Below are 271,997 nucleotides of genomic sequence, written 5' to 3'. Positions count from 1 at the left end.
TGTTCCCCTGCACCCCTGGGCCCCTGGTTCCTGAAGTGGGCGATCCCAACCTTTGGTGGGTCCCAAGAAGATTTTAGATGAACCTTTTCAGATTTCCAGTGATCTACTTATTTTAATGGATTTCCTTCCATTTATATTAAGAATTTAAAAGTCCCTTTTAAGATAAATGCATTTAGGTAACAGCATGAAAGGAGAATGCCACCTGGACACTGCGGTAGGTGCCACAGGTGATCCAAGTTAGGGCGGCGAGTGGTCGGCGGGGTGTCAGGGCCCAGGGCTGGTGGGCTGCCCCACCCCCATGAGTAAAGCCAGAAGTCCGTGGCCTGGAGCCCGCTCACCTCGGACGATCACCTTGATGGCCACTCGGACCTTGTCCTTCCAGAGCCCTTCGAAGACCTCCCCAAAGTAGCCGGAAGCCCAGCTTCCTGCAGAGCGTGAACTCTTCCCGCGGCCTCTCCCAGTTGTCACAGTGGGGCAGGGGCTCCGGCTTATGCTGCAGGGACACAGGGCGGGGGCACCCGTCCTCCGGAAGTCAGCCCCTGGTCTATCCTCAAATGTAGGGCCATGTCCTGCTTGGGAGGGTCCCAGTGTCCGGCACGTGGTCAGGCTCTCCCAGGGGCTGCCCCAAGCCTGGCTGACCCCTGCTGTGTCCTGCAAACAAACGCCACCACCCCCCCCTCCCCCGCACCTGCTCTGGGCCAGTGACACTGGCCTGAGTGCCACTCAGACAAAACTCCTGTCTGGCTGCTCGCCGGGGCACATGGCCCAAGCTCCCACCAGCCCAGAGAGACTCAGGACGTAGCAGGAGCACAGCTGACCTCTAGCTGGCCCAAGGGTGAGAGTGACTGGGCAAAGGAGGGCACGTCCCCTGCCCACCGTCCCCCCGCGCCCGGCTCTGTACAACCACGGTTCCCACGTAGCCAGAGTCCCTGGGCTGAGTGTCCCCAGGGGTCCCCCAGCCAGTCAGGGGGTCAGGACCCACACCCACCTCCACCCGAGGGTTTGCGTCCCTGTAGGGGGCAGGGGGCCTACCTTTCGGCGGGGCGAGGTCAGCCACAGGCCGTGGGACAGGCTCTGGGCCTTGTGGTGGTCCACAAGCTCGGGCAGGCTGGGGAAGGACACAGCCTCGTTGAGGTGCAACTGGCCGTCCTGCCACCAGATCTTGTAGTGGCGAACGGTCTGCTGGTCCCGCACTGGATGGAGGGGACGCTTGTGAACAGGCGCTGAGAGGGGCCCACTGGCAGGGGTGCCCCCGATGCGGAGAGGAGAGAACCGGCCAGACCCCGGGGAAGGCGCCCCGGCCGCGGGGCCTGCACCCACTGACGGTCAGAGCTCCCAGAGCAGGGCCTGGACGTCACAGCGCAGCGGAGGGGACAGGCCGGGGCCGGGCTCTGCATGCACGAAGGGTTTAGCGACCAGGAGCCCAAAGTCAGGCCCAGGTGGGGCTGCGGAGCAGGCAGGGGCGGGAAGCGGGTACCCGAGAGGACGCAGTTGGCGCCCGGCTTCTCGCTGACCGGGATCAGGAAGGCCCCCAGCTCGTTGCCCGCGGCCTGCAGTCGGTGCAGGGCTTCCGAGTGAGAGATCCGGCCAAAGAACCACCTGCGGGGCGGGGGGACCCTGAGCGGCACGGACCCCCGCCTGTGCCCCCCACTGAGTCCCAGCCCACACCTGATACTCTGCCTCCTCGTGCCCCCAACCCCGGCCCACAGCTGCCCGCCGACACTCACTGACCCAAAGGCCCCTTCTTTGCCCATCACCGACCCCTAATGTCCCAAGTGGCCAGTTCTGGACCCCAGGAAAGACCCTGGTGACCCAGAAGTGGAGAAGGCCCCTCCCACTACCCTTCCTGGACTGTCCCCCGACTGTGGGGATAGAGCCCCCCCATCCTGTGGGTACAGCAACCCTCCCCAACCTCGGATGTGGCTCTGTGGCCATGCTCTTGGACCACATCGTTCTGTGACTCTGTGGCCACCTTCTGCACCCGGGCCACAGGCACGCCATGCTCTAGCACCGTGGGACCTGGGGACGCACATGCACCCACACACGTCCACAGGCATTCTCACACCCCAGCTCCCAGCGCCAGGGCAGGGCTGGGCCTGCGGAGTTTCCCAGGGGACCTCTGCTGCCAGCCGCCCCGCCCTTTGCACCCTCGGCTCCCTCAGGCCCCGTTGGAACGTGGGTCCCTGCACAGAAGACCACTGCCCAGCACTGAGCCCCGTGGGGTCCGCGGGCCACCCCCACCAACCCAGCACCTCTGGAATCTCTCCCATTTGCTCCACCCCCCGCCAACCACCCCATCTCCTTCCACTTCTCGAATGTGCTGGGTTCCCAGGGCCCGGGGCCTTTGCACTGGCAGTGCCGGCCCCTGCCTTATCACTGTCGGGGGCCCTGCCTGAGATGGTCCTGTCTGCGCCGTGCTGACGTGTCTCCCCCCAGGAGGGGGCACCCTGCCCGTGTCGGCTCCGGCACACAGCAGGTGCTCCATCAGTGGGGTGCACAGGCACACGGGGGGGCCATGGGCCCTCCGCCAGACCCTCCCGTCCAGAGCTCAGGGAACCACCTGGGGTCGCGTGGACACACGCACGCCGGGCTGTGCCTGTGGCCCAAGCTTGCTGGGCAGCCCTCAGGCCCACAGTTGTCTCTGGGAACCACCTTGCCAGCGACGGGCAGCCGTGCTGGTACGGGCAGCAGGTCCGTGGCCCACACGCGGGCGGGCCTGTCGCAGTGGCCGTCCCGCTCCCTCTGACTACGCCAGCAGGCTGGCTTCGGGTGTTTGGAAGGTGAGCAAAGCTTCACTCCCCGAAAGGCCCAGGCTCTGCCTCGGACTCACTGTCAGCTGGCTGCCCTTCCCTGGGTCCCGGCACGGAGGAGGGGCCGGAGCCCCTGCACCCCCATCCCCAGATGTCACACAGCAGAAGCCCGGCCAGGGATCCCAAGGCCAGGACAGTAGGCCCAGCCCCACTGGGGGGGGCAGGGAGACAGAGCCACAGGCCACCCCTCCTTGGCAGCCCAGGGTCCCTGCCCGCACCCGGAGCCCAGCCACAGCAGCGCAGAGCTCTGTCCCGATAGACGCCCTGCAGGGCCCAGGGACGGGCAACTTGGAGTGACCCACGAGGGCCGCGGGGACACTCACGGCTCCAACCCCACCGTCTCCTTCTCGGCCAGGGCCCTGCCCACCCCATCCAGCAGCACGGTCCGCCACCACTCCTCCTCCTTTCTGGCCACGTGGAAGAGGTCCCCTGCCCGGAAGCTCAGCTCCTCGGCTGTGCGGGCCTCGAAGTCCCAGAGGCCCACATACTTGGGGTCCAGGGGAGCCTGGCCCGGGGACCCCATGGCCAGGGCAGTGGCAGAACTGGGCCACCTGGCCTCACCGCCTCTCTGGTCCAGCTGGGAGCAGCAGGTGGGCAGGGCTGACCCTGACAGGCCGTCCTCGCCCCACTGAGCCGCCGCTCAGTTCCCTGTGACAAGGCAGCCGGGCCAGCCACACCTGTGCCACCAGAGATGCCCCTCCCAGGCCTCCCCAAGCACCCTAGGCTCTACACCAAGGGCGACCTATCTTCCAACCCCCTGGGCCAGGTCAGTCTGGGCGCTGCTGTTACCCACCCGCTGGGGGAAACCTGCCCAAGCGGCCACTCAGGTGCCCCTGCCCACATGGTCAGACCTAAGTGCCAGGAGGGTGGGGTCACCAATCAGACGGGGGCACTCAGCCAGGGGGCGTGGGACTCAGAGCTGGAGGGTGAAGGGCAAGGCACATCTTCCCCAACCTCCCAGGGCTGCCGGGACTGAGCCGGGACTCAGGGACGGCCGGGGGGGCTGCCTCTCTGCCCACCCCCAAAGGTGCTCCCCCAAGGCCCAGGCGCCTCCTCCCCAGCGGAAAGCTGGGGTGCCAGGGACTCTGCCCCCCCGACAGAAGGGCTGAGAGGAGGATGACCAGGTTAGCGCTTTCCCTTTTATTGAGAAGAGACTACGGCACCACCCGCCTCACTTTGAGATCAGCAACAGGTATTTAACAAGTTCGTGAGCATACGGGCAACCCGCTGACCAAGGAGGGGCAGGGCCCAGAGGGGAGGGGCGGAGCTGGGCGGCGAGGGGCTCGGCATCCGTCAGGCTCCCTCACCCCCACACGCCCACCCCTCACCGCCGGCCAGAGCGGTCAGAACGCTCCAGCCCCCTCGGGCCTTGGGCCCCACCCGTGAGCCGTGAGCCGTGTCCGGGGGGCCTCGGCGAGACGTGCCAGGTCCTGCCTGAACCACACGGGGAAGCGGGAGGGATCCGAGGCTGGTCCCTCCCAGGGCACCAGCACCAAACCTGTTCAGCTTGTGCTGATGACACGCCCCAGGGGTGTGCCAGTGACCCCCACGCACACCTGGCTCTCCTGTCACCCCGCCCAGCACGTTCCTCCCCTCGCAGGATGCCTGCCAGCTCTGCTCCCCACGCACCCCAGTCCCCGGGAAACAGAGTGAGCCCTTCAATGTGTTCGGAGCCCCGAGCCACACCCTGCTGCTTGGTCTGGGAACCGCCCAGCACCGGGGGAGCCCAGCTCCAGCCCTCACCCTCGGGCCCCTCAGCTCTCCCAAGACAGGATAGAGGGGGGTCAGGGGCTGTAGCCCAAGTCAGAGCTGAGGCCTGGCTGCCCGGAGTCCCAAAAGGCTCAGGCCAAACCCTCCTGCCCCCTCCCCCCATCTGCCTGGGTCAGGGGGACGGTGTCCAAGGCTCTGACCTACAACCAGGGTGATTGGGGGCCTTCCTGAAGTGGCCTGTCCTCACCTCCTCCCTCTGGGCTGCCTCTGCCCGAGGTGTCACCGCCCCCCCTCCGCCGCCAATTTCTCCAACCCTACACAGATTCTGTTCTCTGAGCATCTGAGCAGCCCCGGTGGGGGGGTCACTTATCTGCACCTGAGGGTCCCAGCTTCCCCGCCCGGTGCCAGCCCCCGGGTGGGACCTGTGGTCATGGTGAGGACTAACTGGCCGCTGCGGGGCAGAGCTGACCCTCCAGGGACTGAGGAGCTGGGCGGCCATGCACAGGCCTCTGGGGCACAGCTGCCAGCCTGGGGCTCCCAGGAGGGGGGTAGGGAACCCTGAAGGCAGACCCCACCTGCCCAGTCCCCGCCCTCCACGGTCCATCTCGTGGGACCGGAGCCGGCAGGGGGCAGTGGAGCCAAGAGTGCACGTCCCGCCAGCTCCATATCTGGTGACGCCGTGACGTGGCTTGAAATCAGCCCCATGGGAGCAGTCACACCCCAGAAACTGGCTGCTTCCTTTCCCAGGAGAGCCGGTTGTCGCCCGGGTGCCCGCACGCCACGGCACCCACGCCCACCCCCGTGCCGACCCTGCACAGCCAGGCCAGCACCCGGGACCCCACATCTGAGGCACTCTGCCCCCCTGACCTTTGTCCACCTGCAGAGAACCGCCCTGGGCCCTGGAGTGTTACCCAGCCACCAGTCTGACCTTCCTGTGGCCTGACCCTGCTCACTCCCACCCCACCGCTCCAGCCCCAGGGGGATGGGAAAGGCTGTTGACGTGGCTTCTGCAGCCTCCGCTGCTTCCTGCCAATAGCCCAGGGGTCGTGTTCCTCTGGGTCCCCAGATCTGGGTGCCAAGATGCCCTGGGGTGGGGGCCTGGGCCAAATGGGGGCCAGCTCTTCCTCGGCCATGATCCACCAGCTGGTGGGCCGAACTGTCAACTCCAGCTCCTGTTCTGGTTCGGGGGCTGAGGCCCATGGGAGGTAGCGTCCGTGCCCAGCCTGTGCCGCATGGGGCTGGTGCCCCGGGCCTGCCTGAGCCCCAGCACCGGCCGCTTCAACAAGGCCACAGCGGGACTTCAGAGAAAACTGGGGCTCAGGGCGGCAGGCACGGGCAGAAGGCCTCTCCGTCCAGCGTCTCCCCGAGGCCAGAGCAAACTCGGGCTCCACCTGGACTTCTCTGCTGAGATCCTCCCTCACCAGGGACATCCAGGCAGAAGATGCCAGCCCCTCGCCTGAGCAGGAGTCTGCGTGTGTTTGCCTCGTGCACACAAGCTGTGCGTGTCAGCATGTGTCAGGGCGTGAGGCCCATGGCCAGAGGCACCGCGGGCTGGCATCAGTTCTGGGCATCAGGCATCCCAGGGCGTGTCGACGGCAAACACTGTCCCACGAGGGGGGCGCCTGGGCAGGGGGGACGTGAGGGCGGGGTCACGTGAGGGCGGGGCGCCCAGCTTACCCCACAGCGTGGCGAAGTCCGGCCGCTCGTCGGGGCGGCCCCTCCAGCACCCCACCATGAGCGCGTAGACCTTGGCCGGGCAGGCGGCCGGGCGCGGCAGCCAGTACCCTCTCGAGATCTGCTGCAGGGTCTCGTGGTTGCTCATTCCTGGGGAGGAGCGAGGAGAAGGGCTGGGCAGGGGCTGCCTCTCTCTGCCTGGGGGTCACCCTGGAGCCCTCCAGGGTGACCCTGCCAAGCACTCAGCCTCCAGGCCCGGTGCCCCTTCCAGGCTCAGCGACCCCCGGGGCAGGGGCTGCTTCCTCCTTCGGGCTCCCACAGGTCCTCCCTTGGACTATGCCTTGCCTCCGACCCCGTGCTGCCTCTAGGCCCACCTTGGTAGGGACGCCGGCCGTAGGTGAAGACCTCGTAGAGCAGGACCCCAAAGGACCAGACGTGTGAGTACACGCAGTAGTTGGCTGCCTCGGGCGCCATCCATTTGACGGGGCTCTTCGAGCTGCTGCGTGGGGAGTAAACGTCGTCCTGGGCGAGGGGAGACAGAGGCACGGTGGGCAGAGGGGTGCCATCCCCCCAAGCCCCTTGGCCACCCAGCGGCCTGTGGCCAGAGCCCACACTGACCTTGAGCAGCCGGGCCAGGCCAAAGTCAGCCACCTTGCAGGCCAGGTCGTCACCCACGAGCAGGTGCTTGGCGGCCAGACCCCGGTGCACGATGCGCCGCTCCTCCAGGTAGCTCCGGCCCTCGGCCACCTGGCAGGCAAAGGTCAGCAGGAGGGGCGGGCTCAGGGCCTGGCCTTTGGGGCCTGCAGCTGGGGCTGACAGTCAGGGGGCAGGCATCTGCCCCAGTCTCTGCCCTCCACACCCCAGTGTCCTCAGCTCTAAGATGGGCAAGGATGGCACCGTTCACCAGGGCTGCAGTGGGCACTGTGCTGCCCCCCCGCCCCATGCAGGCTGCTTCATGGCAGCCGGGCCGGGTCTCCAACCAGGGACAGAAATGGGCCAAGGTCGAGAGAGGGTGCCCAGAGCCGGGCTGGGTCCACGATGACCTAGTACAGGGCTGGTGATCCACAGGCTTCAGCGCCTGAACCCGGCCTGACCTCACTTGTGGCCAGAGCCCACCACAGCCGTCTCGGCCTCGGAGGATCGGGGTTCAGTAAAAAGGCCTGGAGCACCGTCCAAGGCCCGCATGAGAAGGGGCAGTGTCCCCGTCCCCACCGGCCAGGAGGTGTGGCCACCGCGACACTGCCCAGGAAGGCCTGCAGGCTGCCCTTGCGCATGAGCTCGGTGACGACGTACACCGGCTCGCCCGCGGAGCACACCGCGTGCAGCCGGATGAGGCACTCGTGCCCCAGGCTCATGAGCGTCTGGATCTCCTGGGCCAGGTCGGCAACCTTCACGTCAGCTGTGGGACAGGGCAGCGCTCTGGAACCCGCCCCTCCACCTGCTGCCCACCGCCACTGCCCCAGGCTCCAGGGGGCCCCACCCACCTGGTCTGATGACCTTGACGGCCAGGAGCATGGAGTCCAGCCACAGGCCTTCCCGCACCTCCCCGAAGTAGCCTTCGCCCAGCTTCCTCCGCTGGTGAGCTCAGAGGGGGTCGCTCCCTCCCACCCTGCTCAGAGGGCTTCTGCGGGCGTGGGGGGCGCTCAGGGCCTTGCCTGTGGCTCCCTAGGCAGAGCGGGCAGCTGCTCCTGGGGCCCCAGGCTTCTGGCTCCCTGCGCCTGCGCCCCAGCACACGCTCAGCTCTGGCCCCGGCCGGGGCAGGGGGCCAGGTGCTGACCTCCGGAGGCCTGGCCCTCATTGCTTCCAGACCTAATGGCACCTTTGCTGGCGGCAGGCATCCATCCACAAACACTGTTACTATCCCCGTCCGGACTGTCACCAAGAGACCAGAGGAACCAGATGGCTGCCCGGCCCCCCGGCAGGACTGCTCACCTGGGACAGGCGCAGGCACCACGGCTCCAGCGCAGGTGTGGCGCCATCCCCACCGGCATCTCCTCCCACAGCCTCCGCACTGGCCTGGGGCTGCCGTGGGCGCCTTCCCCAGATGCCTTTCCCAACCTGCCCTCCCCTCCTGGCTGCTCTACAGGGCTGGGCAGGGTGGGAGGGCATCCTACAGGCCTCATCTTCCCCCCACCCCAGAGAATCCCATAGAAATATAACACCTGGACTTCCCTGGCAGCACAGTGGTTAAGAATCCACCTGCCAATGCAGGGGACACGGGTTCAAGCCCTGGTCTGGGAAGATCCCACGTGCCGCGAAGCAACTAAGCCCGCGAGCCACAACTACTGAGCCTGTGCGCCACAACTACTGAAGCCCGCGCACCTAGAGCCCATGCTCCGCAGCAAGAGAAGCCACCGCAATGAGAAGCCCACGCACTGCAACGAAGAGTAGCCTCCGCTCGCCACAACTAGAGAAAGCCTGCGCACAGCAATGAAGACCCAACGCAGCCAAAAATTAATTAATTAATTAATTTTAAAAAAGAAATATAACCCACAGGGATCTACCAGAGCGTGGAGGAGTCACTGGGGCACCTGGTGCTCCCAGGCTTCATCAGGCCCCCCCCCTGGCAGCACCCAGGGTCGGAGCAGGCCAGCTGGACGCATGCTGGACTGTCTCTCAGGAGGGGCAACCTGGCAGGTAGGGGGGTGGGCATGGGCCCACCTGGGGCACACAGGGCTGTAGCCGTGGGTTCTGGATCAGCTTCCAGTGGGCCTTGTAATAGGCCAGCAGCTCCTCCAGGCTGGGGACGAGCTGGTCCTTCTGCAGGTAGAGGCTGCCGTTGGCTGCTTTGGAGATGCGGTAGTGGTGGACTTTGGTCCGGGCCCAGACTGGGAGGGCACAGAGACGGAGGCCACATCTTGGCTGCAGCCTGCCCTGACCCTCCCGCCACCCCAACCAGGTGATGCATACTGTCAGGCCCGAGGTGGGTTGGGGGCTGGCACTGACTGGGAAGCAACCACCCCAAGGTCAAGGGCACCCGGTACCTGACAGTGAGTAGTCCCCGTGGCTGCTCTCGCTGGGCCGGACGGGGAAGGCCCCCAGCACGTTGGGTGGGGGACAGGAGCAGCTGCTGGGCCTCGGTTCGGCTGATGCCACTGAAGTACCAGCTGCAAAGGGCAGGCACAGCGGTCCCCACACCGGCCCAGCCCCGAGCGAGCCCTGCCCACCATGGGTCAGGCCCCAGAGGCCCACTCCGTGCAGGTGACAGGGAGAAGGAACACCTGGCTCCCGGTACTGGGGACCCAGTCCGGGATCGACACCTGCCCCAGCCCCCAGGGCCCAGCCTCTGGAGTCATCGGGGACTGGACACAAGGTGGGGGCACCCCCCAAAGAGGGGACCAGGTAGGCAAAGCTAGCGGGCGGGTACTGCTGCAGCCTGGGGCGAGGGTGGGGCCTGGCACATCAGGGGCAGAGACAGGCCTGCCCTGGCACAGAGGCCTGTGCCCACCCTGGGGGGCTACGGGGAAGGGGCCAGAGTCAGTTGGGGGGCTGGATTGAGGCTGGAGGCAGGAAGGGGTGGGGTGATGGGGGGCAGAGCGGCACAGGCCTGGGGTATGTTAGGGGGGGAAATCAGCAGACACGTGGGGAAGTGTCAAGGACCTGTGGACGTGGGTCCCCAAGACGAGCCCTGGCTGGATGGCAGGCTGGGAACACACTGATTTGGGGGCAGGAGGCACAGCCCCGTGCGGCTGCCGGGCTCCTCCTGCAGCCAGGCCTGCTGTCTGGGACCCTCTAGCCAGGAGAGCCTCTCCCATGGGAAGGGGCTACAGGGGACCTTCCCAGGACAGCAGTGCTTCCCACCCCACCCCTCCCCTGGACCCACTTCAGGGCCTGGGGGGCAGGGCCCAGCCCCCGCGCACACCTCGCCTTCCGCGACATTCTTGCAGCCTGTCCCCGGGGTGTGCAGCAGTGGGCGACAAGACCAGGGGCCCTGCAGCTGGAGAGCAGTGAGCCTCTCTGTGGGGGTTGAGGGGTCTCCCCGGCCCGCCGGCCTGTGGACAGGAGCCAGGTATCTGGGGCTGAGGACACCACGAGTGTGGCAGCCCTCGCATCTCAGCCCAGACACACTGTCATTAGCTCTTCCTCCCAGCAGCCCCTCCCCTCCCCCAGGACCCTGCCAGCCGCCTCCAGGAGCTGCTCTCGGGGTCCGTCCTCCACCTGGAGGGACTGTAGGCCCCTACCCATCAGAAGGGCTGGGTGTGGGGTGGTGGCCTGGAGTCCTCTCAGAAGGCACGTTCCTGTGAATCAAGCTTTTCCCCCAGATGCAAATCCCCCAGGAGACTGTGGGAACGCTGAGGGGCCCCCAAGATGCTGGAGGTGGCCTGAATGAAGCTGAGACCTGCTGCTGGTCGGCAGAGACCGAGCTTGGTGCAAGACCAGGGGCCCACGTCAGGGCGAGGTCTGGGCAGCTGAGCCTAGCTTTGCTAGCCCTGTTCACCAACCAGCTTCTGGCCTGTTCTCAGCCAGCATATCACCTCTTGGTGCTGGGGCTGGGAAGAGGCGTCTCTGCCCCGAGGGTTCCCCAGCTGGCGCCCCCTCCATCTAGAAGTCAGGGATGGGATTTCCCTGGTGGCGCAGTGGTTAAGAATCTGCCTGCCAGCAAAGGAAACCATAAACAAGACCAAAAGACAACCCTCAGAATGGGAGAAAATATTTGCAAATGAAGCAACTGACAAAGGATTAATCTCCAAGATTTACAAGCAGCTCATGCAGCTCAATAACAAAAAAACAAACAACCCAATCCAAAAATGGGCAGAAGACCTAAACAGACATTTCTCCAAAGAAGATATACCGATTGCCAACAGACACATGAAAGAATGCTCAACATCATTAATCATTAGAGAAATGCAAATCAAAACTACAATGAGATATCATCTCACACCGGTCAGAATGGCCATCATCAAAAAATCTAGAAACAATAAATGCTGGAGAGGGTGTGGAGAAAAGGGAACCCTCTTGCACTGTTGGTGGGAATGTAAATTGATACAGTCACTATGGAGAATGGTATGGAGGTTCCTTAAAAAACTAAAAATAGAGCTACCATATGACCTAGCAATCCCACTACTGGGCATATACCCTGAGAAAACCACAATTCAGAAAGAGTCATGTACCAAAATGTTCATTGCAGCTCTATTTACAATAGCCAGGACATGGAAGCAACCTAAGTGTCCATCATCGGATGAATGGATAAAGAAGATGTGGCACATATATACAATGGAATATTACTCAGCCATAAAAAGAAACGAAATGGAGGTATTTGTAGTGAGGTGGATGGAGTTAGAGTCTGTCATACAGAGTGAAGTAACTCAGAAAGAGAAAAGCAAATACAGTATGCTAACACATATATATGGAATCTAAGGAGAAAAAAAAAAAAAAGGTCATGAAGAACCTAGTGGCAAGACGGGAATAAAGACACAGACCTACTAGAGAATGGATCTGAGGATATGGGGAGGGGGAGGGGTAAGATGTGACAGGGTGAGAGAGTGGCATGGACATATATACACTACCAAATGTAAAATAGATAGCTAGTGGGAAGCAGCCACATAGCACAGGGAGATCAGCTTGGTGCTTTGTGACCACCTAGAGGGGTGGGATAGGGAGGGTGGGAGGGAGGGAGACGCAAGAGGGAAGAGATGTGGGAACATATGTATATGTATAACTGATTCACTTTGTTATAAAGCAGAAACTAACACACCACTGTAAAGCAATTATACTCCAATAAAGATGTTAAAAAAAAAAAAAAAAGAATCCGCCTGCCAATGTGGCGGACACGGGTTCGAGCCCTGGTCTGGGAAGATCCCACATGCCGCGGAGCAGCTAAGCCCGTGCGCCACAACTACTGAGCCTGTGCTCTAGAGCCCACGAGCCACAACTACTGAGCCCATGAGCCACAACTACTGAAGCCCGCACGCCTAGAGCCCGTGCTCCGCAACGAGAAGGCACCACAATGAGAAGCCCGTGCACCGCAACGAAGAGTAGCCCCTGCTCGCTGCAACTAGAGAAAGCCCGCATGCAGCAACAAAGACCCAGCACAGCCAAAAATAAATAAATAAAATAAATAAATAGAAGCCAGGGATTACAGTGGCCAAGACATTCAGGAGAAAGACAGGTAAGGACCACGCCCAGGGTGTGGATCAAACGTTTGAGGCCCATGTACTGTGTCCACAGCCACATGGCAGGGCCCTGCTCAGCGCGGGCACACAGCTGTGCCGGGAGGCTACCCTGTCCTGCGGACCCTGAGCCTGCGCCAAGAGGTCACCTCCTCTGGAAGAGTGCCCAGCCTCTGCTTCCCCCCATGATCACAGACTGGCATGCAAATAGACAAGTGCCTGTGCCAGCCTCTCCCCACCTGTAGACTGCCCTGGCCCTAGGGGCCGAGGGCACTCAGGGGAATGGGTGGGCTCCCCCACCTGTATCCACCCCCCAAACGAGCCTCTTTGGGAGCAATCCCAAAGGCCAGGGCCATGTCTGCCCCATACCTGGCCCAGAGCAGGAGGGAGGGGGCCAGGTGAGTGTGGACAGGTGAGAAGGGTGGGCGAAGACATCTCTCTGACCCGGCTTATCACCCCTTCCACCCCCGGGTCACCCCCTCACCCCCTCACTGCGTGAGGATGGCCTCTCTGTGCACTCATGTCCTCACCGGCTCACTCAGAACTGCATCCCAGCCCCCAGTCCCCTGCCCTCCAAGGAATGACCCGTCAGCAAAGATTGCTGGATGCCAGGGCTGAATCCCTGGGTGCGAGCAGGAGGGCCTGGCGAGTGCGGCACGCACACACACCATCCAGCCAGCTCGCGGCTCGGCTTAACCACTCCTGCCAGAGTCACTGCCGCTTTCCCTCCTAGCGGAATCAGGTGCCCAGGCACACCATCCCTGCACCACACCTCTCTGCTTGCTCACCACTGTGAGGCGGGGCCTGGAGGAGTGATGCTGGACGTGCAGTCCCCAGACTCTATCCTGGCTTACTCCTGTCTCCGCAGAGGGGGTGGTACTCACTGTTGGTTCCAGAGCGTCTCAGGGGCGGCCTCGGCCACGTAGGTGATGGGCACCAGCCCCGTGCTGGGCCAGCCCGCGAGCCTGCGGGCGAGGATGTAGCCGCCCTCCTCCCTGAGGGCGTGCAGCCTCTCCCCGCGGCTGACACTCAGCTCCTCCGCGCTCCGCGCCGTGAAGTCAGCGCCCTGAAGAGCTGCGCGGGGGCCGGGGGGTTGCAGGGCTCCGCGGTGGGGGGCTCCGCTGCCGCGGGTTCCGGCTCCACGTCGGCGTCGGAGTCCGGGTCCGGCAACCGCGGCGCGCCCGCCGGCCAGATCTTGTCCCAGAAGAAGGCCAGGAAGGTCAGCTGCTTCCTGAGGAAGGACTCCATGCCCGCCGGCGCGCCAGGCCCTGCAGGGGACGGAGAGGGTGCAGCAGCGGGGCTCGGGGACCCCGACGGGGAGAAACTGGAGGGGCGGCGCGACGGTGAGCGCTGGAGCCTGGCTGCGCGGCGCCCCTGCTGGCGCAGGGTGGGCGGGTGAGAGTCGCTCCAGAGGCCCCCCGCCCGCTCCCTGCGGTGCTCACACCAGCGCAGGGTGGCCCTCCAGCCCCGGCCACACGACGGCCGCTGCTCTCCTCGACCTCTAGCGTGTCTCGCGGGCAGGACTGGTCCCCAACCGCTCCGAGCCGCGTGCGTCTGGGGCAGGATCTGTCCCAGGACGGCGTCGGGGCGGGGCCTGGAAGAGGGTTCCCCGAAACCGGCGTCGGGGCGGGGCTATGGGGCGGGGTCTCGGTGGGTGGGGCCGTGGTGGGTGGAGTCTCGTGGGCTGTAGAAGGCGACGCGGGGAGATCCCTGTGGGGAAGGAGACGTCTGCGACTTGACTGTCAAGGTCACTCTCGTGGTGTGATCTTGTAGGACAGCTCCGCTAGGTGTTCCCCTTGGGGGAAATGGGCAAAGGGTGCTTGGGATCTCTGTGTTATTTCTTACAACTGCAGGTGAATCCACAATTATCTCAAAACTGAAAGTTTCATTTTAAAAATTTAGCTGAGGAACAAGAAATAGAAAAAAAAAAAAAAAAAAAAGATGGGGCCAGAGATGGCAGAGGTCCAGGACATGCCTGACCCAGAGCAGGAGGGGAGACTGCTCTGCCGCCCACCCCCTCTCTGTGGGTGGGCCGCAGGGCTGCAGGCGGCTTCCTCTCACCACTTTCCAGGTGCCAGCCTCCCCTTCAACCTTCAGATAGTACCCCCTTTCCAAATAATCCAACTCTTGCGTTTCAGACCCCTAAATAACGACATAACAACAGCTACAACTTACAGAGTTAGCGCCCAGGGCACCCACGCACTCCCTCCCAGGCCTGGACCCAGAGGACAGGCTGTTGGGCGCTTAGCCCGGCAAAGCCTCCTCCCAAGAGTGAGGTTACCGGGAGTGGTAACCTGGCCTGCCCCTGACTCAGGGGCAGGCCCTGCCACGGAATAAAATGGGAGGGGAGCTCAGGGACAGACACCCTAGCCTGGAAGGGTCCCCACCACTGACCTGCAAGGGGGTGGAGGCAAGTGGCGTCCCTTGGCTTGAGGAGGCATCCCGGCCGGGGCTCGGGCCGTGACACCCCAGGTTCCCAGGGAAGGGAGCGAAGCCTCTGGACGGTCTGCCTGAGCTGAAACCTGGGGGCGGGCCCGGGGCTGAGACTCGGTTCCTTCAGTCGGGTCCTGGGGCGGGGGAGCGAGCCCCGCGCGATCTGCCCGCAGCCCCTCAGGTCGAGGGCGCCCACCCCGCCCCCCACCCCCCACCCCCCACCCCCGGGGGGCGGGACGTCACAAAGGCCCGCGGTCCCCATGGCAACCCGCGGAACGCCGCGGCGCAAGGCTGGGCACCCCCGCCCTGCGCACAGTCGGCAGCACTGCTCTGCCCGCTCCAGGACGAAGGGCAAGTGGGCGCGGGGAGGCGGGCTGGGGGGACGGAGGACTAGGGTAGTGTGGCGGAGGTGGGCAGGCGGGCGCGGGTGGGGGTCGGTTGGGGGCAAGTGGGCCTGGGGCCGGGGGAGTGTAGGGGGTCTCGGAGGCGAGGAGGGTGTAGGTCTGGGTAGGAGGGCCAGGACAGGAGGCTTCTTTGGAGGAGTTCACCAGCAGCCCCTCTGCCTTTTCCACCTGAGAGATGGTGGGCATCTGGAAACACCTCTGACCCGTAGCCAGGTCTGGAGCTAGAGTTCCCTCCAGAGGCAGCTTGAATCTGCCCCAGGCTCCGGCCACCACAGGACTTAGGGCAGGAGTCCTGGGTCCTGGTCTCTGTTGCACCTCAGCCCAGATACCCTGTCTGTAGTGTCCAGGACCAGGGTGTGCCGCCTCTGCCCAGGAAGGTCAAGGCCTGGCATTTGGGGAGGGAGACCAACTTGGGTCCCAACCTCACTCTGCCCCTTAGCAGAGCAGCCTTGGGCGAGTCACTCAGCCTCTCAGCTCCCGTTTGGAATTCACCCAACCCCTGAAGCCACTGAGTCTGCCTCACTGCCCTTGGGGGTGGCTGGTCCCTTCTCCAAGGAGGCCCAGCCTTGTGGTCAGGGCCTGCCAGCCTGGGAGCACAGCTATGCCCAGCTGTGGGGTGCACTGGCCCCTCCCACAGACACTCAGAGCTGGGAACCCAGGTTGGGGAGGGGTGCAGAAGGACACTCAGGCTCTGGGGTCTACGGCTGGGCTGGAAGCCGGATTGAGAGCAAGCTACGAACTGTTCTAGCTTCAGGCACCCCATCTGTGAGGCAGGGTAACCATTCAGAGGCTTTTCTCATGGACTCAGTGAGCTCATGGAGGTCCTGAGGCCCCAGGACACAGCAGGGCTCGGTAACCAGGAACTGGCATGCTTACTTCTCAGAGCTGAGGCCGGCAGCCACCCTGCCTCCTGGGCTTGGCCCCGGTCGTCTGCTCTGCGCCTGTAGTGGGGCGTGGAAGGTGTGCAGGACAGGGGTGTCCCCAGCTGGGGTCTGGTGCTGCTCAGACAGGATCACACTGAATCCTGTCAACAGCTCCAGGGAGCGGCGTGACCCCATTTCAGACACGGCTGCACAGCTCGGCAGTGGCTGGGCTTCCCGCACGGGCCATCCTGGCCCAGAGCCCCCGTCCCAGCCCTGCCCTGTGTCATCACAAACGACCATCAGTAGAGTGTCGTGTCGGCCCCGCGGTGTCCGCTTTTTTCTAGATCTGCAGCCTGCTCACCCGGCCCTCCAAGCAGCCGCTTTCCAGAGAGACGAGCCCTCCCCACAAAGTCCTCCCCGCTCCCCCCCCAGCAGGCTAGAGGGCCCAGCATGGGGGCCAGTGGGCCTGAAGTCACCCCCACACAAACACTGCCCCGAGTGAGCCCCTGGGTGGGTGGCAGAGGCCAGTCTGACCATCCCGCTCATACCCTGCCCTCCACCCGCTGCTCCCAGACCATGAACTTGCAGGTGACAGGCCTGGACCCGGACGGAATGAAGCTGGACGGCCCTCAGTGCTTCCTGGACCAGGAGGAGGCGGAGGAGGCGGAGGAGGCGGAGGAGGCCGAGGGTCGGCAGCTGCTGGAGCCCGAGACGTGGCGGGCCTACGCGGAGCGCCGCAACGCTCTGCGCAAGTTCCTGACCTCGGCCCTGAGCCCCCAGCTGCTCAAGCGCCACCACGCCCGCGTGGAGCTCCTCAAGAAGTGCTCCTACCACCTCGAGCTCCTCCCCAAGCACCTGGCCCTGGGCGACCAGAACCCGCGGGTGCTGCCCACCACGTTCCAGTTCATCGACCCGCAGAAGTTCCAGCGCATGAAGAAGGTGGGCGTGGCCCAGACCAAGATCCAGCTGCAGCTGCTTGGGGAGCTGCTGGGGCAGCTAGACCACGGCCGCGCTGAGCTGGACGCCCTGCTCGAGTCACCGGACCCTCAGCCCTTCCTGGCGGGCTGGCGGCTCGTGCAGCAGCGGCTGGCAGACCTGGCGGCCGTCACGGACAGCTTCCTGGCCACGATGGTGCCAGGGCGCCTGCACACCAAACACCGCCTGGTGTCTGACGTCGGCGCCACCAAGATCCCCCACATCCAGCTCATGCTGAGCACCAAGATGCCCGTCACGTTCGACCGCAAGGAGTCGGTGGCCCACCAGGACTGGGTCAGCCTGCGCTGGTTTGTCACCCTCCAGCCGGCCGTGCCAGAGCAGTTTGAGCTGTGCTACGAGCTGCTGGACCCACAGACACAGCAGGAGTGCCTGCAGTGTGGCATCATCCCCGTGGCCGCCTGCACCTTTGACGTCCGAAACCTGCTGCCCAACCGCTCCTACAAGTTCACTATCAAGAGGGTGGAGGGCTACACGCTGGTGTACGAGCCCTGGCTGGACAGCCTCACCCTGCAGACCAGGCCTAGGCCCCCTGAAGGGCCCGCCCCCCCGTAGGCTGGGCAAGCTAGGCCCGGCCCTGACCACACCTTCCTAGAAATGATTTTCTAGTACTTCTCCACTAATAAAGAGGAGTATAAACACACATAGACAATTGAAGAAACAAACCTACTTACTTTTTAAGGGAGGCGGCAGCCACATGAGTGTTTTTCCTGACTCAGCCCAGCCCACCCACAAGTCCCTGGCCCCCCCAGCTCCTGCTTCCTTTTCTAGGGGGAGCCCCAGGCTGGCCTTTCCAGGACACTGACCCCTGGAGCAAGAAGCCTCAGCCCTGGCATGTAGCTGCCACTACCAATGAGGAGAGCTGCTCCAAGGCCTGCCAGGTGGCAGCCCCAGCCCCTCCCACGTCCATCTCCCCCATCCCCATCACAATAACCAGCTGTGACACCTGGGCACAGGTGGCCATCTCTGGCCATCTTTCCTGACTCTTATGCTGGGATTCCTCAAGGGAGGGCAGTACCCCCAAGTCCTGCCCAGACCCCGCTGGGGGCAGTCACGGATAGGCCCTAGTACTATCAGCCCCAGCTTCATCGAGGCCAGGGGGCCCAAGGCCAAGAGGACATTTTATTATTATTTTTTTAATGAAAACAAAAGTACTATCTTCTCCCCAAAAGAAGCTGAAGCACCCCCATTGTGAGGTGGGTGAGGGTCCTAGCAAGGGAGCCTGGTAGGGTAACCCCCCCCCAGATCCACACAAATGCATACCTTCTGTTTGGGGGGGCCTCCCTACAGCCCATCGCCCCTCCCCACCAGCTCCTGGTGTCCAGCCCCAGACGGGCGACCTAGAGAGTCTGTCCTTGCCCACCAGTGTGGTCACGTGCCCCGCAGCTCGGCCAGCAGCTCGCTCACTTCCTGAAGGTGATGCAGTCATCGGCGTCTACCTGCTCCAGCAGCTTGGCCCTTCAGGTCCAGGAGGGACAGCACCGTGTACCCTGGCTACGGCCGAGGAGGACTGTCCACGGGAAAAGGCCCAGAGCCACCCTCAGTACACTGCTAACCAGCTTTCCGTCCACCACCACGCACACCGTGATGGTCACTAGGACAGCAGGCCCCTGAGAAGATAAGGTGTAGCCAGGGCAAGGGGTCAGGAACAGGGCCCCTTCCCCACTGAGAAGCGGTTTGGTGAGGGGGGGACCTTAACTGGGTCAGAAAGGCCCAGCACCACCCACCCCAGCTATGGCCAGTGTCCTCTGCAGGGCTGGTACGGTCTCAGCCTGTGGCTCCCCTCCCAGGCCTCTCCAGCCGCCTATGTGCTGCTGTATGCCACCCAGAGGGTCCAGCCGCACTGTCATGCTATCTGTGGCATCGCGTGGCTGAGGGGCTTCCTCCTGGATGTCCTGCAGGTGGAGTTGTCCCAAGGCTCCCAGGGGTCCAGGGCAGAGTCATCGTGCTTGCTCCACGGAAATGTCCGGAGCAGCAGAGGGTGGGGCATGGCAGACAGAAGTCTGGGGAGGGGAGAAGGGCAGGAGCTGGCCAGGGGACCAGAGATGTGGGTTTGTGCGGGGTCACACTGGTCCAGAGACCCGCACGCTGGGGTGAGGGCTCGCCAAGGGAGCTGCCCGTGCGTCCCGGGGCCTGGCACACCGTCCGGGGGACTTCGGGGTCAGCGCTTCCCTGCCCTGGCCCTGCCTGGCGCCCTCACCGGGTAAGGCGGTGCCACCGCAGGTACCCGGCTGTGGGAGGCTCCGAAGCGCCCTCCCGGTGTGGCCATGGAGGCCGGGGCACAGGTCCGCGTCCGCCCCGCCCCATCGTGCCCGCGCCTTTGTGCCTCGCGGGCCTCTCTCTCAGCTGGACGCGTTCGCTGCCTGGTACACACGGCCGCAGGCTTCAAATCGCGCCCGAGACTTAAAAGCTTGGCCCTCACTGCGACGAGGCCCCGCCCTCCGCCCGCGGCCCCACCTCACAGCTGTCTGACCGCGGTCCAGCCCCGCTTCCTGCGCCGCGCCCTCAGGGCTTCAACGCCTCTTCCTCCCGGAAGCCCTCCCTGACTCCAGGTTGATGAGGGACTGGCTCCCTGCCTCGGGGCATCTGCTCCTCCTCTGTTCTAGCGCTTTTTCGAGAGACACTAGAATTCCCCATGCCTCTGTGGCTGCCCTAGAAGAGAAGTGCCCTTTGGAGCAGGGCTCACCGGGCTGTCGCCACTGCACAGAGGCCATGGGGAAGTTGAATTGCACTGAGAGCGGTTTCCAAGGTCCGAGCTGCCTCGGGAAGGGCTGGGGTCGGGGGCAGAGGTTTCCACAGAAGGCAGGACAAAAATGCACCCTGAGGAGCAGGTGAAGTTCCTCAGTCCTGCAAAGAAATGCACACCCGGGCAGGTTGTCCCAAAGGCCCTGACCTGGGAGCAGGCCTGAGGGTGTGAGGGGGCTGCAGAAATCTGGGTGGAGCACATGACAGCCGCCTGGGGCACCTCCATCACAGCCCTGCACCCCCGCAGGGGTCTTGTCATCTGGATCCCCTCCCAGGGCGCCAGCCCCTGAAGGACACAGGGCTGGGGGTCTGAGTTAGGCAGGGCAGTGGTGGCAGAGAAAAGGCCGCCTTTTCCAGGGAGGCCTCCTTGAGTGTGGGCTGAGGACCCTGTTCCAGTAAAAGACACTGGCTTTTGGTGTATTTTTTTAAAAAAGGGGCTTCCCTGGTGGCGCAGTGGTTAAGAATCCACCTGCCAATGCAGGCGACACGGGTTCGAGCTCTGGTCCAGGAAGATCCCACATGCCGCGGAGCAACTAAGCCCGTGTGCCACAGCTACTGAGCCTGCACTCTAGAGCCCGTGAGCCACAGCTACTGAGCCTGCATGTCACAACTACTGAAGCCCACGTGCCTAGAGCCCATGCTCCGCAACAAGAGAAGCCACCACAATGAGAAGCCCGCGCACCGCAATGAAGACCCAACACAGTCAAAAATAAACAAATAAATAAATTTTTTTAAAAAAATGAAGTGAGCCCCACAGACGGCACCCAGTGTGGTCAGGGATGGCCAAAGACCGAGGAGCAGCCCTAACAGGACTCCCTTCCTGACCCCAAACCTTCCCAGGGACACCAGGTCTCATGCCGGTCCTGGACCCCCCGGGCCGGCATGCTCATGACGGTGCTGAGCATGCGAGCGTCCGTGAAGAACTCCAGGGCAGGTGCCCCCGGGTTCAGCAGGCTCCGGTGGGTGTGTACCATGGTCAGCACCACCACTCACAAGGGTGGGTGCCCTGGGAGGGGGATGGTCACATGGTCAGGCTGGGCTGGGAGGGGGAGGAGGAGGGGGCCCACTTCCCCAGCACCAAGCACCCACCTGGCAGGATCTCCAAGCTGCACACAGAGACCTGGCCCAGGTCCCTCTTCCTCAGCTCCTGCCTCAGCATGCTCACCTGGGGACACACGGCCAGGTCAGGAGGCCCGGGTGAGCTCTCAGTGTGCAGTGAGGGGCCCCAAAAGGACAGCAGCCCCGACAAAAACGGGACCCTGGCCCCCATGCCCTGGGAGGTGAATACCTCAGCCCCTTATACAGAAGGGGAAACTGAGACCGAGGAGGCCCAGCCTGGGGGCACACAGGTCCACCAGGCCATGGGGCGGGGAGGCGGTACCCTGTCCTCCGCCAAGCTTCCCCGCTGGGAGTGGGGCAGGGAGGCTCTCCCGGGCAGCGGGGGCCACCTGGGCACTGCCTACCTGAGCACCGTGGGACACCGCGCAGATGGCCCTCTGCTCCTGGGGGCCCCAGCAGTGGAGCCAGGTGTCATAGACCTCCTGTACCTTCTCAACGACCTGAACGACCTCGGCCGTGTCCAGCCAAGTTGTCGTAGACATGTCGTGCTCCGGACTGCCCGCCACGTGGCAGAAAGTGAGAGGTTAGCGCTGGGGGTGGTGCAGGATCTTGCCACTGGCGTGGATGGGGCTGCCCCCGGCCACGTAGAAGTGGCGGGAGACAAAGCTGACGATGGCCTCGGTGCAGCGGTGGTTCCCGGGCACAGTGACGTGGCTCCTCTCGGCAGCCGTGTGCGTCCCCTCCTGGTAGTGCTGGACCAGGCGGTGCAACAGCGTGGGTCCTGCCGCGGGGCCCCCGTGGCGCGGGAGAGCCTGGGCGCAACCTGCATGCGGTCCCCCGCCAGGACCAGGCAGATGCCGGGCGTGGTGCAGCGTAGCGGGGTGAGCGTCTCTCACTCCAGCGTCTGGGTGGCCTCGTCGATGAGGATGTGGGAGAAGAAGCTGGCGGGCACCCTGAGCTTGCGGGCCTGGGACGCGGTGGCGACCACGATGCAGTGTCGCTCCAGCTCGGCCCACATCGGCACGCGGAAGGCCCGGCAGTCCTTGGTCAGGCAACAGTAGCGCAGCGTGGCCGCGTCTGTCTGGCTCAGTGGGCAGCCCGTGTCCATTACCCAGAGTGGAGTGGCCTTGGGGTGACCGCTGCTGGCGTGGCTGTGGAAATGCTAGGCGATATAGATGTCTGCTGCCCTGTGGGGGGCAGGGAGAAGGAAGGGCATGAGGGACTCAGCAGCTGTCTGCTAAAGCACCTACTGTGCGTCCAGCCCTGAATTCGAACGGACACCAGAATTCAAGCGAGGCTGTCAGACCCCTCCCTGCACTGGCCCCCACGGGGCTCAAATGTCAGCAGAGGGGACAGACCCAGAGAAACAGGAAGGTCGGAGCCTGAGGAGAAGTGGGCAATAGCAGGGCATCTGGGTGGTGGGGGAGGAGGTGAGGGAGGAAGAGAAGGGCACAGTGGGGGCCAGGCAGCTGGGGTGGCTGGAGACTGGGGATGACCCTGAGCCGTGGGGGCGCAGCAGGATCTGGCGCTGCCCCTCAGGGGTAGGGGGCTCAGCAGGAGCACATCCAGGGCCTCGCCCCCCAGCCCCTCAGACGCCCGGAACCCGCGCACCTGGAGGCCACGCCGGAGCCCTGCCTCGCTTGGGCCCCTGGGCCCCCAGGCCTGCTGGGACTCAGCCCCGGGCAGAGATGGGGAGACCCTGAGCCTGAGCAGCTGCCGGTGTTGGAGAACTGAGACGGTTTTGGCCAAATGGAACTTCACAGTAGAGTGAAGAATCTGTTTCTTCAAAAAACACCCAAGTCTCGCCCCAGGAAATGATGGGCGGGCCAAGCCACACCCCTGCCCACCATCCTGCCTGGCCCAGGGCCTCTATGGAGGCACCCACAGCCCAAGTGGAGACCGGGCAATGGGGCTGAAGCACAGGTGTCCCCTGTCCTCAGCCCAGCACTGACGACTGTCGGGGGGAGTCCCGAGGATGAGTGACTGGGACTGGCCCCAGGGGCTGTGCTGCCCGCCCGGCCCAGCCCCCATCCGCTGATGCGCTGGAACTCGCCGCCCACGCCTCCAGTGACCCCAGGAACAAGCCAGAGCCCCGGACCCCAGGTGCCCCTCTTGTCTTGGGGTGAGGCCATCACAGCCGCGTGTGCCCAGCCCGGTGAGCAGGTGGTGGGCATGCCTGAGTGGCTCTGGCTCACCTGTCGGTGTGCGTACAGATGAGCACCTTGGTGTGGGGCTGGCGGGCGACCTCCAGGGAGGCCATGGCCAGTGCATAGGTCTTGCCCGTGCCAAAGGGGCCGCAAATCGGCAGCGGGGCGATGGGCTGCGTGCCCCCTGGGCTGGTCCCCATGGTGACCGCCACTGGCAGCTTCTGCCTGCTGTTGCCTGGCAGGGCGGGTAGAACGGGCGGAGGGCAGGGCACAGGCCAGCGGGTTGGGCAGCACCAGCTGCTCCTCGGGCAGTGCGTCCATGGCCTGGTGCCAGTGGAGGAAGGCCAGCGGGTCCATCTGGAACTGGACTTCTAAGATCCGCCTGGTCTCGGGCTGCAGCCCCAGGGATGCGCAGTAGTGGGTGGGCGGCAGCAGCCACGGCGCCTGCTCCGAGCTGGCCCGGTTCTCCACGGGGGCCTCAAGCACCCTGAGGTCAGGCGCAGGCACAGGGGCCACGAGGGCTGTGCTGACCGCTCAGCCCAGCAGAAAGCCCTTGTCCGTGTCTGGCACCAGGGAGGGGATGGGCACCTGCGCGTACAGCGCTCCTGGTGGCGGGAAGAGGATGCCCAGGGCTGGCGTCTCCAGCGCCGTCTTCAGGGATACCGGCCCGAAGGTTCAGCCTGGTGGGGAGGTCACGGGTCAGCTGACCAGAGCCGTGGCCTGGCTGGCCCTCCACGGCCCCGGCCCGCTCGCCGGCCCCACCCACTCGGCCACCAGTTGCTGCAGAGCCGCCTCCTCCTCGTGGAGACGCTGGTGCAGCCTCTGCCGGTAGCTGGCGGCGGAGATGGGCCCGGGTCGGGGCCGCCGGGACAGAGCTCCAGGCCCAGAGCAGGCACCTTGTACTTGGCCGTCCTCTCCACGCCAGGCCCCACGTGGCAGTTGCCAGCATGCCAGGCTCCAGCTCCTCCGGAAGCCCAGGCACTGGCGTCCCCCAGAGCCCCCAGGAGTGCGCCTGGCCCAGCTGCAGCTCCAGCTTCCTCAGCAGCACTGGCCAGGGGCAGAAGTGGAAGACCACCCATTGCTGGATGGTGCCGAAGCAAGAGCTCTGCACACGCACCCCAACCCGGAACTGGGCTGGGGAGCCAGACGTGCAGAAGCGCTTCCCCAGCATGAAGACCCGGCCCGGAGAGAGGCTGGGGGCCGCCAGTGAGAAGTCTGCTCCCGGCGCCTGCTTGAGCAGGGCCACGTGTAGCAGGGGTGCCTGGGGGAGAAGACGATGGTGAGGTGACCCCTGGACCCTGTCCCAGCCATCAGGGTCCAGGCTGGTGCACAGACCACTCCCTCCCCTCCTGCTTCCGGGCTGTGACACCAGCAGGGTCCTTGGCCTCTTTGAACCTCTGAACCTCGGGGCTCCCTCTGCAAAACGGGGTCACTGAGCCCCTGTGGACGCTGAGCGAGGTGGTGGTGCTGCGTGGGGCCCTCAGGGTGACCAGCCTGGCCCCTCCTTCTCTGCACCAGACACCCCCCAGAATCACCCCGCGGGGCAGCCTAATCACAGCCTCAGGAGAGGCTACTGCAGAGCCCAGACCCCAGCTGACCCACCCCCGGCTGTGCTGACCCCTCACCTCGGAGTGGACAGTGAAGGTCCAGGCGTGCTGAGTTTGCTTCTCCTGGACCTGATGCGCCAGGGGCTGGCTGAAGTGCATAGATACGCCTTCAGCGGCCTCAGCCAGCCACACAGGGAAGGCTGGCCCCAGCCCTGCCCCCACGCACTCTCTTGGCCTCCACTTACCAGCAGGACCTCACTGCGGCTCTGCTGGTATTCGGCCAGCGGCCGGGCCTGGTAAGGCAGCAGCCCCTCCCGCCAGGCTGTGTGCTCCCTCAGCGCCACGGTCCCGGCGCGCTGGGTCCACTCTTGCAGCTCCTGCTCTGAATGCACCTTGGTGCACATGTCCCCGAACTCACAGAGGTTGGGCCTGGGGGGCGGGGGAGGGGGGCAAGAATAAATTCCGCAAGACGGCGCTTGGCACAAGCGGCTTCCCTAGACCTCCCTTCCCCACCCCTCAGAGGCTGGGGAGGTGCTGGCCACACAGAGGGGACAGGGGGAACCCTGGTTCAAGCTGAAGGTGGCGCATCCCGCCGCCCCATCCTCACCTCGGGCAGAGCTCCAGCATGGAAAGCCCGGCAGGCAGGCTGCGGTGCTTCCAGGGCACAGCCATGTCTAAGGCCAGCATCTGTGTATGCTCCAGGGGGGAACAGTGGTTCTTGAAGGCCTTCCGGGAGCCGCAGGTGGCCTGGCAGGCGGGGCAGTACAGCTGGACGCCGGGGGGCTGGCCGTGGGGGTGTGTGTGCCCATCCCCAGTGAGGGCGCGGCGTGAGCATCTCCCTGTGATGGAGACTCAGCTCCTCAGCCTCCCACACGGCCACCTCCATGGCGCTGTGGTCGCCCTGCCCGCACAGCCACCCGCGCCCCACCAACTTGCAGAAGGCCAGCGGCTGGTCGTGCGGGAGACGTGGCCACACCTCCACACCGTGCGGCTTCCGGCGGCCCTGGTGCTCACGTGGGAAAGGAGAGAGGGGCAGGCTCCGTGCCTGGGGCAGCAGCCCCGGGAGCCCAGGGGGCTGAGGCGTGGCGGGCAGCGCTGGAAGCAGAGAGAGCAAAGCTGCAGGAAGCGGCCCCCCACTCGGCGCGGATGGCCTCGGCCAGGTGCGCAGCTCACCCCGGGCCCCGCTGCCCCGCACCCGGGTCTTCAGCCCCAGACGGCTGCCGCAGTGCTCACGCTCAAAGGTCCAGACCAGCGCCCCCTCGGGGCTCCTGGCAAAGGGGCGCTGGTTGGGGTGGCGCCGGCAGCCGAGCCCCGGCTGTAGGAGCGGCAGACCTGGCCGCGTGAGCCGCGGGATCGTGGGCGGGCGGTCTGCCTCACACCGCACCCTGCTCCTGGCGGCTGGCTTCAGGCGGGCCAGCGGGATCTCTTGGGGCAGCTGTGCTCCACCCTGCTCAGGAGGTAGGTCTTTTCCATCAAGCCGCTGGGTGCAGCGGAAGCAGCCGGGACACAGGTCCACCTGGGCGCACAGGCCGGCCAGAGGTAGCTCCTCGGTGGTTTTGCGACCCTGGCAGTGCCGTCTCTGATGCTGGCCTGGCTCTGTGGGGTGGAATCTGAGGCCCAGCTGGTCCTCTGGGCTGTTCACCTGCGATGAGAAATCTGGGACAAGAGGACTGAAGAGCCAGGTCAGCGGGACCATGCACACCGGGCCGGGGCTCGGGCGCACTCCGCCCCTCCCCCGGGCAAGGGAACTGACGGCGACACAAAGATGACGTTGTAAAAGGAAATGGGGGGCTTCCCTGGTGGCGCAGTGGTTGAGAATCTGCCTGCCAATGCAGGGGACACGGGTTCGAGCCCTGGTCTGGGAGGATCCCACATGCCGCGGAGCAACTGAGCCCGTGCGCCACAACTACTGAGCCTGCGCGTCTGGAGCCTGTGCTCCGCAACAGGAGAGGCCACGATGGTGGGAGGCCCGCGCACCGCGATGAAGAGTGGCCCCCGCTTGCCGCAGCTAGAGGAAGCCCTCGCAAGGAAGCGAAGACCCAAACACAGCCAAATAAATAAATAAATAATAATCAAAGGTGCTAATAATTTAAAAAAAAAAAAAAAAAAGGAAATGGGGCGTCAGCCCTGAGTCCGAGAACCCGCCGCTCCAAAGCGAAAACTTGAGTCCACCTCCAGGAGAGGCCAGCGGTGCGACCCCAGCCCGGGTTGATGTCCATAAACGGGGGCGGCGGGAGCCAGGTCAGGACCAGAGTCCGGAGGTCGCTGACTCTCCCCTGAGCGATTGTGCCCCTGGGTGACTCAAACCTCTGAGTGTGGAAATTACCTCATGCCCCCCACTCCACCGCCCCCTCCCCTGGTCCCAGGGCCGCCCCCAGACCACAGTGGTCTCTCTGCCCCTGGGGTTGCCCCGCGATCCCTCCGCTGGTCCACGGTGGGAGAGCCCCTGGGTCTCAGCAGAATTCCAGTCAGGCCCCGCCGGGGTCCCCGGAGGGCAGGGAGAGTGTGACCCTGGGCAGTTTGCTAAAAGGGCTGCAGGTTTGCGGGGAGAGAAACCCAGAAAAACAGAGCATGTGGAAAGGTGCTCCCAGCAGAGCTGGTGGGCGGCCCCCGCCCAGGAAGGGGCCCTTTCCTCAATGGCACCAGCCAGCCTGGGTGGGAGGGGACCTGCCCTCTAACCCGGGGAGACTCTGAGATTATATCTACCCCCCTAAAATGCACCAAAGATGTCTGGCCTGTGCCAGACATCACCCACCATTACTTGCCGTGACCTCATCCAGCCTCACCTCCTAGATTGTAGAGCTGCCTGGACAAGGGGAGGGCCGGCCGTGTAACCAGCAGATACGGGGACGTGTCAGGGACCCCGTGCTCCTCCTGGCTCTCCTGGGAGACACCGGAGTCAGACGCATCTCCCAGCTCCACCAGAGACCCCCAGACTGTGCCGCCAGTTAACCACTCCCACCGTGCGGTAATAGGCAGTGAGACGAAGTGGTTATGACTGTTTTAAGCCACCATCTTTCGGGGTGATGTCTTGCACAGCAACAGATGACTGACATACCAACACCCGCCCTCCCACAGAAAGCCCATCCACGTCCACCCATGTGGGCGTCCTGTTGGGAGGGGCAGCAATGGAAGATTTCCATTAAGTCAGGAAGTTGGCTGAGTGCCATGAATTGTCACGTCAGGAGCCTCAACGTATACAAACATCCAGCTAGAGGAAAACGTTCCAAAAATAACAGCAGAAACAGAAGACCTGAGGATGAGCCTAACAATAAATATGCAAGAGAACCAAAAAGTTCCCGAGAGCCACAGTAGAACACCTCTGACAGTGGGATGGATAAAGAGATGTAACATGACTGCTGATGTCCATCCTTCCTAAATGGATCTAAGAGTTTAATGCAATTCCAATAAAAATGCTGAGACGAATTAGAGGGCAGATAAGCTAATTTTATTTTTTTATTTTTATTTTTTTAGTATTTATTTATTTATTTATTCTGGCTGCTCTGGGTCTTAGTTGTGGCATGCATGCGGGATCCAGTTCCCTGACCAGGGATCAAACCCGGGCCCCCTGCATTGGGAGCTCAGAGTCTTACCCACAGGACCACCAGGGAAGTCCCTGATAAGCTGATTTTAAAGTTCATTTGGAAAAGCACAACATAAACACGCAAGAATAGGCAGGAAAACTATTACAAAGACGAGAACTAGGAAATTGAAGGAGAGAGAACACTCCCAAATTCAGCATTATCCTGATACCAAAGCCAGATAAGGACACCACAGGAAAAGAAAATTACAGACCAGTAATACCCCTGATGAATATAGATGCAAGAATTCTCAACAAGATATTAGCAAACTGAATTCAACAGCACATTTAAAATGCTGGGCTTATAGAAGGGCTGTACCGCAGCATAACAAAGGCCGTATGTGACAAACCCACACTTAACTCGATGGTGAAAAGTGAAAAGTCTTTCCTTTTAAGATCAGGAACAAGAGAGGGATGCCCACACTCGCCGTTTCTTTTATTTATTTATTTATTTATTTATTTATTTATTTATTTATTTATTTATTTTTGGCTGTGTCGGGTCTTCGTTGCTGCGCGCAGCTTTCTCTAGTTGTGGCGAGCGGGGGCTACTCCTCGTTGCGGTGCGCGGGCTTCTCATTGCAGTGGCTTCTCTTGTTGCAGAGCACGGGCTCTAGGCACGTGGGCTTCGGTAGTTGTGGCTTGTGGGCTCTACAGCACAGGCTCAGTAGTTGTGGCACACGGACTTAGTTGCTCCGCGGCATGTAGGATCTTCCCGGACCAGGGCTCGAACCCGTGTCCCCTGCGTTGGCAGGCGGATTCTTAATCACTGCACCATCAGGAAAGCCCACACTCGCTGTTTCTATTCAACAGAGTACTGGGGGGCTAAGTCCTTGGCCTCTTCAGCCCCTTCCCCTCCTCATCAAGCAGGCATCACACACGGTATCCTGGACCCCTCCTCTCTCCCTACACCCATCAGCAAATTGATCCAGAACCAGATGCCGCGTCCAAGTCTAGAATCCTAAGCAGCCTCCCAGCTGGGTCCCTTCATCCACATCCCTCTCTGCTAGGAACACAGCCGTCCTTTCAAAACTCTGCTCAGGAATAAATGCAGAGGTCTAGGAAAGGACAGTGTATGCAGCCATCATAGTGGTAAGTGAAGCAGGACGTCCGTGTGGTCTCAAATTATCTCCCCAAGCTACCTACTAATTACAAAGGGAAAGCCATCAGAGGTACAGAAGCCATCAGTGTCCCCAGAGACAGGACCCCAGAGACAGGACAGCCTGACTTCATGAGCCCCAGGCATGACGCACCGCGGGGGACACAGCCTCAAAAATGCAGCCCTCAACCAATCACGAGGAAGCATCACACAGACGCTGCAAACGCCTCTCAGGATGTCCAGGTCGTGAATGACAAAGACTGAGGCCCAGAGTGGAGAGATGGGGAGGTACAGACCTGACTGTACCTCGGGCTCCAGAGGGGATGTCGGTCAGGAAGACCTGTGTACCCATCTGTGAAATTATTAGACAGTTACCATCTGAGTGTGGGCTGGGCAAAGGTATAATCACTGCAACAATGCTGAACTCCCTGGTTTAATAATGAAGTGTGTGGGGTCAAGGGCATGGCATCTGCAACTTACTCTCAAACGGTTCAGAAATAAAAGTTTATGCATGTGACAAACCACATGGGACAAAATGGAAGCAACTGGTGAATCTAGATAGAGCATATAGTTCTTTGCACAGTTTTTGCAACTTCTGTGTACATTTGAAATTACGTTAAATTAAAAAGTAAACAAAGCATCTGCTAACACTCCGGTAAAGCCGGACTTCCTCACCCAGCCTATTTCCAAGTGGGTAAAGCTCTTCCTCGCCATAGCCTGAAACCCCTGGAAAAGCCCCCGATAGCCTCCCCAGTATCACCGTGGGTGGGGAGGCCCAGCCTGGAGCCCAGGCCTTTTTACCTGTGACAGGGGGGTCTGGTCCTCAGCTGGTGGTCCCAGCAGCCTCTGGTTACACCCACCCCAGCAGAGCTTTTAAGGGCCATCAAGGACCCTTCCAAGGTCACACCCAGGGACCCTCCCAGCTGGTGGGAAGGTCACACCTGGCCCTGGGCAAGCAGGTTGTTGTGTCTGTGGGTGGGAGGGTCCCAGATCTCCTCAGCATCCCAGGAGGGTCCCAGCTTAGCCTGTGGGGAGGGGCGCAGCCGTGAGGACCTCTTAGAATCGTCCTTCCCTGTGGGGTCACGGGGAGAGGGCCCCATCCCACTGCAGATGGGGATGGGGTGGGGGATCCGACCACGAGGTCTCACCCCAGGAAGGGTCGGCACCGCGGCTCACCCCAGCCACGTGCTCTCTGTCCTGACTCCACGACGCCTCTTCGCGGCGGGTTCTCACCTCCACCCTGAACCTTGCCTGGAGCCCCAGACCAGCCCCCGGGCAGAGGGTGACCCTGGGGAAGATGCTCTCCCCGGGGGAGGAGCCGTGGGGGGCCCCCCACGCTGCCGCTGCCCAGATCAGACCCCTCCCTCACCTGAGGCCTGACCGCTCCTCTGAGGCAGCACCTTGTGGGCTGGTCAGCTCCTCGCCTGTCCCTTGGTGGCCCACTCCCCCACTCTTGCGGATGACCCGAGGGAGGGGCCTCATCAGGACTGAGGAAGGTGGGGTGGGCGGGGCGCTTCCCAAGCCCGGAGGACAGTCTGCACGGGCAGCAAAGCGGGGGCTCTCCTGTCCGGGGTCAGCTGATCTGGAGGGGCTGCAGCCCCGGCTGACCTGGCCCTCCCCCGCCCCGTCCCCAACCACGGGGACTCAAGACCAAGGCCAGCACGCACCGTCCACCGAGATCGGGCTTCCAGTCAGGGCCTCGAGGCCAGAGCCCACGTCCTCTCTGGAAACACAGGCTCCTGAGGCCAGAGGTTAGCGTCCACACTCCTGACCTCTGGGTCTCGAACCTCAGCGTGCAGCCCGCCTGCCACCGCCCAGGGGAGGTCCACTCCTGGCTGCGCGGCCCATCTGGTGCCTCCAGGACCTGCAGCTGTAGGAGGGGATTGGTCTTCGTGGCAGATGCTGGGTTGCTGGGATCCAGAACATGTGGAGCGCCAGACAGAGCCACTGCCGGTGTCAGGAGAGCATTGGACGGAGGGACGGGAGGGTCTGGGATGACCCACCCCTGTACCTGCGGTCAACTGGTCTTAAAAAGGGCACCAAACCAGGGAAAGGGCAGCCTTCCCAACTGATGGTGCTCAAACAAATGGATAAACGGAGGGAAAAATGTAGGGAAAATGAGCCTCTGGCCCAGTCTCACCCTGCACAAAAATTAACTCAAAAGGGATCATCTGAATGTCAAAGCTAAACCACAAAGGTTTTAGAAGAAAACAGAAGAAATCTTCACAGCCTTGGGGTAGGCAAATATTTCTTTAAAATATATGAAAAGCACAAAAAAGTTGATAAACTGGATTTCATAAATATCAAAAATTTCTTCTCTTCAAAAGATGCCAGTGAGAAAAAAGAAAAGGCAAGCCATTGACTGAAAGAAAATATTCAAAATACACATATCTGATGACGAACTGTATTCTTTTAATCTTAAAACTCAGTAATTTTGGGACTTCCCTGGTGGTCCAGTGGTTAAGACTCCACGCTTCCACTGCAGGGGGCGCAGGTTCAATCCCTGGTCGGGGAACAAAGATCCCACATGCCGCGTGGTGTGGCCCCCCCCCCCACCAAAAAAAGCCCAGTTTTCTTAAAATGAACAAAATATTTGGACAGACACTTCACATAGAAAAATATACAAATGACCAAAAAGCACATTAGAAAGGTGCTCAAGTCACTGGTCACCAGGGAAATGAACATGAAAACCCAACGAGATACCACTTAGAACCCTTAGAAAGATTGGCAATACCTTCTGAAAGTACTGCTTTTACAACACGTGATGCACTCTGAACTTTCTATTCTATTCTGTTCTACTATGTTCCATTCTGTTCTACTGTAGTCTGTCTATCGTATTCATGTTTAAGAAAACACGATCTTCTAAAGTGATTTCACAAACACTAAACGTGTTACCACCTGTTAGAAAAACAATAACCAAGAAGCTATATCAACTATTAACCTAGTAACCTAACCTTAAAGTATATAAAGGACCCAATTTGATTTATAGGTTTAGTGGAATCCCAATCAAAATCCCAGCAAGCCATTTTGTGGATGTCAACAAACCGAATATAAGGTTTATGTGGAGAAAACTCAAAAGGCCCAGAACAGCCAACAAAACATTGAAGGAGAAGAACAAAGTTGTAGCACTGACTACCCGACTTCAAGACTCACTGTAAAGCTACAGGAATCAAGACAGTGGGTACCGGTGAAAGAACAGACAAACAGATCAACGGAACAGAGCAGAGAGGCCAGAAGTAGATCTCCATAAATATAGTCAAGCGATCTTTGTCAAAGGGAGCAAATGCAATACAATGGAGAAGAGACAGTCTCTTCAACAAATAGTGTTGGAACAACTGGACATCCATCCACAAGCAAAAGATGAATCAAAAGAACTCTTAAAGCTCAACAATGAGAAAAGGAAAATCATGGTTTAAAAAATGGGCAAAAGACCTTAACAGACGTCCTCGCCAAAGAAGATATACAGATGGCAAATAAGCACACGAAAAGATGTCCCCATCACATGTCATCAGGGAAATGCAAATTTAAGCAATGAGATACCATGACACACCTATTAGAATGGCCAAAATCCAGAGCACTGACAACACCAGACGCTGGTGAGGATGTGGAGCAACAGGAACTCTCATTCGTTGCTGGTGGAAACGCAAAACGTTGCAGTCACTTAGGTGGTTTCTTAGTGGTTTCTCACAAAACTAAATATACTCTTATCATAGGATTTAGCAATCATGCTCCATGTTACTTACCCAAAGAAGTTGAAAACTCACGTCCACACAAAAACCTGCACACAGATGTTTATAGCAGCTGTATTCATAGTTGCCCAAACTCAGAAACAACCAGGATGCCCTTCAGCAGGTGACGGATAAATAAACTGTGGTCCATTCAGACAGTGGAATATTATTCAGCACTAATTGAAATGAGGTATCAAGCTGTGAAAAGATGTGGAGGAACCTTAAATGCATTTTACTAAGTGAAAGAAACCAATCTGAAAAGGCTACAGACTGCATGATTCCAACTCTATGACATTCTAGAAAAGACAAAACTATGGAGACAGTAGAAAGATCAGGGGTTGCCAGGGGTTGGGGGGAGGGGTTGGGGGCAGAGCAGGATGTTTAGGGCAGTGAAACTACTCTGTATGATACTGTAAAGGTGGATACACGTCATCATACATTTGTCCAAACCCGTAGAACGTACACCACCAAGAGTGGGCCCTGATGTAATTTCGGACTCTGGGTGATGATGACGTATCCACGTAGGCTCATTGGCTTTAACAAATATCCCACTGTTGTGGGTTGTTGAGGACGCTGCGCCAGCTGGAGGGGGATGGGGGATGGGGGATGGGGGATGGGAAATCTCTGTATTTTCCACCCAACTTTGCTGGGAACCTAAAATAGATAAATAAATAAATAAAAATAATAAATACATAATAAATTTTTTTTAATTAATTTATTTATTTTTTAATTTTTGGCTGTGTTGGGTCTTCGTTTCTGTGCAAGGGCTTTCTCTAGTTGCGGCAAGCGGGGGCCACTCTTCATCACGGTGCGCGGGCCTCTGACTATCGCGGCCTCTCTTGTTGCAGAGCACAGGCTCCAGACGCGCAGGCTCAGTAGTTGTGGCTCACGGGCTTAGTTGCTCCGCGGCATGTGGGATCTTCCCAGACCAGGGCTCGAACCCATGTCCCCTGCATTGGCAGGCAGATTCTCAACCACTGCACCACCAGGGAAGCCCCATAATAAATTTTAAAGTATTTTATTTAAGGGATGTCAAACCAACGCACCAACCAAGAGGGAGATTGTAAGTCATCTCGCTCAGAAACCGATGGATCAAGCTGAACAAAAAACAAACACAAATAATGAAATGCCAAACAGCACAGTTAAGAACTTGATCCAATAGATGCGAAACTCACCCAGCCAAGAGAAAATACACATTTTGTTTTCAAGCACACGTGGCCATTTACAAGAATCGATGTTGTATGGGCACCCGCTGGCGGATACATGTCATCACGTATGGGTGCTGGTGCCCCCGAGACGGAGGACCTCAGGCTGGGCTGTGTGGGGGCTGGAGGGACACTGGGAGATGGAGACCACGTGGGAGAGGGCGGGGTCCCTCTTGAGGACATCTGGCATCTGGCCCCACCCCCCGGGCCTGTCTGGTGAGCCCTGCTGCGAACAGATGGCCCCTGCCCCCTTGGGTTCCTGTGCCACTCTGCCCACAAGGAGTGCTCAGCCACACTGGGCAGGAATTCGCTTGACGTGGACAGTGCCCTCGTGCCCCAGCCCCTGGGAGGGGACGGGTCCTTCTGTCCGCCTCCGGCTGTGCTAAGAGGCTACACCTGCACCCATGACTCTCTTCAGTATGCTTTCAATGATCAAAGAACCGGTTTTTGAGGGTGTTATGCAAATCGCTGGAGGAGAAAAGACCCGAGGTGCCCCCACCAGGAGGCTGCCCTGCCTTCAAGCCCCCCACCCTTTCTGGACCCTGCTCTCCACCGGCACTGCTCTCCCCGCCGGGGTACCATCCAGCCCAAGGCTGCAGGAACCAGCGCACACAGGCCGAGGATGAGTGAGACGCCAGGTCCACTATCAGTTTGGAACTTAGAGAAGGAAGCAGCAGGTGCCGTGAGTCAGGGTCCTCACTCCCCGGGTCCGGGCGCTGGGTGCAACGGTCCCTGCTGGAAATCCACCCTTCTGAGTTTTGGGGTGCTTCCGTGTACGCCCTCTCTTGCAAGAACCAGGCGTTAACAAGCTCTCAGCTGCATCCCCGCCCCGCCCCCGCCCATGCAGGCTCACCGGGGCCCACCGTCCCTGGGGCATCTGTGGGCACCCCAGATCTGATGGCCCAGGACATAGTTCTGGGGGCACCGCCATCCACCCAGCTGCTCAGGCCAGCCTCCTGAGACCTCACCTCCAAGACACAGCCCCTCCATCACTGAGCCACGGTGACTGCTCCGCTCCGGCCTTGGGCCTGCTCCCTCCCTCCCACTGCCCACTCTCCACATGTGGTCTCTCCTGCCTGCCTAGGCGCAGGCGCTGACACTGCCCAGGGCCCCTCAGTGCGCTCTGCCCCTGGAGTGGCCATGCCCTGTTCAGGCCCTGGACACCTTCCACTCCCGACATGCCCCCTTGGGTGGTTCTCAGGCCACAGGAGCCAGGCTCAGAGGAGTCAGTGGGGTCCTGGGCAGGTCCCACAGCTGAGGACACGGGAGCAGCCAGTGGAAGTGGGCGGAGGTGGGCAGCCACCCACCTGGGCTGCAGAGCCTCCCCAAACGCCTCGGCCACGGCCACGGTCGAGGAGGACCCTGCGGCGTGGCCAGCGGCTTTCCTCCTGAGGAGTGGGGATGGGGGATGGTGGTCACGTGACCCCTAGAAAGGGCTGTGTGGAGATGCAAGAGACCGAAGACACAGAGGGCCACGCAGCCTCTTCCAGGAGCAGCCTAGGCGGCCACCTTGGTCAGCCACTGCAGCTTCCGATCAGGAGCGACCAGAGAAAGCCAACATGTCCCCCAGACCGGTCGGGAAGGATGCCCCCTGCCACCCCTCCAGCAAGCAACACCGGCTTCCCTCCCCCCACAGCCTCCCCCGCGTCAGCACCGCCCCGAGGCGAGCCCCCTGTCCGTTCTCTGTCGGGGCTTGAGGGTGATGACCCTGGGGCAGAGAACGGGTGCTGGGGACGACGGGCGGGAAGACCCCAGCCCTGGGCGCTGGCAGGAGCCTCCGACCCGGACGTCCAGGGAGCCCCATTCCCACACCGGCCCTGCACCCGCTCCTGACGAGCGACTCAACCTCTACCACGTGGAGGGGTCATCAGGCCGTGGCCCATCAGCACGGCAGCCCACGTTTGATTCCAGGACCCAGAGGCCTCACCGCTGCCCGTGATCAGCTAAGCCCCACCACCCTCACGAGTGAGAGAACGCAGAGCACAGCCCGCTGGCCGTGGTCTGCTGGTCACGGTGACTCCAGGCAAGTCCACTGCACACGGGGGAGATCGAAGAAGGCCAGCCGCTCGACCTCAGGGCAGCAGAAGGGCCGTGGGCCCCCGGACCACCCTCTCCAGAGCAGGCTGGGAGTGGGCAGGCACCGCCCCCGGCGGGCGCGCTCCGTGTCACCCACCCACTCACAGCCTTTCATCACCAGACACACACACAAGTTATGAAAAACGTTTTTATTTTAAATCAAAGTACCAAGCAGATACTTGCAAAACAACATACAAAGTAGAACTCAGACGCCTCCCTTCCCCAGGCTGCCTCCGAGCCCCACAGATCCGGTCCTGCCTTCCCAGACGCCCGGCCGGGACAGCCTCCACGCGCCCGGCGTGTGGAAGGGGGAAGCGGCGGGTGGCGACAGCGAGATGGCCCGACCCCACAGCGGGCTGAGGTTTCCTGGAGGACAGTGGGCCCCTCCCCACACCCCGGGCTCAGGGCCCGCCAGGCGCCGGTGTCTGCAGGAGCAGCTGTCGGTGGCTTCCGTCCGTGTGGCTCTGAAACCAACTTTCCTCCCAGTGCCACGTGGCCTGCGGGCGGGGCGGCTTCCGAGAGGCGGCAGGTCTGACCGGAGAGGCTCCAAGCACAAGACACCCAGTTTCACGAGCGACACGTGCTGATGCGGTCTGAGCCGGACTCGGGACGGGCCGGGGCGCCTGGTCCACGGGCTCACACCGCACGGGCATCAGAGACGCGCCTGGAAGAGGAGCGCGTAGCGAACAAGGAAGTGACATCGCGCTGAGACCAGCAGGCCCGAGACGGCGGCCAACCAGACGCGCCAGAAACAAAACAGCCTCGGTGCTTGATGCGGGGCAAGGGCGCTGAGGCGGGGTCCAGGCCACCGGACAGACGGAAGGACGGATGGATGGATGGACGGAGCCCAGTTCCCTTCAAAGTGCGAGGCGGGCAGTGGCTTCTCTCTGGGTCTCCACAGGTGACAGACAGGAGGCCCAGGGTGCCCGTGGGGACCCTCTGCTGCAGTGGCTCAAGGCCTGCAGGAAGGCTCCTCCCTGGTCTTCCTCCTGAGTCCACAACCAGAAGGGCAGAGGGCCGGCTGGCCCACGGACATCCTTCCCGCGAGCATCTGGGTGCCCCCACCTCACCCAGCACTGGCCCCGAACACCCTGGGGCACCAGTGTCGGCCGGTGGGGTGCAGCCCGCCTCCAGGAGGGGGCCCCACCAGCACGCTGAACACAGGGGATCACGAGCCCTGATCTGAGGCGCGTCCCAACTGGGAGTGAACCCTCCAGAGCCCCTGCTTGTTCTTTCCACGCGCCCTCCTCAGGCCAAAGCCGCAGGGGACGCCCACCATCTCGCTCCCCTGGGGGCCTTCCCGACAGTCCCTGTGTACAAAACACTCTGGAACCCAGAACAGATCGGGAAGCTAGGCACTCAGCGTTGTTTAGGTTGAAAACACTATAAACCTGACTCTTCCTAGAAGCCTACTAAGGAGTTCACTTAAAAATACCCCCAGAGCATGTGCAATGGCCCCTGAGCCCCTGAGCATCTGCCAGGCAGGAGTGGGGGCGGGGTGCCCCCCCCACACTGGCCTGTGCTGCTCAGGCCCCTCGGCCCCTCTGGCCAGGCAGGTGCCCCGGGGTCTTCACCCCGACCCCTGGGTGCCCTGCAGCCCCACCTGAGCCACCTGCAGACCTGCAGCACCACTGACGCCTGTTCCAGAGATGGGAGACAGGGTGCTGGCCACACTAAACCTACAGAAAACTGTGGGAAGAAACCAAATCCATAGGATCCATGGGTTTCCACACTTGGGGACAGTTCCCAAGACACGTGTGGGTGACGGCCGACCGCAGCCGGCGGGCCGAGGCCCAGCTCCCTGCCCTGCTTCTGCTGCCAGCGGCACCTGGGCCCCTCGGCCTCCCCGACCTGGCTCCTGACCAAGGCCCCACATGTAAACAGTATTAATAAGCAACAGATGGAAAAATATATTTCCCGAGAAGACAGGGGAGGCGGCTCAGAACCCGGGGACCCGAGTCTCAGGCTGCTGCCGCGCCCTCTCCTCTCCGCTCCGCTCCGCTCCGCTCCACTCCGTCTGTTTTGGCGTTTCCTCTCTTTGGTTCAGCAGCCCCGCGGGGCCCGCCGGGCGCCAGCGTTGTGCTCCCGGCCAGCCACAGCCTGAGGAGAGGCGGCCAGCCCTGTGCCCACGAGGGGCCTCGCCCCCCGCCGACGGCTACTTGTGCTCGTGGCCCTCCGCCATGGCGGCCACCTCGATGGTGGCCGTGTGCTCCTCGGGTCCCGGGGCGGCCACGGCGCTCTCCACGGCCCCCGTGGGCACCGTCACGATGGTGCTGCCCCCGGGCGACACCTGGGCCACGCTCTGCAGGGTGGGGCCCAGGCCGGGCAGGGCCAGCAGCTGCAGCGGGCTCACCACCTTGACCACAGTGCTGCCGTCCTGCATGGCGGCTGTGCTCAGGACCGTGAGGCTGGACGCGTCCGGGTGGATCTCCACCGTGCTGGGGAAGGTGGTGCCCGAGGAGGCCAGCACCGTGTAGCCCCCAAGCAGCGGTGACGCGGGGGAGCTTGCCGGAGCAGCCTGGGGCATGGCCTTGCCCAGCATGGGGGAGGGCAGGGTGGACACCACTTTGCCCAGCGGCACGCCGGTGAGCTGGGAGACGGGCACGCCGGGGGTCAGGGCGATCTGGGCGGACTGGGCGAGCACCTGCGAGGCGATGGCGGCCGGCCCGGACGTGGCCCTGGCGAGCCGGGGCCGCTTCACGGGGGGTGGCAGGGAGACCGGCGTCAGCGTCATGAGCACGTTGCTGAGGTGCTGCGACTTGTGCTTGAGCTCCTTGGCCCGCCGGCGGTGCTCGTCACACTGCTGCTCCAGCGCTGCGGGGACGGGCACGGGACGGGCACGGGGCGTGACCGCGGGGCACAGCGGCACCCACGACCTGCCCGGAGCAGGGCCTGCGCTGACTTGGGGCCTGACCCTCGTGTCCTCACGGCGACGCTCTGTCCTGTCCCCCCACGGCCCTGGCAGTGACACTCTCTGTGGGGCCCGCTCTGACGGGGACCCACCACTCTGAGGAAGCACGAGGGTCACACCCTGAGCAGCTGCCTCGCGCTGCCCGACGTGGGGACAGGCCTCCCCGTTCTCTGTGCCGTGTTCCGATCATCCTAGCCCTCGCAGGAGAGCTGCCTCGGTGACGTATTAGATAAGGAGGGCACAGCGCGTAAGCAGCCTGTCTCACGCGTGGCCACAGGCACCCCCCCAGGAAGGCGCCACCTCACAGGCGAACCGCGGGGCCGAGGGTGAATTCACGGGAAGTCTGGCTGCGGTCACGTCGGTGTCACCGACCCCGTGCCTCCGCAGCTCCCGCGCAGCTGTGGGGGTCACAGCGCAAGGCCAGCGTACCTGCCAGGTCGCGGGCGTACTGCTCCCGAGAGCGGTCCATCTGGCACTTGTGGCTGGCCAGCACCTTCTTCACGAGGTCCAGCATGCCGAAGTTCTGCACGATGTTGTTGAGGAGGACGGCGTCTGCAAGGGCAGGGCGAGCACACGGTGAGAACGGGCTGGCCCACAGCAGGGTCTGGGGCACTCCACGCCACCCAGTGAGATGAGGGACTGGGCCCAGCAGGTTCCTGGTTCCCGGGCTCAGCTTCGTCCCCGTGGCAAGGAGGGACCTGGTGGGAGCAGGCTAACTGCCCACCCCCACCAATGCTGCTGGGCTCAGCTCGGAACCGGAAGGAGCAGGCTGCACCCACGGGCGTCCTGAAGCCACCCACCACCGCCACCACGAGCAGGAAGAGGCCTCTGGGCCCACAGACCAGAGCAGGGAAAGACCGCTCACCTCGGAGCTGCAGGGGAGGGTCCTGGACCCGCTGCTGCAGACCCTTCATGGTCTCCACCAGCTCCTGGTGGAACTCCTGTATGACCTCGTCCAGCAGGCCTGCGTCCTTCAGCCCTCTCCAGAAGGCAAACGTGTCATCTGTGAGGGAAGCAGAGGCTCAGAGATGGGGAGTCCTGCACAGGCAGCCCCACTGCCGGTTCTAACCACACGGAGGAGCAAAGAACTGCCAGGAGGACACGGCTCTGAGGGTCCGCAGTGTCCCCCACAACCATATGCGGAAGTCCAGTGGGTCGGCCCTGCACTTCCTGCAAGAGGACGCCCAGCGGTCCGCAAAGGCGAAGCCAGCCGCAGATCGGAGCCCCGCCCAAACGTACTCCCTCCGTGAAAAGCCGAGGGAAGGCCCCGCCCCCACCCTGAGAAGCCCAGGAAGGCCCCGCCTCCCCACCTTGACAAGCCATGGGAAGGCCCCGCCCCCGCCGTGAGAAGCCCAGGAAGGCCCCGCCTCCCCACCTTGACAGGCCATGGGAAGGCCCCGCCCCTGCCATGAGAAGCCCAGGAAGGCCCCGCCTCCCCACCTTGACAAGCCCAAGGCCCCGCCCCCGCCGTGAGAAGCCCAGGAAGGCCCTGCCTCCCCACCTTGACAAGCCCCAGGAAGGCCCCGCCCCCGCCGTGAGAAGCCCAGGAAGGCCCGCACCTCCGACGGCTGTGGTCCAGTCCCCAGGGTCCTCACAAGTCTCGATGGTGATGGTGGCAGGAGCCCCGTTCACTGCAACCAAGATGAGCCCAGTGAGCCTCACCTGCGACAGGCCAGCATCCCACCCACCACCCACCCCAGCTCTGACTCGCTGCCCCCACCCGCATTTTCACACAATTGATTGAGGTGCACGAGCACAACAGAGCACACACGTGCCTTGCGTTCTAAATTCACTGTTAAACATGTACAAAGAAGGAGCTGGAACATGCCTCCTCGAACCTGTCCACGTGTCCTCAACATTCTGCTGTCCTTGTCGCGGTCACGAGCTTCTACAGCCTGCTGGCCAGGGGCCACAGGCCAGCCTTCCTGCCTGGCCTGCTCTTGGGGTCTCTGTCTCACTGACACCAAGCGTCCATCTCAGCAGCTACCATGTTTCCATTTTTGTAAATCAGAAGCGGGACTTTGAGAGATGCAAACCACCCAAGCTGGTTCACCTCTCTGACTCTAGTGTCTGCAGAGTCCTGGACCCAGTTTGGATTTGGCCATTTGGGGCTTAGAAACAAGCCTGGAAACCTAACCTCTGGGTAAGCTTTCCGACCTCACGCCAGCCTCTTCCACATCTGACAAAGACGTCGTGCTGGGGATGTTAGATGCCTGAAATAGCTCTTTCTTAGTCTGGGCTGATACAGAGCTTTTAACTCCACGAGAAGCAACTCAGGTGTTCTGAGGACTCTGGCTGAAGAGACCACCACGGAGGTGAGTTTAAGCAAAGCGACAGACCATCCAAGCCACCCAGGGACAACAGACTTCTAAGAGCTAAATCCCAAACCCCACGTGGCCTTTACCGGACACAGCGCTCTGACTGGAGCGTCAGCGCCCGGAGCCTTCCTGGAGATCTGTCACTGCGGCCGCCTTTTACAAGGCAGAACAGAGAGTCTGGACCCAATGACCCGGAGGAGGCCCTGTTCCCACGGAAGCCACCGGCCCACCAGGAGTGCTATCTCCCTGTGTCTCCTGGGGGCGGGGGCCTTGCCATGACCCAGCCCCTCCCACGCTGTGTAGTGCAGTCCCAGGGCCAGCCCTGACTGCCGGCAGCCTGCGCGTTCCTAGAGCTCCTGGGAGGGACTCCCAACTGGGCCGGCTGCCAGCCCGTGCAGGTAGGGTGCAGGGACTCATTCGGGGTGAACCCCAGGACCTCACTTTGCCCCTGAGCCTCCCTCTCCATCCTCCCAAGTACAGGGCAAGGCCCCTCGACCAACCACCGTCTGGTCAGCCATGAGGACAGTCCCTGGCCACACGGCAGCAGGCCCAGACTGACCTGTGGAGCAACAACTTAGGGACAATGCAATTCCCGTCACAGGAAAGGCAGCGCCACCAAGTTATCAATGGGCACCATGAACAGGGAATTGGGACCAGATTTCATGCTAACTTGTTTTAAAAAGAATCTCTGTATTCAAAAATCTGGAAAGATTTCCAGGAAATGTTTAGTCTTTCTACCAGTTAGAGCAACAGATGCCAACACAGAACATCATAAACACACCAACAAATCTCAAGTTGCAGGGAAGTGCACGAGCCGGAACCAAGTGCCACGGGGAGCGGCCCCAGGGCAAGGACAGATGGCAAACCAGGCGTGTGGGGCGCTCCCTGAACTGGTCAAAGCTGGGGGTGGGCACTGGACGTTTGCTCTGTTATTCTTCATACGAATCATTGTATTTTATAATAAAAATGGCTTAAAAAGAGGAAGTACTTCAGTCTTCCCTGTGGATGGAAGAGCAATTCAGCTAGACTTCCTCGGTGAGGGAGGAGTCGGTGGCTGCTGACCCCTGGGGCCTGGAAGGGACAGCTGAGCGGACAGGGGGGCCCCGCTTGTGGCTGGCAGCAGAGGTGGCCCAGCACGTACCGTCGGCCGTGGCGGGCGTGAGCGGGATGTACTCGGCAGGCGTGGGGCTGCCCAGGGATGCGCGGGCCCCCGAGAGGTCGATCTTGGTGCTGCGGCAGGTGTTGGAGCAGACCCTGTCATGCTGGTAGAAGTCCAGCTCCCCGGAGTCCATGATCTTCCTGCGCAGAGGAGGGCGGGGTGTCAGCCGCAGAAGGCCTGCCCCGGGGTGGGCCCAGAGTGGTGTGTCTGCGGAGGCGGGCTCCACCGGGGCTCCCGGGCCAGCCTCTCCAACACCCCAGCATAGCTCTCTCAGCTGGCGTGGGGACGCCTGCGTGTGGCTCTGTCCACAGGAAGGGCGACCACGGTGGCTGGTGCCCCCAGGGAGGTGGCTGGTGCCCCCAGGGAGGTGGCTGTCCAGAGATGCCGGCCAGCACTGAGGGGCTGGGCCTCTCCGAGATGCTCTGCTGCCCGCCAGCCCCGGGGGGGGGACTCAGGGCCAAAAGAGGTGCTGACGGCGGCACACCCGCCTGGTGCGTGACCCAAAAAGCGAGACCCTCCAGAATCACCAACAGCACCAGCGCCTCCGGATTCTCACTGTGTCACCTCCCAGCCTCAGTTTTACCAGGAAGGCACCACATGTACCCTGCCTGCTGGGACGCCCCCCAGGCCCTCCTCTCTGGCCTCTCCCAGAGGTCCTGGACTTCAGTTCGCTTCATCTCAACTGGCCTGCCTCAACCCGCGAAAGGATCGGACGGCTCTGGGGCTGCCGCCCACCTCGGCCTTGGGGCAGCGTGAACGCGCTGGCTCCGGGGAGTGCAGCAGATGGCACCTCCCGGCGGTGCTCTTCCAATGAAACGGTCACAGCCGCACCACCAAGATACTCACGCCCGGCGGCAGGTGGGGCTGAGAGAGGAAAGAGCTGGGTTGATGGGAGGGTGCAAAGCTGCTCCGGGGGAAGGGGCTCCCCAGGGAGAGTGACATGGCTCCCACGGGCTGCAGGCACCCAGGGCAGCAGACATGCCCAAGGACAGCAAGAAGCCGCTTCTCCCGGGAATAAACACAGGAAGGAGAGGGGCCTCTTCAGCAACAAAGCAACCAGATCCCGCCACTCTGGACACCATGAAAAACCACGGCTGTCTCTGGACAGACATGCAGCAGGGGCCACTTCAGAGGGGCAAGCCGTTACCACCAAAGCAGGAAATGTTAAAACGTGGAAATTAGGCATTAACGTTCCTGGGGGTATAAACGCAAAAGCCTAGTCTGTCCTCAGTCTTCTTGGAAGGGGCATCACCCTTCCCGTTTCACAGGTGGAAGGGAGGAGCTCAGAGCCACCCGTGACAGGCCACAGCCACCAGGGCGGCTGGTGGAACGGGCACCGCAGAGGGCCCTACGGGAGAGCCTGAGCAGGACACTCCAGACCCTCGGCATTCTAGGACCTGATGTCGGTGTGAAGTAGCGAAGAGCCGGCCTGAAGCTTCCCACCAATTCCTACCTAATTTCAAAGGGAAGACGAAGTGTACAGGGAGAAAGGTGAGTGGACGCCTCACCAAGACCCCGCCACCGACAAGGGCAGCGATGGGGCACAGGCCAGCAGGACTGACTCTAAAAACAGGAAAGTTGGGGCTCTAGGCCAAGACCCCCTGAAAGCGTCAACGCCACGACTGTCACAAGGTCACAGGAACAGTCCAGCTTGGAGGAGACCAATGCTGCCAGTGAACACAAACAGTCCGGACAGGACCCTTGCCGGCAGACTGGCCATCCAGAAAGGACAATGTCTGCACAACTGGACAGACTAATGCACAGCAGCTTAAAGAAGCGCAGGCTCTCAACAGGGACCCAAGTCTGGGGTGATGGCGGGAGGCACACGGGGGTAGGTGCTGCCTCAGGAGGAAGAAGGCTGGCCTGGCCGCTGTCCTGACGCTCAGACAGCTTCACAGCTGGTGTCTTCCTGGTGACACAGTCACAGGTGCCTCGGTAAGGGACTGATGGTGATCAAACCAAGACAGAAAGGGCTTCCCTGGGGGTGCAGTGGTTGGGAATCCGCCTGCCAATGCAGGGGACATGGGTTCGAGCCCTGGTCCGGGAAGATCCCACATGCCGCAGAGCAACTAAGCCCGTGCACCACAACTACTGAGCCTGCACTCTAGAGCCTACGAGCCACAACTATTGAGCCCGCGAGCCACAACTACTGAGCCCACGCTCCACAACTACTGAAGCCCGCACCACTCCTAGAGCCCGTGCTCCACAACAAGAGAAGCCACCGCAATGAGAAGCCCGCGCACCGCAACGAAGAGTAGCCCCCGCTCGCTGCAACTAGAGGAAGCCCGCATGCAGCAACAAAGACCCAACGCAGCCAAAAACAATAAATAAAATTAATTAATTAATTTTAAAAAAAACCAAAACAAAAACAAGACAGAAACCCCTGCAAGTCTGACAGGGTCACGTGCTGGCAGGGGTGTGGGCGGCCCAGCCCCAGGGACGCTGTCCACAATCCTCATGCAGAAAATGCCCCTCATCTTCAAAACGCAAAACCCAATGAGAAAGCAGTGGCCACAGTGCTCCCCGACACAGGGTCGCCGGCCCACCCCTGCCCAGTCCCTCCCGCCGGCCCCCCGCCCCATCCTGTCTCCCGCCCCATCCTGTCTCCCGCCCCGCCCCCGCGCCCCGCCCACCTGAGCATGATGCCGTTCATGCGGATGGCTCGCTTCCAGTCCTTCAGCGTGGACTTGCCGGCCAGGTGCACAAACTCCTTGGGGCTGATGACATGCTCATCGTACTGCGGGGGGGAGAGCAGAGCAAAATCAGGACAGAGCCTCCCCACCGCCCTTCCCTCCCGCCTGACACCTCCGCCCCCCAGAGCTGGCCTGGGAAAGGGGGTGGACGGCAGGGCAGATGTGGTGGAGCCGCGGGCCAGCTCTCAAGCTGACACTCAGGACTCAGGAAGGAACCGCCACGTGAGAGCCGGACCCTCGTGCACAGGGCCTGTAGCGGGGAGCTGGCCTCCTCCTGCCCCAGCGGGTAGTCAGACACTGGCCCCCAGCGGGGAGGGAGCTAAGTGCTCGGTGCTTCCCCCCAACCACACACCCAATGCCTGGGACCCAAGGACCCCACACCACTCAGAAAGGCACAGCGCTCTCTCCCTCCCTCCAGACAGCAACTGGCAAACCTCCTTACATGTAACTTATTCCACAAATAATGTACACATATATCACAGCAAGTAACAGGAGACACAGTGCACAGGGTCAGCTGTGAATATCCCTTCAGCCGGCCTGGCCCACCCCTAACGGCACCCTTCACGGCCCAGGAGCACATGTCCACTTCAAAGTCAGGGAACTGACCCCTTCCTCACAGGTCTGCTAGTTTCCCCCAAGAGTGGCCTGAGAAGGTAAAGTATCCTATTCAGTCTTATTAAACAAGCAATTACTGGAACCAAAGAACCAACATAAAACTGCATTTACTTAGAAAACAAAGGACTTCCCTGGTGGCTCAGAGGTTAAGAATCCGCCTGCCAGTGCAGGGGACGCGGGTTCGAGCCCTGGTCCGGGAAGATCCCAAGTGCCGTGGAGCAACTAAGTCAGTGCACAGCAACTACTGAGCCTGCGCTCTAGAGCCTGTGAGCCACAACTACTGAGCCCACATGCCACAACTACTGAGCCCACGTGCCACAACTACTGAGCCCACGTGCCACAACTACTGAAGCCCATGCCTCTAGAGCCCGTGCTCAGCAACAAGAAAAGCCACCGCCATGAGAAGCCCGTGCACCTCAATGAAGAGTAGCCCCCGCTCTCTGCAACTAGAGAAAGCCCGCTCACAGCTTTATTTAAAAAAAAGAAAAAACAAGCAGGCTGGGGATGGATAAGTCACTGGTCTCAGCAGAGGCAGAAACGAAAGCTCCAACTGTGGCCTGGATGCACAGCTGGACCCCGGCCAGGGTGCCGGCCGTCCCAGGCGTCCCCTTCCCAGGGTGTCCCCTTCCCGGGCGGCTGCCTCTCGGGCGCCCTGCAGTCTGTGTCAGGTTGGGCCCAGGTTACCATGCCACTGGAGCAAAAGCACCTCAACTCAGCCACACTTGCCTTGTAGCGCTCCACAGACAGTCATATTCTACAAATTGGACGTTCGGGACAACCCTGTTTTGAGCAAGGCTATCAGCGCCGCTTTTCAACAGCAGTTGCTCACTTCAGGTCTGTGTGACACTTTCTGGTAATTCTCACAATATTTCAAACTTTTTCGTTATTACTATAGTTGTTACAGTGATGTGTGAGCAGTGATCTTTGATGTTACTACTGCCACTCCGAAAGCTCAGATGATGGCTAGCATTTTTTAGCAATAAAGTACTTTTAAGTTAAGGTATGTACATCGTTTTTAAACACACTGCTATGACACCATTAACAGAGTACAGTCTAGTGTAAACATTATTTTTATATGTGTGAGGAAAACAGTGTGTGTGACTCTTCTTATTGCAACATGGGCTTTACTGAGGCGGTCTGGAACTGAACCTGCAGCGTCTCCGAGGTCTGCCTGTATCTCCAGCGCACTGGGTCGCGGCAAATGCCACCAGCCTGGGAAGCCCCTCTTGACGGGAGCAGCTGTCCTAATTGCCTGAGCCCTGCACTGTTTCTCTCTGAGTCAGGAAGCCACTTCATCCCCTCAGTCAGCCGGTCGGGAGCCAGGCCTGAGCCCGGGCAGACAGGCTGAGTCAGAGTCGGAGGACCTCGCTGGCCACTGCCCGAGCCCAGGAAGTCCACACTGGGCCCGGCCTCTGCCCCCACCACGTGACACCCTCTCTGGCCATCGCCTCTGGCCCTGCCCGCACCCTGACACTGCAGCACCACCTGCCGGCCTGTCTCTCCCTTGCATCTTGCGTGCCCCCCCATCCCGCCTCCCTCTGGGGGACCAGGCTCTCCTCTGCTGGTTGGGCAGGTGTGCCCCACTGTCAGGGTGGGCCAGCTGATCCCACTCACAGCCCTCCAACCGTCCCACCGCAGAGCATGCGGAGCCTCCTGGGACGCGCACCAGCGCTGCAGAGCCCATCACCTTAGACTCACCCACCTCCTCCACTCTCCACGCCTCCGGCCACCTAAAAGCTCCTCTCTGGAACCACTTTCCCTCTGCCTGAAACCATTTCTTAGAATACCTTTAGTTACGACTTGCTGGTGGCAAACACAGTTTTGCCTGAAAATGTCTTTGTTTCCCCTAATTTCTGAAGACGTCACTGTGTGCAGCTCTCCTCTCCTGGCACAAGGAGACCCGCCCTGCGCCGGTTGCCAGGCTCCCGGGGAGCCTTCAGAGCTCAGCTGCCAGGGGGGTCTTGCTCCACTGCTCTCGTTATTACATCTCTTTTGCTTCTAACTTTTAATTTTGCTGTGACTTCAACCTTACAAAATAACTGCAGGTACAGTACGCAGAGCCCCAGCGGCCCCTTCCCCAGGCTCACTCTCCACACAGGGCCCATCTCTAAACACTCGTGGGGTAGCCGCCCTGAGTCCTTCACACCTATTTCCTGAGAACAAGGTTCCTACATAACCACACACAGCTCTCAAGATCAGGAAACTACCATTAATGTATTATTATCTGATCCACAGGCAGTATTCCAATTTCACAAACTGTCCCAATAACGGCCTTTGTGGCAACTTTTCTCTGATGCAGGACACGGCCTGACTTCGCGCTGCACTGACCACTGCGTCTTGCCTCCGTGACCCAGAGCAGCTCCTCGGCCCGATGGTGTCTTCCTGACCTCAGCATCTGTGAAGCATGCAGGTCAGTGTTTTTGTAGACAAAAATTGTGTCCCTCAGTTTTTGTCTGACGTTTTCCCGAGTAGAGTCGGGTTGTGGGTTTTTGTCGGAAATGCCACAGAATCCCTGCCCATTCGATCAGGAGGCCGGGATGAAGGCTGGTCCCGATACTGATGGCCAAATGTCATCACATTTAGGGAGTGATCTGCAGGCTTCCCCCTGCCGTTCCTGCTTTGCCTCTGTAAGCGGTACCTCAATGATGGGGGTACCTGGAGACCAACTGTCCCTCATCCAGCTTCCCCTGACTAGTTTCGGCACCCCCTTGTGGCACTCTGGCTCCAGCACCCCTTCTACATTTGTTAGTTGGTGTAAGAGTTTAACCTCTCCCTTGTGTCAATGTAAATAAATAACATGAAATACACTGCAATAAATATGGGCCCATAGATTCTTGTTTTTACTTGACTCATAATCCATGACTATCATTCATTATTCTGATGCTAAAGTGTCCCAGGAGCCAGTGGAAGGTCCTTTGCGCTGGCACCTATGTAGATTTTGAAATGTGGTTGGTTTCCTCTTATTCATTCAGTTTAGGATCTGTTAAGTCTCTTGAACTGTGGGCTGCTATCTTTCCTTGGTTATGAAAGTTCTCAGACGCTCTCTCCTCTCAGAATTCAGATAGATGCATTAGACTTTCTTGTGCTTCCATTTTCCCTCATGACATTTTGGGGGATTTTGGGGGATTGTCTGGATAACTTCTTCACTTCTATCTTCCATTTCACTAATTATCTCTTCAACTGTGTCTAATCTGCTGTAAAATCCATCCACTTAAGTGTTCAATTTTAATTGTTTTTCACTTCTAGATTGTTTTTTTAAAAAAAATAGTTATTTATTTATTTACTTGATTGCACTGGGTCTTAGTTGTGGGAGGTGGGCTCCTTAGTTGCAGCTCACGGGCTCCTTAGTTGTGGCGTGTGAACTCTTAGTTGCAGCATGCATGTGGGATCTAGTTCCCTGACCAGGGATCAAACCAGGGCCCCCTGCATTGGGAGTCTTATCCACTGTGCCACCAGGGAAGTCCCTCTAGCTTCTTCTTGTTGTTGTTTTTAATTAATTAATTAATTTTTTTTTTTTTTGGCTGTGTTGGGTCTTTACTGTTGTGCGTGGGCTTTCTCTAGTTGCGGCGAGCAGGGGTTACTCTTCGTTGCGGTGCGTGGGCTTCTCATTGTGGTGGCTTCTCTTGTTGCGGAGCATGGGCTCTAGGCACACGGGCTTCAGTAGTTGTGACACGCAGGCTCAGTAGTTGTGGCTCACAGGCTCTAGAGCACAGGCTCAGTAGTTGTAGCGCATGGGCTTAGTTGCTCCACGGCATGTGGGATCTTCCCGGACCAGGGCTCGAACCCGTGTCCCCTGCATTGGCAGGCAGATTCTTAACCACTGTGCCACCAGGGAAGCCCTCTTTTATTTCTTGAAGTAAATTAAACATAATTATTTTATATTCTGTGTCTCAAAATTCCAACCTGCAGCATTTGTGGGTCTGATTCTGCTGTCTGTGGTTTCTGTGTGCACTCATTCAGGTGCTTTATTTCCTGTGTGCTCAGTGTTTTGTTTTGTTTTACTGTGAGCTGCTCCTTTTCTTGGAACTTTGTCTGGCAAAATTACTTGAAACCTGAGATAAAGATGAGTTCTACCAAAAAGGATTTTTCATTTGCTTTTGTCAGATTCCTGGGCGAGCTGCCAGCCAGGAACAACCTACGACTAAACTCTTAGCTAAAGGTGTTCACACTATACAGGCCACATGTGAATCCTCAAGAGGGTTCTCTCTTCCACCCGGTGCTAAGAAATGAGACAGGAGTTTTCCATGTCCTGGGGGATAGAGGGGACGGGGAGTATGTGATTAGCATACTCTCTAACCCCCAACACTGAGGGTAGAGACCTCTGGAAGTAGCAGCATCACAGGGACAATCTCTGCCCGCAACAACACACCCAAGTTGGGAGCCCTGGGCTTCACCTTCTCATCACCAGCCCCATGAGGCTGAGAAAACCAGTGTCAGGCAAAGGCTCTCAGACAAAAGCCGGGGTTGGTGCTTGGCCTCCCTCTATAATCCACCTTTATTCAGGCCCTGGGCATGACTATTTCCTCCTCTTTTGCCAGCTTAAGGAGGCATCTAGAAGATGCGTTACGAAAATATCTTAAGTGGCATTTTTGGCTGTTTGCAGCACAAGGTGAGTCTGGGTACCTGAACTACCATGTTGCAGAAAGAGCAGACCTCTCCCCTCCATCTTACTCATGGCTGCTAATGAGTCTTTGCAAAGCATCCCTCTCGTTCAACCTGCCCAGCAGAGTCACTGCCAATCCCAACGTCAGCAGAGCTGCCTTCCCAGCCTCTCTCCACAGCTTTGCTCCAGGAACAGAGAATCTCTGTCCTGAGGCTCTCCGTGTGCCCCAGCAACAATCCTGTCTGTCCCTGAAGGCTCCTTCCTTCTCCTCTGCTCTCCCAAGCACGGGATTTCTGCCTTCTGAACTGCCCCCCACAGGTCACACCCCCTGCCGTAGGGGTCTTCTTTTGTTTGCTTCACAGCTGCGGTACTGGGGGCCCCTCCCTGCAGCCCGGCACGCAGGCCTGTGCTCTGGTTGCATCAGAACCCTCACCTGAACACACTTCACATTGATGCCGGGGCACACAAACTTCCTCCAGATCAGGTTGGCTCTGCTGTCCCCGCAGGTGATGGGGTACACGATCTCGGCCTCCAGGCTCTCCTCCTCTTCAGCCATCTTCACTTCTCACCAGGTGTGTCGACAGGGAAAGGGGCAACATAGAAAATCAGTTACAACTTCTCCAAAGCACTTCCTGCAAAAGCGCAACATTAACTACCAACCCAGAAACTGAAACCCAGGAGCGACTGAGGCAGGACCAAGGTGGGCGGGGACATTTCTCATCAGCCCGAAGTACAGAGCCACTGAAGGAAACAAACTTTACCCGGCACCATTCCAGAGAAAACCTATTCCTAACATTCGGAAGAGCTCTGAGGCCTTCAGTGTTAGGCAACAGGAAAAGACCAAAGGTGATAAATCATCTTCACTGCCACTCACTGACAGCTACACTAAGTAGAACCGCAAAACCAAGCTCTCCCCGCCAGCCACAGGCCAAGGCCAAGGCCACACCTGGAGACCCTGGAGCCAGGGCCTCTGTGGCGCCACCTCTGAAGAAGAGCCCACAGGAGAGCCTCGGGAACCTCTGACTGGCCCCCTACTGATGGGAGGACCGTCCCCTCGGAAAAGCCACCTCCAGAGCTGCCTGCGGGCGCTGCCACGGGAAGGCAGGCTCCCTACCTAACACGGCCTCCTTGAGCTGCGAGGACGCTGTGAACGCGGCTGCAGCAGCTGCCGCGGCGTTTTCCGTCTCCATGTTACCCTCCGTCAGGTCACTCCTGGGAACAGAGGAGAGGAGAGAGGAGACACTAACACCCCCACCGACAGCCAGCCTCGCGCTCTGCTGCCATTCCTGCCCGACTTTCCAGACCAGCCCGAGGTCACGGCGCGGCGGGCTCAGGGCCATGCGCTGTCCGTCACCGCGCTGCTGACCCCACAGGCGTTGCTCCTCGGCTTCCCTTGGAAAACCCAGTTCCTAATTGGCCCTACTGTGCTCTTGTCAGAGGAGAAGTTACCGTGCGCTTAGGGACACGAAGCTGTGACCTTGGTGGCAGGAGAAGAGTCAGGGAAGCGTTACTCGCTCCTGGCCGGGTGGCGGCTCTGCGTCCCCTGGCGCCCCCTGCCCCCAGGCCGGGTGCCCATCCTCACCCGTGCGGGGCCAGGTTGGTGGTGACCAGCACGGTCTTCACCTCCTCCACGCCACTGCCATCCGCCGCCGTGTCGGGCGTCGTCACCACCACCACCTCCTCCATGTGGACGCTCACATCGGGGGTGGCCATGGCTCAGCGGACAGGAGGCGCCAGGGCACCGGGCCTGCAGGGCAACAGGGGGGCACAGGGTCTGCATGGGGACCTCGCTACCTTCTGACAGAAGTGATGCAACAGAAGGGCTCTTCCAGGGCCTCGGGCTCTGGCAAGGATGGAGTGAGCACTGAGAGAGGAAGCCCTGGAAGAACCTCGGAGCCATGACAGGCCTGAAAGCCCAGTGGTCACCTGCGGGGGACGGGGAAGGAACCAGAATGTGGGCAGATGCCTCTGGAGGTGGGTCCCACGCCCTGAACTCAGGGCTGTGCACAGAAAGCCCGCGGAGGGACTTCCCTGGCGGTCCAGTGGTTAAGACTCTGCGCTTCTACTGCAGAAGGCATGGGTTCGATCCCTGGTCGGGGAACTAAGATCCCGCATGCTGCAGCACGACCCAAAAATAAACAAAAGAAAGCCCTCGGAGATGAATCCTGTCTTTGGTCTGGGAGACCCTCCCAGGCATTATTTTGTCTTTGCTGGCTCTGCCCTCCAGCAAGCCCCAGGCCCTCTAAACTCCATGACGGTCACGGCCAGGCAGGCACCGAAAACTCCGGGGACCCAGAGGCACCCCACTGCTCTCCTGCTCTCCATCCTCTGGCGCTTGGCTCAGGGCAGACCAGGTACTGATGCATCGCAGCACAGAGGACACGTAAGAGACCTGGCTTTTAGCCAAAGCACAAGGAAGGGGGTTCTGGGAGTCAGAGAGTATGCAGGAGACTGCGGAGAGGAGGGAGGCGGAAAGGGCTTGCCCCCAGCTGTGTGCAAAGGCCTGGGTCACTCCTCACCTGTCCGTGTGTGGACCTGATCCTAAATGGCAAACCAAAGCTTTCGAGGACCGACCTCCAGGGTCGACCCCCACCCAGGTCTCAGAGTGGCCTTGGGTGGCACCTATGGGACAGATCCAGAGAACACTGCACAGGCTGGAAGGCTGAACTGATTCAGGACCACGCCTGCCCACAGAGGGGGCTCAGAACCCGCAACCCAGGTCCATTTCCTGCTACAACAAAACGCTCCATCCTCCATGGGGTTTAAACAAGAGCCAGAATCTCACAACACAATATTCAGTATCCAGAATATGATCCAGAATTATCTAACACACAAAGAACCAGGAAAGTCTGACCAATTCTCAAGGGAAAAATTACCCAAGAGAAGCCCAGTCCAAGGCGACCACTGGAATCCACAGCGACCTCAGAGCTGCGGGCGCTCCTACTTCACTTCACAAGTGGAGTCCTTGAAAGGGCTGCCGCAGGAACTGAAGTCACAGCCAAGCGGAAATTTGAAAATTAAAAAATATAATCACAAAAAAATCCACCAGGTGGGCTCAATATCAGAATGGAGATGAGAGAGGAAAGAGATACAGCAATGAAAATAAAGATAGGTCAGTACAAACGATCTAATCCGAACAACAGAAAGAAGATGGAAAAACAAAATGAACCGAGCTTCAGGGAATGCAGAACAATATAAAAAGTTGGCCATCTGTATCACCAGAGTCCCAGAAGGAAAGAAGAAAAAAGTGTGATGCTAAAAAAACTCTGAAAAAATAATAGCTGAACACTTCCCAAATGTAGTGAAAAACATAAACTTATACATTCAAGAAGCTCAACAAACCTCAAACAGGATAAACTCAAAGAAATCTACGCCCAGAACATAATAAAACTGCCGAAAACTAACGACAACGTAAGAACATTCCAAAAGCAGCAGATAAAAAGGTATGTATTTCCACATGAGAACAACAATTTGAAGGTCTGTGGGACTCTCTCCTCAGAACCACAGAGCCCGAGGCAGGGACATTCTTAACATGCTGAAAGAAAAGAGCCTCGGCCCAGGATTCTACAACAGTGAGAAGATCCTTTAGACATCAAGGCACAATAAAGACATTTTCAGATAAAGGAAAATTAAGAGAACTGGCCACAATCAGACCTAATGCAGTACTTCAGACAGGAGGAAATTACAGCAGAGGGAAGCCTGGAACTTCAGGAATGAAGGAAGGCAACCAAAATGGTAAATATCTGGATAAACACAATAAATGACTGTTCCCTTCAGTTCTTTAGGCACGTCTGACAGCTGAAAGCAAACATTCAACACTGCTGGTGGGACTCAATGTGCGCAAACATAGACCACCTACAGCTTCAAAGGGGATGGTGCCAGGGCCTACATGGTGGTCCCGCTTCCATATCCCTCTGAAGGGGGAGAACACTGTTCTAAGCAGACAGAAAAATCAAGTCTCTCAAAATGAGAATGCGTGAGCAAGCTGGGTAGTCCATGTAATGACCTCTGGAAGGTCATCCAGAGACAAAAGAAGTGAGGTACGAAGCCACAAAAAGACACGGCGGGGACTTCCCTGGTGGCACAGTGGTTAAGAATCCGCCTGCCAATGCAGGGGACACGGGTTCGAGCCCTGGTCCGGGAAGATCCCACATGCCATGGAGCAGCTAAGCCCGTGTGCCACAACTATGGAGCCTGCGCTCTAGAGCCCATGAGCTACAACTACTGAGCCACGTGCCACAACTACTGAAGCCCGCATGCCTAGAGCCCGTGCTCCGCAACAAGAGAAGCCACCGCAATGAGAAGCCCGTGCACCACAACGAAGAGTAGCCCCTGCTCCCCATAACTAGAGAAAGCCCACGCGTAGCAACAAAGACCCAACGCAGCCATAAATAAATAAATTTATTTATTTATTTATTAAAAAAAAAAAGACATGGCAGACCCTTAAATGCACACTGTGAAGTGACAGAAGCCAGCCTGAAGAGACCAGTGGTTGCCAGAGGGCTGGGGGGGTGGGCAGGAGGATGAATAGGCGAAGCACAGAGGATGTGTAGGGCAGTGAAACTACTCTGCGTGATACTGTCATGGTGGGTATTCACCATCACGCATTTGTCAAAACCCACGGGATGTACAACACCAAGAGGGCACCCCAAGGTAAACTACGGACTTCAGATGGTTCTGATGTGTCAATGTAGGTTCATCCTTCGTAAAAAAACGTACCCTTCTGTTCAGTGATTTCATTAATGGGGGAAGCCATGCACGTGTGGGGGCAGGGAGTACATGGGAAGTCTCTAGAACTCTTTCTCAATTTTGTTGTAAACCTAAAAGTGCTCTGAAAACTTAAGTCTTAATTTAAAAATATAAAAATAAAACATACACTGTACAACACCAAACATGAACCCCAGTGTAAAGTATAGACTCTGGCTGACGATGGGTCAACCGGGGTTTGTGATTGTAACGAACATACTACTCCGGTGAGCATGTTCGTGCTGAGCGAGGCTGGGAAGGGGGGCACACGGGAACTCTGGGGGCTCCTGCTCAACTGTGCTGTGAGCATAAGCCTGCCCCAAATGAAGCATGTACACTACAATACAACGAATAGAGAATATAGTGGAAAATGCAAAGACAAGCTATAGGTGGAAGAAAACGCTTGCAAATCGCATGTCTGACAAAGAACTTGCATGCAGAATATGCAAAGAACTCAACAACAACAACACAATTTAAAAGCAGGCAGAAGTGGAGCCTTCCCTGGTGGTCCAGTGGTTAAGAATCCGCCTTCCAATGCAGGGGACGCGGGTTTGAGCCCTGGTCAGGGAACTTAGGATCCCACATGCCGCAGAGCAACTAAGCCTGCACGACGCAACAAAGACCCGACGGCAGCCAAATAAACAAATAAATTTTTTAAAAAAATAAATAAATAAAAGTAGGCAGAAGGTTTGAACAGACACTTCACCAAAAGAGAAGTCCAAATAAGCACACAGAGGGACTTCCTTGGTGGTCCAGTGGTTAAGACTCTGCACTCCCAGTGCAGGGGGCCTGGGTTTGATCCCTGGTCAGGGAACTAGATCCCGCGTGCCGCAACTAAGACCCAGTGCAGCCAAATAAATAAATAAATATTAAAAGAAAAAACAGTAAACACATAGAAAGATGCTCGACATCACTAACCCCCAGGAAAATGCAAACTAAAACCATAACGATACTACCACACATATTAGAACAGCTTAAAAAGCACCAACAAAAAGCTGACGATACAAAGACTGTGAGGATGTGGAGAACTGGAATTCTCACACACAGCTGCTTGGTGCAGCCACTCTGAAAAGGGTCTGGACGTTTCTCAAGGGTTACGTGTACTCTTATTACATGACCCAGCAACCCCACGCCTAAGTATCTGCCCCACAGAAAGGAAGACTTGGGTTTCTTTAAAAACCCGTACACACAATTTTATGACAGCTTTATTCATAACTGTCAGAAACTGGAAACAACTCAAATGACCTTCAGTAGATGAAAAGAGAAACAAACCATGCAAAAGAATACTACTCAGCAATAACAATAAATAAATAAATAAGCTACTTGAAATGTGCCACAACCTGGATGGATCTCCAGAGAATCATGCCGAGTGGGTTACACGCGCAGACCCTGGAGGTATCAGCCACCGCAATAAAGTGAATGTCACAATAAAGTGGGGCACGTGACATTTTTCGTTTCTCAGTGCATAGAAAAGTTATATTTACACTATATTATAGTTTATTATGTGTACAATAGCATTATGCCTAAAAATGACATACATACCTTAATGAAAAAATAATTTATTGCTAAAAAATACTAACCACCATCTGAGCCCTCAGTCTCAGTAGTAACATCAAAGATCACGGATCACAGATCACTGTAACAAACATATTAATAACGCAAGAGTTTCGAAAATTCCGAGAACTACCAAAATGTGACACAGAGACCCAAAGTGAACAAATGCTGTTGGAAAAATGGCGCTGATAGACTTGCGCGATTCAAGGTTGTCACGAACCTTCAATTTGTAAAAAATACAGTATCTGCGAAGCACAAAAAGTGAAGCCCAATAAAACAAGGTGGGCCTGTAGACTGTATGAGTCCATTTACATGACATTTTGGAAGAGACGAAACTCTAGTGACAGAGAACAAATCACTGGTGCCAGGGGCTGGGGGAGGAGGATGAGGCATAAAAGGACAGCACAAGGGAGGTTCTGGGGGTGATGGGATTGCTCTGTATTCCAATCACGGGGGCAGCTACACGATGAATCTATACAGGTGTTAAACGCATAGAACTGTACACCAAACAACCATAAAAGTTTACCATTTGCGAATCTTTTAAAAAAATTAAATTGGCCAAAAAAAATGCTACTGTATCCTGGCATATATGGTCAACTGATTTTTGACAAGGGAGCCAAGACCATTCAATGGGGAATGGGGGCAGTCTCATCCACATGTGGAGCTGGGACAACTGGACATCTGCAGGCAAAAGAATGAGGCTGGACCCTTACACCACAGATGAAAATTTACATGAAACGGATCAAAGATCCAAACAGAAGAGCAAATACTGTAAAACGCTTAGAAGAAAACACAGGGGAAAATCTTCCTGACACTGGATTTGGCAAAGATTTCTTTTTCTTTTTCTTTCTTTTTTTTTTTTTTGGCCGCACAGGCACAGCTTGTGGGATTTTAGTTTCCTGCCCAGGGATGGAACCCAGGCCCTCGGCAGTGAGAGCGCAGAGTCCTAACCACTGGGCCATCAGGGAGTTCCCTGGCAATGATTTCTTGACTATGACACCAAAAGCACAGGCAACAAAAGAAAAAACAGGTAAATTAGACTCCGTTAAAATTAAAAACTATTGTGCATCAAAGGACACTCTCAGGAGACTGAAAAGGCAACCTACACACTGGAAGAAAGTGCCTGCAAAGCATGTGTGTGCCAAGGGATTCACATCCAGGATACAGCTCAACAAGAACAAAACAACTTAAACCATGGGCAAAGGACTCAGAGTAGACACTTCTCCAAAGGAAATATGCAAATAACCTGTAAACCATTGAAAAGATGTCCAACATCCCTAATCACTAGGGAAATGCACACAAAAACCACAAGGAGATACCACTTCACACCCATCAGGATGGTTATTATAAACAAACAAATGGAAAGTACATGTGGTCAGGATGTGGAGAAACTGGAACCACCGTGCACCATTAGCAGACAAGCAAAACGGTGAAGCCGCTGTGGAAAGCAGTCTGGCAGTTCCTCAAAAAGCTACACGTAGGGGGACTTCCCTGGCGGTCCAGCAGTTAAGACTCCGCGGTTCCACTGCAGGGGGGAAGGGTTCAATCCCTGGTTGGGGAACTAAGATCCCGCAAGCCGCACATCGGCCAAAAAAAAAGACCACTTTAAAATCGCCCTTAAAGTAACGTTGCTCCGTGGTGCTTGGCTCTCACCGAGGTACCGCTGCTTTCACCGGGTGGACTCCAAGGGGGCCAGAAAGCCACGCTTGAGCTCAAAGCTGCAGAAAGGCAGGGACCCACCCTATGGGCGGCTGTCCTCACCCACATCTCAAAACCGCACAGAGCGCTAAGCAGTGGGAACACACAAACCGGAATTCCTGCCTCTCCAACATCAAGTTTTCAAAATTCTTCTTTCCCAATTAACCTTGAGGTAAAGAAGATAGGAGGAAGTATTTCTAAAGTAGCATTCTTGGGCATAAATATACAAAAACAGGACAAAAATGGGAGTGTGCAGTCAGTACATTGGATTCAGATCTGACTTTCCATGTCTTCCAAATAATCACAAATATTTTCCTTTGATAAAAATACTACTAGAAACATAGCAGAGGTCACAAAGCAGTGGCCCACGGACACAACTTTTTTTTTTTAATGTTTATTTATTTACCTTGGCTGCGCAGGGTCTTAGTTGCGGCACGCCGGATCTTCATTGTGGCATGCGGGATCTTTAGTTGCAGCATGCAAACTCTTAGTTGCAGCATTCATGCGGGCTCTAGTTCCCTGACCAGGGATCGAACCCAGGCCCCCTGCATTGGGAGCGCAGAGTCTTACCCACTGGACCACCAGGGAAGTCCCTGCACAATTTCTTTGATTCTCACTGTGTTTCAAAATTTTTAATTAGTTGCCAGCTTTTTCAAATTTTACAGGGTTCACATTCTAAAAATCCAGATTTCTGGCTTCTCTTGAAAAATGTCACAAGAATTCATCCCTGGAGGTGGTCCCTCTAGTCCTGCATTTCTTTGTGAATCTGGGCTTCCTGGCCCTGCCCTCCTGGGGGGCGAGGGGGGCGCAATGCACTAGCTGCCCAGTCTCGACCACACCCTGCGTCACACCCAGCCAGGACGCACAGGGCTCTTAAGTGTATGATGTGTATGTACAAATCCCCGCCCCCCCGTCCAGTATGTCTTCCCAAAGTTTTATACTTCCTACAAAGAAACAATTTTTGAACAGTCTGCTTAATTTATCTTGTTACATTTGGAATTTATTTAATCCATTTGGTTTTACCCTAAACGGACTGACCCACACTGTTGTACACTGTTGGTGGGAATGTAAATTGGTGCAGCCACTAGGAAAACAGTACCCAGGCTCCTCAAAAGACTAAAAATAGAACTACCATATGTTCAGCAACCCCACTTCTGGGTGTATATCCGAAGGAAAACAAATCAGGATACCCAAGAGACACCTGCACCCCATGTCCACTGCAGCGTTATTTACAATAGCCAAGATGTGGAAGCAACCTAGATGTCCACGGTCAGATGAATGAATAAAAATTTGGTATACACATACAATGAAATTTAACTTAGCCTTAAAAAAAAAAAAAAAAAAGGAAATTCTGCCATTTGTTACAACGTGGATGAATGTAGAGAACATCATTCTAAGGGAAATAAGCCAGACACAGGACAAAATACTACATGCTACCACTTACATGAGGAATCTATAATAGTCAAACGCAGAGAAGCAGACAGTGGAATGGTGGTTGCCAGGAGCTGGTGGAGGAGGAATGGGACACATCAAAAAGTACAAAGCTTCAGTTATGCGAAATGACTAAGTCCTAGAGGTCTAAGGTACAGCATAGATCCTATGGTTAACAATATCGTACTGTATACTTAAAATTTTGCTAGTTAAGCGGTCTTATCACAAACTAATGAGAGCGGGAATAAACTTCTGGAGGTGATTGACAGGTTAATGGCATAGACTGTAGTTTTATGGGTGCACACTTAACTCATCAAGTTATATACTTCAGTTATGCACAGATTTTTGTAAGTTAAAAAAGACTCATGTAACTGAAACTGTATTTGCAGTGTTAGCAAAGAAAGAAAACGTTGATTCACTGGAAGAGTCGCTCGACTACATGAATTATAAAGTTAACCAAATATGTAACAGGTCATTACTGGCAATGGACCCATATTGATTGGTTCCTACAAGGGGGTTCAAGCAGATACGGGTCTCACCAAAGGGTTGCACGCACGCGGCCCCCACGGAAAAGGGGGGGGCATCCACCAGGCCCCCACGAGAGGGGGTGTATCCACAAGGCCCCCAAGGGAGAGGGGCATCCGCGCGGCCCCCACGGGAAGGGGGGGATTATCCACGCGGCACCCAGGGGAGGGGAGAATTCACGCGGTCCCACGGGAAGGGGGGGGTAATCCACGCGGCCCTCTCCACGCAGCCCCGCCCAGGGCCCTCCCCGGCGCCCGCCGCCCGCGGCCCGCCGCCTTCCGGCAACATGGAGGCCGCGCCGCCGCCGACGCGCCTGACGCGGGCCCTTGACGCCCGTGACGCCCGCCGCGCGCCGCCGCCCCTCCCCCGCTCCCCTCCCCCCGCCGTAACGTCCTGACGCTCCGCAGGGACCCCTGACTGGACGGCGGCGCGCGGCGGAGCGAGAGGCCTCGCCGCGGGGGGGGCGGCGGGCGCTTACCTGGGCCGCGGCCGGGCCTGCGCGGGCGCCAGCGGGCGGGCGGCGACGGCGGCGGCGGCTGCGGCGGCGGCGGCCACGGGCTCCGCTCCTTGTTGGGGATTCGGCGGCGGCGGCGGCGGCGGCGGCCCGGGCGCGCGCTTCCTAGTGACGCAGGCGGCGGGGCCGCGCACGCACGGGCAAGGGCGAGCCCGGATATTTATTTGGCGCTCGGCCGGGAAGCGGGAGGTGCCGAGAAATAAGGCCCGGCTGGGCCCGACGCGCATGCGCGCGGGCGAGGGCGGGGCCGGAGGTGGGTGCTTCGGCCGCTTAGCTGGGCGGCTGCTCTGCGGCCCCGCCCCGCCCCGCCCGCTGGCTCACCTGCTGGGACTGGCGGACACACACGCTCGGCGCGGACTTCCCGGGAAGAGGGTGCGTAGGGAGACGCGTTTAGGGTTGGCGAGAAAGGTGAGTGACCTGCCCGCGTGTGCAAAGGGTCTCCCCAGAGGCAGGCGGGAGGGCTGCCGCGGGAGTCGTACAGTCCGAAACCTGCGATTATCATGGTTTATTTTTGTAGCAAGTGTTAAAAACGGCTTTGAACATCCTCACTTCTGGATCCGCGCGGCTCCCCCCAGTGTTCCTGTGTCGACCCCCAGCCGCTCTCTCCTGTGCTGTAGTCACTGGCCACGTGTGCTCATTTCAGTTTACGTTAGCTGAAGTTAAAGTTCAGTTCCTGCGCTATCACAGAGGCATTAAAAGACACCCTGATGCAGGGTTAGGAACGCCCTGAAAACTCTCCTTTTTAATGGCTGGAGTGCAAAGTCCCTGGGTTTTCCAGAACGTGAGAAGGTTAGCATCACTCAGCTTTCCTTTGACTTGGGAGCGAGTACAAACAGGACTTGCTGTTTGATTGAAAGGTGCAGTGGGGGCCCAGGGGGTGGTGAGTGGGGTCACCTGCCCTGCCCAGGCCGGGGCACTTGTGAGGCATCCTGTTCCTGCCCCAGGACTCCTGGAGGAAGCGCTGCAGCCGTGGTGGGGTCGGCCACATCCCCACATCTCCCTGTGCTCTGTCTCCACACCTGCACCGGGTAGTCAGGGGGACCCAGAGGGTGGCTGAGGCTGGCTGTTCTCAGACCAGGGAAGGCACGTGCGAAGTCTCCTCGTGTGTGGTGTCACTGCTCTGGCTGCTGTCAGCTGCGGGAGATTCGGGTGCCCAGTGAAAGGCTGCGGGGTCTGCGGGTGCTCCCTCTCAGGAGACAGAGAAGGCAGAAAACAAATGCCTTCTTTAGGACCAAGCCGTGGACCTGTGTTCATACTTAGGTAGGAAGACCACGGAAGGCCATTTCCCAGACTGGGAAGTTTCAAGCAAACTTCATTTCAGTGATGTTATAATTGGGAGAGTTACGCTTTCATTCTGTTTTCAGTAATATACAGTGTACTCAAGTAAGTGATGAAAAAGTCACTGTTTTTGAAGATTAAACTATTGAGCCTATGTCAGTGCAGCTATTTTATCATCTGGTAAATACAAGAGCAGGTGTGTCTGGTCTGTGCATGTCATTTATTTGAGTTTCCCTGTCCTCACGTTCCAGAAGTAAATGCCCATAAAGTCAAAGGGAGAGGGCTTCCCTGGTGGCGCAGTGGTTAAGAATCCACCTGCCAATGCAGGGGACACGGGTTCGAGCCCTGGTCCGGGAAGATCCCACGTGCCACGGAGCAGCTAAGCCCGTGCGCCACAACTACGGAGCCTGCGCTCTAGAGCCTGCGAGCCACAACTACTGAAGCCCGCGCGCCTGGAGCCCGTGCTCCGCAACAAGAGAAGCCACCGCAATGAGAGGCCCACACACCACAAGGAAGAGTAGCTCTGCTCGCCACAACTAGAGAAAGCCCGCGTGCAACAACGAAGACCCAACACAGCCAAAAATAAAATAAATTTTAAAAATTAATTAATTAAAATAGAATGTTAAAGGGAGAAAGCTCAGAAGGATGCAGGAGGCAGACCAGGCCAGGTCCTGCTGCTGCACAGTTGGGGTGAGCTGTGGCCGCTGGTCCTGGAGGCTGTGGGCACCCCAGACTCCCCAGTCTGAGTTTCCACTGCTGTGTGGCCTCCACGTATTTCTGCCACAGGACCTCAGGCCTGGCGTTTGAACCCGCGCTCACCCTTTCTGTCTCCGAAGCATTGGGCTCTGCTTGGCTGACAGGATGGATTAGTTCCTCCTGGGGTCTGGGGTGGTGATTTCTCCCCTGTGCTCCCAAGGGGAGGGGAGCTTCCACTCTTGGTTTACTACAGAGGAGAGTAAACCAGGAGAGACTGAGTGTCATCACGGGCCCAAGGATGCTGTGGGGTTGTCATGCCCCACCCTCTACTTCGGCTCCACCACACACAGTCCCTGACCAGACTGGAAGCAGGACCGAGGCAGGCCCGGCTTACCCAGCAATAACCTGTCCCTCCCTTCCTCCACTCTGCAGGCCCCAAGGTCCAGGACCTCCTGCCTGGGGGAGGGTGGCACACGCACTGGGAATTACAGAACCGTGCACGGGTAAAAGGTGTGTTTAAGCTCAGGACAGACCATTCAACCCGTGTAAGAGTATGAAAGGTTTATTGATATGGTTTCAGATTCACAGTGCAGCCAATCTTTAAGAAACCACCCCTCATCTAGCTTTGGTTTAGTATTAAAGACCAAGCTATTGAAACAGTTTCTTTTTCCAACCATATATCTGTGTGAGGCTAGATTTTTTTCTCATATGCTTCGACCATTCTCACTAATTATTTTTTTTAGGAAAACGTCACTTTTTCATTTAAAAATGTTAACATGTAATGGGTGTATCATTTTTTAGTGAATTACTGGTTTTTTAAATTATTTTATTTATTTATTTTTGTCTGCGTTGGGTCTTCATTGCTACGCACGGGCTTTTCTCTAGTTGCGGAGAGTGGGGGCTTCTCATTGTCGTGGCTTCTCTTGTTGTGGATCACGGGCTCTAGGCGCGCAGGCTCAGTAGTTGTGGCGCACAGGCTTAGTTGCTCCGCGGCATGTGAGATCTTCCCGGACCAGGGCTCGAACCCGTGTCCCCTGCATTGGCAGGCGGATTCTTAACCACTGCGCTGCCAGGGAAGCCCCTGAATTACTGATTTTTTAAAATATGTATTTGGCCGCGCCGGGTCTTAGCTGCACCGTGTGGGATCTTTAGTTGCAGCATGCAGGATCTAGTTCCCTGACCAGGGGTCGAACCCGGGCCCCCTGCATTGGGGGTGCAGACTCTTAACCCGTGGACCACCAGGGAAGTCCCTGAATTACTGGCGGGTTTTTTGTTTGTTTGTTTGTTTGTTTTAATTTTTGGCCGCACCACACGGCTTGCGAGATCTTAGTTCCCTGACCAGGGATCAAACCTGCGCCCTCAGCAGTGAAAGTGCAGAGTCCTAACCACTGGGCCACCAGGGAATTCCCTGAATTACTGTTTTTTTGATTTCTGTGTTTTAATTCCCAATGTGGTCCCTGTCAACCCAAATAGCCCACATAAACAGAGCTCTTTGGGGGTCCTCCATAAATTTTAAGATTATAAGAGGTCCCTGAAACCAAAAAGTTGGGGAAGTTTTCTCAGAAATCCTAGTACATCCAAGAAATAGATGATTGTCCGACGCTTGAAGCGACGTTTGTGAGGACGTAGGAGAAGTGCGAACACATCACTGTGCGCGTCTCAGAGGTCTGAACTTGGGCTCACTTCAGCACCTCTTGAGGGGTAAGTCCTCTGCAGGGGAAGGAGTTTGGTGGATCAACATTTTTGTCTTTATACTTTGTAGTATGCAGTGAACATGTATTATGTTTGTAACCAGAAAAAATGTTAATGTCATAAGATAATGCCTACTATTTTCCTCATAGTGGACTTTGTGAAGGTTAAAAACATTTTAACGTGCTTTAAAAAATCATAAACTACCATATGTAACATAAGGTTTTATTGACTAACATGCAGTTTCTCACAGGGCAGGGTCTGGGTGTCAAATCCATCACTGTTCTCTGGAGTGAGACACACAGATGTAATAAGCACTCACGAAACTCATGCTGAATACACAAATTAGTGCATGGATGTTTTAAAATTACGAATTATGTACCTACAACTGCTGCCTGGGATTGACTTGTGTCCTCCACAGATGTGGTGACATCACAAGTCCCAGAACCTCAGAATGTGCCCTTATTTGGAACTAGGGTTGTTGCAGATATAATTAGTTAAATAATGAGGTCATGTTGGATTGGGGATCCCTAATCCAGTGACTGGTGTCCCATAGGGACAGACACACAGAGGGAGAGGCAGAGACACGTGTGCTGCGTCCACAAGCCAAGGATAGCCGGTGTCCAGCAGAGCCCGGGCTCAAGTTCCCAGTCCCTGGGGAGGTCCCCACTGCGTGGAGGCTGGCACTGCTTGTCACAGCGCCAGCCGCCTGCGGGGGATAGAAGTCCAAACACTTCGTTCCTGGCATCCTGACATCCAGGTCGCCAAGGAGAGCGTGAGGCAGCCGAGCGGACAGGACAAGCTTTACTCAGGAGAGACGAGACCAGGTCGGCTTCCACGTGGGCATTGTCCCCACGCCGGGTCCCCCCCACCCTGCTGGCCTGCACGCACCCATCTGGTGCTGCAGGAAGGACCTGACCCCTCCTGAGGAGTCTGACATGCTGAGCGCTGGGGGGTGCCTCCATCTCACAACCGGAGGGAGGCCCACACACAGGCTCTGTGGGCCCCCATCTGTTGAAAAGAAACGGTGCTGTTCGTTCGTTCGTAAGTGGCCCTTCGGGGAAGGAGAGACTGCCTTTCCCGACAGCTGAAGCTGGGAGGGCCGATCCTGGCCCTCCCCTCCCCTCCCGTCCTGAGGGAGGTGGCCTGGCAACACCTGACTTGCAACTGAAAGGAGACGCCTCTGTGGTTTCAAGGCCCCTAGTTTGTTGCACACATTACAAGCAGTCGAGAAAACTAATACAACTGCCAAATAGCACAATTATTTTTCCTCAGCAGAAAGAGAAACAGCTGCGGTGTGTACCGACTCTTGCCACCTTCCCTTCTACACAGCCACACCTGAGCTTGCCCGGCGAGGATGCGTGAGGGGCTGGAGGGAGGCCCCGCTGGGACAGGCGTCTGTCTGTGTTTCCATCTTGCCTGCCTTGCTGGACACCCTGTTTCATGGTGCGGGCCCACTGCCACCCCCAGGCACCGAGCCAGCACCCACTGCGTGCAGAACTCACAGGGTCATCAATGCAGAGTGTCTGAGGTGGCTTTAAAACCTGTCCCAGAGTCTGTGACATTCCTCCTTTCCAAAGGTGGAGCCTCACCCACCCCCCCACCTTGAGGGTAGGCTGTTCTTAATGACTCACTTCTGCTTCCGTGACTAGTGCACGCCCATGTGAGCCAGCCGACTTGGAAGTGGGTACTCCAACCCCACACAGCCTCCAGACAACCTCCACTGATGTCCTGACTGCAGCCTCCTGAGAGGCTCTGTGCCAGAACCACCCAGCTCCCGAAGTCCTGACTCGACAGAAACGATGTTTGTTGTTTTCAGCCACTGCTTGGACTCACTTGTTACACAGCAGTAGGTTACGAATACAGCTCCAACTGGCTTCCCAGGAGTCCCCCGTTTGTTTGCTGCTCTTTGTTAAGGAGAAGCGTGATTGCTTTTCTGCAAAGGATTCCCCATCATCTCCCAACCTCAGAGGCTCCATATGGTGACTGCCCCTCAATGCCTTACCAGGGCCGCCTAAGAGGTAAGAGGCCCTGACCTTGATCAGCTGCTTTTCTGGGAATTCCAGGGCTGTGCGCCTCTATGTGGTGAGCATGTGTCTGTGAAACCAGATGACAGGCATGCAGAACTCACGCCTCATAAAAATATTTTCCATGTATTTCCTTCCACTCCTGCAGATTTCTGATGTCTCCACCTTACTGGAGGCTGTGTGTCCTGGGTTCTGACTTTCCCACCTCTCTCTGGACAGGGGAAGGTGGGGAGATGGTGAGAGTTCCCTGGAGCCTGGGGAAGTAGCTAGGACTGCCCCAGGAGAGGGCTGTGGGTTTGGGGAGAGGTGAGTGGGTCTCTGGGTCCTGGGGAGCAGGCATCTCTTTGGGGCCTGTACCTGAGGTCCATGTGTGGACCTGAGCATGGCTCAGCGTGGACATTACCAAACATGCCTCCTCCCCAGCAGAGGGGTCCCTCCCTGCCGGGCACCCCAAGGGCAAGTTTGGGTCCCCTAGGACAGACGTGTCCACCAATGTGAGTCACGATGTCTGCTTGTCTCTTTGCCACTGCAGGTCCCCACGTTGGGGCCAGATCTGTGTCTGTGAACAGTCAGCTGCCCAACGGGGTCCACAGAGCCATGGGACACACCCTGGGATTCTAGGACCACCCCCCCATCCGAGCAAGACCCACAGCCATGGTGAGAAGGGCAGGCCCCAGACCTCAGACCCTGATCTTCCTCTGCAGCGGCAAGCTGAGAGCCCGACCCACAGGAGGGCGCAGCCCTGGGGGAGCTGGGGTGGCCCCACCTGCAGCAGAGGTCCCAGCCTCCTCCCTCCCACCCCCACTGTCTCCTGGGGCTCCGGAGGGGAAAGTGGGCTTGCGTGCTGTTTATATGCTCTTTTCTTAAAATCGCCATTGTCATGAGAACTGTTCGCAGTTGTGATGACATGCAAGGGTGGGGTTTCCAGGGGGACGCTTGCACAGGCAGTGGCCTCGCAGCTCACCTGACCCCACAGATGCAGGACACACGCTGGGACAGTTCAACTGTTTCTTAAACACACACATTTTTTTTAATCGTTCATTTAAATTTTAAGTTCACTTTTACTACGTGGATGAGATGGGTGTGTATTACACTAGGGTTTCTGCTATGAGAGAGCTGCCACCGCTCCGAGAAATCCAACCCTCAGTCCCCTTTCCGAGTCCCACAAAGGCCACCAGTGGGCACTGCTGGGTTCCAGTCCTGGCTTGTCACTCCCTTGGGGGCTGTCTCGGTGGGGACCGGGAGGGGGGCACAGGTCCCAACTTCCCCCGAAGCCCACTGCAATGGATCAGTACCCACCCGTGCTCCCTGGCTTGGCTCTGGGAGGTCACCAGCAGTGTCCCCATAGGTTTCTGTAGATCGAAAGCCAGGGGCACTGAGGGCTGCAATCATCTGGTTTCTGAGGCACTGGCTCTGGGTCCTGCCTGCAAGAAACGCCTCATGCTTTCCACCAAGAGGCTGGCCAGCGAGGACTCGGCCCCAAGCACCCAGTCATGGGGCGGGTCTGCCGTGGAGAAGAGGCTGCTGCTGTGTCCAAGCGGGTAGCCGTCCTCAAAGGCTGGCGCTGTGGGGTCTGGAAGTGCCCCCAGGCTGAGGGAGGGGGAGGAGCCCAGCCAAGGAGGGTCTTGGCAGGAGATAGAGTCAGGCCTCCAACCTGCAGGCTGGCCAGAGTGGGCCACCAGCCAGGAATGGAAGGATGGAGCAGGTGAGGAGGTGGCTCGCAAACCCTGTCCCCTGCCCCCCGACATCTGAATCTTCAGGTCCTGGTCCCCCGCCCCCCAGTATCTACTCAGGGCTCCCAGAGGGGCACTTGTGGCTGCCACCCACTCACACTGGGCCACCTGTCCAGAGGTGAGCCTGAAAGCCCTGTGGCCAGGAGCAGTGTGGGAGCATCTTTTGACCAGAGCAGAGGGCACACGGGAGGGGGCTGAGACTCCAAAGGGATATAAGGATAGGTTCTCCAAGGGCATCTGCAAAGCCTAGAGAAGGAGAGGAGGGACAGTGGGAGGCTAGCTTTCCCCGCACAGGTGCTGGGCCAGAAGGAAGAGGGCCCTTCTGGGAGGAGGGGCCAGCATGTGTCCATGCTGCCCACAACCCTCTAGACCACGGCAGCTTGCTCACAGGTCCCTGGTGGAACATGCCCACTCCCCTGAAAACCGAGGCCAAGCCACACCCCACCACCACTCCAGACAAGGGCAATGACCGAAGCTTCCCAGGCCAGCCGAGGGTGCCAACCTCAGGCCAGCGGGTCTCAGAGGGCCCCTGTGCCACCACATTAAAGCGTGCTGCAGCTCCTACCCACCAGTTCCAAAAAGCACCACTGCACACGGGGTTCCCAGGGCTGGCCAGTGACAGGGTACCTGGCCCCCACTGCCCAGAGGTCCTTCTCTGTCCAAGTCTGTCTTCCTCTGCCCCCTCCTGCGTGCCCAGCCCCTCTCCCAGGGGAGGACATCCAGGTGGAGGTGGCTCTGCCTGCCGGCAGGAGCTGCCTCAGAAGACATGCCCTAAGTGACAACGTGCTCACAGCACAACCCAGCACAAGGACCTGCGTGGTCCTGCCACCATCGCTGGATTTACTGAGGTCGCCACCACGTCCACTAAGAGGGCTGCCAAGAGGGGACCCAGCCACCGCCAGCCTGGGGCCTGAACTGAGGGAGTGTGTGCCACGCCCTGGGGGCTCCACAGGGAGAGCCTGTGGTCAAAGCCTTGCCACGAGGACTGAACAGCTCGGAACGCGGAAAGAGAAGCTGAAGCTGGGAGCACAGGAGGGGAGGGAGGAGCGGGAGCAAAAGCTGCATCTAGACAAAGTCGAACAAAACAAAACCAAAACCCAGACGTGTTCTTGTCTCATCTCGGGATCCAGGCGCCGCGGTGTCCAAAAGGCCCCTTAGCCGGACATCTCCTCACGCTGCTCCTTGTTCCTGCGCACCTCGGCAGCGTGCAGCTCCTGCCGGGACAGGCGGGGTGGGCGGGGCCCTGCAGCCGGGAAGGGCGGGGTCCTGCCCCCCCACCCCTCCTGGGCTCTGGGGGCCCTGCCCTCCGGCTCCCGGGCTTTGGGGACCCTGGGGTCTTTTCCTCCCTAGACTGGCTCGGTCCCAGGTGCGGCAGATGCGACCAATGAGGTGACCAGGAGCAACAGAGTGCAGGGGCAGGCCCGCGTCACGGACTGAAAGTGCGGCTTGAGGGTGGGGGCTGGCCTTCAGTGAGCCTGGGGTGGTGTCCAGACCGGAGCATTGTGACTCAGGGAATTTCCCGGGGAGTGCAGGCTCGGGGCTCCCCGGAACTAACCTGGTCCCGCTCGCAGGGAGGCTGCTCCGGCCTGGACAGGGGCTCGCCTCACCCTGACTGGCCCCAGTAAGACGGGGCGTCACGGGGAGGCCGGACTGCGGGAGCGCTGCTGGCGTAGCGGGCAGGGACCGGCCAAAAGCCAAAAGAAGGGGCTCCTGGGGGCCCCCTGCTTCGGGCCCCGCCCCCCGCTCGGGCCCCGCCCCGGCCTCGGCCCCGCCCCGGCGCGCACCTTCTCGCGCAGTCGCTCACGCAGCGCGGCCAGGTGCGCCTCGCGGATCTCCTTGCTGAGCTCCATCTTATAGTTGAGCTTCTCCTCGGCCAGGCGGCTGAAGTTGTTGTTCTCCTCCAGCGCCTTGTGCAGCACCTCGCGCTCGTGCTCGCGCCGCTCGGCCAGCTGCTTCAGCACCTGCGCCTCCTGCGTCTGCGCGGGCGGCCGGGCGGGCGAGCGTGAGGGGCGGCCGGCCCGCCTCGCCCCGCCCCGCCCGCCTCGCCCCGCCTCCCCGCGCCGCTGTCCGCGCCCCGCCCAGTGCCCCGCGCCCAGCCCGAGCCCACCGCCTCCCGCCCACCGGACTCGTCCTCGGGGAATTCGGGCCTACACTGTCCTGCCGTCAGCTGTGGTGACCGCCTCATCCCCAGGCAAGCCGTCCCGCAGAGCTGCCCCCTCCCCGCTGGGCTCCGGGCGCCCCCGCTCCCTCCCGCTCTCTCCCGAGTCCGAGCTGCCCTCGGGGAACGTGGGAGGTGCGGAGGAAGCTCCTGTGGGCTGTCGCGGAGCCTCCCCGTCTTTTCCTCAAACGGCTGCCCGCTGAGCACAAAGCAGGTGCTTAATACACACCGGCTTCTGAGCTCCCTAAGGTGCCGGGGGCGGGGGAGGGGTCCCAGGGCCGCTAGGGAAGGGACGAGTTGGAACGAGGAGGGTGGGGCTGCTGGCGCCTCTGTCTGGCCCTGCTGGTGGCCGCGGGAGTTGAGCCGAGGCGCCCAGAGGTAATTAGCCTCCCTCAGCCTCCTTCAGAAGGCTGCTGGGCTCCACCACGCGCCAGTCACTGCTAGTTAACCCTGAGAAGCCTGGGTCCCCAGGGCTCACCGGTCCTGCGGTAAGGGGGATAGAGCTGCTGCCCCTGCCCGGTGGGCTTGGGCACCAGGACCGCACTCCTGAGAACACGTGCTTCTCTGCGCGTGTCTCAGTGTCAGAGGGGCTGGTGTGAGAAAGGGTGGGGAGGGGCCTGCTTCTCCCAGGGGCCCCCTGAGCTCCCAGCTCATGGAAAGCCCTTCCTTCACGCTCCCCTGCTCAGGAGGCTGTGGCCCAGCCTCCTCTCCCAGAGCCCCTCCTGGGGCTACCACCTGACCCTCCCACCCTGCCAGCATGGCCAAGGGTGCCCCTCGCGGCAGTATCTGGTTCCTGTCCCCCTCCAGCTGGCTGCCATTGAGGAATCCTTCCTCCTCCCTGTGTCATTCTGATGGCTCAGGAGGTGGCCCCGGGACCGTGAGACCCTCTCTGCTACAGGCCCACAGCCAAGCGAGTGCTTGGAGCACCCCGCACCTTGGGGACGCAGTCTGTGGCCAGCAAGGCCCACGACCGTCTTCATCGGGACCCAGAGGGGTGGCTCCTTACCTTCCTCCGCCCCTCAGCTGCCTCCAGGCGCTTCTGCAGCTCCTCCAGGGAGGTGTCCTTCCTCTTGGGGGGGGAGGAGAGCATGGGACTCTCCGGGGACAGGTCGGAAGGGGACTTGAGGATGACCTCAAAGCTCTGGCCGGAGGCCCTCTTGTCCAGCTGCTTCACCTCCATGTCTGCGGGGCAGAAGCAGGTGGGGGCTTCAGGAGGGCTGCTCAAGGAGGGGGCGGGCCGAGCACACACCCAAGTCAAGGGTTGAGTGGAGGGGTGAGGCTGCTCACGTGGGACCCCCAGGACCGGCCCCTCCCCACAGGGACCCCTCTCCAGGAGGCAGCCAAGCGGGGGTTCACCGACGCCACGGGAGGGGGTAGCGAGGTCAGGAGGCAGCAGGCCCTGGCAGGGCAGCAGCCGGGCACACTCACCCCCATACTGGTAGACGGTGTTGGGGTGCGGCTGTGAGTAGAAGCAGGAGCAGATGAGTGACAGCACCGACAGCTCCTTCATCTTCTTCTTGTAGGCTGTGGGCGTGAGGCCAGCCTGAGCAGGCGCCGTCCCCTCGCACCTCCAGCCCCACCTCCCTGGATGCCCAGGCCTCCCTGCCTCTGCCCCCGTTGCTGCCCCCGATGCGCCTCTCTGGGAGCCTGTTTACCTTGATCTTTTGTGTCCCACATCTCTGACTCTCCACGTCCCTCCCTCCCTCCCAGATGTTGGCTGTCTTTCCCTGGGCACGCCTCCCTGTGGGTGTCCTGCGTTGGTCTTTCTGTTCCTGTCTCTGAGTCCCTGGCCCCCTCTCTCTGTCTGTCTCTGTCTCTCTCTCCCTCCTTTTCTCTCTCTTGGCATTTCTGTCTGTGTCTCCATTCATCCTTCTGTCTTTCTGGCTCTCCATCTGTCGCTACCTCTCTTTGTATCTTTACGTCTCCGTGATTCTTTGTCACTGTGTATCTTCCCGACTCTCCCCTCCCTCTGCCCCTCCACGTACTTCTCCTTCCTCCTCTTTCCCGACCGACTTGCCCGGTCGGTCGAGAGGTTAACCCCCACACTCGTGACTGGGCCAGCACAAACGTAGAGCTTCTGCAGGCAGCACTTTCTTGGGCTGTGCACTTAGGTGAAGCCCTCAGACCCTCCTGTCTGCCCCCCAGCCCACCCCCCATTTACCCTGTAGTGTGCCCACCGTGGGATGAAATCAGGTTCTCACCAGACACGTACTGGCTGCTCATCAAAAGCCAAAGGGACGGGAGCTGTCCGTTCAGCACCACAGCCCGCCCTCTGGCCTTGCAGGGTGAGTGCCCACAGCCAGTGTCCACACTACCCAACCAGAAAAGGAGGTAAGCCTGCTGAGGCCCTGAGCCTTGTCAAGGAAGGGGAGATGCTCACTCTCAGAATGGAAATAATTGAGCTCTTTGTGGTTTGTTCATAGCGAGCCAGGCCCCAAAGTAGACACATGGGTCTGATGTCTCACTGGCTCTCAACAATCCTGTATGCCCAACACTGTCACCCCCACTCAGCCGAGAGGACACTGGGCCCAGGTAGCTGGGTGACTTGTTCAAAGCTCCTCCAGGGCAACCCCAGTTGGTCTGTGTTCTTTCCACCACTGCAGTAGGTCCCAAAGACTAGGGGGCTCAGACCCATGCACCTGCCTCCCTGGCTGGAGAAGCTAGTATAGGTCTCTAGAGGGATACTCCACGGAGAGCGACTCTGGCTTCCATGAAAGAGCATGCACAGTTACCCACAGCATTCTTCCAAGGGGCAGACAGGTTGGACAAGAAACTTTCTGATGAAATTTCACACAAGATAATGTTTTAAAATTGATTTAACGTAAAATTGGGGAAAGTGCTGGTGTAGAAACAGGACACAGGACAGAAGTGACTCGGCCCTGTCTGAGGGAACAGCTTGCTGTGAGCAGGGTCCTCCAACAACCAGTGCAGAGAATGATGATATTTGATCTAAATGTCCTGATGACCCAGACTCTTCTGGAGAGAGCCCAAGAAGTTGTGAAGGGAGCACAGAGGCATCCTGAGCAAGCAGCAGGGAGCGCCTTTGGGGTCTTGGAGGGGAAGCAGGGCGAAGACACATGACTTGGTCATTGGCTCAGGAGTGTGGGAGGGAGGGCCAGGTAGGGGTGGGCCTCAAAGGGGATTTTGGCCTGACTTGTCGATTTTGCTTTTTCACAAGCAGAATCTACTCGTGTATTACTTATGTCATTAAAAGTTAACTTTAGAAAGGAGGTTGAGGGGTACCTCCCAGGATGTGTGCTTGGGAGTTAGAGGAGGTAGGACCAGGCAGAGCAGCTCTCCAGGAACAGCAGACCAGGAGATATTTGGACATTCGGAGAGGCTGGGGAGGTAGCCAGGCCTGTGCTCAGAAGGGAAGGTGGAGCAGGGAGTGAGAGGGAGTCTGGTCAGGGGCCTACCTGGGTCCTGGGAGAGGCCAGGGAGGAGGGGCCTCGGTCTAACCCTGCCGGCACCCACCACTCTGGCAACAGACACCAGCCCCCTACCCTGACCTTTCAGAGAGTCCTTTCTCATCCTGTGTTAAAACCTCCGAAAGAGTTTACCTTACAGGCCAGGAACCTGGGGCCTCACAGCTGCTCAAGGCCCTCTCTGCCTCAAGCCTGAGATTTTTCCAGGAAAAGGGTTGCAAATTAATAACAGAGGAATTTTACAGACAAATGACAGGGGCTCCCTTCCAGGCAACTGTCACCTCAGCCTGGAGGGGGGCTGGTGGCAATTCAGGGGCAGGAGGGGGAGCTTGGGCAGGTGTGAGTGTAGGCAGGAGAAAGGGGAGAGGGCTGGGGGCTGGAGACTGAGGTCAGAGTCTCCGAGGTCATGGCTCTGCCCAGGGGACAAGTGTCCAACTGGGAAGTGAGGGACTATGTCCTGCGGCTGCAAACAGGGATGCAGCTTGGCGTCTGGTGGTCATGGAGATCCCCTGGGTTGGTGGCCCATGAGGACCTTCCTTCTCAGAAGACCCTTCCTCAAGAAGCCCAGTGGGAAGGGGCAACTCGCCAGGAGGGGGCTTGGGAGTGAGGCCTGCTCTGTGGTCTGGCTGCAGGTTAGAGGGGACTGCATGGCGGGTGGGGAACCGGCAAATTTGGAGAGAGTGAGCAGGGGGCAGCCTGCACCGGCGTTGGAGATTAGGGCTGGGCCCAGCCATATGCAAGACGGGAGGGTACGCCTGTATTTTCAGAGCCGGAGGGGCTTAAAGTTCCTCTCATTGCAGAGGGAAGAGGTGGAGGCCCGGACCTCTCCACAGACATAGCTCCAGCCAGGAAGCGGGGCCTCGAGGCATGCCCTCCCTTTTCTCTCCTCACCAGGACCTTCTCTTCCTTCCCCATCACTGACTTCAGAAAGTCATTAAAAACAAATCTCTACCATGAACTGGATTGCTTTTATCCCCCCTTCATAGTAAATGTTAAACATGCAAAAATGCATATTGGCCTTTTGGATGATTACATCTCAGAAGAGCAAGAGTTAGAAGGCACCAGATCAGCCTAGAGCACCTGGGAACAACAATAATCGTGCCCAAGGGGGATGGGGTGGGCATATCACACCCTTCCTCCAGACTGACTCTCAAGACCAGCCAGCCCAGGCAGACACCCTCATCAGCCTCATTTCTACAGAGAAGGAGGTTCAGAGAGGGCAAGTGGCACCCCCAAAGTCACACAGCATGCCAGGATGGCAGCCCTGTCACGAGCCCAGGCCTCTGCACTTTCCTGTTGGGAGCCTCATGGTGGGTGGGGAGGTCTTCCAGAAGTAGGAGGGAAGGGGGCCCACAGATTCCCGCTCACCCCTAAAAGGGCCCTGGAGGCTGCTGCTAACTGCCTCCTAACAGAGGGATCTTGTTGCCACCCAGGCTGCCCCTCTATCACTTGTCAGAGTGTCCTCCATCAGTGTCAGGAGCCCAACATGGCAGGAGTTGCCAGCAGAATTCACCTTTCTCTGGGAAATGTGGCTGCGACAGTCATGCTGCCTGGCATGGGCTGGGCACTCACCTCTTGCCAGGCCCCAGGCCAAGCACTGTTTCCTGAAATAGCTCATCCAACCCTCAGAACAAGCCTAGGGGAGGTGCTGTCACTATCATGGCCACCCAGATGGGGAGATTGAGCCCCTGAGAGGCTAGGTAGCAGGTGCAAGGCCTTGCAGCTCGCCAGAGGCGCATAAGGGGATGAACGTGAGCAAGTCTACAAAAGCGCTTGAAGAACTGAGCACCTGGGAAGGACGCCAAGACGCAGTGAACTCAGAACGCGGCCCATCAGGAGGCACTCGAGGGAGAGGCAGGGGCAAAGCTTTGCAATCCGTGCACAAAGACGAGGCCGAGAGCAATCCTGCTGCCGCCACAGACCAGAGCAGAGGTGACGCTTCAAGGCCACTGAGGCACGAAAGTCTGCTCCAATCAAAGACGTGTTTTCAGAGAGAAGCCGTAGCTGGTTCACTTACACCAATTTTGGCCACAGTTACCGGCGCTGTCACGTAGCCACTTCTGGGCCAGACCTCTCTCCTATCAAACTGTTATGGCCGGGAGAAGCTGCAGGTGAGCACAGGTGTGTGTACACATGGGCTGCACTCTATAGAGGGCAGTGCTGATGACAGAACATGAAAGGCCCAGCCCCATGTGATGTCAGCTAGGAGCAGTTCTCCAGCTGGCACTGCAGTATGTCTTTGCTGGCCATGCTGGACAAAACTGACCAATTGCACTCATGGTCTCCTTCTTTCTTTTTTCTTTAAAAAAAAAATTTTTTTTTTTGGCTGCGTTGGGTCTTCGTTGTTGCACGCGGGCTTTCTCTAGTTGCTGCGAGTAAGGGCTACTCTTCGTTGCGGTGCACGGGCTTCTCATCATCGCGGTGGCTTCTCTTGTTGCAGAGCACGGGCTCTAGGCACGCGGGCTTCAGTAGTTGTGGCACGTGGGCTCAGTAGTTGTGGCGCACGGGCTTAGTTGCTCCGCGGCATGTGGGATCTTCCCGGACCAGGGGTCGAACCCGTGTCTCCTGCATTGGCAGGTGGATTCTTAACCGCTGTGCCACCAGGGAAGTCCCATTGTCTCCTTCTTGACACCAGTGGTAACTTGGACACCCAGAACAATCCTGGGAAAAAGCATGGGTCAGCAGTGCCCCAAAGTCTGGCCAAGAAGAGGGTCTGGTGCCAGGAAGCTCTAAGGTTGGAGGGTCTGGGCCCAAGCCCTGATGGCCATCGATGGTGTGGCTTCGTCTGCGTCCCTCCAGCACCTAACCTCAGTCTGCTCATGTCAGAAGGATGAGAAGGAGGCCTGTTGTGCAGGGGTTTTACTAACGGGGTGAAAAGCTGATAAATGCTCCCAGGAGTGGCTGCCCACTGTCCCCCAGCTCAGGCACAGATGGTGAATGAGGACGCACAGACCTGCCCCAGTGTGGGACTGGGGCAGCACGGGCCACCCTCACCTGCTGGTCCCAGTATCTCTGGGGATGTCAGGGAGAGGGCAGGGGGCGTATGAAGTCCAGATGGGTAAGACCCCCCCAGATGGATTTGGGGGTGTGTGTGGTCAGTGACGCACGTGGTCCCCTGCCGGGCTCCTGCAGAAGTCACTGGGGGCCAGAACCGCCGGCCCTGAGGGGCGGGGTGAGGGCGTTGCACACGTGGGTGGGCGGAGCTCTGGCGCCTCAGGCCAAAGCGGGCGCTGCGGAGAGAGTCGAACTAGCTGGGGAGAGGGGATTGCAGAGAGCCGCCCCCAGGGCGGAAGGAAGGGTGGGCGAGGTGACGGGGTGGAGGCGGGGGCCGCCCGCCCGCCTAGCCATCTCGGGCACCGAGTGCAAAGGTGAAGCCGGTCCTGGGAAAGCCAGACTGGGCAGAGCGTTCCTGGGGAGAGCGACCCCCGCGTCCTTGCCCCGGGGGTCGCCTGGCAGCACCCCCGCGTCCAGTATCTGTCCCGCGTTTCCCGTCTCGCCCGGTGCCCGCCCCTCCGCGGCAGCTCCGCGCCTGCCGCAGGCCCGGGAGGAGAGGGTCGTTGCCCTTGAGAGCGGTGGGTCTCCAGCTGGGGAGGTGGAGCGGCGGGGGAGGGAGGGGCAGACGCCCCCATCCTAGAAAGGCTCGGAAACGGCGGCAGCCCATCCCCCATCCAAACCCGCAGCGTAAAGGGCGGTGGCTTTTTCGACCAGGGCGGGTGGCACCGTGTCACAGAGGGTGGTCCCGAGCCCGCCGCGGCGAGGGGAGGGGGCGGCGACGCGAGGTGCGGGCGCGGCTCGGCTCAGGTTTCCGTTTCCCGTCTTCTCGCAGCGCCCCCTCCCGTCCCCCGGCCCCTCCGTTGGCGCAAGGAGAGCCCGGGCCCCGCCGGCCCCGGGCTGGGACTCCTGCAAAGGGTCCCGCGCTGCTCCCTCTGACCCCCGAGAAGGCGCGGTCCGACCAGGGTCTGCGGTCGCCGGGCGCCTCCAGGGACCCTGCCCGCATCCCGCGAGCGCGCCCACCCAGGGTTCTCGGAGCCACCTTGAGGCAGTCGCTCCCGGCCTGGCACAGCGGCGCCCCAAGGGGCAAGGGCACCCCGCACCGATGCCCCCACCCCGAGCGGAGCCCCTGCTCTGCGGCCCAAGTCCGTTAGGCTGGCGCCGCAATCCCCGCCTTACGGGCACCGGGTCTCCCCACCCGGCGGCCCTGAACCCCGTCTCCTGCGGGTTCCGCCCGGAGCGCGCCCGCGCCCTTGCAGAGCGTGGGGTCCGAGATGGGAAAACACTCCGTAATCGGCCCAGCGGTGGGCGAGGCCAGACAATAGCCTCTGCTCAGATCCGCCGCCCCAGGACTCCCGAGGCCCCGGTGCCTACCGGACATGGTGCTGGCCATGGTGCTGGCGGCGGTGGGCTTGCGGAGGCCGGAGAGGCGCGGGCGGTGGCTGGAGCTGCAGTCGGCGAATGCTGCAGTGTCGGGGAGGGGAGGGGGCAAGGGAGGGCAGGAGGCGGGAGCAGCGGGGAGAGGGAGGGAGGGGGAGAGAGAGAGAGAGAGAGAGAAAGCGCCTGGCTGCTGCAAGGGCTGCAGCCGTCAGAGGGAGGGGATGATGGGAGGGGATGATGGGAGGGGAGAGATCAGCCTGGGACGCAGAGCTGAGCGCTGCAACCAGTTGCCCATCCTCCCACCGCTCACCACTTGGAGCCGGTGCCCCACCCCAACCTGGCTTTGTGCACTCTCGGGGGGATGGCGGAAACAGCCCCCAATTCCCCAGGGTGGGCGCAGCAGGAGGGGATAGGCCTCAACATCAGAGTGGGGTAGGAGAGCTCTTCACTGAGGCCCGTGGAGGCTGGGAGGTGCCTTCTGTGCGCCCAGGCTTGTGCTGAGGGCAAAGTGAGTCATGGATGGTGAGGGTGGGGGCTGGTCTGGAAGGCCTCCAGGGGCATCCGAGAGCAGCTCCTGAGGCAGAGAAGAGGGTAAATGGATGTGAAGAGGCCTAGAACAAAGGCTTTGGAGCGAGACAGAGACTGGAGCCAATCCCAGCTCTGACATCTACTTGCTGTGTGACTGAGGGCGAGTTTCTGACCTCTCTGGGCCTCCATTTCTCGGGTGTGAGATGAGACAATGGTGTCAGTCCCCAGGTGGTGTAGGAGAGAGTCGCACACTTGGTGAGTCGGTGGCGTCCTGCCCCTCCCCCCGCCAGACTCAGGGTTTTGGTTGATACCCCCAAAGGCAGAGCTGTTCCCGCAGTGACCATGTCACCTCTTTGGTGATGGGGATGGGAAGTCAGGCAGATGGAGCGTCATTCCCATTTTAGGGACGGAGCCACCGAGGCCAAGAGAAGTGCTGACTCCACAAGCAATGAAGTCCTAGAGCCAGAACTAGATCTCTAGGAAACCTCGGGAACACACAGAGAGATGAGGAGGGCTCAGGACCTCTGTGTGCACACACAGCAAGCATGTGACTGGTTAACATCAGTCCTGTGGTCCACATGGGGTCTGGTCCACCGTGGGAGTCCCACAAAGCCTGCCAAAGCAGACGCTCAGTGCAAGTTCGTTGACTTGATCGAGATCCCTGTGCCTGCTGAGGGGGCTTGCTCTGGCCAGCCTTCTTTTCCCCTTCTGCTCACCTCTCAGGACTCAGTACCACAGCATTTACGTGTTATAATTAATAGGAGCCTGGGCAGGCAGTCCCTATGCACAATGTGTGACCAGGGTCCTCAGCTCCATTTCTGGCCCAGGAGTTTGCCAAGTCTCTGGGTCCTGGACTTCCCTTCCTTGGATTTTTGTGGGGGAAATGCCATTACTCTCAGAAGATGGGGGGTGTGGAGGTGAAGAGTGGGACTCCTGGCTCTGGGACTTGCTGCCGTCTTCGGGAAATCTACTAACCACCCCACCCTGTCCTTCCTTTCCTCACCTGTAAGGAGTGGATCATAAAAGCACTTATCTCAGGGGTCGTTGGAAGGACAACCGTGTTAATGCCTGCATGGATGGTAGTACTGAAATGTGTGCCTAGTGAGCATTCAGCAAGTGTGTGGCCGGGTCTCCTCTTCTCCAAGCTCCCTGCTGAGATAGACACTCTACTGTCCCCTCACTGGAACAAGTGGGTGTGGGTGGATGCCAGTGTGTGCCAGGGGCTTCCCCAAGCATGATCTCACACACATCAGCCTAGACACTCATGTGGTATTGAGGTGCCATCAGCGGGAAAACATCTGGACATTAAACAGGCCATGAGACCCTCTAAAATCAGCCTTGCCAGCGACTGTGGGCTGTCACTTCAGCGTCAATTTCTTCCTGGTGCTCTTTGGGGCATGCTGGGGTCACCTAGACAAACACTTCTTCTTTTTTTTTTTTTTTAATATTTATTTATTTGGTTGCGCTGGGTCTTAGTTGCGGCAGGCGGGCTCCTTAGTTGTGGAACGTGAACTCTTAGTTGCAGCATACATGTGGGTTCTAGTTCCTTGGATCAGGGATCGAACCCAGGCCCCCTGCATTGGGATTGCAGAGTCTCAACCACTGCGCCACCAGGGACGTCCATAGACAAACACTTCTGACCACACAGAGCTGTGCAGACCTCTGGAACCTCCCTGTTGACTGCCAGCTGGTGCTGGGTGCTGGGGATTCAGAGGTCCCGCCCTGACCAGTGGGGGACATTGACCGGAAAAGCGGCTGGACCCAGAGGACAGTAAGGAGAGGAGCTGGTGGGGCTCTCAGGAGCCGAGTCACGGGCAAGGGGCAGCCATTTGCGAAATTTAAGGAGAGTGATCAGCTCAGACTCGAGTCTTAAAAAGACCTCTGGGTCTTTCGAGAAAAGGGGGGAAACCACAGGAAACCTGTTAGAAGGCTTGTGCTGTTGTCCGGGCAGTTGTCCGAGGGGGCCTGGCCCAGGCGGGAAGTGGAATGGAGACCTGGTGGGGAGGTAGGAGATGGCGGGACCGCAGGTTCGTGCCCGCGGGCGAGGAGGTGCCGGTCACCGGGCTCAGGGTCAACGGAAGGGGCGGGCGGGACGTGGAACGCTGCGCGCCAGCAGAGCGCGGACCCCGAGGGAGGGGACCAGTTTCCGGCCAGAGCATGCGCAACGGACCGGAATTGGGGGCGGAAGTGCACCGCGTTCAGGGATGACTGCGCGCCTCAGCCCGCAAGGTCGGACCGGCTGCCGGCTGAGGACGCGGTGGTGGTGAGTCTGACGGACTGGGGCAAAGTCCTGGGGATCCCGGTCGTGGAAGGCTCCCCGCGGAGACCTTGGAACTGGAAATTGTGCCCAAGCGGCGGCTTCCGCAACTGCAACTCCCGGCAGGCCCCGCGCAGCCCTCGGGCCGTGCGCAGGCGATTTTGGCGCGCTGCATTGTGGGGCGCGTAGTGCCCGGCTCCGCGCTCGTGGAGGGGCCGGGCCCGCGGGAAGGGCGGCCCGGCGGGGTTCAGGAGCGCGGGCTGTTAGTCCGAGTGTCCAGGCGAAACCAGGCCTCGGGAGGCTGAGTGGTTTGCTGGGCGCCGTACGGATTCGCGTCCCAGGTCAGAGCAGCACACGTGCTCTTTCGCTGCCCACCTGGGAGGGATGGGGCTGGCCCGTGGAGCGGAGGGTTGGGAGCCGCAGGGGCGGGGGGTCCCGACCGGCCCAGGCTGGGGGGGCTCCGCTGGGAACTGCGGCCCTTCAAGCTCTGGCGGAGGTCAATGCACGTGTTATTGCGGGTGGAGCACGTGCAGCTGCATCTGGCCCCTCTCCTGTCGCCTCTCCCGGAGCACGGTGGAGCTGCCTGGGGCAGGAGAACAAGGCAGGGCCGACACCTCGCCGAGCTCCTTGTGACAGGATGTCACAGGCTCGCCTTCGGACCTGTCTGCGGAGGCACTGCCTGAGAGGACTGGTGAAGTGGCCTGGCGCTCGGGAAAGGGTCGCTAAAAACAGACTTGTCATTCCCGTCTCTGCCGTAGGGGCTCCCGTGGAGAACGTGTCCCAGCGGCACAGGCTGGCATAACTTACCTGGAGCGGCTGAGACCCTGAGATGTTCAGAGGGGGGTTTGTCTCGCAGACCCACACAGCCTGCGTTTCAGCCAACCTCTGTGTCCGCCCGAGACTGAGAGTAGGCCAGCATGCCCAAGATAACCCTGAATGGGGTGACAGTGGACTTCCCTTTCCAGCCATACAAATGCCAAGAGGAGTACATGAGCAAGGTCTTGGAGTGTCTGCAGAAGGTGAGGCTGCAGACTGAGGGGCTTGTCCCCGGGGGATGGGTCAGAGTGGGTAGAGCCTGGCAAGACCTAATGTACGTGCACCGTCCTGTTTACTCCGGCCAGGTCCTACTGGTGAAGCTACCCTTCTGGACGTGGGAGTCGACCATAAATAGGGCTCATGTTTTAGGTGGGGTAGAAGAGATGCTAAACGAATAAACAAAAAGGGTAATTCTAGCCGGTGAGGAGTGCTGTAAAGGAAAGACATAAGGTGATAGGCTTAAGAGCGCCTTGGGGGCCCCTCTGCGCAGGTGGAATGTCAGCTGAGGCCCAGCGATGAGCAGCAGCCGGCTGAGGGGCTGGAGGAAGTATTTCCACACAGAGGGACTGGTGGCGCTAGCCCTCGTTAGGGGAGGTCGTTAAGCCTCAGGGGGTGCAGCTTGCTTTCTGCTGGGTTGCTGGGCATGCCCTCTTGTACCCTGCCCAAGCCCCCAGCCCTTGAGGGCTGCCTCTGTAGCTGGGCCCATGTTCCCATTCCTGCGGCAGCTGGGGGCAGCTTTGCAGACATGCCTGTGTCTGCCCAGGTTTCCACTCAGGCTGCCGGCTGAGAGCTGTGTAGACCATCAGATTCCGTTCAGGTAGTGTAACCGCTTGGATACAGAATCAAACTCTTATTCTGGGGTTTGACACCTAATTAGTCATCTTCCTATTTATATTAGGCTGGAAAATACTGTGGTATTTTGCGTAATGCTCTGTAAGTTGTTTGCTAACGAGACCTGGTTTGATCTACAGCTTTTGGTTTGAGAGTGGAGAGGTCCTGCGGCATTTTACGTCCCCCGCTGAGTGGGGGCAGAGCGGGGGGACGCTCTGTCACTCAGCCACCTGCCTCAGGTGGGCTGTGTGGCCTGCGGAGCCTGCCCCTGCTTCCCCGTGACCCTGTTCCCCACCCCATTTAGAAAGTGAACGGCGTTCTGGAGAGCCCCACCGGCACGGGGAAGACGCTGTGTCTCCTCTGCAGCACGCTGGCCTGGCGGGAGCACCTCCGAGACGCTGTCTCTGCCCGCAGGATTGCCGAGAGGGTGTCAGGGGAGCTCTTCCTTGACCGCACCTTGGCGTCCTGGGGGAACGCTGCCCCGGAAGGAGATGTCCCAGGTGATGCCCCTTTTTGCCCCTCTCCTGGCCCCGGGCGGGGAGGCGGGGAAGGAAGGAGGGTTGTAGCTGCCACATCACTTCTCGCCGTCCTGGCTGTAAACCTAGGGTCAGAGCCATATGGCCAAATGAGGACCCTGCAGAGACCCACTGCACTCCTTCCTGTAGCGAGTATCGGGCATCCGATGCTTAGCTGTCCCCGGGCCGAGTTAGCTGAGTGCCTCGGGTTAACTGCACACGTGGGCCGTGACCTGTCCTGTTCCCTTGTGCCGGGCAGCGTGCTACGCGGACGTCCCAAAGATCATTTACGCCTCCAGGACCCACTCGCAGCTCACTCAGGTCATCAGTGAGCTCCGGAACACCTCCTACCGGTGGGTCAGGCGGCGTCCACCCCTGCCTCGGGGTCACGGGGGTGTTCTGCCTGGACTCCACCCTGGGGGCGCGCTGTGCTCTGGCTGTGGGGCTGCCGCCCTGACCTCAGGCTCATGCCCTGAGCTCCTCGCAGCCATCGGGGTGTCAGCTGTGGACGTGGGTCAGGGCAGCTGCGCGGGGGGAGGCCCTGCCCCGTGTTGGAGCCCCCAGCACTGCCGCAGGAGAGTTGGTGTCCCCTCCCCGCCGGCCTCCCCCGAGAGGGAGCATGCAGGTGGCAAGGTCTCCCCGAGGCCTGCCCTAGTCTCTCGGCCTCGCCTCCTTGCTCGCCCTGGATGCTGACTCAGAGCGGGCCGTGCCGCGGTGAAAGCCCCTCTCGAGCCCGGGGCAGATTTCCGCCCCAGCCACTCCCTCTGGCTGCCCGGGCGTGTGAGCCAAGCTTCCCTGGGCTCCCGGTGCAGCCCACGTGGCTCCTGCCGCTGGACAGCACTGGGGCCCCAGCCCTCTGATCCTTGGGCCCCCCAACCGTCTCCTCCACCAGGCCCCGAGTGTGTGTGCTGGGCTCCCGGGAGCAGCTGTGTATCCATCCTGAGGTGAAGAAGCAGGAGAGTAACCACATGCAGGTGGGCTCCTGGGGCGCCCACCCTGGCCTTGGTGGGTCTGCTGCTGCTGCGTGGGTGCTGCCCGGGCTTTAGAGCCCCCAGCTGTGCCCCTGGGGGACGGAGGGGTAAAGAGCTGGCGCGGGTGGAGCTGGCAGGGGGTGCCTGGCTGGGGCTGGGGCAGCACTTGGCCGTCACACGAGCCCAGACCTCGTCCTCACACAGGTCCATTTGTGCCGCAAGAAGGTGGCAAGTCGCTCCTGTCACTTCTACAACAACGTGGAAGGTGAGAGGGCTCGGGGTGGTGTCTCCTGCCCACGGAGGGCGCGCTGCAGGGGGAGTGGAGTCTGGGCGCCTCTGAGGGCTGGGCTCAGTGGCCTCCTGGGCTGCTGGCTCCTGCCCCTCGGCGCTCCAGCCTGGTTGTCTCCCGCTCTGGGCTGTTGAGGTGCCTGAGCCCTGTCTCCTGATGATCAGCGTTGGCGTGCGTGCAGAGGAGCTCACGCGGTGGGGCCGAGAAAGGGCCTGAACTGTGCAAACAGCGTGGTTTGTGCAGAGCACGTGCTCCTTCCTGGAAGGCTGGAAATTGGGCGCCTGCCAGGCAGGGGTGCCCACGTGAGCGGCCCCCAGTGCCCCCTGGGCGCTGGGTCTCTGGAGAGCATTTCACTCGTGGTCTCGGCTCGTTCTGGGGGAGTCAGCCAGGGAGGGGGTTCTGGAAGCTCCTCCACGTGTTTTTCCCTTTGCTGGTTCTGTGGTGCATCCAGTCACTGTGTGTGTGTGACGTGCCCTGAGCCCCTGGGGTCCTTCTAGTTACTCCTTCAGCCTCATCCAGAAACGGATGAGAGTGGAAAGCACAGTGTTCGTGACAGCGGCCGGCCCAGGTGCGGCGTGGTGGTGTGACCGCAGGTGCCCAGGGCCCTGTGAAGGGGGGGTCCCTTCGTCTCCTGTCACTGACTTTCTTGCGGCCCAGAGTGGAGGGGTGGCACTGGTGCCCTTGCCTCCGGATTCCCGCTTTTCCGCCTGTGGCTGCCCTTTGTGTTTGTCAGGACTTCTGGAGCCAGAGGTGATGGCAGAGAGGCTTTTCTGTGATGTGGCCTTTCCAGACAGGGCTGTGTGGCCTTGGGGGGGGGGGGTCACGCTTCTGTGGGGTCAGGGTTCCCTCTGTTTCCTGCCTCAGGGTTGGGACTCAGACCCTGCGGTGAGCCGGGCCCCGGAGTGTTCACATTGGTGACCCACAGGCTACCGTCTACTCAGGTTGGGAGACCCCAGTGGGCCAGGCCTGTGCTAGGCAGCGGATCAGGACAGCAGTACAGTCCCAGAGGCCTGAGCTGGGAGTCCCAGCGCCCTTGGAGAGATGGAGGGGGGCTGCCTGATGCCGGCTTGGGCTCCGGCGGGCCGGCTATGGGTAGGGCTGCACGGCTTGGCCTCTGGGGCGAGGACCCAGGGTCCCAGGCTCGTCCCTCACCGCCTTCCCCTTGGCAGTGTCCCTTGGTCTGGTGGCACCAAGGACCCTCAGGACAGCAGTGAAGTGTAAGGCTGAGGATGGCCTGTGGCAGCTGTCATGGCCCCGGGCTGGAGACTGCTGGCCGCCAGCTCTGCTGCCCCGTCAGCATCAGGCCTGTGGGTGTCGGGTCACCTGAAGGCTGCTCTCTTGTCCTCGTCCCCCCGCTACTCGGTCCTCTGCCCTCAGTCCTGCCTTCCCACGGGCCCTGGCGTCAGGCCCATGATGCTCGACGGAGCCGTCCCCCCTTTGCTGCACTGTGGCTGCCTCCCCCGTCCTTGTCCCTGGCAAAGGGGGTTCCAGGTGTCCTGTTGGCCACAGGCCAGAGCCGTTTGGGTGTGAACCGCTCCAGCCACCTTTCCACAGCAGCTTGGAGTGGCCAGCTTGCCCTCTCTGCTAGACCAGCCCTCGCCTGCAGGGTCCTGCCGCTCACCTGCAGCACCCCTTCCCTCACCTGGAGGGTTCTTGAGGAGGGAGGGGCCAGGAGGCCAGGGGAGGGGTGGGAGCTGGGGGGAGCGTCCCGTCCACGGTGGAGGCACCCTTGGAGCTGCTGCGTGTGGGGCCCCTGGCTGCAGGCCCCCCCCCGCTGCCCCAGGCCCTGCGTGGCAGAGCAGGGGCTGCCCCAGCTGGCCTGCTGGCTCCGGCCTCTGTCCCCTCCCCAGTCCCTGCCCCTGCTCTGCTGTGCTCTCTCTGCCTGCTCGTCGAGGGCATCCACTCCCCGTAAACCGGCGCACCCTGGCCGTCTCAGGCTGCTTTGCCAGCTGACCCACGGGATGCAGTGGGGTGTCTCCAGCAGGTGCTCAGGCCTTGGAGGGGGAGAGGAGTGGGCAGAGACCCCAGGAGGGGTCTGAGAGGCGTGCAGAGCGGGAGCCCTGCCTGGCCGCGGCCCGCGGGGAGCAAGCAGTGCGGCCCGGCCGGGCCCCTCGCCCTCCTCTCCACCGTCTCCTTCCTCGCCCCCCCTCCCCAGCCCCCCTCGCCCCAGGTAGGTTACTGAGCTCTGGGGCTGGCCTGCTGCGGAGCGTGCCGCTTGGCTGGTCTGTTGCTATGGTGCTGCTGAGTGGATGGCTCTTCTTCCTTCCCCTGCCTGCTGTCTTGGAGGGGGGGCACCCTGGGGGCGGTCACTGCTGAGGGCCTCTGTGTTCTGGTCTGTGCAGTTAAGGGCTGGGTCTGGTACCTGCCCCCGTGGAGCTGGGAGCCAGGGACCTGTGTCCACTTGGGGTGCCCTGAGACTCTGGGTGCTTATTAGAGGAGACCTTTGCTCCCATCCGCTGGGACAGGCCTGGGCGTCGTTGGGTTATAGCGCTTCCCTGGCCGATTCCTGCGGGCCCAACTGGGGGGCCCGTGTCCCTTCTTGAGGCCTGTCCTGCTCAGGGACACACAGCCAGCAGGGAGTGGGGCCTGTCGGGGCTGCATCCTGAGGAAGGGGCCCCGGGGCTGCGGGGCCTCAGGTGGGCTCTGCGCCTCCCGCCCGCCCGGCCCCAGCTCTGCACCCCTGCCCGGGCAGCACAGGCAGTGACAGCTCAGTGTTCCTGCTGCTGGTCGTGTGGAGCCTGGCTTCCTTCAGAGGGAGACTCTGGGCGTGTTCTTGTGCGGGAGGTGAAGCGAGAGGAAGGGACTTGCTGCCAGACTGAAGCCTGATTGCAGGGCAGGTGCCCCGGGGCTCATGGGAGCCGCCCGGCCTGGAGAGCATCTGGCGGTGACAGGCTGAGGGCCGGCCCCCACCCCACCTCACCCCGGGGTCTACTCTTGGTGTTCAGCCTCAGACCTGCAGCCGCCCAAGGCACAGAGCAGGGCTCCCTTGGGACTCGCTTTAGGCTTGGCGCCCTCCCCAGGGGCTGCCTGCTGCCAGGAGCCATTCCGTCCCGGGTGCCTCCCGCGGTCCGGGGACTCAGTGGACCAGAGAGCCTGTGTTTACTCCCGCCCGTGTCCCCAGAGAGGAGCCTGGAACAGGAGCTGGCCAGCCCCATCCTGGACATCGAGGACCTGGTCAGGAGCGGGACCAGGCACAGGTAACCCCCCCCACCAGGGCTGGGCCCCCTCGACGTGCAGAGGCAGGTACGTTTCTTTCCTGCAGTGACGTAAGAAGTGAGACGCTCCTTCCCAGCCCCCAGCCCCCTGCCCCCGCCCGGTGGGCCTTTGTTCTTGGGGCGCCCAGCTCGTCCCCCCCCGATACTGCCCCTCCTCTCCGACGCTGGCTGCGACCTCGTAGCTCCAGGGCTCCAGTCGTGGTGGCGCACGCCCGACTGTCCTGCTTCTCACCACCTCATCCACCTGTCCAGCATCAGGCTTGGTCTTTTTGTTTTTGTAGATTTTTAAATGGGTGACCCACTCACGCGATTGAAAACTGATGGTGTGAGGGGTGGCCAGCAAGCCCTCCCGCTGCCCCAGGCCCCAGCTCGCGCACACCCCGGGGAACCCTCCCAGCCTGCGCCGTGCCCCAGCACCTCCTCCCCCTCCAGGCTGTGCCCCTACTACCTGTCTCGGAACCTGAAGCAGCAGGCCGACATCATCTTCATGCCCTACAACTACTTGTTGGACACCAAGGTAGGGCCTCGGCCTGCGTAGCTGACGGTGCTTGATGGCAGGGCGTGTCCCAGGCTCGGGAGGGGCCGGCAGAGCCCGTGCTGGGATCAGACCTTCGCTTTGAGCCGCAGGCTGGCGCCGAGGGACCAGCCCCTCACCGGCCCGGGGCTGTGACTCGTCCTGAGCTCTGGGAGTGTGTGGCCTGGTAGGAGTGAGGGGACCCCACGCGGCCGGGGTCCATGTCCCTCTCTCCAGCTGGACCCCGCGAGGCCACCTGGGAGCATCAGCCCCAGCCTGGCGTCCTCCTCTCTTGCTGTAGAGCCGCCGTGCACATGGCATCGACCTGAAGGGGACGGTCGTGGTCTTCGACGAAGCTCACAACGTGGTGAGTGTCTGGGTGGCCTTCCCGACACCCCCTTCCTCCTGCCCACTTTCTTGCGCACAAAAGCTGGGCCTTTCTGTCCAGACCCCCGCGTCCCACTGTCAGGACCAAGCAAAACTGGGCAAGGTGGGCTGCCGGCCTGTGCCTGCCACTTGCACGCAAGAGCCCCAGACCCTTCCTGCCATCTCATTCCTTCTCTTCCCTTTTGTCCCTGGCGGCTGCCTCCCTGCTGCCTGCTCGACCTGCCACCCCTGTCCTGTGGCCTCTGTCAGGGCCCAAGGACCATGTCTCCAGGAGTGGTGGGCCTTGACCAGAGCACTGGAGGAAGGCCACCTGGGGAGCCTGGAGGGGTCCACAAGAGCCTGGCATCCTCAGCCCCACTGGGTTCCAGGCAGTTGTTGCCATGGGGACGGTGGGCCCATGGGCCAGATTCGGCTTTGGAGAGAAGCTAGAAGCTAGAGTTTGACGGGAAATTTTCTAACTATAAAATGTAGGCAGCTCAAGTAAAATTGTTTTCAAACACTGTCTGGGCCAGACATCCGTCTCTGGACCAGTTTGAGACCCGGCCTTGAGAACACAAGGTGGGGCTTGGGGGGCTCTTGCTTCCCCTCCCTCTGCCCCCCCCACCTCTGCCTCGTGGAGCCCCGTGACGGGTGTGCTCGGGCTCACAGGAGAAGATGTGTGAGGAGGCCGCGTCCTTCGACCTGACGCCCCATGACGTGGCTTCGGGACTGGATGTGATAGACCAGGTGCTGCAGGAGCAGAGCAAGCTGACGCGGCAGGCCGAGCTCCAGCCGGAGTTCAGCGCGGACTCCGCCGGCTCAGGTGCGCCCCGGGCAGGGACCGCAGACCAGACGAGGGGCCCGTCCGCCCAGGGCCCTTCTTTCAAGTCTGCCTCAGGGGCAGCGCCAGCCTCTGTGAGAGTCTTCTTGGCCTCACAGATGGGGGTGGGGGGTGGGTACCGCCCAACCAGTCAGCACTTTCTCAAGTTTCCACCGTTTCCCCGGGGGTGTGAACCTGCCTCTACTGCATAGAAGTGAAAACCAAGCGTGTCAGCCGCAACAACATTTTGTAATGACCTGCAGGCGTCGTCCACAGGAGCGGCGCTCAGAGAGTCACGTCCTGCGTTTTCCTGTTGCAGCAGTGGTTGCGGCGTGTGTGGAAGTCTTTGGTGGACGCAGTTCGTTTGTGCAGACATTGTGCATGGCCTTTGTTGTGTTAGGAACCCACCTTTTGCTCGCCCAGACCACTTTGTAGCAAGCGTTTCTACCGTCGAGTTGCTGCGGGTTCGTAGCATTTGCGCCCTGCCTGGTGGACGTCATCCACGTCCCGCCGTGTCCTTCACGCGAGTGTGGGGCGGGGCGTGAACAGCCTCAGCTTCCCGGTTCCTTAACGGTCACACACGTGGACAGACTCCAGAGGGCGCAGAGGCCCCTGCTCCCGCCAGGCCGCCTGCTTCCGCCCCCTCTGCGAGGGTCTCCAGGCCTCCTTTGACGCCCTCACAGGTTGTGTTGGGGGAGAGAGGGTTTGTAAACGGCTTTGTGTGTTTAGCACCGAAGTTCTCAAACATGTTGGCTTCAGGACCCTTTATGTTTTAAACTTTACGTTCTTGAAACTTACTGAGCTTTTTTTATGTGAGTTACATCTATGGATAATTAGTGTATTAGAAGTAAAAACTAAAAAACTAAATAATGAACAGTTACGTGTCAGTTTCCTAGGGCCGCCTTAACAAAGTACCACAGGCTGGGAGGCTTCAACAACAGAAGTTTATCCTTTCAGTTCTGGGGCCAGACGTCCACGTGTTGGGTGTCAGCCGGGGCGGCTCCCCCTGTGAGTTCCTGGGGCATGTGCGCCAGGCCTCTCTGTCCCAGCTCTGCAGCTGCTGGCCCACCTGGGCTTGTAGACGCCTCGCTCCAGTCTCGCTGCGTCTTCACACGGTGTCCTCTCTCATAGGGACGCCTGTCACTGGAGGAGGGCCCAACCCAGTCCTCTAGGACCTCATCCTGACTGACCATATCTGCAAATAAGGTCACATTCACAGGGGTCAGGGTTTAGGATTTGAACATAGCTTTCTGGAGGACACAATTCAATCCATGACATGTTAACATAAATAACACTTTTTTGGAAACATAACTATATTTTAAAAATTAGAAGAGTAACATTATTTCAGTTTTGCAAATCTCTTTAATATCTGGCTTAATACAAGGTAATTGGATCTTGTAACTGTTCCTGTTTTGGGCTGATGTGATACTACCCATCATGGCTGTATTCATTTCCTAGTGCTGCTAAAAGAAATTTCCAGACTTAGCTTAAAGCAACACAAATGTATTATCTCATGGGGCCCAGAAGCGCAGGATGGGCCAGCAGTGCTCTTCCTTCTGGAGTCCGCAGAGGGGGAGCCGTTTCCTGGTCTTCTACAGCTTCTAGAGGCGCCACCTTGTTTGACTTGTGACCCCACGTCTCCGACCTCTGCTGCTTCGGTCTCCTCTGATTCTGTAAGGACCCTGCTGTTCCATTTAGGGCCACCCCGGATAATCCAGGATTATCGCCCCATCTCAGGGTCCTCAACTTCGTTGCATCTGCAGGTCCCTTTGGCCGCAGAGCTGACCTATTCATGGGTTCCAGGGATTAGAACGCGGACATGTGTGGGGACCAGTATCAGCCTCTGGGAAACCACACTGTATATTTGTGAGAGAAAGAAGGAAAAAGGCAAATCGTGTATCAGTAGGAATAGCAGTAGCGGCAGTAGCAGCACCACGAAAATAGGTTGGCCCTGCAGCCGTCCTGGACGGGTCTCGGGCCGGGTCCCTTGGCCCGCTGTGCTCTGCTGCTTAGGTGTCCTCGTGGATGCGCGGTCCTGGCTTCACCGTCTTTACCTGCGATGGGAATTTCTGAGTCAGCTGCTTTCGACCCCGAATGCATGTACCTGAGTAAATAGGTCAGCATTTCTCCAGGGGCGTATCTAGGAATGGATTTTCTGATTGACAGTCACATGCGTCATAAACCTTGCTGTTTTAAAATTGTCTTTTACTTTTAAAGTTGGATGTTGTTCTAGGACTTTTTTCTTTTTAAAGCCCAGTAATTTTGCTGCAGTTTGTCTCAGTGTTGATTTTCCGGATCGATGTACGATGAGCTCTTTCAGCCTGTAGTTCCAAGTCTCCTCTTACCTGGGGGGATGTTGTCCCGCACGGCAGCACTCAGGGCCCGGCCTTGGCTTCGGTTTCTGCTCCAGGGATCATGTCGTGTCTCTTCCACCTGAGTTCAGAACCTGTCACTCTCTCAAATCCTTTTGTCTCTGTTTTTCTTTGACTTATAAAAATTCCCCCCTTTCACCATCTGTTTCTTTTAAGATGATGTGGCATGTATCTCCTTTTGTGTTCTTCTAATTTAATCTTTATTTCTCAAGTGTTTTTTTCTCCTAGTTGTGTCTGAGTTCTGTTGCTTCATTTCTGAGCTTTAGAAAACCTGGCTCGTGTTGTTGTTTCATGTCTTATGTCCTGTCCTGACACCGTCATTTTCTGTTTTCTCACCGGCTCACAGCTAACTTGCTACAGCTGCTGCGTGCCTTCCCCAGACCCTGCGGCCGATGCTCTGCCCCATTTGACCAGCCCCCCACTGAGTGGACAGGTTCCCTCTTTCTCTGCCTCCTTCAGGCGCCTTTACTCCGTGTCTTAGCGTGTGTTTCCTGAGAACGAGGACGTTCTCTTTGACAATCCGATCATAAAACCAGCATCCGTACTGCACTCTTCGTCTAATCGGCAGCCGCATTAGAATCTTCCCAGCTGTCCTCGGTAAGGCCTGAAACACAGCCACCCCTCTGCCCGGTGCCGTGGTCTCCGGGCCTGTGAAGAGAAAGGCTAGTTATTTCATCGACTGTCGTACAGTTTGGATTTGTCTGCTGTGTTCTCATGGTTGGAGTCAGGTTTTGCATTTTGGTGGGAATACCGCGGACTTGCGTCGTCTCGCAGGTGACATTGGTGACGTTAACTTCAGTCTGGTTACGTGATGGCTGCTGGGTGTTTCTGCTGTGAAGTCAGTGCTTTTCCATTTGTGATTCTTAAGTCATTTGTGGCATCCATTAATGAGTCGTCCCTGAATTAATGATTTCCATAATGTTTGCAGAATGATGAGTCTTCTCATCCTCCCATCTTCCGTGTGAGGTCTTGTGCTAACCTCCGCCTCTGCATCAGCATGTGGGCCCACGTGCTCACGCGCTCACCCCCACGCCCGTGTGCGTAGGATTGTGAGTTCACGCTCTTCCCGCCCCAGTTTTAGTCTAGAACCACGCGGTTCGTTCTTCTTTCCTCCCTCTCCATGTTCGTAACGCCTTTTGTGAGAAAACGAGCTTCCATTTTTTCTCAGTATCGTACTTACTTGTTTGATCCTAGAACCCACAGACAGTTGTTTGAGAATTGCCAGCCCACCCACGATAAATGAACATCTACTCACTAGGTTTAATGTTTGTTCACGTCCTTTTTGTCGTTGGTCTGTGACCACAGAATGAAAACGCTCTTTCAGAGGTTCCTTGGGTTGTTTCTTTCTGCTTCACTGTGGTCATATTATTCATTTTAAGCTCATTTGTTATGTTTATATTTCATTTCATACTCCATGTTTTGCCGTTTATGTTGATTTTATTTGTTTATTTTATTTATTTATTTTTTGGCTGTGTTGGGTCTCCATTGCACGCGGGCTCTCTCTAGTTGCCGCGAGCGGGGGCTACTCTTCGTTGTGGTGCGCGGGCTTCTCATTGCAGTGGCTTCTCTTGTGGAGCACAGGCTCTAGGCGCACGGGCTTCAGTAGTTGTGGCATGTGGGCTCAGTAGTAGTGGCTCGCGGGCTCTAGAGCGCAGGCTCAGTAGTTGTGGCGCACGGGCTTAGTTGCTCCGCGGCATGTGGGATCTTCCCGGACCAGGTCTCGAACCCGTGCCCCCTGCATTGGCAGGCGGATTCTTAACCACTGCACCACCAGGGAAGTCCCAGAAGGTGGATTCTTTTTTTTTTTTTTTAAGTTTCTCTTATGGCTGTTTTTTGAAAGCAGCTTTTTTTTTTTTTTTTTAAGTATTTGTTTATTTATTTATGGCTGTGTTGAGTCTTCGTTTCTGCGCGAGGGCCTTCTCTAGTTGTGGCAAGCGGGGGCCACTCTTCATCGCGGTGCGCGGACCTCTCACTATCGCGGCCTCTCTAGTTGCGGAGCACAGGTTCCAGACGCGCAGGCTCAGTAATTGTGGCTCACGGGCCCAGCTGCTCCGCGGCACGTGGGATCTTCCCAGACCAGGGCTCGAACCCGTGTCCCCTGCATTGGCAGGCAGATTCTCAACCACTGCGCCACCAGGGAAGCCCCCAGAAGGCGGATTCTTAACCACTGCGCCACCAGGGAAGCCCTCCTTAGCTGCTTTTGTCCATGACAGTTTCTCAGACCTCCCTTGGTGGTTTGGAGGAGGATTGCTCTGACATTGTGTAGAATGCCCCTTCATTGGGGTTTGGATTTGTGTGACGTTTCTCCCCTGGACGTACGGGGGTGTGGGATTTGGGGAGGAAGGGCTCAGATGCACAGGGCCCGCCTCATTGTACTGCATCCAGGTCCCTGCAGTCAACTCCGCGTGACTTATGACCTTGATTGCCAGCTGAGGTCGGCTTTGTCAGGGGCTCCAAGTTACTCGTTCCCCTCCTTTCCACACTGTTCTCTTTGGACGGAGGTCACTCTGCACAGCCCACACCTAAGGAGTGGGGTTATTCACCCAGGTATCAATCTCCATGACCCTGTGTTAGGCAGCGGCTTCTTGGAAGTAACACCAACAGCACAAGCACCCAGAGAAAAAATAGATAAACAGGACTTAACAAAATCCAAAACTTTTGTGCGTCAGAGGACACCATCAAGAAAGCAGAGACATCCCACAGAACAGGAAGAATTTTTTGCAAATAACATATCTGATAAGGGATTGGTATCTAGAATAGGGAGGAAACCTTTAACGACTCAACAAAAAGACAACCCAACCCAATTGAAAAATGGGCAAAAGATATAAATAGACACTTCTTGAAAGATACACAGATGGCCAATATGCACATGTAAAAAGGAGCCCATTGGTCATCAGGAAAACGCAGCTCAGAACCACGTTCACGTGCACGGCCACAGGGCCCCTGAAGGCGACTGCGCCCCTCGGCTCAGGCTGCTGCTTCCGGGTCAACTTCCAGCCGTGAGGATTTCGGAGCCTCTTCTGTCGGTGTCTTGCCCTCCACACCAGCATCCTGGTTCCTTAGGACGGGGAGGTGGAATTAGAAGGATGCAGACGTGCATTTGTGCTTTCCCTCGCCCAGGGCTGAACTTGGAGCTGGAGGACCTCGCGAAGCTGAAGAGTAAGTGCGCCCCCCTCCCGCCTGCCATGGACTGCCCCCCACAGCCTCGTCCTGAGAGTCCCTAACCCCACAGCGATCCTGCTTCGCCTGGAGGGGGCCATTGACGCCGTGGAGCTGCCTGGAGGTGACGGTGGTGTCACCAAGCCTGGGAGGTGAGGGACCTAGCAGGGCGGGTGTGCCGGGCTCTGTCCCTGCAGCATTCCACCCCACGTGGCCTAGAATGTCACTGGGTCACAATCCAGAGAGTCTTTTTCCGTCTTGGAGGCCCGGGAGGGTTTGGTCATTGAGAGTGTCGGCACCGCCACCCTCTCCTCTGGTTCACCCCTCTGTCTGCACTGCAGTTGCCTTTTAGAACGAGGCGACTGCCTCCGTGCCACCTTCTGTTAGGATGAAAAGTCGCCTGGAACGTTCTGAACGTCCCACAGGCCTCCGAGCCGCAGGGTTTGTTCCCCGTGGGATGGTGGCCTGGGGCAGGTGTTACTCTCCTCAGTGCACCACTGCCAGCTGCGCTGGGACCCAGGCCCAGGTCTGTCGAGGCAAGGAATGTTCTGGAGTGCTGGGCCGCCTGCCTTGTCCCTGAGCCCCACCTACTCCGCTCTGCTCAGGCCCTCGCAGGGCCCGGTTGCTTCCCAAATGGCCCTGGCGCCTCCCTGGCTCGCACACCCGCAGGGCTTCCTCTGCAGCTTCCACTGCCCACCGTCCCCCCCACCCCCGACTCTCCAGAACTGCCCTTTCAGTGCCCTTCTCAGAGCCACCACTTCAGGGGGGCCCTGATGACCACCTCCCGGCCTCCATGCGGGGCCCGAGCCCCGAGCCCAGGCCTTTTTCTGGGTACACCGGTCTCATGCAGGCCGCTGTCCTCCCCACCGGGGCTCCTGAGGGGAGAGGCCTTTCACCTCCAGGTTTGGGCCTCCCCGGAGGCTCAGAGCTTGTTTTTGGGTGAAGGAAACTTAAAATGCTTTTGGCTGTTAGGTTCCCAAAGTGCAGCCTAATCTCCTGCCAGGCCTGAGCTGCCTCTTTCCTCGTAGCTACATCTTTGAGCTGTTTGCCGAAGCCCAGATAACGTTTCACACCAAGGGCTGCATCCTTGACTCCCTGGACCAGATCATCCAACACCTGGCAGGACGTGAGTCCCCGGCCGCCTTGTGCCCTGTGGCTGATGCCTTACTCAAGGGCGCAGCCTGACGGGAACTTGGCCTATGGAGCTGCCTTTCTGATTCGGATGTTGAGATCTTAGCATGTTTGGTGGCGTGTGTCCTATAAAGAGCGGTCTTCCCTGCTTAGCCCCTTTTAAGAAAGCAGTGAGGGGCCTGGGTGGGTCAGTGAGCTGTGGGCCCCACCATCCTCTCCCCCAAATCTCCTGCGCTCTGTTTCTGCCCAGAGGGTTTCCATGGGACTGCTTCCCAGAGGCTGTGCCACGGAGCCCTCTGGTCTCACCGGGGGCGCCCAGCCTTGCCATGCTCCTGGGCTCTGGGCAGCCCCAGCCTTATCTGGCTGCAGAGCCTCTCTTCTTGTCCCACTGACCCACGGGAGACCCACTGGGAAGACAGGGTGAGCTGCCCTCTGAGGGCACGCCCCTCAGCCGACACGGAGGCTGGAGAGCCCAGTGGATGGTCAGCACCCGCTGCCCCTACAGGTGCGGGGCTGTTCACCAACACGGCAGGGCTGCAGAAGCTGGCAGACATCATCCAGGTAGGGACCGCTGCCACGAGGATGTGGTGTCTCCTTTCCTTTCCTGATGGAAGTTGGTGGGGCTTCCTTCTGCAGAGCTGCTATAGATTCTAGACTTGGGGAAGGACAAGCCTCCCCCAGCACACGCTTCAAGTCAGCACCGCAGGGCTGGTTTCCTCTCGCCCTGAGCACCCGCCGCAGGCCTTGAGGGCGGGGCCAGGCGGGGAGCGGGGCCGCTTAGGGTGAGAGTCTGGTAGGTCCCTCCAGTTTTCAGACAGGCCCAGCGGCTCCTGCCCAGCCAGCTGCCGCCTTTTCTCCAGTTTCTTGCTGACACAGCTTTGCAGGGGAAAGTTAATGCAGAAGCTCGTGCCAGCGTGGGGGGCATGGACTCTGTCCCCCAGCCCCTGTTGCGTTGCTGGGCCAGCCTCGCCCAGAGGGCGTTGAGACGAGGGGTGAGTGTGTCCCGTCCACACCCATTAGGTGGGGCCTGGGGCTGCTGTTTGGAGTCACTGGGTGGTCTGCACGTCCTCTGGGCCAGGCCGGCCTCAGTCTGGGCTTTGGGATCCGCTTGGGGGGAGGGGCAGCCTCCAGGGCTCACCGAGCCCCTCCTCTGCTACACGCAGACCCCACCTTCCCCAGGCCAGGCGACCAGGGGGGCTGTCACACACCTCAGGGTCTCTGGACGTGACCACTTCCTGCCCCTAACGTGCCGTCCGTGTGTCCAGCTGTCCTCCTCGGGCCCAGCTGAGCCGCTTCCTCAGCTCAAGTGGACAGGCCAGGGCCCGCCTTCCTTTAGCTGTGTGCTGCCCAGCTGGCCGCTGAGGGCCAGGGTGATGGTTCCAGGCGGTCCAGCCCCTCCTGCGCCTCGCTGGGCCTTTCTTCAGAGTGTGGCATGTGTGTGGCTGCCCACGCTGTGCGGGGTTACGGTGGGGTGTGCCTGGCTGCAGGCGGGCTCAGTGGGCTCGAGGCCCTGGGTGACCTGCCCAGCAGCGCGTCACTCTGTCGCCCCCTCCTTGTCTCTCCCCACCCCTCGCGGTGCTTCCACGGCTACACGACCCTTTCCACGCTGCCCGCCGGGCCTGCGGTCGGCCTGTGCAGGGCGCCATCCGCGGGGCCCCTGGCCGCACCCACAGGTGCTCATCACAATGGGTGTGGGATGAGCACCTGCCGGCCCACACTTCCTCCAGCTGGAGGGGATGTGACAGGCTGGTGAGTGAGCGTGGCCCGTAGGCAGCTTGGGCAGCAGGGGAAGCTGAGTCACCCGCCAGGGGCTACTTAGAGCAGCTGCCAAGGGAAATTCCGAACCAATGGGGTTAGTGGTGCTTGGGTTCCAAAGAGTATGGAGCAGGGAGGAACCCGCTCCATAAACGGGCATCGGGGAGGGGAGGGGGCCGTGCGGGCCTGGAAGCGAGGGTGCCCTGGCCTGCTGGCCTGTTCAGCTGCAGGGACCCGTGAGGATGGCGGGAGGACGGGCAGAGGGCGCCACGGAGGGAGGGCCCGCCTGGCAGGGGCAGGGCCTCCAGGGCAGGGCCGGGGGGCCGCAGCTGGGGCTCGGGACTCCCTGGAGACCCAGCAGTAACGGTGGGTCACCGCCCAGGGGGCAGAGGCCTGGGACGCTCGCTGCCCCGGCAGGAAGTGATGGGAGGAGGGGGACAGAGCCTGGGCCTGCAGGATGCCACGCTAGAATGTTCCTTCTTCTCCGTGACCCCGGCTGCCTTTCCAGCCCCATCCCCGCCTCACAGATGGGACGGAGCCCCCAGGGTGGAGTGCAGAGCTGGCTGTGGGCAGGCAGCAGAGCCCCGGCCAGGGAGGGAGGGAGGCTGCAGCGGGCTCCCCCAGGGCTACAGCTGCACCCGTGCCTGCCACCTCCTCCCCCGCCGCCCACCCGTGTCTGGCACTCGGACACAGGGCAGCCACACCGCTGTCTGAAACTCCTGGCCATCCCTTGAGGTGTGAAGGCCGCTCTGGGGCCACAACGCAGGGGTTTGCAGAGGAAGCCATGGCCCCAGAGTGGCCTCACCAGGCGGTGTGGCCTCCGCTCCGGGATCAGGTCCAGTGTGTGTGGTTCCGCCCTTGCAGGCGGACACTTTGGTGAATCACGAGGCCAGGTGTTTTGCCGTCTGGACGATGAAAGTGCTTCTCGAAGCTCCTCTCACCTTGGAACTTACTCCTCACAGGCTGCACTGTACCCCCAAGCCGTGCTTCTGGGCCCTCACGTGCAGGGCCATGGGGTGCCCGCTGCTCCTCCTGGCCATGCGCCCACATCCCCTGGGCCTGGCAGGCGTTTGCTGAGAACAGGTTGCTGATCCGGGCTCCCAAGGCCTTTCCTGTTTGCAGGAAGATTTGGTGGGTGAGGCTTCTGCCCATGCGTGCTGGTGGTGCCGGTCTTCTCTGTTTTCACGGACCCTGGGTAGAAGTCATGGCCTCATCTTCAGCCTCTAACCCAGCAGAAGGCGCCTGGGAGTGACGTGAAGACACGGGGCTGTGGAACGTGCCGTCCCCTTTGAACGTGTCTTGGCCTTGTTTCCACCAGCCGAGTGTCAGAGTCAGATTGTTCCCTTTCTGTGAGGAGCCTCTTGGGCTTTGGCCGGGATGCCTTGGACTTTCGGGTTATTGTGGGGAGAGCCGGGGCTCTGTGATGTCCAGAGGTCCGGCTCTCTCTTCTCCAGGGCGACCTTACAGACTGTTCCGGAGGAAGTGACGTCTGTCTCTTGCTTTATCTCCAGTGTTACATACTTTTTGTTGCTGTTGTGAAAGGGGTCTTTTTAACTCACTGGTGCTTGTGTGTAAGAAAAGTATTGACTTATTTGTTGGTCTTGTGTGAAGCTATCTTACTAAGTTTTCAGTTCTAAAAGTTTGTTGTTTGGTTTTCTGGATTTTCTAAGTAGATGGTCCTGTTGTTTGTAACGTCTAGTGTGTTATATTTTCTGCCCCCATATTTATCTCTCTTGTGGTTTTTTCTTGGCTTGTTGCGTTGGCTAATAATACAATTCCACTTATTTTATTTAGGGATTAATTTCATCCTATTACTTCTTGATGTAAACGGGGTTCCTTTCCCCTAGCCCCTGACCCAGCCCTGGGGGAGAGCGGAGAGGGCGGGCGGTGACCTGGGCCCGGTCCCCGTGAGAGGCTTCGACTGGCTGCCGAGGAGGGGCCTGCAGGGCAGCTGTGTCTCCAGTGCAGCGGGGCCCCTGAGGGGAGGGGACAGGCAGCTCCGGCTCCTCAGCCTGGGGTCCTGCCCCAGGGACGCTGTTGGCTTGGAAGCAGGGGCAGGTGGTGGCTGTGTCCTGAGTGTCCATCTGTCCTGTGTGGGAGCGACTCAGCAGGAGTGGCAGCCTCTGGTGTGTCCTGCTGACTTTGTCCCTCATCTCTGCCGTTCAGATCGTGTTTAGCGTGGACCCTGCTGAAGGAGGCCCTGGTTCCATGGTGGGGCCGGGGTGTCAGTCCTACAAGGTGGGTCTGCTTCCTGGATGGGGGCTCCCGGGCCGGGGTCTCAGTCTCACAAGGTGGGGCTGCCTCCAGGATGGGGGCTCCCGAGTGGGGCCTAGGACACCTATCCATTCCACCTTTCCAGGTGCACATCCACCCTGATGCTGGTCACCGGAGGACAGCTCAGCGGTCAGATGCCTGGAACGCCACAGCGGCCAGAAAGCAAGGTACGGCACCTCGGGTGGCTGGGACTTGCTCCCCCTGGGGCAGGGCCCCGTCCAGCTGCGGGCTCCCGGCCACCTGTCGCTCCAGCCTTCTCCAGGTGACGCCCCACCTGCCCTCTAAGAGTCAGAGCTGTCAAAGTGAGAGACCTCCGAGGGCCCGCTGGCCCGGGGCCTGCCTGGAGTTTCCACAGGGGTCGGCCCTCAGACCCCCGCTGGACAGAGAAGCCAGAGCGCCCCGAAACCGGGCTCGTGGCTCCCCAGCGTCCTCTGTGGTCACTCCTGTCCTTGCTGGTGCAGGGCTGGCCCAGGACAGTGTGGGCTCGGAGCCGCGCCTCCATCCTCCCCACCGAGGGGCAGGTCCCGTCCCGGAAGTTGGAAAAGGCTTCTCTGGTCCCAGAACGTGGTTTGCTCTTTCCTGGGGAGCGTTCCTGCTGCCCTGTGACGCGGTTGGATCCGAGAGTCAGTTCCAGCATCCGCTGTGCTCTTCCATCTCTGGTTTCCGGAGCCACTGGGAGCGCATGGGAGGGCCGGCGTGTCTGCCCGCAGGCCGTGCTCTGGCATCCTCCCTGGCTGGGCAGGACATGTGTAGGACGTTGCTCCTGGCTTCCTGCCTCCAGGGGCTGTGGGCCTGCGCCCCTCCCTCTTCTGCAGTCCCACCCGGAGTATAGGGAGGGAGGCTGGCTCTTCACTGAGCCACAAGGACGTCTGGGGTAGGCTGACCTCTCTGGAAGTGACTTCAGCATCCCCCTCCCCCGGCCACAGGATGCTGGCGGGCTTCTCTGGTCTGCTTCCTGCTCCTGGGACCCCAAGGGAGGGCGGGCAGGCCACCCAGGCGAGACTTGTGCACCTGGGCCTCAGGGCCCAGCACCGCCTGGGGGGACACACGATGGCTGCTGGGCAGGCGGCTTGGGCCTCACACACGTGCCCCCGCCCCCCGCAGGGAAGGTGCTGAGCTACTGGTGCTTCAGCCCTGGCCACAGCATGCGTGAGCTGGTCCGCCAGGGCGTCCGTACCCTCATCCTCACCAGCGGCACGCTGGCCCCCGTGTCCTCCTTCACCCTGGAGATGCAGATGTAAGGGCTGCCCCTTGGCCCCCCTGGGGGGGTCCCAAAGCCAGCCCCCCTGCCCTGGGCTGCCGGGATGCTGGGGGTTCAGGATCTCACAGGGGCCACCCCCTGCCTCCCTCCAGCCCTTTCCCAGTCTGCCTGGAGAACCCCCACGTCATCGACAAGCACCAGATCTGGGTGGGGATTGTCCCCAAAGGCCCCGACGGAGCCCAGCTGAGCTCCGCCTTTGACAAACGGTAGGGGGCCTGGTGGGCGAGGTGGGTGGCCGAGTGCCAGGCCTCTCACGGCAACAGCCCCCCCGGTTCCCTGCAGGTTCTCTGATGAGTGCTTGTCGTCCCTGGGGAAGGCGCTGGGTGAGTGCCCGTGCTGTCCATTCCTGGGCCCCTGCCCCGTTCCGAGGTCGCCCACCCCCGCTCCGTTCCCCGTCCTGCCTGGTCTTCCTGAGGGGCTGGAGGGGTCCTCTGCGGACATCCTCTCCTGCTGACGCAGGCCACGGTGCTTGCAGGCAACATCGCTCGTGTGGTCCCGCACGGGCTCCTGGTCTTCTTCCCTTCCTACCCCGTCATGGAGAAAAGCCTGGAGTTCTGGCGGGTGAGTCCCTCCTTCCAGTGTCCTCTGGGGGCGGGAGGGAGCCCCAAACAGCCAAGGGTCTGGCAGGGCCCGCCGCGTGCCTTTGAGAAGGCGTGACAGGCGTCCCCTCTCTGCCTGCTCCCATAGGCCCGTGACTTTGCCAGGAAGCTGGAGGCCCTGAAGCCCCTGTTCGTGGAGCCGAGGACCAAAGGAGGCTTCTCGGAGGTCTGGGTCACCGGGGCTCCCTCCCCCTGCCCTGCAGGCTGCCCTGGGCTCAGGCCAGCCCCGGGGTGTGTGTGGCCAAGGTCCTGCTGGCCCTTTAGGAAGTTTGGGCTTGGGGACGATGGCAGCAAGTCTGCCCCCACCCCCCAGCCCTGGGGCCCCTGGGTTTTCTAGGCACGGCAACCAGGCACCGGGTGCTGGCTCCAGGTCAGCCTGGGAGCCCATGCCACGAAGATGCTGCTGCAGTTCTGCTGGCCTGCCTCCTGGCTCGGACGGTGCTTCATCTTGCAGGGTGATTTCTGGGTTCTTGCTCAAGGAGGCGAGGGGCCAGGCCGGGCTGACCAGCCTTCCTTTCCAGGTGATGGAGGCTTTCTACACGAGAGTCGCCGCCCCCGGGTCCAGTGGGGCCGCCTTCCTGGCTGTGTGCCGGGGGAAGGTGAGGCCTCCGAGGTCCGGGTCCCACACACCTGGCTCCTCATCCCCGCCTGGAGCCTGTGCCTGAGGGGGCTTAGGGCTCGTGCCCTGGGGGCTGCACTGTGGGCAGGAGAGGCCGGTCACCTCCCTCAGGCCCCATGTCCAGCAGACACAGGAGGGTGTGGCCCTGCTGGTCCTGTAGGGACCGGCCCTGGGGTCCTAGGGTGGGCATTGGGGCCCACATGTGGGCCGTGGGCAGGTAGGCCGGAGGAGCTTCTGAGAATGAGAAGCTGGTCGTGGGGTCCTGGGAGCGGTGGACCCCAGGTACAGCCTGGTTCAAAGTTGGAGGTCTGTCCCACCCTGCGCATCCCAGGGGGCGTGGGGCGGGGAGGGTCCAGGCACGGGTGGGCCCTTAGGGAAGGTCCTGGGCTTGAGTGGAGGCAGATGGGGGAAAAGAGTGCCCGCTGCCCCCCAGGCCAGCGAGGGGCTGGACTTCGCAGACGCGAATGGCCGTGGAGTGATCGTCACGGGCCTCCCATACCCGCCCCGCATGGACCCCCGAGTTGTCCTCAAGATGCAGTTCCTGGATGAGATGAAGGGCCAGAAAGGGGCCCGGGACCAGGTGAGAGGCTGTGGGGCTGAGGGTGGGCAGGTGGTGCTCAAGCCCCCGTGGCTGAGCCAGCCCCCCGCCCCGGCCCCGCAGTTCCTCTCCGGGCACGACTGGTACCGGCAGCAGGCGTCCAGGGCTGTGAACCAGGCCATCGGGCGGGTGATCCGTCATCGCCATGACTATGGGGCTGTCTTCCTCTGCGACCACAGGTGCAGGCCCCCCCCACCCCCACCCCCACCCCCACCCCACCCCCCTGCCGCACTCTCGGGCCAGAGCCCTTGCCCCGGACACCGGCTCTTCCCTCTGGCGAGTCTGCCAGGGAGCTGGGCTCGGGGGCAGGCGGGGCTCCCGGGCTGACGGCCCCACCGCCCTGCAGGTTCAGCTCCGCGGACGCCAGAGCCCAGCTGCCCTCCTGGGTGCGTCCCCACGTCAAGGTGTATGACAGCTTCGGCCACGTCATCCGAGATGTGGCCCAGTTCTTCCGCGTCGCTCAGAGAACCGTGAGTCTGAGCGCTAGCTGGCTGTGCCCTCGTGTCCCACCCAGGGGAAGGAGCAGGGTGGGACCGCCACAATCTCCTGTGAACGTCTAGATGCCCGTGCTGGCCCCCCGAGCTGCTGCTCCGAGTCTGGGCGAAGGAGAAGGCACTGCCTCGGTGGCCGTGTCACCCGGTCCCCTCTGCACCAGGAAGGCCACGACTCTGGACGTGCACGTCCCTAGCCTGAGGCGCAGAGGCACGGGTGCGTGTGGCTGGGCGACATGGCCGGGTGGGGCCCCACAGGGTGGAGGGTGGGGCGCCTCCAGCAGGCTGGTGGCACGCTGGGGCCGACGACCAGAGTGCCCAGCAGGCAGTGGTGGACTCCGTCGCCCTCGCGTGCTCCCGCAGGCTCGCCGGTCGCCGGGGATGCCGAGGGCAGCCTTTGTGTGGAGTACGAGCAGGAGCCCGTCCGGGCCCAGCGGAGGCCCGTGGGGCTGCTGGCCGCCCTGGAACACAGCGAGCAGCTGGCCGAGGGGCCTGGGGAGGAGGCCCTCCCCGCGGAGGAGGAGGTGCGGGGCCCGGGCTGCCTGGGGAGGGACACGGATGGCTCGGCCCATCTGGGCTCGGGCGCCACCATGCTCACCGCTGCACACTCACTGGTCGGGAGGGCGGGGGGGTTTCAGCAGATGCCTGGTGGTGCTGTGTGCCTGCCCCGCCCCGGCACAGCCCCCAGCCCTCAGCTGGGCCCCCAACACGCCCCCGTGCTGGACACGGTCCGCTCACTTCCCGCTCCTGCTGTGCCGGAGCCTGGCCCTTTCTGGGAGCCTGAGCCGCGGGCAGGACCTTCTGCCCTGGGGCCTTTGTCCAGAAGCCCATAATTCCCCAGCTGACCTGAAGCTCCCCACTTCCCGCCGGGCGTCAGTGCCCGCTCCCCGCTGTCCCGCCCTCTAGGCCCAGGGCGCAGCTGCCCCACTCGGGTTTCTTGTTCCCTTCCCGCCGGTGCCCTTCAGTTACTGCCACGCTGCTGCCCGGGACCTGCTCTCACACTTGGTTCCCCGCAAGGGGCCGAGGGTACTTCTCCCGCCCTGCCGCCCAGGGCAGTGTCAGGGCTTCGGGGCCCTGAGGGCCTGAGTCGGACACACCTGTGTCGCCCTCAGGCCCCCCGCCACTCCGCCCCGTGGGGCCCTCGTGAGAAGAGGCCAGCGGAGGAGCAGCGTGGCAAGCGGAGGAAGGTCAGGCTGGTCGGCGGCCCGGTATGTGAGCGGCCCGCAGACGGCGGAAGTTTGGTGGGCGCCTCGGCCGGTGTGGCTCAGGGTGGGGTGAGGTGTGAGCGGGCCAAACCTGCCCGCTGGCCTGACTCAGCTGTCCCCGCTGGGGGACAGGCTCTGCAGGCACGCCTGCTGGAGCCGGGGCCCAGGGGAGGGAGCAGCCGGGCCTGAGGGCGGGTGCAGCGGTGGAGGGAGGGCAGCGGACCCAGGGCCCGCACCAACCCCACCACCGGTGTTCGGCTGGATCCACTTCCTCACAGACGAGCTGCTTGTTCTGCGGATCCCACTGTCGCCCTCCACCCGCCAGGCTCGTGCTGTGCCGGGGCCTGGCCTGCTCTGATCCCGTCCCTTTTCTCCTTTGATATTTTACCGTGAGAACGTCTCACTCCACTCAGCTCTCAGAACCAGCACGGGGTTCCCGTGTGCCCTTTGCTGCAGTGCCACCGCCTGCCTCACGCCTCCTCCCCTTTACTGGGGTCCCTGGGCAGTGGCCCCGCTCAGGGCAGACCCTCCACACTTTGGAGTCCTGCACACTTGGCAGATTTGGGCCTTTCGTTTTGTGTTGCTTTTTGGTGGGGGGGTCGGGTCCACGCAGGCCCGTGGGCTCCATCCACAGAAGGTGTTGTCTTCCTAGCTGGGCAGGAGCCAGGCCTGGCCCTCTGGCAGGTCTGGTGTGGGGCCTGCAGCCGGGCTGGCTCCCCTGGCCCAGGCCAGGCTGGGCTGTTGGCACGAACGTGGATGGTGAGGTGCCTGCGTGTGAGGCACGTGGTGTTCCCAGCCTCGGATGAAAGCAGTTAAGAGCAGCTGAGTTACATCCTAGACGCTCCGGGAAGCCCCAAATGCCAGAGCCTCTGTCTGCCTCCCTTGGCTTCTGGGAAGAACCAGGCGGTGCCCAGGGGGCTGACACTGAGGAAGTGGCCTAGGTGCCAGGGGCCTGGGCCTCTGAGGGCCAAGCTGGGGGGCAGCCTGGGAGCCTGGAGGGTCCTTTTCGAGGGTCTGGGATCAGGGCTAGGGTGTGCAGCAGAAGTAGGGCACGGGGGTGTTTGAAGTCCTGGCATGTTGAGAAGCATGCCCTGCTGTGAGCAGACGGTCCTCCGAGCCCGGAGCCCCTGCTGCAGCGGCCCCTGCCGTGGGCACCGGGACCTCAGCAGAGGAGCAGGAGCCGCCAGCCTGGGGAAGGCCAGCCTGCACTCTGTCCCTCTGCTGCACTCAGCGGGCCTGGCCATCTAGGCTGAAGCTAACCTGGGGGCTCCCTGCCAGCTCCCCCTGGCTGCCCTTGGTGACCCCAGCTGGGCCAGGCCAGCTAAGCGTCCTCCCCAGCAGCCCCCGACAGCAGCTCGCTGCCCCTGCAGACGGGGAGGGTTGGTGCCTCCTGACAGGGGCACCGGCTGTGTGTCGGCAGGAGGGGCCAGAAGCCGGCGCGGACACAGGCGGGGCCAAGCTGTTCATGGCGGCCGTGAAGCAGGCGCTGAGCCAGGCCAGCTTCGACACCTTTACCCAGGCCCTGCGGGATTACAAGAGCTCCGATGACCTCGCGGCCCTGGCCGCTCACCTTGGCCCCCTCTTTGCCGAGGACCCCGAGAAGCACAGCCTGCTCCAAGGTGCCTTGGCCGGTAGAGGCTGCCCACTTGAGGGTCCCACCCCGGGGGCCGTGCTGCGGCCGTGGGCTGGGGGGGCCACCAGGGTCCCCGGTTGACCTGCAGAGGTGCGGGTGGGGACCCCGTGCAGTGGCCGCCGCCCCTCCCCACAGGCTTCTATCAGTTCGTGCGGCCCCACCACAAGCAGCAGTTTGAGGACGTCTGCCGCCAACTGACGGGCCGCGGCTGCAGCTCCCGGCCTGCGCACGGCCCCCGGAGGGAGGGAGCACAAGCGGCCCTGCACCCCAGCGGTGAGCCCGGCCCCGCCTGGGTGGGACCCTCAAACTCAGACCCTGAGGGTGGGGTGGCACCTGGCCCTTGGAGTGGGTCTTCATGTGGCCCAGCCTCCCTGTTCCTGAGGCCGACAGATCCACGCAGGGGGCCCCACTTCGGGGAGGTGTGGGCCCCCAGAGCACACATGGCCCGGGCCTCCCAGGAGGACCTGTGCCTGGCGAGTCGTGTACGCACAGGGGTCCTGGAGCCCCGTCCACCCCCGTCTCCACCTGGAGTGGGCCCTGCACGTCCAGAGCCTGGGGGGCGCTGTCCCCATTTGTTACGGAAGAGCCCATCTCTGGACGAGACTTCCCCAAGGACGGGAGTCACAGGGGGCCCCTGGGGTTGGAGATTCCAGCCTGAGTCACCCTTCTGCGCCCTTCTGGACTGGGGTGCCCTTGTGCCTGGCCCCCATTTAAGGCGAGGGAGGAGGCCTGCCCGCTCCCAGCTGTCGGGGGCCTCCTGCGGTTGTCCGATGAGGGTTTGAGGCCCGGTCTCCCCTTGGACAGACCCGTCCCCTCCCTGGTCATGCTCTGGACCCTCAGGGACCAGCTGGGTGCCTCCTCGTCTCTGTGTTTCTTCAGGAAGGAGGGAGCCTGACCCCAAGCTGACCGTGTCCCAGGGTGCAGCCAGGCAGCTGGACCCCCGCGAGCACCTGAACCAGGGCCGGCCCCATCTGGCCTCCGGGCTGCTCCCTGCAGGTACCTGGTCCCTGAAGAGGCTTTGGACCAGAGCCAGGAGCAGGGGGAAGACCCTGGCGGGGAGGAGTCTCCTGGGGGCCGCTGTGGCTCTGTGCCCCCAGAGCAGGGGAGGCCAGCGTGATTTCCTGGGAAGCTGGTGGACTGAGGTGTGTTACCTTCCCACCAGGAGACCCCAGCCGCCGGCCTCCTGAGGGGTCTGGAGCCCCTGGAGCAAAGAAGCACCCGCCCGCTGTGAGTGCCTACCTGGCCGATGCCCACAGGGCCCTGGGGGCCACAGGCTACAGCCAGCTCCTGGCGGCGCTGACCACTTACAAGCAGGACGACGACTTCGAGAAGGTGGTGGCCGTGGTGGCCTCACTCACCACCGCAAAGCCTGAGGACTTGCCCCTGCTGCAGAGCAAGTGGCCCGCGTGGGGGGCGGGCAGTGCGGTGGGCGGCGGGCGGCGGGCAGTGGGTGGGCGGCAGGGCCACGCCTGAGCGATGCCACGCCTGAGCGATGCTCCGCGCTCCCAGCAGGGTTCGGCATGTTCGTGCGCCCGCACCACAAGCAGCGCTTCCGGCAGACGTGCGCGGGCCTGGGCAGCCAGGCTCCAGGACCCTGGGAGGGGAGCCCTGCTGCGCCTTCCGACCTCGTCTGCGGGTCGTCTCGCGGGCCAGGTAGGGCCGCCTGCCTAGTGCTCCTGCCGCCCTGTCGCCCCAGCCCCCCTCAGCCCTGGCAGGGTGGGCAGGTGGGCAGCAGGGAAGTGCCAGGCACCCCTCGTACTCACTCCCTCCTGTCTCCAGGCCCCTCACAGCCAGAGAAACCCCCGGGGAAGACCCAGAGCAAGATCTCCTCCTTCCTTACGCAGAGGCCGGCTCGGGGGGCGGGGGCTCCCGGCCGGCCCCCCCGTGCCCCCTGCGGGCAGGCACAGTCTGAGTGGGGTAGGTCTCGTGGGAGGGGCTGCAGGGACCATTGGGAGTGGGGGCCCGGCCCGAGCAGGCCCGTGGCGCTCACGTCAGCCCCCTTGCAGTGGGCTTGGTGTGTCCTGGCTGCAGGGCGGAGGACGTGGTCCCCTTCCAGTGCCCCTCCTGCGACTTCCACTGCTGCCGGGCCTGTTGGCGACAGCACCTCCAGGTCGGCAGCCAGACCCTGTGGACCCGGCCGTGTCCCCTATGGACGTGGCCTGCTGGGCGTTGCCCCACGTGGTGGGCTGAGGGGCTGGGGTGGGCAGTGGGGTCTGGCAGGTGTGTCCAGCGCCCTCTCTCCACAGGTCTCTAGGACGTGCCCGGCCTGCCATGCTGCCACCAGAAAGCAGAGCCTCACGCAGGTCTTCTGGCCAGAGCCCCAGTGAACATTGAGACCCTCTGGGCGCTGCAGGGTCTGCAGAGGCTGAGGCTGCCCCTGCCTGGGGCACAGCCTGGACACTTGCCTGTCGGCTGGGGGTGGGCCAGGCCTGATACCAGAAACCCCTTGGCCAAGAGCGCACCTGACGGGGAGGCCAGTCCAGTGTCCGTGGGGAACCTCTGAGACGGCAGCAGGATCTCGGCCCCCTGTGAGAGGCCGCGAGGCCACCTTGGGGCCTGGGGTGGGTCCACTGGAAGGTGCTTCCCCAGAACTTCCCTGGCCGCCAGCTTGTGGGTGGAGCCCCAGCAGGAAGGAGGGGAGCCCTGCACCTTCTGTCCTGGGGACCTTCCAGGGACCTGCTTGTTCCTCAAGGGCCAGGGTTCTAATAAAGCTGCTGGCACTGCTGGGAAGCAGTCTGTGTGGCCTGGCCTCGGTGGTGGGGTGGGGGAGCCTGGAAGGAAGGAGGCGCCTCGGCAGCCTCCCTCGCACCTGGTTTGTTCAGAGGGGGAGCCGCTGCCCCCTCCACCCGCTGGTTGCCGGGCCTGGTAACGGGGTCAGGAGCTGCCCGTGGTGCTGGGGGCCCGCACGGGACCGTCCTGGCACTGGACTCTGCGGAGGGAGGGGTCAAAGCCTGGGTCCCCAGGTGGCCGACCGCTCCCCTCAGGCGGGGCGGAGCTCCGCGGGGGCGTGGCCAAGCCAGCCCTTATAGGACGCGGCCCGGGAGGCCGCTGCCACTCCAGCGAGACCATGAGGCCCCCGCTGTGGCCGCTGCTGGCCCTGCTGCTGGTGCTCGCGGCGCGGGGGACGGCGGCGGGCGCGCCCACCTACCCGTGGCGGGACGCGGAGACGGGGGAGTGGCTGGCGTGCGACAAGTGCCCCCCAGGCACCTTCGTGCAGCGACCTTGCGGCCGGGACAGCCCCACGACGTGCGGCGCGTGCCCGCCGCGCCACTACACGCAGTTCTGGAACTACCTGGAGCGCTGCCGCTACTGCAACGTTATCTGCGGGGAGCGCGAGGAGGAGGCGCGGCCGTGCGGGGCCACCCACAACCGCGCCTGCAGCTGTCGCCCCGGCTTCTTCGCGCACGCGGGCTTCTGCCTGGAGCACGCGCTCTGCCCGCCCGGCGCAGGCGTGGTCGCCCCCGGTGGGTGCAGGGCGGGGCCGCGGCGCCGGGCCCTCCGCCGTACGGAGCCAACCCGGCTCTCCTGACCCCGGCCTCCCCGTTCGTCCTCAGGCACCCACAGCCAGAACACGCAGTGCCAAGCGTGCTCCCCGGGCACCTTCTCCGCCAGCAGCTCGAGCTCGGAGCGGTGCCAGCCCCACCGCAACTGCACGGCCCTGGGCCTGGCCGTCAACGTGCCGGGATCCCCGTCCCACGATGCCCTGTGCACCAACTGCACGGGCTTCCCGCTCGGCTCGCTGGAGCCGGGGGCACTGGGTGAGCGGGGCGGGGGGCGCGGAGGCCTAGGTGGGCTCCTGGGAAGGGCTTCCGGAAGCGTGGTGGGGGCAGCCTAGGGGATGCACTTGGCTGAGGGCGTCAGCGCTGGCGGGTGATGCCGTTTCCCGCCGACGTTGGGAAACAGGCTCCGAGGGTTTAAACGGCTTGCGGGAGGGCACGGCAGCGAACGTGGCGGGTCCCCTTCATGTCGCATCCCACCCCCGGCATCGGCCCACGAGCCCCGCCTCCTTGCCGGCCGAGTTTCCCGCGGTCGCCCCGGACCCTCGAGCACGGCTCCCGCCTCACCCACTCGTTAGCGCGCGGGGATCCCTCGGTCCTGTCTCCCCGGGGCGCGGAGGGACGCGCACGGCGCGCTGGCAGTTAACCGAGTACCCCCTCGCCCCTCCCTCCCGCAGGGACCGAGGAGTGCCAGCGCGCCGTGGTCGACTTCGTGGCTTTCCAGGACATCTCTCCCAGGAGGCTCCAGCGGCTGCAGCAGGCCCTCGCGGGCCCCGGGGCGCGGAGTCCGCCGCCGCCGCAAAGGGAGGACCGCGCGGCGCTGCGGCGGAGGCTGTGGCAGCAGCTCACGGAGCTCCGCGAGGCGCGGCCCGGGACGCTGGGGGCGCGGCTGCTGCGGGCGCTGCGCGCGGCCAGGCTGTCCGGGCTGGAGCGCAGCGTCCGCGAGCGCTTCCTCCGCACGCGCTGAGCACCCTCCCCGTTATTTATTCGCTCCCGGCCCGAGCCCCCCGCGTGGGCGCCCCCCAAGTCGCACCTAAAGAGGCTTTGGACCCGGCCCCTGTGGCGTTAAATTTTTCATAAAGCCGATTGGCAAACGAGTGCGGTGTCTGGCCGGCGCGCGGTGGGCACACCTGGCGGGGGACACCTGGGCGGGCTGCCCGGGCGCAGCCTGCTGTCTCCCCCCACCACCACCACCACCACCACCAGGACAGACCCTCGATGGGGGGAGGGTTGTGGGAGACGGGGACAGCGGGTGGCAGCCGTCCCCAGGCCTCACTGTGTGATCCTCCCCGCCCCAGTTGTGCTCTCAGTGGTTAGGACGGTGTGGAGGGAGGGTCGCCCAGTCCCCGGGCTCTCACCGTGGAACAGAAGCCAGCCCGGAGTGGTCAACCCGCCAGCCCATGCGCCCTGGGGCACCAGGAGAAGCGTCCCCCTCAAGTTACCCCCTCCTTTGGGCTCCACCCTCAAAGCAGCAGGGGATTTCCCAGCAAGGGACCAGCCAAGACCTCCCGGTAGGACAGCGTGTCTCACTCGCTTTCTGGGAAACGTCGCTTTTCCCTTCTGGGGCAGGTTTGGATGAGGGCTTGACTCATCAATCCAGGGCGACTCCCAGTCCTGGCCTGGCAGCCCCCTGCCAGCCCCGGAACCCCCTGCCTGACCCCCAGGAAGGGCCCCAGGGGAGGCAGGGTCACAGCCCCCCACTCCCCCATGACTCACATCAGCTGCAGCTGGTCCCCATCCCCAGCCCTGACTCATCCCTTTCCCAGCATCTCCTCCTGGGCCCCATCAGGGAGAGCAGCCGGGGTTGTGACCCTTAGACACGAAGCCACCAGGCCTCTGGAGGAACGGTGGACAGGAGCCACTCCAATTGTCTTTATTTCTTTCACCCACAGCTAGGTTCATGGGGGATTGGCAGCTCCTGCAGGGGCCGTGTGGGAGGGTCCTGAGGACCAGCCTTGCCTGGAGGGCCTCTGCTCCTGGACACAGGCCTGGAAAGGGATTTCTAGATGGCTCACCCCAGCCCTAAGGGGGACCCCGCCCTTCACCGCCAGCTGGAAGCGCAGGCCCAGCACACCACCAGCCCAACCCCCGAGGTGGTAACTGCGGTCATTCTCGGTGGGTGGCAGGCAGGCTTGCGGGGGGCAGGGCGGGGATGCCCACTCCCAGCACAACCACCTAGCTTTACCGTCCTTGCTGGGGATCAAAACAAGGTGGCTGGGCCAGTGGAGGGGGCACACAGCCTCCCAGGCAGGTCTCCCCTGCCCCGTCCTGAGGCTGCATCGGGGCAGGGATGGAGGCGAGCCCAGATCTTCCTCGAGGTGACACCAGCCCTCCTCCAGGATCAGAGAGGACAGAGGCTGAGGACAGCCATGGCCCCCCAGCCCCCTCCGTGGGCACGATGCATGGAGCAACCCTGGGCACTGTGAAGGGCCCCACACCTCTGGAAAAACCCAGTTCCAAGCAGCTGCCACACAAGGCCCCACAAGGGTCCAGGCCAGCAGGCCTGCTGCAGCAGCAGCTCCAAAGCGAGTGGTGGCCTGCCAAGGCCTCACCCCGGGGCCCCCAAACTGGGCCTCGGGGTCGGGGTCCAGGCCCGATGTGGGGGTCTGGTGGGGTCCCTGCCGCCCCAGCTCCCCTCGGCAGAAGAAGCCTCCGGATGTCTACGCTTTTCTGGATACAGAGAAAAGTTTGTCTTAGAAGAAAAACAAAGCAAGTAGAACCACCACAAGGCAAAGCCAACCCAGCCCCCAGGGGGATCAGTGGCGCAGAGCCAGCAGGAGCTCTTCGGGACGAGCGGTGGGCGCCCTGGGCCGGCTGCGCCTACGTGATGTCCCGCTGCCGCGGCGGCCGGTGCACATTCCGCACGACGCACTTCACCATCCACTCGATGCCCTCGCGCACCCCCTTGCTGTGGAGACAGCGGGTGTGAGGCGGGGCCAGCCGTGGCTCCCGCCGCCCAGGGCGAGCCCCACTCACCCCGTGAGGGCTGAGCAGGCCTGGGTCAGGCAGTCGCGCCTGCCGATCTTGGAGGCGCAGTCGCTGAACACAGTCTTGATGTCGGGGATGGAGAGGCAAGTCTGGGGGAGGCGAGGCCGTGAGGATCAGTCTCAAGGCCCAGCCCCACCCCAGGGCAGTTCCTAGAGCTGCGGGGGGCACCCTGGGGCTACTCTGTCCAGGAGGGGTCCTGCCTGGCGAGCAGCCTCAGAGGAGCAGGTGTCAGGGAAGGTCTACAGGGAAGCAGGTGGTGGTCCGAGACGCACCCTGGCAGCCACGACCGAGATGCTCCAGGATCGCGCCACCGGCCTGCTCAGGGCCCCCTCCACGTGGATGGCCGCTGCACCTCCACTGGCTAGTGGTCCCAGGGGGTGAGGCCGGCACAGCTGCCGTGCTCAAGGGCAGCAGACAGATCGGGGTCAGGGCTGACTCCCACCTTGGTCCCTCTGCATTTTCTTTCCAGAGCTTTCACCTGGGTCTGCCCAGCAGGAGGCTCCCGGTCCCTGGCAGCAGGGCAGCCAGAGGCCTGGGGTGGGGGAGGGGCAGCCGTGCTCTGGTGTCTGAGGAAGGCAGCGGCCCTCCCCTGGGAGAGGCACCCTGTCCCCTGGGAGTGGGGCCCGCTGGGCCCAGGGGCTCACCTCAATGTCCTGCTTGTTGGCCAGCACCAGGATGGGGACACCGTCCAGCGCCTCGCTTGTGACCATCTTCTCTGGGGCGAGCGGAGAGGCGGCAGTGAGCGCCCTTTGTCCGCCTCTGCCCAGAGATCCCCAAGCCCTCGCGGACCCCCTACAAGCGTGGACGCACTCGGCCGGGGCCCTCCTGAGCTGGCGCCGCCCTCCCCCCCAAGCCCAGCTCTGGAAGTGGGCTGTGCAGACGGGACCGCCCGCTCCCCGCCTCCCAGGCCTGGCCAGCCGCACACACCGAATGCTCGCTTGGACTCGGACAGCCGCTCCTCGTCCGTGGAGTCGATGACGTAGATGACGCCGTGGCACTCCGCGTAGTACTGGGCGGGAGCAGAACGGGGTGCTGAGCCGCGGGCACCCGGCCACCTCGAGGCAGCCCCTAGCTGGAAGACCCTTCTGGGGTGCTTCCTGGGGGCGGGGAGGTAGGGCAGAGTGGAGAGGCGCCCCAGACCCCCTAGGCTGGAGTGGCCACCTCCCTTGCCCACTTGCCGGGTGCTGTGCTCCGAACACCACTTCAGCCTCCGCTCCTAGGACCCGCCCACACCTGCTGGCCTGACGGCGGCCAGAGGGAAAGGGATGGGGCTTGGGGTCTCAGCAGACCTGGGGGTGGGGGCAGCGGCGGCTTGCCATCGGGGAGCTACGGAAAGCCCACCGAGGGGCGAGTCCAGAACATTCAAAGCAGCTCTGTCCCCTGCGTGGGACAGAACCAACAACTGAGCCAGTGCCAGCGAGCTCGGAGCTCTGCAGGCTGGACCAGGGCCGGGAGGGCGGCCGGCCCTGGGTTCCCTGCCAGCAGCGGCCACACAGGAGCCACCCCGACACTTAAAACCACCAGAGCCCAGGGTATGGGGAGAACTATGGGGGGTGAACGGCAGCACCCCTGGGAAAGGACAGACACACGAAACAGGTCTGGCAAGTCGGCCTTCTGTCCTGATCAGAAAAGAGCACGGAAATGCCCACGTTGGCAGAGCGGGTGACCCCCCCCCCACGCCCACTCCAGCTCCTGCCCAGCGTGAGCCCAGGAATCCGGAACACCCACATGTCCCACAGGGCATGACGCCAACTTGTCCCCGCCACCCCCCCCCCCCCCACCCCAGTACAAGTCAAGCCTTTGTACCTACACTTGCTACAGACAAGGAAGCCCGACATGGGTGGCCTCCGGGTCTGCAGACCGTGTGTCCCACACCCGGGGCCTCTCTGGCCAGCCTGCTGGGTGACGCAGGGCCAGGAGCTGCAGCCCAACCGTGGAGACCTCTGAGGCAGGAGGGGACAGCGTGGGGATTGCAGCAAGCCAGTGAGGGAATCCCCGCTCTGCCCCTGGGGCCCCTGTGGTGGCAGGGGACTTCAACGCATGTGCAACCGGGCCCCGGCAGACGGGGCCAGGTCCACCGCCACGCCCTCAGGCATCGGGTGACGGCCAGGCAGCAGCGGCAGGGATAGGAGCGGCACCCCTGGGGCTGAGCGTGAGCCAAACCCGGAGCGCGAGGGGCTGCCCTGAGCCCGCGGCACCCGCCGTGCCCAGACCCTGATGGTAGTGTCACCTGTGGCCTCGCACTGGCGGGCTCTCGGCTGTGGCCTGGAGGAACAGAGGCCAGAAGTCACCCCTGTGGCAGGGCGCCAGGTGGTCTGCTTGGTCCGCAGACCTGGCCTGAGGCTGGCACGCGCACAGAGCCGTGGGCAGCAGTGTGCGGCACGAGCGGAGGTGTGGGGTACACGGAGAGCAGGGGACACGCGAGTGAAGATCCGCCAGACCGTGCCGGATGGCACGGGGGCGGGGGGCCTGCCACGACATAGCGTCTCAGAATCAGAGGGGGAGCAGGAGCCCCACTTTCCACCCCTCCTGCTGACTCAGAGTTGGGGTTAGGGGTGTGGTCACCTCCATGCTACCTGCTCACAGGGGCCAGCAGGGCGCCCACCCTGGCAGGGGCACCTGACGCCACAGGCAGGCGGCAGGGCACCCACTCCACCCGAGTCGCGGAGCACGCGAGCAGCCCAGGGTCCCTCCGAGACGGCAGGCTCAGCGATCGGGGCTCAGCCCCTCGTGATGCGGCAACGAGGCCACGCCACCAACAGACGTGGAAGCTGGTGGGGGGATGGGGGGGCACGACCAACCCGGCTTTCCCTCAGGAGGGGCCGGTCCCCAACCAGAGGCATGTGTGTGCAGGTGCACCTGTCACCGGCCGTGGCCTGGCTGCCGTGACAAGCAGTGCACCCGGTGCAGATCCCCTTGTTGGCTCCTGCAAGACCCACTCTGACCCATAAAGAGCCACCTGACCATGTCACAGCCGCCCAGGGCAGCCCACTGTGGTGACCTGCCACAGGGATGGAGTCCCAGCCAGCTTCGCCCGACATGGGGCAGCATCTGAGATGACCCCGCCCCTGCCCAGGCCCACGTCCCCCCCCCCATACACTTGTACCCCAACCTCTGCCGCAGCATCTGCCCCCGAAACCCTGGCCTATGACAGAATGTCAGGACCTGTTTCACACTCCCCGTGTGAGTCTAGAGTTTGCACAGACAGCCCCTAGCTTGGCTCTGCCTTGGTCCGACTTAAATGGCCACAGGGGGTCTGTCAGTAACCTTCTCGCTGCAGGATGGAACCTGTCCTCTTGGCTGGAGGTCAGGATGGGGGGGGACACTTCGGGAGGAAAAAGGAAAAAGTGACCAGGTACCTGCTGCTGGGGTCAAACCAGAAATCAAGACCAGGGCACTGACCCACCGGCAAGTGCTGGGATGGGCACATCTGCCCCCAGAATCAGGGTGAGCCTGTCTGTGCCCCCGGCACTAGGCTGTACCAAACCCGCCACGCCAATCCATTGGGAGGGGGCTGAGGGAAGAGGCTTGTCCTGCCCTGTTCTCTGCTGGACCCCAGTGCCTGGCACAGGCTGAGCTGAAGACCGACTCCAGTCTTGAGGTCTCAGAAACACTTCAAACCTACCTCGAAAGAGGAGACACGTGCTGTGGACCGTGGAGGACACCCTCCCCTGATGGGGAAGGGGCCACCATGGAGGACAGGTCCTAAGCTAGGACTGAAGAAGGACGCAGTAGGGGAGACTCAGGCCCCGGTGCTGCAGCTGAGCACCAAATAGGCGCTGCGTCTTCCCTACGCCTGCTCCTCGACCATTCTTCGTCTCGTCCTATTCTGATTGGCAACAAAACCTCTAAGACAAAAGGAACCAAGTTTGTCCCTGCTCTTGGGGAGAGTGACTTGGGAACTGGGATGGAGGTGAGCCTCAGGAACCACGTGGGTGACGGAAACCACCAACAGGAAAGAAAGAAGGAGATTCCCAGGCCTTCTGAGGAAAGGGAGGAAGAGACCACGGTGCCAGCTAGAGAGATGGCACGACAGGCAGGCCAGGGAGTCTATGTGGCATCCGCCCATCTTACCTTGTCCCACAAAGACTGCAGCTCCTCCTGCCCCCCTAAGTCCCAGAACATGAGGCGGGCCTTTCCAAAGTCCACAGTGCCGACTGGGGAGAAAAGGAGACAGGTGAGGCTGTGGCCTTGGTCCCTGACACATGGGCTCCCAGCTCTCCCGGGAGGAGCAGGCGGTGCCGGTGCTCCGTGATGCTGGGGCCAATGGGAGCCGGATCAGCGGCCTCACCCTCGGCCTTTGTACACCGCAGCATCCTCAGGGCTCTGCCCCCAAACCCACAGCCCTAAAGGACGCCCTTACTGTTTAGGCCCACAGTGGTAGTGATTTTGGACAGAGTCATCCCCTTGTAGTTCTTGTTGAACCGCGTCTTTGACTGCTCCAAGAAGGTCTAAAGGCAGAGAAAGAGAGAGGCGTGAGATGAGAGCTAGGAGAGTTCTCATGGCTGCTTCACAAATACCCCTACTTGAGCCTATTCCTTTAAATCGAAGCAAAACAAAACAAAGTTCTGCTTTCAGGGCAGCTAACGGTAACTGTCCCACGGCCTTAAGCGAACTTCGGATCCTATCTGGGTACAGAACATGCAGCTAAAAGCATAAAACCAACAGGACCATAGGGCAGCGAGGGAGTAGGGGTGTTGACACGGAACCGCACGTACCGTCTTCCCGGCGTTGTCCAGACCCAGGATCAGGATGCAGTACTCGTCCTTCTGGAACATGTACTTGTACAGACCTGACAGCAGCGTGTACATCCTGCTCTGGGAACCCGAGATCGGTCACGGGCGAACCGGCCCGCACCGCGCCTCCCCAGCACCCCCCAACGGGCAGAGGGTCTGTCTGCCCGCTTGACCGCTCAGAGCTGGAGCCCTGAGCGGGGCTCCTCCTGACCCGCCTCCCCTCAGCCCGGCACTGCCGCCGCCGCCTTCGCCTCCGCAACTGCTCCCGCATCGGCCCGGAGCTCCCGGCGCCCTCGCTCCCACTCCCGGCCCGGCCAGGGCGCTCCGCTCGCAGACAGAGGGCGGCCCGTCCCGCCCCGCTTCACCCCGAGCGCGGCCCCCGCTCCCCAGCCCGGGCTCCCCTCGGGCTTCGCTCCGCTCGGGTCTCCCCGCGCGCCGCCCGCCTCGCACCCGGCCCGCCGCGGGCGCCTCTCAGAGGCGGGGCGCGTGTGTGCGGGTGGAGGGCGGCGCGGACAGACTGCGGACCGGCCGCCGGGCCCGGGCCCAGCTCCGCTCGCCCGCCTCGACTTACCTGCGCCCGCCCGGCCGGGCCGCGGAGCCGGGGAGCCGGGGAGCCGTCGGAACCGCAGCGCGCCTGGCCCTCCGACCCCACGCTGACCCCGCGTGGCGCCCGACGGGACGACGGCTGGCCACCCGGGGAGGGGCGGAGCCGTCCCGGCGGCCCCCGCGCCAGGCACTTCCGGCGGCGGCGGCGGCGGCGGCGCTTGGGCGGAAGTGCCTGTCGGCTGCGGGGGCGGAAGCGGGCGCCGGGCGGCTTTGGCCGGTGAGGCCGGCAGGCCGTCTGTGGCGGCGGCCGGGAGACGGCGCAGAGGAGGGCCGAACGGGGGCGGGCGGCGCGGGGCCCGGGGGGTGGGCCCGGCCGGGGGCATTGGGCTGGGACGCAGAGACCCCGGAGGAACTTGACGGCAGCTCCCGGGAAGGGAGCGGAGGCCGTGAGGTCAGCGGCCAAGGGCTGGCTCTGGTTCTTTTTCTCGGAGCTGGAAACTTCTCTCGGCCCAAACGGGAGGCAGGGCGGTTCACGGTTCCGCAGGCTGTCCGCCGAGGGCGGCGGTTGGCCAGCGCTCAGTGCCGGCCTCGCGGGGACTGCCGGTCCCGGTTCATCCGGCTTCTCTTCCCCGCAGCTCTGGCTCCCACGCCTCCCCTCTGAGGACCCAGGGACCCGGCCCCTCCCAACAGGATGGACGAGGAGAGCCTGCAGACCGCTCTCCGGACCTACGACGCGCAGCTGCAGCAGGTGGAGCTGGCTCTGGGTGCTGGTCTGGATCCCTCGGAGCTGGCAGACCTGCGCCAGCTGCAGGGGGACCTGAAGGAGCTGATCGAGCTCACTGAGGCCAGCCTGGTGTCCGTCAGGAAGAGCAAGCTGCTGGCAGCGCTGGATGGAGAGCGCCCAGCCCAGGAGGATGCTGAGTACTTGGCTTTCCAGAACGCCATTGCTGAGGCAGTGGAGGTGCCAGTAGCCCCCGAGGCAGAACTGGAGACTGTTCCTATGAGAGAGACCGGGCCAGGACCCACGGAGCCTGGGCAGGAGGAGGACGAGGGGGAGGACGAGGACGGGGCAGAGCTGAGTGGGAGGAAGGTGAACGCCCCCTACTACAGTGCCTGGGGCACCCTGGAGTATCACAACGCCATGATCGTGGGCACCGAGGAGGCGGATGACGGCTCCCCGGGCGTGCGCGTACTCTATCTCTACCCCACTCACAAGTCCCTGAAGCCTTGCCCGTTCTTCCTGGAGGGGAAGTGCCGTTTCCAGGAGAGCTGCAGGTAAGGCCTGGGTTCCTCGGGCCCCTGGGGGCGTGGGGGGGTGTGGATTGCAGACAGGATCAGGGGTTAGGTGGGCCCTCTGGGCTTTGAAGTTTTGTCGTTCTTTGCCCAGCAGAGTGCTGACAAGAAGAGAACTTGGGGGGCAGGGGATTCTTCTAGCAGTGTCCTTGTTTAGGTGTTTACTTGGATTTTTCTCGGGTAGATGAAGAAGTATGGAAGGGCTGATGTTGAAAAGAATGGACTCCCCCCCCCCCGCCCCCATCACCAGTTTTATTCTTCAGAATGAAACTTTTAAAATTTACTTTTATTATAGAAGTTGTCGAACAGATACGAAGTTAGAGGGAGTAGTGTATAGGCTGCCCGTGCTCCAGCTTCAGGCGTCATTGTGCATCAAGGTCGTGCCAGTCTTGTTTCAACTCTTCCTGCCTCTGGATTACCTTAAAGCAAGTTGTAGAAATTACTGGGCTTTTCACTTCTAAGTACTTCAGGATATCACCCTAACCTAAGTAATAAGGGTGTGATTTTAAGAACTATTTTCATGTCAGTCGTCACACCTACAGAATTTAACGGCAATACTTTGTTTCTATTCAAATTTCCACAGTTGTAATGATGTTGCTTTTTGCTTAAGCACATGACTTTAACTTTCTTTTTACTTTTTCTCTGCAAAGAATACTTACTGAGATTTCCAGTAGATGATTTTCTTTTTTAGCCAATAGTCCAGGGTAACTTCCTTCAGTTCTTCTGTTGTCTTATTTCTTTATAGATTCTTGCTGGGCCCAAAGTCTTACTTGCTACATTTCCCCCTTTTTTCCTTTCTTTCCCTGTAAGTTTTGTGAAAGGCGTAGCTTGCATACAGGAAAGTGTACAACAAATCAGTCATCAGCCTCCTCCAGCTTCCACAGGGTGGGCGCACCCCTATCCCCAGCAAACAGTCAAGGAGCAGAGGAGGGAGCCCTCCATCCTTTCTGCCACTGGTCCCTCTGGAGGGTTCCTCCCCGTCCCTTTGCCATGTCCTGTGTGGGGATGAGAACTAACGTGTCCCTGTGCTGCGTCCTCTGGGCAGGCACTGTTCCAAGGGTTTCATGCGTGTTAACTCCCCTGGCAGCAGGCCCGCCAGGTAGGCCGTGTGGCTGCTGTGGCCGCTGGGCCTCCCAGGCAGCCAGGCTGAGACGAGCCGGCTCCCCTCTGCCGTGCTCTCCGCTGCCGCCTGCCGTCAGCTTTAGGCCCGGCCCATGCAGCCCGCGAACATGCCCCTCACCACCTCCCGGGTCTCATAGTTACTTTCTTGCATTTGCTTTGGATTTTTAAAATTTACTTATTGAAAATTTTATTTTAAAGATAAAATAGACAGTGTTGAAGCACCCTGTGACCCACCACTCTGTCGCAGTCCCCTCCCCTTCTTGGGAGGCTCGTTGTCACATCTGTGGTGTGTTTCTCTCTAGTGTACATGAGATCTTTATAGACGTGTATCTGTGAATAGGACATATTTGTGCCTTATTTTCTAATTAAATGGTTAGCATGCAGGATGCTTCGTTTTGCAGCTCTTCTCACAGAGCGTGTTTGTGAGAAAAGTCCACGTTGATATTTATAGAACTATTTTGTGCATTTTAACTGCTGTGTTATTTTCCTCATGAATGTGCCACATTTTATTCTGTCTCCTGGTGTTTCCCAGTTTTGTTTTGTTTTTTTAAATTTATTTATTTATTTATTTATTTTTGGTTGCATTGGGTCTTCGTTGCTGTGCATGGGCTTTCTCTAGTTGCAGCGAGCGGGGGCTACTTTTCGTTGAGGTGCACGGGCCTCTTATTGTGGTGGCTTCTCTTGTTGCGGAGCACGGGCTGTAGAGCACAGGCTCAGTAGTTGCGGCACATGGGCTCAGCAGTTGTAGCTCGTGGGCTGTAGAGCACAGGCTCAGTAGTTGTGGCGCACAGGCTTAGTTGCTCCGTGGCACGTGGGATCTTCCCGGACCAGGGCTCAAACCTGTGTCCCCTGCATTGGCAGGCGGATTCTTAACCACTGCGCCACCAGGGAAGTCCAGTTTCCCAGTTGTTATTTATTACAAACAACGTGCTGTGAACATCCTAGTGCACATCTTTTGTCCCTGGTGAGAATGTCCCCGGTGTGTAGCAGTGTGGAGAACACACGCATTTTCTGTCCTTGTGCGCTGTGCGGTTCCCAGTCCCTGGTCTGCTCCGTAGTCACCCTCGGTCACGTTCTCTTACTTGCGAATTCGTGCCCACTGAGAGCTGGGGAGGTGATCTTGATTGAACTTGTATTTCCTTGATTATTAGCAAGATTGAGCATTTTTTCGTACATTTGTTCTAACTTCATCGCTCTATGTTTCAATATTCTTATCCGTAAAACAGAGATGAGGCTGTCTCTCACAGTTGTTGGGAGAACGGGATGCGTTAATAGAAGTAAAAGAATATTGAACAGTAGCTAACATGTAGTAAGGACACAATGGACTTCAAATTTTTATCTTGTTATTGTAAAATAAAATCAGACAGAGGAAGTAAAGAAATAGCATGAGGAATCATCGTAACACCCTAGTACTCGCTGCTCGGATCAAAACTACAAATTTGCCAGTTACCCCAGGAGCCCCTGCGTTTGCCTCAGCCCAAACACAGCCTTCTCCCTCCTCCAAAAAGAAGCACTCTCCCGACTTCTATGATAATCGCTTCCTTGTGTTCTTTGTTGCTTGTCACTCAGGTGCGGCCGGGTGTAAACGTTGTAGTTTAATCTTGCTCGCTTTTTAAGGCTGCTGTGTCTGCACCCCGCCCCCCCACCCCCGCCTTTCCTGGCCTCACAGTTTCACTGTTGAAGGACCAGACCCTTTGATCGTCATCGACCGCCCTGGTGCAGCCCAGCATGTTCCTGTGTTCACCGCAGGCTGGCATCTGGATCCAGGGACCTGGTCACACTCAGGACCCTCAGTTGGGCATGTCTCTAGGTGTTGTGCTTTCGTCAGGAGGCACCTGATGTATAGCTGCCAACGGTGCTCAACACCGAGATCCACTGATACAGTGTGGATTGCAAAAAAGAGCTCTTTAATTCTGTCAGTTCATTTACTAGCCGAACGTTATAGAGAGATGCCTTTCCTTGTCTACAATTTGGCTACCTAGTGGTACAGATCATATGGAAAAGGCAGGATAATGCCGGACTTTTCTGTTTTGTTGCCTTGGTTTCCAAGATAGCAAATTGGTTCTCTTTCATCCTGAGGTGATAAATTGGCTTTTAAAAAATTTTTAATATCCTTATGGACTGATGGATTTAAATATATTTGATGAATTTCAGTCCACGGAGATTCTGATCTTTATTGAAACTCAAATTGTTTCACCCTTGCCAAGTGGGAGCTCCTTCAGGTTGGCTCCCACATCCTTTTGACACAGCCCCAGGAGTCAGGGTTTCCCACAGTCATCTGCACTCTTCCTACCCCAGACCTGAAGGCAGCCAAGTCTCCAAGAAGCCCTGGTTTCTTTTAATGGGAGATGGTATTTCACCACCCACAGTGGGGGCACTGGGACGCACTTTGCTGCTAGTTGGTTCATCACTGTAGGCTTTTTCAGCAGACGGAGCTAGGAAATATAGGTGGACACACAGTAATGTACATGTTAGTGTATATATACACGTACCACATACTTATGTTTTTAAGGACAAATACCTTGTGAATTTATACTGATACTTTCAATTCAAATTAAGGACTGCAGTGTTTCTACTTAATCTTTTCTGGATCACATCTGTAATTCCTTCTTTACGCCAGGACTCTGGTTCTCAAGGACATAGGGAATGATGGGCTCCAAAGGACCCATAACTAATTTGTTTTATCCCATTTTACACACACAGGATACTCAGAATAACAACATTCATTCTTCAATTACGATGACTGAAAACTGTTAAAAGCATTTTTACATGTACTACTACCCACATTCTCTCTCTGTCTTTGTGATTGCACTAGGTCTGCATTGTTGGATCTTGTGGCCGTTAGAGCCATTGTTTCCCTTTTACTCCCAACCTTAGTTCTAGAAGGACCTTTGCATTTCATGCTTACCATCATTCCATCTGTTGGGGTCTTTTTAGCGTTTCGGTTGTCTGAGACTCGTTTTCTGGTAGATTCTTCAGGAAGGGCTCACAGGAATAATGTTTCCGGAGATCTGGCATGTTGATTAGGTTCTGTTTGTGTCTTTTATACTTGAAGAGCAGATTTGGTGAATACAGTAAGTCCCCTACATACGAACGAGTTCTGTTCTGAGAGTGCGTTCGTAAGTGCAATTTGTTCATAAGTCCAACAAAGTTAGCCTAGGTACCCAACTAACACAATCGGCTACATAGTACTGTACTGTAATAGGCTTTTAATACTTTTCACACAAGTACATTAAATAAAAAACAACACAAAAAATAAAACATTTTTAATCTTACAGTACCTTGAAAAGCACAGTAGTACAGTACAACAGCTGGCATGCAGTGGCACGTTTGCATCTTTGAAAGTTCGCAACTTGAAGGTTCGTATGTAGGGGACTTGCTGTATAAGATTCTTGTCTCGTATTACTTTCCTTGAATATTTCATACAACTTACTCCATTTTGACATAAAATATTGTTGAAAAGTTTAATTTTTTCCCTTGTAAATCACATGCTCTAATGGTGTAAGGGTCCAGCTTCATTCTTTTGCATGTAGGTATCCAGTTTCCCAGTACCATTTGTTGAAAGAACTGTCCTTTCCCCATTGGATTGTCATGACACCCATGACGAGATCTGACTGATGTGTGTGAGGGGTTATTTCTGGGTTCTCTCATCCAGTCCATTGGTCCACACCAATGGACTGGATGTGTTTATGCCAGTACATACTGTTTGGATGACTGTAGCTTTGTAGTAAGTTTTGAAGTCAGGAAGTACATAGTCCTCAAACATTTTTTTTCTTCTCAAGATTCTTTTGGCTATTCAAGATCCATTGCATTTCCATATGAATTTTAAAATCAGCTTGTTCAATTCTGTGTAAAAGAAGATTGGAATTTTGATAGGAATTGCATTGCGTCTGTAGATCAATGTGGGGAGTATTGCCATCCTAATAAAATGAAGTCTTCTAATTTATGAACATGGGATCTCTTTCCAATTATGTAGGTCTTCTTTAATTTCTTTCAGCAATGTTCTGTGGTTCACAAGCCTTGGTTAAATTTATTTCTAAGTATTTTATTCATTTTGATGCTACTGTAAATGAAATTTCATTTTTAGATTGTTCATTTTTAGTGTATTAAAATACAACTGATCTTTGTATGTTGATTTTATATCCTGTAACACTGTCAAATTCATTTTTTAGCTCTAATAGGATTTTTTTGTGGATTATTTAGGGTTTTCTGTATATACAATTATGTCATTGTCAAATAGAGGTACTTTTGCTTCTTTGTTTTTAATTTTTTTTTAGCTGCATTGGGTCTTCGTTGCTGTGCTTGGGCTTTCTCTAGCTGTGGCGAACAGGGGGCTACTCTTCGTTGTGGTGCGCGGGCTTCACACTGCGGTGGTTTCTCCTGTTGCGGAGCACGGGCTCTAGGCGCGCAGGCTTCAGTAGTTGTGGCATGCTGGCTCAGTAACTGTGGCTCACGGGCTCTAGAGCACAAGCCCAGTAGTTGTGGCGCATGGGCTTAGCTGCTCCGCGGCATGTGGGATCTTCCCAGACCAGGGCTCGAACCCGTGTCCGCTGCATTGGCAGGCGGATTCCTAACCACTGTGCCACCAAGGAAGCCCACTTTTGCTTCTTCCCTTCCAATTTGGATGGCTTTTATTTATTTTTCTTGCTTAATTGCTCCGCCTAGAACTTCCAATACTACACTGAATAAAAGTAGCAAGAGCAGCCATCCTTGTCTTGTTCGTGATCTTAGGGGGAAAGCACCCAGTCTCTCACCACTGAGTGTGATGTGAGCTGTGGGTTTTCCATAGTTGCTGTTTATCAGGTTGAGTGTTGTTTTGGGTTTTTTTTAATACATTTATTTATTTATTTTTGGCTGCATTGGGTCTTCGTTGCTGTGTACGGGCTTTCTGTAGTTGCGGCCAGAGAGCGCTACTCTTTGTTGTGGAGTGCGGGCTCTAGGGGCGTGGGCTTCAGTAGTTGTGGCACGTGGACTCAGTAGTTGTGGCTCGCAGGCTCTAGAGCGCGGACTCAGTAGTTGTGGCGCCCAGGCTTAGCTGCTCCGTGGCATGTGGGATCTTCCCAGACCAGGGCTCAAACCCGTGCCCCCTGCATTGGCAGGCGGATTCTTAACCACTGCGCCACCAGGGAAGTCCCTGAGTGTTTTTAACATGTAAGGGTGTTGGATTTTTTCAAGTATCTTTTCTGTATCAGTTGACGAACTGGTTTTCTATTAATGTGCTCTGTTTCATTGAATGGTTTTCACCTGTTGAACCACCCTTGCATTCCTGGGATAAACCAAACTGAGTTGTGGTGTATACTCATTCTAAATGCTTGTTTTCTGGTTCAAGTTTTTACTTATTCTGGAGTGTATTTTCGTGAATATTGTGAAGCAGATGATCGAGTGGGGTGGTGTTGGGGTTTTTTGTATGGGAAACCAATGTTAAATTTTTTCCTTGTGAAATCCGTAGTGTGTCTTTTCCTGCCTCGTTGGTAACACCTCCTCTGTCCTGCATGAATTTTGTTGTATGAGAGGCTCTTCCTGGGTGCACTTCATTCCATTGATCAGGCTGCCTGTGCTCTTGGTTGACATTCGTTTCATGGACACGCCATTAACTACTCCCCATGGCTGGGAACTTAGGTTATTTCCGAGTCTTTCATGTTTGGGTCACATCCTTCTGGCTCAGTCTTTACATACTTTCATTATTGTTGTTTTAGGGTCATTCCCTAGAAGCGCTTGCTGGGTTAAGGGGGACACCAAATTTTACGGCTTCTAAGAGTACCAAAGATTCTTGCAGGGAGGTTTAGTTGGCGTCTGTGGTGTCTGGGTGTGTTGAGGGGGTGTTTGGCCAAATTCACCGAGTCTGGGCCTCTTTCCTCGGCTGAAGAGGGCTTTTCAACCACCGTGCCCACTGCAGGACACGTGGGCCAGTTTTGCAGCTGCTGGTGCCACTGGCCGTTGGTGGTACCCTGGGTGCCTGAGGACAGTCAGGGGTGAGAAGGAACTGGCCAGAGCCCCGCCAGGGAGGCATCCGAGGCCACCTTTGTCTGCTTGTGGAAGGTGACTGAAATGCCTTGTTTCCTCTCCTTTCTCCCCATGGACTCCACCTAGGAGGACAGCCACGGCAGGGCTGGCTGTGTGTCCGGAGCGAGTGCCCGTCTTCGCTTACTCTCATGGGGTTAGAACCGCTTCCTCCTTGAAATGGGGGCACAGCAGGAGATGTGTGCGTGGTTGCTTCATGTCTTTATTTGGCAAAGTTAAAGGTTGCAGCCCTCTGTTCCCACTTCCTCCCCCACCCGCTCTCTCCCAGTTTTCATTTTGGTTTCACTGTTTCACTGACATCTAGAAGTCAAGGCAGCACTATTACAACCAGCTCCTTCTAATTGGCTGGGGAGGACTCAGTCCTGTGAGAGCACGCAGACACACTTGCCTTGATGACCTGTTGTATCTGGTGGAGAGGCGCCAGGGAGCTCTCATCACAAGGATGTCTACCAGCCGTGTGTGTGCCTGTGTGTACATGACTCTAGCCCAGAAGGCTGGGGAGAAACTCGAAGCATCTTGTCCTCAGGGTACCCAGGTCCATCCTGAGAGTGAGAGCACAAGCACAAGTGTGTGTGTGTCCATACATGTGCATGTACATTGCACACGTGTGTAGGTGCGTGCTTATGTATACCGTGTAAGTGTGCATGCGTGTGCATATATGTGTGTATGTGTACGTATGTGTGCATGCATGTTTGTGTGTATGTGCACGTGTGCATGAGTATATGTGTGCGTGTGCATACTTGTGTGCACGTGTATATGTGTGTGCACATGTACGCATGTGTGCGTATGCGTTTGTGCACACATGTATGCATGCATATATGTGTGTGTGGGTGTATTGTGCATGTGTGTGCATGTGTGTATACATATGCATGTATGGGCGTGGATGTGTATATGTGCACACGTGTGCATGGGTGTGCATACATGTGTACGCGTGTGTTCAGTGTATATTGTGTGTGCGTGGGTGTATTGCGTGTTTGTACGCGTGTTCAGTGTATATGCGCATGGGTGTGTGTTGTTTGGATGTGTGTGCATGTGTGCATGGGTGTGTGTGGCATATGTACACACGTGTTCAGCAGGTATGGATGTAGATGTGTGTGTCTGTCTCCCCGTCCAGGTGGCGTCCAGGCAAGTAGACTGGACTCTCCCGGCTCACGGGGCCCTGGTGGCCGCGTCTGAGTCTGCATCCCTGTGGCCCTCTCTGCAGGTTCTCCCATGGGCAGGTGGTCTCTGTGGATGAGCTGCGCCCCTTCCAGGACCCGGACCTGAGCTCCCTACAGGCCGGCTCTGCGTGTCTGGCCAAGCGGCAGGATGGCCTCTGGTACCCAGCGCGGATCACTGGTGAGGCTGCCCAGGGCCTCCCTGACGGGGTCCTTTCTGGGAAGCCCTCCCCGTGTGTCACAAATTAGTCCTGCCTGACCACTCCTCTGTTTGGGCATTGGGATCCCACCCCACGCCCAAGAGGAGCAAGGCCCCGCCTTGGCCTTGGCCCTGCCCTGCTCCCAGCTTCCAGAGTGGCTCCTTTCATGTGTTGAGGCCACTGCCCTGCTGCCTCTGTGCCCCTCCAGATGTGGACAGCGGCTACTACACGGTCAAGTTTGACTCTCTGCTGTTGAAAGAGGCCGTGGTGGAGGGGGACAGCATCCTGCCCCCGCTGCGCACGGAGCCCACAGGGTCCTCTGACTCAGACGGCAGTGACGTGGACGACCCCAGCTATGCTCGAGGTATGGCTGCTGCCACCCCGAGAGGCTCCTGGCTGGCAGGGTCCCATACTGTGGTCAGTACGAGGACACACTCGGGGCGGGGGGCAGGCGCGAGGCCCCCACAGCAGGCAGGGGAGAGGAGAGGGTGCGTGATGGGTCTGGGGCAGGTCCGGAGACCTACAAATGCAGAAACCCAGAATGATGACAGTCCCACGCGAGCCACAGGAGTGGATGGGACGCACAGGAAGGGACGGTTTCCTGCAGGGCATGGGGGCCTGGCGGGTAGACAGAGAAACTGGCTAGCAGTGTCTGGCCCTCGCCCAGGGGGGTGTCCACCTGGGATCTGTTAGCCAAGTTGTCCATGCTGATGGAGGGGAGGACTGAGCCGCCAGGTAGAGGCGAGTACTGCTCTCTGTTAGGGGAACGGCGGCACCCACCTCCAGGGAATAGGAAAGGGGCCACCACGTGACCAGGTCGTGACCCTGAAGTGTGGAGAGGGCTGGGCTCTGCCACAGGCTCTGCCTGTCATTCGCACCACACAGCCCTGGGCAACTGGCAGGGAGCCAGGGGTGCCGGGGATTGGCCCTGGCCCAGAGCTGAGCTCTTGGGCTAACCTTGGCCGGAGCCCAGGATGCCCCGCGTCCAGCTGGGTTAAGCTGTTGCCCTCTGATGCTTGCAGTGGTGGAACCTGGTGCTGCTGACCCCGGGACCTGCAGCTCCGCCTTTGCCGGCTGGGAGGTGCACACGCGGGGCATCGGCTCCAGACTCCTCGCCAAGATGGGCTACGAGTTTGGCAAGGGTGAGTGTGTGCTGCACTGGGGGGCGAAGGGCTCCCTCAGCACGGCCCCAGAGTCCAGTGGCAGTGCCAGCTCGGTGTACCCCCAGGTCTGGGCCGGCATGCGGAGGGCCGGGTGGAGCCCATCCACGCCGTGGTGCTGCCGCGAGGGAAGTCGCTGGACCAGTGCGCAGAGATCCTGCAGAAGAGGACCGGGGGCGGCCAGGCTGGCGTCAGCAGGCCCCCAAAGTGCCGGGGCAGAGGGGGCGGGCCTAGGGGCCGCCCACCGTCTCGCAGTGTGTTTGACTTCCTGAACGAGAAGCTGAAAGGCGGGGCTCCTGGGGCCCTGGAGGCGGGGGTGGCGCCCCCGGGGAGGAGGAGTGGCGAGGAGGTGTACCACGCCAGCAGGAGTGCCAAGCGCGCCCTGAGCCTGCAGCTCTTCCAGACGGAGGAGAAGATCGAGCAGACCCAGCGAGCCATCCGGGGCATCCAGGAGGCCCTTGCCCGCAATGCTGGCCGGTACGTGTGGGCCCTGCCCGAGCCACGCCGCACCCCTGCCCGTGGTGCCTGGGTGAGAGCTCGCCCTGACCTGAGGGCGGCGGGCCAGGTCTGAGGAGGGGCTGGAGGATGATGGGCAGTGCTGAATGGCGGGCCCCTCCCCAGGCACAGCGTGACAGCGGCCCAGCTGCAGGAGAAGCTGGCGGGAGCCCAGCGGCAGCTGGGGCAGCTCCGGGCCCAGGAGGCGGGCCTGCAGAGGGAACAGAGGAAGGCGGACACCCACAAGAAGATGACCGAGTTCTAGGGCCCCACACGTGGCGTGGACGGAGCTCAGGGACCCCGGTTCCCGCTGCCCTCAGGAAGACCAGCTGTCGCTCGACAGGATGCCACCGGAAGAGGGGCCAGCCCTCACGGTTGGCCTTCTTGCCGGCCTCAGGCGTGTGGTCACTGCTGAGAGGAGACAGGCTGCAGGGGTCCCTGTCAGGTCCCTTCCTGACACTTCCTTGACCATTGAGCCCACCTACCAGTGTCCTGGGCTGTCTCCTGAACAAGGACATTAAAGTGACTTTGTTGCAGTGTCTTTTAGTGGAGGCTCGGCTGGCTGTGGGGACTTTGAGGAGGAGGGGTCTTTGCACTGGGTCACGGGGCTGGGCTGGAGGGGTCCTGAGTGAGGGTGCTGCCCAGCACCCTGCCCAGAGGCAGAGGGCCCGGGAGGACGGGCATCCTTGCTGCGCTCCCAGATGCGGTCACAGCCTAGGGTGCCCCCCACGTTGCCTGACACCAATAGACGGGTGAGGCCGGTGCTGCGGTGATGGAAGGAGACCATGGCTGTGCGGGGCCCAGAGGGAGCGCCGTTATTGAGGCAGGAGGACCCGGCGGGGCAGGGGGTGTTGGCACCCTGGGTCCGTGCCCGCCTGTTTTGTCGCCCACATGCACCCACTGCATCGTGGGTGGAGACAACATGATTTAGGGCCTCCGATCAGCACCAGCTCGCAGCACACCCCTGCCAAGTCCCGTCTAGACCCCAGGCAGGGCCACAGCAGGTGGGTGAGGCTGCTGTGGCAGCTGCGTGGGAAGACGCGGCATGGTGCACGGGCAGGAAGTGAGGTGGGGAGCTGGGCCGAGGGTGACACAGGGGCCTCGCGGCTCGAGGTGCCCAAGCTGCCCGCCCCCCTAGGTGGCGGAGGAGGCGCACCAGCCCCAGCCTTGGTGAGTGCCCGCTCTGGCCTCCAGCCTGGCCAGGGTCCTGGGCCCCTTGGTGCCTTCCTAGGGCAGCTGAGGGCAGGGGTCTGGGAAGACTGGGCCCTACCAGGTCAGGGCATTGGGACCTGGGCCCTCTGGTGAGGAAAGCCCACTCCCTGGGTCTGAGCAGACTGGCCCCCACCTTCGGAGACAGCTCCATGCTGCTGGCCCCTCACCTCCGGCACCTGTGCCAAGACTCCAGGAAGCGGACGTCCGATGGCAGGGGCAGTTGGAGGGGAGGGATGGAGAGCCAGGGGTGGGGTGGTCAGTGTCCAAAGCAGCCCTTCCTGCCTGCTGACCCCCAGCTTTCCAGCCCCTCAGGGGGCCAGTCTCTGTAGTGGACAGCTAGGGGGCATCACCTGGCCAGGAGCCATGCCTGGGCAGGACATGGCTGTAGGTGAGTCTGTGGCCTGTGGCTTGCTAGCCTGGGGTGTGATGTGGGGGCCTCCCCAGCCCTCAGGTTTGGCCTCAGTGACCACAGTGGGGCCTTGGCCAGGTCCCAGCTGCCCTGCCCCTCCTCAACTGCCCGTGCTCGGCCATCACTTGAGTCATCCTTGCCAACTCAGGTCCTCATGGGGGCCAGGCAGAGCATGCCTCACCCCTCACCAGCAGCCCCTGGGCAGAGGCGGGAGGGTGGGCACCGAGGCTGTGTCCCCTCGGCCTCCATAGGAGGGAGGGGCTGCTGAGCCTTGGGGTTTCCTGTGTGCTGAGTCAGAGCACGGGGGTGGGTGGGGGACCTTCCGGCAGCACAAGGTGCAGAAGTGGGGCTGTCAGTTTGGTGCCCAGTCCCTCAGCCCCCAGCACCCTGTCTTCTGCCCCCAGTCCCATCCACGGCTTCGCAGGATGAGGCCATAGGTACCCTCGGCCCCTCCTGCCCTCTGGGGCCTAGGGTGCCTCGCCCTGCTCCTCTGGCTGTGGATGTCGTGCATCCACTCAGGCAGGCCCAGCACCCGCTCTCTACACACACGTCCCTACGGGCCTCTGACCCGCACCTCTGCCTCCCCGCTCTGATGACCCTCTTGCACCCAGGAAGCGGGCACAGAGGCAGCTGTCTGGGCTGCAGGGCAGTGTAACACCAGCAGAAGCGGTGAGTGTCAGGGTGTCCCCGGGGCCAGCAGGGGACCGGCCAGCCTTCTTTGCCCCCACTCACTGCTGAGACGACCCCACCACTGCTCCCTCGGCAAGTCGGACACCAGACTGCATGAGCTGCACCGCAGCCGGCCCTGCAGCAGAGGTGAGCTGGTGGAAGGGCCGGGGCCTGGTGGTGGGCAGGCGTCCCCGGACCCCCAAGTAATCTCTGCCCTGCCCCCACCCTCAGCCCCACGGCCTGCCAGCATGGATCTGTGCCCACAATGGCTGGAGGCGTCCAGAGGCAAGACAACCAGGCCCCCGGCAGCCTTCCCACACCAGGAGCTGCCCCTGGCCACGCCCTCCACCGGCCCTGAGGCCACCTATTCCAATGTGGGGCTGGCTGCCATCCCCAGGGCCGGGCTGGCAGTCACCTCTGGGGTGTGGGCAGGGGCACAGCTGACCAGCAGCTGTGCCAGGCCTGGTCCCGAGGCCATACCCGTGGTGGCTGAGTATGCGTGTGTCCAGAAGCTCACGGGAACAGATCGGGGCCCCCAAGGCCTGGAGCAGGGGAAAGTCGAGGCGACCCCAGCTGCTCAGGTGAAGTGAAGTGTGTGAGGTAGGGTGGGTGGGACTGGGCAGATCCTTGGCCGAGTGGATGGTGCTGACCCCTCCCTGGACTGGCTTCCTCTCTCCAGGTGGACATCCTGTATTCCAGGGTCAGCAAGCCTAAAAGGAGGGACCCAGGACCTTCCACAGACCAGCCAGACCCCAAGAGTGGGGAAGTGAGTTTGGCTCTGGGGAGTGACCTGGCCTACGAGGTCCTCCCTCTCAGGGGCCTGGGCATGGACAAGAGCCTCCTGGAAAACGTGTATGAGAGCATCCAGAAGATGGGGGCTCCTGGGTACCTGGAACCCCCCAGCTCCAACTCCTACCAGGAGAGGACATGTGCAGGGCATGGAGACCCCCTGCTTCCTGTCTAAGCCTGGGGAGGGGTCTTCATCCCCTCTGCCTTGAACACGCAAGTACAGATGATCCTTCCTCCAGAGTGGGGTGCGACCTCAATAAAGCCCCAGCTCAGGGAGCATGAACACTGCTATACCTCAGCCTGCTCTTCTTGAAAGCCTGGGAGGCTTGGCGGGGTGGGCTCTGGAAGGAGTGAAAACCTCTCCTTGGGAACGGGCTTCCTCCCGCTGGGGGTGCTGGGTGCCAGCGCCCTGTCACCTGGGGCCGCCGGCTGGTCGGGCTCAGAAGACCGAGTGGGGAGGGAGGCAAGCCCTGGCGGGCGGTCCTCAGGCCGAGGGGCTCCTCCGAGCGGTGAGCCGGCCCGCAGGGTGGCTACCCCAGGGTGGGACCTGAACCCTGAACGACAGGAAAGGCTCCGCCACCCAGCCCCTGGAGTTACATAAGGGGCGCGGGAGGTGGGCAGTCGTGCGTTAAAGAATAACCTGCTCCCGGGAAGCCCGCCAAGGAGACGCGGCCTCCTCCCGGGTCCGGCAGCTCGCGCACAGGCACCCCTCGAGGAAGACGGGGGCGCCGGGGCGGGGGCCGTCGGGCGGGCGGGCGGCACAAGCTGGGCCCCCTCCCGGACCGGCGCGGGAGCAGCCAGCGCGGGAGCAGCCGGCCAGGGGCGGGGTGTGGTCGCGGGGCGGGCCAATGGGCGCGGGGCGGGGCGGGCCAATGGGCGCGGGGCGGGCCAATGGACGCGGGGCGGGCGGGGCCTCCGGCCGCGAGGAGGGGGCGGGGCCGGCCGGCAGCCTCCGGGCGGCGCGGCGCGGGCGGCGGCCGATCCAGGGCGGGGGTCGGTGGCCCGGCCAGCCCGGCCCAGCCCGGCCCGGCCCGGCCCGGGGCCGCGTCCGGAGCGTCCGCCCTCGCCGCTGCAGCCTCGGTACCCGGCCGGCCATGGAGGCCGAGCGCCCCCCGGCGCCCGGCCCGGGCTGCGGGCGCCCCCCACTCCGCGCCGCCGGCCGGGACCCCGCGGCCGCGCCCGTGTCGGTGCCCGCGCCGCCGCAGGTACCGGGCTGGGGGCGCCGACAAAGTTCCCGCTGCGAAGATGGCGTCGGGCTGCACGAACTTTGGGCCCCGGGGCGGGGCGGGCGGGGGCGGCGCGTCGCCGCGCGTGTCCGTGGGTCCGGCGGGGCTGGACCGGCGCCCGGAGCGCTTCCCGCCGCGGCGGCCGGGGGCGGGGCAGGGGGCGTGGCCGCACCGGCCGCAGCCGGTTTAGGGGCGGGCACCAGCGGGGCCGGGTGGCTGTGGGGGTGGGGACTCGGCCGATGCCCGCGCTGAGCCGGCCGCGTCCGCAGGGCCCTGCCGTGGAGTTCGCGCTGCCGCAGGAGCCGGAGCCGCGGGCCGCGGACCTCGGGGCCCCGGGGGCGGGGGCGGCGGGGCCACCGACGCCGTCGGCGCACATCCCGGTGCCAGGGCATAGGTGAGCCGGGGTTCGCGTGCCAGGCCGAGGGGCATGTGCACCCGTCCGCCTGTGTGTGCAGGGGTGGTGGATGGGGCGCGGGCTGGAGCCTTCCAGACCCCACCCTTGCGAGGGGGGCCTCGGGGGAGGGCAGGTCAGCATCCTGCACTGGGTTTCTGTCCTTGCCTTTCGGCTCCCCAGCCCTGGAGGAGTTAAGCAGAAATGACCGATGTATCAGTATGCCTTGTTCCTCCCCAAACCCTGGGGGCCAGAGCGCAGAACTGGGAGGGGGCGCCTGTCAGCCTCTGTGCCCAAGAGGCTGTGAGGCCCGCGTGGAATCGACTGTCCAGGCATCCCGGGGCCCCCGATGGCTGTCTCCCCAGCCCTGTCTGCAGAGAGAGAAACCCTCCCAGGTGCCTGACACCCTGGGCTGGCTGCGCAGGCGGGGGCGGGCTCTGGCCTTGCCCGCTGGGGCCCAGGGACCCGCTTGTGCTTCGAGCCCAGTCTCCCCTGGCTGCTGCTGACTGCTGGCTGCTCCCGCCCTCCCAGGTCTGGCGCTAGGCCCGCAGCTGCTGTTGCACAACCCTGGTTAATGTGTGATTGGGGGGAGGGCTGGGCTGGGCCTGGCCTGGCCTGGCCCCACCGGCGGGGCCTCAGACTCCTGTCCAGCAACAGGGTCTGAAGGAGCCACGGTGGAACAAAGCCCAGGCTGCAGAGAAGTCGGGCTTTGGAAAGACCCCAGCCCAGGCCTGTTCCCGGTGGTTCCTGGGGATTTGGAGCTCGGCAACCCGAGCTGGAGGTGGAGCTGGGCCTCCTGCCCGGCTTCTGGAGTGAGGGAGCTGGGTGCACACACGTGCCCAGGCCTGCACGTGTGCTGGGACGGGGACGGGCCTGGAGTACTTCTTGGGCCCTACCCACCCCCCCACCCCCCATCCCCATCTCCTCCAGAGCCCCCCCAGGAAAAGCCCGGCTGGACGAGGTCATGGCTGCCGCAGCCCTCACAAGCCTGTCCACCAGCCCCCTCCTGCTGGGGGCCCCGGCTGTAGCCTTCAGCACAGGTGAGACTTAGAGGCCTGGCTTGGGGTGGGGGGTGGCGGCAGGGCTCAGGACCACTGTCCCTCCAGGACCCTACAAGCTGCCCAGCCCCTGTGGGGCAAGCAGAGCCGCTCACCTGGAATACCATCTTCTAAGTGCATCTCCTGAGGCCTAAAGCGACATCAGGACCCCCATGGCCCCTCCCTGCAGCCAAAGCTGCAGTGCCCCAGGCCTGCAGGCCTCCATGACCTGTCCATCTCCACCTGGCTGGCCAGGCATCTCCCCACCCCGTACTCTTCTGTTTTTCCTTCTCTGTGCTGGAGAGGCTCGTCCCCGGGCTGCCGTGGTCAGCTCCTCCCGGCCACTCCCTCCTCCAAGAGGTTCTTTGCACTCAGGGACCCGTAGCCAGCAGCGTCTGCAGCACAGCCGTGGCCCCCAAAAGTCCTGATGCTGGCGCCGGTGTGTGTCCGCAGAGCCCAGCTTGGAGCCCTGGAGGGAGGCCCCGGTGCGGCCACCGGGCAGCAGCGGCAGCAGCGGGGATGGGGGCTGGGGCCCGACCAGTGACCAGTCCTCTCCATCTACCCCGTCGCCCCCGCTGCCCCCTGAGGCAGCCCACTTCCTGTTCGGGGAGCCTGCCCTGAGGAAGAGGAAGGTGAGCCAGGGCAGCCCTTGGAGCGGGGTGGACGTGGGGGGCGCCGAGGCTGACCGCCCCCTGTCGCCCAGAGCTCGCTGCAGGGGCTGTTCCAGTGTCTGTGGAAGCGCTGCGGGAAGGTGCTGAGCTCGGCGTCAGGGATGCAGAGACACATCCGTCTGGTGCACCTGGGGTGCGGCGGGGCCAGGGGCGGGGGAGGGGCGGGGGGCGCCAGGCAGGCCTCTGCGTCAGCTCGCACCCCACCCCCCGCCCCCCCAGCAGGCGGCAGGCAGAGCCAGAGCAGAGCGACGGCGAGGAGGACTTCTACTACACGGAGCTGGATGTCGGTGTGGACTCGCTGACCGACGGGCTGTCTGGCCTGACCCCGGGGTCCCCTACGGCCTCCGTGCCACCCGCCTTCCCCCGCCTGGAGCCGCTGGAGCCCCCGGCCCTGCCCAGCCTGCTGCGCCCGCCCGCCCTGCCCCCGCCCCCGGTGCTGAGCTCCCTGCCCGCCCCCCAGGTGTGCCCCAGTGACCACGCTTACCAGGTGGGTGAGGCCTCGGGTGGCTCTGGAGGGGTGCGAGGCCACAGCAGTGTCTCCTCTCAGGGCTGCCTGGCACCCGTCCACCCGGAGCCACAGCCCATCCCGGTCAGGGCCTGCGCGCCAGCCCTGCCCGCCAAGCCCGGTGCCAACCCGAGGTGCGTGTGTGTAAAGGGGCCGGGGAAGGCACCGGGCAGGGAGGCTCCCGGCCCGACAGCACCCCATGCCCCCCATGTGTCCCCCCAGGAAGCCCCGAGGTGACGCCAAGAAGTGCCGGAAAGTGTATGGCATGGACCACCGGGACCTGTGGTGCACGGCCTGCCGCTGGAAGAAGGCCTGCCAACGCTTCCTGGACTGAGCCCCGCCCGCCGGGGCCTCTCCTAGCTGCAGGGTCTTCTTTTTAACCGGTGGGGGATGGTCCCCACCACTCAAAGTGCCTCTGAAGAAACCAGCCTCTTGGCCTTTTGCACTAATGCCAAACCTCACAGCTGTCCCCTTGGCCTGGGGTCCCCAGGGGTGGCCGCCCCCCACCTGTCGGCCCTGGACTTGTCAGGCGTGTGACGGGCCCCGCTCTGGGGCCACACGGGGCCGTCCTCGATGCACTTTGAGGGGTGTCGGGAAGGGGGCGCCCCTGCCCGCACTTAACCTGACTGTTTGAGGGCCCGGGTGGACATTTGTACCGTGTTTGCCAAGCTCAGGTGTCTCACGTCTGGGCTGAACCAGGCGAGGAGTAACATTAAAGATTCGGGATTTTTCCAAAAGCTGTGTCTGCCTCCCGGGGGGAGGGACACGGAGCCGGGACCCCGCCATGGGCAGGGGTGGCGGTGGGCAGAGAGGAGGCCAGCAACCAGGCCACAAAGGGCTGGGGGTGGGGGTTACTCTCTGGCCCCCTCTACCCAGGGTGAGGCCGGAGGAAGGGACGCTGTCTGAAACACACACGAGGCATCTGCTCAAGCAGCAATTTCCCAGTTTATTGAAAGTGATCGCTTTGCAAGAAAGTCTAACTAATCCCGTCACAGAAAGGAGACCCACAGGCGGGCCTGGAGTGCGCCCAGCAGACAGGAAATCTCAAGACCACTAGGGAGGAGGTGCTGTTGGCCGTCGATGGCTCCGGGGAAGCAGGCGACGGCCGTGATGTCCACTGACCAATTACAAAAGACTCCCCCAAATATGAAACACATCTCCAATACAAACACAGGTTTATAATAATTCATATAAAGTCGATATAATATAGATTATCCCCAGAAAAAATCAACAGTCTTCAAACACTGCCCTTTTTCTGTCTGTTTGTTTGTGTTGACAGGTTGAAAGCATGTTGAAAAAATAAATATTTAAGAAAAGCACACACACAGCGCCCTCACTACAAGTAGTTCTAAAAAGGGCCACATACAAAACACAATATAGGATCTAAAAAATAAAAACACCATTAAGTATGGCTTTCTTAAGAGTTGCACATGTCACAGAATGAGTGAAAATAAGATTATCTTTCATATAATATTGCAAAAAGTTCCAGTTTTTGCATTTTTTCAGAGTTCTCTTTTTTAAAAAGGAAGATGTGCAAAGTTGGAAGCAGTAGCTGTGTCCTTTCAGTTGAGGTCCCTATCCAGTCCTGGCAGTGTTGTGACTGTTCCCAAACCCAGAGTTCAAGCATACAACCCGGTCAGGATCCAGAGCTTGATACAAAATCTTGGTTCCCCCGCCCCCTCCCCCACCCCCAAAGACCTTGCCGCCCGATGGACCGCGTCCCACATCGGCGTTGCAGACACCAAACACAGACGCACACAGACGGAAAGGTACAAAATGTGAGATGTGATCTACACGCTTTTCCGCTTCATAAAAAAATATTTATTAGTTTAAACATTGATTTGAAAAAAAAAAAAAGATCACGTTAAAAAAGAAACCTTCGTTACACGTCTTTCCCTCCACGCCTCTGGAGGCGATGTGTTCGCCTGCATCTCTGAAATCCAGCTCTCGAGTTAACCGCACACGAGAATAGTGAACACACGGGGCTCGGGGGCGGGAGGTGGGACCCTCGGTTTTCCAGGGTATTGTTTTGAGGAAGAAAATGCCCTTGTGGCACTGAGGGCCCCGTTAAAAGTCAGCCAGGACGGTCCAGAGCGGGAGCGAGCAGGTCCTGAGTGTGGCGCAAAGGTGGCCCGGGGCGCAGGCGGCGGGCTGAGAGGTGGCCCCATACAAAACCCAGAGACGCTTGGTAGCAAAGGTCTGGTTTCCAAATGCATTTGATAAGAAAGTAAGTCTTTATAAAAGGGGTTAGAAAGTGGGGGAAAGGTACACAGTGGGGAGCCCCACCGAGGGGCTCAGCTGGGCCCCACTGTGAAAGGCAGACGGGGGCGCTGGCCCCGGAGGCACCCCAACCCGCCCCGGGCTCCTGCCCCCCCGGCCCGGCCCGGCCCGGCCCGGCCCTTCCCTAAGGATGCCAGCGTTGAGGAGTTCGCAGCGTCCCCAGCTGAGGATGGGAGGGCAGCCCTCTTCTGACTGAGAGAAAGGTGGCTATGTTTAAAACAAAGCAAAACAAAAAATGAAGCTGCGACTTCTCCCCGGGCAGGGCTTCAAGGACAGCACCCGTCCGTGTCCACGCAGCCAGCCACTTACTAAGGACGGTTCTGTGGGATTTGCCTTTCTCCACCTAGAAAGAGTAGATGGGACCCGGGAGAAATGCAGTAAAGCCATTCGGCTTGCAGGTTGTGGGGAGAGAGAAAATCAAGCCAGTGTCTCCTTCGGCTCTAGCTCAGCACCCAAGGGGCCCTGGCACGGTGTCCCGCAGGGGCTCCCAAGCGAGGCGGGTGGAGGGGATGGAATGTATGTGTCACGAGCCTGAAAGGGAGACAGGCGGGGGTTGGGCCACAGTGTCCTCACAGCACACGGCGGGGCCCCGGCTTCTCAGAAAAAAGAGAGAGAAGGGGGTCGTAAGCGCGTTTAAAAGACGGCGAGGGGTCTTGGGAAGGAACCAAAGGAAAGACACGTCTGCGAGTGTCGTCGAGCGGGAAAGATAACACCGAACAGAACCACGTTACGTGCCAGCCTCAGTTCCCTTAGCGACTCACGGAACCGGGGCCCTGAGCACCTGGGGAGGGGGCGGCCCCCGCAGGCGGCGCGGGCAGCACTGGCGTCGGGGACACCATCCGGTGTCAGCAGCAACGAAGGCGAGCCGCCTGGAACGGCCAGCAGGAGTGGCCTGGGCGCGGCAGGACGGGTGGGGCGGAGGGGCAAGCCAGCCCAGAGAAGTGCACACAAAGAAAGAGGAGGCCCCTACGGTGGGAGCACCTGGGCCCCCGCCCAGCTGCCTCCGTGGGGGGTAGCACCCGGGCACCCTGGGCCGAGGTCGGCAGCCGCTGCGTGTTGAGCACCAAAGCCCAGAGGCGGGCGGCCCGCGGGGCCTTCTGGACGCCAGACCTGGGTCTCGCAGGCTGCCCCCGGACGGCACAGCCCTCGAGGGGGTGGGGGCAGCGGCAGCCGCCAGCAGTGACCCCACGGCGGAGAAGGGGGAGCGGAGGCGGGGGCCCTGGACGGGGCCCAGGGTCAGGAGAACTCTCCTAACAGCTCCCGGACCCGGGCCTCGGGGCCACACTTGGGACCCCAGCCAGCGCTGGCCCTTTCCGGGTCACAGGCCACGGTGCGTCCGACGCCAGACCGGTGCGTCCTGGGCTCCCCCGATGCCCGCCCCGCGCCCCTGCTGGGGGAGGTGACAAGGGCTCTCCCTGGGCTCAGACCCGCCCCGTGCGCTGGGGCAGCGCCCGCCTCCGAGCCCCGGGTGTCCTCGAGGGGTGGGGGGGAGCAGGTGAAGGGGGCCCGGGGCGCACACAGGCGGGGGCGGCCGTGGCCCAGTGCCCGGCCCAGCCTAGGAGATCCAGGTGAAGTCCTTGTCGGTGCCCCGGGCAGGGCTGCGAGGCCCCCGCGGCGAGTCCTCGTCCTCCTTGTCGTCCCCCAGTAGTGCGTCCTCGGGGGCCAGGCCCACGTCGTCCTCGTCCTCACCCAGCTCCTCCTCGCCCTCGCCGCGTGGGTCCTCGGGGTCCTCCAGGTACGGCCCGTCGCCCACGAACAGCTCAGGGGAGCCCTCGGCGCCGCCGCCATCCAGGGGCCCGGCCCCGCCGCCACCCGCGCAGTCGGCACACACGCCGTGGCGCCGCGAGCCGTGCTTGATGCCCACGCTGGCGGCCGACATGAACACGCGGCTACACAGCTTGCACACGTACTTCTTGTCCTTGCTGTGCACCTGCGGGGGTACGGCGGTCAGTGTGGGGGTGGCGGTCAGTGTGGGGGCGGCGGTCAGTGCAGGGGACGGCGGTCAGTGCGGGGGGACGATGGTCAGTGCGGGGGACGATGGTCAGTGCGGGGGGACGATGGTCAATGCGGGAGGACGGCAGTCAGAGGGCCGACGATAGTCAGTGTGGGGGGATGGCAGTCAGTGCGGGGGGGCGGTGGTCAGTGCGGGGGGACGAGGTCAGTGCGGGGGGGACGGTGGTCAGTGCGGGGGGACGACGGTCAGTGCGGGGGGGCGGCGGTCAGTGCGGGGGGACGAGGTCAGTGCGGGGGGGCGGCGGTCAGTGCGGGGGGACGGTGGTCAGTGCGGGGGGATGAGGTCAGTGCGGGGGGGACGGCGGTCAGTGCGGGGGGGCGGCGGTCAGTACGGGAGGCGGTGGTCAGTGCGGGGGGACGAGGTCAGTGCGGGGGGGACGGCGGTCAGTGCGGGGGGACGAGGTCAGTGCGGGGGGGACGGCGGTCAGTGCGGGGGGACGGTGGTCAGTGCGGGGGGACGAGGTCAGTGCGGGGGGGACGGCGGTCAGTGCGGGGGGGCGGCGGTCAGTGCGGGGGGACGGCGGTCAGTGCGGGGGGGACGATGGTCAGTGCGGGGGGGCAGCAGTCAGTGCGGGGGGACGGCAGTCAGTGCGGGGGGACGTACAGTTAGTGAGTGGAGGGGGAGGATTGAGTGGCCCAGAAGGTGAGGTCTGGGTGGGTGGTGGTCAGTCTGCTAGGCTGCTCAGACCCCTAGCCCTGGCCGGGGGCTGCTGCACAAAGCCGGAACACACAGAATTGCAGGTGCCACCAAAACTCGTCCCCATCCAGAGGGCTGCTGGGCACTGGGCAGGCCGTGTCCCCCGCCCCCCCCCAGGGCTTGCCCAGGGCTTGCCCAGGGCTCAGATCTGCACTGGGGGTCATGCTGCCCCCACACCTCCCAGCAAAGAAGGCGGAGCCCTCACCTCCACCCCGCCCCCGCTTTTGCCCCATGAAGGGATGGCCAGGGCTCTGGTGGCTCCCGGCTTGGGCCTGGGGGGCCTGGGGGCACGGGTGATGGGAGCCCAGGACAGCGTTGACCGAGAGGGACTCGAGGCACCTGCCTTCTGGGAAGCCGTCAGAACAGCCAGGAGCTGGGCTGAGTGCCCAACCCGCGGGGCGGCAGGGTTGGGGGTTCCAGGGGGACCGTGATTGCTGCTCGAATGCTGCCTCCTGCCTTTCTGAATTCTCCAACCGACGGGCCTGGCCGAGCGCCCTCGGCTTCCCAGCTCAGCGGTCCCGCAGACCACCGTGAACGTCTGCCCCATCACAGCCTTCCCTGAAACCCGACCACGAGGACCTGCGACTGCTGCCAACCAGCCTAGGCAAGGCGAGAGGCCGGATGCGCCCTGGTCGGACGTCAGGAGGAGCTGGGCCGCCTCACAGGTTTTGATTCCAGAAACGAAGCCTCAAACCACTTGGTTCCCAGGACCCTTCCTGGGTCTTTTTCATTTGTTACATTTTAAACCCAGGGCTTCTGGGACCCTCTGCAAAGAACAAAGACCCCAGTCCGGTCACAGCAGGGCTGGGCGGTGGGGACAGCTCCCGGGGAGCCACGGAGCCTGTCCTCTGGGACCAGATGGCCGGGCACTCGTCCGAATGAACGCATGGATGGGCAGGGAAGGATGTGGGCGCCGTGGCGACCCAGTACTCGGCTCCGCGGGGAGGCGGCTGCTGAGACGGCCCCCCCCCCACCCCCTGCCCCCTGGCTAAGCCTCCCGGGGCGGGCGGGGCAGGAACAAGCTGCCCTTCTGCTGTCAGGGGAGGCTCAGCTGCCTCCCAGCCCTGCACACCTGCCCCTCGGGGGGACACAGGCGTCCCCGCAGTCTGCCAGCCTGGGCCCTGGCTCCGAGGGCTGCCTCCCCCTCCAGCTTTTCCACCTGGCCTCAGGGAGCCTCCCCGGGGAGCCCAGCCCCAAATGAGGCCCAGGCCGTGGGCTCTCCCTCGCTCCCTCGCGTGGCTCACCCCGCTGGGGCCACCCCTGAGGTCTCGCCTCGGCCCCCCTCACCGCGGGGATGTGGCCCCTCCACCCCTCCTGCTGGTCAGCAGATCAGGGTGCTGCGGGGGTCCGGCCCAGCCCGTGCGGCCCTGAGGTCCCCTCACTCATGACATCACCCCAGCGTCCTCTCCCCACCCATGCCCCAGCCGCCTGGCCTCCCTCGTTTCTCACCCACCCAAGGGTTCCTCACGCTGTGTTTTGGTGAATCTGCCTCCCTGTTTCAAGGGTGACCTTCTCTATCACTTCCTGGCCGAGCAAATGCATCTGCGCAGCACCTGGTCCTGCGCTGCGAGCCAGGCCGTCAGGACCTTCCAGGGGCTGCAGGGGAGAGGGGCCGGGGTCCCACGGCAATTGCAGGGCGGGGCACGGAGGAAGCGGCCACGTGGCAGGAGCCGGGGGGCAGGGGCAGGGTCCTGGCAGGGAAGGGAGCACCTGCAGAGGCCGGGCTGGAGCAGAGGGGGCCCCAAAGGGGAAGCTGAGGAGTGGGGCTGCGGGGAGATGTGCTCACCTGCCTTCTGCCCCTGGGGCCGGGGGCAGAGCTGCTCAGGAGGGGTGTGGGGTGGGGGTGCCTCCCCGCTGTCCTGGTCTTTCCCACCGCAAGGCGGGCCCCACTTCAGGGCTTCCTGTGGCATCCTGGACAGCCCACGTCCCCATCCTGCCCGGACACCGCAGCCCCATGCAGAGCGTGCCCTGGACCAACCCTGTGCTGACCCCACGCTGACCCCGTGATGACCCCTATGCTGACCCACGCCGACCGCCCACTGACCACATGCCACCCCCACGCGGCCCTGCGCCCGCTCACCAGCGTGTGCCGCTTCATGTGCTCGCGCCGCGTGAACTTCTTCCCGCAGATCTCGCAGGGGTAGGGCCGCTCGCCCGTGTGGGAGCGCATGTGCCTCTTGAGGATGCACTGGTGCATGGCCGAGAAGCTGCAGTAGGGGCAGCGGAACTTCTTCCTGATGACCGTGAACTCGTTCACTGCAAGATAGGTGGCGGCCGGTCAGCCTGCGGACCCTGCACAGCCCGCCCACCGCCCGCGCTCGGGTGTCCCCGCGGGGCTGGGGGTCCAGAGCCTCCAGTCAGGCCTGGCCCAGAGCAGAGAGGGCTGCTCCCACGTTCTAAGACAGCGCGCTTCTCAGATCAGCCAGTACCTCCCGTGTCAGCCCCTAAAACACACGAGTGCACGCGTGGAATCAACAGAAACAGGAGCGCGGACCGTCTCCGCCCCGTCCACGTGTCCGCACGGCCGCAGCCAGGGCAGGGGTGCCACCTGGTGGACACGGCCCAGCGAGAGGCCACCAGACCCCGATGCGCAGCAAGCGTCCGGCCTCACTGTCCCTCCCCATGTTTCAGGGAGTGATACCGTGGGCCTCCGGGCCGGGGCCACATTCCAGGGGGCTCAGGGGGGAGGTCAGGGGTTGGGGTCCGTGGGGTCAGTCCCGCTCTGCCCGGGCACTGGGCAGCTCACCCCGAGTGACGCCCTTTGTGCTGAGCACCCGCGGACACCACAGTGACCCCCTCTTGAGCCAAGGGGCATCCATCCAGGACTCAGACCTAAGGCCTCCTGGGTTGGTCATCCCAAGCTCACCAGGGTTGCTGGGAGCCCCCAAGTGCTCGATGGCACTTCGTCCCGGGTAGGGAGCCCAGGGCAGATGTCTGCTCTTGGGCATCTGGAAGCAGGCCCCAGCCCTCACACCACCCACAGTGCTCGCCGGCCACACCCCAGCACCAGCACCCAGGGGACAGACCAAGGGTCCCGACGGTCAGGCCAAAGGCAGGCAGGCAGGCGGAATGAACACCAGCAGCAGCGGGACCCCTGGTCAGACGCCACCGAATGTCCGTGCCTGGCAGGCCCTGGCCACGGTCACAGCTGCCCCCAGAAGTGCCAGAGGGAAGCAGACAAGAAAACAGAGGCTGCAACGTGACACAGCCCACAGCGTGGGGAGAAGCCGGGGAAGCTAAGGTGACCAAAGCTGGCCCCTCTCGCTCGAGGGAGCCGGCCAGGCCATTGGACAAATGACGGGACGGTTCCATTCTGCCCAGTTCCTCCAAGCCCGGGCCGCCCCGCACATCACACGGGGGCAGGGCCCTCGCCTCCGTCTCCGCGCAGCGTGAAGCGTGCCCCAGGCCTCCAATCCATTCTGGTGCTCAGACCCAGCCCCGGGAAGGTCGCCATGGAAATGGCACCAACTGGAAGGTGCAGTGCAGTGGCACGGAGCCCAACGGCCCTGGACACACCCAGGTCCCCATGAGCATCGAGAGGCTGGTGGTCACTCTGCACCTCCACCCCCGAAACACACCAGGCAACACTGAGTGTAACGTTTTATTTTGCTTCTTAAACAAGCTGTACATTTTCTCCTGAGACATCTTAAAGGGTGCCTAAATAATCAAGCAACCAGATTTCTTTATTTTCCAGAACATGGGTCAGTGAGACCGTCTGCAGGGCCTGCCAGGAGCCTGGCCATTCTCATGGACCCAAGAGCTCTCACTCTGGCATCTCCCGCACCCACGGACGTCAGGCACCAGGGACACACCGCCCAGGATGACCCCTGTCCACACGCAGGCCAGACACCTTCACCAGGGGAGGCCACCACGGCCGCAAGACGGCTGTGCGGACCCCATCACAGCTCATGACCGAAGCCACCCCCGGGGCCGGCCGCCCGCTTGCCTGACGGTGTCTGTGCACACAGAAGGGGCTCCACGTCCCCACCAAGCCTAGGTAGTCACCAGGCGTCTCTGAGAATCCAAGCCCTGTCCTAAGAAGTAAGGCATTTTCTCACGTGTAGGAGCTTTCGACGTGCATGTGGCTGGGAGCTGGGGCAGACGAGAGGCGAGAGGCATGGACAGTCGCCCGTATCCCTTCACACAAGGCGGCCACAGTTCACAGCGTGACGGCTGTGACCACATTTTCATGCTACGATTTTTAACTGTAAGTTCTTAAATGTGCGAATACACCATGATTTATTCAACAAACATGTAAAGTGTTTCCATTTTTTTACCCTTGTGAATAATGCTTCAACAAAGTGCCTACAAAAGAACCTTTGCCCCTGGAGAGAAATCCTGAGAAGTGGGCCATGCCGGCCGTCGGGCCCCGTGGGCCACGCACCCTCAGTCCTCCTGAGGGCCAAGGCCATGCTCCGGTACGCGGAACACAGATGGCGGTCACCGCTGTTAGCAGACTGCTCCCTGCAAGGCTGTAGGCCAAGGTCCCGGCTGCAGGGGCGACCAGAGCATCTTGGACCCGCGAGGAAGCAGCCCTTCCCAGGTGGCGGCTCCAGCCTCCCCAAGGAGGGCCCGCAGAGAGGTGGGTCCGGGTGAGGGTCCAAGACAGGACAGAGGGAAGGGCACCTAGCCTGGCACGTCTGGACAGACCGCACCTGGCAGCCCCCACTCTACATCTCCCTTCCTGTCTGACCACCAGGCCCGGCCCGACCCGCCTGGTCGACGAGGCAGCAGCACGGCCCCCCACACGTGCCTCCCGCCGGTTCCCCCAGCACAGACCCCGGTTTTCACGTCAGCACGGAACACAGCAAGTGCACCACCCGCTCTGCAACGGCAAAGGCAAGTGAGGAGACAAGCTTTTAGGTTATTTTATTTCAAATAAATTTTTTGAGTTACTTTCTGCTTTCTATTCTGCTTCTATAAACATAAAATTAAAATCTGAATTATTTATTCTAGCCTGCATTTAACAATTCAGACCTACATGTTAAAAAAACACTTATCTCTGTACATAAGTGCTGTATTTTTCCCCCAGAAACACAATTCAGCTGCACGAACGTGAGTCTGACCCCCGCCCCCCGCCTCCACTGGGCACACAGCTGCAGGCTTCTGAACCTACCCCGTGATGAGGAATTTGCTGTTTTCTCTTTCTTTCTTTCTTTCTTTTTTTCTTTTTTTCTTTTTGGCCGCGTTGGGTCTTCGTTGCTGCACGCGGGCTTTTCTCTAGTTGTGGCGAGTGGGGGCTACTCTTCATTGTGGTGCGCGGGCTTCTCATTGTGGTGGCTTCTCTTGTTGCGGAGCACAGGCTCTAGGCGTGTGGGCTCAGTAGTTGTGGCGTGCGGGCTCAGTAGTTGTGGAGCGCGGGCTCAGTAGTTGCGGCGCACGGGCTTAGTTGCTCCGTGGCATGTGGGATCTTCCCAGACCAGGGCTCGAACCTGTGTCCCCTGCATCGGCAGGCAGATTCTTAACCACTGCGCCACCAGGGAAGTCCCAAATTTTGGTGTTTTCTTAATGTATTAGTTTCCTGCTAATACAAATATCCACAAACTGGGCAGCTTAAAGCAACAGACACCAGTCCTCTCTGTCCGGGAGGCCAGACGTCTGAGGTCAAGGTGTGGGCAGGGCCGCACTCTCTTCAGAGGCTCCAGGGGAGGGTCCTTCCTGCCTCTTACAGCTTCTGGGGACTCCAGGCGTCCCTGGGCTTATGGCTGCATCTCTCCCGTCTCTGCCTCCGTCTTCTCGTAGCTTCTCCTCTGTGTCTGTGTCTCCTCTTCTGTCTCTTATAAGGACACCCATCACTGGATTTAGGACCAACTGGATATTCCAAGGTGATGTCATCTTAAGATCCTTAATTTAATTATGTCTGGAAAGACGCTTTTTCCAAATAGGGTCACATTCACGGGTACCAGGAATTAGGATGTGCACGTGTCTTTTGGGTGGAGGGCACCATGCAACTCACTACTTTGATGAACAGTACTGAGGAAAGTTTCATTGACTGTTATGATTAAAATAACTTCACACGGGAAAGAAGCTAACACTTCCATAACACGTGGTTTACAGTCTATATGTCTTAGAAAACCTTTCAACATCATGTAGTTTGACTCTCATAAACACACTAATAAAGCCTTAAAAATCCACACAGAGAAAAAGTAATTGAAATAAATAAAAAAGCACAAATAGCATCAAATTGAAACAGACACTCTCCACCAATCTGCCCTAAAAATGGAGCCCTTTTGTCTGGAACCAAGTGTCCAGGATGAACGGCAAGCTTGAAAATGAGGAAGCGACATCAGAAGTTGGCACCAGATTATCTGAAGTATGAAATTCAGTAACACTGAGCTACAATTTTGCAGAAATGTACACACAAGAATACCACTCAGCAAAGCAGCCTTAGAGGAAGCCACGTCTCCGCCCAGCCCTGCAGAGAATCAGACCTGTCGTAAACGTCACTGACCAGTGAACGCTCCAGAACGATTTCAAGATAACGCCCAAGACACCAAGGAACTGCCAGCAAACCGAAGGCACTGGCAGATTGCAGGTGAGTCCAGAGGGGCGGTTTCTCCAGAAGGGCGCTCAAGTCTTTGATCCGTCACTGTCCCGGATTCGTACTCTTCCTGATTGTAATTCCCAAGACACTGCACTTCAAGTGCATTTCAGAAAGGGATTCTAACAGGGACCAAACTTTATTTTTCCTTTTATAAATTGACGTGGCTGCCACTTATCGTGTGTCAGAATACAGTGAAGCTATGATGTGTCCAAATTGCTTTTGGAAGGTTTTGAACCATACGTGAAGTGCACACACCTTAAGTGTACCTCTTGGTGAGTTTTCACCTGCAGACAGACCCGGGAACCACCACCCGAACAGGACACCGCACACCCAGGGGCCTGCGGCTGGTCAGTACCACCCACCCCAGGCAACGGCCGCTCGGCTCCCCATCACCAAACGCTGGGCTACAACTCGGTCTGGGGGGACCTGACACCCAGGTGTGGCCTTGCTCACTCAACACGGAGCCAGCGTGGCCTTGCTCGTTGCCGTGTTGTCATCCACGTGACCACAGGACCCCGTGCCCGTTCGGCAGCGACGGGCAGTGGGCCAGGCTCTCACCTCTGCTGGACGCGCACCTGAGAAGAACATCTGGGCCCCAGTGGAATCGGCATCTCCCAGCCACCGACACCTAGCCCCTGGTCATTTGCACACCCTCTTCTGTGATGTGCTTGTCACGTCTTCTGATCCTTCACTGAGTTGCTTTTCCTTTGATGTTTTATTTTTGGGGGTATTTTTTGTTTGTTTTTTAAATTTTCTGGCTGCACCGCATGGCATAGGGGATCTTAGTTCCCCGACCAGGGATTGAACCCGGGCCCCCTGCATCGGAAGCCCGAAGTCTTAACCACTGGACCTCCAGGGAAGTCCCTGACTTTTTAGTTTTATGGATGCTTCTGAACCTGAGTCCTCCGTCAGATGTATTTACCGCAGACCTTTTCTCTAGTCTGTGACTGGCCTTTGCACTCTCATAATGGTGTCTTTTAGTGAAGAAATCAGTAATTTTAATAAAAAATTTTTTTTGGCCGTGCCGTGCGGCCTGCGGGATCTTAGTTTCCTGACCAGGGACTGAACCCAGGCCCCGGCAGTGAGAGCGCCGAGTCCTAACCACTGGACCGCCACGGAAGTCCCATATGTTAATTTTTTTAATACAAAATTTTTATCAAACTTTCATCACGAGTGCTTCTTAAGAAGTGCTTAAGAAACTTTTGCCCATCACCATGACCACGAGCACCACCGTCCCCTTCTAAACACGTTTAGGTTTGTGGTCATTCCCATCTTAATGCTGAGGCAGGAATCAAGATTCATTCTTTTATCCGCGCTGGCATCCAGCTCACTCGGGTCCCCGTGTTGGAAAGACCGCCTGCCCCAGTGTCCCTGACAGGGGCCCACATCACAGCCCAGTCAGACCCTCGTCCACGGCCTCCTTGCCTGGCCCCCTCGGCCGCTGTCAGGCTGGGCGTCTGCCCCTCCTCCTCCAGATCCTCCACTGTCTGCGCTGACCCTGCTCCCAGTCTCTGTAGCCTGCGGCGTCTGGGGCCCTGTCACCGCGGCAGGGCTGCCCTCCCGGGGCGGGGGGGGGGGGGGGGGGGGGGGGAGGGGAGGGGCGGGGCGTTCCAAGAGATGATAAATAACCAGCCTGTGAGCACAGCTTCCTGGCGACCAAGCCAGAGCCACCCCGTCCTCTACCAGCTCTCACGCTCTGAGCCACACTCCCAGCCTGATCACCCCACGACCAGACAACCAGGGGCAGCCATGTGTGCCCAACGGGGCTCCCCTCTGCTCAGTTTTGATACACCGTGTTTTTCAGGGAATTTGCCCATTTCCTCCAACTTGTCAAAGGTATTAGCACAAAATTGTTCACGATATTCTCTTATCATCATTCTAACGTCTGTAGGATCTTAGCAATGATCTTTTTTATACCTTTTATTGACAGTTAACCTCCCTCTCTTTTTACTGATCACTGCGACAGGAGTTTGTCTGTTTCATTCATCTTTCAGTGTACCGGCGTTTGGCTTTGGTCATTTTTCTATTGTCCGTCTGCTTTCTATTTCATTGATATTTGCTGTTTTGCTCCTCCTGCTTTCTTTGGGTTTAATTTGCTATTCTTTTTCTCACTTTCTTGACCCCCCAAATTAGAACTTTCCTTCTTTTCTAATAAGTGCAACTAGAGCTATAAATTTCCCTTAAATACCACTTCAGGTGGATCCTACAAGTTTTGATATGTTGTATTTTCATTATCATTCAGTTCAAAATATTTTATAATTTCCATTGTGACTTATTCTAGTATCTTTCTGTTGTTGATTTTTTAAATCTAATTGCACTGAGGTTAGAGAGCACACTCTGTATGACTTAATCCTTTGGGATCTGCTGGGACCTGCGTTACGTTCCCGCTTGGTCTACTTTGTAAATGTTTCCTGTGCATTTGGACTGTTCTGCACTTGTTTGGTGCAATGCACGACCTGGTTAACCATGTTGTTACAGGCCAATACTGCTCTGAAAAAAGATGCAAAACTCCTAAACAAAATAGCAAGCTGAGTCCAACTATATAGAAAAAGAACAGCATCTTGTGACTCGGTGGGTTTATTCCAGGAATTCAAGGTTAATATTTGAAAACTGTGTTCAAATCTTCTCCATCCTTACTGATATTTTGTATGCTGATCTATCAATCACTGAGGAAATTTGTTAAAAATCCTCAACTCTAATTGTGGACTTGTTTCTTTCTCCCTTTAGTGCTGTCAACTTTCACTCCATATATTTAAAAAGCAAGCCTATGCATTTCAGGACCTGCGTTTCCCACTGAACTGACTCTCTTGTCATTGTGTAGTGGCCTTAGAGCAACACCCCTCCCAGTTTACTTTGCTGCTGACATCAATAAGCCTCTGTAGGCTGGTGCTTCCTTGGTTTCTCTTTTTTATCTTTTTGCTTGAAACCTTTCTGTGCTCTTATCTACAAAGCATGTTATCTACAAACAACAAATTTTCTTTAAAAAGCAAGCTGATAATCTTCTCTTTTTCCTGCAGTGTTCAGTCCATTGGTAATAACAGGATTATTAGTGTAGTTGGGTGACGTCCACCATCTCCCTATGTGTGTTCTATTCTGTCCTTTTATGGTTTTTGTTCCTTTAAACTTCCTTGCTTGCTTTCGAATTAATCAAGTATTATTCCACTTTTTTCTTCATAAGCCTTTGAGCTGTACGTGATGATTTTTGCCATTATTCACTGCAACTTTGTAGAGAAGGCAAGACTCATCCAACGGCCAAGCTCGCTCGCTGCCCCCCCCCACCCTTTGAGCTGTTTGTGTCATGCGCTATGCTCCTATTTGAGTCAAAAACCCCACAAGGAGCCGTAAATATTGCCTTAAATGATTAAGATCTTTCTATAGAGGGCTGTTTTTTAGTACTTCTTGTCAGCCGGCAATGAATCCCCTCGGTTTTGTTTCTTTGTGTGACATTGTCATCACGTAGCCTTGGTCTCTGAGGGATACTTCTGCTGGGTATAGAATACTGGTCTCGGCATTTCTGCAGCGCCTCAAAGACTAGCGCCATCGTTTCCATTGAAAAGTCAGATGTCAATCTCGATGTTGTTCCTCTTAATGTCTTTTTTCCTCTGGCTGCTTCTAAGATTTTTTTTTTTTTAAAAAAACCTTTATATATTTTTAAAATTTATTTATTTATTTATTTTTGGCTGTGTTGGGTCTTTGTTGCTGTGCGCGGGCTTTCTCTAGTTGTGGCGAGCGGGGGCTACCTTTTGATGCGGTGCACAGGCTTCTCACTGTAGTGGCTTCTCTTGTTGCAGAGCATGGGCTCTAGGCGCACGGGCTTCAGTAGTTCTGGCACATGGGCTTAGTTGCTCCGTGGCATGTGGGATCTTCCCAGACCAGGGCTCGAACCCGTGTTCCCTGCATTGGCAGGCAGATTCTTAACCACTGCGTCACCAGGGAAGCCCAAGATTTTAATTTTTGTCTTTGGTTTTCAGTAGTTTGACTACAACATGCCCAGTTTTGTTTTTTGGTTGTTGTTTTATTTTAGTGTTCGTCCTGCTTTGGGTTTGCTGAGCTTCTTGAATCTGTGGATTGACGTCTTTCATCAGTTTTGGAACGTTCTCTGCTATTGTCTCTTCGGATACTGCTTCTGCTCCATTTTCTCTCCTCTGGACCCCAATTACACATGTATTAGACATTTTCACTGTTCCTCTGTGTGTCTTTGCTTGTCCCCATGCTTTTCTTTCCTAAGCTTCAGCCTGGATCCTCTCCATCGCTCTGTCTTCCAGTCTCCTCGTCCTGTCTCGGGTGGTACCCAGACTGCTGTAAACTACTTAATGGATCCCAGCCTCACACATTGTATTTTCAGTTCCAGCAGGTTCGCTGGACTCTTTTTTACAGATTCTTCCTTCCTTCAAGGACTGCAGCCTTCAAGTCCCACCTGCACTGATTGCTCCCCAGGATGTGTGTGTGTGTGTGTGTCTATATGTGCGTATATGTGTATGTAGGTGTGTGTATGTGTGTATATGTGTGTGTGGTTTTGGGGGGCCAGCTTTTCAGGTAGTTTTTGCCTGGAGGGTAAGCCCAATACAAGCTAGTCATGGTTGAAACTGGAAATTGAAATTTTATTTCAGAATTCTTTCTTTAAAATAAATTAGTGCCTTTTCTTAGCTCCTGAGTTATGTGCAACCACCAAACTGACAATGATCCAGACTGGATTCTTATATATTTTAAATACAGCCTAAACAGTAAGTTAGTATCCCCAAGCAAGTAGGAGTCCCCATTTCTACACACATACACACACGCATGCAGACACACCCTACAACACGTGGTTGGTACCCGACTTTGTGAGGCTACCCAGTCACATTTTGTGAAAGTGGTAATAGGCCAGGAAGCCCACAGTGAACTTGTAGACATGGAGCAAGTTTTGTGGCTGTAAAGAGACCTAAATTACCAACCTTTTATTATTGCAATCCTTTGTATTCAAGAAAGATTAACATTACATATTGATAAATTTTTAAAAACTCTTTGAAATCAATTCCTGAGCCAGGATATTTCAATGAGAAATTCAATAAAATATAAGCAATGGAATACCTAAACAAACTTGCTTAAAATTTCATATGTTGGATGACAGTACTGTTTTAAGGGAAATAATATTAGAACTAAGAACAAACTCAGGGGCCATCTATCCTAAAATGTTTCCTATGTTCCCATCACTTTACCATCTACACATCTTTTTTAAAAGAAGAGATATCCTCTCTCTTTCTCTCTCTATCTTAAAAAGAAATTCAACTCATTTGAACTATAAAATGCACCAAAACAGTTCATTCATTTCTCCCACCCCCACCCCTGGAAATCACCAAACTGTTTGTTCTCTGTATCTATGAGCTTGTTTGTTTTTTTTGTTTGTTTTTGTTTTTGTTTTTGTTTTTAGATTCCACATGTAAGTGAAATCATACAGTATTTGTCTTTCTCTGTCTGACTTATTTCACTTAGTATAATAAGCTCTAGGTCCATCCATGTTGCTGCAAATGTCATTATTTCATTCTTTTTTTATGGCTGAGTAATATCCCGTGTGTGTGTGTGTGTGTGTGTGTGTGTGTGTGTATACACACTGAATTTTCTTTATCCATTCATCCACTGATGGACACTCAGGTTGTTTCCATATCTTGGATATTGTAAATACTGCTTCAATGAACAAACCTATTTCTTTTAGGTACAACGGAAACTTTCTGAAATTTCTTCATTATTTAAAAAAATTAACAAAAAGCCTTTTTGCACAATACTGTGGGGCCTCTCCACAGGGCAGGCCTCCTTGCAGGTGCAGGTCACGCTCCATCCACACAGGGAAAAGTCCCACAAGCGAGCAAGTAACAGGGAAGCAGCTACAGGGTCGCATCCCCGGGGGCGCAGGTAACGTGGGTGGTGCACACGCGCATTCTGCGACAGCATAACCCCATCTGGACACACAGTCTCTGCAACCTAACAGCCAAAGATCCCACCGTGACCAGCAAAAAAAGGAAAGGAAAGCTTCCTTTTCTCAGAAATGTTGTTTATATGCAAACAGGCACTTAATAAACCCTCTCAGAAGGAGTGGCACCACCGACAGGTCTTTGAACTCCCAGGGACACTGCTCCAGCGGGGTCACCTGGGCAACAAGCATCCTGGGCCTCTCTCAAAGCCCAACTTTTCTCCATCTTCAGAACTCATCTAATGATTGTAAAGACTGGAGTGACTGGGGCAGGTGGGCAGCCTGAGCTGCACGTGGACCACGCCCTGACCACGGCCACGGCCACGGGGGGTGGGAATGGGCCTGGCAACTCCAGGAATTCGGACCCTGGAATGGGCTGCCTGCTTCCTTCCTAAGCCCACCTGCTGCTTGGCCAAGGGTCCTGGAGTCCCTGCATCCTCAGCCACCCGCAGACATGGGCCCAACGCGTCCAGGGCAGCTGGACTCCAGCAAGGACAATGTGCTCTTTCTGAAAAGAAGCCAGCTTGGTAACTCTGTCTCCCTCACATGTGGCAGGCAGGGCACACCAAGGCTGTGGAGACTGGGCTTCATCCTCACATCTTTCTGGAAAGTAACGGGGTCAGAGCCATTTGGTTCCAAGATCCGACACAATCCCCACTGCCTGGAGGCTGGAGGCACACCTGTCCTACCTGCCCACCACTGGGCACTGAAAGGCCTTCACCAGGCCCGGCGAAGGATTCGGGAAGTGACCGTTTTAAAGGCTCACACCGACGCCTGGTGCCAGCTCTGCCATCACCCGCTGGCCACCTGGACCCGACGCCAGGCTGCCCGCAGCAGAGAGGCCCATGCAAACGTCCGCCCCCAAGTGCCAAGTGCCTGTTCCAGCCTGGCCGCCTCAAAACCATTGTCCGCAGCGGAGGCGTCCGTCTCCTTGGGGCTCCTTAGCTGACTTCAGGGTGGAGCCCTGGGCAAGTCCATCCAGGCCGTGAAAGTGCTCCTGGCCACACAATGAGCCAGAAGGAGACCCTGGTCATCCTGGCCGGGCCGGCGGACCCCGTGGAAACCCCAGGCACCTGCTGGAGCCACCTCCGGAGGGGCCCGCCCCTCGGCCCAGGCCTCCCGGTCCGAGGGACATCGACCTAGAAGGAGAGACAGACGAGTTACAGGCCGTCGGGACGCGATGGAATTGGGAAGATTGGAGTGCAGACGCGCGTCACCCCCTACTCACCGTGTCCCCGTCCAGTCACCACACGGAAACCGCCACGCGTCTGGAAAGGAAGCTGCAGTTAATTCTTGATGAACGGACGCGCGAAAAATCCACGTCAACAGAACGCCTGCCCCTCCCACCAAAACCATCCTGTTTTCAAACGCACGGGAATAGCATTTGATTTATTTCAAATTACAAAACATGTGATCAAGCTCTCCCTCCTTAAATATTTTTTTCTTCAGGGAAACAATGGAACCTAACAGACCTGTCTTTAAATAACCAGCTGTGACCTGAGGCACAGGAAGTGGATCTCAGACGCCTCGGGACAAACACGCAGCCACCGGCACCGGGGCAAAACCTGCTGGAGACAGGCCGGCACTGCTCAGTTTGAGAAACTGGGTTTTTAACTTGCTGCTGTACGAGTCTGTATATTAGGGGGGGAAATGCCTCCAAAAAATATTTTAATTTAAATATCAAAACCGATTTAACTTCATACAGCACGTTGCAACTGTTACTGCAAAGCTGACACCTGTGTCACCTTGAGGGACATGGGGCCGAGGGGACGTGGAGCGGAGGGTGGACGGGGAAGCAGCTGTGACCACACAGGCTCGCCCAGGACATGCCGAGCACGCGGCTTCTGGGGCGCCATGCCCGCGAGGACATGCGCGGTGGACGTGGCTGGCCGCCCTCCCGTCTTACCTGGGCTGGGGAGGTGGCCGGCTCCCTGGGCTCCGTCTGGCCGGTCCCCAGAGCGGGCATCCCGGGCTCTGAGTGCAGGAGGGTGGAGGGGCTGGAGGGAGGTGACTCGGGTTGGCGCCAGGCCCTGGGGACACAGGAAACGAGTCTCACCCGTGTGAACGGACACCAGCTGGCGGGCTGTAGAGAGTTCAGGAAGCACCGTCCTTGGCCATCTTGCGGTGAGCCGTGTGCTGCCAGGTGGCGAGGCCCGGATCTCGCTGGGCGAGGGTGTTTGGGGGCTTCTATCAGCTCGCCACTCCCAAGCGCCAGGGTGTCCACACGTGACTTGTCTAGGGCGGGGTCTCTCTCCCAGAAGCAACATGATTACAACGGGGTGTCTGCACAGAAAGTCAGAACCCGTGGCGTGGACATGGCACACGCTCACCTGTGCCTGAGAAAGGATCTTCTGGAAAGTCCTTCACGGTGTGTCGACCTGACTATTTACCTAAAAGGGTGGTAATACTTCCATCAAATGCCCTTTCATAAGAGATTCCTTAAGATTCCAATATCAAGCCAGACTCAAGTAAAGTCCTTGATCATTTTAAACACCAGAAGTAAATACTCTTTCAGCCACAATCAGAACGAACCCAGCTGCCGCTGTTCCCCGATAGATGTCGGGGGCGTCCCCGGAGAAACGCTGTGCGGGGGAAGCCCGCGGCTGGCGGCCCCCGGGGCCAGGGCAGACCCCGCCCGCCACCACCCCAGGTCTGAGCTCTCCTCCGTAGCAGCACATCCTTCCAGCCAGACAGGGCGGCACCGCCCGTCACCGTCAGGAGGAATCCCCGACTGCCGCCGGAGCCGTGGCGGTGACATGCGCAGGACGGTCGGGGCTTCTGGGAGGCTGGGGATGGCGCCGCCCCTCGGGCACTCAGCCCCCAGTAACCAGAGCGGCTGCTTCATCTCCACTTCATTCCCGTGAAATCAAAGTTACTCATGTTCTCTCAGCATTTTTCAAGGTCCCTCCCGGATCAACACACACCCACAAACACAGCTCAGGGAAATAGCTACATTTGTGTGCCATGAACGTGCTGGTCACGGTTTCTATTCAGTGAACAGTGACTTTTAACCGGTGGGATGCCAGCCTCCTGCTGCAAACGTAATAAGAGCAAAAGAATCAACTTAAACCGAATCAAAACAAAAAGTACAAAAGTCCTCTTATGGAGAAATCAGTTAAACAGTGATGATCCAGCAACGAAACCATCTGTGGAACTTAATTGCCAAGCCAAACACTATCAGACTTGGGAAAGCAAGGAAACTCGGTTTTTCTCGGAGGCTCCAGAACCTTCCAGAAAGGACCTTCGGTTACGGCTCTGCACAGCCTGCGGGTTTGATGCACTTAATTTGAACATCTGCGACCACCACCCCTTTCTTCTGCAACACTGCATGCCCGGCAGGCCACACTGACACACTGCAGGGCTCGCCACCTCGAGACCAGGACGACCCAGCAGGGCCGAGAGCCCCACTCAGCATACCCCACGCCACACAGCTGCCACCGTCAGCCATCACGACAGGGATGTGCCCTCCCCCTGTTCCTCCAACCACGAGTCATGGCTACTGGGACGTCGGCCCTACAGGACCCCCAACATCACAAAACAAAAGGCTCGGCCTTGGAAAAACCTTGTTAACGACCTGAGGAGCCTGGGGGCTGGAGTCAGGAAACAGCCCCCCCAACGCCCTCGAACCGGACCAGGGGCGAGGGACCCCCAACACAGCGGCGCAGGGCTCCCACCTCCCTTCCGGGCCTCCCCGGAGGAAGCGTGGCAGGCTCTGCACCCACTGAGCTTGGGGGGTCTCCATACTGGAGCCCAGGGGGCGGTGCCTCTGCTTTGTCGTCAGTGGTGCCCAGTGTGAAGCCAGTTTGTTCCTTCGAATGTGTTTTTAGGTCCCCTGTGCTCCCCGGGCTGGGAGTCGCCTGGGCTCAGGGCTCGCGTCACCACTGGGCGGCACCCAGGAGGGGTCTCCCCATCCGCACGCTCCCATCGGGCGACCCCTGACAACATCTGCAACTGAACGGAAACCGTGGCCCGTCTGGAAGCAGAGCGGTGGCGGGGGGTGAATGCAGGGGCTCTGGGGGGCCTGACGCTTTGTCGCGTCCGCGCACAGAAGCCGGCGCCCGTGAACTGAACGGCACGGAGCAGGTGCGCCCACGGGCGCTCCGCAGGGGCTGCCCAGTCCCGGCTCAACGCAGGAAGGCAGCTCGCGGGCCCTGCCCACCCGCCCGCCGGGGACGGAATGCCTGCCACAGGGAGGTGACCACACGATCTTGGAAAATAAAGTTCTTCTCTGGATATTTCCATTTCTCATTTTAGTGTATGCCCAGAACAGGCAGATTTTACTTAGGATGTCAGAAAAGAATGTTCTAAAATAACCCATTCCTCCAGCAAGCCCTTCAGCCTCTCTGCCCGAGGGAACATGGGAGCCCATGCCTGGCCCCCTGGACACGGCCCAAGTCACCAGCTCCCAGCCGCCAACTTCTCAACCCTCTCGTAAGGGCAGAACTAACAAAAAAAGTGGGAAATTTAGAGTATTTACAGCAAAGAGGTTAAAACATCATCGAAATAACAAAATATCAAAACCCATCAGTCGACTTCACCCCGGGTTAGTCACGGACGTACTAAAAATAGAGCGCATGGGGTTTTACTCCCCTGCCCCCAGCTCCCTGTGAACTGCGAAGGGGGGCGTGTGCGCACACAGGGCCTGGGGACGTGCCCGGGGCAGGTGCGGCTGCCTGACTGCATGTCCGCTGGGAACAGACCACCCGACGGGGTCACCGCTCACCCTCTGACTCCACCCAGCTGCCCCACCTGCTGCCAGGCCGGGTCTGGGCCTCTGCAGGGACAGGGCCGGAGGAGGGGGGGACTCTCGGGAGTGGAGAGCATCTCTCCCTGGGCCTCACTCATCCCAGGGCCCCGCAGTCAGACCCCTGGCTCACGGCCTGACCAAATGCAGGTGCAACCGGTGCTCTCGGGCCACCTGGACCCCTGGCCCCATCCCTAGCTCAGTTCTGCACAGAACACCAAAGGCCTGGGGATCAGGCCCACCCCGGAGGAGAAGGCTGCCAGACGCGGGACAGGAGGAGAAACCCCTAGAAACCGCCCCCCTCGTGACAACGCGGCTCAGCCACAGAGGAGCCGCTGCCACCTCCCGGGGCCTCTGACACGTGGAGTTCACTCCCACCAACTGGTAGCGTCCAGAAAGAGCCAGAACCAGTGTCCAGCCCTGCAGTTACACACCCAGGCTGCTCCTTCCACGACGTCCCTGAAGCTGCCCAGCCGTCCCCTCAGCACGACGTTCACCTGTGGACTCGCCGGTTCTGAACTCCAGATGATACCCTAGGACCACCTCCTCAAGCTACCGGATCATCACAAACCCAACAGTTTCTGCTGACAAGTTCAGGGTTTGAGCTGAGCGGGAAATGGACTAATATTGTGGAGTGTTTATCAAACACACTTTGCTTACGTGTCCCACGTTTCACATTCACAACCACTGTGTAAGTGACGCTATTCCCATTTCTCAGATGCAAAAAACGAGGCCTAAACGTATTTTTTAAAGTGTGTCCAACAGCCTTGGGGGATCCACCCCTGGGTCTGACTTCACAGCCAAGTCCTACAACCGCCCTGGCGTCCCACCTGCCTCGGACTCGGCACAATAAATAAAGAGAATGTGGACGCTGTTCTCCACGGTCAGACTTTATTAGCCACAAGCAATTTTCATCACAAATGCTTAAGATATTTTAGCGCTCGTGAAAATATTGTTTTAAAATTAGAGTAAAAATGAAAGACACATTCCCCGGACCCCCAGCACTGGCTGCCGCTTTTCCTTTGCTTCCTTCGGGGGTGCTCAGGGACCCACACACGGGCCCGCCAGCCACACACGCTTGGACCACAGGGCCCTGGGATGGGGCCCTTCCCACGCCCTCTGCACTCAGAGCCGCCTGCTTCGGGGTGTGTCAACTCTGCCCCGAAGAGGGAAACGGGGCCACACCCGACTCTCCCTCACAGACACCAACCCAACAGAGCGTTTCTCTCGGGACGCCGGGGACATGGGCACACCGCCCCAGGCCCCCAGAACCCGGGCACCCAGGGTGGGTGATGCTCAGAGCACCCGAGCCGAGGGGGAGGGGCACCCGCCCAGGCCGGCGCCCGGGGGACCCTCGGCCAGCACCGCTGTACCTCATCCGCTCCTTAGGTTACTCTGTTATTTGCTCGTGAGCAACTGGAATTCAGCTGGAGACACTCAAGGTGTAACCACAACACCCAAATCCTCTTTAAATCTCACGCGCCAGCAGCAGTGCCTGGCGGAAAGCGAGGCTCTGCAGCCTGGCCACGCTCCCCAGGCAGGACGAGTCGGCACAGGCAGGGGGCGAGGCCAGCAGAGGGAGCCCGACCCGCCGCGTCCCAAGGCCTCCCCGGCGCGGGGCTCCCTGTCCCAGGCCCGCACGGCCCAGCACGTGCCAGCTCGATCAGGGTTTAGGGCTGGATGCCTCGATTTCAAGTATGAACGTTCGGACAAGCCCTCGGCCGCTTCCCTCCCGGTGCCCCGACAGCGCTGCCTCCTCTCCGAAGGCCCCTCGACCGCCACGACCCACACGCACGCACGCGCCCTCGGCGCGTCCGTCCCGTCGCGGGCCGAGGCGCGTCACCCCCGCCCACGCACAGCGCCCGCGCGGCACTTACGGGACAGGGAGTGGGTGCCCTTGGGCAGGTACTCCAGCAGCAGGGAGCTGTCATCCGCCAGCACGTCGGCCTTGAGGGCCAGCAGGCTGTTCTTACTCATAAGCGCCGCCCGCAGGTTGGCCACCGCGGTGGCCTGGTGCAGCGCGTCGTCCTTCTCGGGGGTGAGGGGGGCTCCCGGGTAGCTGCCTTCTCCTCCCAGGAGCCCCTCGTCCACATGCGCGTAGAGCTCGGGCCTCTCCCCGCGGCTGTCCGAGCTGCTGGCTTCAGCGACGGTCAAGTCCGCGTCTGGGGAGGGAAACACACGTTAGAGACCTCGCCCGCGACTCAGGACCCTCCGAACAGCAAGCAGGCAAGTTTAGGAAAAGCCGGAGCTACGAGCGTCCTGAACCCCAGCGGCCTGGCCTCAAGCCCGATCCCGGCCTGCCACAAGGTCCCAGGACAGTGGTGACGCCACAGCCAAGACCTCGCGAGGGGCTCAACCCGGAACCCGGGGGCGGGGCGGGGCGGGGCGGGGCGGGGTGGGCGCCCACCCAGGACAGGGGGTCTGCTCCGGGGCTGAGCATCTGGGTATTTTCATTTCTCAGAGAAGGGGCAACACGCAAAATGGATCAAAAAGCCCAAACTACACAACTCTTAGAAAACCTCCGCGGCCTCAGACTGGGCCACGGGTTCCCAGCTGTGACACCAAAAGCACAAGCACTAAAACAGATTAAACTGGACTTCGTCAAAAATTAAACCCCTGAAGGCCTCAAAGGACACCATCAACACAGTGAGAGGATGGGTGGGAGAGAACATCTGCAAACTGTACTCCTGACACAAGAGCCTGTCTAGACACTACAGAGGACTTTACAGCTCCATAAAAAGACAAATACTCCAGCTTAAAAGTGGGCGAAAGACGTGCACAGATATTTGCCCAAAGAGGACACACAAATGGCCAGTGAGCAGCGCTCAGCGCCATTCGTCGTCAGGGAAACGCAACTCAGCACCAGGAGGTTGTCCCCACGCCCTCTGGGATGGCTGCAACCCACAAGTGCCAATGGGACGTGGGACCCTGGAGCCCCCCCAGGCTGCTGGTAAAAACGTAAAATGACGCGGCCGTGGTGCAAGAGCTTGGCGGGTCCTCAGAAGGGTGGACACCAAGTTCCCACGTGGCCCAGCATTTCCACTGGTGGGAGGACGTCCAGGAGGGGAAAGACCCACATCCACGCTCAGAGCAACAGCACCCATAACAGTCAGAAGTGGAGCAGCCCAAACGCCCAGCTGCCAATGAAGGACACACACAGAGGAATATGATTCAGCCATAAAAAGGAATGACGTGCTGGCGCAGGCTACGATGCGGATGGACCTCGAACACGTCATGCCCGGTGAAAGGGACAAATACCGTCCAATTGCACTCACGTGAAATACCTAGAAAAGGCAAATCCATGGGGACAGAAGGAGACTGGGAGTTGCCAAGGGCCGGGGGAGATGGAGGGGGTGAGTCTTGGGGTGACTGTTAAGGGTGCAGGTTTCCTTCTGGGGTGACGAAAATGTTCTAAAGTCGACTGTGGTGACGGCTGCACAGCCCTGTGAATAGACTAGAACCCAGCGAGTCACACACCTTAAATGGGTGAGTTGTCAGCAGTGTGAATTACGTCTCAATAAAGCTGCTACTAACAAGAGGATTTGTGACAACCTCTAGCTCAGGGCCGCATAGGCAGGACCAGGCGCCTCCTGTACCGTCTGGGCCATGGAGGTGCCCCCAGAACCGGCCGGCGCCAGATGGACCCCAGGGAGAGCTGCTGCCTGGCCAGGGTCCCCCTGGGAACAAGTGGTGACTCGAGAAATCAAAACAGAAATGGGAAAGCAAGACCATTCCCGAGAGGAGACGAAGGCAGGCGGGGGAAAAGGGATGGGCCACCCTTCTCCTCCCACCCACAGGCTGTCTTGGGAGGGGGGCAGCGGGGGCACTGGTGGCGGGGGGAAGCTGGGCAGCCTCAAATGTGGGATGGGCTCGCGAGCCGGTCCCGGAAGCGACAGGTCCCTCCTCAGAACCCAGGGAAGCAGGGCCCAAGGCTGCGGCAATCAGAGACCCCGAACCAGCCTGAGCATCACGCCCGGACACAGCCTCGTGCACCTGGGAAGCGGGGTCAGCAGGTGCCAGGCGGCACCACAGGTGGCCCCAGGTGGTGGTTCTATGGCTCCTCCCACAAACACATGCTTGGAGGTGAGCGGCGGGCGGTGGGTGGACCGCCCGCTCACAAAGTGCAGGACCCGGTCCACGGAGCCAGGTGCGCCGGGCAAGGGCGGCGGGGTCCTGGGGGTGCACGAGCTCCCCGCAGAGACCTGCGCGCCGAGGCAAAGACAGGAGGTTCCAGAAAGCTGAACCGAACGTGAAGAGGGAGAGAGTCCGGTGGGCCTCCCCATGAGACGCAGGAGGACAGAGGGGACCCTCTGTCCTGAAGGGGCTCAGCCAGCCTGCCCCATGACGGCCCCCAGAGAGCAGAGCAACTTCCATGACTCGGCCACTCCTTAGCCGCCTCGATGGGTACACGAGAAAACTCAGACCCAGCCTGCTTCACGGTGCACCTTCGTTTCGGAGGAAATTACTCGAAGCTGCAGAACCAGAGGGCACGGAGGCAAGAACCACCATCAGCCAATCCACCAGACTCACCCAAAATGCCTCAGACAGCTTTCACAGAACAGTTCAATAATTGCAAGAGACTGGATTTCTGACTGCGGTCCTTGAACAGGAGTCAGGATCAGAACCGAAGAGCCAGGGCAGGCAGTGCCAGGAGCCAGGGGCCCAGGCACCTTGGGGACACATGGCCACTGACCGATGTTTGCAGACACTCCCGAACTGGAAGTGCACATTTGTCCACGCAAGGTGCATAGGAACTGGGTTTTGGGGTATGGGGAGGGCCTACCTCAGCAGAGGCCCTCAGGTGTCGAGCGCCCTGGGGGCACTGGGGCCCCGGGGAACAGGCTGAGAGATCACAGGGGCCCTGACCAGGGGCGTCACGTCCCGCAGGGCAGCACACCCTGGGTGCCTCCACCTGGATGGGTCACACTAAGGATACTACGAGACACTAAGGACACCGTCGAGGGGTAGCATCGGGCTACTGCTGACAGAAGCTCCGGAAGGATACTTTCTTTTTTTCAAACTGTAAGCCTTTTCATATTTTTCTGCCAATTCCTAAATGTTATATCAGCACTGACTTTGCATTTCTAGCCACTAAGTGTAGGGATTAAATCAAATTGAAATGAAGGCTTTGCCTCTGTCTGCACGGGCTCCTGTAAGACTTAAGCGGTTCTCAGTTCCGGGGCTGGAAAGGCCAGGATCTGGGTCCAGCAGGGCCCTGTTCCTGGTGGAGCCTGCTTCCTGGCTTGCAGCCGGCCGCCTCCCCGCTGTCCTCACCTCGGTGGGTGTGCAGACGGAGGGCAAGCTCCGATGCGACGCAGATGCCGAGGGCCTCCGTTTATCCTGATGACTTTCTCACCGGCCCCATCTCCAAATACAGCCACACCAGGGTTAGGGATTCAACATACGAATTTAGGGGACACAAACATTCAGCCCATAACAGACTGAAAACTAAAAAACACCAGATTTCAAAACCAAAATTTTAATGAAATTATATTAACAGTTTAAGTTCAAAAGCGTGTAAAAGAAATCGAGATTAGCTGAAAGATTCCAACCACATGTGAAAAGCTAAAAGTTGGGTTTCGAAGAAGGACGTCTGGGGTCTGTCGACTGAGAACTGCCGTGAGACGAGGCGCGGGAGGGACCGGCGAGCACGAGCCACAGACACACTTCATGGGTCGACGCCCTAAAGATGCTGGTGGGTGAGCGGCGAGGGTCCACGAGATGCAGGGTGACAGTGAAGGAAACGAAGGCCGTCAACTGAAAAATCCCCACATGAACATTTATGACTCAGGAAAGGTACCACGACCAGACACGCCTGTGAGGCTGTCAGGCTACCTGCGGTCACTCAGTGACCTAACCTAGAGCCCTCGTGGGTCCAGTGAAGAGCCAGCTGCACAGCCCCCAGCAGCTCGGGAAAGGACACGCGGACACGCTCCCAGCACCTGAGTGCACCCTCCATCTCCCAAGCCTTGCGGTCTGTCTGCTGAGCACCCAGGTCGAAATTCAAGCCCCCAGTTCCGGAAACAGCACTTGGGACGTCTCCCAGTATAGGGATGACACCAGTCAAACGAAGCTTGGAAGGAACCGGTCATTCTGAAGATGAGAGTCGTGAAGGAGACCAGAGGGGCTAAGGGGACTTGACTCTCCGACGTCATCTTGATGGGCCGGGCACATGCACAGCGGCCTAGGGCGCCCCACGCTGGCCCGGGTGGGCTCCTGCGCTCACTCTGGCATCCACTTTGGAGGTGCAGGGAGACCCAGTTTCCCCAGAATTTCTTGTTCAAATGAGAAAGCGGAGGAAAGTGCCCAGAAGGGAGAGGGTGTGAGGCCGACCCTGGGCCCTCCCAGGTCCTGAGCCTCCTGCCGGGCAGACAGGCTGGGAGCCTGGAGAGGGGCAGGGGGCAGGGGTGGTGCCTGGGGGCACCAGCCAGGCGCCAGGAGGGAGAGCAGGTCCTTCCCAGGCCCTTGCAGACCACAGCTTGACTTCAAAAGGAGGAATTAAGACGATGAGGTCAAAAACGAAATTCTACAAACAGAACAGGGAGTTGAAAGCAATAGTTACATTGCAACAAATCCTTTCATAGATAAAGAGTTTGATGTTACCTAAAGCCACAAAATAGGCTCTTACTAGATTATTGTTATCAAAAAACTAAAACCATTCCAAATACTCCGGGGGGGGGGGGGGCGGGGAGCGGGCAGGGGGTTGGGACCAATACAGCTGTCCTACCCATTAGCAGTAGCAACGCTTTTCTTTAGCAACTTGACATTCACGGGTTAAACTCAGACTTCATTTTGTGCTGCTTTCAGGTGGATCCCAGCTGGAGCCGGGAGAGCTGGGAAGCCAGGCTCGGACCTACGCTTCAGGAACGGCCTCCAGCCCGAGCCATCAGCCACCGTGTGTCACAGGACTGTCCCCAAGTCCCCTCCAGGCAGGGACATCTCCTGAGCGAGGACCCCAGGGGCTCCTTCCTTCAGCTGCTAGAGCTCATCCACCAAGTGACAACCCTGAAAACGTCTCATCTAACATTTTGCCTCTGAACAGTCTTTTGTGACGAACTTAGACTTAGTGACTTAGGAAAAAACCTTAAATGGTGATGTTAGAAAACTGACAGAGACTTCCCTGGTGGCGCAGTGGTTAAGAATCTGCCTGCCAATGCAGGGGACACGGGTTCGAGCCCTGGGCCGGGAAGATCCCGCATGCCTCGGAGCAACTAAGCCCGTGCGCCACAACTACTGAGTCTACGTGCCACAACTACTGAAGCCGCACACCTAGAGCCCATGCTCTGCAACAAGAGAAGCCACCGCAATGAGAAGCCTGCGCACCGCAATGAAGAGTAGCCCCCGCTCGCCGCAACTAGAGAAAAGCCCATGCACAGCAACAAAGACCCAACGCAGCCAAAAATAATAAAATTTTTAAAAAAAATGTGCAGACCCTTTGAGCCAGCAATTCAACTACAAAAAAAAAAAACAAAACTGACAAACCAGGGGCCAGATGAGGTGCGACGGGCTCGGCTGCTAGCTGTGGGGCGGTGGACCCCTTCCGGGTCACCTGGTGGTGCCGCAGGGGGCTTCCTCGGACAGAAGAGACCACGGCGGCACTGCTAGCGGCTGGACGGGGAGACCGGCCACCAAGACAAGGGACAGAGTGTTGTAGCCATTTCACACACGCGTGTGACGGCAGGAAATGTCCCCACACCGACCGCCCGGGGCAGGGGAAAAGGCGCGCAGGGCTTCGTCCCCAGGCTGACCTCTTTTTAATAAACAAGGCGACCAGGATGAAAAATATCAACATCTAACTGTAAAGGGCCAAGTGCTAAATGTAAAGATTGATTCTAGAGCAGAAAGGGGTTTGGGGGGGGGTCCTTCTTCCTATAAGTGATACATTGTAACATTTTGAAAATTTCACTCACTTACAAACTTAAGCTGAAAAGCAGAAAAGAGATTATAATTAAAATAAGCAGAATTTCTGAACAATTAAACTAGAAGATGCTGTGTGAGCTGCAAAGTGGGCACTGAACAGGTGGTGCAGCAGAGGAGGGAGCAAGTCCAGGGCCGGGGGTGATGGGACAGGCCCCCCCCACGAGGGCCTGGGCAAAGGCAGACATTCGGTTTCTAAGATTGCCCCAAATCTCCACTCCTCACGATTCTCAAAGATGCTCTCAAGCTGCCTTTGAGAGGCTTCCTGCAGATGTCCCAGCCCAGCCTGCGGCCTCTCATCCAGGGAACAGGCACCCCGTGAACACAGATGTGCAAACGGCAACACAGCGGAACCTTCTGGACGAGTGGAAACTGCGGGGCACAGGCTGTCTCCCCGCGGGACTCCACCCTCCCGAGTTACAGCTCAAACCAGACCTTAGTCCTAACTTCCGCTAGATCTCACGAACAATGCAAAATAAAGTTCAAAAAACTGTAATTATGCACTTTGTCCAAAATCTACCTTCTTACTTTATGTGTCTAAGGTGTATTATTTCTTAAGTGCTTCTTTATCCAAGTTAAAATCAAGTTACCTCATTTTCTTTAACTACCAAAATGTTTTCACTTCATACAAGAAATTCTCTTTAATTAAATATATATATACAGCTAGTAAGGTAGTTCCACGGGCAGGTGGTATCAGAACAGCTGGACACCACATGCAGAAGGTGACCGTGAAGGCGGACCCCTCGCCTGCCACATGCAAAGATCGGCATGCATCCCAGGCCTGCAGTCACACCCAATCCTCCAGGGGAACCACGGGAGAAACCTTTGTGACCTCAGGCAAAGGTCCCTTGGATTAGACCCAAATAGCATGAACCACAAAAGAAAAAAGTTCATATACTGGCCTTCATCAAAATTTAAAATGTGTACACTCTTCAAAAGACACCGTTACAGGAAGAAACGAGCCAAAGGCTGAGAGAGAATGTTTTCAGAGCACACACCTGATGAAGGACTTGCCACCAGGACACTCGGAGGATGCTCTACTCAGCAGAAGACGCTTCCCCAGGGAGAGGGGTCAATGGCAACTAGGAAACGACGCTCGTCGTCAGAGCGGGACCCCGGCCAGCACAGGGTGCTGGACAGCCCAGCTCTCAAACCCGCCACCATGCACGGCCCTGAGCAGAGACCGCTCAAAGGAAGACAGGGGAGGCTGGTGAACCCCTGAGAAGACACTCAGAAAACCATAAGGAACCTAAGGGCAGGACAGTAATAAAGACGCAGACGTAGAGAATGGACTTGAGGACACGGGGAGGGGGAAGGGTAAGCTGTGATGAAGTGAGAGAGTGGCATGGACATATATACACTATCAAATGTAAAACAGACAGCTAGTGGGAAGCAGCCGCATGGCACAGGGAGATCAGCTCGGTGCTTTGAGACCACCTAGACGGGTGGGATAGGGAGGGTGGGAGGGAGGGAGACGCAAGAGGGAAGAGATATGGGGAAATATGTATATGTATAGCTGATTCACTTTGTTATAAAGCAGAAACTAGCACACCATTGTAAAGCAATTATACTCCAATAAAGATGTTAAAAAAAAAAAAAAAGAGAGCTGTGTGAGGCGTGCCCCCACGCCCTCCAGAACGGCTAAGATTTAAAAACGAACCCAATCCACGGTCTGCGGGACGCTGACACGAGTGTAGATCTCACACACCCCTGGTTTCTTGCACGCACACTACCCGACGGCCCAGCAGCCCAGTCCTGGGAGGAATGCAGACAAATCACACAAATACTCGTCCTGGGACGTTCACGGCAGCTTGATCATAATTGCCAGAAATCACCCAAATAACCCAAACGTCCATCAGCAGGTGTGTTACAGCAGAGAACGGAGTAACGTTTGGCAGTGAAAGGATGATTTGTGGACGCACGTGGCGGCCTGAGCAAACCCTGAGAGCATGTTGGAAATCACAGCCAGGGACAGATCAGAAGTTCCCGAGGCTGTGGAGGGAAGCAGCCCAGGGTCCCCTGGTGGTGACTGTGCGGGGCCAGGTTGGTTTCCTGGCTGTGATGCTGACACGTCAGCATCGGGGGAAGCTGCCTAACACGTACACGGGCTCTCTCTGCATTATTTCTTACAAGTGACTGTAAATCTGCATCATCTCAAAATGGACACAAGAGGACCGCACAGCACACCCTGTGTGACGCCCTCCCTTGCGACCCCCAGGCTGGCAGGAGGCGGGGTGGGGTGGGGGGTGTCCAGAGGCTGAGGGGATGTCTTGAGGGGACGTCTGTCATCCAACGGCACATGTACGGTGTGGGGACCCAGCCTCAGAAATGCGGGCTCTGGTGAGAGGCTGGCCGGGGTGCTGGGATGAGGTGCCGGTGTCGGCCCTCTGAAATTCAGAGAACGAGGCGGGTTCGGATGACCAGATGCATAAACATGTAAACGCAGCAAGACGTTAGCAGCTGGAGAATCTCAGCGCAGGCAGGCTCACTTTAGTTTTTCCAACTTTTCTCCAAGTGTGAATATTTCCCCCAATAAAATGGCAGGGAGAGAGACAATAAATTATTCAAACCGTACACTTGAAATCTGTGCAGTTTATTTTATTTTTTTAATAAATTTATTTATTTTATTTTAGGCTGCATTGGGTCTTTGTTGCTGTGCACAGGCTTTTCTCTAGCTGCGGCGAGCGGGGGCCCCTCTTCGTTGCGGTGCGTGGGCTTCTCTTTGCGGTGGCTTCTCTTGTTGCGGAGCACGGGCTCTAGGCGCTCGGGCTTCAGTAGTTGTGGCACGCGAGCTCTAGAGCGCAGGCTCAGTAGTTGTGGCGCATGGGCTTAGTTGCTCCGCGGCATGTGGGATTTTCCCGGACCAGGGCTCGAACCCGTGTCCCCTGCATTGGCAGGCGGATTCTTAACCACTGTGCCACCAGGGAAGCCCTGTGCAGTTTACTGAATGTATATCATACTTAAAACAATAGGAAAGGGAATGGCAGTTTTCACCAAAACACCTCGTTATTATCTGTGTTCCCATGATGGTCCCCAGGTGTCTGGGTCTTAATCTCCGAGACCGTGAACATGTCACCTCACGTGGCAAAAGGGACTTTGCAAGTGTGATGGGAGATCACCCTGCCCGTCCAGGGGTCCCTGTCCACACAAGGGTCCATCTCAGAGGAAGAGGGAGGCATGAGGGCCAGAGACAGCGAAGGGGATGCGGCACCAGAGCTGAGGTCCGAGTGATGCGGGGCCACGGGCCAAGGAATGCGGCGCCTCTGGAAGCTGGAAAAGGCCGGGATTCTCCCCTGAGCCCCCAGAAGGATCCAGCCCTGCGAACCGGCGACATCTGGGCGAGAGATAATACAGCTGGGCTGCTTCAAGCCACTAAGTCTGCGGTGATTTGTCATAGCAGCAGGAAACGGACACGCCCCTAGAAACACCTCTAGGTCTACACCAAAAACACACATGCCACCAGCACCAGAAGGCATGCACCGAGGGTCCTGGCAGCCAGGCCCATCAAGGTCAGGACAGAGCCCACGGCTCGGGAAGGGGCGGGCACCCCCGGGGGCTCCATCAACAGCAGGCTGACCGGGAGAAACCAGCACACAGAGGCCGAGTCAGGACACACTGCCTGGGGAGGTGGTGCCCAGGACGGGCATCGGGGTGTCTGGGGGGGTGGGTCATGCCCCCCTCGCAGGCTGAACATCTGGGATTTGACTTAGAAGAGTCAAATGTGTATGTTCTGCTTCCATTTTCTAAAAGTTTGAAAAAAGCAGTAGCATAAAAGTTTTCAAATGAGCAGTTAAAAATTACACTCACAACTCCTTTTAAAATCTCCATTTAAACGTAAGCTCCCAAGCTGTGCTTTTAAGTGTATGTATATAAATACACGTATATACAGCAAATACAAAATATACGAGCATCTCCCTGGGCACTTCAACACAACCAGAGCCTCCTTGTCCCTGGGAGGTGGGTGCCTGCGGGGCTTCGGTCCCCACCCCGGTCGGCACCCTGGGGGCGTCACTGTCACAGTGTCCAAACATCAGAAGAAAACACACACTTGGATGAAGAGGACAAAACCCCTCAACTTCAAATCAGAACAGGACCCAGCGAGGTGGCAGCACGTCTGCGAACCCGCCTGGAAGCAGCAAAGGCAGGTGACCTCCGTGTTAGGTCAGCAGGGGGCGCCCGCGAGACCAGGAAGGGCAGAGACGCACCCTGCAGCAAATGAGCCATGGAAAAGCTACCAGACAGCTCTGCCAGCAGAAGGGCCCCAGCCAACCCCCGTCCCTCTGTCGCGAGCGGAGCCTTGGGGGTCCCGAGAGTGACCGTGGGCCGCGCCCACCTGTCGCCTCCCAGGGGCCCCGCCTTGTCCTGACCCACCCAGACCCAGACCCTCCAGCTCCTCCTCAGGGCGGGGGCGGGCGGTGGCCCCGGGGGACCAGCCTCGGCTTCCACATCTAGATGATGAAAGACCTCAGGGGCTCTGTCTTCATGAACTGAATTTTCTAGAAAGTCCAGGAACTTCCATTTCATCAGAAAAGAAGCTCCGCTGGCCACTCAGCAAAGCCACAGTGACGAGGCTCTTCAATCCAGGTGGTAACTTGGAAGTGCGGCCTCAGGCCAGGACTGGGCAGCCAGGGGGGCACAGGCCAAGGGTCTCAGGGCCGAGCCCCGCCCTCACCCAGGCCCCGTCCCCAGCGATCCCGCTCTCCTGGGCCAGCACGAGGGCCCCTCCCCCACCTCCCTTCTCAGCAGCAGGTACGTTCCCAACGTACCGCCCCACGAAGGCCACTGCTGAGGTGTCGGGGCCACAGCTGCCCCCCGAGCACGGCCCCGAGGTCGACCAGAGGAATTCCAGGCAATTCCGCTCATTTCTGAAAGGAAAACATCTGGGGGTACAGCCAAGGGAGGGGCTACCGGCCTGGCTTCAGCCCCAGCATCGAGCTGCGAGGGAGGAGACCCTCCGACCTGGGCAGGGGAGGGCTGGGCCCTGGCCCCAGCAGGACGGCAGCTGCGAGCTTAGAGCATCCACCAGAGTCTCCGGAGGCCACCTGCACGCCCTGAACCCGCTCTGTGCTTCCAACGTACTCTTCAAAATCCCAGGACGCCAGGGTCCACCCTTACCGAGGTTCAGGGATAAACAGTTCCTTCACAAGACCCACACGCTTTATTCTAGCTCAGAACTTTATTTCTGCAGATCCTTTTCGGAACACGTGTGGGATGTCGGGATGGGGCACCTGGGCTCTCCTGGCACCTGCTTCTGAACGAGTACAACCCACCGCATCGGAGGCTCACGGTCTTGGGATCATAGACAAGGGGCCAAGGCTGGAGCCGGCAGCTACCACGGGGCCGGCCTGTGTCCATCGCACCCGCACGTGTAAACGCCGTTTCCCACAGCTGTAACCCGGAGGTACATTTCAATGGATGTTTTCTTGGAAGCTACTGGGTTAGAAAGCACTTGGCTGCCTGCTTAGAAGAATCACTTTTAAATGCGAACAGGCCCCCGAGTCCCTGACGCCGAGGTGGGACACACAGGGGACAGGGGGGCGGTCCTGCTGCAGGGCTGGGCATCGGAGCATCTTCGTCAAGCGCCCTGAGTGATAAGCAGGAACCACCTGACACATTCCTTTGGAAAAGGGCCTTTTCTCCTATAAACGGGATGAGAATAAAACAATACTCTCCTCTAAGATGTAATAAATCTTTAATGAAAGCAAACTCTCCTCCATTGGGGATCACAATTTATGCTTCCAAACCCCAGCCCAGGGCCAGGGCAGAGGAATAAATGGCCACCGTGACGGGCAGAGCCGTCCCACGCAAGCCCACACCTCGGGTCCTTGTCTTAGCAGCTCAGGGGAAATCTCGCAGTTGCCTTGGTAACCCAAGGGATTTCAGACATTAGCAGGAGTACACCAGCAGAAATCACTTGTTGGATTCTAAAAACACCTTCTGCTCGACAACTGCATTTAAAACATCAAACCCACAGGCTTAAGGAGCGTCCTCATTCTTAACACGTTGATCTAGAGCCTCCAGCCCCGCAGCCCGCCGGACGACTCGTGATGCAGCAGGTGTAGGACAGGACGGGAAGGCTCTGCGGCCCTGACCCACCCAGGAGGTTCCTTAAGTCAGTCCCTGTGGACGCTGCTCTCCAGGCTTTAGTCAGAGCTAAAGGGACGTTTAGTCGTCACGGAGAGAGCAGACACAGACAACCACTGTGCCGACCGCCGGCAGGGAGACAGGTGGGCTTTCTATCATCTCAGAAACTTAACCTTCTTCTGACTTAGTTCAGTTACACTCAACGGTTCTGCGGGGGGCTTCCCATCAGGGACATTGGCAACGTCATGACCAGGGGTGGGCGGCTCCTGGCATCCAGTGGGCGGAGGCCAGGGCACTGCCGATGTCCTACAGCGCTAAGGACGCCACCTCACACAGAATCATCCTGCCGAGGGGGCGACACTGGTGAAACCAGCTTGGACTGAACCTGCAGGAGGCTGGCCCAGCGCTCGGGGCTGGGGGACACACAGGAGCAATGAGAATGAGAACCAATGAGAAAGGCTACAGTGTCTCCTGAGGCTGGTGAGAAAGTTCTGGAGATGGATAGTGGCGATGTATTTAATGCCAACACACTTAAAAATGGTTAAAGGGGTGAAGTTCATGATACGTATGTTTTACCACAATAAGCAAGCTAGTGTATCAAGAGCCCCAGGGTTGCCCACCCAACTCCAGCACAGCCCTAGCACTGGTGACACCTTTCAGGGCTTGTGCCCACGGTTCACTGCCTTCTGTCCACCTCTGAGCCCCCACTGATTTCTAACCTCCTTCCTGGAGGGGCCTCCCCAACGTGGTCACTTGCTGAGAAGCCTCCATCCTGCTCTGGACCAACCCCGTCCCACCAAAGCCCCTCCTCACTCCAAACGCAGCCCTCGTGGCCCCATCTGCCACTCGGGAAAGCTCGGTGCAGCCGTAGTTATCACATGCTCGGCGCCAGCAAGAGCACCTGGCATCTAGGAAACATTTCATTTGTTTACTAGCCTGGGAGACAGACAAAACCATCCTCCAGAGGGTGAGGGCCAGCGTCAACAAAGCTAAGCTAAGAGCCCTCACGGCTGACGGACTCGGGGTCCAGAAGGGGCTCCCCACCTGCGCGGTAGCGCCCACCGGCTGCTCTGTGGGCGGACCACAGAACCCGCACTTGTTGGCAACGAGGAAATACCCCTCATTGGGAGGGGAGCTTGTGGCCACGAGCCCTCACGTGCCCAGGACGAAACATACACACGTGGTGTTTCTTCCACGTTGACAACAATGGCCACGGCCGGAGCCCACACGCCTGGCCTGTCCTTCCCTTCCGCCCGAGTCACGTCACTTCGTGCACTTCTTCATCTTTTTAACGCTGTCACGTTTACATCTTTAAAAATTAAGTTACCCCACCCAGTGCCTACGAGAGGCTCCTCCACACCCCACGCTGGGGCTCCTTCCGGGTGTCACCCCGCCTTTCCAGCTCCAGAAAATCCCCAGCCCAGCAGCCTCTGTGTGTCGGCGGCCCTGGCGCGCCCGCTGGGACGCGTCGGCCGCTTTCCCTGCGCTCACACCGATTTACTACAGAAGGGGGTGACCCGCGGGAAGCCACCAGCGTCAGCCTGGAGAGGTGCCACTTCACGGACAAAACGAGCGGCCCCGGGGCCACCGACAAACAGTGCCTTTGGGCTGCCCGTGGCCCCAGGGCGCCTGAGCCCGGCCTGTACCCAACGCAAGGCTTACTTGAGTCTCGGCGGCTGAAGGGCCACCCGGGCGTCGGGAGGGGAGACGGCAGCGGGGAGCCGGCCCGGCTGTCGTCCTCCGCGCGCTGCGTGATGTGCCGGACCGTGTCTTTGTTTTTCCGATTCTTCCTCCGGCCCGTGGGCTGCCAGCCGTCCGCCGCAGCCTGCTCGGAGAAGGAGTTCTGAACGGCAGCGTCCCCGGCGGAGGGCGGCTCGCTCCCCCCGTAGTGAGTCGGCGAGAGCTGCTCCTCCTTGACGTGCAGGGGCCCGCAGCCCACGTCGCCAGGCCACAGCGGCTGTGAGGGGAGGTCGTCGGGGCCGTCGGCCTTGGGCTCCTGGTCCTCCTTCCCGTAGCTGCTCCCGCCCTCGTGGCAGCTGGCGATGGCCGAGTCCCCGGAGGAGTTGGCGGGGCTCGTGCGCCGGGCCAGCCACGGGGAGATGCTCCTCCCGGCCATCACGGCGGAGATGAGGGCGTCCGCGCCGCTGCCGGGTGGGGCGCCCACCTCGAACTCCGAGAGCTCGTCCGAGGCGTCCGGCTTGATGCTGATGTCCAGCGCGGCCTTGATAAAGTCATGGCAGGCCTGCACGATGTCCGTCATCTGCAGGAAGCTGGCCGCTGACATCACCTCGATGACGTTCCTGCTGGTGAGGGCCAGGTGGGCGGAGTACATGAAGTCGATGATGGCCTTGAAGCCCTGGGCCGTGACGATGTCCAGGTGCGTGACCGTGGCCTGGTCGGACGCCTTCTGCACCTGGCAGTAGAGCGTCTTAAAGTAGCGGCTGCTGCCGAGCAGGACGTTCTTGTGGGCCTTGAAGACCTTGCCCTCGACCACCACGCACACGTCGCACAGGACGCCGTGCTGCCTTTGCTCGTTGAGCTCGTGGAGCAGGTGCCGGTAGTGGGACGCGATTTCCATATCTTCCCGCCGGTTGTTCATCTGGGATCCCGGGGTGGTCTCTTCTACGGACTCTGTGGGGCAAGAACGGAAGGGTTACCCGCACGGTCGACACACACACCGAAGGAGTTAGGAGGGTGCACGGAGGGCGGCCGCCGGGCACAGGGCACTCGACGGTGGGCACCTGAACCAGCGTCCAGTTTGAGGCTCACCTGTCGTCGGGCACATGGCGCTCTGAACAGAATCCTACACGCTGCAGCCAACCCTCCGAGCAAACAAATATTCCAGAAAGGAGGAGAACACCCATCCACAGTCGAAGTGACTTTCTCACCCAAACAGAAAATCAGAACATCTAGGCCAAGTAACCCAGGGGCACCTTCATCCCTCACCCTTGAAGAAGCATCCTTTAAAAACAAAGCGACAACAACATGCTACACAAACAAAACCCCTAGAACAGCGAGGACTGAAGTTGGACGTCCACAAACTCCCAAACTCCGGCCCGAGCCAGCCCCAGAGGGAGAAGGCCCTGTGACCAGCTCAGCCCCCAGGAAGGTGTCTGGTGTGGGGAGGGACCCAAGGTGATGAGAACCCCCTTCACGGTCCCAAGCACCCGAATCATTTCTCGACTTGGGCCCCACGCGCTGCTCTCCCCAGACTCGTTCCCCAGCTCTTTGCTGCTCCCAGAGTTTCCCGGGGCCACCGGATCGGGCAGACAAAACAACAGAATTTCAGTGCCGCCCAGACTGGAGGCCAGAGCCCGACCGAGGCCGAGGTGTAGGCAGGACTCCCTCCGAAGGCCCCGCCGGGGGATGCATCCTGGCCTCCGTCAGCTTCTGCGGTGACCGGCAATCCTCAGTGTCCTTGGCTCGTGGGAGCATCACCCACCTCTGCCTCTGCCGTCTCCCTGTGTGCGTGTCTGTCCCAGTGTCCCCTCCTACAAGGACATGGTCATATCGGATTAGGCCCATCCTACTACCTCAGTACAAATCACATCCAAACTAGGTCAGGTTCTGAGGCGCTGGGGGCTAGGACTTCACTGTACGAAACCTGGGGCCAGGCTCACCGCATAAGATGCCCTGCAGAAGACAGGTCTTCCCTGATAAACACACCGTTTTCCAGCTGGTCAAAGGTGCGGACGTCCATCCACTTTCCCCGGGGGGGGGGGGGGAGGGGAGGGGCGGAGGGCCGGGGCCACCTCATTTGTGCAACACCTTCCTTTAGACTTTACGTTTCGCATCATCATCTGAGGTCACCTGGAAACGCCCACAGTCCCCAGGCTGGGAGAACGAGGCTGGGGAGAGTCCAAGCCTTTCACTCCCTTGTCTCCCTCGACAGCCCACCCAGCACCGTCCCTGCCAGGCGAGAACAGAGACCCCCCCGCCGCTCCAACCAGCCCCCTGACTCGAAGACCAGAATTAAACACGCTGCTTCGATCAATCGTGTGACAGCAGCGGGACCTGACCCCGCGGACGGGCCCTGAGGAGAGTAGGTAAGCTCAGAACTGGCTGCGGGGGCCCTAGGCTCACAGCTGACACCAGGGGTGCTCAGCCCTGGGTGCGTGGACCACCCCCGAGGGTGGTCAGCAGCCGGTCTGCCCCTCCCCCAGGGCGTGGGAGGCAGGGAGGGGGACAGACAGGCCGTCCAGGTGTGGCTTCACACCGCACACCTGGCGTTACAGACTCAGGTTAGCCAGACGCTGAGGGAGGAACCGAAACACACGTCAAACCAGGAAATCGACCATTTAAACTCAAAGCATCGGCTTCACGCCCGGAGTCCACGCGGAGCTCCGGCCGAATATGGGGGGAGGTACCGAGAGCTCTAAGGACCCTGCATTCAAGTTAGGGAGAGACATGTCTCATCGCCTGGCTTCCTATATGAATAATAAGCCTCTTTACTCACCAGTGAAACAAGAGAGTCTAAGAATTAGGAAGAACACTGAAAAGGGGCAAAATGCCAGTGCCGTTTTAGAGAAGCAACAACTACCTCGGGGGCTTGCATTTCTCAAATAATTTCAACTCATATGGAAAGTTCTAAAATAAATTAATATTCAATCAGAGCAGCTTAAAATCAGTTATGTACTTCATAGAGATTCTGTTGTAAGAAAACACAATCTTCATTAGGGAAGAAAGTCACCTGTACACTAAAACGAAAAGGCATCTAAAGGAATGATAATCAAAAATAGATTAGTCTGGGGGACTTCCCTGGCAGTTCAGTGGTTAGGACTCTCCGCGCTCCCACTGCAGGGCGCACAGGTTCGATCCCTGGTTGGGGAACTAAGATCCCACGTGCCGTGCGGTGCAGCCAAAAAAAAAAAAAACAACAGATTAGTCTGCTACGGAAGTATTAAGGATACACGTAATTTATCCAGTTTATCCAGGAAGCTTTAGGGGAATAACTGAATTTGCATTACAAAGTTGGTAATGTCTCCACATCAGTAAGAGGTCATGGGGGTCCCACCCACCTGACTGCAGCAGAAGAGCGGCTGCCCAGTTGCATTTCAGCAGCTGTGACCCTAAACATGGAAGCATCCTGGGTAGTCATGTCATATGATGGCCTGATAAGAAAGATGCAGGCTTCAGACTAAAGCACGCTCACCACAGTTTTTCTTTGAGGGCAAGGGCAGCAGAGCATCTGCTACTGTCAAGTGAAGATGCACCTGGCCGTGGGTCACACAGCTGTTCAGGGAACACATACCTGTGGACCCACACCTGTTCACAGGACACACATCTGATAACCTGACTGTCATCTCTGAATTACCTGTGCTGCTGCACAGATCACAGGGCATTTTCATGCATCCAAAGGTCCACGCGGGCAGCTCTGTGAGGAAGGGACCCTCAGAGAGAAGCCTGCGGTCCTAAGGGACTCAGATGTCACACTGACAGGAGCAGCTAAGGCTGGGTGAGACCAAGGGGCATTTGTTGCCACACTGGCACCTGAGACTTCACCAAAGTGACCCACGTGCGACCTGGAAGCCACACCATCTCTCCAGCGTTTTTATTTCTCCTGTGGGGTCTCTACTGTCTATTTTATTTATAGCTTGCTAATCTCAAGACACTTCAGTTTCGGACAGAATCCCTTATGAAACGTGACCACTTTGGTGCCAGAACAACTTGAATCCATGTTCCAGACCAAACTCCAAAAGCTGCGTCGCCCTGCACAGTGCGGGGCTCGGGGCTGGCCACCCTCACACTGGTAACCTGGGGCACAGGGACCATGCCAGAGACCCCACACCGAGGGACAAAGGGGGCAGCCGCGGGTCTGTCCTGCCCAGTGGGCAGCCTGCCTGCTGCAGGACCCATTTCCAATCCCGCAGCCTCCGGGAAGGGCAGAGGTGGTCTCCAAGCTGCCAGGCAGGGAAACTGAGGCTTGGAGATTCCCAGAGTCCGGCCGTCGGGGAGCCACAAGCACGTGCTGGGCGCCACCATCCCGGGCCCCCGAGTCTCACTGTTGCGAGACAGCTCCCACGACCCGAGAGACACAAGTCTCGGCTGCTGAGCACGGTGACCCAGGGGCGAGGGGGGCTTTGAGGTCTCCCCCAAACAAGCCGCACTCAGATGTGAGCACAGACCTGCTCTGCCAGCCTCCTCTCTGAGAGGCAGGTACCTGATGTGGGTGTCAGGGGTGCTCCCCTGTCTGTCACTTCCAGGGTTCAGAGCCCCCGGCACCCCAATCCCAGAGCACCTCCCGAACCTTTTCCCTACAGCATCTGAAGGTAGAGGGGTCTCAACCAAAAGCCATCTTCACAAATTATCAGCAGGAGCTATGTGTCTTATTCATCCAGCGCGTCCATGAGACCACTGATGCATCGTGGGCAAAAGCCAAATAAATCGCCAAGTCTCAAAATGCACAAGAACCATGAAACGTGGAGACTGCTGTGAGTATATTTCATTTGCTGCACTGTGTTCAAAGTAGTAATTCCGGGAGCTGGATGGGGTATTTTTTTCCTCTGGTCCCTAAGGAGCTCCACCTGGAAGGCAACTGGTTCTAATAAGAATGTAAAACAGTGGATGCAATTTGGACGTGTGTCCTGCTGCACCCAAACAAGCCCCAGGTCTGTACAGGGACCTGGGCCCCTGGTGGGCCGGCCCCTCTCCCAGGCCAGTCACCAAGTCTCAGTCCAGAAAAACCTAACCCTAACAGGTAAGTGCCTCCAACACCCACAGAACCTTCTTGCCAACCCAACTTCATCTCCCTTCTCACTTCTGCATTTTCATTGCACTCAATTTACACTTCCTTGAAATTTTCCTTCAGATGTTACCTAACAGGCAAATATTGTTTTAAAGCAGAAGCAAGATACCTTTAGTGCTAGAACCAAGCCTCCCCGATGCTAGTCTGCAGAAGCCAAGCTGCTCCCCGCAGGCCCCGCGAGGCCGCTCCTCCACTGCCCCCCCCCACAACCGGCCGAGCCCATCTAAACGGCCCTTCCACAAAGACACGGGTGAATCTCTAGATAACTACGCGGCGTGAAAGCAGCTGGACAAAGGAGACAGTGCAGGAGTCCCTGCCGTGAAACCGGAACCTGCAAAGCGACCTACAGGGAAGGGGACAGAAGGCAGGTCAGGGGCTGCCTGGCCTGGGGACAGCGAGGGATGGAGACCCCAGGCGTGTGCAAACCCATCCAACTACACTCTCTGATGAGTAGTTTGTTGTAAGCAAATCATTACAAGGTCGATTAGAAGCTATTTTTATGGAAACATTCTTGTTCAACTACAAACATGTGCGTATCTATTGCCTTTTGCTGTGGGTCGCACCGCATCCCCCAAACTCACTCGTTGGAGTCTTAATCCCCAGACCTCAGCATGTGACCTTATTTGGAAATAGGGCCCTTGCAGATGTAACTGGTTAAGACAAGGTCGTTAGGGTGGGCCCTGATCCAACGTGACATGTGTCCTTATAGGAAGAGGACACTGGGACACAGACACCACACAGAGAGACAGCTGTGTGACAACAGTGATGAGCCCACAGCCAAGGAACCACCAGGAGCTGGAGAGATGCCTGGGACAGAGGGGGCACGGCCCTTGCCCTCCAACTTCTGGCCTCTGGGACTGCGATGGAATAAATCTCTGTCGTTTAAGACATTCAGCCCCGGGTTCTGTCAGGAGCCCCAGGACATACCATATCTACCACGGAACGCCACTGATGCCAACGGGGTGATTCAGCGTGGATGAAAAGCACTCCGATGCTTCTCGACAAGAAAAGCCCGCTCTGCCTAACCCCGGGTGTCCCACGGGCAGAACCCAGGCAGCTCGGCACCCTCGCTGCACGGACACTACTTCCCTCACCCCGAGGGTTACGACGTTCTGAAAAACCCAAGGTCAAGACACCAACGACGGGAAATCATGTTATAACCCACAGTTTATATACATCGTATCGTCAGTGTTCATGGTTGCCTTTTAAGATTTAAAACCGAGCTCCTGCCTGGGAAGAAATACCCCACATGCGTTAACAGAAGTCATCCTTAACTGCCTGATGGGGGCGGCTTCGCCCAAAGTTTCTCCGGTGACCACAGTCTGACGCCCTTGGGTGCTGGAGACCGGCGTGATCTCAGAAGGCAAAGTTGTGCCGGCAGGATGGGCCCCGCCCCGCCCCGCCCTCTCCCTTGCTGCCGCCTCTTTGGGTTCCTTTGCCTCCATCCAGGCTGGAGCGCCCCCCCACCCCGCCTTTCCTACCTGCGTAAATGTCACCTCGCTCTCAGGGTGCGCACCCTGACCACGTAGGGCTGGACGCGTCCTGTGACCGCGGGGACCCCCCCTTCCAAGACCGTTGGGGCGGCTTCCGCCACCCCCCGCCTGCCCAGCTCTCGCTCTCAGCGAGGAAGGACCCACAGAGTCCCAGGGTCTCACCCACATCCTGGCGTTGCCCCAGGCCGTTTCCGCGTCCGCCCCTGCGGCGCCCAGGAGCCTGGAGCTGCGCTGGGTGCTGGCGCCCAGGCTGAGGACAAGGCCCCCCCAGCTGCCATTCCAGAGCAGCACACAGGTGCCGCGAGGGCGCCCGCGCTTGGCGAGGGGCCAGGGTCGGGGAGGCTTCCCAGATGGGGGCACAAGCCAGTCAGGACAAGGGAGTAGGGGCTGGAGGTGGGGCGGGGGAGAGGGCCCCAGGAGGGAGCAGCACATTGTGGGTGGCGCTGGCCTCCACACAAGGCCCTGTGAGCTGCCATTCCCGGGTTCAGGGCCTCGGTGGGGGGGGGGGGGGCCCTCCCACGCTCACCCTGGCCTGGGGCTAAGCAAGCCTCAAGGGGGCTGGAGAGAGTCCACCTTCGCACTCCAGGTCTGCGCTGGCGTGGAGACAACACAGCCACCCCAGCGACCCAGCCAAGCCCTGACCCTGGAGGTGCCAGGCCACCGAGCCACCGCCCGGGGCCGTTCCAGCCCAGCCCCAGAGGACCGCGGCCCTGACCCACGGAAGAACCGCAGAAGTCGGCCCCAGCACTTTGGGACACAAGAGCCCCTGTGTTTCAGGATGGTCAGAGCGCAGCGAGTGGTGGCCAAAACACAGGCAGCCCGGAGACGGCACAACACCTTGGGCGTCTGGCGGGAGAGAGCACGCGACAGTGAGATGGGGCAGGGCCAGGGAAAGACCCCACAACCAGCCAGGGCGGTGCCAGTGTAGGCCTCAGGGTGGCACCAGCCACCAAGACCGAGAGCCCAGGGCCCAACACACTGAGGGGAGACCTGGACTCTCAGAGGAGAGCAGACCCCGGGGGGTCCCAGATGTCCTGATTCGGGTTCTGGCACAGGGGAGGGTGCCCAGGGCCCTGGGAACAAGTGTAGGGGCAGGGAGAGAACAGAAGAGATCATGTAGGGACAGGGGAGACCTCCCATAAAGGCCTAAGTGAGAGCCAAGGCCCCGGCCGGGCGCGTCGGCCCGAGAGCTCTGTCACTTCTGCTGGTGGGAAGCTGGTCGGGGGAATTTGTTTTGTGGGACTGGGGAGAGAAAGAGGAAGAGGTCACCACTTTACCTGCGCTCCCAGGCACCTCCTGCTACACTCGACTCCCATTCTGGACGTTTCGTCTCTAAACCACGCTTCATCATAACGGGCAACTAAACTATCAGCTCCCTTAGGCTGCGCTGGGGCACCGGGCAATACAAATGTGCTCGTTTTACAGGTGGAGCAACAAAGGCAAACCCTGCTGTGGAATACAAAAGGGATGCAAGCGCCCAGCTGGTGACACTGCCTCCTCCTCCAGGGAGCCTCCAGGGGTTCCTCCCACTAGGCTCACAAGGTGCCTCTGTCACCCGACACCTTCACACCTTCCCACCGAATCTGAGAGCCACTCCACACAAGGACCACATCTTGACACGGAACAGTCCCGGTGCACACCCTTGGGGGTCAACAAAACGACAGTACTGGGCTTCCCTGGTGGCGCAGTGGTTAAGAAACCGCCTGCCAATGCAGGGGACATGGGTTCGAGTCCTGGTCCGGGAAGATCCCACATGCCGCTGAGAAACTAAGCCCGTGCGCCACAACTACTGAAGCCTGTGCTCTAGAGCCCGTGCTCTGCCACAAAGAGTAGCCCCCGCTCGCCACAACTAGAGAAAGCCCGCATGCAGCAACAAAGACCCAACGCAGCCAAAAATAAATAAATTAATTAATTAATTGATTTTTTTTAAAAGACAGTACCTTTTTCACCTGAAACCTGGGATATTGACATCTTACGTTTTAAAATCAAGAAATATTGTTTAAGTGTCCCATCTTAACCGTTGACAGAAGTAGAAGCAGACAGCACCTTCTTGACCCTGGGTGGGCCTGAGGGTGGACCGTGAGGCCGTGCCCCCGACCAGCCACGACTGGCCACACGCCCCACGACATCCCAGTGCCACATGCTCTGGGTCTCGCAATTCAGAGCTGACACCGCAGGTGTGGCTGGGAAGTGGGCTCCAATGGTCTGCGTTAGTCACAGCTCACAGCAAAGGTGGGGGGTGGATACAGAGTCACTCGCTATCGTGGGGTGAATTTTGTCCCCAAAAGACAGTACCTGTGAATGCGACCTTATTTGGAAATTGGATCTTGGCAGATTTAACCAAGTTAAGATGAGGTCATAACCCAAGTGGGTCTGATGTGTCACCAAAGGGGGAAATCTGGACACAGACATGCACAGAGGGACAAAGGCAGAGACGGGAAGGACGTGGCCACAAGCCCAGGGGCTCCTGGGCCCCAAGAGCTGAAGAGGCAGGAAGGACCCTACCCCAGAGCCCAGAGGGAACACAGCCCTGGACCCCTTGCTAAGAGGGAACACATTTCTGTTGTGTTTGCCATCAGTTTGCGGCACTCTGTTACAAAAGCCCTAGAAAAAGCCACACATCCACTTAAAATTTTCGTAAATTTTTCTTAAAAAGAAAACTGATCAGCTTAACAAGGCAGAAAAATGCTTTCCAAGGGTTTTAAATCTGAGATACACTGTGACTCGAGATGTTAACTAACACTTGTGCTCCCTGCCGCCAAGAAAAACATAGAATCTAAATAGGAAATAACATAAAAGCAATGCCTGTTCTCAAGCCATGGGATGGAATCTTTTGTTGTCTTTTTCAACTTTTTACTTTGAAACACTTTCCAACCTAAGGAAAAGTTACAAGAATAATTCAGAGAACTTCCACCTAACCCTTAACCAGAAACACCACTCTTTTTTTTTTAACATTTTGCAACATTTGTTTACATCAAGTAACTGCTGGAATCTTTAATAGGTCTTTCTCTTCTGTTTGTTTATAAATTTATTTTATTTATTTATTTTGGGCTGTGTTGGGTCTTCGTTGCTGCGCACGGGCTTTCTCTAGTTGCGGCGAGTGGGGGCTACTCTTCGTTGCAGTGCGCGGCCTTCTCACTGCGGTGGCTTCTCTTGTTTCGGAGCACGGGCTCTAGGCACACGGGCTTCAGTAGTTGTGGCACGCGGGCTCAGCAGTTGTGGCTCAAGGGCTCTAGAGCGCAGGCTCAGTAGTTGTGGCGCACGGGCTTAGTTGCTCCGTGGCATGTGGGATCTTCCCAGACCAGGGCTCGAACCCACGTCCCCTGCATCGGCAGGCGGAATCTTAACCACTGTGCCACCAGGGAAGCCCTACAGGTCTCTTTTTTCTTAAAAGTTGCATTGCTGGAAACCTAAAGTGCTGCCTGGGAAACCCAGTACTGATGGGTCGCTGGGCCTGGACGTGGGGCAGGCAGAAACGTGGTCCATCACTTTCCGGCTAGCGGCGGTGAGAGCACCACGCAGGCTTGGACCAGCACAAATGTTTGCTCTGGCATCCGATGGAATTTCAGCCACTAATCGGACGTTTCCAAGTCCCCACTATCACTTCCGCACAGGCCTTTCAGACGGTAAACACTCACTAGATGCCGAATAAATGAAGGCTGGGTGGACGGCTGCTGGGTGAATGAAGAGTGTGTGTCCGCCACGAGGACCCGCACCACGCGGCCCTCCAACGGCATGGACGTCAATGACCCAGCGGTCCCGGACCTGACCAGGCCTCAGCAGTGAAGAGGTCACGCTGGCCACTGATGGGGGTGGGGGTGGGCTGATGCAGCAGCAGCTGGGGGCACAGGCCAGGCCACAGGGCCTGAGGCAGGGGCGTGTGACGGACGCAGGAGGCCAAGGTGGGACAGACCTGGCGGGAAACGGGCCCCAGCATGGGGATTGCCTGGACCCACTAGGATTCAGCTGGGCGCCAGCTCAGCAGGTGCTGCGGGCCCCGGGGGGGGGGCTCCTTTGGGGAGAATCCCTGGGGGGAGGGGCCCTTGGGGGCCAGTTCCTCCTCCCCCTGGCTGGGGCCGGGCTTGGGCTCCAGGGAGGGCCTGGAGATTGAGGGCACCCTGTCCCCCCTCCAGTGTGGGAGGGATAGCCTCCCCCCAGGGAAGCCCCTCTCCGTCAAGTGCGGCTGGGACAGCTCCAAGGTGCTTTAAGACATGAAACCCCGACTCACGAGGTCGGAACTGGGAGCTGCCACTGACCTGGGGAGGGCCTCGGGGACACAGGGGCTCCCCAAGCCCGCCCTGGTGACAAGTGGCTGCAGTCCACGGGTAGGGATCCCCCACTCACCCGGGGGCTTCGCCGTCCCTGCCACAGAACCGTGCAGCACAGGGCATGGGTGGGGGTCAGGCAACGCTTGCTGGGGGTGGGCACCCCTGTGTTAGGACAAAGCCCGCACAGGGGCTGTGCCGTGAAGCAAGCTGTCCTTCTGGAACTCGTGCCCCGAGTCACGGATGTGCTGCATCTTCACCCCGATTCTATTTTTGAAACCTCCCCCAAGGAAATAACCCCAACACACTGAGAACGAACAAGCCCCAACTCAGAGGAACAAAAAAGTGTGCTTTCCATGGGTGCTGAGAATTCATGAGAAGTAAGTGGGAATCGGAGTAGCACGGACCCGGCACGTGTGCTCTAATGACCCCATTCCTCCACGCCAGTCCCTTATTCACAGGCTCAGAGATGAAAGGCCTGTCCACCACCCGCTCACACGGGGCCGGATGACACCAGACTAACGTCCAGGAGGCAGAATCGGCATTGATCAGAGAGAACCCACGCTGACCTTCCTACTCCTACTGGGCCCGAACGCGTGTGGGCTGGGGTTACACGGCTGGGGGGGTCCATGCTTGACTTTCACACACTTGCCTGAAAGGACAGCAGACGGGCCACCCCTCAGGGCCCAGAAGCCCGCAGGGACGCACTGTCTCATCCAGAACCTCAGGCTGCCCTGGGGCGGGCCCCCGGGGACACAGGCGGCTCCTTCCTGCCCCCAGCCCTGACTTCCGAGGGGCAGGGGGAACCCCTCGCTGGTGCCCTGGGTACAGCCAGCACTTTCTCCAGTATTTCCTGGGAGCCTGGAGGAAGGCGCAGGCTCAGGAGAGAGTGGCCAGGCATGCTGTGCCGCTTTGTAGGTCCCCTTAAATACGGTGACATTGTTGAGTGACTCCAGGAAGGGGGGTGGCAGCCATGTGACATTTCCCACCAGGACCTTGAGCTGGACTCATGACCACTTGGACACACCCGCCGGCCAGTAAGCACACGTTGGGGACAGCCCTGCAGGGACCCGCCGTGTCATCCTCTGGGGCCGGGGCTGCCCCAGCGCGATTCTGTGCTGGCTGGTGTCAGGGCCCAGGCGGCGGACAGGAACACACCCGAGAATCTCACCTTCTCAGGACTTGGGAAACCGGGCAACAACTATGAGCAAACCCCACTTCCCTCGCCAGCTCGGCCAAAATGCCAGTGTTTTCCTCACGAGACAGAAATTCTAGACTTAAGCTCCCATCACCCATCCATACACCTATTTCATTAGCTGCCACTGCTCTAGAGGGGCCAGCTCACACACTTCAGACCCAGGGTTGGTTTTTACCCAGGGATAAAAACGACTTACCTGGGAAAAAACTAAGGTAAAAATAGCTCATGGGGGCTTCCCTGGTGGCGCAGTGGTTGAGAATCTGCCTGCCAATGCAGGGGACACGGGTTCGAGCCCTGGTCTGGGAAGATCCCACATGCTGCGCAGCAACTAGGCCCGTGAGCCACAACGACTGAGCCTGCGCGTCTGGAGCCCGTGCTCCGCGACAAGAGAGGCCGTGATAGTGAGAGGCCCGTGCACCGCGGTGAAGAGTGGCCCCCACTTGCCGCAACTAGAGGAAGCCCTCGCACAGAAACGAAGACCCAACACAGCCAAAAATAAATAAATTAATTAATTAATTAATTTTTAAAAAAATAGCTCATGGCTCCAAACAAACATTAAAATATTCGAAAAGAATAATCTTGCCGAACAAATTACGTTAAAAAAATTCCAAGATGTTCCTATACTTTATTAACCAATAGCAAATCTAGAATTTTTCATATAAAACTTATATAGGTGATAATTATCTTGAAAATTCCATATACATCTCCTTGGGACTTCCCTGGCAGTCCAGTGGTCACGACTCTGTGCTTCCAATGCAGGGGGTGCGGGTTCGATCCCTGGTCGGGGAACTAAGATCCGACTGCCTTGCAGCACAACCAAAAAAAAAAAAAAAAAAAAAACCACGAAAAAAACCCAAAACATATACATCTCCTTAACGAAAGGTACAAGTATCTTTCAAAGCAAGTAGCAAATATGAACATGATTCGTTTTTAAGTCAGAAATTCCGATGCAGATGTCACCGTTACACTTTGGACCCTGAGTACCAGACACATGGGTCCCCCTCGCCTGGCCCTACTGACGCCTCACGGGATAACAGGGCAGGGCTCCTGACGGTCAGAGGATGCCACCAGCCAGACCACCACGTGGGACCAACAGCTCCGATTTTTCAACAAACAGCACGAAACAGAATAAAGATCTCAGAGGCGCCACCCCAAGTGCAACCCGCCCCGTCCCACCCCAGCAGGCGAGGGTCCTCATTCAGGGGGTGACCGTGAGGGTGAACCAAAGTGACAGCAGGGACCCTGGTCTCCCAAGGTTGTGGGGCCCCCAGGCTCCTGGTGACCTTGGGACCCACCGTAGAGGGACTTTGCCCGTGAACGTGGAGGACACGCCAGGGACAACAGCCCTGTCCACAACCACGGCCGCTGGTCACCATGGGGCACCTCCACACTCTTCACTGTAGGAATCAGGCCTTCAGACCAGCCACCCGACAGCCTTACTTGATGGTACGTGAGGTTCCTCCTGTTACTACAACGTGGAAGAAAGTTTTCTAGATTGTGAGACTATGTTTCGATAGCTGCTACACTTCGTTTTCCAGTGCCTCCTACAGGAAGCAATAAAAACGCCATCCAGAAAAGGGGCCACAAGTCTCACCAGCTGCCTGGGGGCGAGAAAGGCCTGGGTCCGACCTGGGGGGCAGACGGGCACACGGGTATCCAGCCGTGCAGAGGGGTCGAGAGGAGGGGCCGGGTCCTGCTTTGGAGCGGCGGCAGCAAGTACCCACCCCAGTGGCCCCGTTGGGTACCCTGGGCTCTGCCTCTGCTCCCCGCCCCATGCCCTCCCTCCGGGCCCTGCCGCATCCCTCTCCGTGGCAGGCGTCGGCATCTGCCTGCCCTGTCCCTTCCCTCTCCGTGGCAGGCGTCGGCATCTGCCTGCCCTGTCCCTTCCCCTCTGGGCAGTAGAGCAAGGACCTTGTCGGCTGCTGTGTCCCTGGACCAAGAGCCCTGCTTGCTGCAGGCGTGGGGGTGAGTGCAGGTCCGCAGGGTGAACTCACCAATACCGCTGCCACTGGCCACATCTGCTCTACCAGCAAGGGAAGGGCAGGAGTGAGAGGTGACAGCTGGAGACACACGAAGAGGCCTCAGGAAACGCTGGGATTGAGGAATGTATGTGGTAATGTGTCAGGCAAATACAAGCTGTAACGGTGTAGTGGGTTGAATCACGTCCCCCCAAAAGATATGTTCAAGTCCTAACTGCAGGGGCATGTAACCTCATTTGGAAATAGGGTCTTTGCAGATGTAATAGAGTTAAGATTAGGTCATTACGGTGGACTCTAATTCAGTGTGACTGGTGTCCTTATAAGGAGAGGGAAATTTGGACACCAGGGTGAAGGCCACGAGAACAGGGCAGGAGGTTGGAGGGATGTGTCTTGGCCATGAGCACCCAGGACTGCCAGCAGCCACCAGAGGCAGGAAGGGCCCTTCCCTGGAGCCTCCAGAGAGAGGGTGGCCCTGCCTGCACCTTGATTTAGGACTCCTGGCCTCCAGACTGTGAGAGAATAAAGCTCTATTGTTTTAAGCTGCCAGGTTGGTGGTCCTGTGCTCTGACAGCCCCAGGGAACTCATTTAAACAGCAGCCTAACTTACACCAACTGCTCCCCGGTCAGACGGTAGGAAAGGCCTCTGAGATGGGGCATGAGGGGTTCCCACCCAACATCCGCACAGTCCAGTCTCACCCCTGGACCCTGGGCCAGGGTGCTGGTCCCCTCCCAGCAAGCGGCTGAGGGGGATACGGGGAGTGCACGTTCCCTGCCAGCAGGAAAAGGGACAAATCATGGTCTATCCTAATAGTTACATGTCCGTTTCAGTGTGCACCAAGAAAAATATAACTGAGATACCAAACTCACGACTTCATGGATATTCTTGCTTCTTAAGACGAGGCAAAAGAAATGTAAGTAAATGTGAGGTCGGTGTGACCCACGGGCTGCATCGGGTGAGCTGGCGCCCGCCCTGCGTTGCTTCTCCAAGGCTCGGTGAGTCTGCTGATCTCAGGGGAAGACACCCCGTCTTTGAAGGACCACCCGAGCCTCAATGGAGCAGATCTGCCAGCCACAGCGAAGGCGGGTCCCCTGGCACTAACCCTTCCCGACCTGCTTCTCGGGCCCTCAAGGGCACTCACACACCCGGAATTGCTCCCAGCTCCACGGCATCCTGAGCCCCCAGCTCATCACAGAGGAACCACGGTCCCCGCAGCCACGTGGTACTGCCACCATTGGAAACTTCTACCCTCCCTCTGCTCCCGGGTCCAGGCAGGTGGGGTTTCCACCCCACAAAGGAATCAAAAGCAGCAGGTGATGGAGAAGCCAGACCAGAGAAGGAAAGAGATTTAAAAGACCACCCATCCACAGCCAAGTGTGTATCACGCTGTCCAGTGGAGCTCAGTGACTTTAAAGGTAAGGGATGTCCAAGGACACCGCCACCTGGTCACTCCTTGTTCTGCTCTCATCCTGCCAACAACGTAAGAAAAAAACAGGGGGAATTCCCAGGCGGTCCAGTGGTTAGGACTCTGTGCTTTCACTGCCGAGGGCGCAGGTTCAATCCCTGGTCAGGGAACTAAGATCCCGCAAGCTGCGTGGTGTGGCCAAAAAAAAAAAAAAGAAAAAAATAAGAAAGGTCAAGGTACCCAATATTAAAGACCACTTTCTTCAGGTGCCTAGTGAGCCTGTCATGATTCATGGTCCCTGAACTTCTGAAAAGTTCTTCAAAACACTCTGAGGTTGAGGGGGGAAAGTCTTCATACAAAATAAAAGCGATGAAATAACAATGTTTCTATATCACCAGAGGCAATGGAAAAACACCATTACTTCCGGCTGGCCAGCCTGCTCCACTTTCGGTGTGAGAGAGGGTGTGGGCCACGGAGCCGGCCGCCACAGGGCCGCTGGGCAGGACCGGGTTCCAAGCGCAGACGGGCGGCTTCTTTAGAGGCCAGGGGTCAGGGTGGGTCCTAGGCCAAGGAGCCTGGTTCCCTAGAAGGGGCGGCGGCCACCTGCGTGCATGAGTCTGAGCATCAGACGTCTCCGACTCGACCTCGTCTGGAGCACAGCGGACATCGCTGGCCCAGGAACTGGACGGCGGGGACCTGGGCTGAGCAGCCAGAGGCCCTGCGATTCTGGGAGTGTTCCCCGCGGAGCCCGCTCGCTCCTGCCCCTGAAGGAAGCAGAGTCGTTTCTGAGCTGTCTTTGAACTTCCTAAGGAAAAGGAAGCTGCTGCTCAGAAGCGACATGACTTTGGATGGGATGGGATGAGAAAACACAATAAACCTGCTCCAGACTTGGATGGGGCCACAGCAGTAAGCGAAGGCCCATTCTAGGCGCCGGCCTGACCCGCTCGCACCAGAGGCGGATGCGCTGCCCACTTGCCCCACCCCCCTGAGCTCCCCCCGGTGACCTGGCCCTCCCCCCAAGTCTGCAGCACGCCCGACACTCACCCTCCCCCGCCCGGTTCTTCTGGGCCACCCTCCTGGTGGCTCTTCCATCGCCCTGTCCACCCTCTCACTGTAACCAACTCTCCGGTGCACACAGAGCCCCGGTGCCCTCCCTCGCCCAGCGGGCCCGGCAGCGGGTTCTGTGCGTGTGCTTCCAGAAAGCCCTCCTGCCCGCATCCGCGCCCACACCGTCCCCGTGTAACTCGGTGCGGCCACCTCCGTGGCTGGCGGCGGATGAGCCCTGGAGCCCGTCCGGGCCGGGGAGCGCCTGGTCTGCAGCGTTCGTGTTCTGCTGCCCGACAGTCTCGCCGTGCTCTCCCGCCCCAGGCGCAGCCGTGGACAGCGTTCAGAGCGGCCGCAGAACACAGGGCAGACCCCCCTCGCGCCGAGTGGCACATGCGCAGAGGGTGACGCGCCCAAAGCCGCCCGGGCCGTGCCGCCCACGTGTGTGCACCTTCACAGAGGCGGCTCTGGATGCCTGAGATTCTCGAACCGTCCATTCACAGCCCAAGACACAGAGGTGCCTTCTTTCTGCTCTACACAGAAGGGGTCTGACGCGGGGCCTCAGGCCACCACGCGGCACTGACAGGAGAGTTTTCATACACAAGTGTGGATCTTTTCAGAAGAGGGCTGCACACCTGGTCCACTCGGACAAGCAGTGCTGGGGTGCCACTTGGGGGCCAGGAAAAGGACAGCTTCCCCGAGACTTTCCCCCAAAGACGAAGGGTGGTCTGTGGGCGTGGATGTTCAGGAAGTGATTCCTGTGCTGAAACATGGGCTTTGGAAGATGTCATTTGAAACTACACCACCTCTCGCCCCCATCCTGACAGCCAATCAGCCCCCAAGAGCTGCCTGGCCCCAAGAGTCCTGCCCTCTCACTGGCTACCCACTCTTGGCAAAGCAGAAGTTAGAACAGAATTTGCTGCACACGTACCGGAACTGGAGGCTGGCGCCATGGGCCCATCAGGGGCGGGAGAGGTGTCAGCACGGACACCCTTTCCCTCCAAGAGTCTTTAGAGAGCCCACCAGGTGGGCTACACCCTGTCCTGCTCCGAGCTCTCACTAGCACCTGTCACCACATCAGGTCACATCGGTGGTTCCTGTAGGCCCCCGCCCCCCCCCACCCTTCCCAACGGGTCACCGGCCCCTCCGTGGGAACTCTGTCCCCAACCTGGCCTGAAGGCTGGTCCACAGCAAGCCCTCAATAAGGCCAAAAATCGTCATGAGTAAGAAACTCCGGGAATGTCTCTCTAACATGACTCAAAAAACACACCTGTCAAAACACGAAACCTCCATAAATGCTGTTGAAAAATATGTTAACATTGTTTCTCAACTTCCTAAAGTGCCTAGGTCGCTAATTTTTTAAATCCAAATAATAGCATTTAAAAATACTTAGTCATTTAAAAATCTAAATAAGAGTTAAATGGCACTGTTGAGAGATACTGAAGTGAAAACTTTGCATAAATCACACTAAGATCAGATCTGACTGGTCTAGCTCGTCCTTATCCTTTACTAGAACAACTTTTCAGTTTGTTAGAAACAGTTATTTTTCTTTTCCATGATTTCTCCGTCTACGAGCAGAACCAGAGGACGTGTTCTGTCATCATCAGCAAACCAGAACACGAAGCCCGAGTACGCACGTGTCAGGCACACAAAGTACTGAAGCTAGAAAGGCAGAAAAGAGGGACAACGCCAATGATCCCATGGTTGAAGACCCCAGCTGTACTGGTCATACCAAAGCCAGAGCCAAGAGCAGAGGACACGAGAGCCAGGATTAGGACAAGACAACCGTATTTCAAAGACTGAAATGAGTCTTGTGGCCTCAGTAGAGATTTTTCAATCATCTGTTTATTCTTGGGAGTTAGGCCATTCAAGCACACTTGTGGCAAGAAGGAGAATCTTTTTTGTTCAGGGGAGGGAGCAGATTCACAAGGGAATTCTTGACAATCTACCATCACTCAACAGATTGCAAAGTAGAATACATTCAATCAGAGAGAAGAAAAATCCTCCGTTTTTATGAGCACACGAAGCCCCCAGACCAGGGCACAAGAACTCTCCACCCACTTCAACACAGAGGCCAAGAGGGCACCTGGGCACATAAAGCATCAGCAAAATGAGGAATGAGTTCAAGTTCACGGCTCGTGGAGCCTGCTGAAGATGTTCTGCTGGGCTGTCCTCAGCCGGTGCAAGACCTCTGGTAGAGAGCAGAGCGGGAGCACAGCTGCCCCAGAAACACAGACCACAGGGACACAGTGGCCCAGTTTCCCTTAATTTGAAAAACCCCACATAAGGACAATGTTGGAAAGTTTGTTAATATTTGGTTTAACGTGTTTGCAAATAACACATCTTCTGACTGTAAAAGGGTGTCCTTCCAGGTCCCCGGAGGAGTCTCACCCATTCTCAGGGTCGACCTCACCTTCCTGTGCTAATGTGTGACCAAGGAGAGGGCGGCGGCCCCCTGACCCTGGGTGACCGAGCAGGGACACAGAGCACCCAAGAGCCCCTGCAGCCAACAGTCCGCCAGTCCTGAACATCAGAAACTGGACGTGGAAAAACAGCTCATTTTCAAACACGAAACAGCTAAACCTGAACAGAACTTATCTCATCAAAACACAATTTTTTCATGCAGGATGATGTCAATGAGGCCTAATGAAATCCTGTCTGGAGGCTGGCCTCCAGGAAAGGCTGAATTTTGGGTTTAGCCTAAATGCGTCCATTCCACCACTCCCTAAAGAGAACTCTCACAGTAAACTCCACACACACACCTCCTTCCCTTCAGTAAAAGATATAAAAATAATTACTAGCTTTTTAGGGGAACATAGTGTCTAAGTTCCTACTTAAATCTAGCAACTTCTGCCTCAGTACGCCCCTCGCTTAGTCCTTTCTGTAATAGCAAGGTGTCCCAAAGTTTTCAGTTCACAGCACCTAAAACTACCATGAAATATAGCAAGTAGAACGAGTCTACTATGATAAAATTCTATTGTTTACTTCATTATTCATGTGCAAAACCCTTCCGTAAATTTGCCTTTGGGGAACAAACTACTTCCCACTCCTGTAGAGTGCAAACACTGCTTTCACAGGCAGCACGCAGGCCAGCGACAGAGTGAAACAGTCTGCTACGCAAAGGGGAAGTTAGCTTTGATGATAAATGCAGTATGAAAGATTCTACAACTGATACAATTAAAACGCACGCGAGGACTCCGCACAGGTGTCCGCGCCCAGCCGGGTTCGCTAAACCCGTTGCCTAATTAGCATTTCTGTAAACAATGCTGATAACAATCTTGCCTCCGCAATCCACGACAAACGCGTCGCTGAGATTGGAGCACGGAAAGCGTGAGGAAATTCGCTGCGAATCTCGGTCAAACTTTCTTTTGTTTGTATTTCCTCGGTGTCAGAAAATATCAGTTCTTTGCCCATTTGGTTTGTACCCAGGCTCCTCCGTCCAGCCCTATTGTCCGTGCTCCGTTAAACCTACAAATAATGAATTTGTTAGCAGGGCCGGAGGAACCCCAACTAGCCAGAACCCTATTCCTGGTGCAAAAAATCCCCCATTTGCCATCGGGATTGAGTTGTCAGACAGTGACTCTTGCTACCCTGTGAAACTGACATGTCTATTTACAGAGAAACAAAGACGCTGCTCGCGGCGGACCCCGCTCCCTCCGCGCGCCCCGTCCGCTCTGCGCGCCCCGTCCCCTCCGCGCTTCTCTAGCCGCCCGGCCTCGAGGCCCCTGCGCCCAGGTTCAGCCCGTAATTAAAATGGAGACGAGGCCGGTGCCCGGCTTCAGGGGGAGACAATGACCCCCAAGGCCCGGCGGGGCGCGGGGAGCCGCCGCGCCCACCTCCCGCAGTTCAGACTCCTGGCAAACTCGGCGCGGGCGGGTCCGGGTGCGGCTCGCAGGCGCGGGCGGGGGGCGCGCGGGGCGGAGCGGGCGGGGGGCGCCAGGACGCCCCCGGGCTGCCTCCTGGGGCCGGGCGTTGACGCAGCAGAAATTACCAGCTGGAAAATTCCCCTTTCGGAGGTGACGGGGGAGGGACCGCGGCGGCGGCGGCGGCAGGAGGCGCCGAGGGCGAGGGGCGCGCGGCAGCCCCGTCGCCGCCGCCGCCTCCGCCTCCGCGCGCAGCCCCGCGGGGACCCCGCGTCGCCCTCGCCCGCCCCGCCCCGCCCGCGCCACCGGAGCTCAGGGACCGGAGGGGACCGGGCGGGGGTCGCTACCGCCACCCCCGGAGCCGCAGCCGGGCGCGCCGACCGCCTTCGGGAGGGCGCCCCCGCGGGGCGGGGCGCGGCGGGGCGCGAGGGGCAGGCGGCGGGGGCGCGCCCGACTCGGAGCGGCCCCGGCCCGGAGCAGCCGGCCCGGCCCGAGCCCCGGCCCCGCCGCGATGCGCCGGCCCGGCCGCGGACAATGAGCCGGCGCCGCTTACCTGTGACCCCATGGGGCGCGGGCGAGGGCGGGCGCCGCGGCCGCCGGACCAGCGCGGGTGATCGCCGCGGCCGCCGGGCGAGCGCTGCGTCCGGGCGGGTCCGAGCTGCGCGCTCGCCTCGGCTGCTGTGTCCGTCTGTCCGTCCGTCTGTCCGTCAGGCCGGCGCGCGCCCCCGCGCCGCTCCAACCCCGCGGCCCCCGCCGCCCGCGCGCGCGCCCCGCCTGCGGACCCTGACCCCGCCCCCCGGCGCGCGCCCGGCCGCTGCTGATTGGCCCGCGCCCCGGCTCCGGCCCCGGCCACCGCCCCGGGCCCCGCCCCGCCGGCCCGGCCGCCGCCCCGCCCCTCGGTCGGCCGGCTCCGCTCGCGGGGCGGAGGGGGCCTCGGCGGGGTCGGTTCGCCTCCGCCCCCCCGTGGGCGGCCGGACAGCGGAAGTGCGGGCTGGAGCTCGCTCGGAATTGTGGGAAGCCCCCTCTGCGGGGCTGGCGGGGGGCGGGGGCGGCGCGGCGTGGGGTCTCCAGGCGCCCGAGCCCCTTCCCACGGGGACCCAGCAGCCGGGAAACCACCGATGGGAGATGCGGGTCGGGACGAGGTCAACCCAACCCTGCCCGGACTGCGCCCCTGGCGTTGCCCACGCGCCTGTTCCTCGGGGGCGCGGGGTCCCCCGGCCGCAAGCTGTCCGCGCCCCCCAACGCACAGACGCGCCGCGCGTGTCTCGCAAACTTCGCGCCTTTCCCGCCGGTTGTGCTGGCTGCGCGCTGTGCAGAGAATAAGCGCTCCCACGGCGCCCAGGGGCTCGGGGCCGCGCTGTCGGGGACCTCGGCGCGCCCAGCGAGAGGCGCACCGCGGGGCAGGGGCCACGGGACAGTGCCTGCCACCGGGGCTTGAGTTTGGCCAACTGAGGAGCATCGGCGGTCGCGCGTCGGTTCTTCCCCCCGCGAGGTCTGTCTGGGGGGTGCGGGGTCCTGCGAAGCAGCGGGTGCCCCGCTTCCCCCGCAAGCGATCTCGAATCGTGCTGCCCGAGATGGGCCCTGCGCGTCCCTTCTCGCCCCCGCTGTCCTCCAGTCCTCGGGCGGGCAGAATGGGAAGCGTGGCCCCGCATTCTTGGCTGGCCTGTGCGGGGGCAAAGGCCACCTCGCTTCCTCTCCCGGACGCGACGGTGGGAAGGGAGGTGATCCTGTGGCTGGCCAGCCGCGGCAAGGGAGTCGAGCACGACCTGGCCATCCAATGGGGAGGCGCCGCAGGCGGTCTGCGCCCTACCTCCCTACGGGCCCAGCGCCGCGGAATTCCTGGGAAGGTGGGAGGCGGCGGGCCATTATGGATGCTTTCTCAGGATGTGTAAGGAGGCATTCACTGGGCTGCTGGGGGAGGGCAGGCTTGGGGAGGGGGGGTGGATTCTCCTTGAGTGAACAAGGGCGGCCGCGGTCTGGCAGCCAGCGATGAAAGGCTGGGACACTCCCTCACTGCAGCCGGCGCCTGGAAATGGCTGTGCAGACACCCTTACCCCACTCCCCGCTGCCTGCGCTGGCCCTGCCGGCACAGGGCCCCTCCCAGGCCTTTCCTCCGGAGGACCCCGGGTCTGGCACCGCAGGCCCACGTTTCCTGGGCCCTCTCAGGTGGGGGCTGGGTACAGCCATCCTCAGAAGTGGCTGCCTCTCGGCCTCCAGGAGAGTCTGGCCGGTCACTCTGTCCTCCCTGAGGGGACAGAGGGCACTCTCTGCGGGGGTCCTCCCCCACCTGCCTGCCTGGAGTGCAGTTGTAGCCCATGGAGCAAAGGATGCTGGGGAGACTGAGGAGGGCGGCCCGCCAGACAGAGGAGGACCATTTCCCTGATGGCTGCCCCCCACCCCCGGAGAGAGCCCCCCTCACCACCAAGAAGGTTCGACCCCCCAGACACTCTCCAAGAAGAACAGCATTGCTAGGATGCCGTGTCCATGGTCCCTGCAGAACGGAGAGCTGCAGAGGCTGCCCTGGTGGAGCACGCAGTGGTGCTTAGCCATTGCTCAGGAGGCCTGCCCACGAGAGCCTAGCCTCTTTCACCAGTACCAGGGCTCACCCCACCTGTTAGCCTAGGGCTTCTGGTCTTGATAGAAAGTCTTACTGAGATCTGGAATGAGTCCCTGGGGTCCTGGAACTCTCTCTCCCCTTCCCCTGCCCTGCATGATGATGAATCGACCCTCCCGACCCCAGCAGCCCTGCCAGTGACTGGGGACCGAGACTCTCTTCTCTTCCAAGAACAAACAGAAGGGTAAGCAGCCTGAGGATGAGGCTGATAGACCAAAAAGGCAGAACCAAGGACCGTCCCAGGGAGCTCTGATCAAGCTTTGCCTAAAACTGAAGACAGTGAAGCTTCTGGGAGCTAATAACCCCCTATCATAGGAAGGGAGGGAGGGAGGGAGGAAAAAAGAAAGGGACAAGGGGAGGAAGGAAAGAAAAAAGAAAGGGAAAAGAAAAGAAGGAAGAAAAGCCAATAGTAGCAGATGTGGCCTCTCAGCAGAGCTGGGAGGAAGTGGAGGGTCATGCGGCTGGACTCCCCGGGGCCACCTGGGTGCATCTGCTCTGATGGGGAGATGCTGGCAGCACAGACCCAGGGGCCCCACGTTCATCAGTGCCCAGGCTCGGACTCACAGCGGGCAGACGCCAGGCTTGGTCAAAAAGCTTCCACTCTTGCTGGGGTTCCCTGGACCCTGGAGCAGGCGACACGCACTGCACTTCACCCCTGATACTGGCATAGACCCTAGGAGGGATCTGCACCTGACAACCAGTGGGTCCTTCACCATCAGTAGAAGTGCGGCCTCCATGAGGGCAGCTCTGCCCCGGAGGTGGCTCTAGCAACGGGCAAGGACCAAGCGTGTGGGGTTGGCCTCAGTGGCACTCTTCAACCACGGCACCTGGTGTCCAGAGACAGCAAAGCCAACAGATGGGAGTCTGGGAGGGCCTGGGGAATAAGGTGCCTGAGATGCCACGATGAACCAGACGTGGTTCCTGCCCCTTGCTTCGCTGGAGGACAAGACAGATGAACAAATGGATGGTCAGTGGTCCCTGCCACATGCTGGTCCTTCTGGAAGTTCACCCCCAGCCACGTGTGTGAGCGTGTCTGGAGCCTGCCCAAGAGACACCTTGAGGAAGTGAGGGTCTGGGGGCCTGGAGAGATTAAGCATCCCTGAGGCCAGGGCTGGGGACCCAGGGGCCAAGGTGCAGAAGCGGCCAGGCCCACAGATGTACTTGCCGATGGCTGCCTCTCTGAGTGCGCTGCCTTCACTCCCACCTGCAGACCCCGGGCCCTTGAAGGGCAGGCTCAGTTCCAAGAGCTGCCTGGCTGGCAGGGCCCCCTGCACCACGTGCTCAGCCAGCCCTCCACCTGCCCTCCACCCCCCACTGTGTGGCTTCAGGGGGCAGAGTTGTTGGGAGGGGACCCAGCCCCACACCGGGTCTGCTCCTGTGAGGCAGAGCCCCAGAGGCGCTTTGGGAAGAAATGTCCCTTCACCTCTCCCTTCCTAGTGTCCCCCTGGGCCAGCCCCCTCGCCAGGCCCTTCACCCCCACCCCCACCTCCCCCCCGGGCAGCGTCTCCCCCTCTACCCCAGCTGGGTTCTCTAGGGCTGTCTTCAGGGCAATCACTGGTCAGGAAAGCTGCCTGTCTATCCTCCAGCCAGTGGTGTTGCTCAGCCATCCCCATGGCAACAGCCCCGGGAGTCCTGCCCCTCCCAGGAAACTGCCCAGAACCTGTCCCTGTCCTCTCCAAGCCCCTGCTGGAAGCGGACAGGGAGGGAGAGAGGCTGAGGGCAGGGCAGGAGACGCAGCCTAAGGATGCCCGGGCTGTGCGCAGAAACCGCCCTCTGCGCGTCATGCCGGGCCCCGTGGGTGGACTGGGGGCCGGCCCTGGGCTGCAGCAGAGCCCCACCCGTGGGCTGGGGGCCGCCTGGCTGAGGCTGGAGCCTGCTCCTGGGCCTGGCTCGGCCGTGTCTGGTGCCAGCTGGCCCTGCCCTCCTGCTGGGCCTCCCCGAGAGCTCCCTCCAGAGCCAGAGGCTACCTGCCAACCCCACGGCTGCTCCACCCCAACTGTCCTCCCGGCCTGCGCCCCTGCCAAGCCCCACTGCCGCTCCAGCTGCCACCACCAACTGTCACCCCGCTCCATTCCAAGCGCTCACCCGCAACCGTTCTTCCAAAATGCCACTGCCAAATGCCAGCCCCCTCCCTTCCTGAGCCCCCACCCCCTCAGCCCCAGGCCCGCACCAGGGCCCTGCCTTCCTGACCTTCACTCCAGACAGAGGCTGGGCCACACCTGCCGTGTGCCTGGGAGGGGCTGGTGTCAGAGGGCAGGGGCAGAAAGCTGGAGGTGAGGTGGGGCTGACCCGGGCGGGGCGGGAACCGGGCAGAGCAGGGGGGCGCCACGGGGCGGAGCCGCTGTCCCTAGTGCCAGCGCATAGCCAGGCCAGCTCGGGGGTGGGCCGCAGCCTGGGCAAGCCCGGGGGCTGTGGGTGGAGCTGGTGCCTGTCCCTGCGGATCTGTGAACAGCTTGGCCTGACTGCTGACCTTGTCCTCTCCTGGCACTTCACCTCCCACCCCACCAGGCCTCTCTCTGGGGGCCACCAGCCTGCCCCAGCCCCCCCCCCACCGCGGGCCCTGCCCCCAGGGCTCAGCTGTCTGAGGCCGGCCTGAGCGTGGATGGTGGCACCAGGCTCCCCGCTGGGCTGGCCCGGGTCCCTTTATCATCTGACCCCACCACCTCTGCGGCTCCAAGTCTTCTCCTTGTCGCCCCCCCCTTCCTCCCTAAGCCCCCCTTTCCCTGTTCATCCGTGTGGAGGCGTCGTTCCCTGAGGACCCTTCCCTGATCCCCGCCCCACCCCCACGGGGGGTCTCCACAGCCCCCACTTCCCCTGGGCACACGGCAGGCATCCTACCCAACTGGGACCTCGCTTGGCCCTGGGAGAAAAGGGGAAGACAGGGCCCGGCCGAGCCAGGAGGCACCGCTGCCAGCCGCAGGTGCAGGCCTGGGGCTGTAATTCCATCTCAGGCAGGCTCTGGAAACTGGGAGGCCGTGGGGGGGGGGGCGGGCAGCCAGTCAGCGCTGGAGCAGGGCAGGGGGGCTGGGGGCCTCCATGCCCGCCGGAGGAACGCAGCTGCTCCCCGGGGCCACAGCCACGGAGGCTCGCGTTGCAGAAGCTGGTGATGGCTGCAGATAGCCATTGGGGGTGGGGGTGGGGGTGGGGAGGGACACCGGGCTCTCCCCAGGGTCCTGTTCGGGGGCCGCCAGGCAGGGACACGAAGGGGGGTGCTGGGGGCTACAGTCAGCCAGAGCCTGACCGAGCACTGTCCTGGGAGCAAAGGGCGAGACGGGACACATTTTCTGAGCACCTACTCTGTGCCAGGAGTCTCCCCATGGGGTCACCTGGCCCAGCTCCTGTGCTAGGGGCTGGGAGAGGGAGGAAAAGGAGGTGATAAGGGGCCCTGTCCCACGCGGACAAGGTACAGGCCCCTCCCCTCCCACCAGAGGCGGGCGTTCTGGGGTCCCTTTGGTGGGCTTGGAGACGCCCCAGCCCCGTGCGGTGCCAGCCCGCTGCCTCGGCCTCATCCATCCATCCGTTCACGCACTTACTCGGCAACATTAATGGAGCACATCGAACCTGCCACATGCCACGTACGTCCCAATGTTGGAGAGCAAGACAGGACGCCTGGTATTCTGGGAAGGAGCCAGGCGGCGAGCAGGTCAGCTGAGAGGTCAGCCAGGGTGGACCTGGGAAGGGGGCTCCCTGGAGAAACGGCCGATGAGAGGGCGGGGCAGGGAAAACGCAGGGGGAGCGTGTGGCAGAGCTGGTAGGACGGAAGGGCTCAGAAAGCAAAGGACAGAGGGACACGGGAGCTGATGGGAAAGGTGGCCAGAGCCGGGGCCATCTGAGCATCAGAGTAACGTCCCGCTGGATATGACACAAAGCACGAAGTGACACGGCCGACATAAACGCAGGACCATGAGTCTGGCATCCTCCAGGAGGTGGAGGCGAACACTCACACTCTTTGAGCGTGGAACCCCCTCTGAAGAAGAGGGCGAAAAAGGGAAAGTGAGGGGCTTTAGCGGGGAGAGACCTGGCAGGCAGCCCCCTAGCCAAGTGATCAGGGACATCATGGGACGTCAGGCCCCGATATGATGTGACAGGAAGGGTCCCTCACCTCTGCTGCTGTCTTCCCCCCAACTCATAACCCTGGTGTGATCATGAGAAAACACATCAGACAAACCCAAATTGAGGGACATGCTACAAAACACCTGACCGGCACGCCTCAAAACTGTCACGGTCATGAAAACAAGTGCTGTCAGACAAATGGTCCCAGCCCAGAGGAGCCTGGGGAGACGTGAGGGCCCTGCAATGTGGTGCCCGGGATGGGGTCTTGGAGCAGGAGAGGGACACTGATGGAAGAACGGGTGAAATCCAAGTAGGGTCGGAGCTGCACTTAAGAGAAGCTGCCTCAGGGTTGCAGTGGTAACTTTAGGGGAAGCTGGGCTGGGGGAGGGGCACACAGGAACTCTGGGGACTCCCAAATGTCCCCGCTTTTCCATCTACCTAAAATCAGTCCAAAATAAACAGACCCAACCAATCAATGGGACAAAACCTTCAGGCCTGGGGCTCGTTTTCACTTTTGGATCCGAAGGCTCCGGTGGCTCCCAGTCTGCCCACCCTCAGGGCGCAGCAGCCAGGGGTGTAAACCCTGGACCCACGAAGGACTTGCCCCAGTGCCCTGCCGAGAGCCTTGACCCAACCTCAGCCTGGCCTCCACTTGTACCCGTCATGTCCCTAAAGGTGACCCCAGCCCCCCACACTGTCTTTTTGCTCAAAAAATCCCAATGTTGGGGCTTCCCTGGCAATCCAGTGGTTAAGACTCTGCGCTTCCACTGCAGGGGGCGCAAGTCCCATCCCTGGTCAGGGAACTAAGATCCCGCATGCCGTGCAGCACAGGCAGAAAAGAAATCCCAGTGCTGCCAAACCTCAAAATGTGCTTTGTCCCAGTCTGTTCTCCCTTTGAACGCCCTGCATCTTTGTCTCAGCTGGAGTGGAGTCTCTCCCCGCTGCAGTAGACCACATGAAATCCATCTCGCTGCCTCGAAGCCTGTCCGGGGCTGTTTCTGCTGACAGCTGCCATGAGCCTTCGTGCTGCCTGTGTGTTTGCACACGTGTTTGTGGGCTCCTCGGGGGTGTGTGTGTGTTGGTGCATGGGTGTGTGTGTGTGTCTGGGTCCGTGTGTGCTTGTTCAGAGGCGACCGCCAGGTCTGTACAAGAGTGTCTGGGCGTGTGCGTCCTGCTTTGCTCACTCCGGAGGGAACCAGGCCCAGTTCTGGACACTGGGCAGGAGGTGGTCCTGCCCAAATCTCTGGAACGAGGGCAAGACGCCCTCCGGATGGGGAGGGGGGGACGTGGCTGCGGAGGTGACAGCGTGCAGCTTGAGCCAGGCGGGGGGAAGTCCTCGCTGGGCCGAGCCCAGGTGCTCTGGGGGCGATGACCTCAAAGGCCACCCGGGGCCATGTGGCGACTGCCAGGCAGGAGCTTCTGGGGTTTTCCACAGGCTGTAGGTGCCGTCACAGACTTTTGAAGAGGAGATGGGCTCGATCGAATGATCCAGAGAGGTGTTTAGGACGAGAGCTGACGAGCCCTGGGTGGAGCAGACACGGTCAATGAGGGAGAAGCGGGGGGAGCTGCCTCTCCGCTTGGCCGCGGGGCAGCGGGTGCCCGTTCAGGGGACAGGAAACCAGAGCGGGTGTGGGCACGGGAGACACGCGGGTCTGTGGAGCAAGGCCGGGGCTGCAGGTGCCCAGCGGGGGCGGGGAGGCCTCGAAGGAGAGGAGCTGGCTTGGGTGCCTGTGACCCTGGGGCACGCAGCCCACACCCCAGCGTGGCTGGGGTCAAGGGAGGTCATGTGGCAGAAGGGTGACCGCAGGGCACTCCTCTCCCCTGCTCACTGGGGTTTCAGAGGTCGCTTGGGCAGGGGCCCGCGCAGAGCCCTACCCTCGGGGCACCTGGGCCCTGGCGGGTCGGGGGGGCTCCCACAGCTGTGCCTGGAGGGCCGCCCTGGCTTGGACCCCCTTCTCCAACCAGCCTCAACCGCAGACCCCGTTAATCCACCCAGGACTCTCTCCCCACCTCGGCTGAGGGGTAGGACACCAGAGTCCGTGCTATGGGCCTCAGGGACCCCCATTAAGATGGGGCAAACTGACCTCCAGTCCTGCCCAGGTGGGACCAGCCCCCGAGGGACCCTCCCCTCACCCTGGCACAGCTCCGGGATGCAGCCAGCCCCACCACAGCTGGTGACACTCCCTCCCACGGATGCCCCACACAGCCAGCGTCCAGGGCAGCACAGCCTGAGGGCAGCAGGGAGCACCTGAAATGAAGTGGAATACGCCCCACCCTCCACCGTGGGTGCCTGGGGTGTCCCTCCACCCCGTCTGCCAGCCTGCTCAGGAAGCCGGCCCACCCCTCACTGCCATCCCCTGGGCCGGACCTGCGGACAGGTGGGTCCCAGGCCCACACACCTGCTGTGGACGAGGGAGACTGCCAGCTGCAGGGGCACCACGCCTGCCCTTTGGCTTTGCCTGACACCAGCCTCACACGCCAGCCCACCAGGGCCCAGATGCGGCCGTTCTTCTGCCCCAGGGCCTTTGCACCTGCTGTTCCCTCAACCTGGAATGCCTTTCCTGCTCCTACCCACCTGGTGGTTCTCAGCCGTCCTGAGGACCCACTCCCAAGCCTGCCCCCCAGCCTGCCAAGACAGCTGTGCACTCTTGCTCAGGGAGAGTGGAGCCCGCCCAGACAGGGCTCCACTTTGGCCGAACGCCTGCACTTTTTGACTGTCCTTCGCCCCTCCCTGTGCTCCATGAGGGCATGGCCATGTCAGATTCCCTCTTGTGTCCTGGGTCCTGAGGGGCCAGCCTGGCCAGAACTGGGATCAACGCCCACTGTGTGATTTTGGGTAAATCACTTACTTCTCTGGGTGAGAGTCTGCACCTGAAGAACCCACCTGGCATAGCTGAGTGGGCTGAGCAAGATGGCAGGACACAAAAGCGGCCCCAAGGTGCCGCCTCCCTTGTCAGCATTGTTATCACGGGGGTTAACAGTCATCAGGGCCAGGTGGGCACGATAAAGGGCCCGGGCCAGGCGGGCACTGAGAGCAGGCTCCCGGCTTTCTGCTGCGGTGCCAGCCTTGGATGTCCTGTGGGCACATCTTCCTGACAGGATTTAGGCTGGGGTCACCCTGGGCTGCTGCTGGGAGCCCCAGGCAAGGCGGACAGGCCCTGGGAAGAGGCCGTGTTTGCCTGGTGTTGGGAGGTGAGTGAGAACTGCGGGGCAGTTTTCCTCCTCTGAGTCCTCAACCCCACACACCCAGGAGAGGGGCGGGGCGGGGGGAAAGCCGGGGGAGGGGGCTGGAGGGGGCTCGGGGCCTTTGCCTTGGAAGGCCCCTGCCTGCGTGGAGCTGCTGGGGGGAGCCGGGAGGAGCAGCCATCCCACCTGGTCTGACCAGCCCCGCCTCACTGCCCCCATACCCGGCCAGGACCCTCAGAGACCGTCTCTGTGGTTCGGGAGGGGTCTGGGAGCGCGAGAGCCCAGTTCCGCAGTCCCCAGCTGCTGCGGGCTGGGCTGCGCGGGGCTCTGCTCCCTCCTCCCCTGGGGGGTCCTGGTGCCGGGGTGGTTTGAAAACCAGAGCCTGGAGGCCTTATCAGACCACAGGTTTTCCTGAGGAAGGAAGGGTGGGTGTGGGCCGCCGGGATGGGACACCTCCTCTGGGCGTGCCCGCCGGGTGGAAGGCGCATGGGCGCTGCCCTCCTGGGGGGGAGGACAGCCTTGCCCAGGGAGACCCTAGCCCAAGGCCCAGCCCGGCCAAGGACAAACAGACCCCAGGCTGGAGAGGCCCTAGGCCAGGCCTCGAGTCTAGGAGCCCCAGGGTGTGCACTCCCTGAAAGCAGGAGCAAATTGTAGCATTTCTGGGAGTGTCCACAGGACCCCCATAATATCCTGAGAGAGAGCTGTGACCATTCAAACCGCAGCTCCACGTCTAGGGGGGCCCAAGGAAATACATGCTCAGGTTCTCAAAAACCACACATCCCAGAATGTTCAAGGACGCCCTCTGCAATAGCCCCAAACTGGAAAAACCCACTGCCCACCAGCAGCAGAGTACGTAAGTGAAATGCAGCTTGTCACATAGGGGACACTGGACAGCCAGGAGGACAGCCACATGTGACTCCCGGCTCCACAGTGGCCTCGCCTCCACGACAGGCCACCTTCAGAAACGGGCGGGACAGGCGGAGCCAGTAAGGTCAAACAGCGATGGCCTTTGGGATGTGGGCCCAAGGGGGCCTCCTGGGCGGCCATGTCCTGTTCTCCTGTTTCGGGTGCTGGTGACAAGTTGTGTTCAGTTTATGAAAATTCATTAACTATGTACTCAAGGTATGTGCACTTTTCAGTATGCGTGTGGTATGTCAATAAACAGTTATACCAAAAAACCCCAAATCCTCCACTGACCCCTCCCTGAGGGAAGATGCTTCCCTGGGGCTGTCTGTCCTCTTCCCTCCCTGCCCTGACCTGCCTCCTACCTGGGGCTCCAGGGAAGTGGGGGCCAGGAGGGGGCAGCCCCAGGGCAGGTGCTGGGGGCGGCCCTGGGGCCTCTCCTACCTCTGGGGACTGAGGCTCTGCCAGGCTGTCTGCCCCAGGGCCTTCTCCGCTTTCTCAAGAGCAGGGCCCGAAGGAGCCCCAAGGCGGGGGTCCCGAAGCCTCGCAGGTGGGGCCGGGCGGATGTGTGACCCGCCCTGCTGGAGCCGGGCTGGCTGGCCTCGAAGTGCTGGCGTGGGCCGTGGACACCCGCCCTCTGCCTGCTGGGCCGGGGGTGCCTCCCGCCCTCCGCCCTCCCCCCGCGGGTGCCTCTACCCCTTCCGCTTCCAGAGGCCCCGGGGCTATTTTTAACTCGCCAGAGCTGCTGAAGGTGGACAGAGCCTGGGGGTGGGGGGGAGAAGGCCCAGCAGCTACCTTCCTGCCACCACCCCTCCCGGGGTCTGGGCTTCCTGGGGGGGGACTGGTCATTCTTGACCTTAGAGGAGAAACAGCACTCCACCCCACAAATACAGGCATACAGGAAGGCCACGTGGATACCCCAAGATTCAGACACATGCCTGGGATACGGACTCAAGCACACACACATGTGCATACACACACAGGCACACATGCACATGCAAACACACACGCACGGCCCAGGGACGTGCTCCGAAACATACCAGATGCACAGAGACTCAGGAGACAAATACAGGGACACGTAGACGGTCTCTCAGCCCTCCCCAGACACCTAGTCCTCCTGGAAACACACACACACACACACACACAGGGGCAGACACACAGCACAGATGCTGGGGGTGCAGGGAGGACCCTCAGGCCACATTCTAGACTGATGAGGGGAGGGGCCTACAGGTGTGGGTGCTCAGCACACTCTGTTCCAGCTCCCCAAGTACCAGCCAGTTTCCCTGAGCTCTCAGCACCTTCCCAGCCCAGATGCCCCACCCTGGCCTCCCCCTCCCCCAGATGGGGGGCAGGAGCCGCTGAGCTGACTCGCAGCCTCTTCCCCCGCACTCTGGCCCACGCCTGCTCAGGACAGGAAACCGAGAGAGGGATGGGGGTGGCAGTCCATGGCGCTGTGGCCTCAGGGCCTCCCCTTCCTAGCCCTGCTCCCCACTTCCCCTCTCCTCCCCTGGCCTTTGTTCCCTGGAGCAGCTCACCCCCCACCCTGCGGGGGAACCAGAGTCTATCCTGGAAAACCCCAGGTGCTGGGCTGGGGGCCTCTGTCCGCTGCATCCGGGTCCAGGGGGAGGAGGAAGCCGGGAGGACAGACGGGGCCGGGACCCATTGGCCGGGGGGCAGCCGGTTGGCTTCCAAATCCCCTCCACCCCCACAACCCCACCTCTGTCCCTGGAGGCCCCAGAGGGATGGAGGAGGGCGGGAGCCAGCCTGGAGGACAGGACATCCTCTTGGCAGGACACAGGACGCCAGGCCGGAGGTTCCCAGCCCCAGTCAAGGCCACAGGGGGAAAAGGCCACTGGGGCCTGGGGCTCACCAGTTCCGAGACGGGCCCGGGCACCGACGGCCGTGACTTCGGGAAGGACAGCAGAGCCAGCACCAAAGAAACACCCGAGTCCCTGACACTCCCCCAGGCCCCTTCTGGCCCGCCAGTGTGTGGACCCACTCCCGGTGGCCCCAGGCCCAGGGCCCCGCCTCAGGGAGCCCCACAGTTCACGGGAGAGGCCAGAAGGCCAGGGGGTCACCGTCGCCTGCACCGTGGGGCGCCCCCACCCCCGCTGGGAGTCCACTCCTGGGAGCCCACGTGAATCCCAGGGCCCAGGGCCCAGACCTCAGGCCGGCCCAGCCCTCCCCTGCCCAGGACTAGAAACCCAGGGACAGTCAAGGTTGGGTGAAGGCCACGGGGACCCCTTGCTCCTGCACCCCCTCCCGCAGCAAAGCAGCAGCCCCCCAAGCGTGGCCCCCCAAGCTGACACCATCAGCCCACGGCTGACCGTCCGCTCAATGGTCTGGGAGCTGACGGTCCCAGGATATCACCGCATCCAGGCTGCCCGACCTGGGAGCAAGCCTGCGCCTGTTGGCCAGTGGTGAGTCCGACACCAGTGCCCACTAGCCATTCACAGACACTTCTGCCAGCCTGTTCTGGTTACCTGGGTGGGAAACGATGTCCCATCTAAAAACAGCCTATAAAAATGAGTTACCTCGGGGCTTCCCTGGTGGCGCAGTGGTTGAGAATCTGCCTGCCAATGCGGGGGACGCGGGTTCGAGCCCTGGTCTGGGAGGATCCCACATGCCGCGGAGCGGCTGGGCCCGTGAGCCACAATTACTGAGCCTGCGCGTCTGGAGCCTGTGCTCCGCAACAAGAGAGGCCGCGATAGTGAGAGGCCCGCGCACCGCGATGAAGAGTGGCCCCCACTTGCCGCAACTAGAGAAAGCCCTCGCACAGAAACGAAGACCCAACACAGCCATAAATAAATAAATAAAATAAAAAAATAAATAAACCCAAAAAAAAAGTAAAAAAAAAAAAAATGAGTTACCTCAATGCACAGCTTGAGTCTGGATCTGCCTCTGTTCACCCGAGTTAAAATCACCGAAGGGGAATTAACCACGGACTTAGCTCATGACCCAAGAGGAGCGACACCTCTGCCAGGAAGACAAGGCCAAACCCAGCCCTTACAGCTCCCAGCCCTCAGTTCCGTCCCCATCACCTCCGCACACTTTCCTTGATTCCACTCACAGTTCTTACGTCTTTTGAAAAATGAGGCTTTATTGGAGTATCATTTACATACAATGATATTCACCAAATTGAAGCATACAATTCGATGAGCTCTGACAAACAGTCATGTAACCACCCCCACTGTTCCCCCACTATTATGATATAGAACATTCCTATCACCCCCCAGTCCCCTCAGCCTCTTGGTGTTCATTCTGCCCCCCGCCCCCCGGCCCTGCCCTGCCCTGCCCTGCCCTGCCCTGCCCTGCCCACCATTGATCCGCTCTCTGTCACTATAGTTTTGTCTTTCCCAGGATTTCACATAAACAAAGCCACGTAGAACGGGGTCTTCTGGTCCCGGCTCCTTTCCCTGAGCAGGGATCCTCGTTCTGAGCACCAGTTATCCACTCCTTTTCTCTCCAGTGTGTAGACGGACCATTTGCCAGCTGACAAATTCATTTCATTTCTTTGGGGTAAATTCCTAGGAGTGGGACTGCGGGATCATTCTAATGCTTGTTTTCTAAACCTCTGAATGTGTTTGTCTTTGCTCTGCCCCACGAGGCTGTAAGCTCCCCAAGGGAAGAGGCATCACCTGTGTTGTTCATCGCCATGACCAGGGCCCAGTGCAATTCCGTGCCAGGACTATTGCCCACAGAGTGAGTGAGTGAATGAACCAGTGATGGTGGTGCCTGGGACGGTGGATTTTGGTGATGCTGATGGGAAGTGATCATGGCGCTGAAGGCAATAGAGGTGACGATGATGATGGAGGTGACTGTGGTTAGGGGACAGTGACGGGGCTGCTGGCGGTGACAGAGGTGGTGTCTGTCACGGTGAAGGCTAGAAACGCCTGCTTTGCCCTCCGTGGAGTCGTTGTGAGGGCCCTCTTTGAATGTCTCCTCCACCTCCCCACCTCCAAACACCTCCAGTCCCCCACTCCAGAGTCACACCTTGGAGCAAGTTGTCACCTAAACCTCCACCCACCCTGAAGCGACTCTTCCCACCAGCTCCCGCTGTGGCCACACCCCCACTCGCCCACAGCTGTGACATCTCACCAGGAACAGCCCTCCTTTCTCCCAAGCACTCGGCTTTCCCCTCTCTTGGCTTCCTTCTTATCCTGTTTAGATTTCATATTTTCTCTCGAGAACACCAGAAGTGTTAGCGTATCCATCCTCTCCTGGTACCACTCTCTCCTTGCCAGCGCCTAAGCCGCTGCTCTCCGCTCGGAAAATCAACCGGGAGGCTGGTGCCACCAGAGAGCAGACCAGGAGCTGACCCTGACACTCCGGCCCTCGCGTTCCTCCCAGGCCGCTGTGCCCGCCTGCTCCCACACCCCCCTTGCCGGCCCCTCCCTGCCTTCTGGAGCCTTCCTCCAGCCTAAGCCCCGCCCCCGCCCCCAGCCCTTCCTTCACAAAGCAGTGACTGCTCTGAAATGCAAACGTGAGTCTGGAACTTTCTTGCTGAATCTTTCAGTGGCTTCTGAGAAGTGGCTTCCTCTCAAACCCCTCTCCCCAGTTGACCAGGCCCCACGTGATCTGTCCCCCATTCCTGGCCTCATTCCTGTACCCCCCTCCCAGGTTCCAGCCACACTGGCCTCGTTCTTATTCCTCCAGGACGCCAAGTTCCCTTCAGCTCCAGGCCTCTCCCAGGGCCAGGCTGCGAACTCCTCGCCACCTTCCTGGTCTCAGCTCCTGCCCTCCCCACTCCAGGCTGGCGACCACCCGGTGTTCCCTCCTGAAAAGCCCTCCCTCAGGCTAAGCCCTTACTTGTGCTCAGCAAGCGCCCTGGGGCAGCCCTGTCCCCCGCCACCAGCCCAGCAGGCCCTCCGTGAATGGTGCTTGTTGGGAAAGTAAGGGGGGATTGGAGGCGGGTTCTTCAGTTCATCACCAGGCGCAGAGATGACCGAGGAGGAAGAACTAGCTCCATCCGGGCTTCCCGGGGACCAGGAAGGCCAGGGCCAGGCAGTGGTCACCAGCTGGGGTATGGGGGAGCCCCCCCCTCCGGGATGCGAGGCCCAACCCAAGGGACCTGGGAGACTCCTGCCCCACGCGGGTCCCAGGCACCGCCTGGGACTTTCCAGGGGGCTGTGCCACCAAGGGAACCTCTGCTGCTGGGGCCGGGGCACCCGGGCATTTCCTGCCCAGCCTCACTCCCCGAAGCCCCAGCCCTGTGGCCCCGCTCCTTCCTCCCCCGCCAGGGGGGTTTCCACCCAGCCTGAGCCCTGCTATTTTTAGCTGAGGGAGAGGGACCAACTCCTGGCCCCATTGCTTCCCCCGAGGGAGCATGGGCAAAATGGGGGCTGGGTGCCAGAGGCTGGGGAGTTGACCCCCTAACTCCCCACACCAGGGCACACCTGGGCAGCCCAGGTGGCCAGTGCATGGGCCCGGTGGGCAGGGGCTCCAGCCCTCGGGTGGGGTGGGCCCAGGGCCTGGGTGGGCTACCGCCCACTTCCTGCGGCCTCGCCCCAGCACTTCAAAGGCTGCTGGCAGCCCTGTGGTCACTCCCGGCTCCCACGCAGCTCAGCCTGAGGGGCGGGCCCGGCGCAGGAGCCCCGGCAGCTGAGTCCCGCTCCTCCAGCAGCTTCAAAGTGGCTGGGTGGGCAGCCCTGCGGTTAGATCCCCAGGGCGGGTGGGGGACAGGAAGGGGGGGATAAGGGGGCCCTCTCTGCTTCTGTGTCCTCCCCGCCTCACTGCCTTCCTGGGTGGGCTTAGGGCAAAGGCCCAGATGCTTTCCTGGCCCCCAGATCCTGTCCTGGAGCCAGGCCGCCTGGGGGTGGTGATGCCTTCATGACTGTGTGATGTGTGTGCGGTCCAAGCGGGCTCCCCCTGGAGGGCAGCCCCCTAGAGAAACCTCAGGAGCCAACGTGGGGCGCCCCTCCTGGACCCCTCAGGGCCCCGGCTGTGGCGAGGGGGCGCGGGCACCTTCCCTTCCCCCCATCCCCCCTCCCTTCTTGCCCCACTTTTCTGCCTGAAGGGGGGCAGCCAGGAGGGGAGGGGACGGGGAGAAGGGCCTGCCTGTCTGGGCCCTGGTGCGGCCCCGCCCACACCCTCCACGGAGGTGGGCTGGATGGGCTGCGGTGGGCTTGACCTCGCGCCAGCTCCCCAGAGACCGGCGGGGTGAGAGGGGTGGGGAGCCCGCGCCTCAGAGCAGCCGCCCCGGAGCTGAGCAGACGCTGAGAACAGAGACTGTCTGTGAGCAAGTGGGGGGAGGAAACTTCCAGGGTCCCCTGGGGTCAGCTCCAGGACAGTTGCCATTTTTAATCTGCGCAAGAGACTTAGAAGGAGCCGCGAGGGCTGTAACCTAGATCCGCTCAGAGCCAGCTCAGGAGGTGCCGGCAGTGCAGCCCAAGGAGAGCCCCCTCCCCCGGCTGCGTACCCCGAAGGGCAGAGCGGACCCTGCGCCAGAGACCCCGGGAGATCTCGGGGGCCTTGCAGGGTCCCCCCTGCTCTGGGCTGGCTCTGCCCCACCCCCAACCTCCAGACGCTTCCCCCTCCTCCGCTCTCTGGTGTGTGTGGGGGGGCGTCAGGAAGGAGCCCCACTCGTGAGCCCCCAGCCCTGACGCCGGGCCTAAGCGGAAGCCAGCTTCAGCCCACCCACCGGGGCAGGTGGGAGAGCCACGCCCCAGGAAGGCTGGCCCTGGGGGTCTCGGGTGGAGGCCAAGGAGATCCCCACCCAGTCCTTGCCGAGGAGAGCCGAGGGCTCACTCCTGAGACCCCTACCCACGCCCCCCACCTGCTTCTTCGCTCTTGGGGTGGCTGCCTGGACCCAGGATGCTGCTCGGGGGTAGAGTGGGAGCTTCCCAGTAATGGCCCCGCCTCCAGAGAGGAGCCGCTTCCCCGCTGGAGTGTCAGGAGGAAGGTGACAGGGCACCGGTGTGGGGGACTCCGGGTCGCCCTCCGGAGCTCTCCAAGGACCACTGTGTGGGTTGCCCCTTTGGAGACACCTCCCACCTTCCGCCTCAACACCAGGAGACAAATGTTGATGGTTCTGGGACTTGGAGGAGCCAGGAGGGAAAGGCAACATCTGTGGCCCCTGGAGACCCCCACCGGTGGAGTCAGAGTCCCCAGGAGAGGCTATGTGGGCAGGAACCAGGGCTCCAACTCGGGGGTGGGGGGAAGGGGGGGGCGCTGGGGCAAGTGGGCGAGGAGCCATCTCAGGCCCTCTGTGCTGATCCCCTTTCCCGCCATCATCACTGGTCTTCAGGGTCCCCTGCTGAAAACACGTAGCACCCACAAACCCCAAGACCTGACTCCCAGGCCGAGGGTACCCCATCCTTTCCATCATTCCATCATCCCCGCCCCGCTTAGTCTCCCCTCTCCAGAGCCAGGGCTGGCTGAGGTCCAGGCCACAGTTTCCATCTGGCCACCACGAGAGAAGCTGGCCAGCCCGGGGGGGTCCCACAGGTGAGGGACCTCCAAGGGGCAGCGGGCAAAAAGCAGGACTGGATTGCCTGACTGATGGAATGGCTCCTGGTGCCTGGTCAGCAGGTCAGGATCAGTCAACACTCATTAAACTTACACACACGTAGACCAACAAATACTAAACCACCACACTCCCTGGCCTTGCTGCAGACAGCTCCCCACATGACTCACAGGCCAGCACAAACTTTTGGAAAAGCAATCTGGCCACACCCTGGCACACTCTTAGGACTCGGGTGTGGAGGGGAAATCACCAAGAGGGCAGGGTCCTCAGACAAGGGTGTTCTTGGCAGCCACGCTGAAGGGAAAGATCTGGAAACCTGGGTATCCACCAGCAGAGGGTACGCTGGGGCGTTAGTGTCTGCACATGGGGAGGAGTGGCCACTGGCCAGCTGCGGGCATGCGGCGATGCTCACAGGCCTGCAGGTGGGCATGTCTGCGGGCGAGTAGAGAAAGGTTAGGAATTTTGGGTACCAGAGAGGGGCTTGGAAAGCACGGTCCCCTTTCGTACACTCTGCCTGACTCATGGCAGGGAGCCTATGTGACACTTTGCATAACATAGTGCAGCCATCACCTTACATCAAACCCCGAGTGGGGGCTGCAGGAGCGGAAAGGGTAAGGTCCGCCCTGAGGGGCTCCGCCAGCAGCGAGCCGGGGCTCCGAGTGTGCACTGATGCTTCCAGCCGTGCATGGGGCCCCGGGGACCACCCTAGGAGCGGGGCTGTGGCCTGCACACACCGTGCACCACCCAGGGGTGTCGAGCCCCCGGGAAGTAGGCCCCCGTCCGACTGGCCTGGAGGGCTCTTGACCCCAACCCAGGCTTTACCCTGATGGGGGGACAGTGGGAGGGGAGGCTGAGACTGACCCGCAGGAAGGCAGGAGGAGAGGGCGGGGGTGTGCACAGCTCCCCACAAACCCCGCCATCCTTGAGGGCGCCGGTAACTCTCTGTGATTCCAGATGTTCAGCAGCTGTCTTGGCCATTTCCGCCCCTTCTCTGACCCCGCATCCGCCAGGAAACGTCCCCTCCTGTCCTCGGGCTCTGAGCCACCCCCTACCTTCCCTGCACCCCATTTCCTGAGCAGAGGCGTTTGTGCAGACTCAGCTCCCCCTCCCGTGGGGCGGCTTCAGCTTTCCCAGGGCCGGTGCTGCCCCCAGAGCCTGGACACCCTCTGCCAGGGGCTCTGATCCTGCCCCCGCCCCTCCAGCCTCTGGGACTGGTTTTCCCTCTCTCCCTCCGTTCCTCCTCCGAGGCTGGCAGCCTATATCGGGGCCTCTGGGGAAGCTGAGCAGAACCGGCCAGGAGGGAGCCCTGCTCAGTGGGGGAGGGTGGGAGCCCTGTGGGGTGGAGGCCAGAGGTCAGAGACCCCAGCCAGCCCTGCGGGAGGGGGTGGGGGAGGGGGGACGCACGCTCAGATGTCTGCCCGGTGGACACTGGGGGGTGGCCTCTTCCATCTGAGCACCGAAAACAGGGGACACAGCCCCACCTTCGCCGAGCAGAGCGGGGCCAGGGGGATGGGGCACAAGAGGTCACTGCTGCTGCAGCTGGTTCCGTCTAGGGGGTCTTCTGGAGAGGGGACAGCCGGAGGACCACTCCCTTCCTGTCATGTGCTTTCCTGTCTCAACAGAGCTGGTGGTTCTGGGGCACTTGGGCTCCTGTGGGCTGCGGGCAGGGCTGGTGGGGTCAGGGGCCAGGCCAGACACAGGGTAAGGGCTCCGGGGGGCCAGCAGCCCCAGCCCGTTGACCTCTGCCCCCCAGAATCCGGTCTCTGGCTGTTCCCCCTCCTCCAAGCTTCCTGCTCTTCCGGGGGAGCCAAGGGCAGGTGGGCCTGGCCAAAGGGAAGCCTCTATTTCCAACCAAGATGGGAGACTACCCCCAGGAGGACGCTGCTCCTCCATGCCCCGTCTTCCCCCGGGGAATCAAAACAGAATGTGATGTGTCCACCATACCGTGCAGACAATCCCGCGGGCCGCCCCACCGCGGCCACCATGTCTGCCTGGATCCGGGCTGAGCACAGGACAAAGCCTCTGCTCTGCGGCTGGGGTCGCTCCTGAGGGCTCGCAAAATGAGCCTGGAGCCTCTGGGTCTGTACGCCGCTCCCCCCCCCCCCCGGAGGATATCAGTTTATGAAAGAGGTCCCTAGGAGAGTAAACGCCCACACGCTCCCCCTAACCTCAGGGCCGGGGCAGACTTCTCAGGAGGACCAGGACCACCAGTCCCCATGGGCAGCTCTGCCCATCCCTTGGCCCCAGGCATGGCACCCTGTGGGCTCCCTCCTGGGGCGGTCCCCCCACTGCCCCTGCTGCCACCCAGGACCTAGTAAAGAGGAGAAGTGCTTTCAGGGGAGAAGGAACAGGAGCGGAGCCCGCACCCGGGCTCTGAGCTGTCCTCTTGGGCCTCAGGACCCGACTGATGAGTGAAGCAACCCTGTCTGGGACACGAGCTGGATAATCAGGAAGATCAGAATCTCAGCACCTGGGGGCAGAGGTGCTGGGGGCAGAGTTGCCAGATTTAGCAAAAAATAACAAACACACCAAAAAGCAGGATGTCCAATTACAGTTGAATTTCAGATAAATGATACTTTAATATGAGTATGTCTCATGCAATATTTAGGATATACTTATACTCAAAAAAAGTACTGGTTGCTTATTTGAAATTCAAATTTAACTGGGTGTTCTGTATTTTACCTGGAAACAGGGGTTGGGGGAATGGATATTCAACCCTCTCAACTCACTCACTCTGCCCATTGACCCCTCCTGCCCACCAGCCCTGGAGGACAGCAGCCGTCCTCAGCTCTGTGTCCCAAGCCTGGTGGCAGCTGACTGGGCCAGCAATGCCCCCAACTCAGCTTCACAGGGCAGTAGAGCAGAGAGGACTTGTTGGGGCCTGGAGCCCCCTCCCCAGAGGGCTGGGGTCTCCAAGGCAGGCCTCTTGGGTTCCGAGGGTCCAGGTGGGTTTGCCAAATTCCCTTTCAGGTCCAGGCAACTGTTGAAGGAGCCCCCCCGGAACCTGGCTCTTGTCTGCCTCCCCCCATGGACTCTGCCCTGCCCTCTTCGCCCTCAGGTGGGCCGGCCCACTTTGGTGCAGGAGAGAAAGGAGAACCCACGAGAGCCCTCCAGAAAAGGAGAAGGGCCATCTTGTGGGGTGGTTTCAGGGAGAGGAGGGCTCGACCAGGGGCTGAAAATGAGGAACATTGGCCAGGCAGGACCCACCTGGAGAAGGTCATTGCCTCTGCAGGCGTCAGTGGAAAGAGGATCCAGAACAGCCCGGGGTGGGGGGGCAGGGTCGGGGCAGGGCAGGTGGTTTCCAGCCTGCGCTCACCCCCTTTCCTGGGAAGGAAGGCGTGGAGGGCAGGGGCACAGGCAGTGAGCAAAGAGCCCCACCAGCCAGCCTCGCTGCTCCCCCAGGGACTTCCTGGGCTTCGCCCTTGCACTGGGAGGGCTGGGCAGGGAGCTGCTCCTCCTGGCCGGCCTGTTGGGGGGCCCACGTAGCCTTTGCGGACTCTCACACAGCCTGATCCCCAGGCCTGCTTCGTCCTGTCTCTGCTCCCTCTCCCACCCGGGCAGGTGCCGCGGGAGGTGGCGGGGGTTCAGGGCCGTGGGCAGCCCTGCATTTTTCCCGGTGAGACCCAGGAAGAGGTCAGCACTGTTGATTTCTGGCCTGTGTGTCCACGTACAGTTCAAGGAGGAGGGGGCCAGACGCTGCTCAGGCGCGGGTGGAGATGGCCTTGGGTGTGGGGTGAGAGGCTAATGAGGCCCCGGGAGGATGCGGGCCAAAGAGGGCCTGGCGAGGGTGTGGCCGCGCCAGGGTCCTGAGGCTGTGGCCCGGGCGGGGGTCGGGGGCGGTCCACCACGCCCGGGAACCCTTTGTGCGCCCATCACAGAGTGCCGCCTCTCCCGGGCAACGGTGACTCACAAAGCCGGCCCACGCCGGGCAGAGGACGCCTCCCCTGGGCCCCAGTGGGCCCAGGTCATAAAGGCCACGAGGGCCAAGCCCTGAGGAGGCATGTCCCGAGGCGGCCCCGCGCGCGCCCGCCCCTGCCGCCGCCCTCCGGGCCGGACCTGGGCCTCCCACTGCAAGCGCGACCCGGCCCGGCGACTGGGCCTTAGGGCTCTCTGTCGGGGCCCCGCGCCTCGGTGCCCATGTGCGTGGTCTGCTTCGTGAAGGCGCTGGTGCACCTGTTCAAGATCTACCTGACGGCAAACTACACCTACAACTTCCGCGGCTGGCCTGTGGACTTCCGCTGGGATGACGTGCGCGCCGCCGCCGGGGGCCGCAGCGGTCACCGGGCGCTGACGTGCGCGGCGGCCGCGGCGGGCGTGTGGCTGCTGCGGGGCGCGGCGCTGGGCGAAGACGCGCAGGGGCGGCCGCCCCGCGGGGCGCGCAGCCAGGCGCAGTGCCTCCTGCAGCAGATCCGTGAGCTGCCCGGCCAGCTCGCCAGCTACGCGCTGGCCCACTCAATGGGCCGCTGGCTCGTGTACCCCGGCTCCATGTTCCTGATGACGCGCGCGCTGCTGCCGCTGCTGCAGCAGGGCCAGGAGCGCCTGGTGGACCACTACCGCGGCCGGCGCGCCAAGCTGGTGGCCTGTGACGGCAACGAGATCGACACCATGTTCATGGACCGCCGCCAGCGCCCGGGCAGCCATGGCCGCGGCCTGCGCCTCGTCATCTGCTGCGAGGGCAACGCCGGCTTCTACGAGATGGGCTGTCTGTCGGCGCCGCTGGAGGCCGGCTATTCGGTGTTGGGCTGGAACCACCCGGGCTTCGGGGGCAGCACGGGCGCGCCGTTCCCTCAGCACGACGCCAACGCCATGGACGTGGTGGTCAAGTACGCGCTGCACCGCCTGCACTTCCCTCCCGCGCACGTGGTGGTCTACGGCTGGTCCATCGGCGGCTTCACGGCCACGTGGGCCACCATGACGTACCCGGAGCTGGGCGCGCTGGTGCTCGATGCCACCTTTGATGACCTCGTGCCGCTGGCGCTGAAGGTCATGCCCCACAGCTGGAAGGGACTGGTGGTGCGCACGGTGCGCGAGCACTTCAACCTCAACGTGGCCGAGCAGTTGTGCCGCTACCCCGGGCCGGTGCTGCTGCTCCGGCGCACGCTGGACGACGTGGTCAGCACCTCGGGCCACCTGCGCCCCCTGCCGTCGGGCGACGTGGAGGGCCACCGCGGCAACGAGCTGCTCCTGCGCCTGCTGCAGCACCGCTACCCCGCCGTGATGGCGCGCGAGGGTCTCGCTGTCGTGACCCGATGGCTGCGTGCCGGCAGCCTGGCGCAGGAGGCCGCCTTCTACGCGCGCTACTGCGTGGATGACGAGTGGTGCCTAGCCCTGCTGCGCTCCTACCGCGCGCGCTGCGAGGACCGGCAGGAGGACGAGGAGGCCTGGGGCCCGCACGGGCTCGCTTTCCCCTGGCTAGTGGGCCAGGGCCTGAGCCGGCGGCGGCGCCGGCAGCTCGCGCTGTTCCTGGCTCGCCAGCACCTCAAGAACGTGGAGGCGACCCACTGCAGTCCGCTGGAACCCGAGGACTTCCAGTTGCCCTGGAGGCTGTAGACCGTGCTTCTGCGTGTCCCTTCTCCCACCCCCCACCCCAAACCAGTAAAGCTGGCCCTGCCTGGGATCCCCACCTGGTGTCTGGGGGAGGGTGGGGCAGTGCATAGGGACCTGGCACTCTCCCTCACTGGGGCCTCCCCTTCCCTCCTTTCTCTTCCTCCCTCCAACATTTGTGGACGGTCCCAGTCTGCTCCCAGCTCTTAAAGGGAATGCAAAAATTAACCTGACCCAGTTTATGGCAACACTGTGTGATGGGTGCCTTGATCACCTAGAAAGGATGGGTGAACATGGGCTGTGGGACGCCAGGAGGCATCCTTCACCTGGCCTGGGTTACAGGATGACTCTGGGAAAGATGAGTGTTGAAGGGTCTGTGCAAGTCGCCTCTAACTATGGAAGGACACTGGCTTTGGAAGGGCTGTAAAAGTCTTAGCAGCTGGACCTCCCCAGGAGTGCGATGCTGCTGCTTCATAGGGCTCCCCCCGCCCCATTCCTGGCTTCTACAGGATGGGGTTCACCGTGGAAGCACAGACTCAGAGTAAGTGGCAGGCAGTCCAGGTGGGACTACAGACACACCTGCACTGACCACTCATTGCTTTGTTCCTGGCTCAGGGATGCCACACAGAATGAGAGACAAGCCCTCTGCCCACGACCATCTGTAATGCAGTCACATCCTTACCACCTGCCCTTAATTGTATGAAGCAGGGACTACTGGCTGTCCTCAACCCCTGGGGACAGGGGCTGGCCAGGGTGGTTTCAGCTAGAAACTCTGGAAAAGCTGAAAGAAGGCAAGTGGGGCAGGCATATAATTGACGGCACCAGAGCGGGACCTGGCCTGGATGCACCTGGGCCAGTGCAAGCAGAGGCAGGTACTTAAGGTGACCTAAAGTACCAGGAAGACCTATGGGGAGAAGGTGAGCTTTGAGCTGAGACAGTAAGAGGAGTTAGCCAGGTGAGGAATGGGTTTCCTTCCTAGGGATCAGTACATGTAGGGTGGCTTGACTGTTAGGGGGAATGCTGTCCAGAAGGGTCAGATCCTCAAGGGTTTGAATACCACTAAAGCAGCGGTCCCCAACCTTTTTGGCACCAGGGACCGGTTCCGTGGAAGACAATTTTTCCACGGACGGGGGGAGGGAAAGGTTCAGGCGGTAATGCAAGCGATGGGGAGCAGCAGATGAAGCTTCGCTCGCTTGCCCACCGCTCACCTTCTGCTGTGCAGCCCGGCCCCTGCACTAAAGGATTGCTTGCAGAGGCAATTAGTAGCCAAGGAAGGGTAGTCGTGGGACTTGTTTTAGCGGGACCGGGTTGCCTAATGGCTACACACCTCTCCTTTGACAAGTTTGGCAAACTCTTCTCCGGAGTCTGCAGGAAGCAACTCAACTAGTTGAGTGATGGGCAAGTAACTCTGGCCTCAGTTTTCTCATCTGTAAAGTGGGGAGGGCCCCATCTGTCTCACAGGGTTGCTGTGAAAAGGAAGTGAGAGAACACGGGGTCGAGGGGCGCCTCTAGCCAGAAGAGAGCAACTCGTGGTCGCGCCTTTTTCTGCGCAACCCCCATACAACTTAAAAATCCCTACAAAAAGGACAGACCCAAAAAGAAAAAGAGCCCCGAAGTCAGTGGGTCAGGCCTCGGAGGGATCGCAAGCGGCCTGAGTCTGACCCGCCGAAGTACGTGAGCCGTGGCGCTCGCAGGCAGGGGCAAACACCTTGGAGACCTCCAAGAGGCCCACCTCCGGGATCCCGTAGCGCCATGTTGCACAGTCCTCCCAGTTCCCACCTTACCCCGTGCACCTCAAGACCGTTCTACCTGTGCTTCTCGCTGGTGGACCGGCCTCCCTTTCCGGCTTCGTCCGCAGCCTCGGCCAATCAGGTTGAAGCTGATGAATCGGGACTGGACCAAAGCACTCCCTCATTGGACACCGCTCGTGGGGGCGGGACGGGGGGGGCGGAGCGCGCGTCAAAGCGGAAGTGGGTCGTCGCGCTGTTGATCACGTAATGCCGCGGCGCCTGAGGCGATTCAGCTGGCTGGTGCGTAAGCGGCGAGCGACACCTGGTGCGGCCCGCTCAGTTCCCACTGCGCCCGCGACCCCGGCTTCGACGCCAGCTGCGGCCCGGCCGCCGACTAAACATGGACTCCGCCGGCCAAGGTACCCGCGGGCCCGGCGCCGCGTGGCGGCCTTTGGGCCCCTCCGCCTGCGCCCGCCCATCCCGCGGCACCACTTCCTCTCCCAGGCGCGCGGTCTCGAAGCTCCTGGCGGGTGTTCCGCCCCCGCTGGGACCGCTCTGAGCACTGGTTCCCCAGCGCCTTCCCTTCGCCACAGAGTCTTGGGTTTCGTCACTCCGGGTAGCTCCCACTCTGCCCCCGCCCGACTCTTGCCCGGCGGGCCGCCCTCAGTCCCTGCGCAGGGCCCTCGGGGACACTCCATGCGGCCCTGGATGCGGGCCGAGGTGCCGTGCGCGGCGCCCGGGGAGGGGAGGGGAGGCGACGCCTCGCGTTGGGCGCAGCGTCCCTTGGGTGGCAGCGCAGCTCGGAGCCCAGCCTGCTGCAGAGTTGTCTGGAGGGGGAAGGGTGCAGTGAGTCAGGGGCACACCCAGCGTACCAGGCCGGTTTCCGGAACAGACATCCCAGACTAGTTTGAGGTGGCCGCTGGGGGGTGTGGAGCGGGCCCGGAAGCTTAAGATCTTGAGGAGGTGGTACGAGTCTGTCTTCCATCCTGGGGCTCTAGAGGGGGTGCTAATACTACGTTGATGTAACTACGCTGGATGATTTCAGGGTGCTTTTCTATCGTTTGATCTGTATCAGCATATTAATTAAACATTAGAATTCGTCACAAGCATGGGGTTCCGGTCATGAGAACGACAGAAAACATTTACTGAGCACCTACTATGTGCCAGACACCATTCCAAGCCTGTTTCTCAGATCTTTTTCCATTTTCGGAATAACCTTTTTAGAATGGTCCCCAAAAAACCCATTTTGCAGATGATTATATAGGCTGAGCTGAGACTCACCCAGGTGAGGGGCTCTAGGCCCCTAGTGTTGCCTACTGCACCAGCCCGTGCTAATTCTCTCTGTAGGTCCTTTGGTAAGGACCTTGGTCTCCTCTAAGTCAGGGTGTGAATGGCATCTGCCTGCAGGGGGTACTGAGCTTGGTCTCACCCAGTGATTGGGCAGTGCACAGCATGTTTGGTGAGTGTACAGTTTTATCTGGGGGTGATTTCCATGGGATCCAGTTTTAGTTTTATAAGCAGACACTGTCTAAGGGCCTTCATCTGTTTTTTAAGAACAGAAAAGTTGTAGGGATCTTAAGGCACTTACTGAATTTGAGTAGGTTCAACATAGCAGATACAAACGAGGAAGTAAAACCACGTAGGTTGATCTCAGTTAAATATTGAAATCTGTTGATTAAAAAGAAAAGCTTCATTTAATGAACATCTCTAGAGCACCACAGAAGTGCATGGCTCCAGCTGTGGGACATGTGAAGGGAATGACACGGCCAGCTAAATAGAGTGTCTTTGGTTTTAAGGGCATTTCGCCTATTTTTAGCAGACTCTAGGGTTTCTAGAGTAGACAAACATACCTGCAGTTAAAGACACTTACTGTTTTGCAGCCTTCGTGCCTTTAATTTACTTTTCTTTTTTTTTTTTTTTTTTTTTCCTTGCCCATGCCGCGCTTGGCTTGTGGGATCTTAGTTCCCTGACCAGGGACTGAACGCGGGCACTCGGCAGTGAAGGCGCAGAGTCCTAACCACTGGACTGCCAGGGAAGTCCCTTTAATTTACTTTTAAATGTGCCAAACACCATACAGAGCCCGTCTCTTCACAGAACGTGCTGATCAAAAGGGAAGATGTTTTCAATGCTGATTGTATAATGTACTAAACAACGACGGCCTTGCATTTGGAATTGGCAAGAACTGACGTAGACCTGTTCTTCTTGTAAACTTCTAGTGCATACAGGAAAGCGTGTTTAACGTGGAGAACAAACGTGACGCAGGGGTTCGAACCTGGTCTGGGTATAGCAGAGGTGTGAGGAGGCAGTGCCCTCTGCACACCGCCGCCGCCGCAGCCTTCTTGCCGCGGGGTGAGGGTCGGGGATGAACTGAACGGATTTTGTTTTGCTGACTCCCGCAGGGGCTGGCCGACTGTGTTCCTTGTGTGTCATCTTAGCCTGTGCCCTGGCAGAGCCGCTGATTGGAAAGTGGCGCTGCTTGTGTTTACAGCTGTATTAAGTTCCTTCACGCTAAAAAATGGCAGAGCTGTTGGATCCAGCGGCTTTGTTTTTAACAAAGGTTTCTTGTCTGTAAAGATAGTATTCTTACAGGAGGAACCAGATTTAGGGAGTGGCTGCCTTGTGCCAGCATTTCTAGAACCTGAAGAAGCAACCTGGGTGGCCTGAGATGTGGCTGCTCTCAGTCTGGTGGCCAAAACCGTCTTTGCAGAACCTTTCAGGGAAGAGGCGTTGTCTCCACAGGTCCCCCGCTCCTTTCCCCTAAGCCCGCCCTTGCACCCTTGCTTCCTCCCTTGGTGGAGACCTCTGTCCTCTGTTCCTCTGTGACTTTTTATGTGATGCTCTCTGACCGCATTTTGTCTCTGGCAGATATCAACCTGAATTCTCCTAACAAAGGTCTGCTCTCCGACTCCATGACGGACGTCCCTGTCGACACAGCGGTGGCCACCCAGGCTCCTGCTGTTGAGGGTCTGACAGATGCTGAGGCGGAGGAGCTCAGGGCTGAGCTTGCAAAGGTGTTGTGTCATAGCTGTGCATCTGGGGGTGACTGTGAGGCCCTCCCAGCCTAATGAGGGGCCAGAGTGCTGGCTGTGCTCTGGAGAAGTTGCCCTGGGAGATGGTCCCTGGAGCCCCACAGAAACTGCCCTCTGCAGCCCTTGGTTTGCGTGTGTCTGGCACCTTGTAGGTGCTCCATGCGGAGAATGCCCACATGGGGCAGCTGCTCTGAGCACACCATCTGCTGGGAGTTTCTCTTTTGGAATCAACACGATACTTTCAAGACCCCCACGGATGTATCTGTCCCTGGATCTTCATTTTTCTTTTAAAAATACTTTTTCTGTAAAAAGCGTTTCATGTGATCTTTTTAAAATGAGAGCTCTCTAAGAGGAAATACGAGTTAAGAACAAAAGTCTCTGCGTATAATTTTTATTCAGACTAACTGCCAAGAGTGTTTCTTTTTACGGTGTGATACAGAGTCTAATAGTGACTCACTTGAGATTCCAGAATCTGGGGAAATGAACTTGTTGGCATCAGTCAGGCAGAGGCTGGAGCACGCTTGTTGCAGTTCTCTGCTCCGTCTTCGGAAACAAGCCCGTCCTGATACACCCTGGGTCCAGGCCTGGGTCTGAGCAGAGCTGGTCATGTGGACAAACCCAGCCCCAGGACCAGGTTTTAGACCATAGAGGAAGCCGCCCTTTCTGAATTGAACAGAGGTTAAAGGAGAAGCAGCAAGAAGTCCCAGGAGACTTATGTTTTGCCTTTTATTTCAGGACATGTTGGTTTAGAGAATAAAACCACAAGTTCTTTTTCAGAGGTGAATTGCAAAATGAAGAAGCTCTCGTGTTTCTTAAAAATTTCAGCTTGTGTGTCCACGTGCCCTTAAGCCCATGTGCCCAGAGCACCATAAATGGAAAGTTCAAGGCAGTGAGTGTCACTGCTGGGGTGACTGGTAATAGTTTGGCCTTAGATGATCCTGTAGTTTTGAATCGTTTCTTTTTCAGTATTTTCTAAAGCAGAATCGAGTGATATACAGGGCTCTAGGCTGTTGTTAGTGCCTTAAACCAAACAGTCATTTTTTTAAGAAAGGGACTTTTGTTTTAGAGTAGTTGTTCACATAGGAGCAGGAAGTATTGAGAATCTAAAGTAGGAAGGCTCTAAAGGATGCTCCTCTCTGTAGTTCACTCTTTGTTTTAAGACATGAGAAGGTTCTGGTCTTTATTGTCAAGATTTTTTCTGTTGCCCAACTCAAATTAAGCAAAAAAGAGAATTTTCTTTGGGCTTGTGTAAGTGGCTTTTGCCGAGGCCTGCAGCTGACCTTGGGAACGCAAATGTTGTCATAAGGGTTGTTTCTCCGTCACGTGGGTCTCTGGCCACCCATCCGTCTGTCAGCTCTGCTTCCTTCCCCTGACGTGTGGAATTCCCCCATGGTGCAGATGGGGCCTGGCTGCCAACCCTCCCACCTTCTGTTACTCACACCCAGACCCGGAGCCTGGACAGAAAGGGGCTGCTCTCTTCTAACACCCGTTCCTAGTCCCGGGGAAGAGCTCTGACAGGCCTTGCTTGTCATCCACGGGTGGGCACTGTGGTCAGTAGCCCCGCCAGAACGCTCGGCTTAGGGGGGCGGGGCAGTTCTCCAGAAGAGGTGCTGGTGCCACATTCAAACAGAACCGATGCCTGCTGTAGACTATTCCTAAGACGAGCTGTGTTTCTGTAAATGGAAAATTCTTGGGTGATTCTGAGAAGGCCTTCACTGCGACGTGTGTAAGGATGGTGGTCACTTCCTGCCATAGTGGTGGCTGAATCCTGGTAACCGTGCTTTTGCAGGTGGAGGAGGAGGTTGTCACTCTGCGCCAGGTGCTGGCAGCCAAGGAGAGGCACTGTGGAGAGCTGAAGAGGAGGCTGGGCCTTTCTGCCTTGGAGGGCCTGAAGCAGAACCTGTCCAGGGGTTGGCATGATGTGCAGGTCTCTAACGCGTGAGTGTCTGCTCTACCTGCTTGATGGGCGTTGAGTCCTGGGGGTGAGGTGCCTCCTGGGAACGGGCAGCAAGTGTGCCGCTTGGAAGCAGCCAGCTGGGGGCCCTGAATCCTTGCCAGCAACTGAATTTGTATTTATTCAAAAAGTGTAGAGTCTACACGTGTTTTTAAGAGGCGGCAGACATGCTAGCTAGTTGTCCAAGCAGAAATTGACAAGAAGAATATGTTTCAGGGTCTAAATTGGAGAGAACACGAATTAGGTGCTTAATGAGGCTGGTTTTCCAGTGGTCCCCACAGGTCAGCGTCTGCCGAAGTGGACATGAGTCCTTCTCATGAGCATGACGTGGTCAGGACCTCTGACCCAGACCCTCTGTGCCGCAGCTCTCTGAATTTGGGTAGTGCGGCTGTGTGGCTCCTCTGAAACATATCCTCCAAGGTGGGGGGATGGGAGATGTTTCCCACTGTCTGAGAAGCCATGTCCCCACAGGAAGACCAAGTCAGTTTTCATAAATCTGCCCTAGGAAAGGCCCAGTTCTCTGTCCTAGGAAATTGTAGGCCTTGAACCCCAAAGGGTGGCTGTCAGAGTACTGTGTTGGGGCCATGGGCTGTGCCCTCCTTGCTGCTCCCAGCTGTTCCCCAGGAGACAGCTTCCGTCGAATGATCAGGCCCTCCTTCGGCATGAGGAGAGCGGCTGGGCCTGCAGGTGCCTCACCTGGGCCTGCAGAGCAGGTGCTGAGCAGAAGCAGGCCGAACGTCCAGTCTTCCTGCCAAGTGGTCCTTCTCTGTTTTCCCTGGAATTTCACTTGCAAGTTTGAAACCTGAGTTGAAGTCGTTTTTCTAAATAATTTACCACAGACTTTCTGTTTTTAGCTACGTGAAAACTTCTGAGAAACTTGGAGAGTGGAATGAGAAAGTGACCCAGTCGGACCTGTGAGTGCCTCTGCTGCCGGCACCTCCATCCTCTCCCCTCCTGACGCTTCTTTGAGGGACAGGGAGGCTGTGCGCACTTGGCTCAGACCTAGTCGTGGTGTTTCTTGGCTATTTTATTTTTAATATAATTTTTCTCCTCTCAAACACAAAAGAAACTGTCCTTTAAATGCTTCTGGAAGAGGGTGCAGACGCTGAAGGAAGTTCACTCCGCCACCAGACCGCACTGAAAACTTGCCCCTGCCTGATGTGTGTCCCTCAGATCAGAGGCCGGAGCTGAGCTTGGGCCGCGTCTCTGGCTGGTGATGCACCTGGGGCGCCATCTGGACTGACGCTGACGGTGCTTTTCCCCCTCCTTCCCCAGCAGACCTGGCTCCAGCTGTGGTGCTTTCAGGGTTTCTTGCACTTAGGGGTGGCTCTTGAGCTGGGGGCGCAGCGTGGGCCGTGCGGGTCAGATCTCGAAGGAGCTCCTGTGGCCTGAGAAGCGCCAAGCTCTCAGCCACACAGGAAAGAAGTAGAGCGCAGAACCCTCGTGGGGAGCTCTGTGTCTGGCGGAGCTCTGGTCCAGGAGGACTGCCGACGTTTTAGTTGCGATTCTTAAACAAGATGATAGCACTTCATTCGTGCTCCAGTCTGGTTATAGCCTTTGAACTGGGTGGTGCAGGATTTTATTTTATTTTATTATTATTTTTTAGATTTTATTTATTTATTTATTTTTTGGCTGCGTTGGGTCTTCGTTGCTGCACGCGGGCTTTCTGTGGTTGCGGCGAGTGGGGTCTACTCTTCATTGTGGTGCGCGGGCTTGTTGTGGAGCACGGGCTCTAGGCGCCAGGCTTCAGTAGTTGTGGCTCGTGGGCTCTAGAGTACAGCTCAGTAGTTGTGGCTCATGGGCTTAGTTGCTCCACGGCATGCGGGATCTTCCCGGACCAGGGCTCGAACCCGTGTCCCCTGCATCGGCAGGCGGATTCTTAACCACTGCACCACCAGGGAAGCCCCTGCAGTATTTTAAAATAGTCACTTTCTGGGATGTCTTGCTTAGAAGGAAGTGCTGTCGTGGTTGCCAGAAGGCACGGGCAGAAAGCCCTTCAGTGTTGGGCTGAAAGGAAACAGTTGTGACCCAGCTTGTCTTGGAGGTGCCCGTAAGCCCAGGTTGGCCAGCGGTATGCGTGGAGCCTTTGCAGCCTGGGGTCACGAGGGGAGCCGGGCACCAAGTGGGTCTGGTGGTTGGAGTTTCATGCTGATTGCGTGGCTTGGTAGGGCAGCCCGTCGCTGCAGGCAGGCTCATGGTGCAGACCAAAGCTGAAAATAGCCTTGGGAGATCTTAGTGCTGTTCTGTAAAGCCAGTTGACGGGAAACTGCTGGGATACTGTTTCCGACGATCACGGTTCTGACTCTTCTGAACGGACCCTGTGGCTCTGGGCCTGCAAGTGTGGCTGGTGGGATGGCCCTTTTTTTTTTTTTTTTTTAATACTGATATTCACAATCCAAATCCAGGATTGTAGTGCTTTTTTTTTTTTTTTTTAATTAATTAATTAATTAATTTTTGGCTGTGTTGGGTCTTCGTTTCTGTGCGAGGGCCTTCTCTAGTTGCGGCAAGCGGGTGCCACTCTCCATCGCGGTGCGCGGGCCTCTCACTATCGCGGCCTCTCTTGTTGCGGAGCACAGGCTCCAGACGCGCAGGCTCAGTAGTTGTGGCTCACGGGCCTAGTTGCTCCGCGGCATGTGGGATCTTCCCAGACCAGGGCTCGAACCCGTGTCCCCTGCATTGGCAGGCAGATTCTCAACCACTGCGCCACCAGGGAAGCCCGGGATGGCCCTTTTCACGCGCTTCATCAGGCAGCGGCCACGAGGTCTTAGCCCCAAGTCTGGTGGTAGAGTTGTCAGGGCTGGAGGTGTCTCTGCAATGATAGCCCAGGACGGGGACAACACGACACAGCTGCTCTGCACTCTCGGGGGCGCCTGACTGGTGCCTCCCTAGCGGTGGCTGCCGGAGACCACTGCTGGGGTTCCGCGTCCAGAGCCTCGGAGCCACCCTGTCTTTCGCGATCCGTGTGTTGGTGGATCCCTCTCGGAGAGCACTGCCCGGGGGAGGAGGCGGGCGTGTGCAGCCCGAGCACTTAGCTCTGGTGCAGTGGTCCTGTCATGAGTGGGTTGATGCCATTTGGGAGGGGGTCTCTTCCCTCAGCCAGCTGTTGATTCAGCAGCCATGCTCTGTTGGTCGTGAAGTGATCACCTAATGGGATCCTTTTTTAGGTAGATCATAGCTAAAATCGTGCTTTGCGTGGACACTAATAAATCGCACAGTCACTCGTTGGCATATTGAGTTCTTTGGTCGCAGGTGACAGAAAGCACAGCTACAGATAGTGTCAGCCTAGGAGGGACGGGGAGGCTTCGCCTGGCGAGAAGCCCCAGCTCCAGGCCTTCCGCCCGGGGCTCTGACCAGCACTCCCAACCTGTGTCCCTCCCCCTTCCACTCTCCCCACAGTGGCTTTGTTCTCAGGTAGCTCCTCTGTGGTCAAGGGGTGCCTGGTGGGGCTGGATGGTATCTTCCCAGCCTTGCAGACCAACAATAAGATTGTGCTTTCACTGTGGTCAGGGAGCTGTAGCCTCTGGCCAGGCAGTCTGGGATCACGTGCCCCACCAAGCGGGAGGTGGAGACGGCCCCCCAAGGGAGGATCCTGGAGGAGGAGCATCCAGCAGATGCCTCCCTCTGACTGACAGTCATGCTCACTGATCGTGGGAGGAGGCCTTTGTTTTCCTAAAAGGTGAAAGGAATTCCCAGAGGGGCAGCGGCCAGGGCCGCACAGCCTGGTGCTCTCAAGCGCGGGTGGGGCCGAGTTACCAGGACACAGACGCTGGCTCTGCCCTGGCCTCCGCACCACATCTGTCCCAGAGGGGTGCTGCCCTGCAGAGTGGCCCACAGCACGCGCCTCTCCTGCTGGTGATTCAGTGCCTGGGCCCCTTTCTGAGTCACCCTCAGGATGCTCCACTTCTGTTGCCACCGTCTTGAGAGATGCTGAGACAGGCCGTGGTGTAGGTGGCAGCTCCGGGTGAAAGTGTCTTCAAGTCAGAAGGCGCCTGGGAGAATTGCGACCACAGTCTGTGTGGAAGTCCTCTGAAAGGAGGGTGTGGACTTTGGGTTTTAGTACGAATCAGCTGTGGCCTAGAATGGACCTTGTCGCTCGGCCCAGGGGATCCTGTCCAGGCCCCAGTTGTCCAGCTACCTGGGTCGCTGGGCAGGTGATTGGACTTTGAGTTCCTGTTCACGTCAGTTCTGTGATCGTGTCAGACTACCACTGGGGGAGGAATTTCTCGTTGTCAGGGTTTTTTAAGGCCTGGGTTCAGAATGAGGCATCTTATTAGTTTTTGAATCCAGAAAACGCAGAGGCAGATTTTTCAGCAAGGATTTTAGAAATTATTTTTTCCCCGTTATTAACAGCGTGTTCCAGAATTACTGACCTTCTGGAAACTGAGATAAACTCAAATGTCTTAGCGATTTCAAGATATTTCCAAACTCTTGCTGGGAAGCGACACATGTTTTGAGGCCCGGGCCCTGCTGTGCTGTGAGTGGCTGCAGCTGAGGGGAGGGAGGCTCCTCCAGGGTGCTTGGGGCCAGGCCATCCCCACAGGACGGGGAGTGCAGGGCTCCAGGTAGGAGGCTGGCCTGAGGGAGGCGGGTAGCAGGCGCTCACGTGGGGCCTCCCGAAGGGCGACGGTGCGGGGTGGATGGGAAAGGGGGGCCGGGAAGCCCCACTGCTGGTGCCGTCCGAGCCAGCCCCCTGTGACCTGGGGGTGCCAGGAGGGCCGGAGCCAGCTGGCGTCTCTGGAGCCCTACCATCTCGAGCCATTATTGTGGGGTTGCCAGTTTGGCTAGAAAGGAGCTCCTGGGTTCAGGCTGCTGTGTCTTCTGTTTCTGGTGGGGGCTGGACGGGGGGCGGGGTGGGGTGCTGGCGGCTGTAGGTGTTGGCTCTCAGTCTGGGCCTGAGGGTGTCATTGCCGTCCCTGTGGCCCAGGCACCCTGCCCGTGCCTGTGCCACTGCCGTTGAAGTCACGAGCCATCTCGTTGTGGGTGGACGGGGCAGGAGGGTGTGGAACAGGCCGTCTCCTTGGGGCGCCAAGACCACCCCCTTGAACCAGTTCTCAAAGGACATGGTAGATGCAGAACAGGAGGATGGAGGGCTGGAGGGGCTGCTCGGGGTCTGAAGGCTGGCCCGGCACAGGCCGCGCTGCCCGCTGCATCCCCTGTGGGTGTGGTCGAGCTGTTCTGTCCTCGGAGGACTGTCTTAGACAAGAAGAGAAGAGAGAAGCCCCAGGAGGGCCTGAGGGGCTGGTCTGCTTGGCCGCAGGCCCTGGGCTCTGTGGGCCTCTTTGCTGCAGGAGTCGAGAGAGGTGGGGCAAGTAAGTTTCCAGGGAGGGGAGGGGAGCCTGCATTACAGGAAGAGCAGAAAACGGCGTTATTGCAGGGTGGGGGGTCGTGACCTGGCAGTGCTGCGTCTGTCCCTCATGCAGTCCCCTGGGGGCCCTGAGACAGGACACGTGTTCTCTCCCTGGTGGCCAGGCTCACTCACCGCCCTGACCGCCCCCTCTTTTCTCTGGGTGCCTTGTCCTTGGTGTGGGGAGGCATGGCTACGCCTTCAGTTTGGTTGGTTTAACTGGTGTTTCTCCTTTCAGCTACAAGAAGACCCAGGAAACCCTCTCTCAGGCAGGACAGAAGACCTCAGCAGCCCTGTCCACCATGGGCTCTGCCATCAGCCGGAAGCTTGGGGACATGAGGTGAGACTCCCTGGCCCGACACCTCCACCCTGAGACCTGGGACGGGCAGGTGGGGTTTTAGGGGGTTTAGATCCACTAGAGGGTCTGCAGGAAGCCTGCCTGAGCCTCCGGGCTCAGATGCACATGCCTCAGGGGCCCCTCACCACCCGCAGGTGTGGCCACACCAGCCCCGGACCAGTTGGTTCACAAACCCTTGTGTACCGGCTGCCTCTGCCATTTAATTGTATGTTTCTCGGGGTGAGGGGTGGGGGGAGGTCACTGGTGCCTGTGGGGAACTTTGGTACTTGGGGTTGGTGGAGGCGATGCTTCTTGTTGAAGTTCCATGGAGAGAAAACGATTCGGCCTGGGGGCAGCGTCAGCCTGGGTGGCCCGCCAGCCTGGACAAGTCGAGGACAAGCGTGGTGTTTCTCGGGGTGTTTGCCAGGCCTGCCCTCAGAGAGCGTGCGGCTGCACACTAGGGCCCCCGACTGGGCGTTCTGCCCCAGAAGTGGATGAGACCCTGGTGGCCACCCGAGTGCCTCTGGGGCCAGGGAGCGTGGGGGGCCCGGGCACTAGGTGGACCGCACACAGCAGTGCCCACCCCCAGCCCGATGGCCACGCCGCTCCCAAGCCAGGCTTCACCCTGAGTTTCCTGCTCTGGGCTTCGCTGCTGCCCCCGCAGGGCCTCCTTGGAGCCAGAGACCAGGGTGTGACTCCTGTCTGAGCTCCCTCCTCGCTGTGCCCTCACGAGGGCCTCCCTCGGGGTTGTTGGGACTAACTGGTGAGAGACAGCGGGCAGTGCGGATCATCCCCATCGCCAGCACCCTGGACTTGGCCCCCCGGGTTCCACTGCCAGCCCTGCTCTGTCTCCTCATAGCCAAGAATCCTATGGAGATGCCGCGGGTCTGGCCTGCTGACCATGGCGTTGGGGGTCCCCCTGGCCCTGATCCCTCACCTCTCACCCTTGAGTGGGCTCCTTCTTGCCTGCTTAGGGTAAGCATTTCCCTGCCTCACAGCCTGTGGCTGCCTCGTGGGCCTCAAGATAGGAGCCCTGCCCTGGCCGATTGGCCACAGGCACTCACGAGCCCCAGGCCCCACCCGGCTGAGCAGAGGACAGCTGGTGCCTGGAGCCGTGCTCACGTTTTATCCGTGTTTGTTTGACATCGTTACCCCTCTCCTCTCCCTGACCCCCCAGCTTTTTATTTTGAAAAACTTCAAACCTTCGGAGAAGCTGAACAGTCAGTACTAGGCAGTCTGTGCCTCAGGGGTGCACCCTCTACACTGGGGGTCCCTGCGGGCCACGCTCGGATGCAGGCCTTGCCCACCGTGGCTGTGATTTGGGCACAAGAGGGACCCCCCCCCCCAGGCGGTGGCTCTGCGCTGGCAGCAGGAGGGCCTGTGGCAATTGCTCCCCAAGGCTTCGCGCTGCTCGGCTCACGCTTGACTCTGGGTGTGTTCCTGGATGAGTCTCCCGTGACGCTGGATGGGATGCCTACTGTGGCCACCTGAGCCAGGCTGATCACACGCCCCTGGCAGCCAGGCCTCACTCCCAGGGCCCGTCACAGAGCGAGGGGAGCGTCTGCTCGGGTCTGTGCTTTCCTGCAGAGGCTGGTCTGATGACAGGGCATCTGAAGCAGGTGACAGAGGTCTGCTTCGTCCTCTTCTGGGAACATTCTCTTTTTGGTGTCATGCGCTCACGTTCAGTATTCTCACTCACTTTCGAGCGTGTTCGGAGCACTCTGGGTGGAAAGCAGGCGAGAGGGCAGAGCCCCGGGCGCGGGTGGAAGCGGCTGCAGGCGAGCCGGCTGGGCAGTTCCTCACACGAACGGCTTCGATCTGGGGGAGCAGTGACGCGGCCCGTGCTCCGTCTGCCCCCGCTCTCTGCTCAGAACCCAGAGTGGCCGTGTCGCTGCAGGTCCCGTGCCCGCCGTGCGTGAGTCAGCCCGGCAGGGGAAGCGGCGCGTGGTCACGGGGCCTGTTGGCTGGGGTCTCGTTCCGGGGCCTTGTGTGCCTGCTGCTGGTCTTGCTCTCGTGATTCCAGTGGTGCTGTGATCTCTGGGTCTCAGGGTCCTCGGTGTGTCCCCATCGCCTCACCACGTGGTCTCAGGTGGTTTCTGAGGCCAAGGCCCATTTACGTCCGTGGTCTGGAGCTCGAGGCTGACGGAGTTGCCCGCTTCTCGAGAAGGAGAACCAGGCCCAGGGAGGTCTCCCTTGCAGGTTCAGGGTCAGGTGCTGCTCAGTCCTTCAGGACAGCAGCCCCACACTGGTGTCTCGAAGGGCCTGTCCAGGAGTAGCCCGGGTCGAGAGGCCTTCTGCATCCCCGGGGGTGGGGAACTGGATTGGGGCCAAAGGCCCAGTTAAAGCAGGGTCAGGCCTCCGTCCAGCTGGGTGACCTTTGACGGGACACGTGCCTCCTCTCACCATTGGGCTCGTTCTCCCGCCGAGCGGAGCAGGTCCTGCCGCCCACCAGAGCGGTGTGGGTACATCAGGCCACGTGACTGTCACTTCTGAAATGATCTCCGTGTTGGGGTGGCCTCGTCCCCCTCCCCAACCCCCTGTCCCCCCGGGCAGCTGCCCTTGGACACGCTCAGATTTCTCGGTCAGCTTCTCTCATCTGTGGTGATGGAGCCAGAGCATGAAGTTCTCAGCCCTGGGGGTGTCGCAGGCCCTGTCGCGGTGCAGGGGGCGCCCCGGCCCAGCTGGAGTGCAGGCTGATGGGGTCCTGGGTGAGGCACGGACCCCGGGGGCCGAAGAGCACCTCACGCCCTCGCTCTGCTTGTTTCTTTGGGCTCCTTCTCTCCAGTCTTTGGCATAGTCAGATGCGAGGGTCCCTCGTATGTGACCGCATCCGGGAGGGTGGGGCGGAGGCTGGAGAGGGGGCACGTGCCCTCCTCCGGCAGCGTGGTCGCTGGGGTCCCTGCGCTCTTCTGGAGCTCGAGCAGAGGGGCCGGGGCAGGACCAGGCGCCCCTCCTAACGCTGCATCTCCTCTCTCCTCCTGCCGCCGCTCTCAGGGCTCGGCCCTTCTCACACTCCTTTAGGTAAGACTGACGCTGGACACGCCGGGCACGGCTGGCCCCGGGGGAGGCTGTGCGGATGAAGGTGGGGGTGGGGCCAGCATAGCAAGGTGGTCACCGGCAGCGTGATGGGTGCAGGGCTCCTCCCCTGATTGTGCAGCCCGCTGGGTCCTGTCGCCTCCCGCTCTGACCCGGCCTCACCGAGTAGCCATCGGCCCACCCCTGACTCTATTCCTGGAAGGGGCCCTGCCAGCCCTCGAGCCGTCGTGTCGCCATGTCCTTCTCCCCCAGAGCGGTCCTGCCCCTCAAAGTGGAGCTGCTCTCCTCCTCCCCGCAACCGAGCGCTCTTTCTGCCGCGGGCGCTTGGGACCGGCTCAGTGTCCTTTACCTCGTGCTGATCAAGCCGCTCCTCTGCCTTGGAGGTCTGGAACCCAAATCCAGAACAGTCTGTGACTTTAAATATTCCTACTTGCCCTGCTGGTCTCTCTGGAGCTTGCTCTGAAGTCACGTGGGGACACCTGGCGGTTCTTGGCACCAGAAGTGTCTTTAGCACCCCAGGCTGAGAGCGTCTTAGTTTCCTTGTCCCAGCACCCTCCTCCGGCAGTGTCACGCTTCTGGGGCCACGTGAGGGGCACCCGGGTCTGGTTCTCCCCCGGAGGGCAGCCTTGCGGCTTCTCTGTGCTTCAGTGGTGTGGGTTGGGTGGGGGCTCAGCTTCCTGCACGGGGAGGCCGGTCCTGTCCTCGCCTTAACTCTCCTCCTCTGCTCCTACCACGCCTCCGAGCAGCAGCCACTCCATCCGCCACTCCATAAGTATGCCGGCCATGAGGTAACGTGCCCCCGCACCCCACGGCTCCCCGAGCCCGCTGGGACCCCACTGGGAGGCCGGTGGGAGGGGGTGGCTCCGGCTGGTCCGTCTCACTCCCCAAACCCCTGAACCAAGGACCACCTTCCCCCTCAGCGTCCTCTTGGCTCAGGGTTGGGAGATAACTCTTCGAGGCTGAAGAGCTGGTGGGGGTGAGGCCCCAAACTGGGCTCCACCTGGAACTTTCCAGGGCTGCCCTCAGGGCCGGGCCGGAAGGGGCAGAGAGGCTTGCACACGCCAAGAGGTCTCAGGTGTCTCCAAGATTTTTATGGTGGATGTTTATATCCTGAGAACAGCCAGAGCCGAGACCTGTTCCTCCTCGAAGTCCCCACCTGTGCTCGCTCCTGCTCTGTAGTGCAGCCTGGGTCCCCGCAGAGCTCATGTCCCCGTCCCAGGAGAATCTGCTGCAGCTGCTGCCCCCCGAGCATGCCAGGGGTCACTGACAGGCTGCCTCCAGAGGCCTGGGCTCAGGGAGCTGCGGAGCCAGGGAGGGGGACGGGGGCAGGGTGGGACCAGGCCTGGCCTGCTTTCTCCTCTGCCTCCTCGTCACTCTCTGCTCTCCGGATGCTCCTTGGTTTTCCTCTTGCTCGACTTCTGTGAGAGATCTGTGTGAAGAACACGTGGGACTTTCCATAACCCCAAGATGTGTGCATTTAGGGCGCAGCAGAAACGTGCCCGGCATCCCCCGGCTGCCCAGTCGAGGGGTCCGCAGTTTGCCCAGATAAAGTCTGGGGCTCACCAGCTGGTGGCATGCAGATCTTCTGTCCTGCAGTTGGGGGGTGTGGCTGACCTCGGTTCTGTCCTGGGGAAGCCTCCGAACATGTGTGCCCCCTCCCCTTTTTTTGGCTCGTCACGTTTTTGCAGTGAGACCTCGGCATCTCTCAGGGATCTCTCCGGAGGATGACCCTAACCCTGAGTTCCTTCAGGTTTAGGAGGGTGACAAAACAATGTGCTCCTTATACTGACATCTTTCTCTCTCTTTAAAGGAATTCTGCCACCTTCAAGTCATTTGAGGACCGAGTTGGGACCATAAAGGTAATTGGATCTGGACCGCCCAGTTCTGCCGGGGTGGGACATGTCACTAGTCATTGTAGGTTCACGTGCAGTTATGGGAAATGATACGGAGAGCTCTTGTACCTTGTGCAGTTTCCGCCGGTGGTAACATCCTGCAGTGTCACAACCAGGAGACAATGCTGTTACAGTCACAACAGAGCACAGTTCCACCATCCCCACAAAGATCGCGGCCTGCCTACCCCCTGCTCTACACCCCTGGCAACCCCTAACCTGCTCTCTGTTTCTGTTGTGTCAAGAACGTCATGTAAATGCAGCCATGCAGCGTGTAGTCTTTTGGGGATTGGCTCTTTTCACTCTAATTTCCTAGAGAGATATCCAGCCTGTTTCCCGTGTTGGTGATTTGTTTCTTTTATCGCTGAGCGGTGTCCGTGTTACATAAACTCACGTAGAGATGGGACACCTTGAATTCCAAGCACGGGCCTAGGGTCTGCTAGGCGTGTGTGCTCTGTCTCATGTTCTTCTTTCTTGGTCTTTTTCCATCTGTAGACTAAGGTTGTCAGTGGCAGAGAGAATGGCAGTGACAACCTTCCCTCCCCGACCGGGAGTGGAGACAGACCCCTGCCCGATCACACGCCCTTCTAAGCCTGTAGCGGCTTTGCCCGGCCACGGCACAAGCACACCCTCATCACCACAACTGCAACCTCAAGCGGCGGGTGTTGAGGACAATCACGCCATCCCCGTGGAGACGTGGCTGCCGCGCTCGCATGGGTCAGAGAACATGTCTTGTACACAGATGCCTCCTCTTCTGTCGGTAGATCAGCAAATCACTGCGCCGTCCTGCCTCGGAGCAGGAAGCGGGCAGGGTGGCGGGTCCCAGGGTGTGAGCCAAAGCCAAGCTCCTGTTGGGAGTCTTGTTAGTTGATCAGCATGTTGAAAGCGGGGTGGGGGTGGGGGGAAGAGCGATAAGTATAAAATGCGTGGTGTTTTCTAAACTCCTTCCCTAAGTCGCAGAAGGAAGAGTCATCCAGAAAGCCCTGCCGGATCTGCAGTTTTATTTCAAAATGCTAAACAGGAAAACTACCCATTTTCTGAGACCTTCCAGAAAGCTGATTATCAGCAGATGCCTAATCATTACTCTAATGATCTAGCTTTAACAAAAGCAAATTCTTTATTTTTTAAATGCAGCAGGTTTTTCAAAAAGTAAAACTAAGCAAAGCAGCTTTAGCCTCACAGTTAGAAAATATTATTCCTTTGGACTCAAGCTGAAGTGCACACCTTATATCGCCTTATGTTTTATTTGTTTATAATGTTTTTATATATATGTAAACGAGGGTTCTTCAGTGGATTTTGAGCACTATGTAAAATCCTGCATCCAGCCGAGGGGCAGCACCTCTGTGCCAGTGGTGTGTTTTATTTCACGAGTGCATTCCATCCCCATATAGAAAACTGGCTTCTCTCTCCTCTCAGTGACCGGCGCAGCTCCTGCTGGCCGATGGGGGTGGGAGAAAGAAAGACCAGCACCTTCACAGAGGGCTGGCGCTGCCCCTGTGCAAGCTGGGCCTGGCTGGCACGTCGCCGATCAGCGGCTCCAACCTGCGTGTGTGGCACATGCCAGGGCCAGCGAGCAGCAGGCAGACCCGCAGGTAGGTCAGGGCCAGGGCGTCGGGTCAGCTGGGACTCTGCTGTTGCCTTTTCTCAGGAGCTACAAAGATCTCTCTCCGCTCCGATGCTGCCACAGCCCAGCAGCCTCTCACCCAGGGCCCCACGTCTGGCGCGCCTGGAGGGGCAGCTCTGTGCCTTACAGGCTCTTAGCGGGCAGAGACCTCGCCTGCATCTGTGCACTCTCGAAGGGGAGGAGCCGTCAGCTCAGTGTCTTCTCTGGTCGACCGTGATGTGCTGTCTGGTACCTGAGTGTCTGCTGGTCACTTCAGACACACAGGGGGGTGGGGTGGCTGCAGTCCACACTCGTGCCTTGGGAGGAACGCTGCTCTGTGCTCTTTCCCCAGGGTTGGAATCTCTCAGATGGGGTGTGATGGGAAGGCAGGATGCAGGTGTAATAACTGATTTATCTTTTCCTTAAAGTAGAGAACGGGTGATTTGTCAATAAAGCATTCCTTTGGGGGAAAACCCACTTAAGCTCGTGTGGTGCATCTTACTTCATTCAGGAAGGTGGCGAAAGAGTGGCAGAGTAACCGACAGGCAGGATCCCTGCACCCTAGGGAGAGGCAGGCAGGAAATAGATGGTCTCAAGTACAAAGTCTAGATCTGCAGTGCCGTGAGAGGGTGTGTTGGTGACAAAGCTGTGGGGTCTCTGGGGAAGGGGTATGGAGCATGGGGAGGAGCCGGCCAGGTTACAGTTGAGTCTGGGCTGAGCTGCCAGAGCCATGCAGGCGGGCACTGCAGCAAGAGGGTGGCCGGCCGGCCAGGATTCACCCCACCGAAGGGCTCCGGCCTGGCGTGAGAGCTGCTTGAACTCCTGAGGTCGTCCGGCTGCAGCTGTAACAGCTGTGGTGCAGGAAGGGCACACGTGTCCTCGGCCGGGTGGGCGGGTGGAGGGGCTCACTGAGAGGGGGGTGGGCCTTGGGAAGAAGAGGGTCCTGTTCCTTGGGCCAGTAGTGTGTGGCCATCTTCCCGTCCTCATGGCCCTGCTCTGCTGGGGCACCACGTGAAGGTGCCGACCACGGGTAGATGACAAGTCCTGGAGGAATGAGGCAGGGGTGGCTGAGCTCAGGTGGTGCAGAGTGGGGACCAGGGACCTGGGGGTGGGGTGCGGGGATGCTGCGGGGAGGACTTCTCTGCTAAGCGTCTTAAGGTTCTCTGTGTACAGGATTCAAAAGTCAAAACTGGGTGTGAGGCCCGCTCACATGCGCCCGTTCCCTGCACACCCCCCACCTGCCCTCTACGATGACTCTTCATCCTCCCAGTGCTTTATTCATGCAAAACCGAGCAACTACGAATGTGTGTTCTCATTCCCTTCCCATTCTTACTCGAAAGATGGCTTACAACTTCCTGCACTCTGCTTTTGCTTCTTAATGCTGTGCCCTGGAGTGCCAGCCGCACCACCCCCAAAACTCTTCCGGGGAGAGCCTTGCTCTGCGCTGCCCTGGTGCTTCACATGTGTCCATTCCTGCTGCATTGGGTGTGCCCAGTGGGAAGTCCCTTCACTGGGAGCATCGGACCTCCTTTGGGGTCAGAGGGCATGGCTTGCCTGAGATGCAAGAGCAGGGAAAGTTAATGACTTCAAATTGTATGAGATACACGCCCCAGCCTGGCAGTCCAACACAACCTGAGGCGGCACCAAGTGGAGAAGGCACCACTGCTGCCCCCAGTCAGCATTCACTCTCACTGACGATGGAAATGGGTTCCATGTGGTCTTCACTTATTCGGTATTTAAACGTCTGTGGGTAAGAGTTTGCTAGGCTCTTGTTCTGGGGTACAAGGATGACCCTGACAGGGACCTAGCCCTCAGGTGTTCCCCCTAAATAACGGATCCGTGAGATGAGCTTTGAGAGCTTGAAGGACTGTAGCAAGTGGTGGGGCTGGCATTGGAGGGCAGCCATGGCACCTGCTTCCCTGAAGTCTGTTTCCTCTCAAGGTGAGGATAAGGGCACCCACCTGGCCCAGCTGAAGGGCCTGCAAAGCACAGGGCCGGACTGCAGCCACTCTCGGTATTTGACAGTATTCTTCCTCTTCTTTTCTCCAAACAGGTTGGCTTGTTTATAAACATATTTGTAATAATGTACTTCTAATATATATCATGCATTTTGCTCATTTTACTTTCAGGAGCTATCACAAAAATTTTCCGTGCTATTAGGTAACCTTTGTGTACATCTTATAACTATATTGTTCCATTTGAATGTGCTTATTTGTACAGTTGTGCAGGTTTCCATTTTCACTATTATAAATAACACCACCAAGAGCAGCTTGGTGCATACAACTTTTTCTGTATTTGGGAACATTTTCTTAGAAAGAATATCCCTAAAGTGGAACTAGTAGGTCAAGGAGGGACTCACTAAGGCCTGCTTCATTCATTCTTGCAGTGCCCAACACAGCTTCATTCTGAAATTGGTACTGGGTTCATTTGGTTCTCTCATTCCTCCTGTGATTCTGGCCCGGAATCTTTAATCCTTTTGAATCAACAGACATAGACACTAATCTGGCCCTTCTGCTTCTTGGTTTTCAAAGGCCTTTTCGTGCCTGCTTGATGTTGCACAATTTAATGGCTGCCAGGCGACTTCCTGAGCTCTCTGCCACTTCCTGAGCTCTCTGCCCTGAGCCTCGGACAAACTGGGCAGTTCAAGGCCGGCATGATGGCAGAGAAGTGTAAGAGGGCAGAGGTAGACGGGGCTGGAGCTTGTTGGCAAAGAGTTTGGATTTTACTCAACGTGTATAGGGAGCCTTGGATGTCATAAAGTTTCTGTGTTAAGAATATGACTCCGCTGAGTGGGAAATGGCCAGTGGGCAAGTATGGAAGTGGGGAGGCTGGCCAGAAAATCTGTTGGATGGCTTCTAGGATGAAAACTGGCACATACCGGTGTACCAGGCACAGAGCAGGCACTCAGTAAATGGTAGAACTGTTTCTGTCATAAGAAGTGATAGGGAAGGGTAACGAGCAGGTCTCCCCTCCCTCAGGGGGTCAGTGAGATGAACAGTGGTCGCACCTGGACAGGGAGGGAAGTGAGTGGAAGTTGGTTCAACTGCCCTTTCAAGACATTGTTTGTAGGTGGTTCTTGGAGGGCCCGGACAATGGCGACGGCACTTCGGTGATTGGGCAGGCAGGCAGGATGTCGCATCTCTGCGCTGCAGGGATGAGCAAACGTCAGTCCTAAACAGTGGCTCAGGGGCCGTCGGCCTCCTGGTCATCCCCACCAGCTCCCTCTCCCGTTCTTTGACGAGAACAATTATGTTTTCTCAATCTTACGTAAAGCGCGGGGCAAACTCAGCTGCAAGACAAGTCCCCGCACCTCTCCCTCAGGGCGGCTGGCCCCAGCACCTGCCGGCGCACCGGAGAGCACCTGACACTCTGGTGAGCAGGCCCCGCCCCCGCGCTCGGCCCCGCCCCTGCGGGGCGGTGGACGCTTCCGACTCCGCGGTGCGAGCTCCGCCCACAGTTCCCGGGGCCCCGCCCGTGGGCTGTCACTCGGGGCTCCGCCCCACTAGTGGGCGGAGCCTTCGCCCAGCGCTTTGGGCGCACGCTCGGCCTGCCCCTCCCGCGGCTCCGACCCGCCGGCACTCACGTCCTCCCGGGAGCGCGCGCGCCGGTGCGGGTGCGTGCGTGAGCGTGCGTGAGCGTGCGCGCCCCCCGCCGCCTCTGCCGGTGCTGGTCCCGCGCCCTCTGCCACTGCCACCACCGCCGTCTCCGCTGCCGCCGCCGCCGCCGCCGCCGCCGCCGCCGCCGCCGGGTCCCAAGGCGCAGCCCCGGCTGAGGAGCGCGTCGGCCGGCTGCCCAGCAGCGCCGCGCAGGAAGGAGCGGAGCCGGCGGGCGGGCGCGCAGGCGGACAGGTGAGCTCGCGGCGGGCCGGCGGCCTCGCGTCAGGCCGGGCGGGCGGGCGGGGGTTCGGGGTGACGAGAGCGGGATGAGGGGGCGGGGGCGGGGCGCGAGGTGAGGGTGACGGGGGGTGGGGTGAGAGGGTGCGGGGTGGCGGGGCCGCGCGCCAGGAGGCGGAAATGGCGGCGACCCTCCCTCCCCCCTCCCCCCTCCCTCCCCCCTCGGGACCGGGGGCGGCGGCGCGGCCGGAGGAGCGGCGGGAAGGCCCAGGCCGTGCGCCGCGGTCGGGCCACCGGGCCCGCGCTTGGGGGCGGCCAGAGACCCGACGTGCGGCAGCCAGGGCCCCCCCCCCCACCCCAGCGCAGCTCGCGCTCCGGGGCCGGGGTCTGCGCGGGGCGCCCCCGCCCCGGGGAGGGTCTTTGCGGTCCTGAGGGCCGAGAAGAGGGGCGCCGCCGGTCCAGCAGCCACGTAACCTGTGCCTGGGTCGTAGGCTTATAGCTCGCTGAATTGAGCTTTGTTCCTTGACGCGCTGTAGATTAATCTCGCGGGTGAAAATCATCTGGATTGTAAGAAAAAAATGTTTTCTCTGCTCGCGAGGACATCTGAAGCAGTGCCTTGTGTTGTAGTTTTACCGAGACAGGGTTAGGAACTCATTCCCGCGGGTTCAAACTTGTTTGTGTTGAGCGGCTGGATCAAGGACTCGCTTTTTCATGTGCCTAAGAGATGAGTTCTCAAAATTCGCTCGGTTGTGCTATGCAGAAAAAGGAAGCAAAAGTTTCTGTTTTATTTTGGTTTTCAGGTTTAGGTGTGATAGAGGTCATAGACTGAGAGGTGCTGTGCTGGACACCTTTGTCCTTACTAGTTGTCTGTTTAAAAACTACTTGGCTGACATCGACAGTTATAGTGCCCCGTATTAAATCTGGTTGCCTGAAAGCAGAGCTCTAGTCAAAGCTTCTGAGATTTTGTGTTCATTTATTTGCTTCTCTCTTGTTAAACGTGGTGCTGAGTTTCAGGATCGAGGCACCTGTCAGACTTTGAGAGATGAAATTATGAGGCAGGACTTATGGGCTTTCAGAAACTTCCTGAGAGCGTGCAGCTCTCCTTCCACCTGTGTCAGGGTTGCGGGACTTGGGGCACCTCTGATGGCACGTGGCCAAGCCATGGGCTGAGTGGCAGGTGCTTTCAGCAACACGGGGCTCTGAGGGGCACACGTGTTGCAGGACCCCCATGCCTGGCCCCCTTGGCCCTGGTGAAGTCAGAGCAGCCAGGGGTTGTCTGGTGAGCAGACACTAGAGAGGCACGTGGAGGAGACAAGGCCTTGCTGGGGGATCTCAGCTGTGGAACCAGTGTGGCCTCGGATGGGGACCCTTGCGGGGCAAGGATGCCTGTCAGGCCACTCCCATCCTCTGTGACCAGTCTCCCTACCACTGGCCCCCTGGCTCACTCTGCGGGCCCCCCGCCACAGTGGCCTCTTTGCCAGGCTCTCAACAGACTCCTGTGCTCCGTCCCTGGCTCTACCCAGATCACTGGCGCCCTCACCCTTAGGCTCCGGGAGGGCAGGCCTTCCCTTACTGCTTTACCTGGAATTTCAGCTCGCCACTTCCTGTTTCCTGTCTCCCTTTCCTGCTTAGTTTTCCCACAGCACTTCATTCTTCTAATGTCCTGTGTAATATACTTATTATACTTAATGTTTTACTATGAGGTGAAGTCCACAGGGAGGCTGTTTTGTGCAGAGAACAGTGGCTGGCACATACTGCGTGCCCAGGAAATACTGTTGGAATGAATGGAAGCGATGATCGTAGTAGCAGCTCTGCAATACAGTGACCTTGTCACTCGGAAGTCATTGTGGCTGAGTACTGAGTACTGTGGCTGGGTTCTGAGGGAGGTGTGTGGCAAGTCACCTCCCCTTTGGGAAAGGACAGCCAGTTAAGAGGAAGATCAGAAAGGTACTTAGGATCTCCCTGTAAATCTTTTTGCAACTTTTAGTCTATAGTTAGTGCAAAATAAAAAGTTTTTTGTCAGATCTACCACTGGTAATAATGCTCTTAGAAATTTTGTCTTTGATTAACCCCCCAGAAAGTAAAACCCACATGCTAGTCCCAAATACTCCATGACATTTGTTTTGTTTTGTTTTTAAATTATTTATTTATTTATTTGTTTGTTGGCTGCGTCGGGTCTCAGTTGCGGCATGCAGGCTCTTCGTTGCGGTGTTCCGTCTTCTCTCTAGTTGTGGCGCGCAGGCTCCAGAGCGCGTGGGCTCTGTAGTTGCGGCATGCGCGCTCTCTGGTTGTGGCACGCAGGCTTAGTTGCCCCGCGGCATGTGGGATCTTAGTTCCCTGACCAGGGATCGAAGCGGCGTCCCCTGCATTGCAAGACCAATTCTTAACCACTGGACCACCAGGGAAGTCCCCACACTTGTTGATTAAATGGGTGAGGTGGAGTAATCTGTTAGAACCACATGAAAGTGAGCTGTTCCCGAGGCCTGCTCTGAATCCTGATGTGTGACTGAAGGACTCAAGTCACTTCCAGAACCTTCCCTCAGAGTGAATTTATGTTCTTGGTTTTTCATTCATTGTATTAATGTGGTGCTGGGACTGAACAGATACTGCATGTTTCTTGGCCCTTTGTGTTCTTGAGTCCCCCTCACTCGAGGAAGGATGGCTCTGTGCTCAGTGCTGAGCTACCCTGGAGACGAGTGCTTTTTGCCCAGTCTCAGACCTGGAACTTGGAGTCGGGCCTCTGCACTGGTTCCTGTGCTGACACACCTGACCCCACCGGGCAGAATCCCTAGCAAGCTGCTGGCGCTGCATCTCAGAGCCCAGGCGTGACATGCTGGCCTTGGTCCTGGGCTGCGGAAGATGCTCCGTAGGCGCTGGATGAGTGACTAAAATTGAGGCTGTGAGGCTGGGAGTAAGGAGATGAGGTGGAATTTTATTTAAGGTGGGACTTTGCTTTTAAAGTCAGGGAATAAAATGAACATGATTTTTTAAAAACATTTTTATTGGGGTATAATTGATTTACAAATGATTTTTTTTCTTTTTTTTGGCCACACTGCACAGCATGTGGGATCTTAGCTCCCCAACTAGGGATTGAACCCTGGGCTCCCTGCAGTGGAGGCCTAGAGTCTTAACCACTGGACCGCCAGGGAAGCCCCAAAATGAGCATGATAGACACAGATATAATCGCCCTTGAAAAATTCCTTAATGCTTTTGTAAAGTACTTTGTACAGGGTTTGGAGCATACAGTGCTGTAGGCAAACCATATCTCAGCCAATGAGGGCAGCCAGTTTTCCAGTAAGGAAACAGACCCTGTGTCCTCAGGGGACAGGTGTGGAGGGTGACGGCCAGCTCTTGCCCAGGAGGTGGACAGGAGACTCTTGGCTCTTGACTGTGCCCTGTGAGTCTCTAGGTGCTCACCATGCAATAGTTAAAACTGCAGTGCTCCCCAAATGGGGCTCGTTTTTATGTTCTTATTGGATGGTCAGATCAGAGCATTCTTCAGCTGCAGACTCATCTCCTGCTCTGTCACAGTCCTTCCCTGTCTGTGTGTCAGCAGAATCTGTACTAGACTTTACTTCCTGAAAGAGGACGAGACTCGGGCTCACATGATGGGGCCCCACTAAGATGAGGGTCATGGTACTTGCCCTTACTGCCTGTTGGGGGAGTACAGGAGATGGTAAGTGGGAAGGTATGTCATCAACTGCTTCCTAAATTTAAGAGACAAAGATTCTGAAAAATGACAGTAGTCATATTTTATGAAAATGCTATCCCTCATTTAAGAGAGGGAACTGTTGGGACTTCCCTGGTGGTCCAGTGGTTAAAACTCCACGCTTCCAGTGCAGGGGGCGTGGGTTCGATCCCTGGTTGGGGATCTAAGATCCCACATGCTGCGCGGTGCGGCCAAAAAAAAAAAAAAAAAAAAAGAGGGAACTGTTATGCTTTTACTGTCCTGATAGCAGGGCCAGTGCTCAGGTAGTGACATCCCCTGAAGAGGATTAACAGCAGTCTGTTACTGGTCACTCGAAATTCAACCCAGAGGATTTAAGGATTAGATTACCAAACAATTTTTAGTTTTGATTTTGTCTTTCGTTGTCTTTGCATTAATTTTGTTTGAGGACGTTGTATGGGTGAAATGGTATGTTCTCTCGGTTATTAGTACTTGCAGACATTTAATAGGTTTTGGTCTTTAGCAAGTAAGAGTTGTTTTAAATTCTAAGAGTTTTGCAGACATGTTGGTAGCTCACATTGAAATTGCAGAAAAGAAGTACAGAATCTCATTCTCCAAAGAGAGAGTATGTAGTGAGACCATACATTCAGTGGGTGTCACTGAAAATGCCATCGTAAGTGGTTTGCTTTTCAAGGGTTGTCTGTATACATCGAAGGTCCACTTCACTCCAAAATCATACTCCATTGTAGATGTATCTACATCACTGGTTTTTAGAACTTAGTTCTGTGGCAGAAACCGTAGTCTTTTTTTCCTGACATTAAACCCAACTAATATTTTCAAATTGTGTGATACATTGTGAGTGATCAGTGAATATTTTTTGAATGTATGAGTGTAAATGAACCTTGTTCATCATCATGAGTTACTTATAATTTAATAAATTTTTTTTATTTTTGGCTGTATTGGGTCTTCGTTGCTGTGCGCAGGCTTTCTCTAGTTGCAGTGAGCTGGGGCTACTCTTCTTTGCGGTGTGTGGGTTTCTCATTGTCATGGCTTCTCTCGTTGCAGAGCACGGGCTCTAGGCGCGCAGGCTTCAGTAGTTGCGGCACGCGGGCTCTAGAGCACAGGCTCAGTAGTTGTGGCGCAAAGACTTAGCTGCTCCACGGCATGTGGGATCTTCCCGGCATGTGGGATCTTGCCGGGCCAGGGATCTAGCCCGTGTCCCCTGCATTGGCAGGCGGATTCTTAACCACTGCACCACCACGGAAGCCCCGAATTACTTATAATTTTATTGTGCCTTTAATTTCTCTACACTGAACGTGTAACACCGGAAAACAGGGCGGTGTACGCGGTGAAATGTGCAGTCATTTGGCGTCTCCATTGCTGTGTTCTGAGGAATTCTGTGCCAGTTGGTTATAAAGTTGCAGGCCTGGAAGTCAGAGGATTGGAATGCTGACTTGCTACCCTGCCGGCTGAGCCCCGCCCTGGCTATCTCTGGGATGGCCAGCCCCTTTCTTAGAGAGCTCTCTCTGCCCTTCACCTCTATTCTTTTCACTGGGTGGAGTGAAATGCGTTATAGTGAAGCCATCAGAACTGAGTTCTCCTGTACTCTCTGGCCCTGTGGTGCTTCAGAGGTAATGAATTCGGGCGCCGGGGGTCCAAGACCATGGGCTCCCCGTCACAGCCCCGACTGAGCTGGACCGGGCTCTGCAGAGGGAGCATGTGCCACTGCCTGGCTTTTAGTTTTTTCCTTCTGTTATTGGAAGGGATTAGCAGCATAGCAAATGTTTGATTTTTAGTTAGGTGGTCCCATTGGATTTTCCTTTATTAAAAAGGAGTGTCTTTAATTGTGAGAGGGTTTCTCTAAGATAAATAATGAAAAATTCTAGGTCAGAATACAGACTTTATTATTTTTGCCATATATTGCTAAATTTATATTTCCTCTGGCAGTGTGTGTCTTTTCTTCTTCACCTACACAGGGATTTTAACACTTTATATTTTATATTTTGCTGCTAATTTAACTACTGCTGTAGGGTTTGGATAATAAAATGTGAGATTTTTTCAGACAGTTGCAAAAAATTTTGCTGTGTCCTTTAAAATAAGAATTTTAAGTAAATTAAGAAATAAAGAGTGATAATTTAGTGATAAATAGGCTTTTTAAGATGCGTGAAACCAGGCTACATCTGTTTTTTTTTTTTCTTTTTTTTTTTTAATTAACTGAAAAAGAAATTGTATTCCGGATAACAATTTTTTACTGGACTGTATTTACCTGGTACTTTGAATCATGAGGCTCATCACAAGTAAAGCTGAAATTTTTTAATGCAATTGAATGGCCCAGTTTCATTTTGAGATGAAACTAGAACGTCTACAATTTAAGGATTGTCTACGAAGTATTTCTTAACTTGTGGAAGCATAGTTGTCGTCTGTTGGAAACAGTTTGTTTTCTTCTAAAATTCACTTAGAGGATGGCTCCCCTCCCCCTACAGCAAACCCTCTGAAGCAATCTGCTTGTGAGCAGGCCAGGGTTACTTAATATGCATCAGCCATAATCCCCAGGACAGCCTTGCAAGGTAGCTGTTATCCAATTGTATAGATAAGGAAACTGAGATTAACATATTTTCTCTAGTATGAAAGTGTGGTATTGAAGAATAAGCACAAATAATGCCGTCACACACCTTAAAATGACAACACGGAATTTACCTCTTAAAATGCTGTTTCTGTTGGTGACATTTTCTCTTGCATCATCCTACCTGGTTGGGTGACCCTAACTGACTGTTAACCAACAGCATCCTTCTCCCTGGTGTGTAGTATCCATGTGACTCCCACACTTGTTTCATCTGCCCCTGCCCTTTCTTTTATAAAAATTGATCCATGACAAGGGTGACTGTAGCCCACTGTCTGATGGGCTGTCCTGGTGGCGGAGTAGGCCAGCCTGTCCAGCCAGCTCCTGACGCCGTCTCATCCTCACTCAGGCTGCTGGACTGCAGTGCACATAGGCGTTAGGGGCACTCTTGGACCTGCTCTCCTCTGGGGGAGCTGTGCCAACCTTCATAAGTGTCTGTGATCTGCCTTTTACTTGTGGCATTCCTTAAACTGCTCACAGAGTCGCAGTGTCGTGAGGCAGACCTGTCACTTCATCAGACCCCCCTGCTGCTCCCTGGAGTGGGCAGGGGTCTTTGTCCTGTCCTCACCCCAGAAGGACCATCCAGCTGGCCAACAGCTCACCTCTTTGCAGTGGTCACAGGGGCAGAGAGTGTGTCAGTGACTAGCAGCTTGGTACAGCCTTACCTGATTAGATGCCTGACCCGTAAAGCCTTGAAGGCAGGTCTTTTCCTATATTTTTAAAAGGCAAACGACACAATAAGGCAAATCAGTGAAGTATGGATTTTACATCTAAAATGTATGCAACAATAATTAATATTAGTGTTCAAGCTGAGAGTCAAAGTATAACCTACATAACTTTTATTCACCATTATAAACTTTGTGGGGCTTCCCTGGTGGCACAGTGGTTGAGAATCTGCCTGCTGATGCAGGGGACACGGGTTCGAGCCCTGGTCTGGGAAGATCCCACATGCCGCGGAGCGACTGGGCCCGTGAGCCACAGCTGCTGAGCCTGCGCGTCTGGAGCCTGTGCTCCGCAACGAGAGAGGCCGCGATGGTGAGAGGCCCGTGCACCGCGGTGAAGAGTGGCCCCCGCTTGCCGCAACTAGAGAAAGCCCTCGCACAGAAACGAAGACCCAACACAGCTAAAAATAAATAAATAAATAAATATAAACTTTGTGTATTTATTTTAGTTTAAAAACACAGTAAAGGGTTAATATAGTACCTAATTTAGATAAGGCTTGTAGGTTAGTACAAGAAAATAAGTTATTTGTGCTCAGGGCAGGGAAAAATTACTCCCCTTTGTAAAATGGTTACCGAGAGTCAGTCAGAGTGTACAGCACTTGGAGCCAGACTTGGATTTGAATCTCAGTCCTGCTGATCCCTGGCACAGTGACCTCGCGATGGCTCCGTTTCTGGGCCTCAGTCTTCTCATCTGTAAGTTGGAGGCCGTAACAGTAACGGCTCGTGTTAATCTTGTACCCGGCACTGTTCTCCGCACTTCACACGACTCGATCACGGATACACTGTGCCAGGCTGTCTGCGGCCCCACTGGACGAAGAGGAGATGAAGCTGTTGAGTAACTGCCCAGGTCACTGAGCCCATGTGTCGCAGAGCCGGGCTCCAGCCCAGGCAGGTAGCCCAAGAGCTGCGCTCTCACCACCCACTGGACCGGACACCTGCCCCACAGGCTTCCTGGTCCAGAGCATGTGTGCCCCTAAATGCCTGCACGTGGTACGCACTCCCTAGGTTGTAAGTACCATGTTGGTAAAATTACAGCAGTGATCGTAAGTTCTGTCACCAGTACAACTGTGATAGCACATGCATGTGTCTTGACACGCTTCTGACATCAGGCATCTCTACACTTGGCTCGTCCTGGGGTAATTCGTGCAGCTCATACTTGGTTTCGTACTAGATTTGATGGAATGGTTGGTTTTGGTCATCGTTGCAGGGTCCATTGCTTCATCAGAGGCAGTCAGTCCAGCAGTGGGAACCCTGGGCGGCCCCCTCCCCAGGGGCTTTCACATGGGGCGGCCCTGGCTGGGGCGTCCCAGTGCAGCGCGGTTTCTAGTGGATGCGTTTCGGGACACGTTCCTGCTGGAGACACAGAAGACGTCGTGGCTGCATCTGCTGCGTTTGATGAACTTAGACCCGCTATGTGTGTCTTAGGCTTCTGCTCATTCTGGAGTTGGAGTGTCCAGTCCCCTCGGTGGGGGCGGAGCTGCCCCCAAGGTGGTGGGTCGTTGGGTTGTCAGTGTCACACACTGCACTGCTCTGAGCCTGTGGGCTCTCCCGGAAGCGTTAAGTAGGTCTCTTAGCCTACGCGCTTCTGTGTGACTGTGACTTTGGTCACAAGTATTTTCATGTGATATTCAGAGTTGAGGATTTGAATGTCGTGATGGTCTCTAGATAGTAAGAAATCCTTCCTGGTAAGCATTCACGAGAGTGGACTTGCACCTGGTTGCCAGTCAACGTTACGCCCTTTCTGTCATGATACAGATACCTCCGGTTCTTCAGTCTGTCTGCTGATCTGCAGGCCTAGTCCGCGGAGGGCCGGGGGCAGCAGGTGGCTGCCTGGGTTGAAGGGTACCTGTGACTTCAGTACCTGAGATTGTAGGGGTTGTGAGGTTAGAACAGCAACACCCAGAAAGCTCTCCTGCTCATTACTTTTCTAAGAAATACTTTTGCCTTCCACTGTCTAGTTTCATATTTAGCTTTGAGAATATGTTAAGGTTTTCTGGAAATGTTTGGTCATAGCAGTGGTCCGCCTAGAATCTCCTTCTGCAGCCTCGTGCATAGGTGAGTACCTGTTGCCTCCAGTGCTGTGATGATGGAAATGCCACCTGTGTCTGTCGGTCATGTTCTGGTGTCAGGCTTCCAGCTTGTTTTAGGCCCGCTTTACACAGAGGCAGTGTCGCCCTGTTGTTTGCACCTCAGGGATGCTGAGCAGGCAGGACCAGGAGGGCCAGGTCGGAAGTGAGGCTCTCCCGTCCACATCGGACCATAGGCAGCCTCCTCTCTGAGTCACAGGCTTTTGAGAATGTTCAGTTTTTTTTTGACCCTCCTTGTATTCAGACACATAGTTAGAGTTGTTTTGCTCAACTTCTGACCTTTTCCTTTTGACTGACTGTATGTAAGCGTTAGTTTATGAAAGAAAATCCTTATTTGGTTTCTGGACATAAGTCACTACTGATAAAATTAATTCCATAGACCGTACTGAATGCTCGGCCAGTACTGGGGCAGTCGCTCAGTTTATACCTCAGAAGGGCTTAGGGTGCGGCCGTGCTGGGGCCTTTCGGCTCCCCCGGGGGTGTCTGCTGAGCCCTTGCTGGTCAGCCTCGTGCTGCCTGTGTGAGGGCCGAGTGTTCAGTGTCTTTAGTACTGGAATACATGCTCTTTTTGTGACCAAGCATTGTGCTTATTGTTAGGTGAAAGTGCTACTTAGTTACTGTTCTTTGGTAGGTTGGCCAGTCTGCCTGGGGTTTAGACCCATTCTCTCTCGTGCTTTGATGATTGGCGGGGAGCCCTTCTTAAAGACGGATCCGTTTGACTCTAATTCTCTCTCTTTGTCTTAAGGCCCGGCATCACTGTTGCTTTTTATTCTTCTTAGAATTAAGGAAGAAAGATGACATCATTAGGGGTTGCTCTATTTTCCTGAAGAATTTAGGAATTCTTTACGTTTGAAATTCATTTTAGGTTAGGAGTAAAGGTAACGGACGACTGTGATCCTCAACATCATCCCTTTTACCCCTTCCACGTTTGTTGACTCTTGCTTATAATTCTTCAGATATATCTGTGGAGGTCATTGGTGGCCGTTTCCTTCTACTCTGCAGTGTATTAATCTTTTCCTTCTGGAACAGATAATAAGTTCAGAGTCATGCATTCAAACCACTGGTTTTCCACCGTGTTCTGAGTGTGTCCCCAGCACTGGTAGGAGTTGGCCCTCCCTTGCCTGAGGAGGTGAGGTGCTCCAGACCCAGCTGGTTCTTTTTTTTTTTTTTTTTTCTAATATTTATTTATTTATATATTTGGCTGCTCTGGGTCTTAGTTGCAGCATGCATGCGGTATCTAGTTCCCTGACCAGGGGTTGAACCCGGGCCCCCTGCATTGGGAGCGCGGAGTCTTAGCCACTGGACCACCAGGGAAGCCCCCCCCCCCCCCCGGCCAGCTGTTTCTTGAATGTCCTTTTTCCAAGGTTCATCACGGATTTTAAATGACGATTCCTTCAAAGAAGAGAGGTCAGCTGTCTTTGGAACACCAGTTGTACTTCGTCTTTAGTATCTTTATTTTCAGAGAAGTTTTTCTTCTGTGGGGTCGGGCCCCAAGTGTGGGAGGCTATGCAGCTGTGCCCGCACCGGGCTGCACCCCATCCCCTCCCCGAGGTGCTGGCTCACGGTCACTGCATCGCACCTCATGGCTGTGTCCCGACTCATCACCTGGCGGATCCCCTGTTCCTTCCGTCCTGACCCGACGTAGCAGCGTCTTTGTCCTCCTGTCCCAGCGTAGCTGCGCTTACCTCTTGTCTCCTGTGTGACAGGACTTGGTCCTGCTCCATCAACAGCATGCACTGTCCTCTCACTAACTGGAGGGTGTTGGCCTTTCTTCCTTTCTTCCCTTCTCCTCCTCTGACTTTCATTTGTCCTTTTACTTTTACACTGTCAAGAGAAATTTACGTTGTGTTTTGTAAACATATAGTTGTTTGTCTGTAAGTTTATTGCTGAAAATCCATAAATTGTTTACGTTATTCCCACTTGTGGAAACCATGTTTATTACAGAGCCTGGACCCTGCTCTGATGACGTTTTCTTCCTAGAGTAGTGCCTCTCTCTCCCCAGGTTCCTAACAGCCTTTTTCTTACATTATTAGCCTTTTTCTTAGCTTCTGTATTTTCAGACTACCCATGATATGATGTATTATCTTTGTGGCCTGGAACTTTCTTTACTCTGCGCACTCTGTCCTCCTACCCCTGGCAACACAGCGGCTTTCAAGGCTGCCTGTCCAGCCACATTCCTGCGATGACCAGCAGCGGGCGGGGAGGCTGGAGCACCTCATGGCAGCCCTAGAAACCTCTGCATCTCGGAGGGGCATCCCCAGAGACAGTGAGAGGCCCTGGTGTGGCCTTCCCACCACGGCCTGTCCCCAGGGGACACAGGGGGCAAACCTGTCTGCACACCAGGAGGTGTGGCTCATGGGATTACCTGGTCATCGCTTTTATTTATTTTTTTATGTTTTAGTTTTTTGGCCCCGAGGTGTGTGGGATCTTAGCTCCCCGACCAGGGATCGAACCCACACCCTCTGCATTGGAAGGCGAAGTCTTAACCACTGGACCGCCAGGGGAGTCTCTGTTCATTGCTTTTAAACCCACCTTGTCTTTGTAATGGATGCTTGTATTAAAATATGATTGTTTTAAGTATTATTTAATGATGTGTGTAGAAGTAACAGAATTTGTAGCTTTTGTAAAAATTTTTGAGACTGCCTCAGGTAATTTTGGAGGTTTTTGAATAAAGTACTCTGAGAATGGAACCAAATAGAGACTCCTCACTACCACCCATAGCCCTCCCCTGTGGAAGAGTGCACCCGCAGGTCCCAGGGGAAGACTGGACATTCTGTGGGGGCATCTGGGACTTTGGGGCTGGCATTGCTCAGACGAGTGATGCTGGTCTGTGTCTCATGCTGGGCCCAGGTTAACCCCAGATGGAGCGGATGACCTGTGAGTGACAAAACTTTAGAATAAAGTGTAGGAGAATTCACTTTGGATTTTGGGGTGGAGAAGGATTTGCTGAACAAAAAAGAGAAAAAATACGTTCACAAAGATTTGATATATTCAGTTACATAGAAATTAAATTGTGAGAGGGAATTCCCTGGCAGTCCAGTGGTTAGGACTCCACGCTTCCACTGCAGGGGGCACGGGTTCAATCCCTGGTCAGGGAACTAAGATCCCGCATGCCGTGCAGTGTGGCCAAAAAAAAAGAAAAAGAGATCTGCTGCATGATAATGTGCAAATAGGTAACACTACCGAACTGTACGCGTAGGAGTGGTTAAGGTGGTCGGTCCTATAGTTTTTACCACAATAGAAAAATGTATGAACTTGTGTTCATGATAAGTAAAAAGAGATGGGTGGGAAATCAGGAAGCCTGGGGGCGCCCATCATTGTGGGGTGTGGTCATCTGGGTAGCAGTTGGCCTGCCCCTTCTCTGGGACCCTAAAGTTCCACTTGTAGGTACACACCCTACAACAGTTCTTCCTAATCTGTTTGTGGTGAAGGACCAGATTTTATTTGTTTTAATTTCCAATGTGTCACAGGCTGATACTTTTGTAAACTACAATGAGAATGACTAGCTAGAAGAATAAGTCGCAAACAAAACAAAAAAATGCAAGCCCAGATTTTTTTCTTTTTACGTTTTTAAAATAAACATACAGTAAAATTGACCTCTTTTTCGATGTACGGTTCTCTTGAGTTTTAGTACATAGAGGTTTGTGTAACCCTCACCCTGCTCAGGCTGTGGGACACGTTCATCGGTACCCGCCCCCACGCCCACAGCATCCGCTGTTCTGCTCTCTGTAGGTGTAGCTGTCTTTTCAAGAACGTCATGTGCATGGAATCATAGAGCTTATAGCCTCTGCGGCCAGCCTCTCTCGCTCAGCGCAGCGTTACTGAGAATCCTTCACGTCGTGTGATGGACGCTTCGTTCCTTTCTGCTGCCGAGTGGTGCTCCATTGTGTTCACCTTCCAATTTGTTATCCTTTCACAGGGACATATGTGTTGTTTCTGGGTTTAGCGATTATAAATATTCATGTACAGGTTTTCCATGTGAACATTAATTCCCATTTCTCTTGAATAAATGCTCAGGAGCGGGATTGCTGGGTCATGTGAAAACCTATCTTTATAGGAAACTTCAAACGCTTCCAGAGTGGCTGCCCCATTTTGTGTGCCGCCAGCAGTGTGCGGGTCTAGCCGTTGTTCACCCTCACCGGCACTGGGTGTTGTCTGGTTATTTTTTAAGCCATTCTGATACATATGTAGTGGTGTCTCATTGTAGTTTGAAGTTGTATTTCCCACATGAGTGGAGATGTTGAGTATCTTCTCCTGTGCTTATTTGCTATTGCTCTGACAGTTGGGTAAGTCTTGCTGTCAACTTCTGCCCTTAGCACTAACCTGAGCTGGCAGGGCGTCTCCCCATGCCCGGCACTGCCTTAGAGAAACTGTAGGTGGGAATTGCTCAGAAGGTTCAGAGGACCCCAGTAATAGCAAAACCTGGGAATGACCAGGCATCCTCCAGTAGAAGAATGGATTGATAAGTTGTGGTCTGTTCCCAAAATGGAATTTGTCCAGTACTAGGAATGAGTGAATTATAGATACATCCAGCAATTTGGGAGAATCTTAGAAATTGAGTTTCAAAAACAAGTCATGGGCCAAAAAAAAAAAAAAACAGCAAGTCACAGAAGGCTGCATACACAGTGTTAAGACCATTTTTTTTTAACAAGGTCTTTTTTATTTATTTATTTATTTATTTGTGGATGCATTGGGTCTTCGTTGCTGCACACGGGCTTTCTCTAATTGTGGCGGGCGGGGGCTACTCTTCGTTGCGGTGCGCAGACTTCTCATTGCTGTGGCTTCTCTTGTTGCGGAGCACAGGCTCTAGGCGCACGGGCTTCAGTAGTTGTGGCACGCGGGCTCTAGAGCACAGGCTCAGTAGTTGTGGCGCATGGGCTTAGTTGCTCCGTGGCATGTGGGATCTTCCCGGACTAGGGCTCAAACCCGTGCATTGGCAGGCGGATTCTTAACCACTGCGCCCCCAGGGAAGCCCAGGACCATTTTTTTAAGCTCAAAAAATTAAAACTAAGTAGTGTTTAGGGAGAAACATATGAGGTAAATTTCTTTAAGCAAGAGATTGTAATAAACATTGCTTCAGGGTAATGTATATGGGGAGAATGCAGGAAGTTTCAAAATTATTGGTAATTTTCTAGTTTTTAAATTGAAGGATGGGATCATGGTGTTTATTTTATCATGATGCATCATGACTTATATGTGCCATATCTTCCTTTCTGTGTATCAAATATTATATAAAATATTTAAAACAGAACCAAGGGACTTCCCTGGTGGCTCAGTGGATAAGACTCTGCGCTCCCAGTGCAGGGGGCCCGGGTTCGCTCCCTGGTCAGGGAACTAGACCCCACATGCATGCTGCAACTAAGAGTTTGCATGCCACAACTGAGGAGCCCGCCTGCCGCAACTAAGGAGCCTGCCTGCAGCAACTAAGACCCGGTGCAACCAAGAAAGGAAGGAAGGGAGGGAGGGGGATTAAAAAAAAACCCAAAAAAACAGAACCAAAATAGCCTTCCTTTTAAGACATTTTCAAATCTGTTCTTCCAAAGTTGGCATATGATTTTTCCAAAGTTGGCATATGATTTTTTCCTGCAATAGTAGGTTGAATTCACCAGCAACTCTTAATAAACATTCAGTGCATGCTGATATTACACATGGAGATACAAGAGTCAGAATACACATCTCTTTCCCCTGAAGATGGTTAAGTCTTCTAAGGAGCATAGACGTGCCCTGTGAGCACAGGGGTTTTGGTCCGTTTTGTTTATTTTCTTCACCGCTGAATCCCCAGCTTTGAGAGCAGAGTGTGGCACATGGCAGGTGCTTCATAAACATTTGTTGAACAAATAAACAACACAGACATGTGCTCAAGGTTCAGGACGGCTCCATCGAAGGTGATGGGCTCTGCTGTGCATCCATGGAGCGGGCGCCAGGACCGGCCTTCTGGGACCAGGGATGTCGCTTCAGGGTCGGAGGTCTAAGTACGGGTTCCACGTAGGAGGGGGCAGGACGTTGAGGGGACCCCGGGTGCTCAGGGTTGGCAGCACTGCCTCTGCCTAAGAGCGAGCTGTCAGGCCGTGAGGCCCAGTGGGCGCAGTGGCAGGAAGAGGCTGGTGTCAGACAGGGTCTGTGTCCAAAAGGACCTTGTAGGGCAGACCCGGGAGCTGGGATTTGATGCTGCAGCCAGTGGGCTTTTGGGGAAGGACCTGAGGGGGGTGGCGACAGGAGTAGAGCCGTGCTTTACAGTCTTGTCCTGGCGGCAGTGAGGGAGGACAGACTGCGTATCCTCCAGAAAAGCCTCCCCCTTACCGGACCCCTGCCTCTTGGGGCTGGCGAGCTTTGACTGGTTTAAAGCCCATTTTTCCCTGCTCGTATGTGGCTTGTGTTGTCTGCCCTGCAATGTGGAGGAGCCCCAGTACTCTTCCTAGCAGCACCAGGAAGCACTACAGATTTGCAGAATGTGCCCATTGTTTGTTTTTAAAGGTATGTGTTACTAAAAATGACGCAGCCTAAAGGTCAGGACCTAACCCTCCTGGAGCCAAGGCTGGGAGCATAGCTGGGATGGCGGTTCCTGAGTTATAGCAGGTGTAGCTCAGGTAGATGTGGCTGCTCCCCAGGTGCTGACATGGGCCTCGGGGATGCCTTTGAAATTTAATCAAAACGGGTTTAGGAAAAACCAAAATGCTGAGGTGCTACCTCAAATAGCAGATGCTACATTTCCTGGTGGTCCAGTGGTTAGGACTTGGCGCACTCACTGCTGTGGCCCGGGTTCAATCCCTGATCGCGGAACTTAGATCCTGGAAGCCACACAGCGCAGCCAAAAAAATACAAAACAAAACAAATAACAGGTGGACTCCTGGACTCCTCAGGCAAAGACTAGTCACCAACTCAGCACAGCTGGCCTGTTCCTGGACCTTGAGGCTGGCGGCAGAGGACACCTGGTTTCCCCCGTGACACTCTAGTGGAGCCTCCTCACGGCGTTGAGCTTGGAGCTGTGTGCCTGTGGTGCCAGGTATTGGGGAGATGGGGGAAATCGAGGGAAGCAGAAGACAGGTCACAAGACAGCTCTGGGGAGGGGAGAGCGCTGACCAGGTGCAAAGGGGATGGTCTTCAGTTTGTCACTTGTGGGACATTATTTTTAGGATTATCTTTTTTCCCGCTTTGGAAAAATGTTTATTCCTTTTAAATCATTAAAGTATACCGGATCACTATAGAAAATTAAGACGGATAAACAACAAGGTCCTACTGTATAGCACAGGGAACTATATTTGATATCCTGTGATAAACCATAATGGAAAAGAATATGAAAAAGAATATACATATGTATAACTGAATCACATTGCTGTACAGCAGGAATTAACACATTGTAAATCAACTATACTTCAATGAAATAAATTTTAAAAAATAAAATTAGAGTAAACCTCAAAAAAAGAAAATTAAGAAGATAAACTATTAAGACAACTTTTGAAAAAAGTTGATTTTAATGATTTAAAAACCCCACAAAACTTGATTCTTTCTCTCTCCCCTTCACTGTCTTCCACAACTTTTCTGCTTGCCAGGAACCTCCTAGATGCGTTTCCCAATATCACACATACTAAGAATGAAGTCAGATCTGTCCATTTGCAGTTCCGGTCTCTCTCTTAGTTACAAGACCGTGTCCCAGCTGAGCGTGAAACTTAAAAGTGCGTATTTCCTGGCAGTGGGTAGTTTCTAACTAGAATGTTAACTTTTGAAACGTGTGTGAAAATGATGTAGAAATTTACATTTAATAATTCTTATGCTTGGACAGCATTTATTTCATTTTCTGACTCAAAATTATAAAATACTGGTTTGAATCGTGTTCATAGCAGCTATTTTATTCTTAAAGGGCCAGGCGGTAAGTATTTTCGGCTTCCTGGTGACACAGTCTCTGCTGAGAGCAGCCACAGAATGACAGACAAACGGATGTTCTTCTGTGTCTCCATGAAAGTTGTTGTAAAAACAGGCAGCCTGCCATCACAGATTAGAGAATTTTATGTTTCATTTGGTTCTCTTGTAGTATCTAATTAATGTTGAGAACAAATCACATTAATTACAACAGCTGCTCTTTTTACTGCAGGTAAACTTGACATACAGTGAAAGGCACAGATCTTAACTGGATTTCAGTGAGTTTTGGTGTGTACACTTGTGAGATCACTGCTGCATTTAAATTAAGAATATTCCTGTCTCCTAGGAGGTCCCCTTACCTCCCTGAAACAGTCGCTTTTCTGGTTTATATCACGACATTGTTTTTCCTGTTCTTAATCTTTGTATAAATGGAGTCATTTTGTGTTTAGCTTGTTTGTGTAACACATTGTGTTTGAGATTTATTGATTTCATTGCTGTGTCAGCATGTTATCCTTCTTTTATTGGTAAGTAGTGTTCTGTATAGAGTAGACCAGAAATTGTCAGTCCTTCTGTTGATGGCCCTGTGTGGTGTTTGCTTTTCTTAGAGCTCATGCTGCCCACTTCACATAAGGCGTCCATTTCTCCCCACCCCCTGCCTCTCTGTGCGAAGGTGTCCTGTTTGTCTTACTTGCGGCACAAACCCCACAAGCCAAGGTTGATCGTTCCTGCTTCCAGCTGTCCTGTGTATTTTTTAAAAAGAAAAAGGAAAAGATCATCTATTACCTACGTGCTCACCACTTCCAGTGGCTTTCATTCCTTCTAAAGATGCTGGTTTCTAGCTGGTGTCATTTCCCCTCGGTCCAGGTAACTCTCATTGGTGTTTCTTGAATTTTAGGTTTTTGTGATGGGTTCTCTTAGTCTCTGTTGGAAAATGTCTTCATTTCAGCCTTTGTTTCTGAGGGGTGTTTTTTCTGGAAATAGAATTCTGGTTTGACAGGTATTTTATCTGAGCGCTTTCAAGTTGGGTACCACTGCCCTCTGGGTCCTGTGATTTCTAATAAGGAGAGTATGGTTCACACGCTCGCTCCTCTGCAACACGTCCATTTTCTCTTCATCTCTGGTTTTCAGCAGTGTGACTGGTGGGCCTGGGTGTGATTCTGTCCATATGCATTCTGTCTTCTGCAGCCAGGTGATCCTACAATGGGCCTCTGCTGCTCCCATCACAGTGTTCTAGGGGAGTTATGCTCACCCTGATTTAGGGTGTCTTCCCGCCCCAGCACTCCCCGGCATCAGGGGTGGTGTCTCCTGCCCAGCACCCGGCGTGTGTGTAAATGCTTTTGAACCCGTGATCCTGGGGAAGGGTCAACGCCCTTCGAGACAGACGTGTGTCCTGTGAACAGAGTCATCGTCGTTGGAGCCCCAGCAAAGCACACTGAAAGTCGTCTTTATTGCGTGGGTGTAGCGTTGCACTGTCGCTGTGCCGGAATCCATACCCGCCAGCGGTGACAGGAGGGGGGCGTCATCCTCGGGGACAGTTTGTATCTGATGCAGTCAGCGGGCGCTCCTTGTCTCAGTGGAGAGACTCACAAAGTAGACGATCTCGTTTCTCTGTTCTTTGGTATGAAGATATTATCAGGGTCATTGTTCCGTATTACATGGGAACCTAAGATTCCAGTTGGAAAAACCCTCGGAAGCCAGAGCTAGTGGTGCTTAAACCATGATCTAAAGTAAGAAGAGTGACTGACGGGGGACGACAGTGAGCACTCTTGGATGGTTTATGTCAAAAATGCCATCACCTCGTTCACAGCTTTTCCAGCAGCTTTTCGGGGTGGGCGCTGTTGCTGCTGTCTGGCCTAATCGCCTCACGTTGCAACAAATTTCTTTGGATTTTGCCATCTTGATTGGAAACGCATATTTACAACATTTCTTGCCCACGTCTTCGTTTTGTATTTGTGCAGAGTTAACTTTGAGGACCGAAAAAGAGTCACAGTAACTAAGCCGACACTTGCCCACAGCACACAAATGTCAGTGCCTGTTCACAACACCCAACTTTCCTAAAATAATTCACAAGAGAGCCATTACTTGACCCCTGGGGCAAGGGTTGTGCCTGTTTCTGTAATTAAGTCAGGTTTATGGGTGCACAGTTGTGCCCATTCTTTTAGACATTGTGTGCTTCCATGTTTCAAAGGCAGAGCTGAGAACTCGGGACACGGAGACTGTCTGTATGGCCCACAAGACAGAAATATTACTATCTTGCCCTTTACCAAAAAGCTTGCACACCTGCTTCTAGAGTAATAATACTTTGACGAATAGCACCAAAGTAAGCCTTGGTGTTAAAGTCTGTGCTGACTTTTACTGTCCCCAGCTTGCTCTTTTCTGGTGTTTGACTTCTTGGCTTAGACATAATTAAATTAGGCTTGAGCTGTCCAGACCCATCGCTGTGCTGTCAGTGATTTCATTAAAATATAAGGAAGTTTATTTAGTCTCTCACTCTTACTGTTTGTGATGTCAGAAAACTCTAATGATTGAAAATTGGGTTGGAGGGAGTCCACATGAGGATGTTTGCTGGTTCCTAGGAGAATTTGGAGTTGACTAGACCCTGGTTGGCTGGATCCTCCGTTAAGGTCCCTTTGATTGGCTAATAGCCAAAACAGATTCCCAGATGGACAGCTTGCTCTTGAACTCTGATGAGAAGGGATTCTGTGGGGACTATTGGAGACTTGCTGGCTGTGAGAGGGAAGTTAGTGCACGGGAACGTGGGCCAGACTCCTGGGGCTAAAGGACCTTGTTGGCCAGGAAGGCTGGGTTCTCAGTACCCCCGACAGTCTGACATGCTAAAGTCGTGTGTCCTGGAAGTGACTTGTGACAGAGCCTCTAGGAGGGCAGACATGCGTCTGGAAGCACAAGGAGAACGACAACTTTGTAGTTTTTATTAAAAAGATACATATATAGATTTGTAAAAAGTTCATGCAGTGCAGAAAAGGCTACAGAAGAACATGATTTTAAAAATCAAACAATAGTATGGGAATAGGTAAAGAAATGGTAGACAACAAAGAATAAGTCTTTTGACCTCTGCTCCCTGGTTCTTCCCAGAAACAACCAGATTACCAGATACTTACCTTCCGAAGATATTCACATCGTCTTTTATTTTATTTTTATTACTTTTTAAAATTTATTTATATTTTATTTTTGGCTGCGTTGGGTCTTTGTTGCTGCGTGCAGGCTTTCTCTAGTTGTGGCGAGCAGGGCTTCTCTTGTGGAGCACGGGCTCTAGGCGCACGGGCTTCAGTAGTTGTGGCACACGGGCTCAGTAGTTGTGGCGCATGGGCTTAGTTGCTCCGCGGCACGTGGGATCTTCCCAGACCAGGGCTCGAACCCGTGTCCCCTGCATTGGCAGGCGGATTCTTAACCACTGTGCCACCAGGGAAGTCCCCACATCGTCTTTTAAATAGAAGTGTTTGTTCCAGTTTCCCTCGAATCTGGCAAACAAAAGATCACGGTGATACTAATAAAACTGCTGCTCCCTCACCACAGCAGACCCGCCCCCTTAACCAGGGGCACCCGTGTGCCAGGGTCCGCTGGGGCCGTGGGGCTGCACACACTGTGCCCACCTGTGTCCTGACCCGCCGCTGGGGCCAGGAGGTTTGCGGGGGGTTTGTTTGCTGGAGCTCCTGCCGCTCCTCAGTCGGGGTCTTGCATTTCTGTGGGTTTGTCGCCTGCCTGCAGACCTGTTGCCCCGGCTTCCATTTTTGATGACTTTCCTCTGGTTCACATCTTCACTGGCTGGATTTTATCACCAAGTCGTTTTTTCTGGAAGCTCTTGGTTCCATACGTTCTTGAATGCACATGAGCATTAACCTGTTCCTCTGTGTGGGGAGAACTTGCCTGATGGTGTCAGTGTCCAGCCAGAATGTCCCGCGTTGCTCCACCACGTTCTGGCACCGAGTGTCACAGGGTCGCGCCACACCTGGTGGGGGAGGGAAAGCTGCCGGCCACTAAGGACTGGGAATGCGGAAGCTGATTTTTAATCCCTGGGATTGAGGAGATATGTTTATTATTAAACAAGTATTGGCCTTCTAAAGTTTGGTCATAGTTGCTGGCAGTTCATTGAAACTAAGAAAATTAATTCTGGGACTTCCCTGGTGGCGCAGTGGTTAAGAATCTGCCTGCCAATGCAGGGGACACGGGTTCGAGCCCTGGTCCAGGAAGATCCCACATGCCGCGGAGCAACTAAGCCTGTGCGCCACAACTACTGAGCCTGCGCTCTAGAGCCCGTGCTCTGCGACAAGAGAAGCCACCTCAATGAGAAGCCCGCGCACTGCAACAAAGAGCAGCCCCTGCTCGTCACAACTAGAGAAAGCCCGTGCACAGCAACGAGACCCGACGCAGCCAAAAATAAAAAATAAAAATTTTAAAAAATAACAAAATATACAAAGCTTTCTTAAAACTCATCAGTAGAAAACAAACAACAACAAAAAAAAAAACAAAAGAAAATTAATTCTAAGGTTTTGAAAGTCAGCGATCTGTCTGTATCTGTGAACAAGCAGGTGATGAATCACAGTGACTAGCTTACCTAGTAACTAAGCCAGGTGTGTGCTGATTTTTCTTAGGGTGGTTCTGTCCTAGACTAGGAAATGTTGCCCCTTGTTGCAAGAACGTCTGTGATCTCTGATGTAAGCGGTGCTGGAGAATCATGACTTAAATGCTAAAGTTCCACAGGGAATTCTTTTTAGTCAAATTAAGTAGCTGACTGCCTCTAGATGTCTCAGATAATTATATAGTTACTTCTATAAGCAGATACAAAAGTATTTATTGATATTTTCCTGTGGATGGGCTCTAAAAGCGCTATTTAGTAGGCACTGAGTAACTGAGAATACAAAATAATTTGTCAGAGTTGTATTTTCCATAACAGTACCTAAGGACCAAAAAAATTACTTAGCCAAGTAGTAATTAAACTTGACGAAGTCATGGTACTTCTGTTGTGGAGTAAATCAACAAAATTCCTAGTAATGGAGACTTGACGAGAATATGTTCCTTCATCAACATCACTGAGGGTCCCTGGGCTCTGTGAAGCCCTGCCATGGGGCGGGGGGTAAGGGGGTCCTTGTGTCCATCCAGGTGAGGAGGGAGGCTCCAAGCACTGCAGCGACTTGGCCACGCCAAGCATCTGGAAGCTGTCGGAACTGGGCTTAAGAGTCCTCACACCGTGATTCCAAAGCCCACCATCTCTGGGATTGAAGTGAGGCGTGTTTAATTTCCTGCCCTCAGCTGTACACCACCGTCCCTTAGGCTTCGTACCAAGGTGGCTGACCTGGTGTCCCTCAGCCAAGAGGCCGCGCCCTTCGGTTTGGGTTCAGGTCCTGACTTCACCCCTCTGTGTATCTGTCTCTCTGTGACATAACCGTCGGAGTGCCTGCGTCGTGAGGCTACAGGGGGCTGGGGGAGCCCAGCCCCTGCGGAACCCAGTCTGGAGGGAGTTCATGTGTGTGTCCTGTGTTGTGATCAGAGGTGACCATGCCACCTGCAGGAGAGGGCACTCCTGGGCCACTCCCCCGCAGGCCGGGACACCACCACTCCTCTTATCACATCTTTTCCTGTTTCTTGATTTCCTTCCACATTTTGTTGAAATACTCCTCAGATCATTGTTTTGTTGAAGATGCACGAGCAGTACTTTTCCCAGACTCTTGCGTTTATACCTTCCTCTGACTTTACACTTTGTTGACAGTGGAATCCTAAGGTGAAACTCCTATCTCCTTAGAATTCGAAACGTGTTTTGTTTGGGGAAGTTCTTAGCGCCCAGGATGTTGAAGTATGGCCTTGGTGCTCTAGCTGGTGGGGGCCTCAGTTTGCACACTTGTGTTTTCTTTCAGCTCTAGTTTTGTTTTCAATTGACTCTTTTTTCTCAGTTGTCTGTATTCTTGGCCTTTCAAATTCCTGCCTGGCAGATTTTCTCATTTTCTGTTTTCTCTGTGCTGGTTCTGTTCAGACGCTTCCTGAATTGTGCCTTCTCTGTGCTCTGGCCTTCAGCCGTTTCAGGCATATCGTTCGTTGTACCCGTCTGCTTCGTTGACAACTTCACTGCTCAGATAGTGATTTCCAGAGACTGTCTTATCCTTCTGTGCTCCTTTTTCTTCACAGCTTATTGTAATCTCAGTCTCTGAGGATAGCAGAACTATTGTTTAAGGCAGTTTTAGGTTTACACAAAAATTGAGGAGAATGTGCAGAGAGTTCCCTTGTACTCCCTGCCCGCCCAAGTCCTACAGTTTATTAGCATTGGTGTGGTACATTGATACAGAGTAACTCAAGTCTGTAGTTTCCATCAGGGCTCACTCTTGCTGTTGCACATTCTGTGGGGTTTTTCAAACGTATAATGACATGTATCTGCAATTATAGTATCAGAATAGTTTCACTGCCCTAAAAATCCTCTGTGCTCTGCCTGTTCATCCCTCCCTCTCCCAACCCCTGGCAAACACTGATCTTTTTACTGTCTCCATAGTTTTGTCTTTTCCAGAATGTCAGAGTTGGAATCATATAGTGTGTAGCTTTTTCAGATTGGCTTCTTTCACTTAAATGCATTTAAGGTTTCTCCATGTCTTTTCATGGAAAACACAAGTTTGCTGAATAATATTCCACTGTCTGGATGGACCACAGTTTATTTATCCATCACCTGCTGAAGGACATCCTGGTTGCTTCTGAGTTTTGGCAACTATGAATATATCAACTTATTTTTAAGTAGTAGCCTATAATCACGCACAGATTATTAGATCAGTAGTGAGTTTAGAAATTATGTCCGTCCTCTTTTCTTTGAACTGCATGTTATTTAGAAGTGTATCGTTTAATATTTAAACACTTGAGGTTTTCATAGATATTTTCCTTTGGGTCTCTAATCTGTTAGGGTTGGGGACATACTGTGTATGAGTTCAGTCCACTTAAATTTGTTAAAACTTGTTTTAAGGCCCATCATGTGGTATGTCTTGGTGATTTTTAAGAAGTGTAAGTTCTGTGGATGTGGGTGTCGTAGAGGTAATTGGGTCATGGTGGTTGATAGTGTTCTTTAGATTGTCGGTATTTTTCCTGATTTTGTGTGTGTGTCTGTTCTGTCAGTTTCTGAGAGAGGGGTGTTAAGATTTTTGTGACTGTGAAGTTGTCTGCTTCTCCCCTTATTTCAGTCAGCACTTGCTTCATGTATCTTGAGGCTCTGTTTTTAAAGTGTCTCTCGCAGACAGTGTCTAGTTGGGTCTTGCATTTTTTATCCATTTTGACAGTCTCTTCCTCTTAATGGAGTTTTTAGTCTATGGAGTTTCATTTTCATTTTCCCTTCAGCTTTCTAGCTTTGCCTCCTTACGTCTTTATTTAGAGGTTGCCCAAGGGATTACAATAAACACACTTAAATTTTTTACAGTCTACTTAGGGTGACAGTAGTGTAGCACAGTTAGAAACGGCCCCTTACCCCCACGTGGGACCACACCTCCTTCCTGCTGTAGTTGAATGTGTTATATTGGTTTACGTTGTGACCCCTACAAAGTGCTGTGATTTTTCTTGCTTAAAATAGTCAAATGGAATCAAGTCCCTCAGCTCTGCGCTTGGAATTTTTATCTGTACTTTTTGATGTGCTCTCTGCGTTCTCCTTGTAGACTAGCCTGCCATGGCAGACCAGAGACAGCGCTCACTCTCTACCTCTGGGGAATCCCTGTACCACGTTCTGGGGCTGGAGAAGAATGCAACCTCGGATGACATTAAGAAGTCCTACCGGTAAGAGGCCTGGGCCCGGGGCGGGCGGCTCCCGCCCCTCCTGTCTTTTATCTGCATGTGTTTCCCCGGCCTACTCGCTGTTTCACTGGCAGCCATTCCATTGCATCTTTGTGTGTGTAGTGTGTCCCCTTATAGCTTACGATTATTACCTTAATGTTTTCTTGGCAACAAAAAAATAGCAGTTTGTGGGTCATGCGTACTCCCTACCCTGGAACAGACGGCACGGGGGGCAGGTCTGGATGTGCTGAGCTGTGATGGCAGGGTCTCCACACCCCGGGGTAGCCTTCCCATATGGCTGAGCTTGCCCCTCCCGTGCGTTGTCACTGAGCAGCTGTCAGAGACCGACACTGTCCCCTGTGTTCTCAGCTTATCTCCTTATCAGTACAATAAAATGCCTGTGCTGCACGCTCCTTGCCCGTCCCTCCGTTTGGCAAATGTACAGTCAGGACGCTAGAGGGCAGCAGCAGGGTTGGAAGTTCTTGGGAGTGCCCGCAGGTCAGCTCTCACCTGGGCACTTGCTGCTCTGTGGATGGTTCAGGACGGGAGGTTTGCCCTGAGAGAATTGCAGAGATTTCTGTTGAGCCTGGCGTTCTCTAGTTCTGTGGCAGGTTGGAAAGGGAGGTGGTGACGGGTAAACGTTCCTCTGCCGGCCCTCCATCCAGTGGATGGGCATGAGACGTGAGGCCAACAGATGGTTTTGGTTTGCAGGAAGCTGGCCTTGAAATATCACCCTGACAAGAACCCAGATAACCCAGAGGCCGCAGACAAGTTTAAGGAGATCAACAACGCCCACGCCATCCTGACGGACGCCACGAAAAGAAACATCTACGACAAGTACGGCTCGCTGGGGCTCTACGTGGCCGAGCAGTTTGGGGAGGAGAACGTGAACACCTACTTCGTGCTCTCCAGCTGGTGGGCCAAGGTGAGGGCGCAGCTCCCACGCTCGCATCCCGCCAGGTGGATCTGGGCACATGGCGGGCTCCTTATCCCCGTAGATAGGGGCAAAGGCCCGGTCCCAGCGGATTGTAGCTGGCCTGTGGCCTGCCTGCATCCAGCCCGAGCGCACAGAGCGAGGTCTGTGCTGAGTGGTGGCGTCCACAGCATTTTCTTTCGTGAGTCACTGTGGTAGAAATAGGAAACGAACTTTTTCATCACTTTGTGGATAGATTGATTTTTGTGATTAGGGAAGACTTGTTAGAAGTATCTAGCTTGAGAAACTTCTGAAGAAATATTACTGTCTTACATCGTAACATTACTGGGTTCCCTGATTCTGTCCAAAGCATGTGTCACGTAAGGCCCGAGAGTGTGGCTCACTGCAGGGCGCTGAGCTGTCGGAAGCCGGTCTGGCAGCGGCCAGTCAGCCCTCTTCCCCTCGCAGAAGTGACCCTTCTTTACGCAGCGGGTCTCCTCCCTCCTGCCCTCCTGTCTTCCCGTGTTGAGCGCTTTCTTTGTTCTCCTTGATCTGGAAAAGAGTCCGCTGCTGGTGTGGGGACCCCTGTGTGACGCGGGGGGGGGCGGTGAGAGCCGCGTCCCGGCCTCGCCGCACAGCCACGTGCCCCGCCCCCAGGCCCTGTTCGTGTTCTGTGGGCTCCTCACCTGCTGCTACTGCTGCTGCTGCCTCTGCTGCTGCTTCAACTGCTGCTGCGGCAAGTGCAAGCCCAAGGCGCCCGAGGGCGAGGAGACCGAGTTCTACGTGTCCCCCGAGGACCTGGAAGCGCAGCTGCAGTCCGACGAGAGGGGTGAGTGTGCCCGCCGCCCGGGGCGCGCGCGAGGGCCGGGGCCGGAGCGGGCCCTGAACGTGTCGCCCTGTCTCGTCAAACAGGAGGGCACTGACACTGTGCGGGAGTGTTTGTGGTGGCGGCGGGACGGTTGAGGTGTGAACGTGGACGCCGGAGGTAAAGCAGGCGCGCAGGGCTGTCCCCGCCGCGGACTGTGGTGGCTGAGTAGGCGGGGAGGGCCGAGGGCCGAGGCCGCCGAGGAACGTCGTGTGGGGCGGAGGTCCTGGCAGCCTCGCCCCGCCCTGGGCACTCGTCTTACGACCTCCGACCCCGGTCGAGCCACCAGGTGGCCGAGCGTGTCACCCAGAGACGGTGTCGGGGGCCGAGAGGCCCACCGGCCCGACCTGACGCCGCGCGTCGCTTGCTTGCAGAGGCCGCAGACACGCCGATCGTCATCCAGCCGGCATCCGCCACGGAGACCACCCAGCTCACAGCCGACTCCCACCCCAGCTATCACACCGATGGGTTCAACTAAATTCAGGAGAAGCTGTGATTCGAGGGTCAGGCAGCACCCAGCCACTCGACCTTAGAATCATGGACTGTAGTCCCAGAGATGGGGCGGGAGCCGCCCTGGCCCCGGGAGCGCAGCGCCAGCCCGCCTCTGTGCCCGCCCACCCGCCGATCCCTGACACACGAAGTGCGTAGCATGCAGTATTTAAAGCAGTTTAGCTACGGTCTTCTTCTTCTGTTGTTTCCTTTTTTAATAGCATGTACGGGGTTACGTTCCATGTCTGTCTGTGTTGTGAGCGTGTTGCAGCCAGGCCGCATTCCCCGGACGTGGGGCCGCCTCCGGGCTCTCGGGCAGGCCGACGCAGCGGTTGGACGGCCTGTGTGGTCCCTCACGGTCAGGCGGGCTCGGGCGGGACGGGCGCTCCGTTCCCCGTGCCCGTGGGGGCCTGAGGCAGGTGCTGCCTGGCTGGAGCCGTGGGGTCTGCTCCCTGCCCCGTGCCTGCCTACCATGTGGCCACAGGCAGGGCCTCTGGACTCACCTGCCAGGAAGGAGCTGGGCCCCCCCTCCCAGCGCCGGGGCGTTTCCGTGGCGTTCGTCCCGAGGACAGTCTGTGCGGGACCCGTTCACCCCGTCTGCTCAGCCTTGTGGCACTTGTTCCCCACGTCTGACCTGAGGCCCCCGCGCTTCGCGCGTGCTCTCTCCCGGGGTGGGGACGCTCCCACACGTCCCCAGGCCACGAGCCGGATGGAAGGGGCACCTCCCGCAGCCTTCACTCTCCCCTGCCCTGCATCGTCCTCCACATTCCTTCAGGCCCACCTGGCCTCTTGGTAATGCTTTTTTGAACCTCTAAGAACCACAAATGGCAGCAGCGGCCCAATTAGTGGTGGTCCGGGGGGCTGAGAGTCCCGGCTGCCGGTGGCGAGTGGGCTGCACAGCCCTCCCCTCCGTGCTTCCCAGAGCTCTCACCACCCGCTTTCTTGCGACTGCTCCCTTTGGCCGTCGTCGATGGTTTGGGCAGAGCTAGAGACGTCGGGCTCACGGAGAAAGGACCAGCTGGACCAAAGGCACACTCTGGGCAGAGGGTTGGGTCCCCAAGTGGCCCTGGTGCCCTTGGGCTCGTTAGCCCGCAGCCAGGCCACGGAAGCCCCGCTCACCTCTGTCCGTGCACCGTCTGTGGGCGCTTGGAAGCCAGTCTGTCTAGTCCGCGTCCAGACCTGTGGTGGCCCCTGCTCTGAGGACTTGGAGACGTGGTTGTGCTGGGCCCGTGCCAGACCAGCACCTGCCCCAGGACCTGTGTGGCCCAAGTGGGTCTGGTTTCCCGTGATGCACCTCGCGACTGCTGGGCTCCTCCGGAGTGTCCAGTAGGGAAGGCCATGGGGCAGGGGGCTGCACGCAAGGAGGTCAGACGCACCGGGACACCTTCCCGAGCCACTGATGACCACCACCCCACCCCACCCCACCCCACCCCCGCCCAGGCCCCAGCGTGCCTGCCGCCCTCACGGTGCTGTGTGGGGTGAGCAGCCAGCTCTGCGGGCACCAGCTCCGTGGGCACTTGTGGGTTCCATTTTGTTTGGGGTTTTGCCCTTGAAAACAATCACGAAGATGTTCAGCAAGAGGGGAGATCTGCGCTGATGTTAAATGAGAAATAATCTGCTGAAATCTGACCTCTCAAAAGGACAAGAAATCCATTGTTTGACCTACCCTGGAACAGGGAGGAGGCCAGACACTAGGACAGTCTTGGGTGCCAATTCCAGGCCAGCAAGAATTCAGCCTGAGAGCAGGCCCTACTCGGCCTTCCTGACGTTTCTGGAAATAACTTAGGAAATGAGTTGTTTTTCCCTAGAGTGGCCAAGCACGAAGTTCAGAGGTTGGACTTCAGGTAGGCAGCCGCCCCTTCCACAGTGACTGTGTCGTTACTTCGTGGGCAGAAAACTCCGAGGTCCATCACACAGGTCAGGGCGAGTCCCTGCCAGGTGTCTTTTGGTTCCCGAATCTTACTGATCGTCCGCTAGAAACGTGATGCTCCCCTGGACGCCAGGGGGGCAGGTCCGGAAGTTTGTTGAACCCAGTCTCCTGTAGAATTTGTAAAAACTAAATAAATCGTGACGGTGATGACAACAATCCTCAAGGCAATGCTGATGACTCCATGAGGGCTGGGTACCCCAGGGGCCAGGCGCAGGGTCTGGACCGCACCCCCCTCACCTGACCCCGACCCCGAAGCATGTCCACTTTGTTGATTTGGAGGCAGAAGCCCTTTCAAAGTCTTCCCTGTCTGTGCTTTCAGGCCCTTCCCCTGACTGAAGACCTAGGTCCCTGGTTGCATTTCCCTTTTCTTTGTGTGGCCCACCTGCTTCCCTGGTGAGCAGGGTGTTGTGTCTGGAGGGCCCCCTGTTCGTGTGCTCGGAGGGGACAACCCTCTGCCTGCTGTGGTGGGAACAGGAGCACCTCGGCCCTCGCTTCAGGGCCACCAAGGCCAGTGCTGGGTGCCCTGAGGCTACGGCAGCACTGCCCGCCTGTGGCCTGCAGGGAGCGTGGAGAGGCCGCAGGGTGCAGACGGGAGCTGCCGGCCCGTAGGTTTCTGCTTTTGCTTGGTGACGTGGTCTCTTGTCTTTTCTGGGCGTTTTTCTGTTTTCAAACTGCTGTAGATGTTACCGCTCGTGCGTGAGCTTTCCTACTTCTCTGATGAGTCGAGCAGCCAGCACCGCTGGGGCCCCTTAGGCGTGCTGTGTCCACAGGGCTCCTGCTCGGGGAGGGGCCCTGCCGGGACCATCTGGTGTATTCTAACCTCGGGCGGTCTGTTCCAGGGGAGCTCGTGCAGTGCCCACCGGGGAGACGGGCAGCCTCCGTGGCACCTGGTGTGAGACCACCTGTGAGGGGGGTGGGCACCGGCTCGTGGGCTCTCCCTGGAGGGGCCAGGCTCTGTGGGGGCAGAGCCCAGGGGCCCCGTCCATTCTTCCCTGGCTCTCAGCACATCCCGCCAGGGGGACAGCGTGGGGTGGGGGGGGGGTGGTGAGGGGCGTGAACAAGTGACTGATCTCATTCCTTTCCCAGCGTTCTGAGCTGTGAGCCCATGTGACACAGGACTCACCTGTTTTGCTGTTTTGGTTGTGACTCCTTCTCCTGTGGAATTGGCAAAAGCTACATTTTTACTGTCCTTTCAAGCACGGTTGGCGTCGTCTCTGCTGTAGGTGTGGGCAGTGTGTGTACATATGTGTATATGTATATATCACCCAGCGGCGTTACTGCCGCCGTCTGGGGCAAAGCGACAGTACAATAAAAGCGGGCTCCAAAACAGCCTCTGGTTTATTGACGAGTCGGGGCAGGAGCAGGGGGTCTGGGCGAGCTCCTCTGCCAGGTGCACAGAAGGAAACACCGGCCCCGTTGTGTCCCTGGAATCAGTGTGGACGGCAGGCCGGGCGCCCGAGCGCTGCCGGTGTCGGCTCCTCCAGGGTAGGGTGCAGGGCTGCCAAGGTCACACCCATACCTGGGGGCTCACCTGACCCAGAGGTGAGTGGCTGGAAACCCCTCCCTCCCCTGAAACATGAAAACCAATTTTGTAAGCATCAGATACAATCAGTGACAAAGCCACATTCAAAGGGGTCTCTGTTCTGACCCCAGATCCACCCTGGAGGGTCCCCGGGGCAGGAAGCGGCTGGGCCT

At 58.5% G+C, this 271,997-nt stretch overlaps 16 protein-coding genes across 33 annotated transcripts in view; 10 read left to right on the top strand and 6 right to left on the bottom strand.

Moving 5' to 3' along the window:
* SRMS (src-related kinase lacking C-terminal regulatory tyrosine and N-terminal myristylation sites) overlaps positions 1-13,561 on the bottom strand; it is a 16,604-nt gene extending 3,043 nt beyond the window's left edge. Inside the window, 16 exon segments of the mRNA XM_061208875.1 lie at positions 339-569; positions 877-934; positions 1,033-1,193; positions 1,359-1,445; positions 1,537-1,599; positions 6,198-6,344; positions 6,569-6,716; positions 6,813-6,994; positions 7,435-7,593; positions 7,679-7,769; positions 8,127-8,216; positions 8,856-9,022; positions 9,179-9,242; positions 9,244-9,301; positions 13,189-13,366; positions 13,369-13,561. Coding sequence (XP_061064858.1) covers positions 339-569; positions 877-934; positions 1,033-1,193; positions 1,359-1,445; positions 1,537-1,599; positions 6,198-6,344; positions 6,569-6,716; positions 6,813-6,994; positions 7,435-7,593; positions 7,679-7,769; positions 8,127-8,216; positions 8,856-9,022; positions 9,179-9,242; positions 9,244-9,301; positions 13,189-13,366; positions 13,369-13,552 — 2,068 coding nt within the window. The 5' untranslated portion in view covers positions 13,553-13,561.
* Positions 13,562-16,580: 3,019 nt separating this feature from the next.
* On the top strand, positions 16,581-17,552 carry FNDC11 (fibronectin type III domain containing 11). Its single transcript, XM_061210099.1, has one exon. The coding sequence runs from the start codon at positions 16,581-16,583 to the stop codon at positions 17,550-17,552; it is 972 nt and encodes a 323-aa protein (XP_061066082.1).
* Positions 17,553-18,368: 816 nt separating this feature from the next.
* Positions 18,369-34,294, bottom strand: HELZ2 (helicase with zinc finger 2). The gene is given in 31 exon segments (XM_061208874.1): positions 18,369-18,407; positions 18,554-18,607; positions 18,725-18,892; positions 19,198-19,380; positions 19,684-19,844; positions 19,891-20,028; positions 20,575-20,748; positions 20,832-20,907; positions 21,206-21,609; positions 21,612-21,988; positions 22,997-23,206; positions 23,208-23,668; positions 23,711-23,802; positions 23,805-23,903; positions 23,906-24,209; positions 24,574-24,672; positions 24,741-24,924; positions 25,103-25,318; positions 25,320-25,444; positions 25,510-25,631; positions 25,634-25,654; positions 25,657-25,923; positions 25,926-25,965; positions 25,967-26,151; positions 27,282-27,378; positions 30,113-30,243; positions 30,320-30,459; positions 30,541-30,706; positions 30,839-30,894; positions 30,944-31,081; positions 34,173-34,294. Coding segments are annotated over 31 exon segments (5,049 nt in total).
* A 2,020-nt stretch (positions 34,295-36,314) lies between these two features.
* GMEB2 (glucocorticoid modulatory element binding protein 2) lies at positions 36,315-60,953 on the bottom strand. Of its 3 annotated transcripts, XM_061209380.1 has the most exons (11): positions 60,448-60,515; positions 59,922-59,982; positions 52,062-52,226; positions 51,594-51,691; positions 50,913-51,040; positions 45,202-45,305; positions 42,551-42,708; positions 40,651-40,722; positions 39,957-40,094; positions 39,521-39,643; positions 36,315-38,994 (listed from the first exon to the last, which is right to left on the bottom strand). In XM_061209380.1, exons 3-11 carry the CDS (start codon positions 52,190-52,192, stop codon positions 38,336-38,338), a joined length of 1,611 nt encoding a protein of 536 aa, XP_061065363.1. In that variant the 5' UTR covers positions 52,193-52,226; positions 59,922-59,982; positions 60,448-60,515; the 3' UTR covers positions 36,315-38,335. The 3 variants fall into 3 exon arrangements, with proteins under 3 accessions (XP_061065363.1, XP_061065364.1, XP_061065365.1); XM_061209381.1 differs by lacking the exons at positions 59,922-59,982; positions 60,448-60,515 and adding an exon at positions 60,912-60,953; XM_061209382.1 differs by lacking the exons at positions 52,062-52,226; positions 59,922-59,982; positions 60,448-60,515 and adding an exon at positions 51,929-51,999.
* A 7,431-nt stretch (positions 60,954-68,384) lies between these two features.
* STMN3 (stathmin 3) lies at positions 68,385-72,047 on the bottom strand. The gene is made up of 4 exons (XM_061208573.1): positions 71,957-72,047; positions 71,535-71,710; positions 70,155-70,346; positions 68,385-69,584 (listed from the first exon to the last, which is right to left on the bottom strand). The coding sequence occupies exons 1-4, from the start codon at positions 72,036-72,038 to the stop codon at positions 69,525-69,527; spliced, it is 510 nt and encodes a 169-aa protein (XP_061064556.1). The 5' UTR covers positions 72,039-72,047; the 3' UTR covers positions 68,385-69,524.
* An 8,982-nt stretch (positions 72,048-81,029) lies between these two features.
* RTEL1 (regulator of telomere elongation helicase 1) lies at positions 81,030-109,273 on the top strand. 8 transcript variants are annotated; one of them, XM_061210194.1, is made up of 37 exons: positions 81,030-81,115; positions 81,868-82,128; positions 83,061-83,256; positions 83,531-83,624; positions 84,164-84,245; positions 84,447-84,507; positions 87,653-87,728; positions 88,179-88,263; positions 88,562-88,627; positions 89,296-89,449; positions 94,939-94,977; positions 95,051-95,129; positions 96,006-96,103; positions 96,614-96,669; positions 97,050-97,100; positions 100,030-100,101; positions 100,223-100,304; positions 101,242-101,374; positions 101,491-101,604; positions 101,681-101,721; positions 101,874-101,959; positions 102,086-102,163; positions 102,519-102,596; positions 103,050-103,196; positions 103,278-103,393; positions 103,561-103,684; positions 103,775-103,922; positions 104,069-104,229; positions 104,818-104,913; positions 106,331-106,529; positions 106,679-106,816; positions 107,423-107,539; positions 107,706-107,936; positions 108,056-108,196; positions 108,323-108,460; positions 108,550-108,653; positions 108,790-109,273. In XM_061210194.1, exons 2-37 carry the CDS (start codon positions 82,027-82,029, stop codon positions 108,868-108,870), a joined length of 3,864 nt encoding a protein of 1,287 aa, XP_061066177.1. In that variant the 5' UTR covers positions 81,030-81,115; positions 81,868-82,026; the 3' UTR covers positions 108,871-109,273. The 8 variants fall into 8 exon arrangements, with proteins under 8 accessions (XP_061066177.1, XP_061066176.1, XP_061066174.1 ...); XM_061210193.1 differs by having other exon boundaries at positions 103,257-103,393; positions 108,575-108,653; XM_061210191.1 differs by having other exon boundaries at positions 103,257-103,393.
* A 334-nt stretch (positions 109,274-109,607) lies between these two features.
* TNFRSF6B (TNF receptor superfamily member 6b) lies at positions 109,608-111,137 on the top strand. Its single transcript, XM_061210200.1, has 3 exons — positions 109,608-110,007; positions 110,098-110,301; positions 110,718-111,137. Exons 1-3 carry the CDS (start codon positions 109,611-109,613, stop codon positions 111,005-111,007), a joined length of 891 nt encoding a protein of 296 aa, XP_061066183.1. The 5' UTR covers positions 109,608-109,610; the 3' UTR covers positions 111,008-111,137.
* Positions 111,138-111,877: 740 nt separating this feature from the next.
* On the bottom strand, positions 111,878-118,455 carry ARFRP1 (ADP ribosylation factor related protein 1). Of its 4 annotated transcripts, none has more exons than XM_061209156.1 (8): positions 118,336-118,454; positions 117,747-117,845; positions 117,392-117,479; positions 117,103-117,185; positions 113,956-114,037; positions 113,673-113,743; positions 113,017-113,117; positions 111,878-112,944 (listed from the first exon to the last, which is right to left on the bottom strand). In XM_061209156.1, exons 2-8 carry the CDS (start codon positions 117,837-117,839, stop codon positions 112,914-112,916), a joined length of 549 nt encoding a protein of 182 aa, XP_061065139.1. In that variant the 5' UTR covers positions 117,840-117,845; positions 118,336-118,454; the 3' UTR covers positions 111,878-112,913. The 4 variants fall into 4 exon arrangements, with proteins under 4 accessions (XP_061065139.1, XP_061065137.1, XP_061065138.1 ...); XM_061209154.1 differs by having other exon boundaries at positions 111,878-112,948; positions 118,336-118,452; XM_061209155.1 differs by having other exon boundaries at positions 111,878-112,948; positions 117,747-117,840; positions 118,336-118,452.
* Positions 118,456-118,510: 55 nt separating this feature from the next.
* ZGPAT (zinc finger CCCH-type and G-patch domain containing) lies at positions 118,511-130,299 on the top strand. 2 transcript variants are annotated; one of them, XM_061207965.1, is made up of 7 exons: positions 118,511-118,587; positions 118,946-119,585; positions 127,951-128,084; positions 128,312-128,467; positions 129,126-129,245; positions 129,332-129,740; positions 129,885-130,299. In XM_061207965.1, the coding sequence occupies exons 2-7, from the start codon at positions 119,002-119,004 to the stop codon at positions 130,021-130,023; spliced, it is 1,542 nt and encodes a 513-aa protein (XP_061063948.1). In that variant the 5' UTR covers positions 118,511-118,587; positions 118,946-119,001; the 3' UTR covers positions 130,024-130,299. The 2 variants fall into 2 exon arrangements, with proteins under 2 accessions (XP_061063948.1, XP_061063949.1); XM_061207966.1 differs by lacking the exon at positions 118,511-118,587 and adding an exon at positions 118,668-118,761.
* Positions 130,300-131,700: 1,401 nt separating this feature from the next.
* LIME1 (Lck interacting transmembrane adaptor 1) lies at positions 131,701-133,012 on the top strand. The gene is given in 5 exon segments (XM_061208866.1): positions 131,701-131,902; positions 131,991-132,047; positions 132,107-132,195; positions 132,280-132,629; positions 132,728-133,012. Coding segments are annotated over 5 exon segments (879 nt in total). The 5' UTR covers positions 131,701-131,804.
* A 716-nt stretch (positions 133,013-133,728) lies between these two features.
* Positions 133,729-137,404, top strand: SLC2A4RG (SLC2A4 regulator). The gene is given in 9 exon segments (XM_061208222.1): positions 133,729-133,860; positions 133,863-134,042; positions 134,333-134,457; positions 135,385-135,494; positions 135,945-136,123; positions 136,195-136,295; positions 136,385-136,622; positions 136,710-136,801; positions 136,890-137,404. Coding segments are annotated over 9 exon segments (1,269 nt in total). The 3' UTR covers positions 137,002-137,404.
* A 1,014-nt stretch (positions 137,405-138,418) lies between these two features.
* ZBTB46 (zinc finger and BTB domain containing 46) lies at positions 138,419-195,618 on the bottom strand. Of its 2 annotated transcripts, none has more exons than XM_061208608.1 (5): positions 195,437-195,618; positions 174,556-175,524; positions 160,770-161,054; positions 143,738-143,913; positions 138,419-140,877 (listed from the first exon to the last, which is right to left on the bottom strand). In XM_061208608.1, exons 2-5 carry the CDS (start codon positions 175,490-175,492, stop codon positions 140,503-140,505), a joined length of 1,773 nt encoding a protein of 590 aa, XP_061064591.1. In that variant the 5' UTR covers positions 175,493-175,524; positions 195,437-195,618; the 3' UTR covers positions 138,419-140,502. The 2 variants fall into 2 exon arrangements, with proteins under 2 accessions (XP_061064591.1, XP_061064590.1); XM_061208607.1 differs by lacking the exon at positions 195,437-195,618 and adding an exon at positions 175,663-175,750.
* Positions 194,812-200,093, top strand: LOC133103454 (collagen alpha-1(II) chain-like). Its single transcript, XM_061208854.1, has 6 exons — positions 194,812-196,110; positions 196,200-196,730; positions 196,976-197,049; positions 198,708-199,054; positions 199,143-199,400; positions 199,654-200,093. The coding sequence occupies exons 1-6, from the start codon at positions 194,812-194,814 to the stop codon at positions 200,091-200,093; spliced, it is 2,949 nt and encodes a 982-aa protein (XP_061064837.1).
* A 17,148-nt stretch (positions 200,094-217,241) lies between these two features.
* Positions 217,242-218,654, top strand: ABHD16B (abhydrolase domain containing 16B). Its single transcript, XM_061208274.1, has one exon. The coding sequence runs from the start codon at positions 217,242-217,244 to the stop codon at positions 218,652-218,654; it is 1,413 nt and encodes a 470-aa protein (XP_061064257.1).
* A 2,033-nt stretch (positions 218,655-220,687) lies between these two features.
* On the top strand, positions 220,688-238,052 carry TPD52L2 (TPD52 like 2). Of its 2 annotated transcripts, XM_061208204.1 has the most exons (8): positions 220,744-220,797; positions 222,341-222,410; positions 223,244-223,389; positions 225,197-225,345; positions 226,216-226,275; positions 230,944-231,045; positions 235,889-235,937; positions 236,463-238,052. In XM_061208204.1, the coding sequence occupies exons 3-8, from the start codon at positions 223,288-223,290 to the stop codon at positions 236,556-236,558; spliced, it is 558 nt and encodes a 185-aa protein (XP_061064187.1). In that variant the 5' UTR covers positions 220,744-220,797; positions 222,341-222,410; positions 223,244-223,287; the 3' UTR covers positions 236,559-238,052. The 2 variants fall into 2 exon arrangements, with proteins under 2 accessions (XP_061064186.1, XP_061064187.1); XM_061208203.1 differs by lacking the exon at positions 222,341-222,410 and having other exon boundaries at positions 220,688-220,797.
* Positions 238,053-241,161: 3,109 nt separating this feature from the next.
* Positions 241,162-268,561, top strand: DNAJC5 (DnaJ heat shock protein family (Hsp40) member C5). 3 transcript variants are annotated; one of them, XR_009703249.1, is made up of 6 exons: positions 241,162-241,418; positions 265,991-266,108; positions 266,817-267,030; positions 267,676-267,847; positions 267,931-268,003; positions 268,258-268,346. XR_009703249.1 is itself a non-coding variant. In XM_061208677.1 (5 exons), the coding sequence occupies exons 2-5, from the start codon at positions 266,002-266,004 to the stop codon at positions 268,359-268,361; spliced, it is 597 nt and encodes a 198-aa protein (XP_061064660.1). In that variant the 5' UTR covers positions 241,164-241,418; positions 265,991-266,001; the 3' UTR covers positions 268,362-268,561. The 3 variants fall into 3 exon arrangements, 2 of the variants coding, with proteins under 2 accessions (XP_061064660.1, XP_061064661.1); XM_061208677.1 differs by lacking the exon at positions 267,931-268,003 and having other exon boundaries at positions 241,164-241,418; positions 268,258-268,561; XM_061208678.1 differs by lacking the exons at positions 241,162-241,418; positions 267,931-268,003 and adding an exon at positions 257,354-257,502 and having other exon boundaries at positions 268,258-268,561.
* Positions 268,562-271,997: the final 3,436 nt, after the last annotated feature.

This window comes from Eubalaena glacialis, chromosome 13 (genome assembly GCF_028564815.1).
Source record: "Eubalaena glacialis isolate mEubGla1 chromosome 13, mEubGla1.1.hap2.+ XY, whole genome shotgun sequence".
NCBI lineage: Eukaryota > Metazoa > Chordata > Mammalia > Artiodactyla > Balaenidae > Eubalaena > Eubalaena glacialis.
This window is presented reverse-complemented; position numbering and strand designations above follow the sequence as displayed.

Bases quoted from the DNA above. Each gene is read 5' to 3' on its own strand.
- FNDC11 (XM_061210099.1), top strand. From the start codon at position 16,581: ATGAACTTGCAGGTGACAGGCCTGGACCCGGACGGAATGAAGCTGGAC.
- GMEB2 (XM_061209381.1), bottom strand. From the start codon at position 52,192: ATGGCCACCCCCGATGTGAGCGTCCACATGGAGGAGGTGGTGGTGGTG. The intron at 42,709-45,201 runs GTGGGCGGGGCG...TCCTCTGCGCAG, and splicing joins ATGAACGGCATCATGCTCAG to GAAGATCATGGACTCCGGGG. The intron at 39,644-39,956 runs GTGAGCGGTCTT...CTGCCCTTGCAG, and splicing joins CCCTCCCCTGCAGCTCCGAG to ACGCCGTCCTCCTCAACAAC.
- STMN3 (XM_061208573.1), bottom strand. From the start codon at position 72,038: ATGAAGGAGCTGTCGGTGCTGTCACTCATCTGCTCCTGCTTCTACTCA. The intron at 71,711-71,956 runs GTGAGTGTGCCC...TCTGCCCCGCAG, and splicing joins CACCGTCTACCAGTATGGGG to ACATGGAGGTGAAGCAGCTG. The intron at 70,347-71,534 runs GTAAGGAGCCAC...CCGCCCGCGCAG, and splicing joins CAGCTGAGGGGCGGAGGAAG to ACGCAGGAGGCGCAGGTGCT.
- RTEL1 (XM_061210191.1), top strand. From the start codon at position 82,027: ATGCCCAAGATAACCCTGAATGGGGTGACAGTGGACTTCCCTTTCCAG. The intron at 88,264-88,561 runs GTAGGGCCTCGG...CTCTTGCTGTAG, and splicing joins ACTACTTGTTGGACACCAAG to AGCCGCCGTGCACATGGCAT. The intron at 108,654-108,789 runs GTCGGCAGCCAG...CTCTCTCCACAG, and splicing joins GTTGGCGACAGCACCTCCAG to GTCTCTAGGACGTGCCCGGC.
- TNFRSF6B (XM_061210200.1), top strand. From the start codon at position 109,611: ATGAGGCCCCCGCTGTGGCCGCTGCTGGCCCTGCTGCTGGTGCTCGCG. The intron at 110,008-110,097 runs GTGGGTGCAGGG...GTTCGTCCTCAG, and splicing joins CGCAGGCGTGGTCGCCCCCG to GCACCCACAGCCAGAACACG. The intron at 110,302-110,717 runs GTGAGCGGGGCG...TCCCTCCCGCAG, and splicing joins GCTGGAGCCGGGGGCACTGG to GGACCGAGGAGTGCCAGCGC.
- ARFRP1 (XM_061209154.1), bottom strand. From the start codon at position 117,839: ATGTACACGCTGCTGTCAGGTCTGTACAAGTACATGTTCCAGAAGGAC. The intron at 117,186-117,391 runs GTAAGGGCGTCC...TTTTCTCCCCAG, and splicing joins TACCACTGTGGGCCTAAACA to TCGGCACTGTGGACTTTGGA. The intron at 113,118-113,672 runs GTGAGCCCCTGG...CGCCTCCCCCAG, and splicing joins CCAACAAGCAGGACATTGAG to ACTTGCCTCTCCATCCCCGA.
- ZGPAT (XM_061207965.1), top strand. From the start codon at position 119,002: ATGGACGAGGAGAGCCTGCAGACCGCTCTCCGGACCTACGACGCGCAG. The intron at 128,468-129,125 runs GTATGGCTGCTG...TGATGCTTGCAG, and splicing joins CGACCCCAGCTATGCTCGAG to TGGTGGAACCTGGTGCTGCT. The intron at 129,246-129,331 runs GTGAGTGTGTGC...GTGTACCCCCAG, and splicing joins GGGCTACGAGTTTGGCAAGG to GTCTGGGCCGGCATGCGGAG.
- ZBTB46 (XM_061208607.1), bottom strand. The intron at 143,914-160,769 runs GTAAGTGCCGCG...CCTATCTTGCAG, and splicing joins GGGCACCCACTCCCTGTCCC to TGAACGAGTTCACGGTCATC. The intron at 140,878-143,737 runs GTGAGCGGGCGC...GTACCCCCGCAG, and splicing joins ACATGAAGCGGCACACGCTG to GTGCACAGCAAGGACAAGAA.
- LOC133103454 (XM_061208854.1), top strand. From the start codon at position 194,812: ATGACCCCCAAGGCCCGGCGGGGCGCGGGGAGCCGCCGCGCCCACCTC. The intron at 197,050-198,707 runs GTGGGGGCTGGG...TCCCACCTGCAG, and splicing joins CGTTTCCTGGGCCCTCTCAG to ACCCCGGGCCCTTGAAGGGC. The intron at 199,401-199,653 runs GTGCCAGCTGGC...CCACCCCCTCAG, and splicing joins GCCTGGCTCGGCCGTGTCTG to CCCCAGGCCCGCACCAGGGC.
- ABHD16B (XM_061208274.1), top strand. From the start codon at position 217,242: ATGTGCGTGGTCTGCTTCGTGAAGGCGCTGGTGCACCTGTTCAAGATC.
- TPD52L2 (XM_061208203.1), top strand. The intron at 226,276-230,943 runs GTGAGTGCCTCT...TTCTCCTTTCAG, and splicing joins AAAGTGACCCAGTCGGACCT to CTACAAGAAGACCCAGGAAA. The intron at 231,046-235,888 runs GTGAGACTCCCT...CTCTCTTTAAAG, and splicing joins CGGAAGCTTGGGGACATGAG to GAATTCTGCCACCTTCAAGT.
- DNAJC5 (XM_061208677.1), top strand. From the start codon at position 266,002: ATGGCAGACCAGAGACAGCGCTCACTCTCTACCTCTGGGGAATCCCTG. The intron at 266,109-266,816 runs GTAAGAGGCCTG...TTTGGTTTGCAG, and splicing joins GACATTAAGAAGTCCTACCG to GAAGCTGGCCTTGAAATATC. The intron at 267,031-267,675 runs GTGAGGGCGCAG...CCCCGCCCCCAG, and splicing joins TCTCCAGCTGGTGGGCCAAG to GCCCTGTTCGTGTTCTGTGG.